Raw genomic sequence first — 288358 nt, forward strand, 5'->3', positions numbered from 1 at the left:
ACTAGAGTGGCCATTATGTTTCTAGGAGGGGAGGAAAGTGGTTGTGCTATAGGTGGAGCTTTCTCTTATATTATATTCACTTTTCCTTCTTCAAGATTGTTATGTGAATACACTACATATACCTCATTCTCATGGTTTTCTTTGTTTCTCTATGATTAGAGGAGGTAATGACATGCTTTCCTATTATGATGGAGACAAAGGTTGTGTCTATGGCTTTCTCAAAGGTGGAGGAGGCATCATGAATGGATTGCATGGAAGTGGAGGTAGTTTATTCCAATCATATTTTAATGGCTTCTAACGCGATGTATTCCTTATTTCTTCACCCTCCATATTTGTTTTCATAGGCATGAATTCAAAGTCATAAATATTGAACACGTCATACCCATCCCCTTTTGTAGACTCAATCCATCCTTATTGATCTTTAATTATAGATTCTTCAATCCAAATTAGTTGTTCCTATGCTACAAGGGGTGTTTATGTAGAATGTATCCTCCTTTCTCCTTTAGTGGCTCTGTTTGAACAACTCCTTCTATTCAAAGGGAGATTATCTATCTCATCCCCTTATTCTCCTTCCTCTTCAGCCTTTGGGAAAGTTTTAGGGATCTATGGTGAAGGAGTTTTCTTTCTCTTTAATTTTTTCCTTGTCTCTCTGACTAACACTATCTCCATCCTACTCTTGTTAGGGACTGATGGGGAAGCCTCTATCTAAAAGAGAGGTTGTTTGAGTTGTGCTTCCTCTACCTCTACTACCTTTCTCTTCTTCTTGGTTTTAGGTTTTAATTCCTTATGGATATACACCACATCCCTCTCATGGGTATGCACCATCTTAGGTATGACCAGTGACTTCTCCTTGTAGGTGGGGATGGTGACTTTAGTCCCTTTTCCTTTCTTTGACCTCATCAATGCCTGCAATGTAGGAATATTAGACACAACATCCAAGTGGAAGGGCTTTCGTACCTAATCCCTTGTCAAACCAACAACATGTTGATCCTAGTGTTAAATATCATCAGTATCCTCTCTATTTAACTTTGTGTTCATATTAAGATGCTCAAAGATCTTATCTTTGTTATAGGTGGGATCTAGGACATTCGTAGTAGCCTTATTCTACACCTTAAGAGGTATCCATAGGTTCAAATCCTTCTTTTCTAATGCTAGATTCATCTTTCAGTAGTCCCTAAATCAGACTTCATATTCATATATATAATTTAACCAATTATCTTCTATAGCATCATCTAGAATGAACTCCTTGCCAACAACACGATGAAATATCCCTTTATTATCAAAATAAGGGCAAGCCACTGGGTAATCCTCCAAAGGGTATTTTTCCTATTAGGTGCATATATTTTTCTTGTGCTTCACCTCATAAGACCCAATGGTAATCAACCACACCCATGTATTTCTATGCTTCATCCTAACCCTCTCATATCTTGAAGCCAACTTGCAAGCAATCTCCAACAATATAAGCCTATTCAATGGATAGTGTGATAGATTTTTTGGACATAGGATGGTACCAACCACTTAGATGTACATAAATGTATGGTGTTGGGTGAAGTATCCTCCTACGAATGCAATGATTTAACCGATAGCCTTTTCAATAATCACCTTCTATGAACCATATTATAGAAAAGATAAAGACATCATTCACTAATATGTACTCAAAGATTCCCTATGGGAGCTTATTATACACCAACTATGGGTACGCAATTTGTGTCCACACATTGGGGTCTTGTATGCTTCCCCTCAGTACAAGTCCTAGATAGTTTGTTTTCTAGTTGCCAACAAGTAGACTATGTATGATGTCATATATAAATGCGGGTTAGTCTAGACTGATGTGAGTTGCTCATCCAAAGAGCTACTTATGATAGTTCCCAATTCTATCTTATGGACCCTTATCCTAATTATCTCTATAAAGTGGAACGTCCAAGTTTCCAACTGGCTTGTAGTAGGAAGTCCCATTACTCTTCTGAGGAGGACAATGCAAAAGCCAATATCTGCAATCATGTGTCATTGTCTACTATATTTATAACGAGAAGATATTAGATATTATGCATGATTTGACCAAGTTTAGATAGTACTTGGTATGCAAAAAATTTAGTATTGAAACCAATCATATAAACCTAAATTTATTTATGAATAAAAAAAGATCGCAATAACCACCTTCAAAAATGGGTAAGAAAAATCTAGGCCTATGATTTCTACATGAAGTATGTCAAGGGAACCAATAATGTGGTGGAAAATGCTTTATCTCAATGATACCCTGTAAATACCATGACTAACATCACATGATAAAAGAAAAGTGATATCATTTGAAAAACACTAAAGACCCACAAAACAATGAGCTAATGGAAGGGAAGGTACAAAATGATGATGATAATTGTCAAAATTATTCTATATAAGGGTGGATTATTCTTTGTATAAAACTTCAAAATTAAGAGGTAGACTATGAATAAGTAACATGATAATCCTTTATAAGGACACCTAAGATATTATAAGAGTTATAAATAGATGAGGGAAAAGTATTATTAGAAAGGCCTAAATATGGATGTTTTAAAATATGTATACAAATGCATGAATTGCCAAAAGAACAAGATACATAAAATAATCCTCACAAGTCTATTACAACCAATGTCTATTCAAATAAAAAATGAGAAATTATTTTAATGGATTTCATCACCAGGAAACCTAAGGCATGAGAGAAATATTGCATCTTTTTGGTGAAACACAAAATAGCCAAATCCACTCATTTATTTTTTATATCTACCCATTGTACCATCTTAAAATGGACACACCTATTGTTTAAGATTTTTTAGCACCCATCCTTTAGTGACAATTTCCAAGACCCTCTAAAACTCTCTTTATTGAGATAACCTTAAAAAGGGTCAACTTGGAAGGACTAATTAAAAATTGTCTAGAATAAATTGACCTAAATTTCTACCTATTCTAGACCTTTTTTACCTATTTCTAGAGATCTTGGGTCCCATGGCTAGTTTTGTCTCAAGGAGTTAGATTTTAATAATAAGGTGATCTTATTGGGTTGTTTTTTTTTTTGCAATAAAAATTAGTATAAAAGAAATCCTAAGCACCTCATTTTAAGATCATCTAGAAATTAAGAAATTACAGTTCATTATTACACATGCAAGAACATTTCAGCTAGTAGATTTCCTAAGGTATTTCAAACATTCATCAAGCATTCAAGATTAAAGGATATTTTATGAGCATTTTCTCTTCAAGATCTAGCATTTCATTGGTCATTAAGGGAAATGACCTACATTAATTAATTCTTCATCATCTTAATTAATGAACATCTACATCCATGGCTCCATGATGTGGTTTTGGTAGATCCATTGCATTTGTTAAGATATCCTACATCTGTTATTGTGAATTCAACATCTACAACATTCAAAAATTGTGAATGCTTATTAACAAGGGGTTCCATGTGCATGGTGAAAATTTACATTTTTTTTTCTTTCATTTAAACATTTACATTTCTATTTCAAGGTATATTCCTCAATCTAGGGCTTGACCAAGGCAACCCCTCATCCACCCAAAACCAACAACAAGATTTTTTGTTGTGTAGGAGCAAGTTAGCTGAATTGCAATCACAAAAATGGAAAACATCCACCAAGTCATTTCTAAAGAACTTGGGCTAAGTTCCTACAAAACCTTGAAAGCACAATGAAATTTTTATTTTCTTCTAGAACACAGTGACATTTTCAACATCTTCCTAATACCTTGCAAAAAACAATATTTCTTGAGATTTTGACTATGATTGCAAATTTGTAGATTAAAGTTCCCTTAAAATTTTAGATCCACCACTATTTTTGGAGGGAAAAAAAGAACATTCCTCTACACATTTCAAGGTGATTAATTTATCATTGATTTCATCTTTTGGTCTATACCTATTTTCAAATATTAATTGGGTTGATATCTTAGATTTAGTACCTAGACCTATCTTACACTTTCATTTAGTCAATTAAATTGATTGCACAATTATATTTGCATGTCTTTAATCCAATTTGCATTGTATGAAAGAGGACTTTGTTGCATATTTACTTGATATAATTTGAGTTCAACATTGGCATCCTTTTATCTCCTTGGGTTTTTCTAATCTAATATGAATTGTATTGAGAATTATATTTTAAATCTTCTCTTTCTCTTGTATTGAATGACTTAGTGGATGTAAAGTTAATGAATTGGTCTCATCTAATTAACATTGTTAAATCCATTGGTGAACTAGATGTCCTATACCTCTAAACATGTTGGTGAACTAGATGTCCTATACCTCTTTCTTGGAGTTAGATCTTACTCTCTTGAAGATCTCCCATATTTTCTATCAAATTCACCTAAACATCTTGGTGAACCTAATTTGTGCCCCTTTACCTTCTCTTGGTGAACTAGATGTCCTATACCTCTAAACATGTTGGTGAACTAGATGTCCTATACCTCTTTCTTGGAGTTAGATCTTACTCCCTTGAAGATCTCCCATATTTTCTATCAAATTCACCTAAACATCTTGGTGAACCTAACTTGTGCCCCTTCACCTTCTCTTGGTGAACCCGACATCCTGCACCTCTTTCTTTCATCTTGGAGTTAGACAATGGTGTCTTCAAGTCTCTCTTTCTAACTTGTGAGTTAGATCCCTTGATCTCCCTTTTTTTATTGGGTATTCACCTTCTTTTGATAAAGCCAACGCTTTCTCTCCTTTTTTACTTTGGAGATTAGATTTCATATCTAGATCTATGTTTTTTTGTATTGCTATTTTTTATAGATATTCTTATCTAGATCTCTTTTTCATGGCATTTGCATCATTTTATATGTACTTTTCATGAATTCTTTTTGGTTGGTTCATTGGATCTTGCATATATTTTGATAAAAATATGATTATTTGGATCTACTCTACATACACTTCTCTTTTTCTCATGTTGCATAAGTTATTTAAAATATTTTCCAAGCATGATTCCCTTATCTTTGACATAAAACACCACCCTCTTATCCATTCACCTTTACCTTGTGATCTTTATGAAGATGAATCATGGAAAGATATTTTCACTTCCCTTAATTTAGGTCTTGACTAGGGGATGCATTGGTTTATGGTTTCCCTATATCTTCTTTCAACCCTTCCCCCTTTATGGATGTCACATTAGCTCATGAAAAATCCTCTACTATAGTATGCTTTATTGATAGAGATGTTCCTTCTATTGATAATATCACTATTTGGGATAAACCTCTTGATGACAATATTGACTATTCTCTTCCTCATGAAAAAGATAACACAAATATTGATACCTTCCCTTTTCATGACAAGCTTGACATTTATACTTCTTCTAACACATACCCTCCTCTCAAGGATATTTTAGGGAAAGAGGAAGAAATTATAAATACTTTTATCAATGTGACATTTCCTTCATTTGATGTTCCTAGTAGAGAGGAGGAATTATTATTTGGATTTTCATGTAGTCTCTCACACCCATTGTACAAGGAATAATCCTCAACATAGTACTTCTCTCCCACCTTCTCAACCCCATATTCCTCCTCTAACCCATATTTATTAAATCTTTGAATGGAGTATGATTTGGTATTGCAATTACATATTAACCCCACCAAGGTTTCTCTCTAGGAATTTCTTCAAACATCTCCTACATATCATGAATCCTTGAAAAATGGTTTACACACTCTTCTAACTCCACCTCCTATTCAAGATAGCATTAATGTCTTCTTATAATACATGGATTCTATACTTGTCCCACCTCAAATCATATTTACTCATGATGATTTGCCTCCTAAAGATATTTAAGATTGCTATTGTGCTCATATAATAGTTTTCCTTATTAATGGCAATCTTATTTACAGAACCTTAATTGATAATGGGTCTAGGATTTGTATTTGTAACACGGACATGGTCAAAGTGATTAAAATTGATCTTTCAAATATCAAACCTAACAATGTTCCTATATATGGCTTTGATAATATAAAAAATTTAGACATCATCAAGCTACCAATCAAAGAGTGTCCAATTATTTTGAATACTCTCATTCATGTTATGCCTAGACCTCTTACCTACAACCTTCTTTTAGGTAGACCTTGGTTACATGCTATTCATGCTATTCCTTCAACTCTTCATGAAAAGGTCAAGTTTATCTATAATAACATGATGTATACTTGTAGTGCCTCTCCCATTTGATTCTTGTAAGTCATCCTGATGGATGCTACCTTGATGATCTTGCTTCTAATGTGATCATGGTTAGGACCCATCAGTGGTCTATACCCTTTCGGTGATTTGATTATATTTTTGCTTTAGTTGGTTGTTTATGCTTATGCAATTATTGAGCTTATGGGTGAGGATTATCAGTGGGTATTGTTGGGTTTATTGTCATGTGATTGTGCTATGAATATTTACATCATTCTTGCAGTAATATTTTACTATTGTGCTAATGAATATTTAAATAGATTATTTTAATAAACTTAATTAGATACTTTAATTATGTGATTTTGTATATTTGTTGCTTTAGCTATTATATATTGTGCATCTACACTTGATAGTGTGTGTTTATTATGCAAGACTTATATCCTTGGTAGTGGCACATGGTGTTGGTGGCCAGACCTTTCATGTTGAGCCAATATCATCCCTATATGGGTGATGTGTCTTTTATTGTTATTTTAATCCTCTAGTAAATGGTAAATCCATATTCATGATGCATTATGTGGTTAGACTCATGAGCATGTCTGTGCAATTAGGATTTCCCATCTATTGTGGAAGTGATCTAATTAGATGTTATTTTAATGGCTTAGAGGGATTTTAATTATTTGATTTAATCTTGATTTTAATTACCGACAGCTTTTCTGTAGTTGAATTCTATCTAATTGGAATTTTTTTATTTTGTCTAGGTTGAGAAGGGATTTAATCCAATAAGCTAGTTATTTTTCTAGTTTTATATTGCACTTTTAAAGTGAATATATACCCCAAAAAGTGAGTTATTTCTCACTTCTCACTTTTGAAACTTGATTTTGGAGATCAAAATCCTAAATCCTCTCTAGGAGGAATTATTGTTTTTCTCGTTGTGGGAGATGCGGGCATGGGATCGGCGCAAGGTTGATCTTGTTGGATCTAACTCGGGAAGACCTTGATTTTCCAAGACTTGTGATAGCTTTAGCAAAGTGGTTATTTTATCATGAGAATTCCCATATTTTCTATTTTGGCTGCTAGGTAAGGCTCTCCTATTTTTACATTTCAGCTATGTTTTAGAGTATGTTTTGGATAGCACTTTGCTAGGAGGCAGAGAACTAGTGTTCCCCTCCACTCTTGTATGTTGGCTCTACCCAATTTAGCGGGTATGAGCATTTGATTGCCTCTTGACTTGGGGTTTTGGGTTTTTAGATTGTTATGTTGGTCATTTTTGCATATGGACTCCGAACGCAAATTTTATTTAATATATGTGGTTTTTATACCCAATTGTAAAAGGGTTCTAATTTTGTTGATTTTGGTCATTTGGACTTTTTGTCGATTTGTGTGTCACCCAATTTCCTTGGGTGTTCCTTGGCACTGATGTTGGTCATGGATTCAAATTATCTATGAGGATTCCAATCGACCATGGTTTCTCTTTGTATCATCAAGATTTGTGTAGAATCCATACTCCTAGATTTAGGTCGGTTGAGTGAGTTTATGATGTTTGGTGTTTGTTGCCTCATTAGGATTTATGTTGAATCCATACTCCCAAACATAGGCCAGTTGAGTGAGATTGTACTTGTTTCATTGTTGCATTTCTCATATCTAACCCTTGTTTAGTATTGATTTTGTGTAGTTGGTTGTGTCCACACAGGAGCAGATGTGTGTGCTTTTGATGGGATATTGCGAGACTTGAACTCCCAGATATAGGTTGGTTGAGGGATTGTTCATTTGGGATTGGTTTGGAAGCTTGCATCATATTTGGGCACTCATCGTGCGATAAGCATGGGTATGTAGGGTAGACATGTGGAGTGACTTCTCTTGTATACCCCAGTGTGTATTCTAACAAGGTAGCATGAAGAAGTTCTAACAAGTGATAACTAAATTAATAAATGGGTATTAAAAATTAATATTAGATAAGTGAACACCTGAGAATTTAATCCGAGAGCATGGTGTGATGGTTTCCTAAGGAATTCATTCCACACTAGTGTGATGGTTTCTTGAGGGATTCATTCTGCACAGTGTGATAGTTTCTTGAAGGATTCATTTTACACTAGATATAGCTTGGCATTCCCAATGCCAAGAGACTTACACTCCACTAAAGTCCCTACATAGTTATCCATAGTGGATCATACTAGAGACCTGATGTATTGCATTGTCTTCATGATCATATAGACATTTGTATCATGTTCTTTATTGGCATGTGTGTTATCCATGGGTGATTATCTTATGTGATTGTGGTCAAATCATTATCTCCATCAACATGATGGGAGTGGGGCTATAGGTTCCACATGGTTGGAAGCATAGCTACCTATACCACTATTGGGCATTGGTGTCCAAAGATGGTCTACTTCTTGTTTGAGGTCAGTGTTGGATATTCACTTGGTACTTCGATGTATTCAGCGTATGTTCTCTTGTGATTTATGTTTTAATTTGGATGCATTTGACATCATGTTTAGATGATGATTAGTATGTTACTTGATGCATTCCTTTATCATGATATTGTATCATAGTGCTACATGATGTTTCTTACAACATTCAATTAGTGATGCTATTGATAGATTAGCATGTTGGATCTGCTTTATCTTATGATGTTATTTGATGGTTATTGGTAAGAATGATCTTATGAGACAACTATGACTATCTTGTTGGCAATTTGAGGTTCATTCTTGGGGGTATGGTTAGGGCCTTTGAGGTCTCATGATGCCATTATAGTTAGGAGGAAACAAGCACGGTTGTTTTTAGTTTGGTGGCTTTGTTATTTGTTCTTTTCTTCTTGTGATAGTTGATTTATGCACATGTATGGTCACTATGATGTTGTCTTTGGCATTATTACATGTCATGCTTTGGATTAGAGGTTGAGTTATTTGATCCCCTTTATGCTCTTGAGTGACCATTCCTCAATTTATGTGCATTTGGTACTCCTAGGTGTAGAGGTTTCATATTTTTATGCATTTTCTTCTTTCCTTGTTGATGCATTGATAGCATTTCTCACATGGAAAGGATAATTTATCATGTGAGAATGTATAGTCTCCCATGGGCATAGAGTCTCCCTCACATGAGAATGTACTTCCTTGCATGGAGAAATAGAATCTCGCACGCGGTAATGCAAAGCCTCGCATGCAGTAATGCAAGGTCTCATGCAGAAAAGCAAAGTGTCATGTGAGACTATAAGGCAAAGTTTCTTAGCGTGAAAAATAGTGGGCATTTTGGCTTGGTAGAGGAAGGTTTGGAAGTTGGTTTTGGATACCCTATTGAATTCCACACCTTCCTAGTTCAGAATAGATTTGGTACGGGGTATAAAATATATCATTTAAATATAAAATACCTATCTCAAATGAATCATCACATATATTAAAATATATCTTAAGTATAAGGAATTAAATATATTTTATATCCCATACCAAATCTGTCTCTTCAAGCACTAAACAATAATATACAAACCAAAGATCACACGAATCATGAGAATATACCAAGGGGATGTTCTTTTTAAAATCTAAAGTAAATGTTCCTAGCATGGTTAGACATACAAGTCCATTTTCACTAATCATATCATAATCAAGAATCACAAGCATAGACCAACAATAGTCATGCACAAGAATAGGGCTCAAAGTTACAACCCCTCATCTACTAGGCACCATGTTGAAAGATAAATGTTGAATCTTGAAATTATGCTAAGTCTAAATTCTTGAAGCCTTGAAATTTCCTAGAATTTTTATCTTAATGCAGAGGTTTGGAACCTATTTCAAACCTCTCTAGAGATAGATTCCAAACCTACCCAGAGTACAATTCTAGGAAATTTTAGGGCTTCAGGAATTCAGACTTAGCCAAACTCTAGGACTCAACATTTATCTTTTAGCATGGTGTCCAATAGATGTGGTTGTAACTTTGAGCCCTTGTCTTGTGCATGACCATTGTTGGTCTCTACTTGTGATTTTTAATTATGATATGATTAGTGGAAATGGACTTGTATGTCTAACCATGCTAGGAACGTTTGTAGACACCTAAAAACCTTTAGAAAATAAAGTATTTTTATTTTCTTAAAAATTCTTGATGACATCATCATTTATTAATTAATTAATTATTTAATTAATTAATTAATTTTTATGCCATTAAATCCCTTTATCTTAATTAAAAATATTTAATTAAGGAATCCCTCCCAAAAATGTTTAAATCTTATTTAAACATTATTTCCTTATTTATTAATTATTTAATTAATAAATTGACCAAAAAACCCAAAATAAATTAAAATTTTATTTTTTGCCCAAAACTTGGCCAATTTCCTTAAGACCACTAACCTCTTCCAAAATCTTCTAATCCTTCTTTAATTTTGATTAAAGGCTAATCCCATTATTTCCTACCCCTAATCCCAACTCAAAATATTTAATTAAGATTAAATATTAATCCTCATGTTTATTAAAAAAATTTTAATAAATATCTCCTCAACCCAAACCCTTGAAATAAATAAAACTTTATTTATTTCCTAAAATCTAATTTATCCTCATCCTAAGAAAGTTCTAGACTCTTCTAGAAAGTCTTCATCCTCATCCTAGGAAATTCTAGACTATTCTAGAAAGTCTTTATCCTCATCCAAAGTCTAGACTCTTCTAGAAGATGTCCTAAACCATCCTAATCCATCCTCTAATCATTTGCACAATCCTAAGCAAGCTTAAAACCTTCCTAATCAAACCCAAGTCGAAATTCCTCTCATCTCCTTCAAAATATCTCAACCATAAAACTTTATGAAGCCCACTAGGCCATAAATGACTCTTCCAAGCCCTTTTATTGCTCTTACAAGCCATTATGAGGGTCTTTATGAAGATTTTATCCCTTGAGCCTCCTTTGTTGACTCATTTTTCCCCTTTCCTCCATCCTCTCACCCTATGACATGTGTCACTCCCTGATTGGCTGTAAGGAAGCACAATCCATGTGCTCTCCTCTCATGCAATTTGAGCCCTCCATGAGCTTTTTCCCATCCTTTTATCTTAGCCCTCAATACCTCAAGCCTCTTGCCTATAAATTGAATCCTTCCCCTTTGCAAAACAACACAATCCATGAAGTAAAGTCATAATGCCATTTTGAGAAGCCATTTTACATCAAAACCATACACTCACACCCAAATTCCAACTCCATTTGAAGCCCTTTTTGAAGTATAAAGCTTGAGCATACATCCTATCTATTTAGACAAAGCTACTCAACAAGAGAGCTTCTCATTGAGAGAGCCCATTAATGGCTCATATTCTCAATTGAGAGCTCATCTTAGTCTATCTTGAAGTTTATGAATTTTGTTTAGTTTGTAGAAGCTTTATTTAAATTTGGTTTCTATTAGCATACTAACATTGCTCATATACAACGTTTACTTTGGGTTTTAAAAAGAACATCCCCTTAGTATATCCTCATGATTCGTGTGATCTTTGGTTTGTAAGTTATGGTTTAGCACTTGGAGATCTTTGGAAGTCTTTGTAAGACTTCCTCTAGTGTAGGTGAACATGTGAGTTTAGTCATGTTCCCTATTCTTATTACCTTGTTTAGATGTTTCATTCTTGCGCTTGGTTACTTTATGTGGTTGTTAAGTAACTTATCTTAAGAATAAAATTATTCAATGCATGTTTTATCCTTGTGTTCCAAGGATCTTCGAATGGGGCATTACAATACTCTTCATGTAGATACTAACTCAAATAGTTATCTAAATATTGAGAAAAGACAAGATCAAGAATCTAACAATGATCCTCCTTCTATAAGGATTTTTTCAGATGATGATTGGGGATCCTTAGATTTCACACCAACCCTTTTTGGAGAGTATAGATTAAATGACCTTTCATTCATGAAACCTAAAACAACTCCTCTTCCTAATAAATTTGTCTCTACTTCCACTTATGATGAATCTATCAAACCTAGTGACATGGCTTATTTTTATTATCTTGGTTATCATAGACTCACTAAGAATGGATTTGGTATAAAGCAATAAGAAAATCATATTCCCTTAGGCAATGGGGGGCATGATAATTCTTTTAACACCATTTCCTATCATAATTTAGGATGCGTGCAACAAAGTATTGAATCTCATTCTTTATCCACATCCTATCCTTCATCATCTAACATATCTTCTCCTATTAATCAAGAAATAATTTTACCTAAAATTCTTCAAGATAAGGTGATTACTAGACCTAAACATAAAAAGAAACATTGTCAACAACTTTGAATCTTCCATTTTGCATGTATCACCATCACCATGATCACTTTACAAATGATTGTCAAGATTTACATGACAAGATTTAACAACCCATTATTAATGAGGTTATTCACATATCTGCTTATGATGAGTTATATTTAAATCTCAACTTCTTTAAATAACACAAAGTCCCTATTATGTTGCTTTGTGCCATGTTAGCATTGTTAGCCTACCTCTTGGGGGTTCATTGTCATACATGGTCCACTTTGTGATTAGCATAATAGATCCTCCTTTCCCTTTGTTCCTACACTTGGGGGGAAAGGGAATCATATCCATCTTTCTCATTATCTTAAGTATTTACTATTCCATTGGTTTGTGTGTTATTTATTTGAATCGTGACATCCAATCTTACATTATTTGCGATTGAGTCTCCATGGTATATAGATCACTTACCTTGGAGCCTCACAATAGTGTGTTATCCTTTGCAAGGATTTCCTTTTTGGCTTCTTGCATGGTGTCTTGTTTTATTTTTCCCTTTAATGGCCTCATAGGAGTTGTTATTATTTGGTTTGGATTGGGTGTTTCTTATGGATACTATCTTGATGATGAAATGGATTTATCATTCCTCATCATTTCCTTAAGATTCCAAAATAAGTACTTCATTTTTCCAACTTAAGGGACATTGGGGTGGAGGCACATACATGTTCCCTCTTATTTTCATATGTTTTTTGTTTATTTCAAGAACAATATATAGAGTGCACTAGCATGCCACACACACTTTCTATATCATTTGACTTATCCTAGTGCATACAGAAACCATTCTTATGGTGTAGGAGTACTATATCATGGGGATATAAATCTACCACAAAGTGCAAAATTTGTAGGATTGACTATCGGGTGCACAAACCTACTAGACCATTTGATCCTTTCCCTTTTTTGTGGGATTGACTATCAAGAACACAAACCCATTAGACCATATGATCCTACCCCTTTTGTTTCCATGGGATTGACTACTGGGAACACAGACACATTAAAATTTTCAACCCTATTCCTTTGATGTGGTTCATAATAAGGAACACAAACCTTATTGGGTGAATTGATCTCTCTCTCTCTCTCTCTCTCTCTCTCTCTCTCTCTCTCTCTCTCTCTCTCTCTCTCTCTCTCTCTCTCTCTCTCTCTCTCCTTTGAGTAGGATCTCTCTTATTATATCATTTTATATGATGAAGACTCGATTCTATTAGAGGATTGGTAGGTTCTTCATCTCCTTAGTCATGATGGCATCAACTCTTTCTTTTCATCTACTTTACCACGAGTATGAGGTAGCTCATACTCATGCTAAAGTAGTGGGGGATAAATATACAATCTTAAAATTTATGTGCCCATTGTTTAAGACCTTGCACCCATCCTTTAGTGACATTATGAACCATGGATGGACTTGTGCTCAATAAACTCTTTCTCCCACCATGTTTCCTCTTTTCTAGTTATTTCATTGTTGTTTCTGAGACCCTCTGAAAGTCTCTTTATTGAGAGGATCTAGGAATAGTTTGGCTAGGGAGGACCAAGTCAACCTCTTTTGGAATAGGTCTACTTCAATTTTGACCTATTCCAGAACATGTTGACATGTTCCCTATAGATCTTGGGTCATGGGGCAAGTTTTTTCTTGGAGAATTAAATTTTAATAATTGGATGATCCTGTCAACTTGCTTTATTTTTGCACCCAAAAATTAGTATAAAAGGAGTCCTAGGAACCTCAATTTTACATCATCTAGAAATCAAGAAATGACAAGGCATTATTACAACATGGGGGAACTCAAGCTAGCAAATTTCATAAGGTGTTTCAAGCATTCATCAAGCATCCAAGTTTCAAGGATCCTTTGTGAGCATTTTCTCTTTAATATCTAGTGTTTCTTTGTCATCAAGAGAGGAGATCTACATTAATGTGTTCATCATCTTCATCATTTATAAACATTTACATCCATGGCTCCATGGTGTGCTTTTGGTAGATCCATTGCATTTTTAGAGATATCCTACATTCATTATTACAAGTTCAACATCTACAACATCAAAACATTACAAATCCGTATTGACAAGGGTTTCCATGCACAAGGTGAATATTTACATTTTTCTTGCTTTCATTTACACATTTAAATTTTGATTTCAAGGTTGATTCATCAATCTATGGCTTGACCAAGGCAAGCCCTCATCCATCCAAAGCCAAAAACAAGATTTTATGTGTACATGAGTAGGATAGCAAAATTGCAATTATAGATCTAGAAACAATTCACATAATCATTTATGAATAAGTTGGTTTGAAGTTGCTACAAAACCCTGAGAACATAGCGACATTTTTTATGTCTTCCTAAGACCCTACAAAAATAATATTATATGGTTTTTTTACTATGATAGCAAATTTGAAGATAAAATTTCCCTCGCATATTTAGATTTGTGATTTTCAAAGTGAAAAAAAACACTCATCTACACATTTAAAGGTGAGTACTTTATTATTAATTTCATCCTTCAGTCTAGACCTATTTTAAAATCTTAATTGGCTTGATTTCTTACATTTAGCACCTAGACCTATCTTACACTTCTCATTTATCAATCAAATAATTTCACTCTTACCTTTACACATTTTTAATCAAATTTACATTACATGAAAGAGGACTTGCTTGAATACTTCCTTGCTATGATTTGAGTTTAGCATTAGCATGCCTTTATCTCCTTGGTTTTGCTAATCTAACTCGAATTGTATTGAGAGTTATGTTTGGAAGACCCTCTTTCTCTTGTATTGGTTAACTTACTGTGAAACTGGGTAGTTAATGAATTGGTCTCATCTAATTAACATTGCTCAATTCATTTATTCCATTTTCCCCCTAAACACGCACAAATATTATAGGTGTTATTCAAAGAGTTTTTTGGATTATATGGATTACCAAAGAGCATAATTAGTAACATAGAAATTTTCTTAGCTAGTTTTTCTTATAACTCTTTCTATTGGTAGGGACTAACTTGGCTTCTAATACAAGTTACAACCTCAAATAGATGCAAAAACTAAAATTATCAACAAATGGAAAGAAGGGTTCCTCACAAATTATGTTACTAGCCAACAAAGTGCAATGATCAAATGGTGGCATATAGGGGAGTATTGTTTCAATATCACCCACCACATGTCAATGGAGATGCAATCATTTAAAGTGTAATATGGATATGGCACCACCGCATTCTAGATTTCTATCACCTAAGATAGCATGGTACCAAGAGCCAAGGACTTCATACAATAGAAAATAGATATTATGAATACTATCAAATACAACTATCATCATGCTCAAAACCAACAAAAAATCTATGTTGATTGAAAGAGAATGGAGAGGATGATTGAAGTTGATGATTTAGTATTCTTGAGGTTACAAGTTGCAACAATATAAGAAATATACAATAAAGCAAAATGGATCTGAGAAATTAGAGTCTTGTGGCCATATAAGGTACTAAGAAGGATTGTTGACATGGTCAATGAGATAGAGTTACCTGAAGATTGTAGAATCCATGATGTAGGACCACCTAGTACCAAAGGTACACTAGGAGGTCAAGAGGTCATGCCAAGAGAAACTCTATTAATATTTGGGTCCACAAGGTCATTTGAATGTATTTCAAGTCATAAAAGTTAATATGTAAAGAAATGTAAGTCTGTTGTGTCATCCAAATAGTACATTAAGGTCTCGATAGGGTCAGCATGGTCAAAGTGAGCCAATATGCCCAAGGAAAGGAAATAATGATGTAGGATTTCATTTAAAGTATATTTCAATATGTTAAAAGTGTCCATGCAAAGTTAAAAGTGTCCATGCAAAGTTAAAAATCATTCATGTCAAAGATGTAAAAGCTGATGAAAAGTATTCAAGTGCAACATTTGTAAATGTTGCAAACAAATGATGTAAAAAGGGAAGTGGTTTGGTCTTAGGGATAGTTGAAGTTGTTATGGTTAAAAAAGTATTATAAATGAAATATAATGATCAAGTTTGAGTTAGTGGGAAAGTTAGAGGAGAGGCTTGTAAGGTTATTTCTAAGTTATGGTTTACAAAGCATTATAAATGACATGTAATAGTCAAGTTTGAGTTAGGGGGAAAGTTAGAGGAGAGGCTTGTAAGGTTATTTCTAAGTTATGGTTTACAAAGCATTATAAATGACATGTAATAGTCAAGTTTGAGTTAGGGGGAAAGTTAGAGGAGAGGCTTGTAAGGTTATTTCTATTATGCCTCTTCTTATTGCTCCACTACTGTAGTCTTGAGGATAGTAATGAAGTTTTTATGCAAATGTAAATGCAAATCTCCATGGAAGGGAGATTGAACAGGCTTGGAAGGAAGGTAGTTTAATTTAGATCATTTGAAATTCTTTAGTTTTCAAATTTAATGAATGTGAGAATATTTTTTGTTTAAAAACTCGATGCCCCTCCTAACAGTCACACTTCCTTATTAATGCTAAAAATTTCCTTATTTATAAATGGATTGAAGAGATCTTAAAATCTATTTGATGGTATTATATGAGGAACTAGATTTATTTTTAGTCAAATTTGAGAAACTGTTGTGATTTCTTGGATGGGGAAGAAAGGATTTTCTAAAAACTATTTTGAAACCCTGAATAACAAAGGTTGGTGTAAGAGTTTGTAAACATCTTGAAATCTAGTCATCCAAAAAATGTGATTCTTAGTTATTATTAGCACACTAACATAGATTTTTGGAGTTGATTTTGAGTCAAACGGTTTTTTTTTGTGTGAGAAAAGTGATGCTCTAGAAGAATTTATCAGTAAATTTTCTATGTTTGTGGACAGTGTAATGTATTATTCTATCTATTATGGACTCTTCAAGGGTTCTAAATGATATATAATGGGAAAATAAGGTTTAACACAACATATCAATCATCTACAATAGGTATGAAGAATGGGTTCACAAGATTTTGAAGTCTGATTACAAGAATACAAAAAAAATGGCAATGACAGTCACAATCTGGGATAACTTGTTTAATTTGTTTTGATCATTAAAAAGTGTGGTTACCAAGTTTTCGAATAGAATTTGTTGGATATTTTCCACCTAATCTAAGGGATATATAAGGTATTTTTTAGTGTGGATCTTCTAATCTATGGTTGATATCATTAAGATCCTCACACACTTACAAAGGGTCCAATTCACTATTTTCAGCAAACCAATGCATTGTAATAATCCAAATGACATATTGCATCCCAGACATCATTTCATTTAGTGATTTTAAGGAATACTTCAAACTAATAATTCATTTTACAAATTAGTCTTTGAGACTTATTAGACCTTGTTGGTACAATCTACAAATAATGCCAATCATCATTTGAACAACCTAAAAACCTATTACCTTTCACATTGCAATCACATTTCATTGTTTCCCTTCATCTATTATCCAAATGAACAATCAACGACCATTTAGAAAGTAATCAATAATCATTACCTTTTATTGCTCCTAAAGCCCTATATGTTGATCATACAAACAATGATGTTTATTGTTCATGCTAACACCTATAGGAACTTTGACTATAGTCCTTAACACTTGTCCATAAACAAACCATTAGTCATAGTGGCTATTTCAATCAATCATGATCATCTTACAACTCTATCTTGATCACATTGTTTAGGATCAACATTTACAAACTTGTCATACTAATTGTCATTACTTAATGATAGTATGAACCTTAGATTAGCATATCCACACTCGACAATCCCTTATAGATTCCTTAAATTGGGTGGAAAATATCCAACAAATTCCATTCTAACACTTGATAACCACGCTTTGCTAAATATCATATCAAAATAAATAAGTTCTCCTAGACATTTTTCATTGTATTCTTGCAACCAGACTTCAACTTCTTGTGAACCCATTCTTTGTACCTGCAGGGGATGGATATGTTGTCTTAAACCCTTTTTTGTCAATATATATCATTTAGAACCCTTCAAGAACCCATAAAGACAGAATAATACATTACATTACCAAAAACATAGAAAATTCACAGATAAACCTTACTAGGGCATTAGTTCTCATGTGGGAAAAAACATTTGACTCGAAATTAGCTCCATTTAAAAGATATGTCAATGTGCTAATTCCTCACACAACACCATCAAATATATTTTAAGACTTCTTCAATCCATTTACACAAGGAAATGCTTAGCAATAGTGAGGAGTTGTGGTTTTAGCAAGGACAGTTAAGTTTGTTAAACAAAAAATGTTCTCACATTTATTAAATCTATAAATAAAGCATTTCAAGTGATTTAGATTAAAATGCCTTCCTCCCAAGATGTTATGTGCCAAATATGGAAGTGATATTGCTACATGCCAAACATGGAAGTAGTATTATCGTCATGACTATATACTAATGTAGCAAGTCTATGATTAACAAAGGATCAATATAAATAGCAATATCATAGAAAATAGATGACAATGGTAGAATATTACTTTATTGATTGTACCAAAGCATTACATTAAAATGTTCTTCATTGTTCTGGAATACCCTTACATATAGCACTCGGGTTGGTTAAGAATACCAATCATCATGACTCTTAGGTACATCTTATTTCTCAACAACTCTATATAGATTATTTACTAATTATTTACTAATGGCTCACATAGGACCCTTCAATCTCCCTTCCATGGAGATTTGCATTTGCACTTGCATAAAAACTTCATGACTCTCCTCAAGATTGCAAAATTGGAGTCACAATCAAAGGCATAATAGAAATCACCTTACACGCCTCTCCTCTAAATTACGCCCTGACCAAACTCGACCATTACGTGGCATCTATAATAATTTCTAAACTATGACTTCTTCAATTATCCCTAAGATCGAACTACTTCCATTTTTACATCATAAAGTCTTTCAATTTTATAAATGTTGACAACTTTTTTTCAACTTTTACATCTTTTTCATGAATGGCTTCTAATTTTGCCACCATGAATATATTGAAATGGACTAGAAATGATAGTGTCAATCATTATTTCCCTTCCTTGGGCATACTTGCACAATTTGACCATGTTGACCCTATTAGGTCCTTGATGCACTATTTGGACAACTTGATACAACTGACTTACATTGGTTTACATAAAGGCTTATTATGGCATGAAAATGCATTCAAATGATCTTGTAGACCCAAATATTAATGGAATTGGTCGTGGCATACCCTCTTGACCTCCTGATGTACCTTTTGTACTAGGTGCTCCTGCACCAATCCACATTGTTGTCCATGTACTGAGACTTAAGTCATTGAGAAACATGTCAATCCTTATACAAAAATGTTCCCTCTCAAAAATGAGTTAAACTTGCTTTGGAGCTTGAAATTATCTTTGATAAGACGAGAAAAGGTTAAGGAACAAAAGGATTTCATGATCCTTAGTGAAATGGAAAGGCTTATTGTAAGAGGACATTGGATAGAAGAGATTGCCATTCATCAAAATGTTAAGTTACTTAAAGACAAGCAATTTCAAAAAAGGCGAACCGGCATAAGCCATAACTAATGCATATACGAAATAAAATATATTTTACTGAAATATAAATATGTAATTAATGTTTGTCTAACAAGCAAGACATTATATAACTTCCTTGTATGAGAAAACACAATAGTCAATGATAGCAACTACTGATATAAAAAAATTATATTAATAATTGTTATAACAGATAATAATCCTAATCAATGTTATTATAATATACAAATATGTTAATATAGTACTTCATTAAATGAGAATCAAAATATATTCGATATGGATTTCACATAAGAGTGATGATTATTAAGTAATTATTCAATGAGGGAGAACAATGACTTTGTATTTGTATGGGCAATCATGATGAAGACAAGCGGGCACCTAATACGTACGCAAATGTCAATTAAGGAGAAAGGTAAAAAATTGTCTAATGTCTGGTCTAGAAATAACATTAGCATACATTTAAGAAGAAAAACAATAATTTAGCATTATGAAACATGAGGATAAAGAGGTGTCTCGCAGCAAACCAAGACTTGTGACTACATCATTATGCAAGGTATACCTATATAGTTAAGACCATTCATTTGAGAGAAAACTAGAGACTTTAGTAGATGTCATGAAATCTTTTGATCAAGTGGTGGTATTGATAGGAGTTCAGGGAACCCCTAGACCTAATTGTGGAGAAGGTTTCAACGTCCTATGATAATAATTCTCCAACCTCTATTGGAAACTTTTTTTCAAAGATTAATCATAGTAATTAGAGTTTGAAATATGAATTAGTTAAGGCATAATAATGTGAAATGTTGCATGTTAAACATGCAATTCCCACTAGGGCACATTACAAACATGGCTAGGAAAAATGTTTTAAATATTATTACATTATAGAGATAGTTGTATATGTTGTTAGGGTGTGTAAATCATTTTATTATTTTAAATTAGATTGTTATTGTTCAACTCACATGTTAAAAATTCATTTTAGGAATACTTGTCACATACTTTTATTGAACTTTTCAAAGAAAATTTGTTACATCAAATGATGTATAAATATGTATCCTTTGTGTAATTTGCACAGATGGTATCTCTTGATATTACTGAATATATGTACCTTATTTACATCTCCTTTGTTTTAATTTAAAGCTAACCAATTTGTGATCAGCAATGAACCATTCGGGATTACCAACCGATAGTATAAAACCCTCAAAAGCTATTTATATTTATCAGCTTTGTTCTAATACTAGAAACAAACGAATTTATAATCAGAATTGCAACCCTTTGGACTTACCAATTGATAGTATAAAACCCTCAGAAGCTATTTATGTTTGGCTAAACACCTCTTGCAATTGCACTGAGATTCCAAACAACAATCCATATGAAAGAAAAACAACACTTGGGACGTTCGGAAAAGATTATAGAAACTATTGTTTATTAAAATTATTTGTACAACAAAAAAATTTATAGTTATCAGCTGACAAGCTTATATTGAGAATTCTTATATAAAACTGGCAATGAACATTGTACGTACCAATGATAGAGATGAAAATCACTAGTGCCTTGCTGGAAGGATTTTAGATAGCATATTTTAATAAAATATTACTACAAAAAGGAAATTCAGGTTTATCAACTGGAAAGCTTAAATTGATCAATATTCTTTGAATAAAATTGGCACTTGATATTGTAAATTCCAGCCATATTAGACAAATACACCATCACTTCTGCCATGCAGCGATAGATATAGAAATTAAATGTTTTAATAAATTATTTCTACAATAAAGGCATTCATGGTTGCGAACTCAAAGCTTAAATTGATCAATCTTCTTCATGTAAAATTGGTATTTAACATTGTACATTCAAACCATAACTCAAGTACCGCTCATATATACAAATATGATCAGAAATGGATGCTCCTGTTATTCATCATTACAGATTTTATACTGTACAACTCTCTAAGAAGAGACACTGATCACTATGCCCTTGTGATTAAAATACACGATCAAACTTCTAAATAACTCAGGCTCCTAACACTTAATGATGGAGATTGAAAAATGATAAAGCACACGTTACAATAAATTGAGTGTATCAACTCTATCAATTACATCTAAAGCTTTTATCCTATCAATGTCAAAATAAATTGCAGGAAGTGCAGGCGTTTGTTGCCTCTTTACTTCATTGGAGTCGCTCTTCCTATTTCTGGTTGGTGAATGGCTGTTGCTCTTGCTCAGTCTATTAACAGATTGGCCAATGGATCGTGGCTTCAGTGTATCAAATTCTTGACTTTTGCTAATTCCTGGGGTCAACTTCCTCTTGTTGACATCTTTGAGCATGTTTTTATCTTCTTGAGACAGTTGAGGAGTTGTAAGATGTCCATTTGAAGTTGCACTTGGCTTGTCAATGGTAGCCAATCCTTGAGTTACTTTCGTTTGTACTGGAGAGCGAATAGGTGACTTGCTTGTAGTGCTTCTAGCATGGTTCACAAGGTGATGAAGCAACACAATTAAATCGAGAATGTATGATTCTGTTGTCTCCTTTGAGGCATGATGAAGAGTCTGAATGAGCGTAAGTTCATTTTGACCTGGCAGCTTTTGATCAAATGAAGATCTGCACACAAGCAGTTGAAAATATTTTCAGGCACTTGATCTGTCTGGAGCATATCTTAAAATTGCAATTTGACATATAGACCTTCCAGCTGAAACTATGTGTCTAGCCAAAAGAAACTTCAGTGAATTACTGACCCGGTGCTAGCCCACTCCCCGACCCATCCAAATCCATGATGTGCTCTGAAGCCAGAACACAAGCATATACACAAAAGCCATAAATAACCAAATGAAATCCAAAAATGCAATGTCAAAGCAACATAAGGAAAGCCTCTATCATCTGCAATTATCAATTCATGATACTTAAATATGGACATCCATCATTTCTTTGGGAAGCAAGCCAAATCACCTAAGCATAATGCTAGACTAAACAGATTCTTCAAAAAATAATCACAAGTTTTATGATGGAAAATGATTACTTGGTGGTGTTTGTTGCAATGGGTACAAGCCAGGCTAATATTTTCTCCATCTCCGCTTTAATCTCAGCAATGGTGAGCTGTAGACAGGATTCAAACAACTAAACTTTAGATAATTACAGCTTCAACCTTGCACGAAGGATCAATTAAAAGATGTTTAAGAAAATAGATGTCCCACCAATGAGAGCAAAGACTTGCAGCATTAAAATTAAACTTCACCCTATACTGGCAAACAAATAAGATAAAATTAAATAAATGGAAACACAATACATTTTCTCGACGCTAATTGAATATCTGGTGAGTCATTGATGGAATAATATTTTAGATGTAACTGGACAGACAACAAAAAAATAATGTAAAAAACTTTAATCTAACGCCAGATCTTAACATGTCAATCAGTTGTTCAAGGATCATTCTAAGTGACAGTTCCCATGAAAAAACATGTTTCACAGCTTTTTCAGATCAAATCCCTTTCAAATTGTGAATTATGATAAGTTCAGTGTACTCCACAGTTCTGATATAAGAGACTATCAATTCCTGTAATATTATGAATCTGCAAAACCCTGCAACAGTTTTCCTGTTATATGACACATAATTGCAGGGACAAAACCATGGCAAAATATTGTTTATATAAACTTGTCTTACAAACTTCATAGGCACCAACCCACATAAGACATCGATGATCTCAATTTGTAAGTCTCAACCTACTGGAGACCCCAATCCCTACAACTGAGCACCAATCCAGTAAGAGACACCAATCTTTTCCATATGGCTGCCAACATCTTTCGAGAAGCGCCAACCTCCAAATGAATAAGTATGAAAGATCCCAAATGGATCCTTTCACTGAACTTCTGTAGATTTTAATTAAAATAATAGACTTTCCTATGCTTTCCTTGTGATCTTAGAGAATTGGACAGAAGTTACAGAAGGATCGTTTCTTTTCTTTTTTTATATTTTCCAGATATAAGTAAAACAATAATTAACAACAACAGCAAATATGAAATAGACTGGAAACAGTGTGCAATAATATAATATTCAGTCAACCAGAATAGCTACTGAAACCATCTATTGGAATTTGTGTCCCAATAGCCAAGCTCTGGGGTTTACGTCCCAGTCCTCTAGAATCGTTTCTCAGAGCAAAATTGCAAATATAAAAAATGAAGATGTAAAAGATGATGAAAGAGTGAACCAACATCTCCTTTTATCTCCCTCTCAAAGCCAATCGAACCCTAAAGAGAGAATATGCCTTTCTCTTTATTATAAAATGGCATCTTCTCAATTGAAAGGCCTTCATGTATAGGAAAAACACCCCTTTCCTCAAATAACATAACTCGGTGTGCCCGAAAGTCTCTGGATGATGAAAATAAGTTATAATAATTCAAGACCTTTACAACAAGCTATAACACATAGGCCTGCTTGACCGGAAAAAGCCAAAATCCCCTTATTACTCCAATTAGCTATATAAATAGCTTTATTTTGATTTATTTAAACGCAAACTTAAATATTTAATTTTATTCAACTGGAAAGGTAAACCAACCAAACAACCAACGAACTGGTCTTGTCGCCTGCTTGTTACTGATGCTAGGCAATGTGGGTCAACTGGCAGTCCCATCCCTAGAAACTAGGGAATATACTGTCACCCTAAAACTAAAACCATGTACTGGTTTCGAGGAATCTCAAATCTAATCAATGCCACAACCTCCTAAATTTTAGGAAAATCCCTAAAATTAAGGAACTGCCCCAACTGGCTCTCAAACTGACTGTAGAACCAACTCTGGTCACTGAGTATCCAGTATGCGTCTCTATCCACCACTGCTAGCCTATGAGAATCCAATAATAGGCCAACTCTCATGACTCTGCTAGTCAAACTAGAGAGGGGACATGACATAATCTCACTCTCAAGCTATGTCTTCTTCAATGGATGAAAAACAATTTATTCATTTAGTAACAATATCTCTAGTTTTGGAGTGCAGGGCTCTGTCCTCCCTTTGTGTTCCTTTTTTAATGTTTTTTTTACAGGGTCTTCTGCTGTAGTGGGGGTCTGTTTGCTGTTGCTTTCTGGGCTGTGGTTCTGTTTTGCAGAGGAGGTGTTTGCTATGTGTTGGAGGGATTTTTTCTTTGCATGTTTTATGTGGTCTTTCCTGAGGGTTTCTTGTTTTGGTGAGCCCTTGCTTTGGTTTAGAGTTCTGTATCTTCTGTGTTCCCTCTTGTCCTCTTGCTTAGAGCTTCAAAGCAATGGCATTGGGGGTTGAGATTTGAGGTAGGGGTTCTTCTCAGGGCAGTGGTAGGGCTTCTGCTGCAGACTTTTGTCCTGGGAGTATAAGTGAGACAGATCCTGAGAATGACGGCCCAAATGGAGATGATTTTGGTTGTTTCAGATCTAGCAGCTAGTTATGGCATTGGTTATTGAAGATTTGGAACCCTTTGGCAGTCTTCTTTTAACAAGGAGCTTGCTGTCTCTAAGGACAAGAAGGCTAGAAAGACCTCTGTTTCTCTCCTTTCGATGAAGTCAACCCAGGATGTGCTCCTCATGAATATGTTTTTGGAGGCTCGTACTAAAGCTAACAAGATTGTCGAGGTTCCAATGTTGGCAGCCAAGGATGGTGACCAGATTTTTGGTCTGAGAAGAGGTTTTCTTTCCCTTCTCTTGGTCGGTTGCCTTCCTTTTTCATTCTGAAATCTTAGCAACTGCCAAAAATCCTTACTCCTGTTCAGGTGGTTGAGGATTTTTCTCCTACAGAGATACAGGAAAAAGCTGTTGAAAAGATCTATGAGGAGACAATTTTGGTGATTTGGGCTTGAAGGATGTTCAGGTGGGATTTGATTCTGTTAAATCTTTTGAGGGGGCTATTCCTTTTGAGAGTTTGAAGCCAGTTTCAAGCTCTGTTGTTTCCGAAGCTGCTGCCTTGGTTATTGATCTTGAGCCCATAGTTGCCACTCCACTCCCAGCTCCTATAACCTTAGTATTTCCTCAAATGCTTCTCATAATCTTCTTCATTCTCTTTGTTCTATAATCCTTAAAGATTTGCCTGGTTGCTTGGCCTTGACCTCCTTGTGGCCTCTTATTGCTTTTATAGCAATCTAAAGTGCACAAATCACACAGTTCTGACCCAATTCCTTTTAAGACAATGGCGCCAAATGTTTAATACTATAGCTGATAAATCAAATACATAAAGCAATAATAAACATGACAGTGTGTACCAAATACTAGAGGAAAATGTTTTTATTCACTCATGTAATTATTACAAAGAAGAAGACCAGCAGAGATGGTCGGCCAAGGATTATAGTCATCTAACCATACCACACCACCTTGATTATACACTATATCTAAAAGACCCGATGATTGCCAAGAGAAACACAACCATAAAAAGATTGAAGGTCCCCCATTCAAAATCCTAATTGTGATATTACGATCCTTTTCAAATCATGACAACCAAGTCCTTCAATTTTGTCAAGTCTCTCGAAGAGACAAAAACTACAGTTACTGGACTATATATTTATTTGCGCTGGATAGTTCAATCAACGGACATTAATCATTAGTTTTAAGGCATATAATTTGAGAGCAGAATGATAAGTATTACTCATCCATATTAATGGTCTGCAGTCTAGACGAATCAAATAGTAGTTTGGAAGACTTCATCAAGCTACAACAATAGACTGATTGGGATCGTATATAGAGATGAGATGTGCAGTGATCATTGATGAGTTAGCAGTTATGGATTATCTGAGCAATTCGTCATGCCCATCGCCAATAACAATCAGTTGACATTCAAGGAAATCAATTAACTGAGGAAGATACCATATCATTGCTATGCCAATTAATCATCGGGCATATCGACAACAATTGGAATAATACATTACCATAGTGATTCCCTGTTAAACGATGTTATTAGAAGAGTCAGTGATTGAATCCACCGAGCACCAGAGAAGAATAGACAACAGTGATCAAAACATATTAGTTATGATATCAATAACAATACCACCAGCATGTTAACATAACAGAGAGGTGAGCTAGTAATCAGGCATTGTTTATGAAATAAATTAGGAGAAAAGGGCTTAATTATGTCTAATACTTGTTATAAAAGAATTGATATAGAAGGGAAGTGACTACTCAAACCTCAAGGGTTATCACCTTTTGGATTTAAGGAATATAACAACAGGTCTCAAGCACTTTCGTTCAGGAGCAAAGGAAAAAGATTGCAATTACTATTTATGATTGATACTCAAGGACGAGTGAAGGGATATGGTAAGGAAGCATATTATGCCAGCATTACCCAAGTGCGCACACCCGCACTAAAACCCCCTGCACCGGGTGCGCATATGTCCCGGGTGCAGGTACGTCACACACCTAAGTACTGCAATCGAGGCCAAAACACGGCCGCACCCAAGCGGGACGCAACGCGACATAGTAGCGCAATTATCATTCCACCCATAACTTACCTATCCTCAATTGGATCCATCGGAGGATAGAAGGCCCCTACTATTATAAGGGGAGTTCTAAGGTGGTTCAAGGTGTGGGTCGCTAACAAAAGTGTACCGTATGTTGAGTTCTAAGCAGAATGGGCTTTGGCCCACTAGATCTCCTAGTCCATACCACCAGACCTACCAATCCCACATCCCACATACCACCAGATCTATTCCCTGAGGGCCCCTATCCATACTCAATCTAATAGGGGTGCACCCAAGGTGCATCCGTTGACTAGCTGAAAACGTTTAAAATAAATAAAGTTTTTGGTTTTGTTTTTTTATTGTTTTTCAAAGCATGGGAACCCTAATTGGGTGTGGGTCCCATTAGGTCTATTTCAAGGATTAATAGGGCCAATACACCTCATTTTCATTTCACATTTCCATTTCATTGTTTTGGAGCAGCAAGGAGCAAAATAAGCAAAAGAGGTTGGAGGAATTTGTGAGAGCTTAGTGATTGAATTTGCAAGGGACTACAAGACCAAAAGGAGCAAGAGGAGCAAGAAGATTTGATTTGCAAGTGCTTCATCAAGTTCAAGGTAGGTTTTTTTAATTTTACAGTACTTTTTTTACTAGATAGTTGATAGTACTAAACTTTAGTGTTACTATTATTGTTTTTTATTTTTATTTTATTATTAATATTGTTCTGTGATTTCTATATTAATTTTTTGTTATTAAAATAGGTTGAAACGTATTTAGCTTACTAGTTTTTAAATTTCTAAAGTTTTAAGTAGACTGAAACTAGTTTGTTTAAAAAAATTATGTTATTTAATATTATTATTAATTACTTGGGCTGGTGTATCATGATTCATCATCATTTTTATTTTGTGAAATGCAGTTTTTTAAATGGCATCTTGATCCACTCAAAGTGTAGAAGACATGGAAATTAATGAGGGAAGTGCATCTAAATATGAGCCTAAGCCTGAGGAAAGTGACCATGGGGCTGATGTAGATGCCCAATCTAAGGAAGAGCCTCCTTGTGTTGCACGAGTGGTGCCTTCTATTGATTGCCTTCATAGATTTTGACAGAGTTTGCTAGGGGTCCTTATGATCCAAGGTCCCCTCTAAAACAATTTGCTATGAAAATCACATGCTCTACACCTACAGGGGATGCCACATGGAAATGGAAGTGTAATATGTGTGGCACAAAATGGTTTGACAACATTATAAGAGTTAATGCACACCTTTTTGGACTGGTTATGTTGTGAGCTCATGCATATTCTTGGAAAATCTTGACAATGTGAACAAAATATGGGGCATTTATGATGATACAGCAGTCTTAGTGCCTAAATCTTTGGCTGCTAGACAACAAGTACATAATATACAACAGTTACAAGGGTAGCGAGATACATCTACATGTATCTTGCATCAGAGAGCAAGGACTATGTCACCTACAACCATCCTTTTCCTCACCTATACACAGTTCAGCTGGGGATATCAGCACGGGGAAATGGAAAGCAAGTACAAGTCGTAGTGGTAGTAACCCCATCGCTCAGTTATTTAACATGCATGCAAGGGAGTTGTTAGATGATGTTGTTGGTGATTTCTTCTTTGTCAATGGCATCCCTATGCATGTGGCTCGATCTCCCTATTTTGTGAGAATGATGTCCGTGTCAAAAAAAGAGGAAGAGTCATCATATTTGCCGCCAAGTGACCATAAGTTGAGAACCATAGTGTTGGATAGGGCCTATGACAAGGTTGGGATCTTGATGGAGCAGATGAATGTACATTGGATGGAGTTAGGCTACAACATTATCATCGATGGGTGGACAAACAATAGTCATTGTCCCCTCATCAACATTATTGTCACATGCACCAAAGGCCCATACTATTTGAGGGCAATTGATAGTTTTAGGCATCCTAAAGATGCTGATTTTAAGTTTCATGTGCTTAGGGATGCAATTAAGGAGGTTGGGCCACAAAATGTGGTCCAAGTTGTGGCAGATGCAACATATGCGTGCAAAGCTACAAAGAGGCTTGTTGAGGCATCCTATAGGCATATTTGGTGGACTCCATGTTGTGCGTATGCCATAAACAATGCACTCAAAGACATGGGGAAATTGACTAGATTAGACAGGTGGTTAATGATGGGAGAGGTGCAGATGTTTATCTACAATCGCCATACATCACATGCACTTTTCAAGGGCTTCGCAAAGATCTCGAAACTAGTTGAGACAAGATATGCCTCATATTATATTCTCTTGGAGAAAATGATTGAGTTGCAAGAGCCATTGCAACTCATGGTTATGACACAAGAAGGGAATCGACGGCTTGAGTCAAGAATAGCGCAAGGGAAGAGGGTGAAGGAGACAGTGAAGAGTAATCAATTTTGGAGTGATGCAAAATACATAGTCTCCATAATTACTACAGTGGTTCAAATGATTAGATATGGAGATGCAAATTCACCTAGCCTTGGAGAGGTTTATGAGTGCATTGATTCCATGCTTCAACGGATGAGGGCTATTGTACGTGAGAGAGACCCCACTCTAGCATTCTATACAGAGCACATTGAGCATATCATTCACTACAAGTGGAAGAAGATGAATACTCCTTTGCACATGGTTGCCTATGTGTTGAACCTGAAGTGGTACATGCCTAGGCATGGTAGAGTCACACCACTTCAGGACAATGAGGTGAAGAATGGGTTTTTTCGGTGCATTGTCAAGATGTATGATACTGAGACTACTAGTGAGATTCAAACCGAGTGGTCAGAATTTGCTAGTCTTACAAGTAATCCTTAATTCTTGATCCAGTGTTCTAAGCTCTTTATAATTATAAGTTCTTTTGATTATTACTTGTAACTTATTCTAATATTATGTTGTAAACTTGTAACTTGTAGGATACTCAGATATTGCAAAGGTGGATCCCAAAACTATGGCACAAAAGAACCCCATTTTGTGGTGGAAATGTCATGGGTTACAGAAGTCAAAGATCACCTCACTAGCCATTGGATTGCTTTCTCAAGTTTGTAGTTTCACCCCTTTATAATCTTAACTTTAAGAGTTTTACTTTACTAATTTATGATTCATTGATTTATCATTTATCATCTATCACAAATTGTATGAACATTTGTAAGTTGTAACTCTCAACTTTGTTATCTCAGGTTTTCAACTCCTCAATTGCAAAGAGGAACTAGTCCACCTATAGCTTCATACACTCTATTAAGAGGACAATCTTATCTCTAAGATAGCAGAGAAGTTTGTTGTTGTACATGGTTTCTTGCAGCTCAAAGATCGCAAGACATGCGAGTACAAGGAGAGCCCAACAGCATAATGGGATGTAGAGCAAGAGGATCTGGCCCAGATTGATGAGGATGACAATGCAGCAAAAGCCAATGTAAGGCTAGTTAGTGTTCCTTTTGGAGGATCGGGATCTTACCCATGAGAAGCCTAGTAGTTCTAGTGATAAGGACTTTGGTATTGGGGATGATTAGAGAGCTTCAACCGTTACATTCTCATTATTGACATTTTGTTGATTGTACTCACTTTGATAAGGTCATGATACATTATTTCATTGAACTGTTTCATGCTACTCAGTTCATTGTCATCATAAGTATTTTATGATATATGATATTCATATTTGAACAATGAATTTTGAATCTTTCATATTTGTCATTTGATAAACTGATAGTCAATGGTTGACTTGCATGGTACTATGTACGGTTTATATTTTTCAATTATCATTATCATTATTATGTTCAAAAGTTTTAGTATTTTACTATGAGTATGTTACTAAGTTCAATGGTCTTTGGTAATGGTTACAAAGTTTCAAGTTTCAAGTTTGAACTCAAGGTTCATGAATTGCATTTCAATTTTCTATATTCAATTACATTCGGTAAGTTAAAGTATACTTTCATAATTAGCATTTTCAGTCATATATGTATACTATTCAACCCCCGCCCCCCACACCCCTGCTGTCCCCAAGTTGAGGCCATATTTTTCCCCGCACCCGAAACTCTTACCAAACGTACCCCCGCACCCCTGCACCGATGTAACATTGTTATGCATAGCGACATAATTGACAAGAATGATAAGTTCTCTAGGGAGAGGTCTATGTGGTGGAATCTAAAGCACAATAATAAACCATTGCTCTCCTATAGGGTTGCGCTGCTTAAACATGGGTTGATAAAGGTTCAAGGACTTTCAATGATATAATTAAGGAAGATCAGTTGATTTCATGGCGGGAACTGCATGAGAGATTTGATATTCCTCTCACCCAATAGAAAACTTTCCTATCTTGAGGCCACAATGCTCATCTCCTTCCCTTCCTAAACCTTGTGTAACCCTTCAAAATAGATTCCTCAACTTCATGTGGTCAGATGGGTCTCCTCTCCCCTCTATCAAAGCCATGGATCACATATTGACACCATGAGCTATCATTGAGGAAGCTTGGCATCATGTTGCAAAAGTCTATTGTTGTTTCATAGACCTTCGTAAAGCTTTTGACTCCGTTCCCTATGAGGCCCTTTTCCAGAGGCTTAGAGACATTGGTATTTCTGATATTCCTCCGGCAACGATTATCAGACTTTATGAGACAATGGTTGGCAGATTTAGGACTCTTGAGGGTTTCTCAAATCCGATTCACAACACCGTCGGGGTGAAGCAGGGCTGCCCTCTCTCCCCCACTATATTCGGCATCTATATTGATGAGCTCGAAGCATTCCTTAGTGAAACTTTTCTCCCCGAGGATGGTTGCCACTTACTCCAAGTTCTGATCTCCATTCTCTTCTTTGTCGATGATGTGGTTCCTTCACCGCCTTAGGGGCTTTGCGGACTCAACAGATGGTCACCACAAATACTCTTACCTCGCATATTGTTCCTCTTTAGATATCAGCAAATCCAACTTGACGACCAGATCTCGATGTTGGTACACCCAGGCCACTACCTTATTGAGCTCAATCGAGATTGACATTGATCACCTCCCACCCCAATTCTCATTGGATGCTCTTGCCCATCTCCTCCCTTCATAGCAGGAGTTGAATGGGCATGTTAGACTTAACATATACAAACAGAATATCACCACAACCTGGATTAACCCTCCAAGGGGTCTACACCCGCAGATGTGCTTCTATTCTGAGCACTTTTTAGAGACTTGTGACAAGATTATTGTGCGTCCTTTCTACTGAAGCCGACAGTGGAGTCACAACCTCCGCATCTCCCTAGGGTCTTTCAAAGTCGATTCTTAGTGGCTTCAATGCTAGACATATCACCATTTGACTAGAGATGATCGGATTATCCATCTTTGCACTTTATCGAAGATGCGAACTGAGATGCTCTGATGCCCCATATACTACGAGATTAGAGGCCGATAGCAGATCTCTTTCAGCCTTCTTCAATTATTTCAACCAGCGATATTTAGTGCTTTGCCTCTAGGAGGCTTTACAACTCCCTAACCACACTTTACAGCTTATGTTTCCTCAAAGTCGGGCCTCAAATCAGCTCATTACCCCCTTCTTCCCACCCATGTCACCCTCGAGGGGCATGAAGCGATCGCTTGCTACACCCATCTCTCGACATACTAGATTTGTTAGACCTCGCCGCGGATTTATCAGACAATGGCACCCTATCTCTAATGCTACTCAAATACGGGCCCAAACTCTTGGTCACTCTAGGCCTTATCCTTTGGTATTGGATTTCTTTTTACTGAGAAAGGATACTTTGTCCTTCTCTCGTCTGTTGTTTGCCTCCCTTCTTTTCTTTTTTCTTCATTCTTTCTCAGGCACCATTTAGTGCTCTTGCTAGGTTGTTTTTCATCCCTGTTGTATCTTCTAGTCCCTTGGACCCTTTAGTTGGTCTCTTGTTGGACATTAATATCATTATCTTATCTGATAACATTGATATTATCCCCCACCTTTTTGCTAGATGGAACAAAAACAGTGACATGGAATCTTAGCAATCATTTATGTCATGCTTGTGGGCCAGACCTCCTAAACCTAAGGGAAAATGTTTTATTTGGGTGTTTTATTTGGGGATTGCTGCTGCTGAAACTCCCAGTGCTTAATGGTTTGGTGATCTTAATTTCTGCCCTCTTTGTAGAAGGCCTAATTCCATCAAACATATTTTGTTTGATTGCTTATTTGCTAAAGAAGTTTGGAATATGTTCGGTATTTAATTTTGATGCCGATATTTGTCTTGTAGATGTCATTTTAGGATAGATCAACTCCCTTAGAAAAAGCACTAACCTTTTTTTAGCTACTCTTTGTTGTGAAGTTCTCTGGTTATTATAGAATTCTACAAATAACAAAAAATTTAGTGGCCGTAATAGAATTCGTACTGAGCCTCTTAGGAGGCTCATAGTTCATGACATTGCGTGACAGGTTACAGTTATAATTCATGAGGACTGTCAAGGAAAAGCTTGAAAGCCTGCTCCACAATGGCACAATGAGAGCTTACACTTGAGAAATCTTGCACAAGCATACCTAGACCAAGAGAACAAAAAAGAGAACCCTGCTCGAGATTGGATTAGAGAACTTTATGACTGAATTTGAGAACAAAGGAGGAAAGCCTGAGTAGATCTTGCTCTTCTAGTGAAGGTTGTTGATGCTGTCCCCTTGATAGTTGCTATACCCAAAGGCACTACCCTTCAAAAACCTGATGCAGCTGAGATTACTATCTTCAGGAGATCAGATGGCCCACTCCCGTGGGAAGCATGGTTTGAAGAAATACAAGTATTTGTCTATCATGATAAATAAATGTTTTGTAATTATAAAGAATCATCTTTTTGTATTTTCTAAAATGCAAAACAATGATATATGTAACTAAAGAATGACAGCATTAAAGAGTTTTTTCATAGGAATCGCTGATTGTAGTATCATAATGTATCTAGCATAGACACTCTAACCAGGGGCGGGGGGGTAATATTTGATGTCACAAAGATGTAACGAGAAGTACTTATATAGTTATATTTCATAGAAAATAATTAAGGTTCTTAAACAGGGGGGCATGATATGTAACTTGCTGCAGACTTGGCAGCCCAAAAATAGGACTTGAACTCGGACTTGGCAAAGAACTCAACAAAGGACTCAACAAAGGAGAAAAAAGTATGGAAAAAGACAAATAGAAATTAATGCATCTTGAGAATATAAGTAACTGTAAAGAACTCTGAAAAGGTCCTTGACAAATGGTAGACTTCAAGAGAAATCAGAGAAATAGACACGTGAACAAAAGGAACCCAATCATGAAACAAATCAAAGTGGCAGTTACAAGCAAGAAATTCCAAACAAAAGTGAAAAGACACGATAGGAAAGAAAGTCAATGACAACAAGCATGACAACAATGAACTCCATAGAATGACTCGACGTTACCCATAAATGCCATGCCATACGAAAGAAGAAAAAGAAAGAGTAAACAAGGGCAACCGAAGCACCAATAAACCCAAAGAAAGGGGAAGTTACATTTGAGCTGAAAACAAGTGCCACTATGATTGGCAAGAAAGCGAGTTGCAGATACAGCTTATCCCGCCTCTGAGTCAGCCTGACAAGTTACATGGCCCGAAGAAAAAACAATGCAGAAACCTGATGATAAGGCCCAGAGAATACAAGAGATAACTATGCCTGAATAAAAACGGAAAAAACATGGAGAAGCCCAATCTGAGTGCGATGAATATTATCATCAATCATAACAGCAACCCGACGAAAGAGGGAACTGGATGATATAAATTGGCTAACATAAACATCAATAAATGAAATAGCATACAGGCAAGAATTCTAGAGGCACTTTTATCTCAACAGTTCTCAATACATCAACTATGATAGTTGTATCTGAGAACAAGGGCATGAATCAGGCCATTGGATGTTTTCCATGCAGGCAAGAAATTCATGTGAATCACAATCTTTAGCTGAGAATAATATGCAGCAAATTCTTTACCAAGGATAAGAAAAAAATGCATAAGATACAAACATATTTTCTTAAATGCTGCTTTCAAGTCAGGCTCTGATACCATGTTAAGTTTAGCCCAGAAATAAATGATAAATAGCAATAAAGCAAACAAAACAGATACAACATACAACAGAAGTTACCCTGGGAAAACCCTTCCAAAATGAATGGAAAAGCCCAGGCACACAACAAAATATCACTTTATTGATAATAAAATGTTTCAAGTGTACAATGTTTTTCGCTTGATGCGGTTTATATAACAAATAGAGAGAGCCTTCACATTTCAACCTAAGGCTCTTTAATTTTCCCAAAACATGACTTCATATTTCTATATGCATGGCTCAACGCATGTCATAAGATATGTCTTTATATTTAATATTACAATTATTATCATAAATGTCCTCTTTAGCTAAAGGTGACCATAATGGTAATAGCGCCCATATTTCTAGAGATAAAGATCTCTATCGCATCTACAATCTTCAACAAGCTTCAAATATAAATATTGGACATGTTCAAAAAATTGGGAAGTAATTGGGTTTCCATCACAAAAGTGCATTTCAACCACTCAAAGGTACTTCAAAATTCCAAAAGGAATGTGGGAAATTTTATCATTGAAAATTATCTCAATTGCTCACAGCTGGCTGGATGCATTGACAGAGGTGAGGAGCATGCTCTGTGCATTCTCCATGATTCGTGTAGGAAAAAGGTAGGCACATTATGGATATATTTGTTAGGGACAGCGAATGTCTTGGATGTGACACTGGAATTTTCTACGATAGTTCCTTAGAAATAGTTACAAGGGACACTCAACTCAAAGGAGGTGCAGAAATCCCTTTAAAATCATAGCATTCAATAAATTGTGTTGGCTACGAAGAGATGGTTTAAATTTGGTAAGGCAAACAAGAAAAGCATGAATTAATTGCTTGTCCATTCAAAATACAAAATAACATGTATTCCTTACAGATGCATCCTTAGACGTTTTCCAGCTGTCAGCATTCTGGGGATGTTCTGGGGATGCAGGGTCACCTTGGGAACATCCCTGGGCCATCCACTCAACCCCTCTGTTCATTAGAAAAAAATTCAAAAAGTCAAAGGAAATGCAAGGACAGGAAGCTGTACCCCCTGTAAAACACAGACAAATAAAAGCACTTAAAATTAGAATTTGTCATTTTTATCTGTGAAATGTGCTCAAATTGTCAATGGCCATTTTCATGCATTTTGGGGTGCTCTCAAGTCTTTGTGGCTTTAAATTCAAAGGACTTTCATTCCCATGGTGTAGTAAAGGGGTGTTGTGTGCAGTTGCACTGTTTGGCTTGGTGCAGATCAAGGAAAGGCTCGTAAAGGAAAAGTGATATCTATTTCTCATATGTTTGAAAGGCATAAATTATCACAAGATAAGACAGGGAAAGGCCTGACATCATTATCTTCAAGATATCTGCAGGAGTTGTCAGGTCTGCAAAAAGAGGCAGCCGTGGCTGCAGCACAAGTTTTGAAGCATTATTTTCAAAAAAAATCCTTTTATTAATATTTACCTGTTTTAGCTTTTAACCTTTTAGGTTTCAATTTTTTATTAAGAACTTTTATTGATATATTAGATTTGTGGTTTTGCAAAAATAGGATCATCATATAATATATACGTTTTATTTTGAAATTTTAATTCATTTTGGTTATAAATTGTATTTAATAATTTACAAAGAATTATTGACATTTAATGAATTGAAAAATACCTTTTATTAATTTAAAACCATTGCATATAGTTGAATTTTTTTTTTAGTTCCCATATTTTCAAATATTTCCTAATGTGCCCTAATAAAATGGCCTCCTTACCTCTACTACACAAAATATGTCCCTGCATATGTTGTTGTCCTCATCCCTAAACTGCCATGCAACATTGGAAATAAATTGTACAGAAGCGTAATGGATTACACTATTACACTCCCTGTCTGGGAATCATTGTGTGTGAGAAATGTGGACAAATAGAAAACACACTTCAATGAATCCTTACACTCGAAATCCTTCAAAATAACACCATGAAAACGCAAGATCTCAAGAATCGACTCATAGCTTCCTATCATCATTGTGCAAAGACCTTCAAAGGTTTGAAGTGGTGGCTCTCATTTCAACATCGGTCTTGGTCCTCGCAAGTACATCCAATGAACGGAAGATTCAAAATGATCATGAACATGCAAGATATATCCAAGTCTCCAAGAAAGCTTCAAAAATGTCTATAACAACCGTAGCATAAGAAATCATGATGTCAAAATGAAGGAGGAGGTCTCCTTTATATATCAATCCAAAGAGACATTCCCAAATTGGAGGGAAAATGAAAATTAAATGAAAGGGTATGACCCACATAAGAGAATGTGCAATTAGCATTTAATTAAGAGATGGGGAGTGTAACACTGCATAAAAATTATAAGATGAGGAGTGTTTTTATTTAATTTAAATGTAAAATAATCAATTTTCTTATAAAATAAAGAGTGTGACAGTTATTTAATTATTTCTTTTAAATAAATAATTGTTGCACATAAAATTAAGTGAGGAGGGGTTTTATTAAAAGAGAGCAAACTCCTTTAATTAAATAATACAAAAATCAAGATGATCATACCATTTATTTAAAATAATTAAATTAATTAATTCCAATTTAATCAAGCAAATTGATGTAAAATAATTAAATAATAATGATTAATTAAATAATTTAATTTGATCAAAGGAAATGATGATGCAAATATTGATTCAAGCTTAACATAAATTATGAAACCGGGGCACATTGTCAAGGTGACCATTTTTGTGTGCTTACAATCATAATGCCTACTGCGATCAAATATGGTATCTTGAAATATCCCAAGAACTCATCACCCATCCATGTTCCTTCCCTATTGGTTAAATATCAAAAATCATGACAACCCTTGAAATCCCATAATGGGAAAAGATGAATACCTAGGTAAATTGTGGTTTACCCCATATGAATCACTTTTCTAAAACTAACAAAAACATCAAATTACAAAAAATTGAAGCAAATAAATGCATCTCATTAAATCATGTGCAATAAGCTAAAATATATATATAACACAAAAATATTAAAGATGTGGGCACAATAAGGGACAAGAAATATGAATACATGCACATGCTTAAAAAATATTCAAATATTATTAGAACAAAAGAAAAGCAAACCCATTCACCTCCTCCTTGAGAGTAGACGAATGTAATCTAGAACGCAAAGCTGACTTTATATTCGGTGGCAATCCTTGATACAGGCTGTCTCTAGTGTTTGGAGGGACAGAGCTTGGGCGAGAAACCTGGAACAGTAACCAAGTAGTATCATTACATAAAGCAATATGCAAATTTGTTTTGTGAAATCATATTTGATGAATTTCAAATGCATAAACAGTAACTGTATAAAACCTCCTTGAAACAACATCTGTACATAACAAAAACCCATAAAATTTTAGGATCCAATGAGAGCAACTTTGGGTAAATGGACTTCTCACATTAAATACAATGGTGTGAAATTCAATTTGAGACACACCATTTCTTCCTTGCACATGTCCAGAACAACAGTAGGAAAATGTTTGTGGCATTTTCTGAATCTGCATTGTTAATCTCCAGTTTCAGCAAAGCCGCTTCTCTTTCTTTGTTATTCATATATTCTAGAATTTTATGATATTCTACTTCTTAAGTTAAGGGACACGGTTTCAAAATCCACGTGCTTTGTTTCCTTGCTGCATTTTTTCCAGCTGGAAACTCAAGCATGTATGGCACAACTTTACGTGACCATTTTATGCTCAAAAAGGATCAAATTAGAAGCCATGGCAATGGTTTCAAATTCAAATAAGTTCAGGAACTGATGAGTTTAAATTCAGTAAACATCATATATTTCCTCCCAAATCTAGGGTAAATAAAGAAAAGCATTTATAAATATGGTTCCTACCCATATGATTGACTGACAATGTAACAAACTTCCGATGAGGGTTCCATGCACTGATTGGTTGTTAAAGGGATAATATTGTAAATACTAGAAGTCTGAAGAACAGTCATAATTTTTATTTAGCCAAACAATCCTTGGACTTGCTCATAAAAAGGGTTAAAAAATTTAAGATTGATATTTCTCTTTCCACCAAAATTGGAGACATCCCACAATCCCCCACAGAATGGATGGGGTGCTGTTGGACATCTTCTTTAGTACAGGCAAGAGTTTATATTTCCTTGGGCATTCTTTATCCCAATAAGAAGAAATTAATGCACCATGACATACCTAAGCTGACCCCCATGTTAGGTGGTGTTTCCCTATGCTAGAGCTTAAACATCTAGTGCATTTTTTGTTATTTGGGCTGTCAAGTACTGCAAATTAATAAAAAACATTCCAGTTGTTTTATTTCAGCCTTTCCCATGCATCCCCAGGTCTCCAAAACGAGAGACACAAAATGGAAAACATGTCCCTACATTCAATGGATTGTAAAGGAAAATATGCTAAAAGAACATAAAACTTTGATAATCAAGTAGCATTGTTACAACTTAAGATTTTATATAAGGTATATAACCACAGTTGCACCACCCTAGGGAACGGGGGGACAAGTTTTGGGGATAGGGGGGCAAAGGGTCCTTAATTTGGGGATGGTAGGGGGACAGTGGCGGGGGACCAGGGGGGGTTGTATATACTAAACATATGGTACTTAAAATGGTAGCTATGAAAAGATGCATTGCAATATAAGATATAAAGATGTAAAAGAGTAAACACTTGAACATTGCATTGAATTGGAATATCAAGCATTGAACATAAATAGTCAAATCAGCAAATAGTTAACACCAGGACATCCCCCCATCCTCGACGGAGGTGGTGGAATCTAGTAGCACCACTAGGGACGAGGGAACAGAGTCCCCATGGGTAAAAAGCGAGGAGGAGGCATGCCCCTGTGTTACTATGTATATAGCTGATGTGATATTTTCATAGATCATTTAACTTCTTTGTAAAGTTTCTGGAGAAAAATTGCATATGTTTCTGTATCTAAATGGGCATCACTGAAAGCTTCAATAGAGCAATTGCTTTTTCTTCTTAGATCCCAATCATTGAAAAATCTGTCACTGCACACAAAATCTGAGTAGAATGATGCCAATCTACTTAGGATGTCTAGATGCAAAACTTGCCAAAGTCATTAGTGCTAATAAGTTGTAGATAGTGCCACATAAGTACCCAACTTATCAACGAGAAAAAATCATATAAGTTTTTCAACAGAAATAGCAATATATATTTGCAACTATTGATTAAGGTCCCAAGCCGGGGATTTCTCAAGTCGCTAAGGTCCCAAATTGCCAAGGTCCCAAATCACCAAGTTCCTAACTCCCCGAGTTACCAAGTCGTCGAGGTACCAAGTCAGCGAGTTATCAAGTCAGTGAGTTGCCAAGTCAAACTAATAACTTATATAATGCAAGTGTTGTTCATTGATTCAAAGTTGTAGCCCATGTCGACCACTTGGGTAGTCATCACAAAACCTATTGTTGTTTTGGAGGTAGCCCAAGTCATTGAGGTCCCCAATCATTCAGGTTCAAACTTGTCGAGATTCCAAGTCGACAAGTTCTCAAGTCACCAAGGTTCCAACGCGACGAGTTGCCAAGTCACCAAGTCCCACCTTTCTTGCTCATCCAAGCTCGTTTGACTAGAGACGATTAGGATTACTTTGAACCCATGACAAGCACATGAGTAGTCATGGGGAAGCCAATTTGTGCATAGGAAGAGAGTTGCGTATGGCTCTTGTGTCGTGTTCCTAATAGGTTGGATTTTTAGGGACATATTCTTGTCGATCACATTTCTACCGCAGAGCAAGTGTCACACTAATTACTTATATAGAGGACATGTCATTGGTTGATTCCAAGTTGTAGCCCATGTCGAGCACTTGGGTAGTCATCGCAAAACCTATGTCATGCGGATTAATTTGAATGTTTTGAGAGGTATCCCAAGTTGCAGAGGTCCCTAATCATCGAGGCCCCAAGTCGGCAAGTTTCCAAGACCCCAGGTCCTGACTTTCCAATTCATTTCAGCTCATCCGACTAGAAGTGGTTTGGATTACTTTGAACCCATGTCGAGCACTTGAATAGCCATGCTGGAGCGGAACCACATATGGCTTGTGTCATGTTTCTAATAGGTTGGATTTTTAAGGGACCTATTCTTGTTGATCAAATTTCTACCACCAAGCAAAGACTTGCACTAATAACTTATATAGGGGAGGTGTTGTGCATTAATCCCAAATCACCGAGGTCCCAAGTCATTGAGATCCCAAGTCGACGAGATGTCAAGTTGCTGACTTGCCAAGTTCACGAATTACCAAGTTGGTGAGTTGCCAAGTCGTCGACTTGCCAAGTTTGCAAGTTACCAAATCAATGAGTTACCAAGTCGTTGACTTGCCAAGTTCACAAGTTACCAAGTCAGTGAGTTGCCTAGTTGAGTTGCCAAGTCGATGAGGTTCCAAATCACCGAGGTCCCAAGTGGATGGTTCCCAAGTCGTCGGATTACCAAGCATCGAAGTCATGACTTTCCAATTTATCTGAGCTTGTTTGACTAGCGGCAATTTGGATTACTTTGAACCCCTGTTGAGCACATAAGTAGCCGCAGTGAAGCCCATTTGTGCATTGGAAGGGAGCCACATATGGCCCTTGTGTCGTGTTTCTAATATGTTGGATATTTTACAAACCTATTCTTGGCGGTCACATTTCTACCGAAGAACAAGACTCACATTAATTACTTATATAAGGGGGGTGTTGTTTGTTGATTCCAAGTTGTAGCCCATGTCAAGCACTAGGGTAGTCATCGCAAAACCTATGTTGTTTCAGATTAGATTTGAATGTTTCGGGAGGTATTTGAAGTCGCTGAGGTCCCAAAACACCAAGGTCCCAAGTCAATGTTCCTAACTCGTTGAGGCCCCAAATCGTTGAGATCCCAAATCGGTGAGTTTGCAAGTCACCAAGACCCTACTTGCGGAACATATGTATGCTTCCCACAACCTTTTTTATCTCTCACAAGCTCTCTTTCATTCACATTGATCATTTGTCTTTGGGCTCTTCTTAAGTGAATTTAGGCAATTATTGAAGTGAGCATTTAGAGATTCCCAAAGATTTTTCAACTATGCTTTTTCCCAAGTTTTCAATTCTATTTTGGAATTTGATATTCCTCCAACCATTTAAGAATGTTTTATTTTACACGTACATTAGTGCTTTGCATGCATTCATATCAATTTACACTACCTAGGGTTTTGCAACAATGATGAATAAAATAAAACTGAACTAAAAACTAAAAGACGTGGCAAAAATCTCAAAGAACTCAAAGACGTGGTGAAAAACTAAACAGCTTAGGAAACCATATGCAAAATGGAAACTTTGCCAAAAAATAAATAAATAACCCAAAAAACCATACCCAAGCCTGCAACTTGGTAAAACACAATAGTAGTATATAATGCATGGTTTTCAAAACTCAAACTCAATAAAAATTCAGTGGATCAAATATTGACTAGAACTCAAGATATGAAAAAAAAGTGACAAAACTTGGTAAATAAATAATTTATATAAATTCAAAGTATTCACTGACATGCAAAATACCATTAAAACCCGTAAGAAATGAGTTTAGAGGAAAAAATTAGAGAAAGATCTAATATTTCTGCAAAGTGGCTAGTTTATGATGAGTACTCACGAAAAGATCAGTGAAACTCAGAAAATGCTCCCTAGAAATTGAGTGGAACTGGAAAATTACTTGCTAGCAACTCCATAGAACTTGGAAAGGTTAAAAGATGCCCAATTATGTAAGGTATTAAGATGCCCAATTTTAGGACTCAAGATAATGAATATTTTATGTTAATGTTGATTAGATCTATTACAGATTATAATATATATGCCTTTTAATTCTCTTGTCTCTTGAGCAATGTCCTTACTGACTAATAATTCTTTGCAGGTTATAATCAAAATGGAGATGTAATCATATTCTGCAAGTATCGTAAGGATTCTGAAATACTAATATTAAACTTCTGATAATTGTGCTTGCAGATCTAAATATGAATAGCAGAGATAGATTAGATTCAAAGAGGCTTTGCACTTATTTGATTTATGTATTTTCCTTTCAGATTGATCGAACTAGATATATATAATCGTTGGGACATGCCAATGAATAGACATGCCTCCATGTGAGTGGAGACATGTCTCTTCATTGACATGACTCTTCACAAATGATGCCTTTTGTTACCTTAATAATGCCGCTAGTTATCACCCATAAGAGACTTGTAAGGAAAACAGATTATAACATGATTATCATTGGCAACATAAACAAGTTTTAATCAGACTCGGATCTGATTCATGATCAATGCCATTTTCTTTCTATCAATTTAGATATCGACACATATAAAAGACAATAATAATGTTAATCAAATGCAATAATAATGTTAATCAAATGCACATCGATAATTCAGATTCATACTTGGGATAAAATAAATGATAATCAGATTATTGTGGATGATAAATATGTTACAATTATACTAAATATAATGATTTAGTATTTTATATATATATATAGACACACACACACACACACACACACACACACACACACACACACACACACACACAAAGTATATTGATATATAAATACATGCATATAATTTATAGATCATTCTATCGATTATTATCATCCATACTTATCTGACCGAAGCTATCATTTCAACATTTTATCACAAAAAATCACTGTAGTATACCATAAACAGTTCAAACACCTAAAAGTAGGAAATAAATAATTGTAAAGCAAGAACTCATCTTAAAGAGATTAAAATAAACACTAGTTAAAAAGCAACCTGAGAATCTGTCTAGAAGTAAAACCCCTGGAAAAAGTAACAGCCAGAAATTGCAGCTGCCCTTTCAAATTTTTTCCTTATTTGGGGCCCACTTTTTGTTTTCAATTTTACCTCAATATTCATTTGTCCAACTGATTTTTTCGCACTATTCCTTTCACACAATTTCTCTATGAAATCTACTCTAATCTAACTTTAATGTTGTGTTGAAACATGCAACAAGAGTATGGTCCTTTCACTTTGTAATATTCATTAGGATGAGTATACTTTGGCTCCAAATCTACAGTTTTTTCAATATTACAGGCATATCTATATTAATTTTGGAATCTTCAATAAATTTGGGAGTCTATTTTGGAACAAAAAATGTCAACTTTTGCAAAATGCATTTCGCATACATAAATTACCTAGCTTTTCATAGTTGTCCATTATTGGTTTCTTGTAATTGCTCCATTCTTGTTCCTCTTAATTGATTTTCATAGCTTCAATCCTCTATTTGCTAGTGAAATAGGCCACAAAGAGAAAATTTGTTTCATCTTCGAAATACAATTGCAATTCAAAAATTTGATTGGTGTTTGGTTCAATAGAACCTATCTCATGCTTATTTTTTCATTTTTCTTTGAGGTCTAAATGTATTCCAAGGAAAGTTGCTCCCTCGGACTTACTACTTCACTCTTCAAATAAACTATATATTTTATACATTCTTTATTCAATGGAGGTTGTGTTCTTCCGATTGTGATAGGCTTTTGCTATGATCAACTAACCTTGACCCAATAGTGCATCATATGCTTTCCTCTGTAATGAGATGACGTCAACATTTTTTAAAAATGTGCAAGTTCCAATAAATACTTTTGGAGCCATTAAAATTCCTAGTACCTTGATTCTTAATCAGCATACACCCACTAATGAAAGGTTCGAAGCCAAATAGTCAGGTTGCCCAAACTTTTCCAAGTCTCTTTGGAGAGTAAAGCTTGGTCCTCAATTGATTATTGCATTCATGATATTCCCTCCAAGGATCTCCATGTTGCAAAATTGTTGATTTCTAGGACATACTAACTACCAATCGCATGGGATCAATTACAAGGTCTCTCAAAAATTGTTGTTTAGCATGTTTCTACAATGTTTCAAGGGAGGGGAACAGGATACAACAGTCCACAACCCATTTTTTTGGAGACAGCAAGAGGCAGCAATACACACACACACACATATACATATGTGAGAGAGAGAGAGAGAGAGTTATTATTAATATCCAACAAGAGACCCGAAAAGGGTCGAAGGGACTGCAAAAAATTAAGATTTAGGAATATAGAAATAGAAGGGGACTCCGCGATCATTATCAATGCCCTTCGGAAAGGTTCCCTATCTAAGTGGAGATTGGACTCTATCTTATCTTGGGCTCTTGTCCTATGCCGGACCTTCAACAAAATAGCCATTAACCACATTTATAGGGAAGGCAACATGAGAGCTGATGCTTTACCTAACCAAGGGATAGATGGTAACTTCTTTAAAAAAAATCCTATTAGTGTAACTAACTTTCATTAAGATAGCCATCTTCATTTTTGTCTCATAAATCATTGTCTTTTAGGGAAGACTTTAGTATGAATATGTTAATTCCAATCCTTTTAGGGACAGAAATCTAAACCTTTATCAAGGTCATTATCTTGGCTACAACTTTTGTGTGTGATAATTAATTACTTGCTTTCATGTGTCATTGACCTTCTTAAAAAAAAGAATGATTTGTAACTATCTCTCTGTTTTTGGATATTATTGTAAACAAGGTTTCACTTATAATGAAAATGATGTTTCATTTCTTCTGTAAGAGTTCACTTATGCGTCTTGGTTCAACTTAATCTGCAGTCGCAGATTTTGATTATGACAGTTTTTCTTGCTCTTTATGCTGTTATTCTTGATAATCAATTACAGATTGGCCCTTCCAGCTTCTGAAATTCTAATCTCATGATTTTCTTTTTGTAACAGCAATCAAAAATCTTTAAGTTTTCAATTTAACCCCTCCTTCCTAACAGTAGTGTCTATTTTTCTAACATGATTATGGAGTATGGTATAGTTTTCTTGGTGGTTGGTTTAGTATGGTTTTGCAGGTAGAAAGTTCGGAGCAGTCACTGTTTATGAAGAATAGAATCAGGTCGAGGCTTGAGAGAGGATCTGTTAGAGATAAATTTTCATTCACGCAGGAGCTTTATTATGAATATACTTTCAGCATTCAAATAATCTCGATAATTTAATCTGTACTATGTAAGGCAATAGGGGGCTCACCTCATTTTGACTCCGCTCGGAGCATGGATGTAAAACCATTGATTTTCATTAATATATTACTTTGGCTATGGCCTCTTGCTTATCAAAAAATAAAATTAATCAAAACTTGCAGAAACACCTTGCAGTGCAACGGTAAGTTGTGAGCCTCTCATCTAGGAGGTTTGGGTTCGAGTCTACTCAAGCCTCATGTTGATATTGGCTCCGACCCTTACCAATACAAAAAAGGAAATATTAAAACTCAAAGAAAACATTTAAAAGGAAGGAAAAATAAACATTCAATTTTGATTGACATAAGAGTGCCCTCAGGCATACACCCATGAAGCCTGAAACAATAATATCTTCTTCATCTCTATATACTTTTATCTTTACCCACTGCCTAAACACTGGGTCCACTGATCCATTAATGAATCAGATTTAATCCACCGTTTGAATCGAACGTGTACCATTCTTGTATTGCTTAATTTGTGTAAGAACTGTGGCAATAAAGTTGTTCATCCTTCCAATAATTTTGTGTTTAAGAGCTAAATGAATTTAGCCAATCATATACTTCAAAAAATACTTTTTATAATTTAGAAACTTAAATATATTGAACATTCACTATAGAAAACATGAAATTTATAATCAAGTATAAAATATGTAAAATTTCAATTGGTTCAGAAAAATTATTTTAACCACAATCTATCACAAGAAAGAAAAATGCATTGCAATAGCATTTAGCCTAATGTCAAGTACTAATAAGAATTCTCATCATGTAAAAAAAATTAGCTTCCTGAACAACAATGTGCTATGCAAATGTATAGGCATGAAAAGTTGTACACAAGGAGTGCACACATGTTCCTTCCAAAGCACAAGGGCTTAAAATCAAGGCAAAATGAGCAACTTAAATGGCAGTTACTGGAAAAGATAACTGAAAAACAAGAAAAGTTTATTGTTTGCAATTACCATTCTATCGATCTGGTTGATGATATTTGCATAGTGTAAAGAAAGCCCAGCTTTGCCCAGCCTCTGTTGACTTCCAATCAAACCAGTTTTTCTCACAGGGTACTCAATTCCAATAGCTTTTTCAAAAAACAAATAAGTTAGAGAAACCAAATACATGCCAGATTCAACTACATACCTCTACTCCTAACAGAAGAAAACAGCATTGAGTTGATATTCATAAATAAAACAAACACTTACTGTCAAAAATATAGTAACTACAATCCTTGGGAACATTTGCAGAAGAAACAAATTTAAAATATGATGTATTATTGGTCATAAAATACAGGACCTACCATGTACACAATATAGGCCTCAATGGATGTTTTACCACCCTAGAAACCTCGTTGGCCTCCACTGAGTCATAAAACTCCTCAATTTGATGGGTGCCTTGGGTCTTTTGTACAATGTTTCTAGCCTTCTCATGATTGCCCTTTTTTGATCAGACTATTGGGTGATTTAGCAAACTCAATGATCTAACTACCATCACAATTGCAAGATAGTTGCAAGAACTACCACAATAGCCAAAGAGCCTACCAACTCCATCCTCCATGGATAGTCTGGGAGCAGGTGCATTTCACTTATTTATGGTGGCCTTGCTCTACTGACCTACGCACTTATCCAAATTGTTTGCCAGAGAGGGCACATATATCATGTACAGGATCTTGTCCACTCTGATACCATATAAAAATATGGGCAAAGACAATGCATGAATTAATTATATCTTTCTAATTCATAGTTTTCTCTAATACTAATATAATGTCCCCAATAGAATATTATTCAACGTCAAATAAAACCTCTTTATTGACCAGATTTGGAATTGAAAGTTCCATACAGCTTTGCTAACGTTACTTTGGTCAATATTCAACTCAAAAACTAATTCCCCGATCCTCATTCAATGATTTCCTTATTATATTCAAAATATCACTATGAATGCACAAACAACCATTTATCGGTGCAAAGATCTAGGATTCAGATGGGTTTTCTAACTTGACGCCCAATCAACCTCCTATATAAACTCATCACCAACACACGATAATGAAAACAATCAAGAAAAGAGAGGCTACGCATAAATTTGCCAATGTATTAATTCCATGTCGTTCCTATTAGTGACAGCAACAATGACTCAAGTTGGTCTGATATTATTTAATTTGTGTGGGCTTAATATGCATCCACAATTTGTGTTCTCCATTGTCAAGGTTCCAATATTACAATTCCATGACACTTATATATGTTCTTTTAATAATTCCTTCTATGAATTATAGTAAGGCTCTCCCTAAACTATAGTCCTTCCTGAAAAATATAGTTATTCACAATAGTTCACAAATGAAATACCTTTTGTCATAACTTTTCATCAATGAAGCGATATATTATAAGGTTTTCATACATATATTGTTTAGTAACATGGATCATTCTTCACAAATGTACTAACATTGCCCATTTAATTGATGTCTTCCAAATGCAGATTTGAAGACTCATATATATGAGAGGAGACATGTCTCTATAGTTAATCATCATTAGTTAATATATTAATTATATTAATAACCATTTATATATATAAATATATATATATATATATATATACACATGTAATATATATATATATAATATATTATTTAATATTATATATATAATGATGATTTACCATCAACAATGTATCTCATGATCGAATCAATCTGACTGCAACTACAAACTTAACACTCCCTCTTAGTTAGAGAGGATTGATATAGAACACATTATGCTCTTGAGTATATGGAGAGATATCATTTCAATGTGATATTCCTGGAATGGCATATTTAAGAATATCAACATAAATCCATCAACTTAGATGTTATCTATTAATATAATCCGAAGTATGATTCAACAAGAAATATCAATCATATGATATTCATCATAAGTATATTCTTTTGGTATGTGCACTGGCATCAAATTCTTGATGCCTACCAAAAGAATATGTTATATCCTAGAAGGATATGAGCTATCTGATTTCCGGCACTCCAGGACAACAATTTAATACAGTCTATCAGATAACAAGAAATCACAATGTCATGATCTCTATCATGACAAGTATCATGATCTTTGGCACTCTGGGACAACAACTTAATGAAGTTTGATCATGATACATTCATTATCATGACTTCTAGCACTTTGGGACAACTCAATGAAGTTTGTCGTGATAAAAGGGCTACCAGTTATAAGATCGTCACCTTACAACGGTTACCTTCTGCCTGATCATGATACATTCGTTATCAGGACTTCCAACACTCTGGAACAACAACTTAATGAAGTTCGTCATGATAATAGGTCTACCATTTATAAGATCGTCAGCTTACAATGGTTACCTTTTGTTTATATATGTAATGAAAGGTGATGAAGATCATCACCTTTCGTTACATATCGTATACGAAATAGTAACCACCATGAACCAAGTCAGAGGGTGGTACAAAGGCTTTCACCTCAATTCTCTCTCACATAGAAGAATGCATTACAAGGAATTTCACTTAGAACTTCTCCTCATAGAGAAGATATGTTCACAAAGGATTGCACCTCAAAATTCTCCCTCTGAACAATGATCCTGGGAAGTCAAGTCCAATAGTTACTCCCTTAGAGGCTCTCTTCCCCCAAGGATTCTTGTCAGACTCACTCTGAATCTAATATCAATCTTCTGATTTTCTAGTGATAAGTAAATACTTCCTCATGATGCACTCAAGAGTAGGCCCATCAAAATCATGCAGTCACACAAATGTATTTCTAGACTCCCTTTGAGTGTTAATCTTCTAAGCTCCTTCCTTGCCTTCGAAGAAGTGTCATACTCCCCCTTAATGTAGAAAGATACTCATAATCTCAATCATCAAAGGTATTTGCTTCAAGAGCCTGACTTTATCCAGCCTGATCACAACCTCTTTTAAGCTATTGTCATAAGTTGTCTAATGTGTCATTCTTCTTTTCCTACAAGATCAACTTCAAATACAAAGGAAAATAACACTTATAGTATGTGTAGAATTACAAATAAGAGAGAAACTACAATAACAAAGTAAACATAATACTCAAGGATAATAAATACTTATCTGCACATTAATGTTCTTGATACAAGTTGCTCCAATGAAAGTCCATATGTATCAAATAAGACGATGTCTCTACATAAACTTTTGTCAACCAATGGGAATGAAACATTGGTTATTATTCCCCCCCACAATGGAAAATTCCCACTCATTCCATCAGTATTGTTGGGTGATAGCATCTATTTAGTGATACTTAGTTCTCATGAGCAATCATTTCATTTTATGCAATGCGTATCTTGAGGAATGTATTGAAGTTCTGCTTCCATGAATGATCCTTGTAGTTTCCTTGTAGAGTATAGTTTCCTTGTAAAGTATTTCTCACCCTTCACTTTGATATGTAGTAGGGTTTGCCTTGTTTTTAAGGAGATCATATATGTCTTACTCTTCAGAATACATGTTTCCTCTATTTGCTCCCTCTCTTTCAAGGTTGCCTCTAATGAAATGTCTAGCTCCTTCGGAATCCCAAACTCCCTCATATGCAATTTCATTCTCAGTTGTTGACTAATACTTATGATCTTGACATGGTAAAATCATGTGTGACCGTTTGCAATACTTGATCTGCACCTTATCTAATGTCATGGGCCCTTTGTAGTTGACTACCCATTTTCCAAACCTCTTACCCAATAATGTAGGCCCTTCTTTGGTATCCGCACGCTTTAAATCCTATTCACAATCTTCTTAAGTGTCCCAATAGCTTTAATATAAGGAAACTAATGTGTTAATCTTGTTTTATAAACCCCAATATTCACATTGATGCCATCTTTTATTAGGTGATTGGTGTATTATTTGTCTACAATTAGTGATATAATATGTATTCTTGTTTCTTGTTCCTCTTAACTGCTACATTTTATTGATCACTTAAGAATCCATCTCAACATAGTTTACTCCCTCTGAATGAATATAATCGAGATCACCAAAGGTTGACTGAATCATATCCTCTATTTGCTCCTTCAGATGGATATGTCAAACTGTCTCTTTTCCTGCGAACACTTTCTCGGAGGAAAAGATCCAAGACAAGTAGCTCTTGAATACTAATAAGAATATTAACATTAGTTAGGATATTAGTAATTTAACTCATGCTTATTGCTAACAATAGCACAACTCTTTATTTTATATTTCTAATAATAGTAATTATTGGAAAGTAATTTTTAATAATAGAAATTTCAGATAATTATATTATACATTAAATAAGTATCTAATGTATATTTAAACAATATATATATATATATATTCTCTAATGTATATTTAAACAATATACATATATTCAATATGTGTGTGTGTGTGTGTGTGTGTATATATATATATATAATCTATTTTTTCAATATATCATTTCCTTATTAATACCCAATAAATATCCTAACCAATTCAATAGGCATTCACTTAAATACATGTTCATAATGAAATAGATAAATACTTGTCTCTGTGTTATTGTTGACGTGGTCTATAAAGCGCCTTTGAACTCATCGGACGTCCAATCTATCCACATTGAAATTCTCGCTGTGCATTCTATGTAAGGATTGATAAACTGCTGATCTTTTAATATTTACCAGCATCCACAAGGCATCAATTAAGATCTCGCTACGCAACAATATGGTGAATTGATATTAATCTCTCTTCTACTTAATGTTGTTGAAGTTTATAGTGCCTTGTTTCCTACATTACATTGGTCACGGACTCATTAACTATACATTCAATTGCTGCGATGTTCTGCTAACTCCCATTGTTCTCTTTCCCAATCCCTTACATAACTGCGAATAATTATATATTCTTATCCTTCATCAATCATCCTGCTTATTATGTTCCTCTCTTGAGCAAATCAATTATGAATTTCCAACCTCAATAATATTTAAAGAAGCCAACCATTTTTGCAATGATCTATATAGAACAGAGAATGTCTTCATCTTTGCATATGAATCAAACATATGAATTTCTCTGTAATAACTTTGGTTTCAATTTCATGCACCACTTTTCTCCCGATGTCACCTGAGCAATTTGTACTTTTATTTCCTCTTATCAGATTTATGTCTTGAGCAACATGTCTTAATGATTGATATGCATGATACTACTTTATAACTCCAATTGTTTCCGAATATAGATCTCTCATGCACAGGTGTCAACTCGTCAACACTGCTGCCAAAGATAAACCATAATATTCCATTATAAAAAGGTGTGTGGAACTATGACATTTGCCATCCATAGTTGAAGTTTTATAATTCTTTACGATGAATCCCTTCTCTCCATTGAAGTGATTTCTAGCATCTTCTTGTTTGGTGCATTTGGAATGATGAGTTATGACTATTCATCATTGCTTACACACCATTTCAGATTTTTATTGCTATTGCCATATTAAACATTTTACTATCCATAATATGATTAATGTTAGACCCTTTAACCTTTGTGATCATATCTCCATATCAAAAACATAATAGATATCATTTTTTTATCCTTCACTCCTTCTACGATATCCTTAATAATCCTTAATTGCCAATGGATATTTCATGTGAACATCATTCGGAAGTTTTGTACTCTTCTTTAACAATGTTCAGTGCTTCCCTTGAGTATAAATAACTCTAACCTTCATCCAATACTCACACCCAGATGATCGTGCCATAGTTATATGTATGATTGTCATTCACACATAATCCAATCCTCCTGTATGAGTGATGGTCATATATATTTTGATATACACTAATCACTCACGCACTATGCAGTTTGTTTCGTCATTTTAATTTTAGAGAGGTCTCCCCAATGATCACTGACAGGTCTCCCTATCATTGCTATGTCTATTCCGATAGCCACAAATACTCTTGATTGGTGTACTATGCAAAGCTCGTGCTGCTATTTTCTTATTTTATCATCCATGTTGCTTATCCAAACACTGCCTCTTGGGTTGAATCATTTGAAAAGGATCCATAAATATATGGTCTCAAAAAAAAAATTCATTATTATTTTTATATTGGCTTTGCTTTAATATGTTTTGACCTTTCAACATTCCTTTCCATCGTTCCAAAAACAATTGCCGATAAATGAAATGTAGTTCGCAGGTGGTATAATCAATCTTCCATATATATCCCATCAAATCTGTTATTTTAAATTTCTCTCAGTACTTTTTCTTTTGGTCATGGCATTGTGAGGTCAGGCTTCAAGGGTCAGTCGCCAAATTCTTAATATTTATCAATCATGTCCATCTTTCGAAACAAATTTCACTTGCTTCCATAAAGAGTTAGTGGTCAAATGATGTTGAAACCTTATTTATATGTTCTCTATAGTTTTTCATTCACTTGTGAATGAACATCTGTAATTTTATTTTCAAGACAAGATTGTAGTTTCCATATTAAATATTGCAGAATCATATTCCTCAAATATGTTACTAATTATCTTTGGGTTGATTGAGATTTTTTATTTTCTACATTTGCAGTTTGGCTTTGATACCATGTTGAGTAACACAAATCGTTCTCTAACATTGCAAATGTAATTGATGTCTTCCAAATGCAGATTTGAAAACTCACAAGTATGAAAGGAGGAGACATGTCTCATGAAGAGACAGGTCTCTATAGTTAATCATCATTAGTTAATATATTAATTATATAAATAACCATATGTATAACATATATATATATATATATATATATATATATATATATATATATATAATGATGATTTACCATCAACAATGTATCTCATGATCAAATCAATCTGACTGCAACTATAAACTTAACAAATATTTGCCAATCGATATAAATCATTATTGTCTTGCCCAAATTATGAATCGCGTCAATTAAGGTACAACATAATGCAACAATTATTAATAGTCATTGTTCTCATCTATATGTTGAATCTAATAAAACCTTTTGCTACAAATATTGCAGCCCTTGGGATATGTAAAATGTGGACCAGTAAATATTAATGATATCAAATTGAAACAAGGAGGATATGGCATTCAATATCTATCACCCAAGATATCACATAGGAAGATTAAAACTTCAGCCACTATGCATGGTAACTTAAAATATGTGCCACAATCGTAAAATCCTTACAGCAACGGACATTGCAATTGATGGCAAGACCCAATAATCTTGAGCTCTAATTTGAATTCCCCATTTGCGGTCTTCCTTAGATAAATCAGCTACTATTCTGATTGTTGCTTTGACCTTCTCGTTTTTCCATGCTCATCTCTACTGAGAATTCAATCTGGTGAAGAGTATATGTGTTTTTCTTGTAATTCTAAGTTCTTGCTATAGGTATAAGTCATTACACGTCCAACACATTGATAGCTTGTTATCTTAATTAATCATCATAATCTTTATTAATGATAGGTTACTATAATTACTATTTAGATATGTGATACATTTGCAATTTGTATTTCAATCTTATTGTTGAATCCCTTCCTTTGATAATCCCTAAAGATATTATGTTGTTCTGAAATTGAATATTCCCCATCTGCTATAATTCCTCGTGCATCTCCCATTTATCCCTCATGCCTACCTTAGAGAGGAGTGACTCCTTTAAGTAGGATGACATGTCGAAGGGAAGTAGTTGTTCACTAATTTTTTGCATTATTAACGATTAATATGTAAATGTTTTTGTAATTATATTATTTATTTGTTAGTTTATTTACTTTTCTATTTCAGTTTAATTATTATTATCAAATCTATATTAGATTATTTACTTATCTACTTATTATTATTATATTTTATTATTATCATGGATTTATTTTTATTTTTATATTTTATTATTACTATTTATTTTTTATATTTGACTTTTTTATTATTATTTATTAAATTCTTATTTATTTTATTTTATTATTCTAAAAAATTAATATTTTAATTTTATTATAATTATTTATTATAAAGTATAATTCCTAAAAGCAGACTTCACAACCCACCCTTCCCAAATATTGCTTTCCCTCAAGCAATTATACATTTTCAACATTCAGCAAACATTCCTCTTTCAAAGATGTATAATAAATGTCTTGTAGTGTTCCCTTAGCGGTTATCCCTTAATTACACTATAGTAGTGTGCCCTGATAAGAATTCTACATTAAACTACCACTACAATAGGATGCCCTTAGCAGTTCTTCCTTAACTACTTTCGCAGTATGGTGCCCTTAGCAGTTCTCCCTTAATCACAATGCAGTACATAAGATAAGATAAATATATTAATGTCCAACAAATGACCATAAAATGAGACAAAGAGATTTCCAAGCAAAACACAAGGGTTCAACTTGCAATAAGGGCACCAAATGGTACTTGAAGAAAGGCAAAGCCAAAGAAACGAGAAACAAAAAGAACCATAGAGACGAAATAGAGGGAAAAGGAAGGGTGTTAGTGTTCGAAGAGGGAAAACCTCACCCCACTAAGAGACCTAAGTTATCAAGAAGATCCTTTGAACCGAAGGATGGGTCATGGAACCTACAGAGACAGAGACACCAAGTCATCTTTGAAAGGTCTTGGAAGAGGAAGGTAGAGGCTAAGAATCCCTTTGAGGCCTCACCAATATGAAGTGACTGGAAAGGAGAGGACCAGACAGCCTCTTGGTACCACGTGTTGAATAGAGCCTTGTGAAATCGGTGTCAAGATGTGTGCAAGTACATAAGAGGCTGACGCTGAGAAGAGTTGTCATGAAGCCTAGTGGCTTCCTGAAGATATAGAGAAAGGCACCTCTGATCCATGCATCTAAAGAAAGCAGAAAGGTCTTGTGAATCCCTAAAAAGGTTGTAAAATCTCTTATGGATCTCATAATAAATCAGCCAACGGAAAATACTCCTCGGACTCAATCTCCCCTATAAGATATCGTCCTTTCTCTCAAGATGGTGATTAACCTTAGAGCTTGTCTTAAAGAAACCAAGAGAGATCCTAAAAGAATAGGATCAATGGTGTGATAAATACAAGAGGCACACAATGAGCTCGTCCTTCATCTCAATGAAGTGATCTACGTAGAACTCCATCTTGGGGTGATGACCCCCATGGGTTGACCCACGTAGAGAGGAAAAACATGTCTACGAATGTCTAACCTCATGCACCTATTCAACTTGTGTTTAGGGGGATGAGGTGGTGAGGGGTGTCAAGAGAGAGTTTGAAGGGGGGGAGATAATCCATCAAAATCCAAATAAACCCAAGGAGGGTTAAGGCCCCAGTGAACCACCCATGAGCACAACCAAGGGAGACAAAAGAAATCGACTCAAACAAGTAGTAGGCAAGGGTTGTAGGTAGCATTTTTCGTTGCACCAAAATCTCGAACTCTAAATGCCTGATACAAATGCTGAGACTTACTCAGATCCATGCATGAATCTCCAAGTAGGTGCTGACCACCAAGTCAACACTCTCAAAAATCTCCCCCTAAACACCGACTGAGCCTTCAACTCCAACTCAAGGGAGACTCGAACCCAAGACCCGAGGGCTCCGATACCAACTGTAAACAGCATTTGCCATTGCACCAAAAGCTCGAATTAATGCTCGATACGATGTTGAGACTTACTTGGATCCACGACACAAATCTCCAAGGAGGTGTTGACCACCAAATCAACACTCTCAACAAAGGTATCTATGTCTCCCCTCATGATGCCCTTATAGTGGTTCTCCCATAATCATGACATACTATGGTTCCCTCATAGTAGTTCTCCCTTGATTGCCACTATAATAGGGTACCCTTCGCAATTCTCCCTCAATTGCAGCCTTGCAAATGTGTTGGCAATAGGGTGCCCTTGGCTTCTCTCCCTTAATTGCAGCCCATTTTCCCTCTAAGAGATATTGAAATATCTCCCTGGATTCCCTTTAAGAATCTCAACATTCATTTTGAATGTCCTCCACCAAGCATGACTTGGATCAATCACGACTTTCACTAAGAATGCCCTCCACCAAGCATGGCTTAGATCAACCTTTGCATTCACTAAAAATGCACTCTACCAAGCATGGCATGATCAATCTCGACATTTACTAGGAATGAGTCGAATCGCTGATTGAACCTCACTAATAATGAACTTGATCTTGGTGCTCACTAAGACTACTTTGATCTAGTTCGACACTCGCTAACTGTTAATGTTATAATTTTGTCAGATAGATTATATTATATATATGAGATATATAAATAATATATGTCAAATTTATATATGGAATAATTAACTTATGTCGAGAGAGAGAGAGAGAGAGAGAGAGAGAGAGAGAGAGAGAGTGTGTGTGTGTATTGTTATAAAACCATTATTATATATTGAGGATATATTACTTGTGTTATAACTATAACTAATGTAAGTTAATATGTTAAAGAGACATGTCTCTTCAAGAGACATGCCTCTTTATTTCACATATATATTCATTCGTATAATAACTTGGAAAACACATAAAATATCTAGAAGTGCTATTACAAGTTACATAATAGATTAATCAATCCTATTTCACTGACATGGTATTAGAGAAAAGTTCAAATGTTTGGGATTAGCCAACCTTTGCAATGTTAGCTTATTGTTTGAGAACGGAGATTTGGATAATGAGGCAAAAAGAATTTCAGTGTGAACTCCTCGGTATCAAAATCTTTGAATCTCATTGTAGACTGTAAGAGTGACTCTATCACTTCATATTGATTCTTCTAGTGCGAGGAGAACAAAAGCCAGATGGAGTGGCACATCGAGGACATTTGGATGGAAGAAAATGTTTGCATCCCTCATTAGCTTCCCAGTGCAAAGCTACCCTGTAATCTAAATGATTCCTAGAAACTAGAACCCGAGATGACTCACGCCAAGTAAAATGCAAATGGTAGCAATTGAGGCTCGAACTCTTATTTGCTTGCTTGTTCATGTTTTAAGGGCTGCCCTTAAAACTTAGCAAGCGCGACAAGTATCAATCTATCCAGACCTAGCATAAATTTGAGAGGCGCCTACACAAAAGTTCCCTACAGTAGACAATAGATTTGAGAGTGGTGACGCATAGATAGAAGTTGCACCCTGCGAACGGGATCTCGAGGGACCAATGCCCAAGGATGTATCACCGAGATCGTGTTTTTTCTATTGCATTATGCCAAATAGGGGTGAGATATTGGGTGAATATGCAATGCACACACTCTTGGACCATAATAAATTTAGAGGCTATATCGATCATTGTAAATGACTTGTATTGCCTACACCTGCGTGTAGCCTTACTTGGGGACTATATAGAGATCTTGGAGTTCGATATGATCATCTATGACTAAATCTCTCATTACCTCCTTACTACTTGTATTTGGGCACTCTTTGTAACCCTAGTGTTTTATTCAAAACATTTGCACAACCTTTCTTAATGCTTATACTAAATTGATCGGATTGCTTCTTGACTAATGATTATGCAATATTTTTTTTCTCTGAGGGAATAAAGCTCTAAAATTGGATCTTGGAACTCATTCAAGGACTTTATCTGTGCTGATGCGATTCATGGAACAAACCCTAGAGTTCGTGAGAATGAAGAGCAGGTGTTATCACTATAACCAATGTATGCTAGAGATAGAAATAATTATATGTACATCGTTGTTGATTTTTGGATAGTTGAAAAGATATCATCGTGCTTCCCTATCGAGTGTTCTTCTGAGTTCTCTTGTATTTTTTTCAAGACAAGTGCAACGTTCATGAGGCACGTAAATACTGTAGCAACCCACAAATAGTCTATAGAAGGAGAACTATGATTTCTCTTAAGAACTATTTGGGTGCAAAGGTGTGATGCAAGTTTCTCGAAGCTAAAAGAAATGATTAATTTAGAAATGAACAAAATGAAAATGTGGCAAGGGATGTTGATAGTGAGTTGGCTTGTACAGTGTAAGCAATTCAAAAGGCCAAGAGACACCGATAGGGAAGCCAAGCGGATGAAACTAATTTTCTTGGATTTTATTACTCCTATTGTTTTTATCTTCAAAATTTGCTTCATCTTATTGGTGCCTTTAATAATAGAGAGCAATCAAATGAAGTTAAGAAATATTGACAAAGTGACTTAAAGGCAGCGGCAAAAGTGCAGCAATAAAGTGCAATTAAGAACATTGGGAATTATGAAATATTTTTTGTTAAATGAGGAAGGTATAGAGTTCTCAGATATTAAATTAGACCATATATGACAATTGATAAGCACTCACAACCTTGATAGGAAGTAAAACAATTATATATGGTTGGAAGATTAATAGATCATAAATGAATCATCTTTCCTAGTACGAGGAACACTGATTTCACTACTGCCACTTAATAAACATATCACACACTGAAACAGTAGTGATAGAAAGAAGTAGCAGTTTCCAATCAATTGCAAGATTCTTATACAAAGAATAGTAGCAGAATGAATTATATAACCAGAACATTGGCGCAGATAAGTCTAAGGTACTTTTAGCACAGTGCATATATAAAAGAGGCCAATTCAAGTCATTATCAAACACAAGAAAAGCAATATTATCTCTGCCTGTAGCAGCGAACTACATCCCCATTACCAAGGATTTTTTATTTTATTGGACTGCAAACTGTTTGAGATATACAGATTAGTGGATCAATAATTAAGAGTTAGATAGAATCTTTTGGGAGGCTATAATTGTGGGGGAAGGAGCAGATTTTCTTCAATGAATCAGATTTGGAAGGTGGGGGAAATGCTAGACATTGTATGAAAGAGAATAATCAGAATTATATTCAAATGAATTTTAAATCTTCTTTACTGACATAGAAGATGAACAAGGATGAGACCAAAATAGTCAAAGATGAGTGATCATAGAGGACAATAAACTCATGGTATTTTCTGGCCATCTACTACCAGTGATGTCAGAGATTAAGTCTATCATATATGATACGATACAAAATTGTTCAAACAATTAAAGAGTGGGAATTTTACATTGTGGTGGGGATAATAACAAATGTTTCATTCCCACCTAGACCAAATTTAGAGGGGAGATGTTTCATTCTAAAATAAACTAAGAAGGCATTTTATGATTTTATGTCTATGGACCTTCATGTGCAGATAAGTATTTCTCATCTTTCAGTATTACACTTACCTACTCATTGTAGTCTCTCTCTTATTTGTACTTCTATATGTGCTATAAAGAGTCATTTGCCTTAATCTTTTCCTTCGTCTTTCGGGATGTCCTTGCAGGAAAGAAGATTAGAACATTAAGCATGCTACCAAATATTGTGCAGACTCAACTTATGATAGTAGCTCCAAAGAAGCTATGATTTAGGAATCATGAATCATCTAATGATTAGGTTGGATAATGTGAGTTTCTTGAAGCAAATATCCTTGATGATTGAGATTATCAGAAGGAGTATGACAGTTCATTAGAGGCAACCTTGGACAAAGAGAGGGAGCAAATATGATATATGATTTAGTCAAAAGACCTTAAGCTATCAGGATACCTCTTAAACTAGTGAAGCATGGCATGACATGCTGCTAGGCAGTTAAAAGGCTGATAACATATTCAAAGGGAGTCTGAAAGGTTGATATCAGAAGTCATAAGTGAAATCTCTTGTAATACATTCTTATCTATGAGAGATAAGTTTGAGGTGAAAACCATGTTCTCTGATGTGTTTCATGGTGGATCTTACGACAACACCACATGACAATATCAGTAGTAACTTCATGTGAACTTTTCTTGTAATGTGTGTATGGGCCTACCTCCTGTGTACATCATGAGGAAGTGACGACTTTCAAATAATGTCACTTGTATTTGGAGAAGTTATTGAAAGGTGACGACCTTACAATAACTTGTATCATGATATACATTTTGTGAAAATGTTGAAATAAATCATGAAAGAATTTATCTTATAAATCAACAACTAGATGTTAGATGTTATTAATTTAACTATCTACAAGTTGTTTGTATAGATATATTTCAGGTACTTGGTGAATATCTTGCCTTGATATTCTGATAGGCCATTACCAAATTAAGTACTTGGTGAATATCATTTAGTTGATGTTCTGATAGGCCATTACTCAGAGTACTTGGTGAATATCATTTGATTGATGTTCTGATAGGCCAATGCTCATGTTACCTAATATGATATCAAATAGTAATTGGTGAATATCATGTGTTGATATTCTGATAGGCCAATACTTATATGATATCATATACTAGAAATCTTTTGATCAATGATTTCCTATACGTACTATTCTTAAAATATTACCTGTGGTGTAATATCTATGTGTTTTATCATTCTTCATTAAGAGGGAGTGTTATTGTTATAATTTTGTTGGATAAATTATATTATATTTATGAGATATATAAATAATATATGTCAAATTTATATACAGAATAATTAACTTATCTTGTGTGTGTGTGCGCGCATATGTGCGTGTGCATGTGTGCGTGGGTGTGCGCGTGCGCGCGTGCATGTGCGTGCGTGTGCATGTCTGTGTGTGTGTGTTGTTATATAACCATTATAATATATTGAGGATATATTACTTGTGTTATAACTATAGCTAATGTAAGTTAATATGTTAAAGAGACATGTCTCTTCAAGAGACATGTCTCTTCAAGAGACATACCTCTTTATTTCACATATATATTCATTCGTATAGTAACTTGGAAAACACATAAAATATCCAGAAGTGCTATTACAAGTTACATAATAGATTAATCAATCCTATTTCACTAACACTAACAACGTCCATGATTTGATTTTGACACTCACTAAAAATGTTCTTCAATTTGCCATGAAACGCTATAAGTTTGCTATAAAAATTTCTTCACTATTTTCCTATAGTAAAATCCTTTACGCTATCTTGATTACAGCTCTGCCACAATATGATCAACTTTTATCTCTCAATGTCTGCTTTAAACTCTTCAGATCTGCAATTAATTCCTTCCTTACCTTTCCACAAGTCTGCAATGCTGATGTATATGCATCTTGTGTTCAGACTTACACATCACACAAAGTATCTATAAGTCTGCACTGTTCCTTCTCCTCAATGTCGTTGGTGCATGTGATTGTAATCTTAACACTTAAAAAACACATCACACTTCCTTAAATCTGCTATAAATTACATATACATCTGCCTCAATATGTCTATAATCACTTCTTTGCATTCTCCAAGAAATTTGTTAAATCTGATTTGATCTCATATAAATATGTGCACTCAAATTATCTTCTTTTCTCTTCCACACATGCTAATCTCATATAGATCAGTCATGGAAATAAAAAATTTAAAAAAAATAATATGTTGGTTGTAAGAATATCAATGCATATTAGTATTCATGGTAATTTCAAAGGGTATCAGTTTGGTTGCTCTCTAACCATCTGCCAATATTCCAATCGATGTTTTGTAAGATGCCAATATTAACCAGTCCTTCCTTTATATATGTCTTGTCCTAACGAAACTTATTATCTTCCCTCCCAAACAAGAAAAAAAATCTTCCTTTAAGATGTCATGAATCCGATATATGATAGGTCCTCAATCTGTTTTCTAATGCTTCCTGATTATAATCATATTCATTGTGGATGGCTAAATTATGAAAGTACCGAGGTACGTCATTCTTTCTCTCGCCGTCTCGCTTTCCTCTTCTTATTCGATGTCCTTGTTTTATCTTTTACCCTCCAGGGTGGCAGGATTGTGCTCTAATACCACAGTAATGTAACCAATAGAATATTGTTCAACCTCAAATAAAAACTCTTGACTGACCAGATCTTAGATTGAAAATTGCATACATCTCTGCTAACTTTTTTTTATCGGTAAAAGGGTGAAGCCAAAAAAAAAAAATTTAATTAATTTAATTATAAATAATCTTTGTTCAGTGTGGGCACTGGTAGGAATGAACGGAGAAGAAAACCTCCTGTCTTGCCCGAGACCGAGTCTAGAATATAGAAAATAAAATACAAAGCTTAAGGGGGCATACCTCATTTTATAAAAACTTATTGGGGCATAACCTAGTTCATGCAAGGTTTATTAATCATATGCTTATTTAGGTTATCCCTACTTGATCTGTTCATCTGATAGAAATAAACAACAGTCTTGTGAAAGAGCCCTTCTCCAACCTTATCTTGATTGTATCTACAAAACTCAATGCATCTTGACCAAGATCAATGTTAGCTATATAATATAGACGAATTACTTATAACATTTATATTAAAAGAAAAGTTATCTCCTTTAGATGTATTGCCAAAAGACACTTGAAAGATTGGCACAATGTTTAATTAATTGGATGTTTATTTTGGTAAATATGATTTAAACATATGATATCAATTTAAGGTTTATTGATTTACTACAATTGTAATGAGATTAACTAGAATTTGACTCATAATTTATCTTAGATAACCCAAATATTGCATAACAACACAGATTTATACTTAAGTTCGACTCAAAATTTTAGATTATCATAGAAGAACATGTGTAGCAGGGAGAAGAAAGAAGCAAAAATCTCTAAAGGTCAAAACCAAAGACAAATCATAAGAGCTGATAGTTTCTCTGTTTTTTAATATACATTCTTCATCATCCACTCCTAAGTTAGCCAACAAATCCACTTCTTTGTTCCCTTCTCTAAAGATGCGTGTAACCCTGACTTCTTGAAACTTATCTACTAGCATTAAGGTTTCTTCCAATTTGGAATTTAATACCCAGTTAGGAGTACTTCTTTTCCCTACTGTATTTAATTTAATTTGTGAATCTGCTTAGATTGCCAACTTTTTGATACTCGCCTCCAAACTCGTTTTTAAGCATTTGATTAAGGCCTCTAATTCAGCTTAGTTATTGGAAGTGATCCCTAAAGGTTTAGCACATTCAATTATCCAAGATCATGAATCTGAACGAATGATATATCCTAACCATACTAAAACAGGGTTACCTCTAGAAGCTCGGTCAAAATTTAGTTTTGCCCAACCTTTAGGGGGTGGCTCCCATTTGCAATTAATCCTAGCTTGCTTGCTAGCCTTCGGATAGATCATTGGTGGATTTATTAATTTAAACCAATTCTTTTGCATCTCTGCATCCCAGTCAAAAAATGAACCTTCTTGTCTCCTCCACAAATTTCCAATGCCATCCTCCAAACTTGTCAGAGTTATTTTTTACTTTGTAATCTTTAACACACTATTGTTAACTACATGGATCTTCTGCAAATGTTTACAGCAAGTCCAGTCCTCTATTCTCGATCTTGAATGAATGAGAATATCTTTGCTATGAAGGAAGTAAAACGCTTGGAAGATCAGACTGTTGTGTGTATGTGTGTCCTCCAAACTACATTCTCAACCCGCATATATATATCCTTCTAGAGGGTATGTCCCTCAAGGGACATAACCCTTGGCGTCTAACTAACAAATTTGTTTATCCCTAAGCCATTCATAAGGAATATATGTCTAGAAGAGGAGGTACAATCTGTACCATCAAACCTGTAGGTTATCTAGGTTAGATTCTTAACAACTGTCCCCAAAGGTTATTAATGTATTCTTTAAATTGATCGATGCGTTGAAGCTATCCAAAGGTGGGAGTCTATCCCAACAAATCTTCCCAAAATAAAGCCTCTTGACCTTGACAAATGTCCCAGATAAGATTTTTAGATATCAGGGATTGGTATTGCATCATGAAATTCAACGTTTTAGAACATTTAGGTGGATTTTTTGTGTGAAACAAAAATAAAGGGTCAGAATTATTCAGATATTTGTGATATAAAAGTTTAGCCCGTTTCCTCTCATAATTTTGACACATTCTCCAAATTAGTTTTGCTCCTAATGCCTCATTTTGCCAACTAAAGTTTTTAATGCCTAAACCTCCAAATTCTTTAGGTCTATAGATTTGATCCCACTTTATCAGAGCTTGTTTCTTTTGATTTGTTGTGCATTGCCAAAAGAAGTTCCTTAATTTACTATCTAACTTTCTTTCAATTCAATTGGGAAGAGAGAGGCATGAAATTTGATATGTTGGAATGGCAGATAAAACTGCTTTAATCATTGCTGATCTTCTGCAACCATTTCCCTTTCCAACTCTCCATTTTTTGATCTAGCTTATCCGATATAAGTTTCCATGTATTGTTGTCTCTGACCCCTTTTTCCAAATTGATTCCGAAGAGATTTACATGGAAAGGAACCCTTTTTGTAACCCATCGTGTTACATATGTTTCTTTCTAAATCGGGTTTAGTATTTAAGAAAAAAAATATCTGATTTGTCAGCATTTACCTTTTGGCCTAAAGCTTCCATATATGTTTTTATTTATTTTTTAAAATTCTAAGCCTCTTCCATGATGCTTTCCCTAGGTAGAATAGTATTGTCTACAAATTGTTGGTCAATGATCTTAGGCACTATTTCTATAACTATAATTCCTTTTATTTTAAATTCTGCCTTGACATGTTTTATTGCTCTTCCAAAAGCTTCAACCATAATGACAAAAAGAAAGGGAGAAATAGGATCTCCTTGCTTGATTCCTCTTGAGATGTTAAAGAAAACCTTTGGGCGATCTATTGATAAATAGGGAAATCTTTGGAGTGCAAACGCAACTATAAATTAAATTAATCCATTGACGTGAGAAACCAAAAGCTTCCATTGTTTTGCAAAGGAATCTCCAATCCACTTTGTCATACGCTTTGTTGATTTGAGCTGAGTGTATTAACTCTTGTATAATGATTGTGCCATTATAGATAGATCTTTTTCTTCTAAAATTAGTTTGCAGAGAACTTTTTTAACCCTATTTGCTAATGCTTTAGATAAAATTTTGTATATAGTATTGATTAGTGCTATAGGCCTAAAATCTTATGGCTCCTCAAAACTAGATTTCTTTGGGATTAGAGCTAAAAAGGTGTTGTTTATTTCTGCTAGCAATGAATTCGAGTTTTTAGTTGCCTCTATGGCTTCCCACAATTCCTAACCTAAATTTCCCCAGCATTTCTAAAAGAAGAAAGCTTGGAATCCATCCAGACCCAGTGATGTGAGGGTTAAGATTAAAAAGAGCTTCTTTGATTTCTTCAAGACTAAATTTCAGATATAGATATTTATTATCTTCTACTGATATTATTTTAGGGATCATCATCTTATTTTGTGCTGATAAATTTGAAAATTTGTAATTGTTAAATAAGTCCGTATAATATTTAACAAAAGTTTCTGCTATTTGGCTTGGATTCTCAATCTCATTGCCCATGTTATCTTTAATTTTTGTGATTCTATGAATGTTTCTTCTAATTAGAGTACTATTGTGAAAAAAAATTGTATTCCTATCTCCTTCTGTCAGCCAAGTTTCTCTTAATTTTTGTTCCTAGAAAATTTCTTCTTTTGCTAATATGCTTTCTTGTTTTACTAAAAGTTCTCTTTCTTTGATAAACTTGCCATTATCCATACCATTCTTAATAACTTCGTCATTTAGCTTCTTAATTTTATCTTCATTGTCCAATTTTTTTTTTGAAGATATTATTTAAGTGTTCTTTATTTCATTTCCTTATTTTTTCTTTTAATACTTTCAATTTTGCTACAAAAAAAAAAAAACATTTTAGATCCTTCGAATTCACCCTCTTGCCATCATTGCCTTATATTATATTACAAAAAATCTAATCTAGAAACCACATTTTTCACATTTAAACGGATTTCTATATGGTTTCTACTGTTCTCCTATCTCTATTTTGACAAGAAAATGGTCCAATCCTAAGATAGGAAGAATAGTTGAATTAAAGGTGAAATTAAATGTACTTAGATCACCTTTGAAAATAAATCTGTCTAATCTTTATGCTATGTGACAAAATCATGTTCCTCTGTTATTCCAAGTATACGTCCCATTCATAGTTGGAATGTCAATCAATGTGTTTTTAAAAAACTACTCTCTAGAATATGCCATTACCTACGTTACTATTTGTGAGCCTCCATGTTTTTCTTCCATATTGATAATAACGTTAAAATCTCCTCCTAACAAGAAATTCTTTGTTGGATATGCCTCCATAAACTCACTAATTTCAGTCCATACTACTTTCTTGTCTATTGCATAGGTTGGTCTATAAACGTTTATAAGAATATAATGAATATTACTTTTGTAGGTTCTTATCTTGCCTCCCATCCAGTTGTTTTTAGCTGATAAAAGTGTGAAATCAATCTTCCTTGGATCCCAAATAATCCCTATCCCTCCTAATGCCCCTTTTGATTCAACCAATTCAGATCTCCAATGTCCTAGATTCTTGCTTAACATATTACCCTCTTCTTTGTTTAGTTTTGTTTCCTGTATTAATTTATCTCTGATTCAAATAGTGATATGTTGCACTTATGTAAGCACTTTTTGTTAGGGGCGTTACGACCCCTAATATTCCATGTAGTAACCTTCATGGTTCTATGGGAAGGCTTTTACCCTTCCCAGCTTTGAGAATATCATTAATCTTCTTTCGATTTTCAGCTCTGCCTGTAGCTGTTCTTAGTTCAGCAAGGAATTTCCTCCCTCGTTTTCTACCTTGTTTGCCACACATTGGCTTTTCTATGCCTTCTATATTTGCTGCAATACCAAGATTGTCAAAGTTGCAACTTTCATTTTGTACGCTATTCCCTATTGAAGCATCTCTTGTCTATTCCTCATCTTCTCTCAAATCTTCCATGATTAAGTCACTGATTTTTGTGTCTAAATTCCTTTTTGAATTAGATGTAGAATCCCTATTCTTCTTTTGTCTTTCCCCTTCTTCATCCTTATTTTGGTCCTGGAGCCATTCTGTTGAGGTTTGAACACCAAATTCCTCCCAATTTTGCATTAGATCTACCTGGTTTTCTTTCAAATTTTCATTGACCTTATTAGGAGAAATTCCTTCAAAACTTTTTAATCCACATTTGCTGATAAGAATTTCAATTTCTGTGGGAATCTGTGTCAATCTTTGACACTCAAGCTTTTCCATCTCTTGGGGACTTGTTATCATCTCTTCCTCCTCGAAGGGGTTTTTCCTTCCTATTGGAGTTTGGCAAAATTTAAAGGTTTTTTGTTTTGTTTCCTTCGCTCTACTCTTCTTATCATTGGATACATTGTTTACCAAGTTCCTTCCCATTATTGTTGTCTCTCTATGATTATTACATTCGTTAGGTTTTAGAAGGTCACTTATTGTTACATCCTTAGAAATATCAATTAAATTATTACTAATCCCTCCTTTTCCTTTTGTGTTTCCTTTTCGAGTTTTGTTCTTCTCCCATGCCAGATGCTTATCTGAATCTTCCCCATGTTGTTACCTAGAGCTAGTCAAATTCTCTTTCCGAGTTTCCATTTCTAGGAAAGTAATTTCCTTCTGGAATTTTGATATGTCCAATCTAGATTTGGAAGCTTCATTTAGTTTGTCTTCTGAGCTAAGAGAAAGATTGGTTTCTTTGCTTTCTTTATTTTGATTTAGATGTCTTTGAAGTTGGGTGAGAAATAATCTCATTTATAGTCATATTAACGGGCTCTTTTCTATTTTATGTTACCTCGGTATCGTTGATCAATCGGAGGTAGTCACTTTGTCCTTCGTCCCATAGGATAAGTTGGTCACTTATATCATTATGAATTAACATATCATATATTAGCTTTTTGTAGATGTTCATATTTCCTCTGATATCCTCTATGAATAGATTTTGTTGCATACAATGTTCACATCATTGAAATCTGGTCAAATTTTCCTCAATATCATTATTATTTTCCACTGTATTTATATCTTCCTCCAGTAATAGGTTTTCTCTGCCTTCTATTTGATCGCTGTTAACTTGTTCCTATTTCTGGGTGGTGTCCTTATTGTCCCTGCCTTCTTCATCTATTTCTCCTTCCTCTCTTTCCACTATTGGAAGGCCTATCTCACTTGAAAGATGAGGCTTGTAAGTATGTTTACTATTCTTATCTGCCAGCCTAATTGACGCTAGATTCTGATGTTCCAAATTTTCTAGTGTATTCTTTTTATTTGAATCTTATTCCATTCATGGATCATTGCAAAAACTTGCTTTACGCTTGAATAACTTTCCATATATTTAAAACTTGCTTGCCTGTAAGGTTCCATTATTCTTATTTCTTTGATGTAACCTTTAAAGTTAGTATATTTTAGATTATAAATTGATCTATTTGTTGTGATTTTTAAAGGTTTGAATTCTTGAAGCCCTGGTTCCATATTGATTAAGAATTTGATGTCATTAGAGTTTATGTTCCACACTTTTTACTCTTGATTTCTATTCAATTAAGTTCAAGCTCTATGTCGCTGAATGAATGTTGACATCAATAAATGCTGGTTAGTTAGCATTTCCCTTGGATACATTGCAGTGGTGGAGCCCTGGTTTTTATAGTCCAGATAATTATTAGAAAAATAAATAACAGTGCTATACTCAATTTGATAACGAAAAGAGAATCCAGGTTAAATGAAAAATATTTACAATCTCTTGTAATCTAGTGGACAGTGGTTTATTAAAGCTATTTTTACACAAGTTAGATTACTTGTTTAATAACTGGATGGTGTCGTGCATGCTAAAGAACTTTGCTGGGATAAGTCTGTGATGTTACAGGATTGGGAACTGGCTATTGAATTGCCGAGAGTATGTTAGGAACATGATAGTTGATTTTTCTATAGCTGCATAACAATTGTTGTTAGGGATTTACAGAATTGGGTACAAAAAATGGCAAGGTCAGTAGTTTTATGTTCTAGGAACTGTGACTTGGTACTGCTTTAAAGTTGTTGAGTACAAATGCCCAAGTATCAAAACTTGCATATTTTCAGCCTACAACCAATTTGGGAGCTCTATTGACAGAAATCTTTTAAGCAAACTGAACCTACAAATCCCTCGAGAAGAAAGAGTGAAACACGGGCAAGGAGTCCAAATTTGGTTTCCAAAATTCTGAGAATTTGCAGCGGAGCTTTCAGTTTTATGAGACAGGTAGCAAACTTGAAGAAAGGGAAAATCAATTTAGGCATATGGGTTAACAGTATTTCAAGGCAGCCATCAAACTTAGTCCAGACAGGCTATTACAGTAGCAATCTACAGGGGAAGTGTCTATTAGATTGGGAAACAGCTCAATGGAGGATCTGAAAAACGACGTCTTTTCAGTGGAATTTAACAACACATTCAATGACCCCCAGCTAAGAGACTTGCAAAAAGAGAGTTTTTGGTTGCTTGTATGTGTTTGGACCACAATTAGAACATGTGGAATCCTCAAATGATGTTCTTTCCAAATTGGAAGAGATAGAAACATATTTGACCAGGATAGAGCCAACAGATAACCTTCAATGGTGACCTTGGTCCAACCCAAGTTTATGGAGCATCCAGGTAAACGGGTTAATTGTGTGATCGCTTCTTATCTAAATGAGATCATGCGAATAACATCTCCTACAACAGCCTACAATGATGTGGTGATGAAGAAAGTTTTGTAGCTGATAGTGAAGAACTTGAAGGGTTTACAAGTTAAAGGAATTCCTACGAGGCAGGAACAAATTTGCTTGACATGTGAGGACACTAGTACACCTAAACATGTTTATGAGGTTTGTAAATACAAAGAGGAGACTAAAGAAATTCAGACCAGCACAGGGAAAAATGTAGATACAATGATTTCAGCTATGGATAAGGAACATACAAGTTTCTACGTTGGTGATTTGGAGGTTAGTCTCAACAAACACGTTGATGAGGTTGGCTATACTTGAAGTAACATGTTGGAATCTTTGTATGATGAATCATATGTTTCATATACACATGATATTAACTTCAATAAACAATCCAAGATGACACTACAAGACGATGAGTTATCAATGCATTAAAGAACCAGTTGAAAGTTAGTGAACACATGATTGTGGCATCTTTGGTACGTTATGACAACACTCACAAGATGGTTGAGGATCTCTATCGGAAGGCTCAAGGAGAAGTGGAAGGAGATTGGCTTGTTGCTGATTTGCAGGTAGTCAAAACAGCTCTTGAAACTATGAAACCAGATTATTTATGTTCGCTTTCCGACAGAATTAAATTATTAAGGTTGCTGAAATATATGTTGATCAGTCGAATAAAGGAAGGAATGAGATTATGGAGCTCAATAGGGAGCTTAAATACACTCATGAGACATTCGATGATACTTAGATTTCTCTTCAAGAAGCAGAAAATCAGATTAGGATCACAAATCATTTTTAGGAGCATGAGGGTAAAGAGAGACAGGAGTTTTTCCAAGAAGTAATTGATGAACTTGATAGCATTCAGCAAACTTATGACTTGGACAAATGTCCCAAAAGACCAAGTACCAAAATTTCAGATCACATTCAGCTTATAAACAACCCCATATTTGAAGTGGATGATGGTTGGACTTCCGATAATCCTCTTTTTGAGATAAACAAGGGAACTCTTTTTGATTGCCATGAAGAGGATGACCATGACTTAAAAAATATTGGATCTAGTTACAGTTCCTAGCAGTGAATCCTGGTCAAAGGATCGGTGTGGTGAATTGACTACGTTTGCTCGTCCTTTGATCAATCCAAATATGGTTCCCGATTTCAACCCATACAAGAGTTGGATGGATTTCATACATCAATCATTGAATAGACCTTGGTGGAGTATTGGTGAGAGATATGTTTCAATCATAGGGAATGGTTTTTCAGCTTCATTCTTACTCATAGCACCTAAGTACTTGGGGGTTCTCTAGTTTGATGATGACAGTATGATATTTGATGTGCCCTTGGTGTTGTTTTCAGCTTTTGAGCAGCTCATTTCTTACATCAACTATTTAGGTCGGGTTGTCACCATCTACTAGGTTATACATAGCTCCTTGATACATTTCTACCTCATCATATCAGCCGGTCATGACAACAGGGTTTGGGATCCAGGTGTTGATCATATGTATCTATGGCATTTTGAAGATTCTATTGTAGTTCTACACACTTTGAGACTGGATGCAATTATGATCAGATTTGTATAGCCTACAGATGCAGTGATACTTCATAGATTAAAATGGAATCCAGGGATCTGGTTGATGGATGTGTTGCAATTTAACACCTTGCTTCACAGTATGGTAGGATTTGTTTTCAGATTGGGCTACAGAGCTACCTGCAGATTCATATAGGATCCTGGTACTAATTGCTTGAGGACAAGCAATCTGGAGGAGGGAAGATTTATAATGTCTTCTTTTGAGACATTAGAAGATTTAAAGGCATATTCATATAATATTAAAATTGACTATGAGAGCATGAATAACAAGAGGCAATTTAATATTATAAGGTGGGCTCAAGGTGACATAGAGGGATAAGACGAAAAGACAGGAAGGGAATTGAAGAGTAACATCTTTGGGAATTAAAAGGGAGAGAAGCTCATTCATTCAGTTATGCTTGGTTTATGATTTAGATTTCAGTTTCTCTCTTGCGAGAGTTATTCGGAAAGCTTCAGCTCTCATCCAGCGTGAAGCCATGCCCCTTGTGCCAGTAGACAGTGGACGCAAACCCATTGTCCATGGAGACGTCACATCAAGTGTCTCACGTGTGGTTCTTTTTTTAGTATTCCAATCTGGTTGTAAAACTATGTTTAAAGATTGGATTTTGAATGCTAGTTATTGTATTGCTCAAGAATATTACATTAACGTATTTTGAGGTTCTTTATTAGAAATTATTGGTTTTACATTGTTGGTTTGTAACGCATTTTCATATGTTTGAGTTCTGAATATTATTTTGAGAAAGAAACGAGTAAATATCCATTTGATATATGTCAAAAGTTACTCTGGCCAATATTCAGTTATTAACTGATTCCTCGATCATCATTCAATGATTTCTTTGTTGTACTCAGCATCACTATGGATGCACAAACATGATGGTAAGGCCTAGGATTCAAATGGGTTTTTGAAATAACTCCATGCCCAATCAACCTACTATATAAACTCATCAACTTTCAAAATGAAAATAGTCACAACAAAAGAGAGTATCCTCAGAGACTTGTCCATGTATTAATTCCATGCCCTTCCAATAAGTGACAGCAACAATTATTCAAGCTAGTCTGATATTATTTAATTTCTGTGGAATTAAAATCCATCCACAGTTTGTGTTCTCTGATGCCAAGGTTCCAATTTTACAGTTCCATGACACTTATATATGCTCTTTCAATACTTCCATTTATAAATTATAGTAAGGCTCCCCCTGAACTATAGTCATCCCTGGTAAAACATGTTTATTTGCAATAGTTTACAAACAAAATACATCTTGTCGTGACTTTTTGTCAAATAAGCAATATATTTTAAGATTTTCTTGAAGATATTTGCTAGTCAATATAAATCATCAATATCTCGCCCAAATTTTGAATCATGTCAATTTAAATTAAGATATAACATAATGTGGAAATTATTACTATTTATTGTTCCCATCTTCATGTCAAACCCGATGAAACCTTCCACTACAAATATTCGAGCCCATAAGATATATAGTTTGTCAACTAGTAAATATTAATGATATGAAACTGAAACTCTGACGAGGATATAAGATTCGGTTTCTATCGCCCAAGATACTGCATAAAAAGATTAAAGCTTCAGCCAATATCATGGTGACTTACAATATGCATTAAAAATATAAAATTCTTACAACAATGGATATTGCAATTCATGGCAAGGCCCAATAATCTTGAATTCTAATTTGAATTATCCATTTCCCGTCTTCCTTAGATAAATGATTTCTATTGTGATTGTTGCCTTGACCTTGCATGCTTTCCATCTTCATCTCCACTAAGAATTCGATCTAATAAAGGGTAATTGTGCATTTCATAATCCTAAGTTCATGCTATATATATAAGCAATTGTTCCTCCAACACATTGATACTTTGTTATCTTAATCATCATAATCTGCATTGATGATAAGTCTTTATATTTACCATTAAGCTAAGTTGTCGTATTCGTTTCTGGAAACCCAAATTCAACATTTGAGTTTGCCGATTCGCAATCAGTTCAAATTTGCATATTTATTGGCAAATCGCATGTGGATTTTGCATTTCAAACCCTAGTTGACTTTGGAAGACTTTAGTGCGAATGTGGGAGAGGAAAAATGAGCTTAGGCGGAATGAAGGCGAATTTCTAGCAAATTTGGGAAAACACCAAAAAAAGTGCTGACTTTTCAACTTTTTAATAAAGTGTTTCAACCTAAAAGACTGCATTTTGGGCTTTCACATTATAATAACATATTTGTTTGCAATGTTTTAATGTTTTAATCTTTCCAGTGTTCGAATGTGAGTGTGCATCTAGATTTCCACTGTTTGAAGGTTTCTTTGTAGCATTTGTGGAGGAGTTTGTTCGCAGCGTGAGCGTTTGTTGAGCAGCTTGAGTGTTTGTGTAACATGAGAGACTGAGTGTTTGTGTTGTGTGAGTATTAGTGTAGCATTAGTGAGGCTGAGCGTTCAAATCTAAGCATTCCCCTTGGGCTTTTGCCAACATGAACCTCACAGCCAACGTTTGAAACAGTACAGCAATTTTTATTACTTTTTTAATTGTTTTTAAGAATTTTTAATGTAGTTTTGTTAGTCTTTTAATTATTTTTAAATATGTTTAATTTATTATAATGATTTCATTGATTTATTTAGGACCTACAATTATTTTCTTGAATCATCTCTTCTCACTGTTGTAACTTGTTTAATGTTTTGTTTGTTTGTAGATTCTATCATGGTTGCAAGTGCTTCTGTTGTCAATAACCCCCACTTCAAAATTGATAGATATTCCCCACTTTGGAAATGTGTAAATGATTCGAGCAATGCCAAGTGGAGGAGGTTATATGTGGATTTGTAGCCACTGCAAAAAGGAATTTAGTAGCTCTTATAGTAGAGTGAAAGCACATTTGTTCTTTATTCCTCAAAAAGGCATCAAATTTTGTACCAAGAAGCCAAGAGTAAACAGAGTGCTACCTAAAACCTTCCTTCCAAATCACATCATAGACAAATACATTCAAAAACAAAAGCAAGCATAGGAAGCTGTTGGGAGGGGAAAATTCTTCACATAAGTGATAGGCCTTTAAAGAAAGGAAAAACATCATCTATGTCTTCAACTACCACTCCTAGTGAACCACCTGCAAAGGACCATCCATTCTTGCATCCTCCTTAACAGTAGATTGTAAGTAGAAGAGTAGTGGGACCCTTGGAATCATCATTCCAAAATGAAGCTAGAGACATTGTTGATCAAGCCATAGCCACATGCATCTATGTAAATGGATTGTCATTTAATGTTGTTCGCTCACTGTATTGACAATACATGGTGAGGGTAGTTAATGAGGCCCCAAACGGGTTCAAGGGCCCTGATTATGACAAGATACGCATGTCATGTCCCCTTTTCAAATAATTAAAAATAATAATCTTTTCCTAAGGCAGGCAGGCCCAAAAAGGTGAAGTTTTGGAAAAAGGGGATGATCTTTGGAGGATAATGGACTAATAAATGAAAATTATTATTAAAATATGTTTTATTAACCCCTCTTGGATGTGAGTTAGGGTTATGCCCTCTTTTAAGGAGTTTGGAGGCATTTTGGGCTCATTCCAGAACTTGATTTTTGCTCATTCTTTCTTATTCTTCAGAGGCTGCCAAACCTGTGGAGGAGACCCAAGAACGGGAGTTTGCAGGTTTTCAGGGAGACCCAAGAACGGGAGTTTGCAGGTTTCCAGGAAGGCTAAGGATGGGAGTTTGAAGCCATTCCATGTGCATGCTCATACAGAGTTTGCCTTTGTGCTGAACAGTACAGATTTGTGGGTTTTCGGGTGTGTTTTTTGTATGAGTTTGGTGTTTTCAGTTGAGTATTTCATATCAGTTTGGGTTGCTGCTGTATTTCAGACTTTAAAGTGTTAAAATAGAACTGAATATATGTATTGGGACGTGATTAAACTTCTGAGATAGATTATTAAGTTTTTGTGGTGATTCTGGGCTATATTGTGCTATTTTCGGGAGCTCGATGAGCATTGTTTTTGTCCTCCGTTTGGGAGCTATTGTGTGCATGTTATACAGATCTGGAAATGTCATTTTATAGGCTGTTATGCTGCTCAAATTTCTATAAAAATGTCCACTTTCAGACTTATTAATAAGAGGTGAAGCTGTGAAGCTTTTGGCACTATTTTCGGCATACCCGATTTGGGGTTTCTTGAGAAATTTGGTGGATCTTTGTGATATTAGTTGTTTGATCTTAAAAATTTGATTAGAGGCGTGAAATATCATGTAAAATCAGTAAAGGGACATTTCAGTGGTATCAGAGCTATGATCTTGCCAGCCTGAGGGTTTGTAGAAGTTTGCATGTCAGTTTTAAGAACTACCCAAATCTTGCATGTCATAATTTATGGTTGCATGTTGCTTCTAATTTGCTGCATGTCAAAATTTATGGTTGCATGCTACTTCTAATCATTTGCATGTTAGTTCTTGGTGAATTTGGTGGTTGTAGAAGTTTGCATGTCAGTTTTGACAACTACCCAGATCTTGCATGTCATAATTTATGATTGCATGTTGCTTCTAATCAGCTGCATGTCAAAATTTATGGGTGCATGCTACTTCTAATCATTTGCATGTTAGTTCTTGGTGAATTTGGTGGTTGCATGTTGCTTCTAATCAGTTGCATGTCAAAATCTATGGTTGCATGCTACTTCTAATCATTTGCATGTTAGTTCTTGGTGTTTGAAGAAGTTATATCCTATTGGGGTTACACTCTACTTTATCCAGAATGGACAGGTATAGTACAGAGTCTCAGAGGACACGATCTTGGACAATTGATATCCAGAGTCAAAACAGTAGAAACGATGGTTATTTAGACATTCGATATAAACTTAGGAAAATAAGCAATGACATGTTTGAACAGTTGGTTGAGCACCACCGTATAATGAATGACATGTTGTCCGACCCAACTAAGGTGGATAAGTTGACTGGATTTCTATTTGGCAGATTTTCTCACAGGGCAGATGACACAATTACCAAGAACTTGCATGAGGAGTTTGAGAAACTAGCTTATAGCCAGGCAAAGGTCTCAAATTCTACTCTGCCACAGGAGGTAGTGGGTTTAGATGATGATTATGAGGATGTTGTTGTGCATGATGGTGAGATAACTGGTAGAGATGAGCAGACATTGAGCATTCATGACTTTGCTGAGAAAGAGTACCAGGCACAGTTAGATGCTTCATCACATGAGGTTGAGGCAGGTAGTACTTCACATGATTTGTCCAGCCAGCTGAAGGTGAACAAAGATAGTATTGTGACTTCATTATCTCATCATGACAGGATGCGGGATATGATAGAGGATCACGTTCAGATGATTCAGTTACAGGGTAGACATAAGGGAGTTCAGGCAAAGTCTCCTTGTGTTGACTTACAAGTGATTAGGGAAGGACTGGGAACGATGAAGTTGAGTTATTTACATCTTCTATCAAATCGTGACCATCTTCTTAACCTTGTCGAAGACTATTCAGATGCCTTGAGGAGGAAGGAGGAGGAAGTTGACAGGATTTCTCACGAGCTTGAGGACACTCGAGCTTCTTTGGTGAATACTCCATTGGCATTACAAGACTGGGAGAGACATGGGGATAAGCATGGCATGGAATTGAGTTTAGTTTCATCTTGCACTCCTAATACTCAGCTTTCTACGAATGGTAGATCATATGTGGACATTGATAATGTTGCGAGTTCATCTTGCATTCACATCTAGGATATAGGGATAATGTCAGACAGGTATGTGGAATTAGTTGGTATTGGTCATATTACTCAGGTGAGGATTTTGCTTGAGTTACCAGCTGACTATAGTTTACGGATATGGACTCGAGATTGTTATATTGGCATTTGGGATTCAGTTGACTAGAAATCTTTAACACTTTTTGGTAGCAGTGATTGTTTGGGTGCAATCATGGATTTGATTAGCAGATTGCACAGTGTTGTCTTTTCTTGTGCCAAGAACTTATCCAATGTTGGTATTAGTTTTTATACACTGGTGTTGGGCTTTGTTCATATATCCAGTCAACCATACTTGCTGGAATGTGTTGATGATATTTCATATTTGGCAGTATGTACAGATGAGTCCCAGGATCATATTGGCATTGATGACATCCAAGAGGATGCAGTGGGCAATTTTGAAGACTTGGTTTCCTTGGGTACAGAGGAGTTGGACAGCAGTGCTAATGTTTTTGATACTCCGTATGTTGATATGAGCTTTAGATTTGATTCACAGGATATGGATGGTAATACTCTAGAGACTAGTAACTTTGAGGATACTCCTTTAGATAGTGCATCAGAGGAGGTTTGTAGGAGACAATCAAGCCAGTGCCATCATGTGTCTAATCAGTTGAGAGTTAGTGACCGAGGCATTGCTATCACTTGCCAGCATTTCGATGCTGCTCGTCAGTTGTTAGCAGTTTATGGATGGGGTTCTCCTACTAGTGATGAGCAAGAAGGCAGTTATCTTTCCTTGACAAAGATCCACTCTTTATGGGAGGCTATTCAGATTTTGAGACAGAATTATATGCAGTTGGTAGCTGACAGAGATTATCTTATGGAGTGGGGCAGTACAGCATATGATGCATTGTTGGCCAAGGAAGATGAGGTGAGTGAGCTTACTGAGCAGCTTGAGGTGACTCCTGAGATTCTTGAGAGTACACAGTTGGCTTTCAAGGAGTCACAGTTTCATTTGGCTAAGGTGACCATGGAGTTAGAGCGACTACAGTCTTTACCTAATTCTATACAGTCACAAGCTGTGGTGTTTGGTGATCCGAGGATGTCCATGGCCGAGATTGTTAGAGACAGTGGAGATGGGGATGCATCCATCCTTGATACTAACATTGGCATATCAGGTTCCTTCCCACTAGAGTTAGGTTCAGTTGAGTTGGGTGTTGTAGCAGATTGTTGTATGCCTGACATGGTGGTGGCCTCTAGTACTGATGGCACAGAGACTAGAGATGTATCAAAGATCATGTGTGATGTTGGTGAGTCAGCAATTGGCATGGTTCCTGCTAGTAATACTACTCCCTTGGTGATATCTTCGGAGGTAGTAGTCAGTTCCAACATGGTTAATGATCAATTGCAGTCAGTTTCATCTGGATTACAGCCTGAGCCACTGATTGAGATTGGCGCATTCTATCGGCATTACACTGTGAGGAACGCTCATCAATTTACCTTTGATGACCATGTTGATGAGATGATGATACAAAGATGTACTTTGGTTCCTAGTGCTTGTCATCAGTTATGGGACAGTTTGACGTCTCGGGATGAGAGTTGTGATGGGCATGACATGGTGATAGGTTCTGTAGTTGACAGCTTGATAATACATGACTTAGAGCAGGACTTTGGGAGTGATGCTTCAGCAGTTGTTGTTACTGATTCTACTCCTTTGGCTATGACATCTCCTAGCTTAGCTGGTAGTCAGTCACAGTGGGCTATATCACTTGTTCATGGCAAATTTGGTTTGGGTTCCATTTCTTACTCTTTATCTTGTAATGTGCATGGGAGTTATGGTTATGAGATAGTGGCCGATGATTTGCAGAGTTGTGTTGACTGCAGGAGTTGTGCAGTGTGTGGATTCTCCATACTTGGTACAGTTTCATTCGAGAGCGTTCACCATTGTTGCAGAGTTGGATTGTACATTCCATATAGGCCAGTGGGATGCGTTGATGGTATTTACTATGTTGGTAGTTTGATTTGTCCACTTTACTTAGGTTTTGATGTTCTAAGAGTTTGTGTCTCATGGGTTTCTAACTGTGGCAATGGTGATCTTGGAGTTGGGTTGAGCTGTAATTGTCAGTTTGATTATGGATTCCTCTTGGTCATATTGCAGAGGATATTGCAGGAGCCTGTGTTAATTGGCAGTAGTATAGTTCATGACTACATTTGGGATCCAGGTGGATTGATTGGTTTATTGTTCAGCCATTGCTTGAGGACAAGCAATATTTGGGAGGGGAGGACTTGTCATGTCCCCTTTTCAAATAATTAAAAATAATAATCTTTTCCTAAGGAAGGCAGGCCCAAAAAGGTGAAGTTTCGAAAAAAGGGGATGATCTTTGGAAGATAATGGACTAATAAATGAAAATTATTATTAAAATATGTTTTATTAACCCCTCTTGGACGTGAGTTAGGGTTATGCCCTCTTTTAAGGAGTTTGGAGGCATTTTGGGCTCATTCCAGAACTTGATTTTTGCTCATTCTTTGTTATTCTTCAGAGGCTGCCAAACCTGTGGAGAAGGAGACCCAAGAACGGGAGTTTGCAGGTTTCCAGGGAGACCCAAGAACGGGAGTTTGCAGGTTTCCAGGAAGGCTAAGGACGGGAGTTTGAAGCCATTCCATGTGCATGCTCATACAGAGTTTGCCTTTGTGATGAACAGTGCAGATTTGTGAGTTTTTTGGTGTGTTTTTTGTATGAGTTTGGTGTTTTCAGTTGAGTATTTCATATCAGTTTGGGTTGCTTCTGTATTTCAGACTTTAAGGTGTTAAAATAGAGCTGAATATATGTATTGGGACGTGATTAAACTTCTGAGATAGATTATTAAGTTTTTGTGGTGATTCTGGGCTATTTTGTGCTATTTTCGGGAGCCCGATGAGCATTGTTTTTGTCTCCGTTTGGGAGCTATTGTGTGCATGTTATACAGATCTGGAAATGTCATTTTATAGGCTGTTATGCTGCTCAAATTTCCATAAAAATGTCCACTTTCAGATTTATTAATAAGAGGTGAAGCTGTGAAGCTTTTGGCACTATTTTCGGCATACCCAATTTGGGGTTTCTTGAGAAATTTGGTGGATCTTTGTGATATTAGTTGTTTGATCTTAAAAATCTGATTAGAGGCGTGAAGTATCATGTAAAATCAGTAAAGGGACATTTCAACGCACCACTTTATTGGATGATGAGGCGGCCCGTGTAAAGAATGCCATGTTTCCCATCAAGGATTCATGGGTCGAAACAAGTGTGACAATAGAATCGGATGGATGGAAAGATGCAAGGAACCGTCCTTTGGTGAATGCTATTGCAGTGTCTACAAGAGGTGCAATGAATCTGAAAGCTATCGATTGTGAAGGAGAGGTAAAGGATGGTCCTTTCATTGCAAACATTCTCATCGAATCTATCAAGCAAGTTGGCCCTCTAAATGTTGTTCAAGTAATAATCGACAATGCAAAGAATTGTAGTGATACTGGCTTATTGGTTGAGGAACGGTATGAACACATTTTTTGGACACCTTGTGTTGTGCACTCACTCAACCTAATGCTGCAAAAAATTGGCACTAAGGTTGAGTGGGTAAATAAAATGAATGAAGAAGTGCAAGAGATCCAAATGCTTTTCACAAACCACCATATGAAGACAATTCTCAAAATTGGAGCTCTTGAAAGTAAGTTGAATTGTTTAAAATTTAAACACGTTTTAGAAATCTAATCACTTTAGTAAACTTTCTATGTTTTCAATTTTTTAATCTATTATTGTTTTGATTTTAAAATAGGTTGTTGAGATCCACTTTGCCTCCAACATCATTGTTTTGAGACGCATTGTCTAGAATGGTAACCAGTGCAAATTGGAGAGTTTGGAGGCAATCTAATAGTGTCAAGGCAACTGCCATAAGGGGATTGATACTAGATGAATCTTGGTGGGATCATGCTAAGTACCTTCTAAAGATCATCGAGCCTATATTGAGCATGATTCAATACACTGACATGGATAGGCCTTGCTCGGGTGAGGTATATGATGGCATTGACTCCATAACTGAGGGCATTAGAAATATCATAAATGAGAAAGAGCAAGATCCTAATGAAATGTTCTTCAAGGAGCTACAAGTAATCACGATAGAGAGATGGAACAAAATGACTAACCCTTTGCATCTACTTGCCTTTGCATTGAGCGCAAGGTTCTATAGCCAATCAGTCCTCAAGCGTAGTACCACTAGAGTTGCTCCATACAAAGATCTTGAAGTTGCTCAAGGGTACAAGGCAGCCCTTCGAAGACTCTTTCCTGAGCACCTCTGACCTACAATGAGATCTGAAGAGTTTCGTGAGCACTGACGATTGTGGTCTTGACGCTCTTGAAGACAAGAACACTCTTGATGCTCATAAATGGTGGTACTTCCATGGACAAAGATACCAACACTTGCAGCCCATTGCCATCAAAATTTTGTCACAAGTAAGTTCTCTAATATTAAGATTATAATTTCTAGTTTCTTGTTGGTAAATTTGCAAATCTTGATAGGTTGCTAGTTCATCATCATCTGAGAGGAATTGGAGCACATAATCTTTCATCCACTCAATAAAATGCAACTGACTGAATGCCAAAAAGGCAAATAACTTGGTGTTTGTGCATTCAAACTTGAGGCTCACAACTCACAAAGAGAATACCTACAAAAAAGGGAAGGCAAAACAATGGGATGTTGAACTAGAGGCTGCGGAGTTGGATGTCTACTTTGATGCACTTGTGATTGAAGATGGTGATCCTGAGATACATAGTGATGATGACAGCTGATACTGAGGCTTCAACTGAGACTGCTAATACTAGTGGCACTAGTTGTGCTTCTAGTCGGCAACTGCCTATTGACGATGAATTCTTTGATGGTTTTAATGGTACATTGATATTTGATCGCATATGAGTCTATGACTGATTACTGATTACTGATTTCATGTTGGCATTGCTGTTTTAAAGTTTAGGAACTAAAACATTCATATGGTGGTGTATTCTGACATTTTGTTATGCCATTTGAACAAAATCGTTAACATATGTGGAGGTGTATTTTGCTAAATTGCTTTATATTAGCATAGTGGTGCATGGTGGTGTATTTTGAAATTTTGTTATACCATTTGAACAAAATCGTTAATATATGTGGTGGTGTATTTTGCTAAATTGCTTTATATTAGCACAGTGGTGTATGAACTTATTTGCTGCAGCATACTTTTACATATATATAAGAAAAAATATTTAAAAAATCTTGTAAGGACTATCCCAGAACGAACCCGAACCCAACCCAAAAAAAAATTGATCGATTTCGAACCCGCATCCGAACCAAAATCTGAATCGGCAACTTAGCTATTAAGATATGTGCTACATTTGCAATTTGTATTGAAATCTTATTGTTGATACCCTTCTCTTGGTACTAAGTGTTTAATCCCCTCAAGATATTCCCATTTACACCTCATCCCTACCTTGGAGAGGAGTGACTCCTCTAGGCATGATGACTTGTTAGAGGGAGGTGATTGATTACTAATTTATTTTGCATTATTAAAAATTACTATATAGACGTTTTTGTAATTATACTATTTATTTGTTGGTTTATTTTATAATTTAAATAAATTATTATTCTTAAATCTGTCTTAGATTATTTATTATTTATTTTTACATTTTTACATTTTAGTATTATTATTTATGTATTATATTTAACTCTGTTATGTATTAAATCTGATTACTGAAGAGGGACATTACAACTTCAAATACAAATTTATAAGAATCAGTGTCCTATATCATAAGAGAACTCCTAAAATGGTTCCCTTATATTACAGGATAACAAATAACCAAATGCACACGTAATTAAGCAAACTCCAAAACAAACTAACATATAATTACTGCATGGATCCAATAATTTGGACAGACTTGTGAACACTAACGATAATTTTCCCGACATCAACTTCGATGTGTTGATATTCTTGGCAACAATGGCTCCCTTGCAAAGCACCATAACTTTGGTTAGATTATTGGTTTAATGATATATGGTTTGCTAGCAACTTGGGATATGTGGTTTTTATCATTTTACCCTATACTACTTTAACAGGATTAGAAGTAGAAGCTTCACTAATGCTTAATTTTTACAATACATGTCAAGAGTGTCCTACATACTTTTTTGGGGGAATTGTGATATGAATCATTCTACAAGAAATGAGAAGTTTCCAATAAGTCGCAATATGAAGATTGATCATACTAGAAGCCAGAAACCTCTCTCTTAGTGGTTCTATGTATACAATATCGATGCTTTGTATATTGGGTACTACTGTCCTTATAAATTGATCCCCATTGAGATGGACTTTCTCAGAGATTTGGCTATAGCTTTCTATCGAAATTCCCAAAAAATGAGGCTTAACCATTAGTCTTATGCTTTTGACAATTATTATTGTTTCCTCTTTTTATATGTGCTGAATTTGAAAAATAATCTGCTTTGGTAGAAATATCCTAGCCTGGTGGTTCAGAGAGAAGGAACTTGTTTGTGCACTATTACTTTCCATATTGGCTGGATATGCCAATGACAAGGAGTACGGCAATGCTATGAGATCCGAGAAAGAAACAGGAAAGAGGCAATAGATATGCCCTCTTACGGGATGCAGTGTGTTACGAGAACTAAATATAATTCATACCCAATTCTCAATTTAAGGCTTAGGGACCTGTCAAAAATACAATCCTCATCTCTTACCAGTTACAGTGGCTTATTTGAGACCTGCTACAGCGAAGGGCCTAGATCCTTCTGGAAGGGGTTTAAAGAACAATAAGAGAAAAAAAATTGCTCCAGATGAAACTTGTGAAAGGAATAAAATAAAGATTATGAAAAGAACAAAGCTGTTGCAGGCTTTTCCCATTTTCAATTAAAATAGAAATCTTTTATGATGGAAATAAGTTTGGATGCCATACAACCTCTAGAGGACGCCACGAAGTTTTCATGATTTCAGAACAAGTATCAGAAAATTTACAAAAGCAAGTACTAAAACAGGGTGTGCTAAAAATATCTTCTTCAAGGGAAAACTATGACACCAAATAAGAAAACTTCCTGCTGGTACATAAGATTGTAAATTTGCAAGTCCATCAACCACTACACATCTCTATGTAACTTATCAACCACTCCACATCTCTGTGTAACTTATTTCTTAACTAACTAGATTTAAATTTTTCAAAAACTTTATCAAATGCATACATATACATACCAGCATCACCAAAAGCCTCTTCAATTTCTTGATGTAAGAAATACACAATGTCTACAAGTTTCTCCATAACCTACAAAATACATAACAAGTCAGACATTCCTCCATGAATTTCTTCTGGATTTTGAAAGAGAAGAAAAAAATTGGATTGATATTCATTAAAATTAGCTGTGTGTAGTTACATCATATTTTGTGCTAGTTCACTATAATAATATGTAAACAATATTTGGAAAGTCAATGTAACACTTTTTAAGAAAATCAATTAAATAAATGACAATATTGGTTCTCGGGGTGCCAGTGAAAATCCATGTGCAAAAAAGAGTCAACACCAAAAGACCGATTCCTTTATTTATGAAAAGCTATCCTTGTTGACATGTATGATTATCATTTTCTCAGATATGTATTATGTCCTTATATTGTAAGCATCCAGTCACTTTGCAATTGTGCTGTTAATTAGAAACGGGCTACAGCAATTTCTGTCATTCTATATACATGTGCAAGATTGTTGCTGCTAACATTTCAGTATGAATCTTTTGCTCTGCCACTGTCCATCTTATATTTTAATGGATTTATAAATTGTCAAAGGAAAAAAAATACTTCAAAGATGAGAAACTAAGCTGTTCATCAAGACTAGTGCACATGCATTTGCTCATGTTTGTTTACAAAAGGGTAATTATTGATTCATTAAACAACTTCCAATATGAAACATTATTCTTGTAATAAAAAGGCAAAAGTTCCCATCCATTCAAGAAGAACAACCAATTTCCAAGAAAAGATTACAAACTACGACTCTACTGAAGTTGGAGCATTACAGGAACCAGGAGATATATTGAAGATGAATAATCAATTTCCGAACAACAGTACAAACAAGACTCCCCTGAAATTCAAGTGAGACAGCAGAGAGAAACAAAAATTAGATTTTAAACAAGACTCTCCAGCAATTCAAGTGAGACAGCAGAGAGACAGAAATTAAATTTTAAAAAATACTCATCTCGGGGCAGGGAAGGGGAGAGAGAGATGCATGCAGAGTAACTAAAATTAAATTGAGGAATATACTTACCAACTATAAAACAACAATCTAGGTGGGTTGGAGAGAGAGAGAGAGAGAGAGAGAGAGAGAGAGCAATATATGCATAAATAGTAATGAAAAATGAAAAAATAATTACCAACTAAAAAAGAGCAATCACGAAGGCAGGAGGAAGAGAGAGAGAGAGAGAGAGAGAGAGAGAAGACGGAAAGATTGAGGGATAGAGCAATATAAAAAGAAATTAATAAGAAAACTCCATCTTAAAAATAGCAATCATGTAAGCAGCACTGTTAAGTTTGTAGTTACAGTCAGATTGATATGATCATAAGTTCCATTACTGATAATAGTATAAATATTCCTTTATATATATGTATGTATGTATGTATGTATATTATATTATATTTTATTTTATTTATATATATATATATATAATGTATATACTATATATTATACATATGGTTAATTATATTATTTTATACTAACTAGTGATGTTTAAACCTTGGAGACATGTCTCCTCTCATACTTATGTGAAATCCAAATCTGCAGTTGGAAAATATCTATAACAATGGCAATATAATTACATTTGCAAACACAATCCATGTTACTTAACGTGGTATCAAAGCCTGGTTCCTTTGAAGAAAGCATTACAGTTTAAAGGAAGATCTTGCAAACTTGTATAATTATAGCCATTGGGGAAAGGCACCAGATAGAGAAATAAACTAAAATTGATTTAAAGGGATGAATCAACTCGTTAAAGCATGGAAAATATAATCAGACATATTAAACACAATCTTCTGCGATTGCTAATAACAGAATTTGGCAGCGTTCAAACATTTTGTATTCATATTGTTTCAAGACGTTCAAGGTGATTTTATATGTGTTTCAATTGTCATGCTATCACAGTACAATACAGTGAAGACCAGTACATATCGTTGAATACATCAAATTCTTTAGTCTACTTTGTGGAGCGTACAGCCCAGTTTTTAAAGTTGTAACAACATACAACAACGAACATACATATATTTCCTTTTCATAAAATTCCAACAAATAGAGAATCAATAGAGGTACAAGCCGACATTGAAGAAAAAATTATCAAACCAGACATACGGGATATACCAACGAGTGAGACCGATAAGAATCTCAATGCTTTGTCCATAAATCATATTATTATGATGCAATCAAACACCTATTATAGAAATTCGTTGCAAGTGCATAGGAATCCATCACCTACAACGCAAGCACAAGATTGGAAGAGGATGCCAAGTTGATCGATAGGAAGATAGGAGGTCTTCTAACAAGACCCAGTAAGACAAGGACTAGTCACCCTCGGTAGTATCAACAAGGCAGATAGACAGATAAAGGAAGTTACATGTTTCTCATGCATATCAAGAATCAAAATCATGGATATAGACTAAAAGGCTACGCATAGAAATTACTTCATATTACTGACATCCAAAATTAATGCCAGTGTGACAACAATCTCAGGAGATGGATCTCTGATGTAGAGTATTGTTTATGATAGGAACAATGCTCGTGTGTGCTGCAATTTGGACTTGCAGAGTTGTACTGCTGGTGGATCAGATTTGCAATCTCATCTGTGACACATGAACTTATACCTGATATTCGTTTTTTTCTATTTGATGTTGGGTCAATTGTTTAGCAGTTCTGAGCAGACATTTCCTAGTATGCTGCTCCAACATCTATACGACTTGTGTCAATGCTATAGTTGACTCAGGCTCAATGGGCACTAGAGGATAAGATGAGATCTGCAGTCTGCGTGAGGACAAAATGTCAATTCATATCGGAAATAATAGATCATGATAAATGGTTAGATAGCTCAGGCTTAACACTTTAGAATTGTTGTTATGCTAAGGAGAATGATTCTCAATGAGTTGTTAGATTGATGGACTCGGATCTAAAGAGAGCACTAATCGAGGCTGAATGACATAGCAGAGATCAGACTGTGTGTGTAAATGTCAAGGAGAAGATCAATCCCACAAGTTGTGGTTAGGAAAAGTGAAATCAAATCAGGGTTAATCCAAATTGGAATCACAATGAAGTCGGCAAAATTCCACGTGAAATCATGTGTTAGCAGAGGATAACATGTATCAAGGATGTTTGAAATATGGTTAATCACTATGTCCCTATGGTTAATCGGAGCTAGTCACCATGTCCTTCGTCCCATAGGATAAGTTGGTCACTTATATCATTATGAATTAACATATCATGTATTAGCCTTTTGTGGATGTTCATATTTCCTCTGATATCCTCTATGAATAGATTTTGTTGCATACAATGTTCACATCATTGAAATCTGGTCAAATTTTCCTCAATATTATTATTTTCCACTATATTTATATCTTCCTCCAGTAATAGGTTTCCTCTGCCTTCTATTTGATCACTGTTAACTTGTTCCTATTTCTGGGTGGTGTCCTTATTGTCCCTGCCTTCTTCCTCTATTTCTCCTTCCTCTCTTTCCACTATTGGAAGGCCTATCTCACTTGAAAGATGAGGCTTGTAAGTATGTTTACTATTCTTATCTGCCAGCCTAATTGAAGCTAGATTCTGATGTTCCAAATTTTCTAGTGTATTCTTTTTATTTGAATCTTATTCCATTCATGGATCATTGCAAAAACTTGCTTTACGCTTGAATTTCTTTCCATATATTTAAAACTTGCTTGCCTGTAAGGTTCCATTATTCTTATTTCGTTGATGTAACCTTTAAAGTTAGAATATTTTAGATTATAAATTGATCTATTTGTTGTGATTTTTAAAGGTTTGAATTCTTGAAGCCCTGGTTCCATATTGATTAAGAATTTGATGTCATTAGAGTTTATGTTCCACACTTTTTACTCTTGATTTCTATTCAATTAAGTTCAAGCTCTATGTCGCTGAATGAATGTTGATGTCAATAAACGCTGGTTATTTAGCATTTCCCTTCGATACATTGCAGTGGTGGAGCCCTGGTTTTTACAGTCCAGATAATAATTAGAAAAATAAATAACAGTGCTATACTCAATTTGATAACGAAAAGAGAATCCGGGTTAAATGAAAAATATTTACAATCTCTTGTAATCTAGTCGACAGTGGTTTATTAAAGCTATTTTTACACAAGTTGGATTACTTGTTTAATAACTGGATGGTGTCATGCATGCTAAAGAACTAATCGAGGTTGAATGACATAGCAGAGATCAGACTGTGTGTGTAAATGTCAAGGAGAAGATCAATCCCACAAGTTGTGGTTAGGAAAAGTGAAATCAAATCAGGGGTAATCCAAATTGGAATCACAATGAAGTCAGCAAAATTCCATGTGAAATCATGTGTTAGCAGAGGATAACATGTATCAAGGATGTTTGAAATATGGTTAATCACCTTGCCAGGATTATCATATGTGGATCCATGATGAACTTGTTAACATTAGTAGAAAGTATTTGTTAATACCACCAGCAAGGACAAGATAGTGATAAAGGAGCATAGAACCTAATAGGGGAGACATAAGAGAGACTAAAAGAAAAAGAAAAAAGTTTTAAAAATAAAAAAAATACAGATCGAATGAAGGGGATTATCATCATTATTAGCCCTATGACATAGAGGGTGAGATTGGTTACAACACGTCAATTTATTGTACACCCTATACTTGGTATGTGGAACTATTGTGGATTATAGATATATAATGAAAGACATTCACACCCTCTACATGCAACTTTGGAAAGAGAGAATCAACTATTATAAAGCCATTGCACATTTGCTCGTTCCACCTATCTATTGGCTTAGTCACTTTGATGAAAGTGAATATAGGAATCAATATCACCGAACAAGTAGGAAAGAAAATAAAGTCATGGGCAGTTAAGATATATTGATAAAAAATTCAAACACAAATATTGGACAAGGTAAGAGTAATTATCTCAAATATTGGACAAGGTTAGAGTAATTATCTCAACTATTCAAGGAAGTCGACTAAAGAACACTATCAATATAAGGAAACGATACAAGTTGGCATGGATATGAACTGAGAAAAATATTTGATTAAAAGCAGTTGCTTGTATTCACAATACGTAAAAGCCAAAATAATTGTGTCATTACTAGATATCTTATTGATGTCTATACATGAAGTTCGACAGTTTATATTATACATGCAAACTGTCAGCATTCACAGGGATCATTACAAAACAGGTCATACTAACTTTTCGTGCATTACAATATAGCATCGCATATGAGATTTAAAATTCTATATGAGTGAAGAAGATTATGGAGAAGCCGTGTGTTTTTTTACTTTTCTAGAGATCATGTTAATTTATTATGTTTCTTGATCCCAAAAATTAAATATGGGTGCCATCACAAATGTTATGAATTGATAAATCAAGAAGGTACATTGACGAGATTCATTTTATGTAGAGTTTGAACTACAACATATTTGTCACAACAAGTGTAATTTTAAGGTTGTGAACCTTTGTAAAAGCCAGCATAAGGATTGTTATGATTTGAGATCTCTTAAACATGAGTGAGAATTATACATTGTAGGGGGAATAATAGTTAATGATCCATTCTCACTTGAAGATATTAGAGAAGGGTCATCATCAAAACTTCAAATCTGAATCATCCTTTGATTTGATTCATATGGGCTTTCATTAAAGAAACTTCTATCAAGGATGCACAGATAAGTATTCATTAGCTTTAAGTATTACATTTATCTACTCACTATATTCGCTCTCTTATTAGTAATTTGAAATTTCTATACATACTAAAAAGGTTATTTGCCTTGATCTTTTTTCCGTTATGGTTGAGGATGTTCTTACACGAAAAGAAAGTTGGTACTTTACACATGCTACCAAATATTGTGCAGACTCAACCTAATGATAGTAGCTCCAAAGACGCTGATGATCAAGATGGATAAAATGAGGCTCTCATCCTTGATGATTTTGATTATGAGATTCTTCTACATTAAGAGGGAGTATGACACTTCTTTAAAGAAACATGGGAGCTTAGAAAATTGATACTCAAAGGGAATCTAGAAGTACATGTGTGTGACTGCATGATTTTGATGGGCCTACCCCTATGTATATTATGAGAAATTATTTACTTATCACTAGAAAATCTAAAGATTGATATCAAATTCAAAGTGAGTTCGACAGCCATCCTTTGGTGAAGAGAGTTTTTTGAGGAAGTAACTAGAGGACCTGACTTCCTAGGATCGATGTTCAAAGGGAGAAATTTTGAGATGTAATCCTTTGTAGATGATATTTTTTCTATGAGAAGTTCTAAGAGAAATTCTTTGTAATGCGTTGTTCTCTATGAGAGAGAAGTATGAGGTGAAAACCCTTTGTTCCACCCTCTAGTAGCAGCTAAGGTAGTCCACCCTCTGACTTGGTTCATAGTGGATATCATGTGAGTTACTACATGATGTTGTTGTAATTATTTCATGAAAGATAACGATCTTTCATTGATGTATATATTTAGAGGGGAGTTATTGAAAGGTGACGATCTTATCAATAACTAGACCTGTTATCATAACAGACTACATTAAGTTGTTGTTCCGATGTGCTTGAAGTTATGATATCGAACATAAGGTAACTTTTGTAAGGTGACGATCTTATCAATAGTAGACCTATCTCCTAAAACTAAAATGTGTTGGAGCAAGTGTTATCTTGGTTGTTCGGGCTGGATTTCACTGGACACCTTGATAACCAACTTATCATGGTTCTTCGAGCTGGATTTTGCCAGACACCATGAAAGTTGTTATGGTTCTTCGGGCCGGATATTGTCGGACACCATAACTTAGATCTATTATAGACCAACTTAAGGTGGTATTTAAACTTATATTAAAGTTATAGTAATTGCTCAATTTCCCTCCTTGCTAAAAGAAAAAGTATTGAGAAATTTAGTCTCATTATGAATCGTAGCGAATTCCATATATAATATATGTGTGTGTTGATGAATTTATATTAATATCCTTAAATATGCCATTCTAGAAATATCATACTAAGATGATATCTCTTCATATACTCAAGAACATAATATGTTCTATATCAATCCTTCCTAACTAAGAGCGAGTGTTAAGTTTGTAGTTATAGTCAGATTGATATGATAATAAGTTTCATTATTGATGATAATATAAATATTCCTTTATGCATATATATATATATATATATATATATATATATATATATATAATAATGTATATATTATACATATGGTTAGTTATATTATTTTATGCTAACTAATGATGTTTAAACTCATACTTATGTGAGATCCAAATCTACATTTGGAAAATATCTATAACAACGGCAATATAATTACATTTGCAGACACGATCCATGTTACTTAACAACATGCACACAGGAGTATTATATATATGCAGAGAAACTGAAGTTCAATTTTAAAAAAATGTATTTAGCACCTAAACCTTAATAATGTATATATTATACATATGGTTAGTTATATTATTTTATGCTAACTAAGGATGTTTAAACCTTGGAGACATGTCTCCTTCTCTCATACTTATGTGAGATCCAAATCTACATTTGGAAAATATCTATAACAATGGCAATATAATTACATTTGCAGACACGATCCATGTTACTTAACAACATGCACACAGGAGTATTATATATATGCAGAGAAACTGAAGTTTAATTTTTTTTAAATGTATTTAGCACCTAAAAAACAGCACCAATCTGAACAACAAAGTGTTGAGCGGAATTGCACAACAAGAAATAAACATTGCCATATGGAAACAAGAAATAAAATTACGAAAAATAACTTCTTGTGGAAGGTGAATCATAAAATGAATGCATACGTTGCTAAATGCAAGAGAACCAGATTTTGCCAGAAACTCTTGCCACACTCAAACCAAACCTAATTGTCCTAAAATCGACAATAAAAAAAATTTCTAGAGGAAAGAGTTACGACCCTGACAGTTCTGTAAACAAAACAAGGATTTAATTTGTCTGTACTTAGTTTAGACAGCTGATTGGCCAATACTAATACAAGTGAGATAGGGATGATAACCTCTTCCAAAAATTTTGACCACAACGATTTTTTCTTCAAATTCTTTACATGCTTTTTTTGGCTTTTTAGTTCACTCCTTAAGATTCCAAGGCCTTCTCCTGCAGATTCAAGAAAACTGTGTCAGGTTCAGTACCATTGGATATACTCCTCAATGACATGAAGGGATATCTCATGGGAGTCAACAAACAATAACCATTTGCTGGAAACTTGTAACTCTATTGCAAAGGAGGATAAGCTTCAACCTGGACATCTTTGAAAAAAATAAAAGCATTTTATAAGGCAATCATGCAACAAGTACATTCCAGACACAAGAAAATATAACTCCAAGATAGGATAAGATTGCAATAAATGGTCATACTTAATTCACACAGCATACACTATTAGATTCCAGAATTGATGACAAATGGATCATGTAATTGAATCCCATCATTGTAAGATTTTGAAACATTCACGTACTTGAACAACAGTGGTGTTTGATATGACACCCCTTCAATAAGAAAAATATATTCTGGACAATATTAATCAAAAGTTTGAAAACATTAAAATTTCTTATTTGAAATGGCACTCCTTCAATAAAGGAAATGGCATACCAAATAATATTAGTAAAATACACTGCAGTGTCCTTACATCTGTGAAGACATCAGTGCATATAGATTTAAATGATCTTCAAGGAAATTGGTCTGCTACAATATAGTCTACAGTATATCACCGTCCATTTTATGATCACCACATATCTCAGACTTCAATGTGAATTTAAATCCACAGTTTGATACCGACAATGATATCATACATTAAGTTGGACAAATAAATATATATATATTTATTGAATACTAATTGTTTCAAAATCTATTTATATAGGACTTCATCATTTCAGTTCTAAGAGCAAAGAACCTTTGAAATAATTACTGGAGTAATATTCAAGTCTTGATGATAAATCTGATCTCAAAATTTAAGGAGGACAATGTGCAGCTCCTGTTTTCAAAACTTTAGGAAAGCTCTCTGCTCTAATGTACTCCTAAAACCTAGACAATTATTAATACTAACTTGGTTCCTATATATACATACTATATTATTTATCCTTGTGAGAGTTTGCATGTAATCAAAATGCTTGAAGATGATCTAGGCCTATCTTATTGATCTTGGAGGTATGAGCAAATGACTCGTCAAATACCTATCTTACAACAAGTTTTTTGTTATGCAACTAAATAATACTATGAACTGGAAACGAAAAACCATTCAATGGTTAACCCAAAGATCAACAGAATAGTTTAACATATGAAACTACTTCAAAGGTAGATCTGCACCTCTCTCAGGCTCATTTGATGATTCATCCTCTTGAAGTTTCCTTCGGTAATCTTGATCAAATCTATCCAAAGCATGTAACTCATGATACAATTCCTGTGGATCGCAAGTAAAATATTAATATTCTACAAAGAGCTTAATAACAAGTCATTTGAATGAATTCGAGTAACTTAAAAATATAGTTGCTCATTTATCCAAGAATCGGGGAAAATGTTGAAAGGGAAAATATTTACTAAATGAAAATAGAAGATAACCACATGAACACCAATAATGAAGTATGCAATAACATAAGTTAATTGTTGATAAACCAATTAAGCTGTATCACATCTAAGGCTAAGATCATTAAAGAATGAAAACTATGAATCAAAAATCTTAGCTCTTTGTAATAAAAAAAGATTAATGAAAAATAACCTACTAATGGGCAAGTTAAGTGTTGAAATGTATGCATGTTCTTTACCAAATGAACACCAATAATGAAGTATGCAATAACATAAGTTAATTGTTGATAAACCAATTAAGCTGTATCACATCTAAGGCTAAGATCATTAAAGAATGAAAACTATGAATCAAAAATCTTAGCTCTTTGTAATAAAAAAAGATTAATGAAAAATAACCTACTAATGGGCAAGTTAAGTGTTGAAATGTATGCATGTTCTTTACCAAATGAACACCAATAATGAAGTATGCAATAACATAAGTTAATTGTTGATAAACCAATTAAGCTGTATCACATCTAAGGCTAAGATCATTAAAGAATGAAAACTATGAATCAAAAATCTTAGCTCTTTGTAATAAAAAAAGATTAATGAAAAATAACCTACTAATGGGCAAGTTAAGTGTTGAAATGTATGCATGTTCTTTACCAAATGAACACCAATAATGAAGTATGCAATAACATAAGTTAATTGTTGATAAACCAATTAAGCTGTATCACATCTAAGGCTAAGATCATTAAAGAATGAAAACTATGAATCAAAAATCTTAGCTCTTTGTAATAAAAAAAGATTAATGAAAAATAACATACTAATGGGCAAGTCATTTGATAAACTAACCAAGCTATATAACATGTGAGGCTAACATCGTTAATGAATAAAAACTATGAATCGAAGCTCTTAGGTCTTTGCAATAAAAAAAAGTGATAATATTAATTCACACAAGAACTCAAACAGAATATAAGTACCTACCAAACTCAAAGTCACATGCTCTTTTGTCTTAACCACATCAAACAAAGTGATATAGCGACAACGGTTAACTATATCTATTCAAATGGGTGTAGCATATTTTATTAAATGTTTTAATCACATGATTTTGTTTATCCTTGAATAGTGTTATATATAGTGTTGGTGATCCCTTGTTGTTTTGTATTTCTTTTCTTTTCTTCTTCCCCTTTGTGCTGCCAATTTAGGTTTCTCTTCCTAAACCTTTCTATTGTAAATTGTTGTACTCTTGAGCATTGTTAACTTGCTTTTGGTCATGGGCAAAAAATTTCTTTCTTACTTTCTAAATTTATGTGCATCTTTGTTCTCTTAGAGGTTCCCTTTAACTAAACACTTCATTCTTTTGTAAGATTTCTTGTATATCCTTTATAATTCAAATATGCATGATGCAAACAAGCATAAGGCATGTACACTGCAATATTTTAGGTTCAGATGAACATGTAAAGGCTGAACAGATTTCCTTGTTGTAGTTCCATATAAGATTGAAATCATATGCCTTGCTTCCCATTAATTTAAATTTTAGGTAAGGGGTTGTTATACAGCTCCTTACCTTCAGTATCACGTGTGCATTGAGTCAGTATGCTTCCATTGATCTCACATTGAGACTTTACTAACATAGAATTTTATTCTTGCCTCTACAGATTTTACAACGATTTTATAAGTCATGTTGCACAAAGATCAAACTTATTTTGTTCCAAGCAGATATCTCATGTTGTAACTTGTGGGTATCAATCCTTTTAGTGAAAACGTGCATAATGTGGCCTTGTATTATGGTTGTATTCACCCACCAATCTGTGCTTTTTCCACTGGAATTGCATTGCTTACGCCACGTGTTTTCAATTAGAAATGGGCTCTTGGGTCATTTGATCGTAAAGGGATTTGTGGTCTGAGAGTAGTATTTTGTACTGAACTACTTACTGTAAGACTGGCCAGACACTCGAGGGAGATAATGATTTCAAGTTTTTCTACTATGTCCATTTGTTCTCCTATAGAACTATGCATACTGTTCGACTAACAGACAACTGGGGGGGTGAATCAATGGTCTCTAAAAGAATTCTTAAAATGATTAACACTTTAAGTTCTATGCCTTCACACAAATCACAATTTTTGTCCCCTTAAACAAATGAAATAGATTGTATTAGACCACTGGTTTATTGAATAACAACACCAAGCAGCAAAAAGAACAAAAGTCACACATATGAGACTGAACACAAGAATTTAAGAAGAAACCCATTAAAGAGTGAAAAACCACTATGAAAGGTGTCTTTATTAGCTCTCACTGACCAAAACTTCACTGCTTACAAGTTTGCCTCACTGGCATAAGATCTCACTGATCAAACCCTCATTGGGAACCTCACTGTCTACAATTAGGGAACCAACTCATTATTAAAAACCTTAAAGAACAATTTCTAATGTAGAGGGTTACTCTGTTTCTGTACAAATCAATGATCTCTCTGCCTTTATCTGCAAAACAAACTGAATACAACCAATCTGCTCATACAAAACATTTGTCACACACACTCCTATCATGTCAATCGATTCTTCACAAGGATTTCTCAATGATGATTATTAAAACCTCAATCAATAAACACTGACATTGAATAATCTAAAATAAAGCTTCCTTTTACAACAATGCAACCTTCAGATTTTCCAATGACAAACTTTTTATACTGCCCGTGCTTTGTCAGAAACTCCCCTATCACCAAATCCACATCTGCTGTATATATCTGCTGTGGATAAATCTTTTTAATAGCAATTATGCTCCTAGTTTATGCAGAAAAAGTCTCATCATTTTTAATACATTCAGTCAGTCACATTTCTGAATTTTCTTCACGGCTAGATCCGCATTGTATAATAATATATTTGTTCAGATCTTTTATCTGGTTTCTACAATATATCTGTATAGATTTTTCTCTTAATACCTCTGCATCATACTCTCATCAATTTGCACAGAAAACTCATCCTATCTTTTATTTCACCATTGGGCTCTTGAAATGTTTGTTATTTATAAAACTAAACAGACACTTACCCAGCAAGCTTCTTTTTTTTTTTTTGACATAGTAACTAATCGTTGGTATTTTTTAAAATATGAAAAATACTATACCTGCATATTTTAGTGAACAAATACCAAACTTTGAAATACACAATTAGTAATATTGCTATAAATATTCACTGTGCATTACTAAGTCAAACAAATAAAGTTACAGTCATTTTGTTATGCTCCTGTCATCATTATTTTGTTCCCCTCGGCTTACTGTTCTGCTCTAGTTGCTTACCATTCTGCCCAACGCCATGAAGATGGAATAAAACATATTTATAATTAACTGAAAACTCTTGAGAATGAAGCCCAACCTATCTTTTATGCATTCAAACCTTATGAACACGTGTTAATCAACATATGCAATACATTTTGACATGTATCCAACTCATGGCTAATCATTTGACTGCAACTACACTGCTCACCAAAAAGTCTTCACTGGATACATTCTTCTGCAACTTTTCTGTTCACAGAACATGAACCTAAATTCACCTCCCTTCGTAAATTCATACAACACTATACCAAAACCAAAAAACTGTCATGATTACCATGTATACACATATGTAAACACATATGTACACATCCTCTCCACATCATCTCAATTGTTTCCAATACCAACATTGTTATAAATGTGCTGACTATCTTCCTTAGCATCCAACTCCCCTTTGACAATGCATGCTTGACCTAGTTGACATCAATGCCAACTCTCTGCCAACTTGCCAGTCATGCCAATGATCTCCCACTTTTGACATCAATGTCCAAAGGATGAAAGTGAGAACTGATAAACCAATGCCAACAAAAAATCAAAGCAAACAAATTCCTCCTGTGTGAATGCCTTAGGCTGCACAGAGATCTTCATGTTAACCTAGTGCAATAGCCATCATCCTGCACTTCTGGTATTACAGATATGTTGCACACATTTTCTTACACAACAGCCTGCTAACAAAATAGTCTGCACTTCTTTTCAGAAATATCTGCACTGCTGCATATGAACACACTACACGGATCAATCAAAGAAGACAACTGTCTGTGCATATTCAACAACCAGTCCTCAAGTGACACATCAATATGACCTGCAGTCCACCAGAACCAAAACTATCCCACATGTTATCATTCACAACCAAATTCAATGAATTACTGTACTCATCATCAAAACAGTGGTGTTTTCTCATTATGTAAGTATATAAATTTTTACACACAACGTAGCTATGGTCTTCATCAATCTTCTATCATGCCAAGACAATCACATACTGATGATCCCCTCAAGCTGTGCAAAATTACCTTTCACCTTCATTGCATTGTTCACTTTACATCTCACTGATTCAAATTCTTCTTAACTGTATTTATTGTATTCTCCCTTAATTCTAGTGCAATAAAACTGTGTCAAAACAGAAAAACTTTAGCAACACAATCATTTAACCTAGACCATTTCTCCCTTCACATGGATATCACTATTTTAAGACAAACATGACACATCCTTGTTTTGACTAGAGCTTGGCTTCTGTTCACCATTATGATCTCTGCTTCATCTCAACATGGCAGTGCTTTCCCAAAAGTTTCTAAAGTCCTTTCACTGAATCCATTTTATGCAGACCTACAATTATTGCATGACATAAGACCACATTTCCCTAAGGCATTTTGAATAACATTTCACATTCTATGCCTATGCTTCCATGCTGTCATTATTTGCCAAATCCACTCAGCATCTATGGATTCCAATCCTTCCAACAAACTCAGTTTTCATATATCAAGTCAATCACTTTATGTGGGTTCTCAATGCATTTGCAATTACAACATCTGATAAACATCTTCACTATAAATTACTAGGCCAAACAAATAAAGTTACTGTCGTTTTGTTCTGCTCTTGATGTCATTATTTTATTTTTGTGCTTACTGTTCTGCTCTTGTCATCATTATGATGTTCCTATTACTTACTATTCTGCTCCTGTCGCTTACTGTCCTGCTCCTGATGCCATGAAGACAGAATCAAGTATATTAACTGATAACTCTTGAGGATGAAGCCCAAGTTATCTTTTATGCATTGGAACCTTATGAAAACATGTTGATCAACATATGCAATACATTTTGACATGTATCAAAATCATGGATTTGACTGCATGTACACTACTCCAAAAAGTTGTAATGTCCCCACTTTAGCAGTCGACTAAGTGTGTGTACGTTAGCCTAGTTCTACATAGTCCTGAGAGCTAACAAAGGGTTTAAAGGGATCTTAGAGTGTTTTGACCTAGTCATCTCCAGTTTGGGCCAAAACGGGGTTGATTTACTTAGTCTCAAGCATACTTACAATTTTTAGCATGTCAGCAAGACACATGGGAGACTAGTTTTGGTGATTGAATTTGATACTACTTGGCGAGAGCTTTCCGACGAACTATCACTCATGCTATTCGGAGTCCGATAGCTAATATATTTTAATGTCTGAAGTATTATTAAAGTAACATTTAATTTAGTTGTAAAATATTAATGTGTTACTTTAATATTAAATTTTATGGGAATGTGTGCAAATCAAAATGGGGTGCCTAAGGGAGACATAAGTGATTATTTTAATATGTTTTATATTGCACATCTTTTATCCCACATTGCTCATGTGAGTTGAATTGACTCTTGGAGAAAGAATAAAAGAGAGCGTTAGTGGCTCAATTCAGCAGGTTGAATATGAGAAGAAAATTGATGTGCGAGTTGTAGATCCATTCTTGGCATTAGAGGACATCTATCCTCTCTTGTGACATTCTAGACGTCATTCCTTAAGGGTTTGGCCTTTCAAATTCATTACTATCAATTTCATTAACAGGCAGATTGGGCACATTTCTAGCTACAGGAAAATTGGGTGTTTACTCATATCATTCTCACTTCTTGTCCGATGCTTATGCCATTGTGAAGGGATGATTTTATGAGGGTCTTGGACTGATTGAAGGCAGATTTTACTGTAGCATGGCACTATTCATATTACTGTAGCAGCAAGATGAGAAGTCATTACTAGAATATTATGTTATAATACTGAAGTAATTAGTGAGTTGAAAAGTCTGCTATGTATTTGATTTAATTAGTTTGAAAATTAATATTCTTTCAGCAATAGTTCAATCTTCAGTTTGCATATTATTATAAATTTCTTCTTGTTCATGTTATGTGGTTTCAAATCTATACAAAGACATAAAAACAAACAAACATTTTATTTCTAGAGTCATAAAGGGTTTTAAACCTTTAACGGAGAAATTAGGAATTGGATGCAAATTATTTGACTAAATTCCTATCAGCAGTGGGTTCAGTTTTTGGGCATTTCTAAGGTGTCCATTACAAAAGTCTTCACAAATACAATCTTCTGCTACTTTGTTGTTCATAGAACATGAACTTAAAGTCACCTTGCTTCATAAATACAAACAACACTACCAAGAAAGGAAAGGAAAAAACCTGTCATTATGATTCCCATGTATACAGATATAAACATTATGTACTTGTATCATAAACCTCCTGTCCTTATCATCTCAATTGTTTCCAATACCAACATTGTCATGAATGTGCTGACTATCTTCATTAGAACTAACTCCCCATATGATTCCCATGTATATAGATATAAAAATTATGTACTTGTATCATAAACCTCCTGTCCTTATCATCTCAATTGTTTCCAATACCAACATTGTCATGAATGTGCTGACTATCTTCATTAGAATCTAACTCCCCGTTTGACAATGCATACTTCACTGAGTTGACATCAATGCCAACATCTCTCTTAACTTTCCAATCATACTAAAAGTAAACAAGCTTTTTTCTAAGACTATATCTATCATGCCTAAAGTGTAGGTGAGATCCATGAACCTGTTTGCAGTTTCTTATGATGAAACTTGTGCTGCCTTTGTCTTCCTCTAGGTATCTGATTGTAGTGAAATCTCCCATTTAATGTGTAAAATATGTTTAATAACACAGCACTATTTATTAATTGTTCTAGCACCATAACTGTGCTATATATTGGCAACACAGAACTGCAAATTGTGTTCTATAGAACTATAAAGTAAAAAGAAACCTCACCAGTGAATCAACTCTGAGATGGGAACTACGTCTGAGGTTCCAGAAGATGAGAAGCTTGGATTCTTAAGAGTAGTGCATCGATTTTCTTTTGTATAGACCTTTGAAATGTGGCTTCTTCAAAATTCAACTATCCTAATCTGATTGTTCATTTAAAAGGACCAATATAATCCTTGATTCTACTGTGTAATAGGTGTTGGACCCTGTCTCGCTTATATTCCAAGATAATTGTATGATTATTCTGTGAAAAGTAAAGAATGAAGGATCTGTTATAGCCAAATCCTCCCGTGTCATTGTTTACAATCTTGGGTATCTAGATACATATAGCTTTTGAAGGATTGGGCCTCATTTATGGGATTCATTTAAGAGAAACTCTTGTGAATATTTTTCAAATTTCTTTTGTGCACCTGTTACCTATTAGCTCCCTTCAGAATAAAATAGGAGTTGAAAATTAGTGCCGTACGATCAACCTTGCAGACCTTTGGACTAGTGCTGTTGCCCTTTCGGACTTGGTTGTGGCTTTATAAAATTATATAAGTTTGATTGGTGTTTACTTTGGAGGGACATTTGTTACTTTTATGAGATGGTATACTATCATTTTATACTTCAACTAAAGGATTCATTATGGGCACCTGAGTAGTTGTCATATTTTCTGTCTTGCCTTATCTTGTATAACCTCTATTGAACTTATTGTGTTCAGCTCACTACTGCAACAGATTACTTCTGTTCTTGCTCTGAGCTGAGGTTCGCTTCATGGCCATCTTACACAGGTCTTTTAGATTGTTGGCTTGCTAAGTAGGGCAAGATCTAGCTAAATGACCATCTTTGTGGAAGACCTGACATCTCAAGGGAACATTCTCATAATCTGTCAGTTGTTGCTATTGTAACCCTTGAAGACTTGTGATCATTCTATCGCAAATTAGAACCTAATTTTTCATGGCTCAAGGCTTATGGATAATATGACTGTATCATCTTTTACAATGCTTGCTACTGTCAGTATTCACCTGGCATGAGTGATAGTTGAACCAAAACAAGAACTGCACTCAGTTGGTTTAAAGGCAGGGTCCAATGATTCATGAAGAAAAAAGATTTGTCAAAAAACCAACGCCCTCCCTAAAATATCTTTCTTTCTCCTGTTTTGATGCGAAGAGCTCATGCGCGTTTTGAGTATAAGCAATGTTCTCATCACACCCATAGGCTCCCAGTTATCCAGGATGCATGCTTTAAGTATTGGAGGCCCTAGGTTTTCTTATGTTCATGGATAGCATGTAATTTTTATTGTGATTCAGATGCACCTTGCTGTCAAAAGATAGGGTCCAGTGTTACCACAGTTATGGTAGTACTCCCATAAAGTGATAGATCAGGAATATTTACTTCAGGATCTATAGTCTTTGTTCCATTTCCTCAATGATAGAAGCTGCCATTCGTTATACATCCCATTTTGAGGAAGCAACTGTTTTCTTTTTTACTATTTTTACAACTTTAAGGCTATATCTAATAAATTGAATAAGTGAATTAGTAATAAAGATGAGAATGCATACCAGATACAAGAGTGAATTATGTCTTTATCACAAATAAAAATAATGCAGAAGAAGACAAAAGATGATCAACCAGGGATCGGAGTTGATCTGATAGATAATACTACTTTCCTTGACAATACACAATATATTTGAAGTACCCAACAACTGCCAAGGGGAATACAACCATCAAACAACCAATGCTTAAAACTACCAAAAGCTGACAATTAATAGATAGTCGGATAACCAATACTATCAGAGCGTGTACACTAACAACATAATCCTCCCATCCCCCAAAAGAAAAAGTCATCTTCCTAATGACAAGTAAACATCAAGTAACACTGGGGAAGACTGATAACAATAGTGCAGACAATGACTTGTACTTTGCAGACTCAAACTCAGACAATGCTTGGAAAATCTAATGTGTGATGGAAATTTGGAGGCAATGCCCCTAGCAAAGTCAAGGGAGAGTGCCCCTTTCAGGGGTCTAGGGATGGCACCCTTACTAGGTTCAAGGGGTAGCACCCCTCACAGGGTCCCAGGATGGTGCCCATTGCATGCTCCTTATCCAATATAATGCAGGGTCAAGGGCAAATGCCCCTACCACCAAGCACAAATTATGACCTTCAAAACACATAGAACTCCATGATGCACATCATTTTCACGACCTTTAAAGAGGGAAAAAGCAATTCTAACAAAGACAAAAAAAGGAAAGATTTTGGAGTTTTTTGCCCATGTATGATGTTGACCAGGGAACTACGTTGCTATTTAATGGTTGATTGTTGTGCAATGAAGGTAATGATGAATGATGTCGTACTATGAAGAAATACTATCTACAGCACATGCATTGAAGGAAAACAATGGAGGGTGATGGTGATTGTCATACATTGGAGATGCATACGGCTTGTGATTGGATGATGTGATGTCCTCTTTGTCAAATAGAATACCAAAGTTGCCAATAGGATTTCATTTCCTGTTGTCATTCAACATTTAAATTTGCAATATGTGAATTGTAGCTACCTTTTGCCTTTGTACAACATATAAGAAGTGCGGTCTTTCCTTATAATAATGAATTGGTCATGCTTTATACTTATAAGTCAATATTTTAATGTTTTTCAATTTTTCTTTTTTCTTTGTTACTTTCTATTTTATTTTTTTTATTTTTCTATAATTGCTCTTGGTACTCTCAAATGTACCATACGTAATTTTGCATTCTTTAATCAATTTCTCTTTGCTCATAGTTTAGATTCAAGAAAATTACAAAGCGGAGGAAATACTTCATAATTCTCCTTTTGCCAATGAAATAGGCCTTCAAGAGAATTTGTTTCATCCTCTAAACATGATTGTAATTCTCCACCGAGAAAATTTGTTTCATCATTTGGTTCCATGAGACTTTAATTCTCCATCCATTCTTCCCCTAAGTATAGATCTAACGAACCCGAGTAAATTGTTTCCTCACTAATAGGTTGGGTCTCTGATTCAATTAGTTATATCCAAACCTTGTTTCCAATGGAGATTGAATTCTTTTTCCATTGTGATTGGCTTTAGTTGCAACCAACCATAATCTCCTGAGTAATGCATTGTATGCTTTCTTTTTCAATGGGATTGACACATAATTCAAGAGGAATCGTTGGGTCTCAGTAGTTACCTTTCTTTATCAATGTCCCCAATGACTTGATTTTGTGCTAGTTAGCGCCTAATAATTGGAATGTCAATGCCCCAGGGTTAGTTTCCCGAGGCACTTGTGTGTATTTAACACAATACGTTGACTTTTGAGCCTCCATCAATGATGGTATTTGTTGGGTTCTTTCCCATGATCTCTATACAACTAGTTTCTTCCTAGTGTTCATCATTGGTAGAATTGAGTCATTACTTATTCACCCTCAAGTGGTGACTCTACTGTGATGTCTTTATTAGGGTCTTCCTATCATCGACTTCAATCATCGTCGACCTTATTGGAAATTGCCACTATCATTTGTGGCATGGATTTAAGAAGGCTTCTCGCCTTGATTGCTATGCTTATTTCTAGCACCTACCATACTATGTTCTTCTCTGACTCTGATCACAATGAAATACTTGCATGTTCGTTGGAGATTGTCCATTCTTTAGCCATCACTTGTTCTATTTTTGCTTTGGCTTCCTAGAATCATTCCTTCTAAATAGGAAGGTTTGGGAATACCGCCACCTTCTTCATCCATGCTCTAGTGCTTCATGAAATATAGCATGAAATATGATGACATATTGGTTGGTCGTGAAATATAGCATCATCATCATGAAGCAATTTCAACTTTTCTTCAAGGGCCTCCTTTAATCTCTCCCATGTAGTTATGGAGGCTTGGTTAATTTTTGTATCTCAGTCAATCACTAAACCTTGCAAGGTGGCTAGAAAAAATCATAGCCAAATTGTTGTTTCATCTTGTCCATTTGCTATCCAAATTGTTTTATAATTCTTCGTGCCTAATGGGATGCTCTTGCTTATAACTTAGCCAAGTTTTTTTTCTCCACTAAGGCTTGTCATGGTTTTATTCTGCTGCATACCTAGCACATAGAAGCTTCTTTTTCACAAGTGTGGTTTCAATGTTTCGGTGCTTATGTACAACCCTTTGCCACAAAGAAATCCTCAACTCTTCCCCTGGTTTCAGCCCTCTATGCACTTGTTTCTCCATCAGATTTTCTTTTACACACCCTTTGCTCTACTTCTCCAATTGACAACTGTTCAATGCCTTGAAGGCTACTTCCATGCAATGCTCTAAAGGAATGCAACTTCATCTCCTAACCTCACTCATCTAGTAAAGGCTAACTTTTCAAATTGACAGCCTTCTCAGAAGAAGCTCCAACTTGGCAATTGTTTGGTTGTACTTTTGTCAAGTGTTCCTCATAATCTTCTCCTTCATTCCATTCACTTGATGATCCTTAAAAATCGCTTGATCTCATGGTCTTCACCACCCTGTGGCCTCTTTACGCATTTACTCAGATAAAAGGGTATGAATTGCTCAAATCTAACCTTTAAGGCATTGACGCCTAATGTTTACTACAGTATCTAATAAATTCGATACATGAATTAATAATAAAATGACAAGGCATACCTGATCCAGAAGTAAAATATTTCTTTATTTGCACATAACATTATTATAGAAGAAGACCGGAGATGAACAGCCAATAATCAGAGTTGATTCAATTCAAATAAATCATACTAATTCCTTAATGATGCACAATATATTTAAAGGACCCTGATAGTTGCCAGAGGAACACAGGTATCAACCAACCGGTGCTTATAAATATCCAATGCCAACAATGAATACATAGTCAGATAACCAAGATTATTGAACATAACAATCGACATTGTATACTAACTAAAGACTGGAAATCCAAGCTGCTTAAGTCTTTTTGGCATGGAACTGCATAAACCTTCCACTCTCTCAACTGCTCAGTTTTGATTGATCTAGGGTTGCAACATTCCTGAAAGATTGCTAGTAGTCTTTTCAACAGAAGAGGACATGGCACCCTCAAGCACTTTGTGTTGAGGCATTTCAGCAGGGCTGGCTGTTGAAGGTAACAATAGTTGCAAAGGAAGAAAGGCTGACTATGCCTGTGGGAACATCATGCATCATATCTAAATCACAGTAGCATCTTATTACAAGCCAATACAACACATTACTTGATGATAAGATGTTATATTGGTTGGTTAATGAGACTAAAGAATACCATGCTTATGAGGAGTATCCTAATGATGAATGAATGAAGGATTTTAATAACGTCCACGAGGCCAAAGCAGCCTATGGGACCCGCCTGCTAACTACAACTTAATCCAGCTGTAACTCTTCGACTAACTCTTCTCTTCTTCCGTGCATGTTGATGATCAAGTTTTTCGTCTTGTACAACAGTTTTTCCACAAAGAGGTGGCTCAGCCTGCTGTTTTCCAACATCTCTGAGTACCCGGATCTGATGTCGCTGTACGTCGGGCATTCCATGACAAATTGATGTTCCATTTCAATGTCTCCCATTTCAAAGTGATGTGCAATGGCTGCTCAAATTCCTTTATAGGCTTTATTGGCTACATATGTTAATTTCAAATGTAGGCGACACAAGTGACTAGTTCTAGAGAATAGCAATAAAGTCAGCTAAAGTTTTATGATGAAGTGGATCTATTCTTAATCCTAAGTATGAACTTTAATACATCATATTTTCAAGCCAATTACAAAGCTCTTCTGAACACTTTCTCAAATTTTAAGATATTTTAAATAAATCTGTGAGCTTATTGCAGTGGCCAGATAAAGCATTTAAGGTAATATTGACCCACCACAGTATGACAAGCAAACAGAAGTACTTACTTGCAGTATTTGCTGTTAAGTTGAAATACACATAATCATGATACTAACCCCTGGATTAAAAAATCATCAGAAAACTTGCAGGACCATAGGTGCTCACAAGAAAAAAACTTGGGCGAATCACTCACAACTTTACTTGCTGGTGATTTTTGTAGACTCGGCCAGTTTTTTACATTTTGATTTTTGCAAAGATAACTCCCTAGAAGTCTTCAGTCCAAGCTAAAAATCACCCAACAATGGATAAATACATTCTGCAGCCACAAAAGAATCAAAACATTTGCTTTTTTTATTTTACATTGACTACATTTGGTACATTGGGAATTGATTTGGACAAACATGGAATGATTTTGGCAGCATTTGCTCTATATATATATATATATATATACACATATATACATACATACATACATACATACATATATGTATGTATGTATGTATGTAATATATATATATATGTATGTATGTATGTATGTATTATATATATACGTACATACATATATATATATACATACATACATATATATATTACCTTAAAAAATTAGCACTCGCCCTCTTTGTATCACATGTTTCTGAAAAACGTTGAGAGTCAGATCCGGAAACATTCCATGCCAATGTAATGGACTGGAAATTTTGTGTTGCAATTATTAAGCTCCCTCTTGTTTATTTTCAGTTTTTTGTTTAGTTTTTCCCTCTCATTCCAGGATTTTATTATTCTTTCTCTCTTAATGCTTTTCTGTTATTTACCAGCTAGCTAGATGCTAGAGTTAGCATTTTAGAATCTCTAAACTTTTTAATCAATGCAAGGATTTCAAGTTGAACTTTTTCTTTGAGATATAGCATCTACAAACCAGGACCTTTTTTGGAAGCACAGAACCCTTAAGTAACAAAGAGTTCAAAATTCAAATAATGAATCATTATTGTCTAAACAAAATCAAAGGCATCGACTGCCTCAAAAATCATCTTGAGTGATCCATGGAAAAGAAGTTCGACTCTGGTTAAGTAGAGCCCAATGTTGTACAAGAGTTTATGGGTCCTTTCTATTTATAAGGAAAGGCAGCAGAATAGGCAGCATGAGATGTAGACATAGCCCACCACTATGATGTATTGTGAAATTTGAATCTTGATATTTTTGGCCACTCTGACCACTCTGACCGTGAAACCATTATGATCATATGAGTGAATGTTTGAACTCAGGACGAAGTCAATACTAACAATTAAGAGTTTATGAAATATAATACCATAAGGTATGATGAAATTATGAATGATCAATGATAAATGATGTGTGATCAAGTATTTATTTGAATTTTTCTTGTATCTATAATATTATGAATGAATATAAAACTACTTAATCACTTAACGTCTCTAAAATAAATTTCGTGATTTAGTATGCATGTTTTTTAAGATTAATTCGTAACTATACCTACTTTTCCCTGTTTAGAAAATCTGCCCAAAGATGTCAAGCTTGAGTCAGCTAAGTTTTGTTGAGTCGTGAGTTTCTAAAACATTCCGTGAAACAAAATACTACATGATTGATATACCCAGCATGCAAATGACCATCAGAAACACCTATGCAATATCATACTAATGCAGAAAAATAGTGTCCCATGACTTAGCTCAAATGTGCTTGAGTATGCCAATTAAGCATTGACAAATATTCACATCCATCAATGTATGCAGTGTCAGCGTATGTGGAACATATGCTTCCAAGATTTGTATTTTAAGCACGATAATTATGCTTAAGCCTCAAACATATCACCTTTAACTGTTTAACATATTAACCATTCTAACCACTTCCAAAGGCTTTCTCAAACTGCAAATAATCTATAATGTAAAGAAGTTCTACCTTCAACTAAATCCAGTGTACAAGGAGCGCAAAATTGCTATTCTTATCAAAGATATTAATTTTATCAGTCTTTCTCCATGCATCTTTCTGTTTACAATTCATGAAGCTCCATTTGGTTGAGCATCATATCTACAAAGATTTTGCAGCTAGAAATATCTAATACTGAGAGGAAAACAGACAGAAAAATAGTAACAACATGGGCAAGTGCAAGATGTCTAATCTAGACATTATTAAAGATTTAAATACACAGATGTAATGTGTTGGAAGGATTTAATGGGAAACAAGAAACTGCAGGGGGGGGAATCAAGATCTTAAACTTTTACTTGCAAAACCAAAGTTACTGATTTCACACCTAATTCATCTCATATCTCAAATGTAACATAAAACTGTAATGCTGAAAACATAACATCCATGAAAGATTCAACACATATGATTTGGTAACCTAGAAACACTTCAATGTGAAGGTAAAACTGGGGTGTGGATGAAACCCACAAATCTTCACTGTTGCAACAATAAAGTTAACCTGTTAGGGTTATAGTGTTTGATCATAATATATGATCTACCCTATGTGGGTTCTATCCTATTAAAAGCTTCAAGACTGTCAAGTCCTACCCTATGTTCCCCGAGGACGTGTACCTGGCCTTAAACCCCCCGTTTCGGGGACGGGGACGTCCCGAGGACGGGGGGATGGGTATGGGATGTCCCCCAGCCATCCCCAAATTCCCTTTTTTTGCAGGGGACGTCCCCGAAACGTGGGGACGTGGGGGGGACAAAAGGGGGACGCCCAGCCGTCCCTGGTACGGAAAGGGGACATCTAGCCGTCCCCCGACCGTATCGGGTACGGCCGGCCGTCCCCCTTTTTTGCAAGCTCAAAACATTAAAAAAAAAAAACATAAAAAGAACATTTGTTGTGTCCTTTTTGGTCGGCTAGTGGGCCCCACTCCTCCAAAACCCTAAAATGTATATAACTCAACACATTTAAATTGTTTTAACCATTCTTTGGTTTTCATTTTATGTTGCAGCCGGCTGAAGTTTTCATTTTGCAAATAGAGGAGGTAATAGTTTTGCTTCCAAGAGCTTGACCAAGGGTTTGATCTTCTATTTTGTCCACCAAGTAAGTATAAAACTCTTTGTGCTTTCATCTATCATTTTTTTAATAAATTTGTAGCTTGCAAAGTCTGAATTTTTTTTTTTTCATTGTTTCAGCTCATATATCTATTCAATTGCATATTTAAACACAATGAGCAGCAGTGGGAGTACAAGTAGTAGTAGTGAAGAAGAAAATGTAGAGGTTGATGTTGTTAGTAGTGACACTAGGCAAAAACCCAATCCTAAAGCTGATTTGTTTAAATGCCCTTCCGACATTATGAAGAATTTTGCAAAGGGTCCTTTCAATAGGAAAAAACCTCTTCTCCAATATGTCACACCTAGGCCAACAGATAAAAAGAATTCGGGAGGGACTAGGGTGTGGGATTGTCATGTTTGTCTTGATGATTTTAGGGTCAGCTATACAAGAGTGAAGTCACATTTTTTAGGTGTTACATGCCAAGGAGTCAAAGCTTGTCCTAACCTAACCGATAAACAAAAATTAGAATGTCAAAGATTGCACTTAGAGGCTGAAATGGAAGGGCAAAATTTGACAGTGACATCACCATCCATTCCCTCACAATCATCTAGGCATATTTCATCCGCCATTGGTACTAGTGGCAGCCCTAGTGGGTCTAGAGGGAAGAGAAAGATAAGTAGTAGTGAAAAGGGCTCGGTGGAAAGTATGTTTAATGCACAGGCAAAGGAGAAGTGTGAGGCATCCATTGGTAGATTCTTTGTTGCTAATGGTATCCCATATAATGCAGCCCGTTCCACTTATTATAAACAAATGGTGAAAGATATTATGAGCATGAATTCCTCATTTGTGCCCCCCGGTGAGCATAAGCTACGAACCACTATCCTAGATGAAGAGTACTCAAAGGTTGCTTTATTATTTGAGGATATGAGACGCACTTGGGTTAGGACAGGCTGCTCTATTGTGATGGATGGGTGGACCGATGTTAGACATCGGCCACTCATCAATATCATTGTCACATCCCCTGCTGGCTCTTATTTTTTGAGAGCCATAGATTGCTCAGGAAAGAAGAAGGATGCAGATTTTCAATTCACCATTTTGCGAGATGCCATAGAGGAGATTGGGCCCTCTAATGTTATACAGGTTATCACAGATTCTGCACCTATGTGCAAATCAGCAGGTTTGATGATAGAGGGTGCTTATAGGCACATATTTTGGACCCCTTGTTGTGTTCATTCCTTAAACAATGCATTGAAGGACATAGGAAAGATTGAATAGGTGAAGCAAACGGTGCTAGAAGCTAGAGAAGTGCAAATGTTTATTTGCAACCACCACACTTCACTTGCTCTATTCAGGTCCTTCTCTAAGAAGGAGTTCCTCAAACCAGCCGAGACAAGGTATGTCAATTATAATTATAGTTTACTTTTAGTTTGTTTTAACTTTAAGTTATTTAAAAAAATTATTTATAGGTTTACTTACATGTGATGCTTTTTGTTTTAAATTTTAATCATTAATGTTTAAGTTTAAATTTTTAATTTTTAATTGTTGCTATAGGTATTGCACATATTTCATCTTGATGGAGAGGATGATTGAGGTGTATGAGGCCCTTCAATTGATGGTGGTGAATCCAGAGTGGGGACGATGGTCTCATTCTAAGTCCACTGAAGGAAAAGCGGTGAGGCAAAGGATCCTTGATGAGAGTTGGTGGTCCACAATGAAGTAAGTTGTTGGGTTTTTTAATTTACTATTAGTCTTTTGCTTGCTGATTTTCCTACTAATAATCTTAAAATTCTTAAAATTCTAATTCTGATTTTTTTTTTTTTGGCATTTTGATCTTGCAGATACATTTGCTCTGTCATAGCACCCATTGTTGATGTCATTAGATATGTTGATACTGATGCTCCTAATTTAGGAGAGATCTATGAGACTATTGACAGCATGTTGGGTAAGATGAAGAGAATTGTTGCGGCAAAGGATCCTACATTGGGCTTTTATGAGGAGCATATTAGGCCTATTGTGACTCGGAGGTGGAACATAATGAATACCCCGCTTCATATGGCAGCATTTGCTCTAAATCCCAAATGGTATGCACAGTTGGGTGGAAGGGACCTCCCATGTGATGATCCTAAGGTTTCGGATGGCTTCACAAAAGCAATTGATAAGATGTATTCAGCTCAAGATGCCTCTACTCTTCGTGCACAGTTCCTTGACTTCACCAACCTTCGTGGCCCAAACTTGGGTAAGCCACAAGCAAGGTTGAATAGAGTTTTTTTGGCACAGAGAGATCCTATTGGATGGTGGACTTGGCATGGGAGAGATACACCTAAGTTAAAGATACTTGCCGGTCGCCTCCTTTCATAGGTTGCTAGTTCTTCAGCTGCAGAGAGGAACTGATCCACATATTCATATATCCACTCTATCAAGAGGAATAGACTTACCTCTAAAAGAGCGGAGAAGCTAGTGACAGTGCATCATGCTCTTCGACTTGCCGATCGCCAGACTCCAGAGTATAGGCAGACACCAGCTTTGTGATGGGATGTTGAGCCTGAGGATGTGGCCCAGATAGATGAGGATGACATAGCACCAGGACTGGTTGGGGTTCCATTAGATGAGACTACACTTCCTGTGGAGGATGACAGTGAGGAGGATTCTGATTTTGATGCCATGGATTAGTAGAGGCAGAATAGGAGCAGCAGTCTGCTTCATTTTCTATATTTTGCTTTTTATGTTGAACTTGAACATGATTATGATACATTGATTATATGATACTTATTACTTTATGGCAGCCTATAGCTTTGGGCATATTTTGATTTTGATTTTCAGATTTATGATTTATCGTGCTTATCATTATGAGTCTTATGATATTGACAATGGTTAATAACTTAATGTTCATTGTTCAGTGTTCTCTGATATTGTATTGATATGCATTTTGAGAATTGGATACTAAAATACTAAATAGTAAAATACTAAAATCGGATATTATTTCATAGATGGCATTCAAATGTTGTATGTTATGGTTCTATAATGTTTAAATGACATGCTTTGTGCTTAGTTTCATATGAACGACATGTGTATTTACAAATTTCAATGTTTATACTATATTTTAAAATTTTCCTATATATATAGTTGTCCCCGTCCCCCCGTCCCCAAAATCGCCAAAAAAATTTGCCGTCCCGGAAACCCGTCCCGCCGTCCCCCACTGTCCCCGTACCGAAAACTTGGGGGAACATAGGTCCTACCCTATTAAAGGATTTTACACTTACAATTAAGTAAGGGCTCTGTTAGGAGATTTACATAGATCTGTTAGGATCACTCAGTTAAGAGATTTACCCTGACTTAATCCTGTTAAAACTGATTCAGTACCTGATCCTTGGTTTGCTCTATAAGCTGATTTTGGATCTCCTCTGTACAATGTCTTGATCTGATATCTCCTTTCACTCCTTCACTGCTTGGATTGCCCTTGTCTAATCTGATTCCAGACTTAGCCTTTCTTGCTCTGTTCTATCCTTGTTTGCTTCTTCACTTACACATTCACACTTTCATTCACCCATGCATTCCATCTCTCTGTCCGCATCCTCTCTTCATTACACATTCTATATTACACTTTTTGATTCTAGGGTTAGAATCCTCCTTAAGTAGATGTTCTTCAAAAGATCTAGATCTCAATCAACAGTTTACTATTCATCTTCTTCTGTTGTTTCTCTTTGATTTTCTGATTGGTTGATTTGCCTTCCTCGGGATCATTACGTTCTGCAATGATGCGTAATCTCCATCTTAACTGTCTCTACAAACATTAAATATCATATAGAAGTCGGCCAAAATGATTTACATAGATGTTTGTGCAATTACAAACTTATATAACAAAACTGGTGCTTGGCATCTGAATGTGTTGATGCTTGGTAACATTCATACTAGTAATTGGCTTCTATATACATGTTTCTTATTGTTTGCCCGGAAAAAATTGTCTTTCAATTTACTCGGTCTCTACTATAATAGCTCGGCTTACATATGCGCTTGGCCTCAACTGGGGTGCTCGTTAATCACTGACTTGCTCGGCATGTAATGCAAGATAAACAAGTCCTTATACGCTCGGTCTTTACTAGATGACTTGGTCGCAATGTTGACCATTCAATCTTGCCTAGTAAATGCCTAAGTGTTTGGACACTAATAGGCAACATAGGCATAGAGATCAACAGTAATGTTCACCTTATAAAAGGATCCAAACTAAATACAAATGAGACAACACCTACGTGATGAGGAAGTCATTCACAGAAGATAAATTAATGAGATAACAAAGCACATTACATAAACTCCATATAGAACAAGCTTCACACTGAAACTTTCAGTTGTAGCTTATTTGTTTGTACATGACAGCACATTAAATCTATTTTAAACAAATGTGCTCTTAAACATCATGCATTATGAACTCCTATGAAACCTTCCATCCAAGATCTACAGGCAAAAATGTGTACACCACGAATGTGACCTGTTAAAAATTTCTCCTGCCTGGGTGATTTTCATTAGAAGTAAACATTCTAGACAGCCTTGTACATACCATTAGAGAAGCAGATAGATCATTACACAAAGGTGGAAGTACTGACATTCCAATTATTATATGGGACCCTATCTAAAACAGCATTGCTTTTGCAATTGTTCTAAACTTATTGGTAATTAAATCTACAAATATGGACATTACCTTAACCTCTAGCCTCTCAAAGAGACTACTCCATATCAATCATTTGCATTTGAATTACTGAGCTAGGGTGTTGTAAGTGTTGTCACATTTGTGAAAAATGCACATTTAGGACACAGAAACTTCAATCAAGGTCTTGAGAGGGTTAGGATTTCCTTGTGCTCTCGGGGAGGTGATAATGTGATACTCATATTTTTTTACTCCTATAACGAGAGCTCACTATACCAAAACCTGAATTTGTAATGACCACTGCCTAATTTTTTTCACAACCAGTATTTGTGATGCCTTCTAACTTTTTTTCATTCTTTTATAATTATTAAACCAAAGGCAAAATGATGCCAGGAAAGAAAGAACAATGTACAACAACAATATACTAACAAAGAAATCACTAACAATAACCATTGAGTTGTATTTTAAATTTTATTGATGAAATCTGCTGCATTATATAGATAGAATAATAATAATGTGGAATTAACCAGAACTAGAGCACTTGATGGAATATCATTTCCAAAATCAGAACTGATACAGTTGCATAATGCTGCTCCATTCACCCAACAAGCCAGTTTACCAATGATGAGAATGCTTTCAGTTCAATGACAATCCCATCCCTGGATGAGATTACCCACAAGAAACCAGAAGGATTCATGCTCTGATCTTTGGATCTAAGGGTTTATGTACTCGAATTAGACAATAAGTGCCACCTAGTGCACTGCACTCTCTAGGTCTGAAATGTGTAATAAGCATAAAATGTGTCTCTCAAGGTTTGGCTGCCACTATTTATTCATTAACATTCTGGACACCTAGCCCAAGTTTCAACAATAATGATTATTTTTATTTGATGCATCACATGTCACTTAAAAAATGATAACAATCAATAACCACAAAGTATGGCACTGGTGCTATAACATTTAATTGTCTAAGTAACCAATAAACCTTGACCTTTCATTACAGAACCAGTAATAACTTAAGAACCATTTATGCATAGCTGACTCATACCCAAATCCAATCAGAGGCTGTATAATATGGTTCTGTCACCGTTGCCCTCCAAAGGCCCTTAAAAAGTAGGAACATGCTCTAGGCACTTTTAATGAACATGCACTCTTGAAAATCTGCAAGGACATGAACAAGGTCAATAGTGAAAAGGTCATCTCTGGATAAATTCCCTATGAGGATAGTCATGGTGAAGATCACACCTCCAACTGCGCTCTTAAAATATAAGATATTCCACTAAATTGTAGGAAATGATTGGATACTAATGAAAATAGCAGTGATAAATAAATAAATAAAATCCTTTCAAAACCCACTTCTCTGGCAATTACCCTTCAACCCACTCAGAAGTATAGAAATGGACTCATGGGCCCCACAGATGTTGACTCAATTGAAAGGGGAATTACAGAATTTGAAAAATAATAAATGATTAATATTACTTCAAGACTTGACTAACTGGGCTTTTGAATATCATATTAGTTTATTCTTTTAAAAACATGCTGAAGTTTTTGCTCAAAGCACTACCCAATTAAGTTTCATTGTTATCATATCAGGCTATATAGTCTAGCCTCAGACTTCCTAACAGGCGTAGCAGCTACTAACTTATGGCAGCCAAAACCATTAAGATTAAGGTGGTTTAATCTTTAAAGACAAGCATGATCTGTAATCCATAATTTACACAGATATATACCTAAGACCTATACTTCAACTGCCTTACTGTTAACATATTGCTTAATGGTGCACCTATCAACCCATAGAACCCACAAGTTCCTGTCACCATAAATCTTACAATCTCCCCTGTGATTATGAAGTTAAATTTCAGCATCATTTTTTATTACAAATCACTCATTCCAAGTCCTAATTAAAATATTTAAAGGAACAATTCAACATACAGTTATCTAAACTTATCTGAAAATGAAATACCATTCCATGTTTAAACGCATTCAAATTCTCTAAAGAATTTGAATAATAAAGAAGAAAATCCATTAGAATTATATTCTACACAAAAGCAAGTCACAAATTGAGTCATGCAGCCAATAATAGGTTATTTCTACTCAGTGAAATGTACGGATAACAAAAATTCAAAAGGTGCCAAATATTGGTGAGTGTAATGACATTTGTAGTACATCCACTAACATATAGAATCTCTACATACATGCCAAAAACAAAGACAGCTTATCAAAATAACCTTAAAGCTACAGAGTCGGCCAAAAACAAAAATTGTAACCAACAATAAGCATGAGTTGGATACTCTTGAACAGGATAACCAACTCTACCTTAGCACTTTCTACTTTGTAGACAACTTCTTTATTAGCCTACTGAAGCAGTGGCTTGAACTTGAGAATGTTGTCTTATAAATAGCTTAACATATGAGTGAAAAGCTATCCAAGTAATTATTCAGTATGATCATTGCTACATATGTCAACGAAGACAATATCAAGACAAATGAAGACAGAAGCCTAGACAAGGTCTTGCAAAAACAAATTAAGAAATATAATGTAACGACAGGTAAATCATCCAGCCAACAATAGCAAGGACTGTCAGGACTGTCAAGAAAGCTTATACCAAAATGGCTGAAGTATAGCATAAACAATATTTTTCTTTTATTTTTAAATTAACTGTATAAGAATAATTAGCATTGACCCTGAAACAAAAGTGAGGTCAGGGACCCCCCAAAAAAGAAAGAAATAAAGAAATGGAACAAGAGGTGTCTGAAGTGAAAAACAACAACTCGTCCTGAAACAGGAGGGAAAATGTCTAACCCTAGTCCTTATCAGAAGTAGAATGTGATGCAATGTCTGCTATGTGGTTAGAAATTTTTTTTTTTTTTAATAAGAACCTAGAAGTAGAATGTGATGCAGTGTCCGCTATGTGGTTAGAAATTTATTATGTTTTTAATAAGAACCTCAAAAAGAAACCTTTTATTTAAAACCATGCTATCGGATTTGTGTTCATGTTTGAGTTCTGAAAGAAATAAGTTTCAAACTAGTTCATCAACCAATAAAAACTAGGAAAAATAGTGATCTAAGTTCAAAGAACTTAAAAATGAATTTTATCTTGCTTATGTTTTTAGAACATAAAATATGATGAATGGCGGTGTTAAAAAGGATATATTAAATATTGACAATCAAGTTAACCAATCAATGAAAATAAAATTAAAACCACTGTTATTTACAGTGATTGATTGATTTTCTATTTAATCACTTTTTTATTTCATATTTGAATTTTAAATTTTAAATTTAGAACTTGAAAATAAACTATGTTATACGAGTATACATATCTTAAATACATTTATCTATAAAATGCTGAGAGATATCAGTATTAACTTTGAGTTATTTATTTACCTTCAGCACTATTTAAGAATCATTTTATTTAATTTACACTGTTTATTTTTATTTTAAAAGTTCTCTGTATTTACTTGAGAAATATTTTCTCTACTGAAGAGCCATTTTATTTTAGTTTACTACATAAATGTTATTTATACTTCAAGACTTTTTTTGAAATACATGTCAAATGTGTTTTGTTGTTTTATGTACATGGTCACAGACTCACAACATGATGATCCAAGCCTTGCTGCCACAGTAAAGGGAGCTTGGCATACTATACATATGTATACTTCTTAATATAAAATTGTAAACCTTGAATATTTATTATCAATATAAAGTTACAGTATATAAAAATACTTTAAGATTATAAATTTGTCTTTGGAATAACATGGCAAGAATGGAACTGTGCAGCAACATAGAAGAGAAGGCAGTAGCAGGAGATGAGAAGAGGCATTAAGAGAATCAAGAATATGGCAAAAATAGTCAATAAGGATTGAAGAACAAGCTGCAAATAAAGAGCAAAGTAGAGTGGCTAAAAGCCTAAAACATACAGAAGATTAACAACAATGCAGCAGTGGCACTTTAGCAGCAGCATTTAACAGAAAATTTAAAAGAGGAAACCCCTAACGGCCAATCTTCCAGTCACCAAATAGTGAGCCGACCTAAGCAATTAACCATCACAGAATCCCTAATCAAAAACCTCAACAGAAAATCACCCAAACAACAGATTTAATGGAAATGCTTATTCAATAAGGAAATAAAAAACCTCAAACTAAAAACTTTGTTTGGCAAATCAAACTGAGTTTACAGTTTCCAACAAAATTTGTGCATATTTGTACAGATGATTTTTTTAACAAATAACAGCAATTTTTGGAGGTTTCAGATTAATGTGACAGATTTTGAAGTTATTTTGATAGAATGTGGCAAATTATTTGAATAGTATATAATCTAGTAGGATGACTGCAAGGATCTCTCTTTCCTTCACAAAAGACAAAAAACAAAATGTTGGTTTTTGCACCAGATTATAATAATATATCAAAATGTACACAGACTGCATAATCATGGTATTTCTTAGCAATTGTGCTAGTAAAGTTTCCAAAGTAAACTGATTAAATCAGTACAACTGGAAATGCTATTATTGATAAACTAATTCTCCTAATTATAACTTCAAAATACAACATATGCAGCCCTATCTTTGTAATTCAATAAAATTTAGCCCACATACAGCTGTATTTTGTGCTAGTGTCATCAACTCCTGCATCACAGCTTCAGCATCGGCCTTCGATTGTTTCTGTATTGGAATTTCCCTACCCAACCTGAACATGCGAAGACACCAATTAAATTACATAATGTGCACTAAATAAGTAGCATGTCTCTGAGATGCTTTAATTAAGAGCAAAGATTAGTCTGTTTCAAGGTTCAAATGATCTAGGATATCCATGTTACTTTTCAAAGTAGCGGTCCAGTTGATGCCACTGTGGATCTCTGCAGTGGTTTCCAAATCGAACCACCTCCCCTGCAAAAACCTTCAGTTCATCCCTGCCCACTTGCCAAACCAAACACCTCTTAAATTCATGGGTAATTTAATATCTTTCAAACAAATTACTAAAATTCCAGTCAAAGTATTGTAGAATTTAAGGTGTATTTCAGCATATAAACACCATGCACAAAAAGACATTTATCATGAAAAATTAAGAAACCCAATATGCATATGAATTTCTGTTTGCAAAAGTAGTTCTCCATCTAAATGAAAAAACTGAATAGCAAAAGTTAGAAGAGGAAAATACAAAAAGCATGCCAAGGAAAAAATGATAATTATCCCAGCAATGGTTTTAAACCTAGAGTACATTAGGTTAGCTCCTTTCCCATAGATCACTTTTTTGAATCACAAATTAAGAAAAGAGATTTGAACTAAAAATTTCAGATATGCATTTGATGAGCTATGAAGGTAAATCTTGATTTTAAATTTTTATTTTTAAAAACCCTTATTTTAAAGAGTCCTATTTAGAGCAGCAGCAGAAACACTTTGTTGGTGAGGCTACCACCAAGGTTCAAACCACACTAGGTCATTGTGCTTGAAGGCTTTATACCTAGGCTGGGCCATTGAGCTCATGGGTTTGAATTTGTGAAGTGTTTAACGGCTTGAAAGGCAGCCATTTACTGATCAAAAAAAGAGTTCAGTTTCAAAAAGAAGACCACACACAAGAAACTGTCAAAAGCTAAGAAACCGGTGCATGGCTGTTTAGCCAGGACGCCGGTGCGGGTGTGTGGAGGTGTTTGGAAGCATGGTGGAGGTGGGTAGGAAGCCTGGCTTCTACCTGCGGGTTCTTGCCGGATGCTTGGGAAAGCATCTGTCAAGCATCTGTCGCACATCCACGTGAATCCACGGAGCATCCGGGCATTTCAGCCGCTAAGTCACTTAAGTGACACAATATAACATGTGTTTCTTTTTATTTTTTAATTATATTTTGTCTCCTTTTCGCCCCTAAACCCTAAAACGACCCTAATATGGGCCATTCATTGCTCATTCCCCTCATTTTAGTTTGCAGCTGGGCTCTCTTCTCATTTGGTCTCCATTTTGGCATTTTGAAAGCAAGGTCATTATTCTTGAAGAGGATCATTCATAGGGTGTCCAATAGCTTCTACAAAGGACATCTAAGCATCTAAGGTATGCATTTGATCTATTTCATTAGCTTTTTTAGTGATTTTTTTTGAGATCTTCATGAATTTTTTTAAGTTTTTTCTTTTTTTTTTTAAAGAAATGAAGGAACAAGTTTAGCTATCTTTTTTTAGTATTTTTGTATCGTATATTTGCACTTCTATGTTTCATGTTCATAGTTTATTTAAATATTTCTAATTTAATATTTATTTTCTTATAAGATTCATAGTTTCTATTGTGCAAGAATGGCCACTACTGAAAGTCAAAGTTCAGCAGCACGGCAATCTGAACGAAGTGATAACTTCAATATTGATGTGGCATCTCCATTATGAAGACACGCCACAAGATTATCACAAGTTTCAAGAGGTGGGTCATACATTTGGAAATGCAATGTATGTCATAATAGTGAACCATTCAACAGCTCCTATTCTTGGGTCAAAGCTCATTTTATGGGCCCTACTGGTAAAGGAATAGCATTGTGCAAGGGAAGCAAAGATGGAAAAAGGATGAGCGATGCACAATTAGCCGGATTTATATAAGAGCAAGAAGTTACTGATCATTTAGTGAGCAAATCAAAAACAAGTTTGTACAAACCTTCATCCACAAAGAGCAAAGTGAATATGCCCGCTGATCATGTTGCATCCTCCAAACATCCATTCTTCGAAGTGGTGTTAAAACTATAACTTTCGATTCACATACAGTCTGACTGTGCAAATCACACATTCCTCTTAGAGCATATAAAACCATTGTTAAGGCTATTAATACATTGCCCTTTTAATGGGCATGATCGGTGATCTTTTTAGGGTGTGACTCTAAGTTAGCATAAACACTAACTATTAGTTATGTTTGCTGTTAATTTAAACTCCTTCTAGGTGCCGATTATGAGGAGTCTTTGTGAGCCGACCTAGATAGGGTCATGTCCCTTTGAGGGACATGCCCTTTGGGTATTATATATATGGAGGGTATTGTTGTAGTTAAAGGACACACATTAAAATTACAAGTCTGCTCCTTTAAGCAACTCTGCCTCAAATCAATTCTTGCTGTGATAAATACATTTTCCGAAAGTCAATTAATATTATCATATCCTTTCAAGGTCTGACATTAAAGATGATCAGAACAAATCTACGAAAGTTTTATCTCAGATCTGCTATTCAGAATTTACAAAATATTTACATGGTATCAGAGCTCTGGTAGTCGAACCTAGGCTCTGCAAATTAAATAATCAGACTTGATATATATCTAGCATCATTCTCCTATCTTCAATGGCATACACAATCAAACCCAAGGACAAGTTTGATGGGAAAGAACACTTTGATGCCTCGAAATTCAGAATCATGATGATTCTTGAAGAGAATGTAATAAAACAATTTGTTGATTCAGCATCTAGACAACCTACTGTTGAACCTCATAAATCTATCTAGAGTAAAGGAAATAAGAAAGCCATTCAGATCATATTAGATGGAGTGAAAAATGATATAGTACCCATGCTAACGAAACATCAAATAGCATTTAATATGATGAATGCATTACTAAATGCATATGAGGTTAACAATGCAACTAGAGTTCTCGCATTAAAAAGGCAACTAAATCACATACAAATAAAGAAGGGAGAATCGATGAATTCTTACTTCCTAAGGGTTGCGCTAGCCTAAGAGATGAACTTGCAAGTATAAGAAGCATCATTAATGATACAGAACTAACACTAATGGCTATAGATGGATTACCAAACTCATGGGAAACATTCATAAGGGAGATTGTCTTCAGGAAGAATCCAGAAAACTTAAGAAAGGAAGAAAATTGAAAATAGAAGATGAAGAACTTCATGTTCTTAATACAAATTCCTATAAAGGAAAGAAGAAGCATTTCAAGAAGAAAAGGGGTAATCAAAAGAATGACAAACCTAAGAAAGATCTATCCAAAATAAAATGCTTTAGATGCGAAAAGTTTGGACAATACAGATCTAATTGCCCTAAGAATTCCAAACAGCAAGCGAACTATACAAACATTACTAAGGAAGAAGATAACTATGATCCTGAGAATTGCGTATTGTATTCGGCACTATCAAATGAAGTCTCAAGTAAAGCATGGGTGATTGATAGTGGATCATCTCGACATATTACTAGATACAAAGAAGCACTAGACTCTATATTAGAAAAGGTTAATGGCAAAGTCACCATCGGAGATAATTTAACACATTCCGTCAAAGGAATTGGAAATTGCACCTTGAAACTAAAGTCAGGTAGTTCTCTACTTCTCAGAGGAGTACTCTATGTACTAGGAATAAAAAGGAATCTAATCTTGATTATAGTACTTGAAGATGATGGACATAATGTTGCATTCATTAACGGTAAAGTCATAACCTAGGCTAATAACTCCTCAATTAAGAAAGCAAAATTGATTGGTCAAAGAAAAGGGTATTTGTATGAATTAAATTCAGAACCTAGTCGACCTATTCAAGCATTAATTCATGAAGCTGCAGATATAAATGAAATATGGCACAGAAGGTTAGGACATCTAAATTTCAAAACGTTATCAACCATGGAGAAGATGGTTACTGGTTTACCTAAACTGAATAAAGATCACTGAAGCATATGCAAAGGATGCGCTTTGGGTAAGAACACCCAAAGTCCATTTCATGATAGCACTAGAAAAACTAACAATGTTTTGGAATTAATACACTCATATTTATGTGTACCTATGTATGTTCCTTCTCTTGGAAAATCTTGGTACTATATACTTTTTATAGATGACTTCTCTAGGAAAACTTGGATTTACTTCTTAAAATGCAAAGAATCAAAAGAAATCGTAAAGAGATTTAAAGAATTTAAAACCTTAACTAAAAAATTATCTAGACATAAAATTAAAACTCTTAGAACTGATAAGGGAGGGAAATACACCTCAAATTTGTTTAAAAGGTTTTGTAAAGAAATAGGAATTAAGAGGGAGTATACCGTTCCTTATAACCCGCAACGAAACGGGGTAGCAGAAAGGAAGAATAGAACAATTATTGAAGCTATAAGAGTTGTGATATTTGATCAAAATCTAAAATATTATCTTTGGGCAAAAGCCTCTTGTACTACTGTCTATATTCAAAACAGAAGTCCTCACTCCTACCTTAGAGAATAAACTCCTGAAAAAGTCTTTACTAAGGTTAAACCCGATATAAGTCATCTTAGGATTTTTGTGTGCCCTATATATATATATATATATATATATCCATGTTCCAAAAGAAAAGAGAAATAAGTTAGAACCTTCCGGGAGGAAAGGTATTTTTGTAGGGTATAGTGAAACCTCTAAAGCATATAGGATTTTCATACCTAATCAGAAAAATATTGAACTTAGTAGGGATGTAATTTTTGAAGAAAATTTAGCATTCAAAAGAGCCCTAAGTTCTGAAGAACTGTATCCTTTACCTAGTTCTAAAAGAAATATCGAAACTGAGTCTCAAAGGGAGAACATTGAAGAAATTGAAGATGAAATTCAAAATCTCAATCTTGAAGAAATTCAAAATTTTAAGAAAAGACCACTTTGGGCCATTAAGACAGTAGAGGAAGCACAAGACTTCACTGCACCATCCGGAACAATCAGAAAAAGCAAAAGACCCAAAAGATTTTCTAGTTATACAACAAACATGAATGATTTGTCTAAACCAGAACCAACCAATGTTTTAGATGCTATTAAACATATAGCTTGGAAGGATGCTATGACAGAAGAATACTAATCCATTATGAAGAATGATGTTTGGAAAATTGTTCCTAGACCTAAAGGAAAATTTGTTGTCTCTTCCAAGTGGATATTTAAAATAAAGCATGCTATTGACGGCAACATTAAAAAATATAAAGGCAGATTTGTAGCCAAGGGATTCTCTCAAAAAGAAGGGATTGATTAAGAAGAAACCTTTGCTCATGTTGCCAAATACACCTCTGTAAGAGCAATCCTAGCTATTGCAGCATCAATGGGATGGAAAGTATATCAAATGAATGTAAAAATGGCATTCCTGAATGGAAAAATTATAGAAGAGGTATATTTGGAGCAACCAGAAGGATTTGAAACTCATGATCCTAACATTTTTGTTTGCAAGCTCAAGAAAGCTCTCTATGCGCTTAAACAGGCTCCAAGGGCTTGGTATGAAAGAATTGACAAGTATCTCATCGGCTTAGGATTCTCCAAAAATGAAGCTGATCCAACTCTATATTATAAAAGGGATAAAGATGATGTAGTAATTTTGATACTATATGTTGATGATTTACTAATAGCAGGTGATGATCATCTCATAGATCAATGCAAGAAAGATCTAATTAGAGAATTTGAGATGAAAGACTTGGGACTCCTTCATTATCTGAAAACATTATACTTAATCAAGGGAAGTATACATTAGATATTTTGAAGAGATTTGGAACGTGGAACTGCAAGTCTATGTCTTCTCCAATGGAGACTAATCTACATAAACTTAAAGACGCAGCAACAAAATCACCTCCATAGATTCTACTCTCTACAAATAGATGATTGGGTCCCTTATGTACTTGGTAAATACAAGACCTGATATATGCTATGCTGTTAACGCCTTAAGTCAGTTTATGTGTGAGCCGAAGGAGATTCACCTAGTTACAATCAAACACATTATGAGATACACGGCACTCTTAACCTTGGGCTCAAATATGAGAAAGTTGACTTGGATTTACGATTATTGACTCGGATTGGGGTGGAAGTGTTAAGGATAGAAAAAGTACTTCAAGATGCTGTTTCAGTTTAGGATCAACGATGATATCTTGGATATGCAAAAAACAGTCTTTAGTAGCACAAAGTTCCATAGAAGCCGAATACATTGCAACAATGATGGCCTCTCCGGAAGCAGTTTGGCTTAGAAAGTTACTTGTCGGATTATTTGGTCAAGCCATGTATCCTACAATTATTCATTGTGATAATCAAAGTTCCGCCAAGTTTTCGGTGAATCCAATTTTTCATGACAGGTCCAAGCATATCGAAATTTCTTGCCATTATGTAAGAGTTATGGTAGACAGGAATATTGTAAAATTATAATACATTTGCACTACGGATCAAACAGCAAATATTCTCACCAAACCTCTCTCTAGAGTGAAGATAGATCACTTCAGGAAAAGACTTGGTACAGTTGAATTGTAATTCATTTGTATTCTTTAAATTATTAATAAAATGATTTTATTGTCAGGCTATTGACTGTTACGGGCTCCACCATTTGTATTCATTATTTTAGAGGTGACGATCTTAGAGATAATGAACACTTGTATGAACCACATTATGAGAGATGGCAATCTCTTAGATAATGTACTAAATAGTAGAGTTCTACTGTAAGATCTAGATGAGTTCAAGATCACATTGTGAAGTAGACATTGCTATGTCTATAAATCACAATTTGGATAAAGGAAGAATTTTATTATTCTTCGGAGTTTATCCTGTGTTTTGGTAGGTCTCAACTCAAGATCATGTTGTGATGTAGGAATACCAATACCTATGAGTCACAACTTGGATAAATGAAGAATTTAATTATTCTTCGGAATTATCCTGCATATTGTATTCTTTGCAATACTATTATCACTAATATCAGTGATATGTCATATCACACATTTAGTAATATGACATTGTATCATGTGTTCAATAATACCACATGCTAAGAAGAAGAAGAAGATAGATATAAAATATCATTCTATGCTTATTCATCGTAATTGATGATGCTAGATATGTTATCTCTCAGTATGATTATCGAGTTAAGAGGGAGTGTTAAAACTATAACTTTTGATTCTCATACAATCTGATTATGCAAATCACACATTCCTCTTAGAGCATATAAAACCATTATTAAGGCTATTAATACGTTGCCCTTTTAATAGGCATGATCGGCGATCTTTTTAGGGTGACTCTAAGTGAGCATAAATACTAACTATTAGTTATGTTTCCTGTTAATTTAAATTCCTTCTAGGCACCAATTATGAGGAGTCTTTGTGAGCCGACCTAGATAGGGTCATTGTCCCTTTAAGGGACATGCCCTTTGGGTATTATATATATGGAGGGTATTGTTGTAGTTAAAGGACACACATTAAAATTACAAGTCTGATCCTTTAAGCAACTCTGGCTCAAATCGATTCTTGCTGTGATAAATACATTTTCAGAAAGTCAACTAATATTATCATCTCCTTTCAAGGTCTGACATTAAAGAAGATCAAAACAGCAAGTCTAAGAAGGTTTTATCTCAGATATGATATTCAAAATTTGCAGAATATTTACAAGTGGGAGAGGAAGATATAGAAGTAGAGGTTATTACCAGCAAAAGAGGTCTGTTGGATCAAGCATTTAAAATGGAGGCAAAAGAGATTGCTGATGAAGCAACTGCACATTGCCTTTATGCCAATGGTCTTCCTTTCAATTTGGCAAGATCACTATATTGGAAGGAAATGGTTGCGGCCATCCTTAGAGCGCCCACTGATTACATTAGCCTCGGGTTTGAAAACGTGTGTGCTACTCTTTTGCAAAAAGAAAAGATTTCTATAGACAAAGCTCTTCAACCAATTAGGACATCTTGGAAAACTTTCAGCATAACTATTGTGTCTGATGGATGGAAAGACACAAGAAATTGACCATTGATAGATTACAATGTCTCCCAAAGGGGCAACGTTTTTTAGGGCTATTGATTGTGAAGGACAAGTTAAGGATTCACAATTCATTTCTAGAATTCTCATTGAGGCAATAGAGATGGTGGGCAGTGAGAATGTGGTTTAGGTGGTCACAGATAATGCCAAGAATTGTATGGGTGCAGGTGTTTTGGTTGAGTCTCGATACAACCATATTTTTTGGACACCATGCACCGTACACTCTCTCAAGTTGGTCATGCAACAAATTGGCACCCAAATAGATTGGGTGAAGCAAATATACCAATAGGGAGAGGAGATACAAATGTTTGTGAAAAACCATCACATGTCACAATCTATATTCAGATCATTCTCCAAGTTGGAGTTGTTGAAGGTAAATTTAAAATTGTAACTACTTCATTTCATTTATTTATTTATTTTAAATAAGTTTTATACTCATGTTCAATTATCAAATTATTTCTTCACCTTTTTTTCAGGGACAGAAGCTTGAGATCACTTCATCTTATACTTATCTGGGGGTTAAGTTTTCTGGGCTGCGGTTCAGTATGAGATCGGCGATTCTGCCCCGAGTCAACAAGGGTATGGGCCCTCTTACTCTGCTTGAGAAACAATGCTTTAGACATCACTTTCAAGATACCTCGTCTAAGTTATCCCTCTTGGACTCCCTTGTGCGGCCCAGTTCTTTATGGATCTGTGGTCTAGGGCCCATCTCTCCTTGGCTCTAACTAGGCATCGATCGAGCGGGTCAAGACATTGCTTTTGTGGTGCATCATTAGATGTCACATGTTTACTCCCCATAGTATCATTCTTGCTAAGTTCGGCACTCATCCAGTCTCGCGGCCATGTTTGATCCGATTTGGTTCCTCCATCGTCTACGTGGTTTTGCGGATTTGGTTGGTCACCGTGATCAGTACTCCTACTTAGCTTATTGTTCTTCGGTTACTATTGCAAATTCTGATTTTGGTCCTCGTGCTCGCTGTTGGTATGCACAAGCCTCTTCTTTGTTGGGATCGATTGGGATAGATATTAACCGCCTCCCCCCTTACTAGTTCTCGCTAAGTGCCCCAACTCATCTTTTCCCCTCATGACAGGAGTTAAATGAGCATGTCAGACTTGACATTTATAGACAGTACATTGCTACTACCTGGATTAACCTGCCTGTTGGTTTGCATCCGAGGATGTCCTTTTATGTGGAGCATTTTTTGGAGATCTCTGATGGGATTATTGTTCGTCCTAGCTACCTTTCTCGGTGGTGGTCTCATGCCCTGCATATCTCCTTGGGGTCCTTCTAATTTGGTTCTCACCGTCTTCAGGTTCAGACCAACCATCATATTGATAGGGGAGAGTGGATCTGTATGCTATGTACTTTAAATGGGACTGAGACTAAGATTCACCTTCTTTTGTCCTATCTACTATGAAATCAGAGGGAGATTTTTCTGTTTGTTTCGAGAGTGTTTCTCTATTTGTGATTTCTTCAATTACTATGATCAACGGTGTCTTGTACTTTATCTTCAGGAAGCCACTTTGCTCCGTGATAGCACCCTATAGTCACTCGTTCCTCACTGACAAACTTCTACTTAGCTCATTACTGTCTTTTTCATGCCATTATCTCCTTTGCATGGTGTGAAAAGGTCGTCTAGCTCTACCAGCTCCTCTGGCCATTCTAGATCGACCAAATCGATCAGATCTCGTACCGGCTATTTGCAGCAGCGACACTCCTCAACGAGTTCTCAAAGACAAAGCAAAGCTTCTACCCATTGGCAAGGTTATCTATTTGTGACTGATTTCTTTCTGCCTAGAAAGGACTCCTAGTCATTTCTCTTGGCCTTTCTCTATTTCTTTTCTTCTTCTTGTTTTGTTGTATGCTTTTATTTTTGGGCACATTTGGGTGCTCCTGTTGTTGCCCCATTGTTGTAACCTTCCAGTCCCATAGACCTTTTAGTGGTCATTTGTTGGACATTAATATCATTATCTTATCTTGTTTATAACTTTGATCTATATTTGTTGTCGCATTGTCAACTTGCTTAGGTTGCTAAGACTAGATTTGTATCTCATACTGTTGTTATGAAACGACTCCTCAAGGTGTGATCAGCATTGAGCCAAATGGTTATTTGTAACGAATGGGCTACATGGAAGGTTTCAAATTTAGAGAGAGTCTTGAAGGTTAGGGGTATGGTCTTGGGATGAGCATTAGTAGGCTCGTGTGCAATTTGTATTGGATTTCACCGAGCCTATCATGACTATGCTACACTTTACCGACAAATGCACCTTAATTGGGGGATGTGTACGATGGCATGGACACCATGATAGAAAAGGTAAAGCTACTACCCCATTGCACCTCCTTGAAAATGCCTTATCTCTAAGGTACTATAGCCAGGAAATACTTGCTATGCCAGATAGAATTTCACCATATGCAGATGAAGAAGTTGCTATTGGGTGCTACACTGCATTTGCAAGACTCTTCCCATATGATGAAATGCACAAAAAGGTGAGGCTAGAATTTGGCTTATTTGCTTCAGGATCAAAACTTACTCCATATGCTAAAAAGGACCAAAATGACATAGGAGCCATCACATGGTGGTACATGTATGGTCAACCATTCAAAAATCTAGAACCTCTTGCAATCAAGATCCTCTCACAAGTAAGTTTTCAATTTATTATTTATTTAGCAATTGTATACTACACTTTAGTGTTTAACATTCTCTAATTTGTTTTTCATTTGTATGTTTATTTTAATGAACACTATCTAGGTTGCAAGTTCTTCTTTTGTTGAACAGAATTGCAGTACATACTCCTATCTCAATTCAATGAAGCGCAATCGGTTGGGCTCAAATAAAGCCGAGGACTTGATTTATATACATACCAACTTGCATCTTTTGTCTCGTAAGGAGGATGGATACAAGGAAGGGTCAACCAAGCTTCGGGATGTAGCCCCTGAATGTGCAAACTTGGATGCAACACTTCATAATCTTACTGTGATGATTGATGATGATGTTGATAACATCATAGCACGTGCATCCAGCACAATTGGAACCATGTTTGGTTCAAATGAACTTGCAAGTGTTTCTGAAGAAGGAGATGATGAGAATGTGGATTTTTTTGAGAATCCTTATGATTCTGATTGACTGAATTTGATTTGTGAATCTTGAGCCTTGACTCTTGATTGATCAACATTGAACCATGAACTATGTTTTGATTTTGTAATTCGAATTGCATTGGAATCTTGAACTTGAGTAATTTACTAATTAGACATTACTGTTATTTCAATTTGAATATGCTAATTGCTACAGAATGGTTTATTTTTGTATATTTCTTGTATTTCTTTGCATACATAAATTATAGTATACATACATACATACATACATCTGTATGTGTATGGACACACCCAAACACATCCAAAATCCCAAAAAAAATCCGTGTATTAGGACATCGCAGCCGCATCAGCATCGGTAACTTAGGTCAAAAGTATAGATACAGGAGCAACCCCAAAAGACACCAAATCTAAGCCAAAGAAACCTTAACAAGTGATTGTCATTGTTGCACAAGTTCCCTATTTGTACACCTGCAAAATTGCAAAACTTCGTCATTTCGCAATCTATATGTTTGGCCTCTTGCGGAACAACGAAAGTTTTAATAATAAAAAGTGTAGTAGAAGAGTGCATTAATAATAAAAAAAATTCAGAGTTTTCCTACAATCGTTGCACTATTTTGTTGGTTTTGAAGTGTTAATGATCTATTGAACTGGAACTCTATGTTTTCTTGTAGAGTAGGATGTTAGCTTTCTTTTGAATCAAATTAGGTAAATTTTGATAAGTCCTATTGTGTTATAGGATCACTTTCTTAAGATAGGTCTTAGAACCCTAATCTAGTGAGGGTTTTGCAAAAAAAGCCCTTTGTGGACTTCAAGCAGTAAATATGCCCTCTCAAATAAAGTTTGTTTCTTATTCAAACTTATAGGAGCTGAGAGAAAAGAGAAGTCCTAGTCAGGCATCTCTATTGGACTGGTATAGTGGATTTACTAGTTTACTGATTCCATATTTACAAACGGGTGGTTTGGTGGTTGGAGATTGGTGGAATTGAGTTGTCTCTATAGGACTGACCTAGATTCAAATCAAGTTTGAAGCCTTGAGCTCAGTTGTTAATAGTTGATTCACATTGTGACCTAATTAGGCCTATTAGGCCTATTGTCCTAATAGTTGGTTTATCAGTCAAATGTGGAAGTTGGGTTGTGAAAGTCTGAAATTTGTTGGTCACCCAAAATGGGCATCTAAATCTGTGTTTAGTTGTTGGGGTCCTTTGGGTTTCTTAAAAGTTAAGCCCTGAAAACCAGTTTAAAAGGCCTAATTGTCAACTAGGTTTGTCCCTATTCTATTTTGTGCAAAATTTGGTTATGACACAATTGAATGGCCATGAAGTTGTCCTCATTGTGAACAATGAGCGATAAAACTTTGGTTCTCAATAGTGAGTCCACTAGCTTCCAACGCAGCTCTGCATCGGATTGATATCAAAGAAAGGAGATTAGGAAAAGTGAGTGTATGTCAGGAAGTGAAGGAGAAAATGATAGCAACATGCCTCCTAAGGGGATGAGTGCTGAAGTGGCAAGACAGTTCTAAGAGATGGAGGAATAAAATAGATTCCAAGAACAGGAGCTTAAGGAAAAGAATAGGTTCCTAGAAGAGGAATTTAGAAGACTCAAAGGCCCCGTTTGGTTGTAGGAATTGGGCAGGAATAGGAAAATCTAAATTCCCGCATTCGCTAATTTGATGTTTGTTTGCAAAATACAAGATTGGAATTAGAATTCGCCTATCTTAATTTGACCCCAAAATGAGCATAGCGAAATTCCTTAAAAAAGGTGGAATAAGAATAGCTTATTCTTATTCCAGTTTTTAATACACCCAAGTTGATGGGTTGTCAGGTCCGTGACTTTTCCATTTGATTGTATTTTGCCCACTCAAATGCATTTTTGGACTACTTTCTCCATTCATCATAAGATATAAACTAGGTCAACATTATTTAACGTTTAATATATGTTTTTTTTTAGATGACAAAAAAGGCTAATATTAGATTTGATATCTTTTCTAAACTTCCATAAAATTATCTTTACAAATAAATCTTGTGTTTAGTCTTATAATTAAAACTATGTTGAAAGATCATTTAGATATCATATTAATGATCTTGACTTATTCGTATTTTTATTTTCTTTAATATATTTGAAAATAAAATGATTTTAGTTTTGATCTTATAGTCATTAAAATAATTTGATTTAATTTATAATTAAACTTACAATATACAATATAATTTGCCATTTGAATTTCGATGAATTCAAAGGTTGTGGTATATCTTTCACTTATGAAGTCAATTAAAAAACAGGCTAATTAAAATAATTTGGCTCTTAAAAAATTAATAAATAAACCAATTTTTATAAATATAAAAAAATTGTTTATTTAAAATATTACCAAACTAAAAATAATAATTTAATTATTAAAATTTTAAAACAAACCTTATTCCAATTCTTATTTCAATTGTTGCAACCAAACATAGAATATGCATCTTTCGACTCCTCTTCCAAGTCAACCAAACAGGTCTGAATGATATTGTAGAACTTATTTTAAGAATGCACAAATACCATAAGAGAGCTTATTCCAATATAGATGAATGTCGCATTCGGCAATTCTTGCAGCCAAACGAGCCCAAAGGGAAGAGCAAAGAAATGCAATCAAATGGAGAAGAGGAAGGGGAAGAGGAGGAAGCCTCTAAGCAAGAACTTATTTTAAGAATGCACAAATACCATAAGAGAGCTTATTCCAATATAGATGAATGTCGCATTCGGCAATTCTTGTAGCCAAACGAGCCCAAAGGAAAGAGCAAAGAAATGCAATCAAATGGAGAAGAGGAAGGGGAAGAGGAGGAAGCCTCTAAGCAAGAACTAGAGATACATGTTGATCATAAGTGTTTCATTAATGCCCTTAAGTCAATTGGAAGAAAAGCCACATATGGCAAAAGTGGCATCCCTATGTTTTGTGGGAAAATGAATATAGATGAAGTCATGGATTGGACATAGGCTTTGGAGAATCATTTTGAGTGTGAATAAGTACCCAAGAATCAAAAGGTGAAAATTGCAAAGTCCAAGATGAAGGGGTCTGTGCAAAGTCCAAGATGAAGGGGTCTGCAATGACCTAGTGGAATTGTCTACAAGAGGAAAGGATTCAAGATGGGAAAAATGGAATCTCATCATTGCAAAGAACGGTTTCCAAGATTAGGAAAGTCTTTGTACCAAAAGACTATGAAGTATAGCTACGTAGAAAGGCAAAATTTTATACAAAAAGACATGGATGTTAGCAGTTACAATAAAGAATTTCATAGGCTTACTCTAAGGTCTAGAGTTCATGAAGTAGAAAAGTAAAAGGTGGCAAGTTATCTTAATGGGTTTAAGTTTGCTTTGCCTTTTGCTCATGTCTCTCGCCACCATTTACTTGTCCTTCGCAATTGTATTGAGTTGTTCAACTGTCCTTCCACAATTAGTGCATGTCACATCATATGCTTAGACCTCAGGTTTGTCAACCGTTAAGGATTCACCCACGTCACCATTTGTTTGTCAACATTTTGACCTTTGTTATCCACCTTAGTGTTTTCTATCTACCACATCCTTCTTTCCTTGGGTACCACCTCTATGGGTATTCTCACATCCTTGGCGTCCACTATTGGGGATTTTGTTCATCTTGTCCTTGGTTTGTCAACACTTCCCACCTTGGTATCCTTCCCCGAGGATTTTGTGCCCCATGTCATCCCTCCCTTTGCCATTTCTCTGGGAATTTTAACATTTAGCTAACCGCCTCCAGGGAATTGGATCATCTTGTCTCTTATGCCTAAGTGCCTACTCCCCTTCACTGCCTAGCTTGGTTTGTCAACTACTTTTTTGGACAAGGAATCCACCACTATATTACCCTCCCCATGGACATTAGATACTTTGAAGTTGTGAAAGACCTCAATTTTTTTTTCTGAATAATAGTTATTATCTTATTTAATTTCCACACATGATACTTTACTTCCCCAATTGCATTCACAATGATTTGTGAATCTCCCTCCAGATGTAATTGTTCCACCTTCATTCTTTTGGCCATTTCAACTACAACAAATGCTACCTTGACTTCTACCTCATTATTTGTTTAGTCCTCTAGCAAGAATTTTACCCTTTGAATCCCTCGCCACACATCCTGCTCCTAAAGGCCTCAGATTGGCAAAATGGTCAGCACTCCCCTCGGGATTCGTGAGATCGTTTAACCGCCTCTTGAAGATTCTATAAGTCTAGTGGTAGAATCCAACATTAATAAGTGGATCTTTTGGTGCAACGGCAACCACACTTATAACATGTGTGTGTGTGTTTGAGAGTTATTTTGTAATTGTACTTCTCACCATTTTGGTATTAGAGGCAAATAAAGGAGATTATCAACTCATGAAGTGTAGATTGCTCCAAGAACAGATCATAGGATTTGAAAGAAGCAATGCAACGAGCTTTGAAAAAGATTGTTGTGTAAAAAATAAGAAATTTGTTGAATGTACCATGCATAGAATAATGATTTTGCTACTACTAAATGAAGGAGAGGATTGTAGTTCTTAAGTGCTTCCAAAAGAAGACAATCGCAAAAATTGTAGCTAAAATTTTAAAGAAGTAGATAAAGATAAGATAGATCAGATAATTTTATTAATATCCAACAAGACACCACAAAGAGGGCCTAAGGGACTAACATAACACAATAAGAGAAGCCAACTAACAACGATGACACCAAAGCATGCCCATGATAAGTATAACAAATTACAAACAAGAGACGATGACCATCGCTAGCAAAGCTAGACATGTCTTGCCATGAAGAAGAAATCCAGAACCCTAGGATAAGAGGAAGCCTTGTGCCGCACCTTGAGCAGTTGGAAATGGAGAGTAGTTTTCGTGTGTAACTCTTATGAGGCTGCACACCTTGTGTGCCTAGATGTAGGGAGACCAAGGGACCACTTGGTACCCTAAGACAAAGAATATCGAGAAGGAAATTATGAGCTGATCCATGGTCTATCTCAAGGGAGACTGAATTTGTAAGGTGTGGTCCCGAAGCCTCGTGGTCTACTGAAGATATAGGGTCGAGTATTGTTGATCTGTGTACACTAAGAAGGATGAGAAAGCCTGACACCCTCTAAATAGACAGTAGAACCTCTTTTTGATCTCAGAGTAAATGGGGCAACGGAAGATAAAGTGCCTCCATCTCAGGCTCCCCCATGTCATAAAGTCAGCGGATCCGATCCTCCCTATCAATTTGGTGATCTATCCGGATACAAAGCTGGTGAGAGGCCACCCTAAAAGAGCCCAAGGAAATGCGAAACATGTGTCCAACGTCGGGAGAGGTATGAAGGTCGCATGATAACCCTATCCTATATATCAAGAAACTGATTCATAGAAGACCATTCTCAATTGCAACCACCTCAAGGGATTGACCCAATTCATGCAAATATACTACTTGTAGATGTCCATCCTTTACGTGCTAGTTCAACTACTAACAAGAAGGGAGATGAGCGGGTGTTAAGAATCTAACCTGGATAATCCACAAGTCTAATGGTGCAGATCGTACCTGGCTCTTCTCCTTATATATTCTCAATGAATGGCATTTGTAATAATTTATATGTTCTCTATAGGTGTCAACGATCTGTAGGTAAATACTTTAATTTGTCCTTGACTAATCTTAGTTAGACCTAACTAATATTTGCATTATGGTCGTAGGTTTAGGGATGATTAATTATTAGTTATATGCCAAGGGTTATGTCCCTTAAGGGACATACCCTCTAGGAGAATATATAGGAGGGTTATGAATGTAGTTTGGAGACACACAGATAACAATACTGTCTGATTTTCAAGCATTCGTATTCCCAAGGGTTTATAGCAGCAATTTCAATCACTCAAGTTTGTGAATAAAACCAAGATCAGTAGTTGTCATATATATCCGCCTTGAAGACCTAAACATACGAATTGTATCAAGGTTCATTCTAAGCCTAACTCGGTTCTAATCTTGATGTTTGATTTAAGTCTCAAACTTTGTAGAACTGTACAAGGTATCAGAGCCTTGTTATCAGATCTAGGGCTCTACAGATTTTCAATAATCAAACCTGTTTATATTCAGTAGCTATCTTCCATTTCAAATGGCATATACAATCAGGCCTAAAGACAAATTTGATGGAAAGGAACACTTTGAAGCATGGAAATTCATAATCTTGATGATTCTTGAAGAAAAAAATGTTAAACAGTTTGTTGATGGAGCATCCAAACAGCCACCAGTTGAACCTCACAAATCCATATGGACCAATGGAAATAGAAAAGCCATTCAAATCATCTTGGATGGAGTTAAGAATGACATTGTACCTATACTTACAAAACACCAAACTGCCTACAATATGATGAACGCATTACGGAATGCATTTGAAATAAATAATGCAACCAGGGTCCTTGCATTAAAAAGACAACTGAATCACCTCCAAATAAAGAAAGGAGAATCAATAAACTCTTAATTCCTACAAGTTGCTGGCATTAGAGATGAATTATCAAGCATAAGAACCATCATTAATGACACCGAACTAACACTCATGGCCATAGATGGATTGCCAGAATCATGGGAAACATTCGCACAAGGAATAAGTGCTAGAGATCAGCTTCTGGACTTTAACAGACTCAAGAATGATTGTCTTCAGGAAGAGTCAAGAAAACTTAAGAAAGGAGGAAAACCAAAAGTGGAAGATGAAGAACTTCACGTTCTTAATGCCAACTCTTATAAAGGCAAGAAAAAGCACTTCAAGAAGAAGAAGAGAAATCAGAAGAATGGAAAGCCCAAGAAAGACCTTTCTAAAATAAAGTGTTTCAAATGTGAAAAATTTGGACACTATAGATCAAATTGTCCGGAAAATTCCAAACAACAAGCAAATTGTACAAATGTTATTAGAGAAGAAGAAACTTATGACCCTGAGAACCGTATCTTGCATTCCTCTCTATCAAATGAAATCTCAAATAAGGCATGGGTAATTGATAGTGGATCCTCCAAACATATAACTGGATACAAAGAAACTCTAGATTCCTTGTCAGAGAAAGTTAACAATGAAGTTACTACGGGTGATAACTCTGCACACTCAGTTGAAGGAATTGGTAGCTGCACTTTGAAGCTAAAGGCAGGAAATACTCTTCTTCTTAAAGATGTACTATATGTACCAGGGATTAAAAGAAACCTAATCTCAATTACAGCATTAGAAGATGATGGACACAATGTCGCATTCGTGGATGGCAAAGTATTAACTTGGGCTAAGAATTCTTCTATCAAGAAAGCTAAAGTAATTGGTCAAAGAAAGGGATATTTGTATGAACTGAATATAGAATCCAGTAGATCCATTCAAGCCCTAGTTCATGAGGCAGATGATTCAAATGAAATATGGCACAGAAGATTAGGGCATCTAAACTTTAAACCTTATCAACGATGGAAAAGATGGTTACTGGATTACCTAAATTAAATAAAGATCACCCTAGTATTTGTAAAGGGTGTGCTCTGGGTAAAAGTACTAGAAGTCCCTTTCATGATAGTACTAGGAAAACAAATAATGTACTTGAGTTAATTCATTCAAATTTATGTGGACCTACGTCTGTCCCCTCTCTTGGAGGATTCTGGTATTATATCTTGTTCATAGATGACTTCTCTAGGAAAACATGGATCTATTTTTTTAAATGCAAGGAATCAAAAGAAATCCTACAAAGATTTAAAGAATTCAAAGCATTAACTGAAAATTTTTCAGGACATAAAATCAAAACCCTTAGAACAGATAATGGAGGAGAATATACCTCAGATTTATTTAAAAGATTTTGTAAAGAATCGGGGATGAAGAGGGAGTATATTGTTCCTTATAACCCTGAACAAAACAGGGTAGCTGAAGAAGAATAGGACAATTATAGAAGCTGCTAGGGCTATGATTTTTGACCAAAATCTAGAATACTATCTTTCAGCAGAAGCCTCTTGTACTGCTGTATATATTCAAAACAGAAGCCCTCACTCCTATCTTAAAGATAAGACCCCTGAAGAAATATTTACTAAAGTAAAACCCAATATAAGTCATCTCAGAATTTTTGGATGTCTTGTATACATTCATGTTCCAAAGGAAAAAAGAACCAAATTAGAACCATCTGAGAGGAAGGGGATCTTTGTAGGGTATAGTGAAACTTCTAAAGCATATAGAATTTTCATCCCTGGACAGAAAACTATTGAACTTAGTAGATATGTAGTCTTTGAGGAAAATCTTGCATTCAAAAGAGCCATAAGTTCCAATGAACCCTCTCCTTGATCAAATTCTGAAAGAATTAGTGAATCTGAATCCCAAAGGGAGAACCTAGAAGAGGTCGAAAATGAAAATATGAATCTTGAGGAAAATTCAAAGAAAAGACCACTTTGGGCCATAAAAACAGTTGAAGCAGCTCAAGACTTTGTTGCACCTTCAAGATCAGTCAGAGAAAGTAAAAGACCTAAAAGATTCTCTGGTTATACAGCAAATATGAATGATTTATCCAAAACAAAGCCATCCAATCCTTCTGATGCTATTAACCATCCAGCCTAGAAAGAAGCTATGACAGAAGAATACCAGTCAATTATGAAAAATGATGTTTGGGAAATAGTTCAAAGGCCAAAAGGGAAATCTGTTGTTTCTTCCAAATGGATAATTCAAAATAAAGCATGCTGCTGATGGAAGTATTGAGAAATATAAAGCCATATTTGTAGCCAGAGGTTTTTCTCAAAAGGAAGGGATTGATTACGAAGAAACCTTTGCTCTTGTTGCCAGATATACTACCGTTCAAGTTGTCTTAGAAAGTGTCGCATCTAAGGGATGGAAGGTACATCAGATGGATGTAAAAACAGCATTTCTCAATGGAAAGATTTCAGAAGAAGTCTATCTGGAGCAACTAGAAGGATTTGAAACCCATGATCCTAACGCCTTTGTTTGCAGACTCAAGAAAGCTCTTTATGGGCTTAAACAGGCTCCCAGGACCTGGTATGAAAGGATTGATAAATATCTCACCGGCTTAAGATTCTCTAAGAATGAAGCCGATCCAAACTTGTATTATAAAAGAGATAAAGATGGTATGGTAATATTGATATTGTATGTTGATGATTTATTAATCATAGGTGATGATCATCTTATAGATCAGTGCAAGAAAGATCTAACTAGAGAATTCGAGATGAAAGACTTGGGTCTTCTCCATTACTTCCTAAGATTGGAAGTACGATAGAATGCTGATAATATCATACTGAATCAAGAAAAGTACACTTCACATATCTTGAAGAAATTTGGAATGTGGAATTGCAAGTCTATGTCTTCTCCAATGGAGACCAATTTGCATAAACTTAAAGAAGTAGTTGCAGAATCACCTCCAATAGATTCTACTCTATACAGACAGATGATTGGGTCCCTGATGTATCTAGTAAATACAAGACCTGATATTTGCTATGTTGTTCATGCTTTAAGTCAGTTTATGTGTGAACCTAAGGAGATTCACCTAGTTGCTGTCAAACACATTATGAGATACCTACAAGGCACTCTTAAGTATGGACTCAAATATGAGAAAGTTGATTTAGACTTGCATGGATTCACCGATTCAGATTGGGGTGGAAGTGTTAAAGATAGGAAAAGCACTTCAGGATGCTGTTTCAGTTTAGGATCAGCTATGATTTCATGGATATGCAGAAAACAGTCTTCAGTAGCTCAGAGCTCCACAAATGCAGAATACATTGCAACAGTAATGGCCTCTCGAGAAGCAATATGGCTGAGGAAGTTACTTGTGGGATTATTTGGGTAAGCCATGAATCCTACGATCATTCATTGTGATAATCAAAGTTCCATCAAACTCTCGGTGAATCCAGTTTTCCATGAAAAATCCAAGCATATTGAGATTCCTTACCATTATGTAAGAGATATGGTAGATAGGAATTCTGTAAAATTGGAATACATTTGTACTGCAGATCAGACCGCAAATATACTCACCAAACCTCTATCTAGAGTAAAGATAGAACGTTTCAGAAAGAGACTTGGTATGGTTGAGTTGTAATTCATTTGTACTCTTCTGATTATTAATAAAATAAAAAAATTTATTTTGTTAGGGTATTGACTGTTATGGGCTCCACCATGTGTAATCATTATTAAAGAGGTGACGATCTCTGAATTAATGAATACTTGTGCAAAAGGCATTATAAGAGGTGACGATCTCTTAGATAATGTCCTTAACAGTAGATTTTACTGTAAGATCCAGGTGAATTTTAGATCGTCTTGTGACATTGACATTGATTTGTTCATGGGTCACAACTTGGATAAAGGAAGAATTCTAGAAATTCTTCGGGTTTATCCTGTATTCTGGTAGATCTTAAATTCAGGATCTAGTTGTGATTTAGAAATACCAATTTCCATGAGTCACAACATGTATCTTATCACTAGTAGCAGTGATTTGTCAGATCACAGGTTTAGTAATATGACTTTTATCATGTGTTCTATGATACTACGTAAGAAGAGACAGACAGATATACAGTATTAATTCTTGCTTAAACATCTATATTGATGTTGCTAGATATGATATCTCTCTGTAGGATTATCAAGTTAAGAGGGAGTGTTAAAAATCTAAACTGGATAATCCACAGGTCTAATGGTGCAGATCGCACCTGGCTCTTCTCCTTATATATTCTCAATGAATGGCATTTGTAATAATTTATATGCGCTCGATAGGTGCTGGCGATCTGTAGGTAAATACTTTAAATTGTCCTTGACTAATCTTAGTTAGACCTAACTAACATTTGCATTCTGGTCGCAGGTTTAGGGATGATTAATTATTAGTTATATGCCAAGGGTTATGCCCCTTAAGGGACATACCCTCTAGGAGAATATATAGGAGGGTTATGAATGTAGTTTGGAGACACACAGATAACCATACAGTCTAATCTTCAAGCATTCGTATTCCCAAGGGTTTATAGCAGCAATTTCAATCACTCAAGTTTGTGAATAAAACCAAGATCAGTAGTTGTCATATATATCCGCCTTAAAGACCTGAACATACAAATTGTATCAAGGTTCATTCTAAGCCTAACTCAGTTCTGATCTTCAAGTCTGATTTAAGTCTCAGAATTTGTAGAACTGTACAGCGGGGGCATCCAAGGAGTACTGGAAAGGAGGAAGGAGGTCCATCTCAATCCCCACCGACCTTAGCAAAGCAAAAACCTAGGCATAACAACACTGGGCCCGACAAGTGGAGTCAACATCCGCAATCTCCTCCAATGAGTGATAGGCCAAGTAAGAGTATCTATGCTGCCCCACATCTGAATCTGCAAAGCATCGAAGATGGTAGAGAAACCAAACAAGGTCAAAGATGGCCCCAAGTCTCAGAGGGTGTGCCCCAAACTCGATATTGTGAGTAGACTAGTGACATCTAATGATATGTCTGAGAAAAAGAGTCCAAAATCTCTCTGCCAAAGCCCAATCCGACTCCAAGAGAGAAGGCCCCACCCCCAGGCCACAGAACCATAAAGCACAGTCAGCCCAGTCTGAGCATCCAAGAGAGTCATCTTGGACATTGTATCTTGGAAATGAAGTCAGAAAAACTGTCGCTCAAGCAGAGCGAGGGAGCCATACCCTTTGCTAAGGTAGGTTGCGTGGCAGGTCTCATGTTGAAACAAGGACTAGAAAACTTGGCCCCCAAATATGTATATGAAGAAGACATCTCAACCTCCACGCTCTGGAAGAAGTGGAGATGAGAGGTCTTCAAGCAATTGAAGACCATCACCCGAGTCTTGTCCAAGTTAACCACCAGCTACCACAAGTCATAGAAGTTAGGCCATCAAGTAGCTGTTGAAAACCCTCCAGGGAAGAGGCTAAGTGAACCACATTGTCCACAAAAAGCAAAATGGAGATCAAGGTCTGATGTAAGAAGTAATCATCATCCTGGAGCGAGTGCTCCCAAAGGAAAGCCTCCAGCTTTTAGGCACCTTTCAGCTTTTAGGCACCTTTATCAAAGGTAAGAATACCTTTGAAAGGAACCACAATGCACGATAATAATGAATTTGATTGTGTATGAAGTGTTTTACTATAGAAACATTTGCAGATTCTACTTAAAACCCAACCTCAGTTGAATGTCCATAACTTTCTCATTTTTTAACGAAATCAAGAAATTCAAAATGTTCAGGAAAGTTACGAATAAGGAGCGTCAAAACATAAAAATCATTTTGAAGAGTTCATGCAGATAAATGAGTAGTTTTAGTTAAAGATGAGAAGTTTTCATTAAAATATTGTGAATTTGATGAATATTATGTTTGTACCTAAACTTTGATAAAGGTATTTGCAAATTGTAGCAATGGAAAGATGTTTTGGAGACTGAAGATAGCAGCAGAAAAGGAGAGTTGTGTCAAGAATTCTTACAGCTCGCATAGCTGTAATGGAAAGAGGAAGTATGACTACATAAACCTAGAAGAACAAGGATTGCTCAAGGGGTTCGAAAGGAGGAAACCAGAAATGCCAAACGGCCAAGAAGTGAGAAGCTTGGTCAGGTGTGTGTGGCAGGGTGGTGCCCTCTTACTATAGAGGTTATTTGTAGTTCATAGTGGGAAGAAAGAAGCTCACAGAGGAAAATGAAGATTGACTATGGATAGTCATTTACAGAAATCAGGAGAAAGCCACAAAGATGCCACATTAGTTGGCAGAAGGAAATGTGATGAAGAAATTGATACAGGATTACCTGATATCAAAGAACGGCTAAATGTGCTAAAGAATCTGCTACAACAAAGTGAGGAGAACCAGAGAAGCAGGTGGAACATGAGGAAAAGGGTCAAATGGCCTATTGAGAAATTATTGAAAAGGAAGTTGGTACGAAAAGTGAGACATGGGCTGAAAGAAGAACTCAGGGCAGCTGAGTACGAGGGATCAGTTCACATAAGTGAAATTGAGCAAGGATAAATTATTGGAGATGCTGATGCAAGACATGATGATAGTCTCATTCGGTATATGGAATGGTCAGGTCAGTGCAAGGAGATGATGCTAAAAGCATCAATAGAGGTCGAGGAATCTCTAGTTTTTCAAACTAGTTATTTGAGTGCAATTTATGGTAGTGATGATGGAGAATTTCCTCATGAATGCAATACCAAAGAAACTCCAATCAATGGAATTTTGGATGAAATTCTTATATCAAGAGAAAGATATATGGACTTTTGAGGGAAAAGTGAAGCTCTTGAAAGGACATTAGTGATGAGTATGGCATGGATTTTACAAATTTGGTTCAAGGTAATTTTAGTGATTGGTGTGAAGAATTGAAACTTCTGAAAGAGAGATTAGTAAATCAAGACGTGCATATTCCATATACAAAATTGGAGATGGCAGTAGATGAAATTGTCTTGATACTGCTGAAGAAGCTACAAGGCATAAGCAGCAGCAGATTACTAAGCAAATGTATAAACCAAAAATTTGCAAGAGTTTTTTTACTCTTATGCACAAGGAAGATATGCAGCATCGAGTGAGAAATGATAGCAAGTTTTAGCAGTCAAGGATGCACTCAGATGATGAAAGTGACAGGTTGTGGATGCTGATGAAGAGGATGACCAAGGGAAGGTATAGCAAGAAGAAAAAAACCACTAGCAAGAAAGAACAACTGACTGTAAGGATTTGCATCAGCAAGGAAAGTCAACAACAACAACATAGCATTTGGAAGCACTAGAATATTATATGCAACAGCAACAACAGAACACGAGCAATTGCAACACTTTGGGATCTAGGGAACTTAAAAATCAATGAAACATGAACAGCAGTCCACAAATAAGTTTTTATTCCCTGGGAGTCTAGGGCAGGTGCATGTTTCGGTTATTTTGCTTTTTGTCTTCATTAATAAATGGGGGGTTGTTTTAACAATAATATAAGAGGTTGAACTGTTTTCTAAATAATGGGATCCTAATTGGATCCATTGAAATATTAATTTAGTTTATTGTAATGCATAAAATGAGGCAGTATTGCAGCCTCGGGGTCAGGGGAAAGTCGCGCACAAAAAAAAAAGAACATCAGTGTACTCTGAGAAAATAAAAAAGAGTACACTGGTTTTTTTTTTTGGTGTGTGACTTCTCCAAAATGTTGAAAGAAATATATCATTATATTTTTTATATAAAACAATCAAAACATTTCCACTGTCAATATGCACAACGGAAAACACTTTTTGTCCCATCATATTAATTCAGTTTATCGTAATGCATAAAATGAGGCAGTATTGCAGCCTCAGGGTCAGGGAAAAGTCGTGCACAAAAAAAAAGAACATATCAGTGTACTCTCAGAAAATAAAAGAGAGTACACTGGTATTTTTTTTTTGTGTGTGACTTCTCCAAAATGTTGAAATAAATCTATCGTTATATTTTTTATATAAAACAATCAAAACATTTCCACTGTCAATATGCACAACAGAAAATACTTTTTATCCCATCATACTCATTCTTTTTATTTTGAATTCTTTTCGAATAACACTCGAAAATTTTCACAGGTTCATCTAACACAACAAATGGAAAGGAACGGACGGGAATGGAATCAAGAGCGAGCGCTTAATTGTCATACTCAACCCAAGAACAAAGGTTGGTAGATAGTAAATTTCAAACAAGAAGCAAATGCTGTTTTCCCTTTCACTACTTCGCACTCCAGGCAAGTGTGCGCCGAAGACAGGCTCCTTTTCCCTGGCTTAGAAACTCAAATACAATTATGAAAAGAAAATTCATAGAGGTTAACTGCAAGTTAAAAATAATAAATTTCAGCTCATGATTTCATTTTTCAAAATAGATTTTGACTTTTCTCAGTTCATTCATATAGGTCCCTCCCAGGTCATGTCCTGGGCATAACCAGGTTGAGCCCAAGCCATGATCTGTAGCCAAAGCCATTTAAGACAGGGACAGACCCATGTACATATCTATCCACTATCCAGCAAATTAGGTTCTATGCGATATGTAGTAATTATTAAACATTCGTTCTGACCATTTGGATTGTGTCTACACGAGCTTTATAGGGCCGCCTAATAAAATTGTATAGTTGTGTGTTTTCCTAAAATATTTTCGATGCATGCTACCAAAGGGAAGCATAATATGTCAATGGCTCATCATCTGATGTAGGCAAATTACAGTAGTATAATCACAAATTGCTTATTCTTCAACCCCCATAATGTCAGTTTCCATATCTCAGTGCCAATGAGAGGATACATATTTATCCACTATCCAGTAAACTAGGTTCTATGCAATATGCTAATAATCATTATTCGTTTTAACCATTTGGATTGTGTCTAATCGTGCTTTATATGGCCATCTAATAAAATTGTATAATTGTGTGTTTTTCAAAAATATTTTCGATGCATGCTACCAAAGGTAAGCAATCATCATCTGATGTAGGCAAATTACAGTTGTATAATCACAAATTGCTTATTCTTCAACCGCCATAATGTCAGTTTCCATATCTCAGTGCCAATGAAAGGATACCAGCTTCAAAACTCAGCTTTTGCATGGTGACAGAACTGTGAAACAGAACTACACTGGTAGCTAAGATGATGTAAGTAGAAAGCCACACCTAACATAGACTTCAATAATTTTCCTAAAGTTGTGTCACCAAATAACAAATCGGATAACCTTCTCTTTAAAATATTTCTAAATACAGTAGGCTAAAGTACAAATAACATGACCTTCAATATACATCAAATTATATAGCCTGAGAAAATAAAGAACTTTAATCACTTATGACTACTTCCCAATCACCACAAAAGGAAAGCATAGTCAGTTCAAATATATTACAAAGCTTTAAGCGCTGACCTTTTGTCTGCAGCCACAATTCGCATTAGCTCATCCATGTCATTGGAGACAAGTATTTGGACACCTTCAGAGTGAAGAATTTCCTCTTTCAAGAACCTAATGTTGTCTTCTGAAAGAGATTGCATAAGATTTGATCCCTTAACAACTGTATTAGCAACCTCAAACGACAAGATCGCTATTTTGTTTCCCTTGGGAGCACCACCTGATGCAAAACCACTCGAAAGATTTAAGTTGGTCATGCTGCTTCCAAGGGTATCTAAAGCCTCCACTGCCTTTCCAAGACCAAGTGTCCCAGCTCTCCCTAACAGAGATCCAACTTCTGAAACCTGTCAAAACATCCAAATTTATATTTTGCATAATTAGTAATGTACAGCCACTGATATAACAAAAGTATCATAAAATCATAGAACTCCAAGCTTTGGTCTTATTATTGGAGTGATACTTGAATCTTGGAAGAATCGGAAAACTGGAGGGATAAGTGCCTGAAAAGAACTATACAGTTTATGGTTCATGCAATCTAAGATTACCTTTGATTGGAAGATATCAAACTCGTGGAGAAAACTGACAAATAAGGTTAATTATGCCCTTAGAAATTCAATTATTGATCAGGTTATGAAGCACAAAACTTCTAGCACATATACAGTTTCACTAGTCACATGGTAGTTTTAAAATTTTCTATTTTCCAATGAGTTACCTTGATTAGGGCTTTCAGAGTGCCCCAAATCTAATGTCATCGATAAATAGGAGCTAAAAACTGAAGAGTAGGGCAACAGTAGCAGAATTTTCTTGTTATTTTGCACAATTCCAAATATCCGTGTACATAGGATTGAATCATAATTGATATTAATTTGAATCTATGATTGCACTTGTGTGGATTGCTGTTTCAATAGTGCTAATGTTTCAATCTGCAATATGCTAATGCCATTAAATATATTAAGATCTTCTCTGAAGATGGATGGGATGGATAATGCAAAATGCCTGACAAAATCTTTGAGATATCTACTTACCCAAAAATGCTCCAGCAATTGCAAAAATATTCAATCTAAAGTGATATCAATGTGGAAGTTAGGATATATTTCTCATGACACAACCATTGCACATCCTACAAATTTTGGAGAAAAACTTTGAAATTTTTTTCCAAAAAATTCTAGAGTAGACACATCATTGTTTTGACTCGAGCATAGTTGTAATTTGGAAAAGGATATTTGAATAAATACCATCTCTGAAACTAAGAGGTATTTAGATTAACATTTGAAATGGTGGATTAACTGTAAAATTAAAATAACAAAAGTCGACTTGAAGGACATGACAATGTTGCATTTGTCTTGCATAGAAAATGGCAGCCGTTTAGGTCCTAGGTAATCAAGACACCCCTGCCTCCCTAAATTTAATCTAACCAACCCTTGTATGAATCACTTATTTCCAGTTCCAATTCTCTGATCTACTTGTAACAGTCTGGTTGCAGTCAGCATACAATGCCTAAAGTTATGTTTAATAAATTATTTATTTGGTAATGTCTTATTCATTCAAAATTAGGTTTGTTGTCTCTCTTGGGTAGCTGAGAGTGTCGGTTGATGCTTAAGGAAGGTAGTACGGTATAGTCGAATGAACTGTAATCCTTGGCCAGCCATCTTTGGTCTTCTTCTCTAGAGTATACTGTCAGAAAATAAAGATATATATTACTCTCGTATCTTATATGCATTGCCATCTTGATCATTATTTCATATATGTAATTTACCATGCATGACAGTAAACAATTGATGTTGTTGCCTTAAAAGAAATCAGGTCAGAGTTCTGTGATTCATGCCCTTAAATCCCAATAAAGGCAAGGAAAGGCCAAAAGGTGGTCAAGACAAAGCAATCAAGCGATCTTTAAGGATTGCAGAACAAAGAGAACAAAGGAGAATATTACAAGAAACATGCAAGGAAAATATAATTAGATATTTCCCAAGTTGAAGCCCATCCCAAGAACTGAGTAAAAGCCGAAGCATTAGTTGGGAGAAAAGAAAAGGAAACCATCCAACAAGGAAGGCACAAATCGTACAGGGAGAGAATGGGAGTATATTGCTAGACACTTACCACTTCTAGATGAAACATATTCTGACCTCGCTGAACAAGCTAACAACCCATTAGCACAATCAACATCAGAGTAGGAGTGTGAAGAAGGAATCTTGAACTGATAAACATATCCAGAGGATTGATAATCTATCCATCTTAGGAGAACCCAGAATTGGAGGATACAAAACAAAGACCCCTAGACAAAGGGCGTATAGTAATAAGTCAAAGTCTGAAAGTACCTGAAGTGTTGGAGACACATGAAGTAAATGTGTAGAGGATGCACACATGGTCAAGAGTGTAGGGAAAGCACCAGAACGTAGCAATCAAAACAACCCACCCAAGACTGACACACAAGGGAGCAAGAAGGTGAGAAAGATGGTGATTCCTCCGATAAATCCAAATGTGGGTCAGCCGGAACTGCCTGAGTTCACAGGTGGCAAGTTAGATTATCCTATGAGGCACTGCAAGACATGTGAGACTAGTTGGATAGCAAGTGGTCAAGAGGACTAAGACTACCAGCTGAGAGTGTTTCCAGCAACGCTACTAGGTACAATCATTGACTGGTTCACAAAATCAGATGCTTCATCCATAGTCTCCTAAGATGCATTGAAGAAGGCATTTGAGGTTGAGTTTAAACTGCTATACAACAACAATGAGATCAGAACCGAATTTACAACACCAAAGAAGGGAACAGTGAGAATGTATAAGGTTACATTCACAGGCTCAGAATTGTTGGGCAAGTTAGAGAACAACTAGTTGAGGAGTTGACGAAGAGGTGGTTCAATGAGGGGTTGACTCCCCCCATTGAGCATGAAGATGAAAAGTGTCCCCATCCTCGTAAACTAATGCCTACAATCAGATGATGGAGATCAAGAGCAGAAACAAGACATCCTCCTAGGGGAAGAGGAAGATGGCCGATGAAGAGAGCACCAAGGGTAGTAAGTGTAACAATGATAAAACAAAACAGTCTAGGCCCAACAATGAGATATAATGAGAATGATGAAAGAATTGAAGGCCAAAAAAGGAACCAAAAAAGAAAGCAATGAAAAATGGTGTACTAAGTGCATAATTGAGGGGCAATGGATAGGAAGTTTTCCTAAAGTAATTATGAGATTTTCTAAGTAATGGGTCATTTGATAAAGCAATGTCCATGTAATTTAAACACTAAAAGAACAGAAGTACTCTACACAAAGAGTGTCAACTACATCAAAACCACAAAATATATCGCCAAGCAATTATGGAAATCAATGAGGACGAAATAAAATACGGTAGACCCCAAAGGATGTTCTATCATTCAATGTTAACAATATAGTGAATGGGGCCACTTTGTGAGACACTACCAAAATAAGAAAGACCACATACAATTATTGTCCAAATGTTGTCGACCAAGAGACCACAAAGACACCAACTACCCAAAGGAACAAGACAAAGCAATTATGGCATATACAGAGGCACAAACAAAGAAGACAGAGTACCCAGACCCTCATATAGAGAAAGAACAACTTTGAGAAGCCAAAGAAGAGTAACAAGTGATGGTGGAGGAATGAATAATCTCCAACAGGACTGCGAGTACAACAATGCAATGGGAGTAAGAGAAGAACATAGCTCAACAAGTGCTACAAACAACCACACCTATCAATGTGGGAGACCTTCAAAGTTCAAACTATGTTGCAACTAAGAGTTGCAATTACCCACACACTCAATGGTGACACACTCAACCAAAACCAAGGCAAGCCATAATGGCAAAGTTGCCAACCAAAGACAACTAGGCCATTGACCCTATGTTGTTGGAAGTGAGCATCGAAAGGAAGTTATTCGTCATTGAGATGAGAATAATGGGGAGAAAATTATCAAAAAATGTCCTAGAGGCTCAAGAGTTAATTTGTTGTCGGAATGAGCCTAGAAGTGCCTAAGGAAGCCAAAACTATGGTTGCCAACCTTTTACTTGGTATGTGTCCACCAACACAACATTAAGTCATTGGGAACGTTGATGTACAAAAGGTAATGATTGGCCCGTAGTGCTTTTTCTTGGATTTCATACTTATCTTGTTGTAAAAGAAAACATATGCCATGCATATTTTAGTTGATCACTATCAACGCAATCTATTATTGGAAGTGGAATAGACTCTCCATTAAGAGGGAAGGATGTATATCATCAACCTGAAGAATCGGGCGGCAAGCAAGGAACTAGCATCCTCCAAATTAGAGTTTGAACTCAACAAGTCGTGTATGGATGAAGAAAGATAAGGCATGGAGCAGAACGATGAAAGGGTGCTCAAGCTAGAAGATTGCTTTAAAGATGGGATGAGTTCCCTAAATGGACTATTTCACTAGCAAATGGAGGACTATAGAGTATTTTCACTAGTGTGTAATTTTCTTTTAAGTTAGGTTCTTGGTGACGAGCTTTTAAGTTGGATTCTTGGTGGCGAGAAACTAATGAAAGCCTGTGAAGTTATAGATGATACATCTGGTAATATGGATGGAAAATGGAAAGAAAAAAATAATGAAGACTATATAGAAGCTGTTGTCGGATTCACAACATTGGCTAATTTACAAATTCCACTCTTCCTTATGATGATCCAACGATCCATGTGCCATCCAATGATCCAAATCCAAGAGCGCACAAACCAACTCCCATGGATCAAAGCTCATGAATACAATCTCCAAAGCTCAGCCAGTAAATAGGAACACATTGCCAACAACCACTAAAATGGCTCTAACTCAAAGAAGATGACTCCAAACATCAAGCACACTTAAGGAAAGGTTTCCCAATATGCCTCAAATGGATCCCCAACCGCATAAACCATAAGGTCCACAAAAATACAAGCTCTATGCTCCTGCATAAAACTCCCCAAGTAGATAGAAAAGTATGTCCCATACTTTGATGCCCAAAGAAATATCTGCACCCATCTTCATCTTCACCAAAGGCTTCCAATCCAAACAAGAGAACCAATCGGCCCATCAACCATCTTTGCTTCATCCATTCAAACATCATAATCATGTAAATCTCAACAACCCAATCAACATGCTCACTCTCACGAACAAACTGAACAACATGGTAACCTACAAATAGGGTCTACAACTTATCACCCAAATCCATATCAGCAACAATTTCATCCAGCTCTATAGCTATAGCAACATGCACAACAACATGTAGATTTGAAACCAAATCCACATCAGCAATATGTAATTCCTCCATAACATATGCCAAAATCTCACCATTCACGATGTCATCACCAACAACCTGGTTATCCACGACCAAGTGTTCTACAATTTCCATGTTAGACTCAACCAACTAATCTCCATCCCAACATTAACAAGGTTAGGAATCTCCTCAGCAACAACTACAAGTTGCTTTGTAGGTTTCACATCAGACCTTGCCATGCCCTCTTTGTTCTCGAACAAGTCTTCTAACCGACCAGACAACTCTCTTCCAGATTGGTAAACTCTAGCTCCATAAATCTCTATGAAACTCAGCTATCCCTTCCTTAATTCAATCGGTCAATCTAGCTTCCAACTGAGCAAACATCTTTGAAATCTTCTTCTCCACCACATCACAAAGATCTGCAATCATCCTAGTGTCCAACCTTCTTAGAGACATCTTCCAAGATCTTCGCAAACCCAAAGCAACAAATCAACCAAATCCAACCTTTGCTCTAATAACACTTGTTGCAGTGCAAGGCAAGAGAATCCCCAAAGGAGATGTCCTAGCCCCTAGCAAATAACCACACAGCAGAATATAAATAATAACATAGAGATTTAGATCCACACAATGCCAATTCTCATAATAATGTCATCCAACATGCCCAGCTGTAAGGCCTTTCGGGTTATGGTCAAATACATCAACAATTACAATAAAAGTTCAGCAAGATCTTGCAAAATCCAAGATCTGCAACCTGGTAGAGAACTCCAAGAAGAATCTAAACTCGTGCTCGCAAGCCACCAAGCAACCTTCTTGTTTCCCAAGCCACACTTAGCTACTAGCTCTGCTCAAACTTCACTATCTTAGCTACTCATCTTCTTCTCCATGTTGAATGACAATAAAAAATGACTCTAGACTCCACAAGACCTTCTACTTATACTAAACCAAGTCACAAGTCGGCCTAGCATAATAAACATTAAATAAATTCTCACATTAAATACACCCTCAAGCCATTAGTCGGCTTGGCTACAAATATTAAATACATAACATAAATTAAATACTAAGGACAAGCCCCAAGTTTACAATGCATAACTAACTCATAAGACTACATAAGAATACATACACTTAGACATAGGTCCATGCATAGTTAGAAAACTCGCCAAGCCCCCCAAAAGTTTAATCGGGAAAAACTCGGCGATTTTTTAAAAAAACTCGAGAAAAACTCAGGAACCTAAAAAACCACTGAAATTTAATTAAAAATACATTTATTTTGCAAAATTTAATGAGAAGATGCATCTAATAAGTTAATTAAAGACAATACAAAAGAAACAAGCATAGTTTAGATATATATAAATGCATAGTGCATACAAAATTGCATTCTCATGCTGAATTCTCGTGGTAGGAAACAAAATAGTAAATTACTAAATAGTTTCAATCTGTCAAACTAGAAGTAAATACTAAAAGTCTAAATACATCAATGATCAATACAATCACATCTTCCTCTTTCCACTTGCACTAGCAAGAAAGCGAGAGGGTCTAGTCCTAGAAGAAGTGACCCGCACTGGGATAGGGCGTGAGCTGTGTGACTGTGAACTCTGTGCCCCCTCGCTCGACTGGCTTGGGGTTCTGGAAGAGGATGCATCTCCTCTTAATGGTAATGCCTCATCCTCTGAGCCTAAATCATCATCCTCCTCGTCCTCATCCTCAATGTCATCGATTGTGAACTACAAATCAGTTTCAGCATCCCCCTCCATGGCCTGCCTCTAGATCAAGTGGACCAGGTAGTTTTGAGATCTGTGCCTTTTTTATCCGCAACTTAAGATTATAGTGCACATAAACAAGGTCATTAAGCCGTTTTTAAGTCATTATGTTTCTTTTCTTTGTGTGGATGGACTCAAATAAGCTCTAATTGCGCTCACAATGGGATGAGCTACAAGGTTGGGATAGAACTCTGAGAGCAAATTTCTTTAAATTGGGGGTATTGCCACCCCAACTTGCCCACCAAGAATCTACAAAACAAAATATAAAAAGTTATAAAGCAATAAAAAAGGATAATCAAAAGCACAACTTATCAATTAGCAAAAGTTTTAAAGTTTGACGCTTTACCTAGTGCTTGAGTAGATCTTGCTCTTTTTGCTAGCATAGAAGAGAACAAAGGACCCCTCAATTCCACAAAGATTTGTTGTTCGGTAACAATAAGGTCTCTCTCCGCTTCACTGGATATCATTCTCTCAATGCATTTGGAGAGACCTTCCATGACCTCTCCATTAGGCTCTGAGTAGGAATCATCAGCCCTAAAACAAATAGAAAATGATATCAAGTCTTACTACACAACCTTAAAAAGTAGAGTAAAATAAAGTCTTAGTAAAATCCCAACTTCAAGGACAATCATAGTACCTGAATTTGGGGTTGAGGAAGTACCCTGCTGCATGAATGGGTTGGTGGAGCATATTGTTCCACCTCCTATCAATTATTTCCCAAATGGGGTCAAATCTAAGACTGTCCCCATGATAGAACTTCTAACAGCCTCTTTCGCCCTATCCATGGCCTCATAAAGACCTCCCATTGGGGATTGTTGCCCATCACATATGCACAAGACTAGAACCAGGGGTAGAGACATCTACATTTGAAATTGAAAAATACAAATTAGTTAATAACATAGTAAGTTATGAAATAATAATGAAACTTGAATAAACTAAAAATATAATGTTTTGATTATTGAAGTTAAAGTTACCTCCACAATCTCCATAGCCTTTGCAAAAAAAAAATCATCAAAGACTATCCGTGCCACAGCCTCTCCTTCGGGCTTCTTTGAATAAGGTGAAGCAACCCAATCAACACACACAAACATTTGTTTCAAAGCCAATATGTGGTCAAGAATACTTTGCAACGTCAAAAAGACCGTTGCAAACTTTGTCATAGCAGGTCTCATCAAATCTTTGCCTTTAGTGGCCTTTCTCATCAAACTGAGAACCCATGGGTGATTATAGATATATTTGGTGACCCGCCTAGCATCTTCCACAACTGGACTCACCCAATCAAGTTTTCTTATGTCCTCCAAAAGAAGGTCAAGGACATGTGCTACACAAGGTGACCAAAAAAGTGTGGGATGCCTCTCTTAGAGGATTCTACCTAAAAGATTAGCAAAAAATCAATAATTAGTTACAAACTTTCCATATTTAGTATTTACAAATTACATCAAATCTAAATTGAATAATACCATAGCATTACATTCATGATTCATATTGATTCGAACATAAAAAATTAAATTTACTTGCTGCTGCATTATCTGTGATTATTTGCACCACATTCTCTATTCCCACCCCCATGACAACATTCTCCAACATTAAAGCCAATGTGGCTGCATTTTTCACTTTGTTGGAGGCATCAACAGATTTCCAAAACACTACATCCTCTTTAATGACGGTTCTACTTCTTCCATCTGTCCACCCATCAGATAAAATGGTACAGCCATACTTCTTCCACTCTTTCTTTTGGTCTTCTATCAATACGGTTGCCCTACCAACCGCTTTGTCAAGCAACCTACAAAATTTAGGTGTAATATTAAATAAAGTGTTAGTAAAAAATAAGAAATAAGTTACAACAATTAAGATTTAAAATATAACAATGAACTAAAGTGAATCACAATTATTTAAAATAACTAAATAGTAAAATACTAACCTTCCACTCATATCCTTGCGATTAGGCGGCTTGTACCCTTTGCCCGATATTGTCATTGCATTCACCATATTGACCCAATAGGGACTATCAGCTACATTCATTGGGATATTGTTGAAAAAACAAAAATCAGATGCTGCAATATTAGTTTGCTCATGCACCTCCTTGAACCATGCAGTGCCCTCTAAAGATGGCTGTGCTCCAGGTGTGTTGCTAGGCACAAAATTACCCCCTATCCTTGATGTGGATGGTGATGAAGAAGTAGGAGATGTAGAAGAAGTGGAACCAGTAAAAGAGATATTTTGTTTGCGGATCCGTGGGCCACGAAGAGATCCTGGTATGTTCTCAAGTGCTTCTTCTTCCTCTTGCATATCAAAAGGAGCTCCTTCAGATTCAGCGATGGCTGCCCTCATAGCTAATTTTGTCCTCTCCCTATTCAATTTTTTCTCTTCAGCAGCTGCAAGTACGGCATTGATGAATCTTTTTTCTTCATCAGTTACCTTGAGACAAGGATTTGAATCATGTTTCTTTATGCCTGCAAGGTGGTATTTGAGGCGGTTTATGCCTCCAGAAATAATTCTCTCACATGGAATGCATATCACTTTCCCAACATCATTTGGAGCTTCATAGGCATACCGCCATGTCTTATTTCTTGCATTTTTAGGCCGAGTGCCTATATATCCAGATGGGCATGGTGTTTGTGGCCACTCTTCTTGCGGGTTTGTCATGTTTTCTTAATGCTTGTCCGCTGCCCTACACATAAATAATTAAATTTATAGAAAAATGAATAAACAAAGTTAGAACTTCGAGTTAGAACTTAGAGTTAGAACTTAGAAGCTAGAAGTTTAGAACAACTAGGGTTTCAACTTTCAAGTGGTTTGAAATCATTTACAAACAACAACAAAAACAATAAAAACTTTGCTTAAAACTATAAAACGTTTCAAACAATGATAAGATGAACATACCTGGAAAGAAATTTCTCTTCTAAATCCAGTTAGAATCTTCCAAAATCCACTCCAATCTGCCTTGAATCACTTGCAATCAACTAAAACCTTCTTTGCTCCACACAAATGAAAGAAACAATGCATTTTGACCTATTTAGGCATCACTGGCCGCGGGTTCTCAGAACCGCAAGTTTTTAAATAAAATTCGCCGAGTTTTTGGGTAAAACTCGCCGAGTTTTTGGGTAAAACTCGCCAATTACTCGACAAGTTTTTGGACACCAGCCGAGTTTTTGAACAGGCGAGTTTTTGGCCCATTTACTCATCATCCCAAAATACTCGGCGAGTGTTTAAAACTCGCCAAGTAACCGGCAAGTCTTCCATCTATGGACCGTCCATGTGCCATCCAACGATCCAAATCCAAGAGCGCACAAGCCAACTCCCAAGGTTCAAAGCTCACGAATACAATCTCCAAAGCTTGGCTAGTAAATAGGAACACATTAAGGAAAGGTTCCCCAATATGCCTCAAACAGATCCCCAACCATGCAAACCATAAGGGTCCACAAAAATCCAAGCTTGATGCTCCTGCATCAGCATAGTAGTTGGGAGATTTGACAATGTAAAGAATGAAAGATATTGTATCCTTGATGGCTTTCAACAACATACTTTTTCACTTAGAATAACAACATTTTTCTCGAACACGAGAGTTGACTCAACTTTCTTCCTCGAGGACTTTTTGTCTCTACCAACCTTTTGAGTTGGTCTACTTAAAGAAACATCACTATTGACAATATCTTTCTTCACTGCAAAGGCTTTGGGTGCTTGTGATTATACAAAATTAATACCAAGATATTTGATATTAGCTAAGGAGTGAAAGTCTCCTTTAATAAGAGATACAGAGACATCCGATAAGATAAGATCAACAATTAAGAAAGCAAACAATAAGAACTTATTTAAAAGACATGTGATAAGGATAATTCTTAAGTCTATCCTAAAATTTTAATTTGGACATTATAAACTACCATTACCATATTAGTTTGATACCCTCCCTCAATGATCAATCAGCTAACAGAACACCAAGTTTATCCTAAAATTTTACAAATTTGTCAACACTCTAGGACTTGACGAGAATGTCTATAGTCAAGTCCACAGTTTAACTATACTGCAAAAACATTGATCCATCTTGTACAAGTTGCCATATGAAATGACAAGAAAACTCCACATGTTTGGTACAATTATGGAAGACTAGATTCTTGGCAAGTTTTAGCATCCCTTGACAGTCACAACAAAAGGGTGAAGGCCCTACTTGAGACATATGCATGTCTGAAAGCACCCATATGCTACCTTGACTATTCCCTGATACTCTTTTTTTTGTTGACAAAAGAACTATTACCTACCACTTACCGGTCCATGTAACCACACACATACTAAAGCTAAAAACATATCCAAAAGTGGATTTCATGCCATCAACATAACCTCATCAATCCAAGTATGTAAATCCAAACAGCCAAGGATCTTTGCCTTTTCCATACAGAATGCAAGCATCCATGTTCCATATCTCAAAACCTACTTCGCAATAACCAAATGTTGGTAGTATGTTTCGTCATGAATCTAGAAATGAAACTCACAAAATTGCTCAAATTAGATCTAATGAGTGTAAGATAGATAAAGTTGCCTATTATTTGCTTAAATGTTGACTTATTGATAACCTTTCAGTCTCTTTTGGTCGAAAGCTTCAGCCCATTCTCCATAGGTGTAGATGAGATTTTGCTAGCTGTCTTGTCTAGAAAACTTCTACAGTATATATGTTGAGATATAAACATACCATCATTTGTAGGCCAAGCTTCTAGACCTGGGCAATAAACGGCCTAAGTCTATCATTTCAAGAAAATTATACACAAATAGATTTGGTTAATCAAATGCACCTCACTAACTGTAAAGATGATATCATCTACATAAGTGACCAATAGAATGATGTCATTGCCAATTTTGATCTAAAGGACTTGTTTAGAAACTCTATTAAACTAAATACCTGTCAATCTTTATGTACCCATCCCCTGGGTACCTGCTTCAAGCCATAAGGAGCTTTTATCATTCTCCGTAATTAATGCTCCATTCTTACAACTTGAAAAACCCTAAGGTCGTATCACGTACACTTCCTCTTCCAAGTCATCATTAAGAAAGGAACTTTTTATGTCCATGTGATGGGCTTTCCAACCAAAATGTCCATTGTGATGGCCAAAAGTAGATGAATAGTGCTTATCTTCATTGTAGGAGCAGAGATTTCCTCGTAGTCAACACCATCTCTCTGTGAGAACCCTTTAGCCACCAATCATGTTTTAAACTAGTCAAGCGTACCATCAACTTTGTATTTGACTCTGTAAACCCATTTTCTTCCCTACTGGAATATCTGAAGGAATTCAAGTCCTGTTTTTCATGAGACTAATGTTTGGTTTCCGTGACCTTTAGCATCCTCAAACATTTTAGGTTCATAAATTTCCATAACATTAGCCATAAGAGAAAAGTAAGCTATCTCCTTGTTCTTGCCCCAGGATGATCTCCCCTCAATTATTTCAAATCACTTTGATCTCCCCTTGAGTAACCTTTGACTAGTCATATAGTAGATTCTCCATTTCCTTTTCCTTTGCAGTCAGTTTTACTGGACCTTCAGGAACACCTCGACCTAATGTCATATATCCATAGGAACAAGGTACCAATTGAAGCAAAATACCAGTGAAGTTCACTTGTTTTATACCTTGTTTTACTTGACCCTCATACGGCTCTACTTCCCTATTTCTGTTGTTTTTTATTTAGGACTGTTGACCTTGAATGGTTATTAATACCAGATATGAACTATTCTGATTGAATGTTTGCAGTCTGTTGAATAAATTCTACTATTTTCTATGTCTGTTTGTTTCGGAGCAGTTCTCTGTGGCTATCTGTTCTATCTTCTAATTCTACAATAAATAGAACTGCAGACTCGTATAACAGTGAAACTTAATCATATCTCACATTGTCCTCTCAGAGTGAAGAAAAGACAAAAGGGCCTTTTCTAAAGCAAACCCCTGGAGGAAGTTACAGTACACAAATATCTTGATCTGGTTTTCCAGCTGATTTAAGAGGCGTGCAAGAGGAGCATGCAAGAAGTCTGGAAAGTTTTCTTCCATTACAGAATAAATGGGAAAAAGAAGAACTGTGGAACTGGAAAATCATTAGGAATCTGTTTAAGTTATCAGTGATGCTTGTGCTTCTATATGAGGGTGAAGTTGACGATGATTGTACATCTGGCTTCAAATTAAACTAATGGAAGAATTTGATCACGTGCAATTTCAAGTCCAATCATAGTTCCCCGTTGAGATGCAACTGGAGCAAACAAGTACCTTTCCTTCAAAGGAAGCAATAATGAATTGACTACTATGCTATCTTAAGACATTAAAAGGTAAAGAGATTAAACGTGTCCATAAGTGAAAGAAGAAGAAGAATGCAAGAGATTTGGCCAATGAATGAAATGAAAAAAAGTTGGTGAGCATGTGGGGCCTTAGTTTACAATAATGTTCAAAGTTAAAGCACAAATCAACAAATCAAAGAGCGTGTAGGATAAAGATTCATGCCAAACATATTGGTCAAAGAACCGTGGCAGGGGATACGAGAATACCAAGCCAATGAATTGAACCCCAAAGATAAGCACCATACAGAGAAGCAGAAATCAAGGAGAAGGCAAAGATGCCAATAGCGTAATTGAATACTGATTTAAGATAGGTGAGATGCGAGATTGATAACTGGGCGATATCTTAATAAAAAATGGAAGGACAGAATATGTATGTTTTAACCTGATGACTGGCGGCAACAAAATAACATTACATAGAGAAAAGATGTGTCCATACTCAGATTTGAACTAGATAAAATAGAGTGCATCATGCTGCCAAGCCTTCTTTAAAGAGGAGGATTAGCTATAGTAAACCATTTCGTCGCCGCTTTGTGATCACATTGATTATTATAATATTGAAAGAGTAGATTAACTTCTTCTTTTTCTTGTTCAATCATAATTTAATATTTTTTGTTTTTTAAACCTTTTTCAAGAAACATTCAAAGTTTTTGCAGAAAAATTAAAAGGTTGCGTATAAACTATTTGATCTGGGTTTTGTCTAAAGAGTCCATGATTAGCATTGGTGTATATTCTTTATTACATATGCTGAGTGAAAACGATAAAAACATGTAAGGAACAAGAAGAGAAAGGGAAAAATAGACGCAAAAGCACACCTTGGATGCCCCTTTTTTGGCCACCATTTGGGTCTTGGATTTTGCAGCCGTGGCTTTGCCTGAAAGCACTCTCGATAATCTCTTTTGCTCAGACCTGTTATCCGCTGTGCTGAATGAAGTCTGTTCTTTATCTTGCTCCATTTCTGGAGAAGGCAGATCATCAGTCTGCAATTGGTTACTGTTCATAGATATCCCTCCTCTCCGCCCCACAAAGGGGAACCTCCTCGAGCAAATTGCTCCCATTCTTATATTCGATCAGATAAACAGATTAAATACAAAATATCCGTGCACCCTCAACCTCTTCTCCCATTGCGAAAAACAGGGTCCATGAGTAGAACGCGCGCTAAAATCACAAATTAACAACTAGACCAGCAAATCCATGGTAATTCCAAACAAAACCCATGCGAGATCCTTTCAGTCTCCATCACCACCTTAAGACATCTGCTCCTACCTAGTTGACTGTAATTATATTCGGCATAATTGTTTTTAGCTTGGATGGGCGAAGGGAAATAAAATAAGTGGAATCCAAAGATTAGGTTGAACAACAAAAAGCGAGTGGTGGATGACTTGGACTTTAGGCTCTACCAAAGTTGGGGGAATCATTGCTAGTTCACACTAATATTGTATAAAATTGACTTCATCAAGGACAGTCTTCAGAGCCTTCTCCATAAATGAATGGAAGTTACTTGCACAAATACGATAGGAACAAACAAAATATATATAATAATATACATTTTCAACGCTAACTCTCGGGGCCTTAAAATGTTCATAGGTTTGATATGTTATAGAAAATTATGATATTATATTGACGTATTATAAGGGTATCAAAATAATGTAAAATTGTGTTTTTTTTTCCATTTTGAAGTAGGTCTTAGAAAATATTGACAATATGTATAAATGGTGATTTTATGTTGATTAGTAAATTAGGAATGTCAAACATAATGAAAAAATGGATTAAATAGGCGTGAAATGGATGTGAATAAGTATGAAGATAATATAATTAATCGAGTGAAATTTTAATTGGGGAGCCTTCTCAAGGCATGAGACATGTTGATGCAATTGTGATGGTACAGCAACTAGCAATTTGAAAGAAAGGGAATGTGTGGAGTTGAAATATTTGAGGAAAATTTGAGAAACCTTTGAACCAAAATTATGTTACTTTCATACATTTTGACTACAAAAGGTTGCCTTAGCTAGCACCCAACCACAACCAACTTACAAACATCTCATAGGGTTTAAACAAGTTGGTCTATAACCAGTTTCATCCTAGTTCTCAAGGTGATTGTACTAAACGAAAACAAATCACTTTGTTACCCTAAAAGGCGAGGATTATGTAGCTTATGAGATTTCAAGCCCAAGAGGTTATTAGCTTTGATATGTTGTCGTACACTATAAAACTATATGATAATGACAAATAAATTAGTTTGCATAATTGTTTGCAATAATCACTACATGTCTTTTGCAAAGAACTATATACAAATAAACCAGGATTTGAATTATGGAATTGTATATTAAATAATAGACTTAGTTTTCCTCCATCCACCAATCTAGATCAACTTGGCATTTTTATGCATTTGTATTGCTAACTACTTGTTATAGTATAGTTTATTCCACATTGTTAGATTGCCTATGGTTAATGTAAAGATTTGTGATATTTATTATTTTTTGGTAAACTATGTCAATATTGCTTATTAGTATTGGCATTTGCTAAAATAGATCAAATAATCAAGTAGTGTATAGTGTATGCATATATAAACTAACACATATATGATCTAGTGGATGCAAGCATAATAAGGTTTTATGAATATGAGTTCACTAAGCTATGAAAAGTTTTATTTGTACATCTAGACCTTGGATAATTGATTCACACCCCCGACCTCGCCCCCCCCCCCCCCCCCCCAGTTATTCTAAAGAATTCCAACAATTGGTATCAGAGCCTTGTGCTTTAGAGGACTAGTTTGAAGGTACTAGAAGCAAAAGATCAAGATGTCAAAAAGAGAGGTACCCAAGCTTAACAAGGAGAACTTCCCTACATGGCAAAGTCTTATGAAGCTACACCTAGGAGGTCTTGGAGACCATGCATTATCTACCATCATCACTGAGCGCATTGATCATGTCTCTACCCTAAGTTATGTTGAGTTCGATGATATCAAGGGTTATGATTTTGCAAAGAAGATGTGGGTTACTTTGCACACTATTTATGGAAGAGACACAAATGTTTTAAGAGCCAAATCTAAAAATCTTAGAGGTAAGTTTGATGACATGAGGATGTAAGAAGGTGAGAATGTTGCTCAATATTGCTCTAGAATAAAATATGTTGTTAATGTTATAAGAAGAGCTAATGGTATTATTGATGATGATATTGTATTGAGTAAAGTACCAAAAATACTACTGCTTATCTATGCTATTAAAGTTTATGTCATACAAGAATTGAGATGTATACCATGTTCTAATCTGACTCTTGAAGGTTTGGTAGGTAGGCTCACTACCTTTGAGCCTTTGAGCTCTCTAATTTTGATAACTTCAAACCTGAAAATGTTGAATATGCTTTCAAAGCTAAACTGTCATTAAAGGAGCCTAAGGAGAAGAAGAAAAAGACCAAATATGTTTCTAATGACAGTGACACGGATGAGGAGGATGTAGAGTAGCATGAAGCATTATTAGCAAGAGATTTCACAAAGGCAAAGGTACATTTAAAGGTAAGTTACCTATCATGTGTTTTAATTGCAATGAGGTTGGTCATATTGCCACTAGATGTCCGAAGAAGAAGAACAATAGAAGTAGAGACAAATACAGAAGTAAAAGAGATGAGGACAACAAAGATTACAAAGACAAAGGCAAGAAGTCTTGTTACATTGTAGAAGAGGAAACCAGAGGTGGATTTGATGATCATGAAGATGAAGTGGTGTATACTATAATGAAGGATGATTCTGATGAGGATGAGGCAACTGCACTAGTGTCTTGTGTGAACAAAACTAATAGATGGATCATTGATGGTGGGTGTTCACATCACATGACTGGAGATAAAAGTAAGTACATTACCCTGAATTATTATAGTGGAAATAGTGTGAGTTTTGGTAATGATGCACCCTATCTAATAAAAGGAAAAGGAATTATCAAACTCATAGAAAAGATTTTGTGTGATAATGCTTAATATGTTGAAGGACTTAACTTTTATTTTTTGAGTGTGTCACAACAGAATAGTTCAAGTTGCAAGGTCGAGTTTGAGAACAAGATAGCTAAAATCTATGATACTAATGGGAAACTAATTGGGAAAGGTGATCAAACTAGAGGTAATCTATTTTATCTTTACATGAATGATGTTATTTGTCTTGTTGTAGAATTTTATGATGTGTGGTTATGGCACAAGAGGTTATGTCATGTTAATTTTGATAACTTGGTGAGTATCAGTAACATGAAAAGATTGAGAGGTTTGTCTAAATTGAAGAAACCTGACAATATAATTTGCAAACAATGTCAGTTAGACAAGATGACAAAATCTAGTTTTAAGAGTAAGACTCACACCTCTAAAGAAATTCTTAAGATTGTTCATACTAACTTGTGTGGACCAATTAATGTGTAAAGCTACAAGGGTGACAAGTACATTATCCTATTTGTTAATGATTATTTTAGGGTGATGACAGTTATTTTTCTAAAACATAAATCTGATGCTTTTCAAATGTTTAAGTGTTAATGAGTAAGATTTGAGTAGGAGACAGATAAAAGCCTAAAATGTCTAAGATCTGATAGAGGAGGATAATCTACATCAAATGAGTTTGAGATGTTCTGTAATGATAGAGGAATCAAAAGATAGACATTTGCACCTAGGACCCCTCCACAAAATGGAATTGTTAAAAGGAGCAACAAATATGTAATGGACTATGCTAGGACACTCATGATGGAGAAGAATGATGTTTTGAAATACTAGAGAGAGGCTATAAGTACAACTTTCTATACCTTGAACTGTGTGTAAGTCAAGAAAGGTACTCATTCAACACCTTTTAAATTATGGTAAGGATACTCACCCAATGTAAAATATTTTAAATTAGTTGGAAGCAAGTACTATATTCTCAAAGATTTTAGGAATGGTAAATTAGACACTAAAAGTGAAGAGGGCATATTCCTTGGTTATTCCACAAGAAGTAAAGCTTATAAGTGTTTAAATACTAACACTAACAAAGTTGTGGAAAGTGCAAATGTGAAATTTGATGAATATACAAAGGTACATGAGGTTGAACCTATGAAGAAACCAAAGGAATACAAATATTTTGTATACTTTTATGAAGGTATGCCTGTTGATGAAGATGTTGTAAACCAAGTTGCAAATCAACAAGTTTCAGTGACTATTGAGTCACATACAATGAATGTCGCATTGCATTCAGGAACTAAGCTACAGTCAGGTGTCAAGTTGTAGACTGAAGCTGAGACACATTCTGATTCTAAGAAGAGTGTACATGAAAGAAATGTTGAGTTACCTAATAGAAAAGTACATAGTGATTCAAAAGTTGACAGACCTAATGAGGAAAGTAGAGCGAAACCAAGATTGTCAAAGTATGTCAAGAGACATCATCCTATTGAACAAATTATTGGAGACAGAAATGTTAGACCAATGACAAGAAACAAGCTAAGAAGTGATACATGTTTGTTGAGCATGCATGAACCTAAGACAGTGAAAGATGCCTTAGAAAATGTGGACTGGAGTAAAGCCATGAAAGAAGAGATTGAACAAATTGAGAAGAACAAGATATTGACTCTAGTTTCCAGACCGATAAGAATGTGATTGGAACCAAGTGGATGTATAGAAACAAGTTAGATGAAAATGGTGAGGTCACAAGGAATGAGGCAAGATTAGTTTGCAAGGGGTATGCACAAGAAGAAGGGATAGACTATGGAGAAATATTTGCCCATGTTACAAAATTGGAAGGAGTAAGAACTCTGCTTGCTTACTCTGCATACAAAGGTTTCAAATTTTATCAAATGGATGTGAAATCTACATTTATGAATGGCATATTAGAAGAAGAGGTTTACATAGAACAATTAGAAGGGTTTTTTGATGCTAACAACAAAAACATGGCAAATAGACTACACAAAGCTTTATATGGTTTAAAGCAAGCCCCAAAAGCATGGTATGAAAGGCTTCACAATTATCTTGTGAAGATTGGATTTGAGAGGACTAATGATAACAACAATCTATACTTGAAGACAGATAGAGGAATGTATAGACCATAGTCTTCAATTCCTTTCAGATATCTCATAATTCTCTTAACATCCATCAAATGATTTCCCTTATGATTAGTATAGAATCTTGCAACAATCCCAACAAATAATGCAATATCAGATCTGCTATGTACTACATATTGCAATTTTTCAATCATAGACCTATACAATATTTGATTCACATCAGTTGAATCATCATTATTTGACAACTTGTGTCCTTCACCATAGGTGTGCTAATTGGTTTGGAATCTACCAGTCCAAAAGTTTTCAATATTTCTTTCACATACTTAGACTGAGTGATGTATATACTATATTTCATCTAATATACTTGCAAACCAACAAAGAACTTAATCTCTCCAAACATAAAAATCTCAAATTCGTTCTTCATTTCATTTGCAAATGCCTTACATAATCCATCTTAACTCATTTTTTTCATATTTATGGTAGTATAGACCATAGTCTTCAATTCCTCTCGAATATCTCATAATTCTCTTAACATCCATCAAATGATTTTCCTTAGGATTAGTAGAGAATCTTGCAACAATCCCAACAGATAATGCAATATCAGATCTGTTATGTACTACATAGTGCAAATTTTCAATCATAGACCTATACAATATTTGATTCACATTAGTTGAATCATCCTTATTTGACAACTTGTGTCCTTCACCATAGGTGTGCTAATTGGTTTGGAATCTACCAGTCCAAGAGTTTTCAATATTTCTTTCACATACTTAGATTGAGTGATGTATATACTATATTTTATCTGATATACTTGCAAACCAACAAAGAACTTGATCTCTCCAAACATAGAAATCTCAAATTCTTTCTTCATTTCATTTGCAAATGCCTTACAGAACTCTGCTTACTTTGCATACAAAGGTTTCAAAAGAGTAAGCAAGCAAAGTTCTGTAAGGCATTTGCAAATGAAATGAAGAAAGAATTTGAGATTTCTATGTTTGGAGAGATCAAGTTCTTTGTTGGTTTGCAAGTATATCAGATGAAATATAGTATATACATCACTTAGTCTAAGTATGTGAAAGAAATATTGAAAACTCTTAGACTGGTAGATTCCAAACCAATTAGCACACCTATGGTGAAGGACACAAGTTGTCAAATAATGATGATTCAGTTGATGTGAATCAAATTTTTGTTGATGATATCATATTTGGAGGTCAAGATGGATTATGCAAGGCATTTTCAAATGAAATGAAGAAAGAATTTGAGATTTCTATTTTTGGAGAGATCAAGTTCTTTGTTGGTTTGCAAGTATATCAGATGAAATATACTATATACATCAACAATCTATACTTGAAATTTTACTAGCTGAAAATTTTGTTGATGATATCATATTTGGAGGTCAAGATGGATTATGTAAGGCATTTGAAAATGAAATGAAGAAAGAATTTGAGATTTCTATGTTTGGAGAGATTAAGTTCTTTGTTGGTTTGCAAGTATATTAGATGAAATATAGTATATACATCACTCAGTCTAAGTATGTGAAAGAAATATTGAAAACTCTTGGACTAGTAGATTCCAAACCAATTAGCACACCTATGGCGATGGACACAAGTTGTCAAATAATGATGATTCAGCTGATGTGAATAAAATATTGTATAGGTCTATGATTGAAAAATTGCAACATGTAGTACATAGCAGATCTGATATTGCATTATTTGTTGGGATTTTTGCAAGATTCTCTACTAATCCTAAGGAAAATCATTTGATGGATGTTAAGAGAATTATGAGATATCTGAAAGGAATTGAAGACTATGGTCTGTACTACCATAAATATGAAAAAAATGAGTTAAGAGCCTACATTGATGTTGATTGGGTTGGAAACATTGATGATAGAAAGAGCACTAGTGGAGGAGCATTTTTGTTAGGAAAGAGGTTGGTTACCTGGATTAGCAAGAAACAAAATTGCATATCTCAATCTATTGTTGAAGCTGAATATGTTGCTACTGCAATAAATTGTACAAACATTGTATGGATCAAACAACTACTCAAAGGTATGAAGGAATAAATCACTAAACCTATAGTACTTTATTGTGATAATACAAGTGCTGTAAATATATCAAAGAACCCTATGATGCACACAAAGACTAAGCATATTGCAATCAAGTATCATTACTTGAGAGAGTTAATTCAAGACAAAGAAGTGAGGATGTAATACATGAATAAAAAAGAGAAGATAGTTGATATCTTCACAAAAGCATTATTTAAGGATGCTCATGAGTATCTAAGGGTAAACTAGGGGTGATACCCCTATCCAAAGCTACTTAAGAAGCATGAGTAGTGTCGTGCATCAACCAAGCTGAATGTTGTATCTTACAACTTGATGTAGTGGATATTACTTTAGGAGTTGCCTAAAGTAATGAAGGAATTGAATTAGAAGATCAATCACAAGTTAGCTGAGAAAGGGAGAAATTGAAATTGAAACATCTACATGTTGATATGACAAATCTTTGGCATTGTTGTCAAAGAGGAAGAAATGGTAAAGAGATAAATAAAGAATACCAAACACAATGAGAAAGAGAAAGAAATATGGAATATCTACTCAAAGGGAGATAGTGTACCTGATGTTTACTAAAGAGAGAGAGATGACTAAAAGAAAGTATCTACCTAGTAAGAGGGAGAAAGTATTAAGGGAGATATAAGTCAGAAGGAGACACCCTGTAAGATGATAGATGAAATAGAATTTTGTAGCCTATATAGAAGATGAAAGCTTCTAATAGAATGAGAGATTTCAATATAAGGAATTATTTTCTTTTTGTTATTGTTGTTGGTATTGGTTTGCCATCAATGCCAAAGAGGGAGATTTTTGAGAATATGTTTTAATCATTGTTTTGTCACTAATGTCAAACTTGCTACTTACTAGTAAGACAACTGCTTAGTTGATTTGAGTACTATTATTTGTTTGATTGATAAAGAGCATTTGATCAAATATGATAACAAGATCACCTAGAGGAAAGGTTGAGTTATGGTATGAAAAATGAGTACAAAGATTAGTTAAGACAGTGATGATATAATGTATCATTTATCTACTTAAAGCTACAAAGGTTGGATATGATAATTAAATCTAGAAGAACAAGTAAGAAGAATTGAGTTTACCAACCTTGACCAAGTGCACAGTAGATGTTGAGCAAAGTATGTGCAAGACGAGTAGAAAATCAATTGGAACCGAGCAAAGTGAAGTTTTAGTGTATGTCAAGTGAACACAGTGCAAGCTGAGTAAAGTTTAGTTGATGTTGAGCACTGGTAAACTTTAGTGTTTACCGAGTTAACTAGTTAAAGATGAGTGGAAGAACAGTATGGAAGCCAAGTAACAACATATTGATTTTGAGTGCTAGTATTCATGTTAAATTGAAGATTTGATGAATCTAATTCGACTATTTTATTTTCTTGAATTGTGTGAAGTGTGTGGAAGATAACTATGATGAGCTGGTGGCACAAAATTTAAGGTAAACTATTTTGTGGTGAATTCAAAGAAGATTGAAGAAGAAGTTTCTAGAGGAACCAAATGAAAAGGTGGATAGATTCATTGTATTCGACCTAATCCTACCTAACCCTAAAATGGATGATTATTGTTAAACAACAAAAGATCTTTATCTTGGTGTTTAACACTACTAAACAACAAAATGTTCAATACCAAAATGATCATACTCACATAGCCTAAGGATTAGCCACTTCCTATCAACAATTACATGTGCAAACCACTTGGATCCAACTTCAACAAAACCAAGAATGGTTTTCTACTCTTTAGGCTCTACAGGACCAAGGTGGGTATACCTAAGGGATGATTCAAATGCATACTATTGTATGAGGATTATATTAGTTTTATTTTGATTCTCATCTTCTATCTTTAAACACATACACAATTTATCTATTTCTTGACATTCTTAGATTCATATACATCCCTCATAAGTAGATTTGGTTATAATTCTCCTTGGGTTTACAAATATTTCTGGAAATAACAGCTACCTAAGACTCATAAATTAGATATAAACGAGTGCTGACCAGCATTATAACCTTGAACAAAATGGAATGAAAATGATTTTGAAATTATAATTGATTTGATATGTAGTGGTAGAATTTACTCTTACTCACTTCTAATTTATGTGACTAGTGCCTTATCCATTGGGCAAAGGGTTAACTATTGGCAGGAGATCTAGTTCAAATAACTTGTAAATGAATCTATCAATTGTAATCACCCATTTCCATTCTTATGAAATATCCATTTCATAAAATCATAAACTCTCCTAATTTACTGAAGCACTTACATAATTCCTTGAATGAAAAGCAATAATAGAACTATTATACAACCCATCCAAACTACATTCAATCAATTAAACCTTATTCAAATGACTTCAAAGTAAATAAACTCATAAAATGGAGACATAAATTGGTGACATAGATATAATGTAAGTACCCCTTTGTATTATCCTTTAAGATGACTAATATAATGACCAATAGAAACTCAATGAAAAGTCCAGAATATCTTGTTGATTATGTCATTTCTATATATATTCAAAGAGTACACAATTGAAAGTAAACTCACAACAACTACATACAACTAGACTAATTGTACTTTTCTTTGAAAGAAAACAAAATTATACAAGCCACTCGAACCCGTCACAATGCCTTGAAAACTCATTTATATAAGCATGAGTTGCAACAAGCAAAGGGAAAAATGTGACTGACAGGTGTCCTTTTACAACAAGGAATACAACAAGCTTTCAAAATATCTTTGAATCCTTAACATAAACAGAAAAAAGTAGAAACAGTTGCACGTGATAGCTGGAGCATCAAATCTTCAATTTTTTCCTCTTTTTCAACTACCCCCTATTGGTAAAGCCTTTATTTTTGCGATTGCCTCCCATACAATAACTTCTCTTTTTGTTGGCCACTCACATGCTTTGATTGTTGTTAACTCACCAACTGAATTTTTCCACCTGGCATCTATAACTGTCTTCCCCTTTGTGATGAATCTATTCATTTCAGTTTCAATTTTGAACAAAGTATCAATGAGTTCATTAAAAGAAAAATTATTAGTGTCACCTTCAAAAATAGATACCACCTGTGGCAAATTTGCAATATGGTCAAAAGAACTATACCATTCATTCCAATCTTTTATTTGGTTATCAAAATTGAGGATTGAAAGGATTAAGGAATAAAAACCATTAATCAACACTTTCATCTTATTATGAATAATTGCCAATTTTCCTATAAAGAACTTTAACAAATCCTTCACTTTATCCATGCCTTCTTTAATAGAAATGACCTTTTCAGGAAAGTTTGGCTTCTTAGCGAGTAGAGGTATGAATCTATCAAAAAATTGCATATAAGGTCCCCATTGTTGAAAAATGGGGTCAAGCCAACCTATTGCTTCTTTGCACATTTTCTCAATAGCTTGCAGATCAGTGAATGCATTATATGCATCTTGAGAGATTCTCTTCAAGATGCCCACCCTGTGATTTAACATACTCAACATTACACCCCTTTTTGGTGCACTATTAGATTGAGAAACCTTAGCTTCCACACTTACCACTGTCATTGGCACTGGCACTATTAACCCTATGGGTACGTCCTCTGTTTGGACCTCTGCTTCAACAGTGTGCTTAACCTCCTCCACATTCCCTTGTGCATGTTTTGCCTGTGCTACAGTTCTAAGTTGGTCCTTCAAGGATGTAACTTCCTGTTCTAGGCTCTGAACTTTTCCCTCCAACCCTTCTATTCTTTGTTTCTACACATAGCTTATTTTAAGCTCTTCTTCATATAGCTTTCTAACATCCAAGCATTCATTATATGCAGCAGCAAGCCTATCCTCAATTTGATCCACCTTTGCCTCATTCATGAGTGCAAAGTGTTTAACCAGGCTGGAAATCTCTTTGCCTGTGGTACTATCCAATGTCCAAACAATCATATTGCCTTAATTAGTCTCCTCTATATTCATCATTTTAGGTTTCTTAGTGTTAGGGGTAACACTCCATACAACTAGGGTCTTAGTATCTATATTAAAACCTGACCCTCTCTTCAATCCTTCACTATTTTTGGCTTCATAACTGATTTCCTTGTCTTGCCTTCTAATTTGGTCAAGTACAAATGCCCTTTCTATGTCCCATCCTGGCACTAAAATCATGCCACTTCTACACACCAACTCCCTGGCTTCTACAGGGGTCATTGTTTCACTATTCAGATCATATGCCAGCAGTTTATCCACCAATTCTTTATTCTTTTCAGGATCTTCTCCTGGCATAAGGCTCAATGTGAGCTCATTTTGTTTAATTCTATATTAAAAAAATTTACATTCAGATGAATTAATGAAATCATCATCTTCCATGAATTTCTCAAATTGGATGAGTCTATCATCCAATTTGGAGGTTGCGATTTGTAAATTAGTTGAGGCTCTTCCTGCCTCTGTTGCCCTTTCATGCAAGTAATTCTACCTGATATCAGAAAAATATATATCATTTCTTGGTATAACTTTCAAGACTTTTCTCATCACCCTCTTTGGGATATGCATGGTTTTTTGTCTCTTATTTCCTTTTGCCACCCATGTAGAAGATGATGGTTGGTCTTCCTCCTCAACATCAATTTCTAATTGAACATCAGGCTCAGGGGATTCTTTGTTCACTGTTTCCTCTTCTCATATTGGCTCACTTGGCATTTGGGCCATGATATGATCAAAGTTCTCAATCATTTTCCTCATATTGCTAGGATATGGGATATTTGCGTAAAAACCCTTGAAGTCTGGGTTGGTCCTCTTTAAGGCATCTTCTACCTTTATGATTTTAGCATACTTTCCAAGTAACTCATCAACCTCCCCTATTGCTACTATATTAGCAATCAAATCTTCTACATGGATGGGTTTGTTGGGAGGCAGAATGTAACCCCTAATGGCTTTGACCTCATTGGTTACATAATTATTTGGGTCATACATTTTGTAGGGTCCAAGAGCAAATTTATATTGACCTAGATACTCACTGAGTTCTTCATAAGCATTTTTTCCAATTATTAAATCTCCTACTTTGAAACTTCTACACACAAATGTAGGTTTATGCAAGGAAGGAGGAATCATCTCTTTGTTCATCAATAAGAATTGCCAAAAGAATTCAATGATAGCTAACCTAGGAGGCAAATATTTGGGGTGGTCGTGGGCATGCATAAACTCTCATCAAGGTACATTCTTTAAACAAAAATATATCACCCCAATTGTGGTCTAATTTCATTTTTTCATCTAAAAAGGAAGGGTTGAGTAATGTTTTCAAAACATTAGGGACCCTAAAGAAAGTATGATCTACCATCCTCATGATCACAAAACTAAACAAATTGAAAAACACAATTGCATTTGAATAGTGAAATTTTTTATCCCAAATACGGGTCCATAATTGCACAAGCAACTCACCAAATTCATCAGATGTTTGATCGATGAAATCCTGGCTGATGTAACCAATGTTTTTATACAGGATCAGGTGCATTAGCAATGAGTAATGATGAAATTTGAAGTCCTTCATGTCTCCTTTCTTGGCATTGACAATCTGATGGTGCATGTTATCCATAATGAATCCCACATAATCATATTCCCTGTTGTGAAAAGGGTCATGTATGTCACATGCCATTAGAAACAATGAGCCATATACACAATCCTCTACCTCATCACTTCCCAGGGCCTTGTGTAATCTATACACCATATTCTTGATGTAATGCTTGAATCTACTCAGTGGCAAATGATCCTCTACTTTCTTTGGTATCTACCCTGCCTTTTTGACATTGTAGGGAGATGTGGGGCAACATCACATCATTCAAATAGTGAGTCTTATTCCTCCCAAATTTTCCCTGCAAGTCATCAATATCTACGGGCACATCCATTTGCCCCTCCAAACCAAAAGCTTCTATGAAAGAAGTCCTATCAAGTGTGCATTAAATACTCCCATTATGTCTATGAAATGATCTTGTGATTGGATTATAAGAGTTTATCAAAGCCTTCAACAAATCAACATCAACAAATACTTCAAGAAATATTAATTTTGCCATATTCGTATTTGATGAATTACAAACTGGCACATTTTCAGTTCAGTTCAGATAGAAATACATGAACAAATTAAACTCGTCTTGGGGCACTTTGCATCTCTACATAGGAAGCAAGGATCTGTTAGGATAAACCATAGACAGAAATAGAAAAATTTACATGCAAATATAACCAATAACAGAAAATAATAGATCACACAGAAATGAACACAAGGCACCAAGATTTAATGTGGTTCACCCAATCCCTGGGCTATGTCCACCAAATAGCAAGTCCAATCTTATTATAATCGAGTGATTACAACCTGATTACAATCTATTATCCCTTACAGCTCAATACCGCCGCAAGAAGCAATTTTGCATCACAACATAATGAAAATACCCAACCCTAAACCCTTTTATACAAGTATTAAACTGCTTTAGGGTTATAACATGTCAGCCATAAATTAGCCATAACTTTAGTGGCGAATCTATGAATAGTACCAAATTTAGTTTTTCAAGTGCCAAACCCCACTAATTATGAAGTATGTACAATACTTTCTTGATCAGTCACCACAATCTAACAGGATCTTTAAAAACATGGTCATTAGCCAAAACAACATTATATGACCCTGAGAGTATCTTTAACCATTCTTCCCATGTTTTCTTTTTAGTCTTTACTATACCCTTCTTCTTCGCTTCTGCTATGACTTCCACAACATCATCACCTTCATCTTTGACTTCTACTTTGTCAGTAGGAACCTCCTCAATATCCATGTCAGCCATAATTTTCTGCAGACTTACAACTCAAACTCTTGCAATAATAGCACAAAAAACACAAAGCTATGGACGCCTAAAGAATTTTCAGAATAGGAAACACAAGCTCTTCAAAAATGGCAAATACTCTAAACCTTTAATTAGATTTTATACTTTAATCATGCAATCTACTAGCTTTAATAAATTCTACATGCATGAGCTTTAATACCACCCTTGTAGGATGTCAACAAAGAATATCAATCGTGTAATTCAATCCTGAAGTACTTTTTTGTTTTCCTTTTTACTTGGCTATGATGAATTTGTCCTTTTTCTTGACTGGCATGACACCTCAGCCGGTCTCCTTTTTAAAAATTTGGTCTTTTGCTCATACGCTATGTCCAAACCCTTCAATCCTTGTAACTCTAGAGATATAACTAGCAAACCCTTACATCTATCCAGTGGTGCTTTAGAAAACTTTGAGCGTAAGAGTGTTAGGGTTCTTCAAGCATGGCCTTGCAATTCATTTTATGCTCTTATGTGACCCTTTTATCATAGGATCTCAAACCCTCTCAACATACGTTTACATGCTTACACTTCAACATATCTCGTACCAGCGTATATCATCCATTTCATTCCTTGTTTTACCTTTTACACTCATATGCTAAGCTAATCTCATACCCACGAAGAAAGACATGAAACACTTCTTTTTCCACACAATATCCTTGCAAATGTAAGAGTGTAATGGAAAATTTATCTCTTCAATAAATCAACAACATAGATTAGATAAAAAAAAAATCACCGTTGATTTAATCACATACAAAATGAATAACTTAAGTTACCTTCCATGCGAGCTAGGCCCATCTGACATATGTGACATGTCACAACCTGATTCATTCTTCTCAGGGCCCAAGTGGCAATTTATTAGGTCCCACACAACATGTTCTTCCTTATGACATCACTTTATTGTGGCTTGCAAGCCAAAATAGTGAAGGCTCGTAGACAAAATCAAACCTTGCTTTGTTGTTACAAGCTTCCCTTGTGCGTAGAATTGTAAAACCCATTTTATATTTCTGTGATATACTTTTTATGCCACGATGAGTCTTTACATTCTTACACCATTCAGCAAAATGTGAGAGCATAAATCAAACCATTACACCTTTCTGCCCATCTGCTCAACTTATTACTTGTACCCCCGTAAATCAACAGACATAATCACTTTAGACCTTATTACGCTCATACGCTTAAAAAGAAAATGTATAGCCAGAGCTACCTTAATAAATTGCTTTCGCTCATCTGCTCAACTTGTCACCATGGAACCATAAGTCAAAATTTACCATATATGAAAACCTTTTATGCACCTTTGCCCAAGGATGAATCGTATGACCAGAAAGCTTCAAAGTCCATCGCTTCGTTGTTACAAGTTACATGGCCATATACCTGTAAACTAAAAATTCCTTTACACCCTTACACCATTCAATGAAATGTGACCACATAAACAAAAGGAGGAGAGCACAGTGCTCCTACGAGAAACCCTAACATTGTAAAACTATAAAAGAGAGGAACTTAGGAATTTTGCAAACCCTTTTGAAAAATTGAAAATAAACCTAGGGTTTTAATATACTTAGGACATTTTAATGACTATTTTGATGAAAAACCTTGAGCATTTAATAAAATTCAAACAACATAGAGATCAGGGCATGACTAGGGTGACACAAGATTTTGAAAAATGATAAGAAAAGAAACCCTAATTTGCAGGATACAAGGATCACATGATTTTTCACACATATTTTTGAATTTCTTTGCACTATGAAAAATCAAACCACCACTTTAAAATACTATTTATAGAGAGAGTTGGTAAGGAGAAAAGGTTTTCATGTGTGATAACTTAAGGAAGGTAAGGAGTCTAGGGTATTGATTTATTCAGTGGTTGAACAAAAGAGACTGCTATTGGCATGTGAAGCAAGAAGGCTTAAGAGCATGAATGCCTGAAGGGTGAACAAGCTATCAGAGTTGAAGTGTGTGAAAACCAAGTAGAATGGAGGAATGAAACAAAGATCTGTAATCTGCATGTTGTTAAGTAACATGGATCATTTTCTACAAATGTACCAACATTGCCAATTTGATTGATGTCTTCTAAATGCAGATCTGAAGACTCATAAATATGAGAGGAGACATGTCTCTATAGTTAATAAATAACTATATATATGTGTGTGTGTGTGTGTGTGTGTGTGTGTGTGTGTGTGTGTGTGTGTGTGTGTGATATAATATATTATTATTGTATTATTATATAGTAATATATAATGCATAATATATATAATATATTATATATATATAAGATACGTATCTTAAGGATAATTTATCATCAATGAGGTAGCTCTGATAAAATCAATCCAACAGAGGCTACAACAAAGTCATGTCCCGTAGAGACATGTGGTGGTGAAATAATTACATTCAAGAACTTCATGACACAATAGTCTCTTATGACCATAAGAGCCCAATTAGTTAAGTAAAGTAATTTATGAATACATAGAAATCTACACTCTCTCTCTCTCTCTCTCTCTCTTTCTCTCTCTCTCTCTCTCTCTCTCTCTCTCTCTCTCTCTCTCTCTCTCATATCAATAATATGAGACATAAAACAATGTTCATATAAACCATGAGTACAATATAATGAGTATATCACTTTGACTAATGCTATACTTCAACACTCCCTCTTAGCAAAGGAGAAGTGACAAAAAAAACATTCTATGAGATATCAGTATCAAGGATATCTATGCACAACATATTATCTAACTTTAACACTCTAAAATAGTGACTTGTCAAATAACTACAATCACAATGTTATGAGCACTATCATAACATATATTATGATCTCTAATTGTCCGAAATAATATCTAGAGTAATCATAATGCATTTGTTATCAATGATCTCTAATTGTCCAAATCAATATCTAGAATTTTCATGATAAAAGGCCTATCATTTGCAAGATCGTCATCTTACAAAGATTACCTTTTATCTATTCATTATCATGGTGTCCGGCAATATCTGGCCCAAAGAATCATGATAACAGGTCTACCAATTATAAGATCGTCATCTTATAATGGTTACCTTCTGTTTATATATATCCATGACAAATTTTCACCTTTCATTGCATATCATATGTGAAATAATAACCACCATGAACCAAGTCAGAGGGTGGTGCAAAGGCTTTCACCTCAATTCTCTCTCATAGGGAAGAACACATTTCAAGGAATTTCACTTAGAACTTCTTCTCATAGAGAAGATATCATTCACAAAGGATTACACCTCAAAAATTCTCCTTCTGAACAAAGATCTTGGGAAGTTAGGTTCTCGAGTTACTTTCTTGAAAATTCTCTTCGCCCAAGAATGCTTGTCAAACTCACTTTGAATCAATTGTCTGATTTTCTAGTGGTAATTCATCACTTCCTCATGATATACATAGAAGTAGGCCCATTACATTATGCAGTCACCCACATGTATTTCAAGACTCACTCTGAGTATCTAAGCTCTTGCGTTGCCTAGGAAGAAGTGTCATACTCCCTCTTAATGTAGAAGAATCTCATAATCTCAATCATCAAAAGATTCTTGCTTCAAGAGCCTCAATTTATCCATCTTGATGATTAGGGTCTTTGGAGATACTATCATTAGATTCTACACAATATTTGGTAGTGTATGTAAAGTACGAACCTTCTTTTCTTGTAAGAACATCCTCAAACACAAAGAAAAAGATCAAGGCAAATAACTCTTATAGTATGTATAGAATTAAAAATAAAAGAGAGACTACAATGAATAGATAAATGAAAAAGATAAGAATACTTATCGGCACATGAAGATTTAGATATTGTCTTCTTAGATTATTTGAGAATAGAACATCTCCTTCTAAAGAAGGTTCAAGTGAGAATGGAAAATTGACTATTATTCCCCCCACAATGTAAAACGCCCACTCATATTATTTTGTATCAAATATGATAACTCCTTTCTAAGTTCTAACTTGCTCTTTTTATCCATTGAAAATCCAAACATTCATTAGCTTAATAGTAGAAGCAAAAACAAACTCATCCATAATACACCAATATCTTGATTGAGTATGATTGTGCCACTTGAATAACTCTACAACTCATACATCAAGTATCATTTATCATTTATCATATATGGTTCAATTGAAGTTACCACTTTCATATGATGTCCATGAGGGGTAGGCCCATTAAGATCACATAGTTGCATGAATTATAGTCCTCTTGACTATTACACTTTATCGATCATTGAAGATTCCATCACAACCTAGTTTAGTCCCTTTGAATCAATATGATTGAGATCGAAGATTGATTGAATCATATCCTCTATCTGCTTCCTCTCTTTCAAGGTTGCCTGAAATGTCAGTCTCCCTCTTCCTGCAAAAACATTCTCAGAAGAAAGATTAAGGCAAAATAGCTCTTATAGTACATATTGAAATAATAAGACAACAACTAACATAATACTTAAGGATAATGGATATATATATGGAACATCTATGCATATGTATATTCAATCTTCTAAGTATATACTTTAAATAGATTATGAAACCCATCTTTCCAATGATTATTTTAACTTATCCTTTGATTATAATTATACAATTAGTATTTGTGTGTGTGTGTGTGTGTGTGTGTGTGTGTGTGTGTAATGTACTATATTAATGAATTAAAAATAACATATTATACATCATATTGACATATTAAACAAATAAATAATTATTACATACCCTAATTGATGCACTTAGCCCTATAAGATTATGGCATTTTACCTTTATCTCTCTTTCCCACATAGCACCTGCATTGCTCTTATTTCCTTTGTAACATATGACACTTGGCTTGTTGTAACCTTCAGATTGTACAAAGAGCATGCCAATATGCAAAACACATCATCCCTCCTAGCATATGATTTGTGATCATCCCAAGGGAATATGCTAATGACATTGATTATGTTTGAAACTTCAATTTTTGTTTAAATTTTATTTATTTATTTTTATTTCACTTCTCTATCTTTCTGCCTTTAATCAATGCTCTTTCATCTATATTTCTTCCACTTACAATGTTTTTGACTGGTCAAGTCCTTCACAAACGATTCAGCGCCTAAATCACAAATTATTCTGGCCATCATTATTTTTGAAAAGAAAAACTCTATCGTCCACAAATACCAGGTTATGGTAATTTCATTTCTTCAATAATTCCATAGATCAAACAATTCAACTCACTGAAAATTGGTAGAAATGTTGCCACAAAATTGTTTTCCACTATAGTCTTTGCTAACTAAAAGCTCCAAAGCTAGGTAAAATCTTTAGACTTTAGATGTCACTGTGTTTACTTCCAAATTGCACCTCTCTTAATCTTTAAACATATAATTATCTCTACAACTTCAAAGAAACATTCTCAAATCTTAATATTCACCTATACCAAATAATTAATATGGAGAAAGATATTAACATTCGAAGCCACCAACATTACATTATCGGTCTTTGAACTAAACATTTTGGAAATGCCATAACTATTAAAAGTAATCCTTCAGTCATCTGCAACTTTCTCAAATATTCATTACTTATAAATGCAGGCCAATTGGAATCTTCGATAGCTATGTTTGTGTGCTGCATAAGAGGTGTAGATTTCTCAGGAAATAGAAGTAAAGTATGGCCAATACAAATATTAACTATGAAATTGTTAATTCAAACACAAAACTCATAATTACTGCTCAGTTATCACATGCCAACTACGCATATAATGAACATTGTTGCTGATTCAAAGTACAATTAGTGCACTCACAGGGGAGATTGACTGATAGCAAAACTTGGCAATGATATAATACAGTTCATCCACCACAACCACACAATCATCACTTACAACTTGCAAAAGTTGAAAACTGGAATTGCACAAGTTCGGTGAAACACTCAACTAGATATGTTAAATATTTGGCTGACTTTGAATTTTTTTTTCTTTTGCAAACTTGGAATAGGTTAGTGCCAAGTCATTGTCTCTTTTCCAAATATTTTGTTCAAACTTTACACTCGATGATTTCTAATGTCCAATATTAAATATCAAACTACAGTGGTTGTATGGAAATGAAGGTTTGAATAGCATTTGCTTTTGTTATCTTTTAAAATATTTTTTTACTCGTTCATTTGGAGATGTATGTTCACCTAACAAATTTTCAAAACTAGTGCATGTACTATCCATTTTCTATCATTGAGAATCATCAACACTCATTCACATTGATTTTTTGGTGCTTGAGCATACTTCTACACATTGCACACTTCTACACTTCTACCATCATAGATAATCATAGATAATCCCTCCACCTTCAACAGTTACATATTAGCAAGCCCATATTTGCAATTATTAGCGATGAGATCCTTTCTATAGGAAAAAATTGTACTTATTATATTTGTAGTAATTTGGCTCTAATACCATGTTAAGTAACATAAATCATTTTCTACAAATGTACTAACATTGCCAATTGGATTGTTGTCTTCCAAATGTAGATCTGAAGACTCATAAATATGAGAGGAGACATGTCTCTACAGTTAATCGCCATTTAGTTAATAAATAACTATATTTATAACTCACCTTTAAACATATATAATATTAATATATTAACCATATATGTAATGTAATATAATATAAATATATTATTATATAATAATATAAAATGCGTAATATATATAATATATATTATATATATAAGATACTTATCTTAAGGATAATTTATCATCAATGAGGTAGCTCTGATAAAATCAATCTGATAGAGGCTACAACAAAGTCATGTCCCATAGAGACATGTGGTGGTGAAACAATTACATTCAAGAACTTCATAATACAATAGTCTCTTCTAATCATAAGAGCCCAATTAGTTAAGTAATTTATGAATACATAGACGCCTATATATATCTGTGTACACACACACACACACACACACACACACACACACACACACACACACACACACACACACACACACACACACACACACACACACACACACACACACACACACACATTTATCAATAATATGAGACATAAAACAATGTTCATATAAATCATGAATACAAATACTCAATGTAATGAGTATATCACTTTGATTGATGCTATACTTCAACACAAGTGAGTTGTAATTTGTTATCAGATCAAGCCTTATTGTTACTTTCTAATCATTGTATCAACCTAGTGTAAATCTTTTGGATTACGAGTTGACCTAAAAATCATTTGTAAATCCTTTAACCAAGTGATATTCCAAGTGAATGATCTAAAGTCCTCTAATAAGGCCCACTCCTAATAGGGTGATTGAAATCCTCTAACTAGTTCACATTTAACAGTGTGTATTGTAACCTTTAACAGGGTTGGCCTTTCACAGGGCATCACTTTAGAAGAGTGAGAATTAGTAGCATGTTACTGATGGTTTTTCCCAAATTAGGTCTCCATGTAAAATCCATGTGTCAAATTTGTTTTTGAATCTGCTACATTTCATATTTACATTTCTGCAAAGTTGTTTCTGACCTAGGACAGTAACCTACAATGTTTAAGAGTTTCATGATCTAATGGATGCATGCATAATAAGGTTTTATGAATATGGGTTCACTAAGTTGTGAAAAGTTTTATTTTTACATCTAGACCTTGGATAACTGATTCACCCCCCTCTTAGTTATTCTAATGAATTCCAACATCTTCTTCCATTTGCATTAAGTATTCTTTTAGCAATTATTAATTATCCCTCTCTCTTATTTCATTATATCCTTCTAGTCATTGTACTCCAAATTAGAACGCCTTAAAGATTTTAAGCATGTCCTCTACCATCCTCTAATTGCCTTCTTCAACTTGAAATTTGACCAAGGGCTCTACTAACATGAATATTGGAATTATCTCCCCCATCCATTATGGCTTCAATCAAAAGTGCATAATCCATAATTTATCCTCTTTCATTTCTAGTTCTACTACCCATGAAAATATTATTGAAGCCACATTGATATTGGATGTATATCTATCTTCTATAGTCATGAATTCTTCCCCTAAAAATAGGTCCAACATTTGCCAAAAATATGGAATGTTCATCAAAAAACTTCCCTTCAACCTTTTCCCAGTAAGCTCCTCTAGGAAGGTTTGTCGTTGCTATATAATTTTTGAACTGAATTCACTTCCACTTTAGCCAATTATTGCTCGCTATCCTCTATGAACACATAGAGGTGGCATCAATTTTGCACTTTCCTAATGGTATTTTCCTTGTCCCATGTCACACCCACCTAAATCTAGTCTAGAATTCTAGAAATTTTTTTTCATGAGTACCAAAGTACTCATCAATTTCACCACATTTCCATATCATGGAAGGATCAAATATCCCCTTCCACTTCATGTTTACTCTAATCATCCATTTATGTTCTCAAGTAAAGTTAATGCCTCACCTTGTCATAAATTTTCCTTGAACAACAATGGGAAATAAAGAAGAAATATAATGCATTTCAAATTCTAATTTTATAAAGGGCTTCATCAAGTGTGAGGTAAGTATAGGACTTTCCCACTCACAATAATAGTTAATTCTTAATTTTGTCCATTGATATTTACTATCCAACAATGTTATTTAATGCCCAAATTGAGTCACTCCCCTTAAATGATTTGAAAATCTTTAATTATATCCTCTCTTCCCTAATCTTAAAGAGTCACCCCAACCATAGATATTTTATTCGAAATTGTATTTTCCTCAGACATCATAATTGACATTTAAAAATCATCAAAGTTATCAATCAAAGAGCAAATCTCTCTAATAAACTTATTGAAATATTAGACATGTGTCTTCCCCTTCAATGTTGCACTAACTATAACCAATGAATCTCCCTCTAAATGAATCTTTTCAATATTAAATTAATTTTCCATTTTCATTGCAAGGAGGGTTGTTTGGATTTCAGCCTCATTATTGGCACCTTTAGCTAAATTCTTAGTCCCTACCAAAAGTATATTACTAATCCAATCTCTAACCATCTCCACAAGGTCCCAACATGCATTTCACAGGCCAGTCAAAATCAATTTTGATCCATTCTTTCTTTAGAGGAACACAAACTTGATTCTCTCCCCTTCCTTAAGGAGGATTAACTCTTTGTGATCCATTATCAAGCCTTTGACTTTTTGAATTTATAATCATTGTGTCAATACTATCATATTTCCACAATCCATTTCTAATATTTTTTTGCTTCTAGATTTGATTGTGTATGCTTTTTTAACATCAACACTCTGTGATCACATTTTGCATCTTACATCCTTCTTTCATCTTGATGATGGATCACAAAGTGTGATCTGAAATGTTGATGTAAAAAAGAATGCACAATTGAATCCAAAAGAAAATAATTATTACGTTGTTATTTAAATTTTAGAAACCTATAAAACCTTTTTCAATCTTCCTATATTGGAAATTAAGATTTTTTTAATTTTTTTAATCAAATCTTTGTATTATATTTATTATTTAGCTAACTTTCCTCAATAATGTAAAATTATCTTTCATTTATTTGTTAACTAACATATGCTTTTATTTATAAATTACAATAGAGACCATTCAAAATAAGTAAGATGAAATGAAATAGGTTACATATTATTAGTCCTTGCCTTTAAAAGGTAGAAGACTATAGTTTTCGATAACTATTTTACATTACTTGGATCCTAAAAAATGTTGCATCTTTTCTTTTATCCTACACTCTTAACAAATGTTTCATTAAAATAGATTTTCTGTTTTCACTTTCTTTTTTTCTTATTAGCTGTTTTCATTTTTATTAGTAGTTTTTTTTTCATTTTTTGGTTGGAAAAATTGATAGAAAAACAACTCTATGATTTTAGAGTTGGACAAGTAGCATAGTGAAAATGATACATGTCTTTGACATTTTTTCACCAAGTGTCTTTCACATATTGTTTGCATGTAGATATTTGCATGGAGATATAGTTAGAGATAGAAAAATGCAAACCTGAAAGCTAGCGTTGCAAACTGTAAAGCTTTCGGACTTGATCATACTAGCTTGAATGCATTGTTTCCCTATTTAATGAAAATATAAGTAACCATATCAATACAATCACTTCCATGATAGGAAGTTGCAACAATTGTAAAGGCTAAAATAGTGCTCATAAATATGATAAAAAAAAGATGTTCTATGGCTGCAAAGGAGAAAGTCAAGCAACGCCAATTGATTCTTGCACCACAACTCTAGTACAGATCAAATTGGGTAAACATAATTGTTTGAAAACTCTATAAATTTATGTTTTTAAGTCTTTTATTTATTGTTATTTTTCTCATGCAGGGAAATATTGGTACCATTCATTTGGGAAAGGCCACAACAACATTGAAGCAGCTGATTTATTTAATTCACAGAGACGGATGACGAGATAATCAATAAGATCAGGTAAACTTTAAAGTGAGCAGATTTATTATGCCTTTTGTTTTCTTATTTTAAGAAATTTAGTATTGACTAATCTTTAGGTGCAAAAGAGTAATATTTCTCCTTTTAATTTGAATAATCTATCTAGTGGTTTTAATCCTCTTACAAACTCTTGTACACTTTGTGTTATTTATCAAAATTGTTTTATGGTAATAGGGAAGGATTCAGGTTTGTGGAGATCTCTCTCTCCTATAATGGATGATAGTAGTTGAAAGTTCTAAGTTTTCTTTTGATGGTTTGCTTTTTATATTGCTATTAATCATATGGATTTCTTTTTAAACTATTATCAACCAGATTATTTGCATTGAGGCAAGCAAACAATTTGCTCTTTTATACTACTATTGATCACATAATAGAAGACATTAAAATTTCCATAATAAAATTTAGGGCTTCAACTTCCATTTTCCTTATTTTATTTAAATCACTAAGTTGTTAAATGTGTTTGCAACTGACAAAGACAAGATGAGTAAGCACCAAATGTCTGTTCTGTCAAATTATAATTTATTTTTGGGTGGTGAAATTTTGATTTTATTTGTTGAATAAACTAATACTTATAAAATATACAACCTTTATGCATCAAAGTTTGGTTTTTATCCAGTTACATCACAAAACACTAGAGTTTTTTGGTGTTAGGATTAAACTATAGACAAAAATAACAGTTACATGCAAATATAAACAATATCACAAAATAATAGATCACACAGAAAAGAACACAAGACACCAAGATTTAATGTGGTTCACACTGAAAAAAACAACCTTGCTCTGATACCACTTGTTAGGATTAAACCACAGACAAAAATAACAATTACTCATGTGCCCAAGTTTGTTGTGCCACATCACTATATCAGAATTTATAGTAGCTATTTGTTCTCCCTACTCAACTACAACAAGTATTCCTGAACATTCATTTTTCTCAGAAACAATTAAAGTAGAAGGAACAATATGACCTATACAAAGATATAAGGTGCCTACTTTCACACCTTTTACTACTACAAGGAAACCTTTTGAAACTTTCCAATTTCTATCATTAAAAGTAACTACACAACCCTCATCACCATGTTGTCCTATTGAAATTAAATTCCTACTCAACCTTGGAATATGTCTTACCTCATGCAGTAGCCAATGATTCCCATTTTGCAACTTAATCTTAACTTTTCCCTTTCCAACAATCTGACAGGGTTCATTATCCCCCAAATAAACAAGTCCAAAATCCCCTTGAACATAATCAATCAAATAACCTCTATGAGGTGTAGCATGAAATGACACACCAGAATCTAAAACCCATGAATCATCAACACTTTCTAAAGACAGAAGCAAATCATCTTCTTCAAATTTGTTACTTGCCACATTTTCCTCCTTGTCTCCATCTGGTTTATCTCCTTCATTTTTATTTTGAGTCCAACAATCTTTCTTTTTATGCCCTAGTTTCCCATAGTACCAACAGTTGTTCGGTCCTCTCGATTGAGACCTCCTCCCATTTGACTTTCCTCTTGATTTCCCATAATTTTTAGAATTACTTCCTCTATCAGTCATTCTACCTCGACTTTATGCATTCAAAGCACTTCCAAATGTAGATCCGCTTGAGGATTTTCTTTGAGTTTTTTCACTCAAAATAACAACAATCAAATCATCATATTATAGTGTATTAGATCCAGGAACAAAATTACTCACAACCATTACCAAGCCATTCTAGCTTTCAGGCATAGAACACAAAATCAAGAGAGCCCTAATTTCTTCATCAAAATTGATATCCACAGAAGATATTTGACTAATAATAGTATTAACCTCATTTAAATGATCTACAATAGATCCACCTTCTTCTATTTTCATATTAAATAAACTCTTCATGAGAAATACCTTGTTTGAAGTAGAGGGCTTTTCATACAGTTTCGCTAGGGTTTGCATCAACTCTTCTGTTGTCTTTGCTTTTGTAATATTAAATGCCACCGATGGTGCCAAGCATAATCAAATGCTTCCAAGTGCCTTTTTGTCCAAAAGATCCCAGTTGTCATTTGACATATAGATCCTTGATTCTTGATTTTGCCTTCCAAAGGCTTCCATAAATCCTTTTGATAAAGATAGTCTTCCATTTGCATCTTCCATAACTAAAAGTTTTGCCCATTAAACCTGTCAATCCTTAGCTTACCCTCATTTGCCATTACTCCCACTCAATTGTGAGACTTTCTTGCAGACGATGACAACCTCACTTTGATACCACTTGTTAGGATTAAACCACAAATAGAAATAACAATCACATGCAAATATAAACAATATCAGAAAACAATAGATCACACAAAAAAGAACAAAAGACACCAAGCTTTAACATGGTTCACCTAATCCCTGGGCTATGTCCACCAAAAAATAAGTTTGATATTATTACGATCCAGTGATTACAACCTAATTATAATCCGTAATCCTTACAACTCAATACCACCATAAGAACCAATTTTTACATCACCACTACGAAACAATCTCTAACCCTAAGCCCTTTTATACAAGTATTTTTACCACTTTAGGGTTATAATTAATAATTACAGGTCAGCCCAAAATCTTGATAAAATTATGGAGTATGTACAATACTTCCCTGATTAGTCACCACAATCTAAACAACATTTGGTACGTAGGTCACTAAGTTTTGTATTTGCAGTTACCCATTTGAATATTTTAATTGTATTGATATTTTTCAAGATTTTCCAAATAGAAAATTGCTTTTATTGAGCACAAATTGCATATTCTCATAATCTAAATTTTTTCACCTTTAAGAATTATGGATGAATTTGTGAAAAAATTGGGGAGGATGTTGTTCCTTTTTTGAAGTAACGGATTCAGGATGAACTGGATTGCATACTTTGCACTTCTTTATATTTCTTTAAAATTATATCGATATTTTGAAAATTTCATGTCTAGTGCAAGAGTACCCTGAGAACAATAATTTTAACATTTTTAAAGTTCAAACCCAATTGAAATATTGCAAATGTCAAAATGTAAATGTTCAATGTGAGTCCAATGAGGTAAGTGTTCTTGTAGAAATTTAATATTGCAAAACTCCCAATTTTGCAAAGTTGTGCCAAATATATCAAAAAGAATGCAAACAATTTCTTATAACTACCCAAATAATTATAAAATTATGTTGATATTTTGAAATGAAATGTAAAGCGTAGAGGATGGATTGAAAGGAAAATTATGTGTGTTCCTCTAGCTATCAATAGGCAAGCCTATTTTTTCAAATATTTTGAAATACAACAATAAATGGAGTTTTGTTTAGTTACAGATCGTGTTCATTATACATTCAATTCCATTTTGTTATAGTTTTAATCTTTTGTTTTATATAAAAGTATAGATTTAATGCTTAATTTTTTTCCATGAAACCCGATAAGAAATATTATCATATTGTTCTAGGTTTCAATACCAAATTCATTATGTTTTTGGGCTGCATGCTCATTGTTTTAGTTGCTAGAAAAACAAATTTTAGTAAGATTTATTTGGAACTCTAATTGACTAGAACATGTGCAAGAAATTAGTTTTAATAGATTTGAGAAATTTCCTTGGTATCGGGTTATTCTTGGTCTCAAATTCTACAACTTATAGTTGCCAAAATGTGGGTTGCATGTTGTGGATTTGACTTGAGGTTTTCTTGTTTATTATAGTCTTATTTTAGTTGTTAGTTTCAATTTTAAATAAATCTAAAAATATTCTTTGGTATTAGGTTGGAAATGTATTGTATTCTTAACCAATTTTGATTTCTAAAATGTTCTATGAATCAATTTCTAGCAAATGTTTCCTTTTGGGATTAATGTATTAGTAGACTCTAGATTTTATTTTATTTGATTTGATTCCAATCCATGATTATTGGTTTTCAAAGAAGGCTATGATTATTGTTTTTCAAAGAAGGCTGAAACTATTGGTTGGATAGAGTGGAATGGGAATCAATTTCAAGAATTAACCTTGTACATATTGAATTTTGTTTGGGAAAATTTGATTTGGAAAATATCAAGATTGGATTTATCAAATAGGAAGCTAACTATGGATATGCTAAGATACAAATGTATAGTAATGTTAGATTGCATAATGTTTGGATATATTATATTCCCATTATAATAGAGAGTTATGAGAGATCGACTTCTTCTAAGAAAATTGATCCAAGAATGATATATTGCATTAAGGATATATTATGAAGTTTATAAGGAAGTGTTTGTGGTAAGAGTAATATAGTTCTAATTAAGATTTTCTATAGGAATGGGATTAAATAATCAGTGAAGGAGTGTCTTGTTGGAAATATAAAAGGAGTAACTGAGAGGGGAGTGGTGAATCAATTACCACAAAAAGAATTCAAAATCCCTTAGATGTCAATACAAACTCAAATCCTTGTACAACTCAATTAGAACTAGATATATACTGCAACTTAGTTAACAAAGAAATCAGGCATATTAATGTGTATTAACCTTTACTAACTTAGTTGTAGAAAGATAAAGTAGTAAGCAAATAACATGAACACATGAGACACCAAGATTTAATGTGGAAACCCAATTTGGAAAAACCACCAATGCAACTAGTTACAACTTTTCACTCTTCTGAAGTGAGCCTTGTTAGGAGCCAACCCTATTAAAAGTTACAAAACACATTGTTAGGTGTGACCCTATTAAAGGATTTAAATCACCTTGTTAGGAGTGGATTTGTTAGAGGTCTTAAGGCACTTTAATCTAGAAACACCACCTGGTTAGAGGATTTACAAAATGACTGTTAAGTCAACTTTGTTAAGAGATTTCTTCACTGCTACAATTGTTAGAGTAACAATGATTGACCTAATTGATGAAGCAACTGAATTGAAAATTCAAATCATTATTTTATCTTATCCTTCGAATCCTCCTTGATCGTAATATTCTTTGTAGATCCTTGGATACTCTACTCTTAATAAGATATCCTTCTCTATTCACATCTTATCTTCTTCTCCACTTTCTCATATTTCAATCCACATCTTGATCTTTCATATATATGAAACCCAATGTCAAGTTGACTTGAATACCCTTTCAAATAAATAAATAGCATCCACTAAGTTAGCTTTCATAAACCAACTAATAAATAAAACTAATCTATTGGAGGTTAACTAAAATTGTGTCACTCGGTTACCATTGAGTTCCTTGGTAACTGACCTGACTTGGTTTACACTGAACTCATTTAGTAACCAACTTGACTCAGTTTACACAGGAATCTCTAAACTTCTCTTCTTCTAAAATTATGCTTGGTTGATACTGGAGTCTACTGAACTTGGTTCCAATTGGCAATTCTCAGTTAGAGTATAACATTTGTGCAACATCAATGATAATACATAATTGAATAATAATTATTAACAATCTCCCTCTGTGGAATTGATGGCAACACAAGATTTCATTAAGAAAAGATAACTTAGAGCAACCAAATGATTTATCAGATTTTATAATATCCTTAGTTTCATTCTGATTCTCTATCCATCCACGAAAACTCCCTTTGAGATTCTCCCTCTGCCATCTTATCTTCACACTCCACCAAATCAAGTTCTCCCTCTTGTAGATTACTACCTTTGATTCTTCTTTGATTACAACAATCTCTTGCTCAATGAATATATTAGATGATTCTATCCCTCTTTGACATCAAATGCCAAAAACTTGGCACAATGATTTTACAATGTACCTAATGTATTGGTTCATATGCAATGAGCTCTGATTTCTTTGCATCAACTTGATAGATCTTCAAAGTAGTATGGTTGATGCATCACTAATCTGTTCTCTAGTGAGCATCAGATAGGGGATTAACCCCTAGCTTTCCTCTTAGATACAAAAATGCATCCTTAGGTAATGATTTGGTAAATATGTCAGCAACCTACTCCTTTGTGTTTACATATTCCAATCTAACCTCTTTATCTTGAACTAATTATTTCAGAAAATGATACTTGATTGCAATGTATTTTGTCTTGGTGTGCATTACTGGATTTTTAGATGTATTTATTGCACTTGTGTTATCACAATAGATAACCACTAGATCCTTGATTTCTTCATTCCTGATAATAGTTGCTTGAACCACATTATGTTGGAGCAATTAACTGTTGCATCAACATATTTAACTTCTACTGTATATTGAGAGATGTAATTTTGCTTCTTGATTGTCCAAGATACTAACCTCTTTCCAAGAACAAATGCTTCTCTACTGATGCTCTTCCTGTCATCAATGTTTCCAACCCAATCAACATTAGTAAAGGATTTCAACTCAAAGTTTCCTCCTTTCTTGTACCATAGACCATACTCTTGAGTGTCTTTTAGATATCTCATAATTCTTTTGATTGCCATCATATGATTTTCTTTGGGATTTGTAGAGAATCTTGAAACTATACCAACTACTAATGCAATATTAGGTCTTGTATGAACAACATACTGAAGGTTTCCAATCATGGATCTATATGTAGTTTTATTTACCTCTTTTGAATCATCATTCTTGGATAACTTATGTCCAAAATACATAGGTGTTCCAACTAGTTTGGAATCTTCTATTCTAAAGGTCTTCAATATCTCCTTTGACTACAACTTGATTTCTTCTAATAGAGATTTGGTTAGAACTATTTCTAACTCAGGTTGCATTGATTGCAACTTGGTCTCTTCTATTTGAGACTTAGTTCCCACAGTCTGTGACTCAAGTTCCTCTATCTGAGCTAGCAAACATGTAGTTTCAGTGAAGTATAGGTAAAACAAATTACCTTTTGTCTGATTGTCAGTTCCAACCAGGTTTTTGTTACCATCCAAAAGCTTGCCCTTCCCATTCATGAATTCTACCTTGAATCCAATGTTGTTCACCTGTGCCACACTTAGAAGATTGTGTCTTAGTCCTTCAACTCAGTAAGAATTATCACATTTGATTCCATTAGCCTTGATACAATGCAATATTTTCCCTTCACATAACATGGTTTATTGTTTCCAAATTTAACACTTCTACCATCATAGTACTCCAAGTGTTTAAACTTAGTTTTATCACCACTTATGTGATGAGAACAACCACTATCTGTTATCCATGTGTCATTCTTGCTAACATGAGAAATAAGTGCCATCTTTTCATTATCCTCATCATTTGATTCATCTTTAATAGCAACATATACCATTTTATCTTCATTATCACTATCAAAATCTTTAGCAATATATACCATTTCATCTTTATTATCACTGTCAAAATCTTTAGCAATATAAAAAAATTTGTCACCTTTGTCTTTGTCATCTTTGTAGCTCTTGAAATCTTTCTTGTCTTTGAACTTGCTAGATTTTTTCGCATCTTTACTTCCCTTGTTTAGACACCTTGCAGCAATGTGACCAACTTCTTCACAAAGAAAAAAAATCAATGGAATTTATCCTTTATATTTACCTTTGCCTTTTGGTAGCCTCTTTTCAAGTAGGGCTACAATGGCTTCAAGATCATCATCAGATTCTTCTTCTTCTTTATTGTTAGACTATTTTCCTTTTGAGTTTTGTCCCTTTCTACCAAGGGCTAGTTTTGTTTTGAATACTGATTCTATGTTGTGAGATCCAGGAAGATAGTCATCAAAGTTATCCAACTCAAAAGCTGCTAACCTTCCTACTAGTACATCCAAAGTTATATCACTTCTGGAATCACATGTCATCTCTTGAATAGCTAAAACTCTAATTGCATAAATAGGAAGAAGAGTTCTTAATACCTTGTTGACTACTGTTTCATCTTCAATTTTTCCTTCTTAAGCTCTGATTGCACTTACGCTTGCTTTGATTCTCTCACTATATTTGCAATATTTTCATCTTCTCTCATCTTCATCTAATCAAATTGACCTCTTAAACTTTTGTCTTTGGCTCCTTACATTGTCATCTCCTCCATAGATCTTGTGCAGCTTGTTCCACATTTCATGAGCAGTAGGACAATCTTTGACTTCATCAAATTTAGCATAATTGAGAGCAGAAGCAATGTCAATCATCATTGTGTTGTGATTCTTTTAATCTACCATCTAATCCACAATTAAAAGATTAGGAGGTGACACATACTATTTCTATAGGGATTTTAGTCCTATATCTCTAATGGTTCCCAAATGCACCCTCATGAGTTCCTGCCATGCTTTGATGTTTTCTCTATTCAATTTAGGAATCTCTCTTCTATAAGACATCTTGATCTTTAGCTTAGGTCCTTGAAACCTTTCTTGCAAGCACCAACAACTCTAGTACCAATTGTTGGAAATATAAGAGGAGTAACTAAGAGGGGAGGGGTGAATCAATTACCAAAAAAACAATTCCAAATCCCTTAGATGTCAATACAAACTCAAATCCTTTCACAACTCTGGTAGAACTAGATATATACTATAACCTAGTTAACAAATCAATTTGACATATTAATGTGTATTAACCTTTAGTAACTTAGTTACAAAAAGATAAAGCAGTAAGAAAATAACATGAATATATGAGACACCAAGATTTAACATGGAAACTGAATTTGGGAAAACCACCAATGCAACTAGTTACAACTTTTCACTCTTCTAAAGTAAGCCCTGTTAGGAGCCAAACATGTTAAAGGTTACAAAACACACTGTTAGGTGTAACCCTATTAAAGGATTTAAATCACCTTGTTAGGAGTGGCCTTGTTAGAGGTCTTAAGACACTTCAATCTAGAAATGCGACCTGGTTAGAGGATTTATAAAATGATTGTTAAGTCAACTTTGTTAAGAGATTTCTTCACTGCTACAATTGTTAGAGAGTAACAATGATTGACCCGATTGACAAAGCAACTAAATTGCAAATTAAGATCACTATTTTGGCTTATTCTCTAGATCCTCCCTAATCAAGATATTCTTTGTAGTTCCTTGGATACTGTGCTCTTAACCAAATATCCTTCTCTATTTGCCATCTTCTTCTCCACTTTCTCATATTTCAATCCACATCTTGACTTTTCATATATATGAAACCCAATGTCAAGTCAGCTTGAATTCCCTTTCAAATAAACAAATAAAATCCACTGAGTCATCTTGCATAAACCAACTAATAGATAAAACTAATCTGCTAAAGGTCAGCTAAAACTAGGTCACTTGGTTACCACTAAGTTCCTTGGCAACCAACCTAATTCGGTTTACACTAAAACCCTTTGGTAACCAACCTAATGTTGGAAATCTGATTGAAAAGCTCATTGTTGTTGAAGATCAAAAAGGGAGATTGTTGTAAAAGAATGTTTTTAATCTTTTTTTGTCATTGTTGTCAAACCTGCTATTTGTAGGGATGATATTTGCTTATAAGATCCAAGTACTATCACTTAGTTGATTGATGAAGAGGATTTGACCAACAAGATGTAATAAGAGCACCTAAGAGAAAGGTTGAGTTATGATATTGTAATGAAGTGCAAGGATCAGTTAAGACAATGGTCAAGTAATGTATTGATGACATACTCAAAGATATAGAGGTTGGTCACACTTAGAAACATTGGAGGAAGAAGTTGTAACAAAGTTGACTACAAAGCTTAAGCTAAGATCATTAGTGGATGCCAAGTAAGTTAGTTGGAGCCCAACAAATTTTTAGTATAAGCTGGGTAATAAATAATTCTAGTGTGTGTCGAGTGAAGATTAGGTATCGAGCATCAGAAAATTCTTAGTTGTTGCCGAGTGATCTTCAGGTGCCAAGCATTAGGAAAAACACAGTTGATGTTGAGTAACACAATATGTATTGAGTACCAGTATTTAATTATTGCCAAGATACTACATTATTTCAATGACGAAGATTCACCAAATCTAAGCTGACATAGTGGTTATATTGAATTTTATGAATGAGTTGGAAGATAAGGATGATAAGTTGTTGGCATAGAATCCTATGTAAACCAATTTTGGGTGAATTCTAAAGGATTATTCAAGAAGTTTTTAGAGGAAATAGAATATGGGTTAGATGCAATGAATCCTACCTAATCCATGCAAATTGAAATTGAAAAATGGAAGAATCGAGTGGGAAAAGGTACTCCAAGACTTCTATTTAAGAAATCATAAACCAAGAAGCAAAGAGCTGCTGATACTGTTGCTGTTGAAGAGCCAAATCTGCGAAGTGGTTAAAAGGGTGTCAAGGAGAAGACATCTAGGAGAAGGAAGAGCACAGAGGCTCTACTTCTACGAGTGATCATGAAGAGATGATTGCACTGGTATATTGAGTATGAAAACTCAAGAAGATGAAGCTTGAAAGGAGGGAAAGCTGTTAAGAGTTGCAGAGATTGAAGGCCAGACAAGGGTATGAACTAAGAAGTGATTTGAGATCTACAAGATAAGTTGTATGTTGTAGTTAAGTCAAGATTTTTTAATACTCTCTAGAAATTGTATTAGATCTAAAAATCCTATGGACTTAGGTTTTCCTAACAACCATTTGTAAATCCTTTGATAGGGTGGCATTCCAAGTGAATGTTCTAAAAGTCCTTTAACTAGGCCCACTTCTAATAGGGTGGTTAAATCCTCTAACAAGGTAACATTTAACAGTGTGTTGTAAGCCTTTAACAGGGTAGGCCTTTCATAGGGCATCACTTCATAAGGGTGCGAATTGAGTAGCATGTTACTAGTGGTTTTTCCCAAATTGGGTTTCCACATAAATCACTGTGTCATGCGTTGATTTCTTATGTGTTATACTTGCATGTTTATTTACAGTAACTTGCTAATTAGATAAGTTAAATCTTGGCTGAATGAATGATTGAATGGAATCACTACACTTGGGAAAAAGTTTGAATAGGACATTTGGACCTTGAATAATTGATTCACCCCCCAACCCTCTCAATTATTCTAAAGAATTTCTAACAATTGGTATCAAAGCCATCTGCTGATTTAATTTCAAGGTACTAGAAGTAGGAAGATCAATATATCAAAGAGAGAAGTTCCCAAGCTCAACAAAGACAACTTTGCTACATGGTAGAGTTTGATGAAATTGCACCTTGGATCAACAGGCAACTATGCACAAACTTCAATTGGAATAGAACATGTAACTCCAACAGGATCTCTCACTGTAGATGATTTGAATAAAAAGGAACATAATCAACCAATGTTGGAGATTGCCTCTACACTTAACCATGCAGAATATGATGACATCAAAGACTATGACATTGCATTCAAGATGTGGAAAACCTTATCAAAAATCTATGGAGGAGATTAGAATGTCCAAAGAACAAAGAGAGAAAGTCTAAGAGGAAATTTTGATGACATGAAGATGGAAGAAGGAGAAAATGCTACAAGAATGAAAGAAGTGGTGAATGCAATAAGAAGTTTGGGTGGACAATTGGAAGAAGAAATAGCTATCAACAAATATTTAAGAACTCTGCTTCCTATCTATGCTATTAGAGTTTTAGCCATCCAAAAGCTGAGGTGTGTACAAGGGAACACACTAAACTTTGAAGGAATAGTTGGAAGACTTACTGCATTTGAGCTATCCAATTTTACAACTATAGACCTGAGAATCTTGAATTTTCTTTCAAGGCAAGGATGAAAATAAAAGATACTGAGAAGGACATATCAAGAAAGAAAAGAAGAAAAGGATAACATGCATCTAGTGATAGCAGCATAGATGAGGAAGATGTGGAACAGTTAGAAGCACTACAAGCTAGGAGATTCCATAGAGGTAAAGGCAAATTGAAAGTTAAGCTCCCTATCATATGTTTCAATTGCAATGAAGTAGATCATATAGCTGAAAGATGTCCATAGAAGAAGAACTACAAAGAAGGAAACAAGTTCAGGAACAAAAGAGAAGATGACAACAAATATTACAAGGAGAAATGCAAGAGATGCTACATTGTTGAAGAAGATTCTGATGAGAATGATGATGAAGTAGTCTATATAACCATGAAGGATGAATTAGACAAAGATGAAGATGAAGCAACAACATTGGTTACCTATGTGAACAAGAATGACAAGTGGATCATAGACAATGGATGCTCACATCACATGATAGGAGATAAAAGTAAGTTCATTACCTTTACTCAATATGATGGAAATAGTGTTAGATTTGGTAATGATGCCCCAAGTCAAATCAAAGGAAAAGGATCTATTAAACTTATAGAGAAAATATCATGTGATAATGCATACTATGTTGAAGGATTAAACTACAACTTGTTGAGTGTATCATAGTTAGGCAATGTAGGTTGCAAAGTTGAATTTGGAAACAAAACTTCCAATATCTATGACACTGATGGAAATTTGATAGGAAAAGGTGAAAAAACTAGGAGTAATTTGTTTTACCTAGTTATGGAAGTTGTAACATGTCTTGTTGTTAGATTTGACAATGTGTGGTTGTGGCATAAATGATTTTTTCATGTTAACTTTGATAATTTGATTAGCATCAGTAAGAAAAATAAAGTCAGAGGGTTGCCCAAGTTGAAGAAACCTGAAAACATAATGTGCAAACAATATCAAATAGGGAAGATGACTAAGTCTAGTTTCAAAAGCAAAACATACACTTCCAATGAAGTACTAGAGTTAGTCCATACAGATTTATGTGGCCCAATAGAAGTGCAAAGCTAGCTAGGAGACAGATACATAATGCTATTTGTAGATAACTATTCCAGGATGATGACTGATATGTTCCTAAAGCAAAAATTTGATGCATTACAAATGTTCAAGTGGTATTTGGCTAGAGTTGAGAAGGAAATAGGAAAGAACCTAAAATGCCTAAGGTCAAACAGAGGAGGTGAGTTCACATCAAGAGAGTTTGAAATATTTTGTAATGACAAAGGTATTAAAAGGAAAACATTAGCACCAAGAACTCCACCATAGAATGGTATTGCTGAAAGGAGGAATAGGTCAGTGATTGACTGTGCTAGAACCTTGATGATAGAGAAAAATGTTGCAGTAAAGTATTAGAGAGAAGCTGTAAGTACTGCAGTCTACACACTGAATAGAGTTCAAGTCAAGAAAGGTACAAATGCAACACCTTTTAAATTATAGTATGGTCATTCACCTAATGTTAAACATCTCAAAGTATTTGGTTGTAAATGCTATATTCTAAAAGATACTAGAAATGGCAAGTTTGATGCAAAAAGTGATGAAGGCATATTTTTTGGATACTCCACTAGAAGTAAGGCATACAAGTGTTTGAATACTAATACTAACAAAGTTGTGGAGAGTACAAATGTAAATTTTGATGAGCATGCAGAAGTTTAGGTTGATGAGTTAAAGCAAATAGGGGATTATAGATCCTTTGTATACTTCTATGAAGGAATGACAGTTGAAGACAATGCTATGAATCAAGTTGGGAATCGACAACAAACTTTAGTATCTGCCGAGTCTCATCCTGTGAATGCCAAGCTACATTTAGATGTCAAGCTGCAGAATGCAGAAAATGCACATTCTAATTTAGAAAATAGTATGTAAGAAAGGAATGATGAAATGCCAAATGAAGAAGAACAAAATGACTCAGAAGCTGAAGGATCAAACATGGAAAGAAGGACTAAACCCAGATTAGCAAAGTATGTGAGAAGACATCACCTTGTAGATCAAATCATTGGTGACAAAGATGCCAAACCAATGACAAGGAATAGACTCAAAAGTGAATCATGTCTATTGAGCAAGGTTGAACTCAAAATAGTGAAAGATGCACTATAAGATGATGACTAGTATAAAGCCATGGAAGAAGAGATAGATCAGATTGAGAAGAACAAAACATGGTCTCTAGTTCCTAGACTAGCTGATAAGAATGTGATTGATACAAAATGGGTGTTTAGAAACAAACTTGATGAGAATGGGGAGATAACAAAAAATAAAGCCAGACTAGTTTGCAAAGGCTATGCACGAGAAGAAGGACTGGATTATGGAGAGACATTTGCCCCTATTGCAAGAATGGAAGGAGAAAGAACATTACTTGCATATGATGCATATAAAGGTTTCAAAGTGTACCAAATGGATGTGAAGTCTACTTTTCTGAATGGTATACTGGAAGAGGAAGTTTACATAGAACAACCAGAGGGATTTGTTGATGAGAAAAACAAGGACATGGTCTGCAAGCTACACAAAACACTTAAAGGATTGAAGCAAGCACCTAGAGCATTGTATGAGAGGTTGCACAAACATCTTGTGAAGATGGGATTTGAAAGAATAGATGACAACAACAACTTGTACATCAAAGCTAAAGAAGGTAAAGACATTTTGATATCAGAAATTTTTGTTGATGATATAATATTTGGAGGAAAAGATGTTTTATGCAAAGATTTTGTTGATCAAATGAAGCATGAATTTGAGATGTCAATGTTTGGAGAAATCAAATTCTTTGTTGGATTACAAGTACATCAGTTGAAGCATGGCATATTTGTGACCCAATCTAAATACACCAAGGAAGTACTCAAAACATTTGGGTTAGAAGACTCAAAAATAGTCAGCACACCAATGGCAACAGGCCATAAGCTATCCAAGAATGATGAATCTGCTGAAGTAAATCTAACATTGTATAGGTCAATGATTGGAAGGCTGCAATATGTTGTACATAGTAGACTAGACATTGCATTAGCTATTGGATTAGTAGTGAGATTTTTGGAAAATCCAAGAGAAAACCACTTAATGGAAATGAAGAGAATACTAAGATACCTGAAGGGAACTGATGACTTTGATTTATACTATAAGAGGAATGAGAAGTTTGAATTGAAAGCTTACGCTGACACAGATTGGGGAGGTAACATTGATGATAGAAAAAGCACCAGTGGAGGAGCACTTTTCTTAGGAAGAAGGTTGATTACTTGGACTAGCAAAAAGAAAAGCTACACCTCATAGTCCACTGCTGAAGCTGAATATGTGGCAACTACTATAAACTACACCAATGTTGTATGGATCAAACATTTGCTGCAAGGTATGAAGGAAGAGATAACTGAGCCTGTGATACTTTATTGTGATAATACAAGTGCCATCAATTTATCAAAGAATCCAATAATGCATGCTACAACTAAGCATATTGCAATCAAGTATAATTATGTAAGAGAGTTGGTGGAAGACAAACAAGTGAAGATGGAATATGTTAGCTCAAAGAAACAGATTGCTAATATCTTCACAAAAGCACCACCTAAAGATGCTTTTGAGTATCTTAGAGGTAAGTTAGGGGTGATACCCCTCGCTAAGGCTACTTGAACCAATAAGCAAGTATGCCCTACATCAAATAAGTTGAATGTTGAAGATTTTATATATTGATGCAAAGGGTGTTTACTTTGGGATCCATGCCTAAAGTAGTAAAAGTGCTAAAATTCAAAATCAATGATAGAGGGAGAAATTGAATGACCCTATAAGAGCTACATCTGCATATTAAGATGTTAATATGTCTTTGGCATTGTTGTCAAAGAGGGAGAAGTAGACAACTGATCAACAACTCGATGAAGATAAAGAATCAGAAAAGAGGGAGAAGATGTTTAGAAGGAGTTGTAAGATTTTGATTAAAATAGCAGAAGATGAGCAATACAAAGGGAGAAAGACAAAGAACAAGGATATAGCAACAAAGAGGGAGAAGTTAAAATGAAGCAATCAAAATAGTAGAAGGAGATGTGATGTTACAATTTACTTTTTGGCATTTGACTCACTGTTCTAACCTAGCTAGCATTTGGATGAATAGTTTAGTCTAATGGTTGATTAGTTTGGTTTGCCATCATTGCCAAAGAGGGAGATTGTTGGAAATCTGATTGAAAAGCTCATTGTTGTTGAAGATCAAAGAGGAAGATTTTTGTAAAATAATGTTTTCAATCATTGTTTTGTCATTGATGTCAAACCTGCTATTTGTAGGGATGATATTTGCTTATAAAATCCAAGTACTATCACTTAGTTGATTGATGAAGAGGATTTGATCAACAAGATGTAACAAGAGCACCTAAGGGAAAGGTTGAGTTATGATGTTGTAATGAAGTGAAAGGATCAATTAAGACAATGGTCAAGTAATGCATTGATGACATACTCAAAGATACAAAGGTTGGTCACACTTAGAAACATTAGAGGAAGAAGCTGTAACAAAGCTTAAGCTAAGATCATTAGTGGGTGCCAAGCAAGTTAGTTGGAGTCAAGCAAATTTTTAGTAGAAGCCGAGTAACAGACAATTCTAGTGTGTGCTGAGTGAAGATCAGGTGCTGAGCATCAAAAAATTCTTAGTTGATGCCAAGATATCTTTAGGTACTAAGCATTAGGAAAAATACAGTTGATGTCGAGTAACACAGTATGTGCTGAGCACTAGTATTTCAATAGTGTCGAGCTGTTGCATTACTTCAAATGATGAAGATTTTCCAAATCTAAGCCGACATAGTGGTTACATTGAATTTTGTGAACGAGTTGGAAGATAAGGATGATAAGTTGTCAGCACAGAATCCTATGTAAACCATTTTTGGGTGAATTCTAAAGGATTATTCAAGAAATTTCTAAAGGAAATAAAATATGGGTTAGATGCAATGAATCCTACCTAATCTATGTGAATTGAAATTGAAAAATGAAAGAATCGAGTGAGAAAGGTACTCCAAGACTTCTATTTAAGAAGTCATAAACCAAGAAGCAAAAAGTTGTTGATACTGTTGTTGCTAAATAGCCAAATTTGCAAAGTGGTTAGAAGGGTGTCAAGGAGAAGGAAGAGCACTGAGGCTCTACTTCTACGAGTGGTCATGAAGAGATGATTGCACTGGTATATTAAGTATGAAGACTCAAGAAGACAAAGCTTGAAAAGAGGGCAAGCTATCAAGAGTTGCAGAGATTGAAGGCCAGGCAAGGGTATGAGCTAAGAAGTGATATGAGATCTGCAAGATAAGTTGTATGTTGTAGTCAGGTCAAGATTTTCTAATACTCTCTAGCAATTTTATTAGATCTAAAAATGCTATGGACTTAGGTTGGCCTAACAACCATTTGTAAATCCTTTAACAGGGTGGCATTCCAAGTGAATGTTCTAAAATTCCTTTAACCAGGCCCACTTCTAATAGGGTGGTTAAATCCTCTAACAAGGTCACATTTAACAATGTGTTGTAAGCCTTTAAAAGGGTAGACTTTTTATAGGGCATCACTTCAGAAGGGTGAAAATTGAGTATCATGTTACTGGTGGTTTTTCCCGAATTGGGTTTCCACATAAATCACTATGTCATGTGTTGATTTCTTATGTGTTATACTTGCATGTTGATTTATTGTAACTTGCTGATTAGATAAGTTAAAGCTTGGATGAATGAATGATTGAATGGAACCACTACACTTAGTGAAAAGTTTGAATAGGACATTTGGACCTTGAATAACTGATTCACCCCCCCTCTTAGTTATTCTAAAGAATTTCTAACACCTAACTTGGTTTAGATAGGAATCTTGGAACTTCTCTTCTTCTAAACTTATGCTCGGCTGATATTGGAGTCTTTTAAACTCAATTCCAACTGGTAGTGCTCGGTTAGAGTATAACATTTGTGTAACATCAATGACAATATACAATTGAATAATTATTATCAACATGTCTGTCATTTGAAAGCATCTGAAATTTGGCTTCATACTTACAATTTTATTATAGTAAAAAGATGTGTGAGCTTGTAGATTTTTGGTATTGTTTATGGATTTGGGATAAGTTATCTGAGCCATTATGATAATAAGCTAGATATGAATCTATGCAAATTTGAGTTTGCTTCAGTCTGTTTACATCACTGTCTTACCTTCTTAATTGATTTTGTGTATTTTCCTTGGGATTCTAGTAATTGGGCTCAAACTAATAGAAAATAGTCTCGAAATAACTATTCATAGTTGAGAAGAAGAATATGATAATTTGGGAGATATTGAAGCTTATCTAAGGCTTGGGTCAGCCTTGGACCCAGTCTAAATGATTTCAAAGGTCTACATTTGAATTGTGCAATGGTTGTCTTGTCGTATTATTTTTTCTTGATGCTATGAGATCAAAATAAATGTGACAAAGAGCTTCTTTAGCTTAATTCTCTTTATTATTGACAAAAAAATCAACATTAAATGTATCTATATAATCTAGCATCATGTTAAATAGAAAAACAACTATAGTAGAATGTATAAAATAATATATTACAAGTATTATTATCTCCATAAAAGTAGGTGTGTTTTTGTGTAGTTACCATGAATCTAATGCAACATGCCAAACAATTTTGATTACTATATATTTTCCAGTTTTTAAAACTATTACTAAACTTTTAACAATGCCTTCAAATTACTTACTGCCCTACACTTTATAAACATCATTTGACTCAATTCATTTTCCAGTTGAATGTTGGGAGATTTGTTTGAATTTAAAATAAAAATGTCTATATTCAATTTTTTGAATTCATAGTAAAAATGTTTGTATTCATATGATTTTCTTGTATTAAGAGTTAGTCTATCCCACTTCTATGATGGCAGAATTTGGATGCAACCCTCGTAACTCTTGAATTTCACGTGTTTACTTCTTTTATTGTGTCTGTTGACACTCAATGTTTAAGGTTAAAAATAAATTTAGATTAATATTATATTTATTTACTTGTATAATTATATAAAGCTTTAATTCTATATTTAAACTTTCAACTCTAATACAAACCGTTATGACTGAAACATGAGGTATTTTCTTGTAAAAAAATTTCATTCATATTTAAAATATTTTTTGGATAGGATTACAATAAATTTTTATATTTAAAATACATATTCATTTATTAAAATATTTACTATAAAAAAAATATTAAAATATGAATTTAATTAAATAAGTGTATGCTTTTTTGGACTAGTACATTTGGTAGAATTTGTCAAAAACTAAAGCTAGTTGGAATTGAAATAATCAAAGATCATATTTGAATGTTAAGAAGTGTAGGAGTTGATAAAATCCAACTCTACAGTGTGCCAAGATCACCTACATCCAAATAGCTCATCAAAGAGAAACCAAGGAGCAAGAGCTTGAAGCAAATAATGCAAGAGAAAATATTTCACAATAGGAAAAATGAAATTGCTATGTGAATGGATGAATTTACAATGAGAGAGAGACCGAATATAAAGGCCTCAAGGAAGCTTGTAGAACAAGCTAGAAGGTGGTAGAAGATAAGGTTGACAACTAAGCACACTTTCACAAAAAGGAGGAACATGCTAGAAGGGAACAAACTCCCGTGTTGTCAACAACTCATCACTACAACAATTAACTACATGCATTAACCCAAGTAAGCTTAAGTAATAGAATAATTAATTAATTAATAAATAATTATTTACTCTAACAACATGGTCATGGGTTTGATTCCCACAGATGGCGCCACATGTAGGAGTTGATAAAATCCAACTCTACAATGTGCCAAGATCACCTGCATGCAAATAGCTTACCGAAGAGAAACCAAAGGAGCAAGAGCTTGAAGCAAATAATGCAAGAGAAAATATTTCACAATAGGAAAAATAAAATTGCTATGTGAATAGATGAATTTAAAATGAGAGAGAGAGACCGAATATAAGGGCCTCAAGGAAGCTTGTAGAATAAGCTAGAAGGTGGTAGAAGATAAGGTTGACAACTAAGCAAACTTCCACAATAAGGTGGAACATGCTAGAAGGGAACAAACTCCCGTGTTGTCAACAACTCATCACTACAACAATTAACTACATGCATTAACCTAAGTAAGCTTAAGTAAAAGAATAAATAATTAATAAATACTTAATTATTTACTCTAACAAGAAGCAAATTCCTTTATGCATTTTTTAACTGCACTTCATACTTTTTAGTCCGTCTATATTCTTATTAAACTTTTAAATAATTTTATTAATATTTTAAAAGATTTTAGATAGATTTGTAATGTTTTGTTTTGAATTTTATTTCATATTATTAATTTCTTGTATCTAATTGGCTGTTCTTTATTTTCTTAGAATTTTATTATTTTTAATTCTAAAATAACAATATTAGAAAGATTTCTATTGAAGTTTCCCATCAGTTCTTGCCAGAGTTGTCCAAATTGAAGACATGGAAAATATTTTTTTTTATCACATGTAATTTAAAAAAGCACTAGGAATTTTTTTTTTGAAGAGTTTTAGTTGAAGATTCTTCAATGCTTTGAAGTTGAGGCTAGCATTATTTTCTCTGTAAATGAATAAAAAACATCTTATATTCCACTCCACAGGAGCCTACATTTAGCATCTAAGCCTCCTCACCTCTCTATTCACAAACAACATTACAAATCCAAATACCCAAAGCCTAAAATTGACATAAAATATAGCAACTCTAGCATTCACATGTGATTTGTAGTTAACACAAATGTCAATCCATGGGCTAATTTGCAACTTGACTTCAAAACCTTTACGCTTGAATAATTTCCACATTTGTAAACATTTAACTAGTCTTTGACTATCCATAGTATTGCCTTTAGAATTACTATTTTCCAGCTTTAGATGCATGGATGTTGAATCTATTAGCTCAAAAATGGCTAGTCTGAGTCTTTTCCTTGACTTTTAATTTGCTATAAAAATGTAGCAACTATCTGAGTTGTAGGTGAATCCTGTATGCTACTATCATGATAATCATTTCCAAAATTGTTGTAGTCTTACATCATACAAATTATTCAACACCACTAGCGAAAGAACTATAAATTCTAAAAGAAGAACAATTTGATTCACTATGTAAGTTATGAGAGATTTTTGAGAGGACAATCAGGAAACAAAATGAAACAAGACCTACAATTTAAGATGTAAATTTTGATTAATAAAGAAAATAATGACTCAGTTTAATTAAAAAATTAGAATATTTATATTTTTTTTATCAAATCTCTGTATGGAAAAAATAGATGTATATTTATATCATAATTATACGATTAAAAAAATTCAAACATTAATTTTAAAAATAAATACTTTAAAACTCTAATAATAGATATACTTAAATACTTTTAAAAATTAATTCATATACATAGATTAAAAAAATAATAAGAAATAAAATCTAATTTAAAGCATTTAAATAATTTATATAGCTAATTGAATTGTTCGTCTGTCAAAAGCAAGCTTTTGAAAAGTCATACTATGTGGATTACTACATTAAAAAAAAAAAAAAAAAAACTTTTCTTATTATTGATTTTTGCAAAGTTGCAAAATATAAGATATCAAACAAACTATACACCTCCTTCCACCCACTTTCTACCTTTAATAGAAGGCAGGGACTCTAACTCAACAGAGTTATTAGTTTTTGTCTTTTTTTTTTTTTTTTGAAACAATAATTGTAGATATGTTGAAGTTTTTTACAAGTTTGCATAAAAATATGAATAATTCTTTTTGTTCATAGTTTAAAATCATATGTGCTTTTATGCTTTTAAAAAAATAGTGCCACCAAAAAGTTCTTTTATACTTTTTTTAAAGGTTGTTCACATATCTTTTTTTTCAAATTAAAAAAAAAAAACTCATCCATTTTTTGGTAATTTGTTTTCTGAACATGGATCAGTTTGGTGGATAAAATTTGTGATGTCATTACATATAGTTACGCCTCTTGGTATAATTAAGATAAAGATTGGACCAAATAAGAAATTACTTTAATTTACACATGAAATATGATATTTATTTTAAAGCATTTTAAACACGTTGATAGATTAGAAAGCAATCTTCATTACATGAGTTTAGAATTTAGGGTATTATTAATGTTTATTTGTATTCAATATTTCTCTTATACATAAGTTAAGACCTATAATATGATATCTTGCAAATGTGGGATTTGATTTACGTAATAGCCTTTAAACTTTTAGGATTTGGTTCCTATGTTTCTTTTAGTGTAATTAAATATTCACTAATTAGCTTTACTTAAAGTTTACTTAGGATAATGCATTTTCATGTTAGTTGCCATGGATACATAAGAGTTTAAATTTCATTTTGGTGCATGGTGTTGGAGAAATCTACTTGATGTGGTGTTATCTCATATCTTTTTATGTGTGAGACCCATCTTTAGTGATCCCGTCACATTATCATCCTCTCATTGTTGCACATACTTTATTGTACAATAGAGGATGATCCATTATTGGTGGACATGTGATTTTACCTTGTGTGGTTAATAGGTTGTCTCATGCATATCTCCTAGTTATTGTGCATTACTTATATATTCATGCACATTTACTTTGTACTCAATTGATTGGGAATCCATTAATTTTTATCAAATATTGAAACAATCATTTGATCATATCGTTTTACCTATCTCCCTTGTCCTAAATATTGAGCTTCTAGTTTTTGGAATTTTTGTTCCTTGCCTAAGGGAAATGATCACATGGTATAAAATTTATAGGAGTGTTCATTGCATAGTCATTAGAGATCTTTTTTTTTTCATCTTTTGGATGACCATGATTTAGATCAAGGATTAGTAGTTTGTGGGAGTGTCTAAAGAAATAGTAGACCTCACCATTGTAGCTAGGTTTTTAGTCCAATGAATTTTGACTATAAATTTTCCTACCTTGGGCAAAATTCAAATATAAGGCAAAACAAATCAAATCAAGCTTGGCCAACTTGATCTACAAATTGGAGGTATCAATCACGTACCTCTTAAATTGGAAGTTATTTAATTTAATGATGTTTTATCATCCAGTTAATGTGATCTCATCATAAATTGCACTTAATTTGCATCCTCTCCTTTTTTTCTTATCTCTTCTTACTCCTCTTATGTGGGATTGGGGAAGAACTTAATACATCTTCCTTGGCATTCTTATTTCAGAACACAAATCATGAGGTAGGACATATCCTCTTGGATCCTTCCTTCCCTTCCTACAATCACTTAGGGTCTTTTTTCCACACCAAAATTTGGTTTTCTTAATATATGCTCTTGATTTCCTAAAACTAGGACTTGTCTAGGGACCCTGAGGGAATCTCAGGGGTTTATGTACATGGGAATCAAGTATGCATTTGATTTCCTAAAAGTAGGAATTTTTTGGGGACCCCAAGGGAATCTTAGGGGTTTATGTGCCTGGGAATCAAGGGGTTTTCTTGATATATGCACTTGATTTTCTAAAACTGGGACTTGTTTGGGGACCCCAAGGGAATCTCGGGGGTTTATGTACATGGAAATCAAGTATGCAATGTGTCATATATGAAATACTACATCAATAATGATGTATTGCATCCTTGATCGAGACCCATTTTTGGATCCCCTTCTCGAGCCTTGTGTTAGGGTTTATCTAAGGCATTACTTTTATGTTTGGTCAATTGACATGAGAAGGTTTATTCTGAAACCTTTATAAGCACATCCATTTGACTCATTTTGGAACCATTCACACACAATAAATTAATTCATCAATCCATCATTGACATGCACAAGCACTCAAGCCTTCAAGACATTTAAGAAAGTTCTCCATTAAAGATCAAGGATTCAAGCATTCGAGCAATTGAAAGAGTTTATGCAAGACCTAAAATTTTCAAAATGCAAGATCTCCCTTCATATATTCGAAGTCTTTTTTGGTATATTCTACATTCATCTCTCCATGATCCAAATCCATTCCTAAGGAAAATTTCAAGCACATCCATTTGTGAAGGTTTTGATTTCCTTTCCTATGGTTTTTGAAGTTGAGTCAAGGCTATTGCATCAACATACATAATTGAATTTTAAATTCAAGAGCATATTCATATAGTTGCATTGATTCTTGTTAGATATACTTCTACTACATTTTGGCATTCCCTAGTTCTATTTCTACTTATATTTCAAGGTAAATTCCTAAACTGGGTTTGACCAAGGCAAACCCCCCCATCAACAAAACAAAAACCATTTTTCTTGTAGGTTATAGATTTTAGAAAATGAAATAAAGCATAGATTCATATACCCTTTTTGCATAACTTCATAGATTTAGGAAAAGTGATTTTACACTAAAGGTCAAGGATGTAGTGCAACCCTGAGCCCTCTCTAGATCAACCCTACCCAGGAGCTTAAAGATTTATGGGTTTCACATATTCCACTATTATATGTTTAGAATTTGAATTCCAATAGTTTCTAAAAGAATATGACATGTTTATAGGTTTGTATTTTGTAAGGTGATCCTTCTTTCTTTCCTTATTTCAATAGGTAGATTCATTCTCTTTGTATTCAGTTTTACATTGCATATCAATCTACATAGAGCCCTTTGTGGAGATGATAGAGAAGTAATTCCAAGCAATTCACACTTTTGTATTAGGTCACAAATTGACAATTTTTGGTGAATACTAGTTTTTACCTTTCACCCATGCATAGAGTAGTGGATTCATCTCCCCCCCCACCATATATTTTGGTGAACCAAAAAAATTGTACCTCTTTCTTTCATTTGGACTTCGATTATTTGCATTGGGTGTTTACCTTCTTTCGGTGAATCCACACACTTTCCCTCCTTTGTTTGACTTTTGAGTTAGAATGCTTCTTGGTGTATCTAGATATACTTTTTTGTTGCCTTATTGACATCTAGATCTTCTTTTGCTTTTACATTATTTTCATATAGATTTCATTTCATATATTTTCATTGTGAAAATAAATAAATAAATTACATCTAGTTTATTTTTAGATTGCATTTCATTTATAGTCAGTGTGTCTCCTTCTAATGGGGTTGTTATCTTTATTTTCAAGTTTTCTTCATGATCTTCAAGTTATTACGTTTCATGCATGTGATGAGAATTTAATATTTACTTTCATTGATTCTCATCCTCGTCTAATCATTAATCTTTTCCATGATGATGTTGATCAACCTTTAGTGATTCATGATCTTCCTACCCTTGATTTTTCTACTATTTAGGATGAACCATTAGATAATGATGTGAATTACTCCCTTCCTTATGAATAAACTTTTATACAATTGGATGATATCATTATTGGTCCTAATGATCAACCACTTTCTATGCATTTTAGTGATATTCCTTCTAGACATGATGCCTTTTTGTGTTTTGTCTATACTTCTCTTAAGAGTGCTTTAGCCATAGAAGATCACATAATTAATGCTTCTTCTTATTCCTTTCTAGACACATCTAAAATCAAATTAGGTATTTTTGAAAAAGATAATTATTATAATATTATTTACACCAATCCAAACTTAGATCATGAGGATCCTAATTGCATTAACCCTATAAGTGGCTTCTCAACTCTTTAAGATCAGGAAACCTTAGATTTCACACAAATATCATATATCAAAACATGCATTATATTGAAGTTGATGAAAGATCAATCCCACAACTCCCAAGAATCACTTGCATCCAAACATGTGTCACAGAAAGAGAGAAGCAAAAGCTATGGAGGTTGAAATCGCTAGATCCATAGATGAGACATTCTTGATGAGCAAAAAGAGAGATTGCTATTATCAAAAGTGAATGAATAAATTATGAAAAGATCAATTCTTATAAAAGAAGACCAAAACCCTAATAGGGTAAAACCTAGGTTACATGATAATAATTAATAAAATAATTAATTATTATATGCCTAAAGTTTAGCTTAAGAAAACTAGAGATAATAACTGGATAATTAAATCAAAATAATTTAATTAATAAGGAAATATATTATTACTCTGACACCCCCCCTTAAGATAAACTTAGGGAGTAGCTAAAAACCTAGAAACTATTGTTGAAAGAAAATTTGGGTCCTAACAACAAGGCCTAATGAAGTACCCAAGCACAACCAAATCTTTGAAAAGAGGAGAAATAGAGAAAACCACATGGGAAAAACCCAACTCCAAAAAGAGATGGAAATAATGTTTTAGAAGATAGTACAAAATAATGATCATGAAGAACACTACTGAAGCATGAAGTTTATAATATTATCTACACCAATCCAAACTTAGATCATGAGGATCCTAATCACATTAATCCTATAAGTGGCTTCTCAACTCTTTAAGATTGGGAAACCTTATATTTCACACAAATATCCTATATCAAAACATGAATTATGTTGAAGTTGATGAAAGATCAACCCCACAACTCCCGAGAATCATCTTCATGCAAATACGTGTCATAGAAAGAGAGAAGCAAAAGCTATGGAGGCTAAAATTGCCAAATCCATAGATGAGACATTCTTGATGAGCAAAAAGAGAGATTGCTATCATCAAAAGTGAATGAATAAATTACAAAGAGATCAATTCTTATAAAAGGAGATCAAAACCCTAACAGGGTAAAACCTAGGTTGCATGATAATAATTAATAAAAGAATTAATTATTATATGCCTAAAGTTTAGCTTAAGAAAACTAGAGATAATAACTTGATAATTAAATCAAAATAATTTAATTAATAAGATAATATATTATTACTCTAACAACCCCCCTTAAGATAAACTTAGGGAGTAGCTAAAAACCTAGAAACTATTGTTGAAAGAAAATTTGGGTCCCAACAACAAGGCCTAATGAGGTACCCAAGTGCAACCAAATCTTTGAGAAGAGGAGAAATAGAGAAAACCACATGGGAAAAACCCTACTCCAAAAAGAGATGGAAAAAATGTTCCAGAAGATAGGAACAAAAGAATGATCATGAAGAACACCACTAAAGCAAGAAGTTTATAATATTATTTACACCAATCCAAACTTAGATCATCAGGATCCTAATCAAATTAACTCTATAACTGGCTTCTCAACTCTTTAAAATCGGGAAACCTTAGATTTCACACAAATATCTTATATCAAAACATGCATTATGTTGAAGTTGATGAAAGATCAACCCCACAACTCCCAAGAATCACTTGCATGCAAACATGTGTCATAAAAAGAGAGAAGCAAAAGCTATGGAGGTTGAAATCGCCAGATTCATAGATAAGACATTCTTGATGAGCAAAAAGAGAGATTGCTCTTATCAAAAGTGAATGAATAAATTATGAAGAGATCAATTCTTATAAAAAGAGATCAAAACCCTAACAAGGTAAAACCTAGGTTGCATGATAATAATTAATAAAAGAATTAATTATTATATGCCTAAAGTTTAGCTTAAGAAAACTAGAGATAATAACTGAATAATTAAATCAAAATGATTTAATTAATAAGGCAATATATTATTACTCTGACACCCCCCCTTAAGATAAACTTATGGAGTAGCTAAAAACCTAGAAACTATTGTTGAAAGTAAATTTGGGCCCCAAAAACAAGGCCTAATGAGGTACCTAGGCACAAAGGAGAAATAGAGAAAACTACATGGGAAAAACCCTACTCCAAAAAGAGATGGAAAGAATATTCTAGAAGATAGGAACAAAAGAATGATCGTGAAGAACACCACTGAAGCGTGAAGTTGCAAACACTGGCAAACTGCTGATTTAAAGAATCTTCATCGTATATAACATGACTAGGTAGAGAAGACTAAGTCTAAAGAGCTAATCAATTGAAGATGGAAGGTATCTTCATGGCCTCCAAAAATAGGAATGAAAGAATGTCTATATGGTAAATGATCCATCGCACTAAAATGCATAAGTATCCAGCCACTACAATCACCTAGTACATGGGATCAAATACTGAATACATAGCTCACTCCATCAAACCAAGAAAGTAATGGAACCAACATAACCCCCTTATAATGCTGAGAGGTAAGACATTAACATTGAAACTGAATGCAATATCTCTTGCAAAAAGAAGAACCAAGAGCATTAAGAGTGCAAAATAAGTACAAACACCTATAATGGCACATGCCATTGACACATCATGAGGTTAATGTCATGGAAGGAACACCCACTTGACAAAGGAAGATGGAAAATATGGCCTACATGATACCCGCCAAGGCACTTTATAATGTAGTGCGAGTACAACAAAAATACAAAGATGTGCAAGATCCTAAAATGCAATAGAGTGAAACTTTATCTTAGCGTGTTTGCAAAAATACTACAAAAGGATGGCAACAAAGATCAAAATAGACATAAGACTGATACAATAGATAGTACAACCCATGAAAAATAATCTAAAACAAAAAAATCAATCCTTGGACCTAAAACAACTAAGATATCCATCAGATTGCAGAAAAGCAAAAAATTGAATGGGATGTGTTTGGAGCAGAATCTGGAAAATAGAGTGTCTCAAAATATGTCTCGTGGAGTGCAAAAAGAACTTTTAACTTTGACAACCAAAACAAGCAACCAAACAACATAAAAAATCCAAATAAACTGCACCATCATGATGGGATTAGAATCAGCTTTCCAACACTTCTTTCAGATAGAAAAACGGAGTTCAAATGAGCAAGTTCTGGCCAAAAAACATATGTAGGTCAAAAAAAGTGCTGAAAAAGTTTTAAAAACTACTACCTCAGGATTCATGCTAGAATGTCTCAAAAAGTATGACAGCTAGCACTAGAAATTACCTTAGAAAGCATGTCAATTCCATACCAAAATTATCTCGATTTATGTGCCAAAAATCTTGACTTACATGCAAAAAAACTTAATTTTTGTGCAAAAATCACAAAATCATCACATTAGGAAACATGCCAAAAATCTCAATTTTCGTAAAAATCTAATTTTTTGTACCAAATTTACAAAATCACCGCCTTAGGAAATGTGCAAAATATCAATTTCTAAAACAAAAATCTTGATTTGCGTACCAAGGAATCTAAAAATCACCACCTTGGGAAATGTGCCCAACTTGGGAGCAATATTTTTAGCCTCAAATTCCAACTATGTTTAAATTGGACAAATTCTATTTGAAAATAGGGGTTTTTGGGCACTCTGAGCTCAACGATGATGTTCATTTGGGCTCAAAGTGCACCGAAAATTAGTGACCCCCAGATTCAATACAAAATAACTCTAAAAAATGAAACCCTTTGAAAGAAAAAGGCACAAATCCAAAAGCCAAGCTAGACTTCTCATAAAGAGAATAGGGCATGAAGATCTAGAGCTTTGATACCATGTTGATGTTGATGAAAGATCAACCCCACAGCTCCCAAGAATCACTTGCATGCAAACACCTGTCATAGAAAGAGAGTAGCAAAAGCTATGGAGCCTGAAATTGCCAGATCCATATATGAGACATTCTTGATGAGAAAAAAGAGAGATTGTTGTTATCAAAAGTGAATGAATAAATTACAAAGAGATCAATCCTTATAAAAGGATATCAAAACCCTAATAGGATAAAACCTAGGTTGCATGATAATAATTAATAAAAGAATTAATCATTATATGCCTAAAGTTTAGCTTAAGAAAACTATAAATAATAAGTGACTTAATAATTAAATAAAAATGATTTAATTAATAAGGCAATATCTTATTACTCACATTATTGACTTTGTGACTCTAACACTTTTATTTGATGAATGTATGCATATTGAATCTTTCTCTTCACATCTTGATCTAATTGCACCTTTTTTTTTTTCCTATACTTTGTTCTTGTTTGCAGTCTAACAAATTCATTACTTATTTTATGTTTCATATGACTTGCAATGATGAGTGATATCTTTTATATGATCATCCTACTTGATACATCTAAAACCCTCTTCTTTTACTCCTAACCATGTGACATTTTTAACCTATCTTTTAGGGGCTAATGTCCTACTTTGTGAATAACATATTAGTCATTTCTCTTGTCTCCTCTCTTGTGGGAAAGAACCTTATTTCCTATCTATGTTTATATCATAGGATCCATTATCTCCCTTTTTTTTTTTTCCTTCTTTTTCTTTTTATAGGATAACATATTTTCTTGCATTCATTTATTGTGTTACAAACATATTAACATCCCTAGGGAAACCTTATATTACATGTCTAGTATCAATTGAAACCATTCATAGAGACATTATGTACCCTTCTTCTCATGTTCTTTGTGTCTAATATCCTTAATGAATTTGCATTATCTTGTAATTTGATATGAATGTACATTGTCTTGTAATTTGATGTTCTCTCTTGCATGTATTTATTGTGTTATATAGGGATTAACATCACAAGTGCAATCCTATGCTTGTAAGTGCATCTTTATTATAAAGAATCTACCATTTATGGGATATATTGGATTTTATTTCTCTTTTCTCTCAAGTATTTTCTATCCCCTTTTTGTTGCTTTCATGATAACTAACTCAACATATCATGTCATCCTTTCATCTCTTTATTTCATTTCTCTATAAATTTGCATTTTTTTATCGTACATTCTTATATGTAGATGTGTAATGCTTTGTTACATGCAAAAATAGGCATTTCTACCTAATATTGTCTTTTCATGCCTTAGATTTTCATGTTTATCATTTGATAATCATCTCTAGTTTACTTCATACGTGATGTATTTTCTAGCATCTCATGTTGTGTGAAATTGTTTATCCTATGATGTTTCTTTCTTTAATTTTATCCATGGTCTTTCATTATTCTATGATACTTCTTGTTGGATATAGGTGTTTGTGTTTTGTGTATGAATGAGTTTTCTACTTACAAATCATCTTTATATCTTCCAAGATTTTGTTATATAATCCTCAATATGCTTCTCTTTCTTGCCTCATGCTTGAGTGGGGAAGGTTGTTTGTACATTTTTTTCTTTTATTTTATATGGATCTACTTTCCTTGGGATTAAGTGACACTTGTTTATTATGTAACATTGTTCTTTCCTTGTAAATAATTGTTTCTTAACTATGGATTCTATCTTTTGCAAGAGGTGTATGTCTCTATTGTCACCTCTTATTTTCTTGTAAAACTATGTTCATCATAAACATTTTCCCTTAGTATTTTAAGGTTTGTCATCCTTCATCCAAGGATCCCCTATTCTTTACGTATATAGGGGGTTGAATAGGTGCATTCTTTTTATTCTTCCCTTTTTTTTTTGTCTTGGAGATGTTATCTTGTTCAAGTGCTCCTCTTAGGTGGATTTTTTGTATTCAATATTTCTCCTTTTTGAGGATCCTCTTTTCATCAACAATATATATTTTTCATGATTGTCTATGTTCTTAGGTTGTAAGGGTTAATGTCTTTTTCTATGAATACAATACACACTATTTCTTTAAGGATATATCCTTCTTGTGTCAAGTAGGTATCCTCTTTCTCTTCCTTGTCATGTCTATTATGTAGACATGACAAGGAGGGGGAATACGTATGCCGTCCTTTGTATATAATTTTTTCACTTTTACAATAATCGTAAATCCCTTACATGGGTAACACATTAAAAAAAAATGCTAAGTCCCATACATGGGTAAGACATTTTTATTGGACCATATCATGGTGATACAAGGATGTTGATCTATGGGTGGAACTTTGATGGTTTGACTAGTAGGTTACCACTTTGTTAGAGCATTTAATGCCATCTTTTGTAATCAACTCTTACTAGGAGAGGCAATCACCTCTCTCTCTCTCTCTCTCTCTCTCTCTCTCTAGTAGGAATAAATCATGAAATTATGTTATTAATGATATTGCTATTGTATTTCTTATGTCATCACTTATGCTCTTGTAATATCCTTTCAAATATGATATTTTTGGGTGAGGCATTGTTCGCCAAGGTCTCTTTACTAGTTGATTTAGGTTTGTGTCAGTCTTAATCCCTTTTGTATCTTTGTCTTTATGGCTTTTGTTTCTTTTGATTTCTTTTTTGAAACCTTGTGCTTGGATGTGGAGCTAGGACCTTTTATTTTGGGGGCATATTCCCTTTAACTAAATGATCTTCTATCTCATTTTAATTCATTAGTCTCTTCCTTCTCTAATTTACTACGAGTTTGGGTTGATCCACAATCTCACTAGAGGGGGCTAAATGTATCATCTTAAATTTGAAGCACTTCAATTTAATGATGTTTTAGCACTCATTTAATGCGATCTCATCATAAATTTAATTTACTTCCCATCCTCTCCTTTCTTTCTTATCTCATCTATCTCCTCCTAGACATAATTGGGGTATGACCTAAGAGATTCTCCTTATAATCATTCTTATTTCACAGTGCAAAGATCAAGATAGGACATATCTACTTAGGTCCTGTTGAGCTGTCGTTATGCACAGATGCTAAACAATAGGAATTCCTTCGAACTCCTCTCTTGAAAAGTCAATCTTGTAGATCAACTCCAAGGTTTCGAGTGATCTTGTGACCTACTAGAATCTGCTCAATTGAAGATAAATGTTGTTGTTCACTAGGAGGCCTTTGCTGGTTCAAAAGATTTCAAATAAGATGTAGAATTTTCTCACTACTTCAAAATAAACATGCAAAAGAACTATGTTTTGGTATTTTTTTTATTTTTTATATGAATGCAATCTAACAATGCAACTAATATGAATCCCTAATTAACAAGGGGTTAGCAAAGAAAATAACAAGAACTTTAAAGCAAATAATGTGAAAGTAAAACCCTAATGGACATAAGCTACATAAACAATGCATCTACGAGTTAAGCTTTCAAAGAAATTGGTGGGTAACCAATGAAAATAGGAGCAACGCTTCCTTGAGTCCATTGATGCAATTGTCAATGGGAAACTCAATAACTGTATGATGTTTCACTCTTCATCAAAGTGCAAGGCCATGGAAAGTGCACTCATGCGTGACAAAGAGTTATGCAGGCACAATTTGGTGATTTCTTCTCGAGCTAGATACGTTAGTAGAATTCATAAAACTATAGCAAACACTAGAATTAAAAAGATTGCAGAACCAGAAATAATGCAATAATTTTTTTCTCAATCACAATTCCATGAACATACATTCACAAAACATGACACATTTAGGCAAGAATTACTACACTCGAAATGCAAGCACCAAAAGAATATATTATTGCAAAATAATAACGACCCTAATTACATATTAAAATCCTGTATTTATAAGAAATCATCTCCTCAATTTGTGTTGAGAGTGAGAAATATCTTCATGCAATAATATGATTTTAATTTAATAAAATAAACTAATTATGTACAAATAATAATCTAACTAGTGCTTAGTAGGACTCCATCCATTTTTATATTTGTTAATTGGATGCATGAGCCTTTACACGCCATAAAACAAAAAAATTATGAGAGAAGAAGAAGAAGAAAGCCTTTAGTCAAAGTTGAAGTGTCTAGAAGTATCAAAAATAGAAGTTCCTCCTTCACTAGGTGTTTGTCAGAGTTAAACTGTTGTCAGAATGCATTTCCAATGTATGGAAAGCTTCTAATTTTGGAACTAGCAGTTAACTATTGGTGTATCTTTGGGAAAGCACACCTCAGAAGAAGCACACTAGTGCATCTGCACACCTTTGACTTCTCCAAAAAAAAATCTTCCAACACTTTGTGACAAAAAGCACACCAGCACACTAGTGCACCAGTGCACTTTAAAGGTGCAAAATTGCAAAATTTTACTGAGTGTCAAAATTGAAAATTTGGCTTCCAGGTTTTGTCTTCCTTCATACTAGAGTTATGTGTGGATGCTTGCCCTTGATTTTCTGGATAACCTTAGTAATTTTTGCCACATTTGATAAATCCAAGGCATCATGCTTATCCTTAACCTTCTTTTATAGTTGTCTACTTCAATACGGGTCTCAACAAAATCGTCAAGTTTGGTATCCAATTCTAGCAAGGCTTCTTCTGTCCTAAATGCCTGCTAGATATCTTCATCACTAGAAACTTCATAAAAAATCTTCCTAAATATTTGCACTACTACCTCAACCAGTATTAACTTCTCCCATGCATCATCTTCAAAAATATCAAGACATGCATCACTATAATGTTTCTTTGCTTGTAAAATCTGCTCTCAGGCTTGGTCCTTGAGCTGATGGATCTTCGCATGTAATGTTTCCATTACTTTATTACTATCTGCTATCTTTTCAATCCAATCATCAATTAAATCTAACTCCTCTACTATATATACATCTACAAGCATTCTATACCTCTACTCCTTTATGGCTTGTAACACCTGTAAATCTTTTCCCCATGCATGTACCTCATCCATAATACTGAAATCTTGCTTCAAAATTGCTACCATTTTATCTACATTTTCTTGCATAGCATGAAGTAGCTTTAGATTTCCTTGGATGATAAGCACACCCTTTTCCTCAAAACTTTCCTACCATTGCTGATAGGCATTCAAAAATGGATCTAATTGTACTCCTCTATCTTTGCTTTGAATTGCTACGTTTGAAGTCTTCTCAGGGTGTTTAGGATCCAAGGGACCAACAACTTCTGCTAAATATCCTCTTAGGATTTCATTCTTCCTACAAAGTGTCATTAGTTCTACCCCTTCCCGTTCTAAACTTCTGAACACCTCCTTCATCCCCACTGTAACTATCAACTTGGCTGTATCAAATGTGGGTTTCCTAAGCATAACCTCTTTGATCTGATAATCTTGTGGAGCCAAATCTTCTATTTTTGAATTAGGAGAAGGGATAGCCACTTGTGTGAATAAATATTGATTCTAATCATTGTTGATGAATGTTAGCACTCTTGCCTCTCTTGAGGGGGATTCAGGTTTCCTTAGAATCTCAATCAACTCAATCATGTCCTCTTTATTGGTGTTGAATTGTAGCTTTTTATTCGTATCACTTCTTTGTGCAACCACCTTGGGACCCATTTTTCCAAAGGCTTGCCTCTTGAGAATGAAGGAGTCTAGTCTGCTACCCCTTTTTCCTTATTGCTCCATACTAGGGTTCTCTCCCTCTGTGATGGCTCTCCCTCTGTAGTCTCTATTTCAGTGGAGCCCACTGTTCTTACCTTGGTGTCTTGGGAGGCTTGTTGAGGATATTCGACCATTTGCCCTTCCCCAGAAACTTCATTCGTTGACATTTTTTGTGGCTCTTCCTCCTGCCCCTTTTGAATTTGTTCTTCTTTTCTACTTGATGGGAGATGAGTAGTAGAGCCTTTATCAATAACTATGACTTGTAATGGGGATGGAGGAGGAAGATTAAGACCCTATGATTTTGGTGGCATTTGAGTCTAATCTTCTTGTTGGGGTTCATTGGTTGGTGTATCCTTGATCTTGTCTCCCACCAATTCCATCCCTATGGGCATAAAATAAAAATATGACATCTTAAATATGTCAGTACCCTCCACATCCTACTCATCAATCCATTGTTTCATTTCATCCTCTGATGTAGTCATTTGCAGAGGTTCTTATGGGATTGATGGTGGTGTAATAGTAGAACTACTCCTTTCTTGCTCCATAACTCTTTCTAGCTAGGTTCTCCTATTTAAAGGTACATTATCCTCATCATCCTCTTCTTCTTCCTCCTCTGGAATAGGTTTTGGAATGGATGGGAAAGGAACTACACCCTTGATCACCCTTTGCCTTTTCTTGATAGGAGTTTTGATCTTTTTTCCTTTCTTAGGTGTTAAAGATGATGCTTGTTCTATTTGCTGAGGTGGAGAGACCTCTTTAACCTCAACTTCTTTCTCCATTTGGCTAGGTGCAGTAGCTAGTGGCAATTGTTGGTCATCTTGGACTTGTGATGCCCCAGTATCCTTGGAGCCTTGTACATTTACTTCCTCTTGCTATGGGGGTGCTGGGATCTCGCCCTCTTCTGGTTTAGCTCTTTGAGGGGAATTTCTTTTCCTCTTCCCTTGGCCTCCACTCTTTTGAGCTCTATAATAATCTATTATCCTATCAAGTTGATGCACAGTTTCAAGCCCTACTGGAGATTGAGCAACAAAGGTAGGAATAGTGACCTTCTTCCCTCTACCTTTGGCTAGGCGGGCTTGTGCATGGAAGATTACTATTTTAGGTATTGTATCAAGATCAAATGGTTTTGTAATCCAATCCTACATCATTTTGATGATATGCCTAGCCCAATGGTTGATATTTGAGTTTTCTTCCTTGTCAACCTCATCACTCATAATAGGCCTATCGCCAATTCTATCCCTGTTAAATAGGGGATCCAACAACTTGTCAGAATATTGGTTCCATATCTTCAAGGGGTTTTACATTTTTAGGGCCTTCTCTGCCAAGTACAAAGTTAGTCCCTTATTCGAACGTCATAGTCATTTGTAGCGTTCATCGAATGGTCTTCAATGGCCTCCTCATGTGTGAATGCTTTACTTGCTAGATATTGTACTCCCCCGATGTTATCAAAACATGGCCATAGAGAACTGTATTCTTCCAAGGGATACTGATCCGATTCACACTTGAAAGAAGGAATATCTTGTTTTTGTTTCACTCGAAAAGGTCCTATGGTCAAAGACCATGTCCAATAATGTTTATGCTATTTTCTGACTCTGTCATATGCAGACTCAATTTGTCGACCTATCTCGAAGAGGACAAGTCTATCACAAGGATATCTCCAGAGCTTCTTTGGGTTAATAGTGGTACTAGCTACCCTTAGATATGTAAATGTTTTGAACTGAATGTAATATGCTCCAAGTACTATTATCTATGCAACTGTATCCTCTAATAACCTCTTTCCATAATCTCCTTCTATGAATCAGATTATGGAAAATATGAATGCATTATTCATGATCTTGTACTCTTTGCTTTGCTTTAAGAGCTTCTTCTTCACCAACTAAGGGTAGATAATATATGGCCATGCATTTGGATCCTGTATGCTACCTCTTCTATACATCCTTGGGTAATCTATCACCTTGGTAGCTAGAAAGTATACTAAATATGAGGTCATATAAAAATTCCTTTTATTCTTGGCCACCACCAATTGCTCACTTAAGTTCTTGCTCAGAGTAGAAGCCCAATCTAGTGGCATTTTTGCTTTCATGATTGTTTTGATGTAATGCACCATAAAGATGTTCAAGTGTCTAGCTGCAGGTAAACCCATAACTCTACTCAATAGGATAATGGAATATCCAATGTCATCAATCATATATCCCCTAATCATGTAAACCTTTCCTATTTTCTTCCACAAAGGAGTATTCTCAACAAGGTATGAGGTTTGAGTAATCTTTGATGCCTCCTTAATTTATTCTGATTACCACCTTTCTACCTATTCATAGGTGAGTCTAATAAATTGGTTTGCTCATGGGAGGTGGAATACCTTCTCGATGTTCATGGGGTGCAAATCTAGGAAAATTTCTCTAATTACACTCTTCACCACTCTTTCCTCCAGGACCAAGTGTTCTGCAAGTGTCATCATGAGCTCTGAATATTGCACCGATACTGGGTGTGAAGTGACACTGACCAGTGCTGATCGAATAAGTGTATAAACCATCTGTGATCTCTCGGTGGGTTTGCTATAAATCTTTAGGAATTCTCCCAAATCTATGTGTCCCAATTTCGTATCCTTGATTTATGAGTAGTCATCTTGGAATCTTGATTTTGATGGAATGCCTTGAAATTTGAAAACGACTGGTTTCAATGTCATTTTCTTGGCCATAGAAGCTGATGAGGATGCCATTATATTTGCACAAAAGAGCACCCATTAGTCAAGAATTAAAGAAAAATAAATTAATTAAACCCTAGAAACTATCTCACACAAAACCCAAAAAATCCTGATGCTTGAAAAAACACAAAAAACCCTTATTTCACCCCTAGATTGCAAAAAATGGTGCACCTAATAGGTAAACCTAGTGCGCTCCTTTTTGGAAAATTTTATAAGGATAAGGTGCGCATCAACGCACCTCATGAGGTGTGCTAATGTGCACCTTATAATCTACTTAGGCTTTTGCTTTTTGTTTTGAGGGTATGCAGTAGTGCGCATAACTAGGTACGCTACTGCACACCCAAATTGAGTGTAAAACTTATGCCTTTTCACCTTTTTATTTATACGGGGTGTGCACTAGCACACCAAGTTACCTATTTTTTTTGGGAGCAAGCTTGTTTTTAAAGGTTTTTATGTTTGGTTTTTACAAAGTGGGTGCATGTCAGCACACCTGGGTAGGTGCGCTAATGCACACCCATTTTGGGTATATTTAATGTTTTAAAGTCTAGTGTTTTACAAGGCACCTTGCTAATGCTAGAGCTTTGGTGATGGAGCTTGGAGTGAGGTCTTTGGTGGAAAGGAGTGTAAGAGCAAAGTGAGGAGAAAGGAAAGTGAAAGGGGCTTTATAGGCCCCCCCTTCAACCCTTGGCACTAAGGTCTGTAGCTCCATGGATGTGCAGTTGTGCATGTGTGAAAAACATTTTCTCCCAAATTTGGCACATCATTGCACCTAATTAGGTGTGCTGGTGCACGTCCTTTTTTCTTAATTAGAGTGTCTCTTTGTAAAATATCAAGCTTTTTAGGATTGATGGGATACTCGGTCGAGTTTTAATGCAAAGTACAGGACCAAGAGCATCTACAAAAGGGACTGGGACCCTAGACTAGGAGTCCAAAAAGCCCAAAATAAAATAGGGGGTCCCCACTTCTATTAAGAAATGGGGTGTGTGTTGTAGAAGTACAACAAATAGCCTTTGCAAAAGGAAGAAATGACTAAGGCATTTCTTCATCAACAAACATTCCTTCAACATGTGTCAAACACCAGCTGAATCCCAAATATTTTAGTTGCATTTTGAATGGCTTCATAGTCAAAACTTCAGTATCCAAAATCTTCAAACTTAGTGCGTGTTCCATGTATTCATTTCCTTTGACATCTTAGGATGCAGTCTATCAGAAGCTTCTGACAACTCGAAAAAAATCTTCCACCCTTTCTAGCTCATTCATTAGGAATCCTCAAGAAGGTTGCTCATCAATCCTTTGTCTAACCAGATGAGAGAATTAGTTCAAGGGCTCTTAATGGGGTGTCACTTTATTTGAATTTCTTTGCAATCCTTTGAATAATTGCTCCATGTAGTTCATAGTATCACCATTTGATTCTTGGATGAAGGAACATTTTTTTACTAGATAACTCATTTTGAATGTGTATCTATTTATCAAATTACCCCTTTTAGATTGCTTATAATCCTTTAGTCTTAACATTGTTCTTTTCTTTTTCTTTTTTTCTTATTTTCTTCTATATCATGACTTTGCTTAGACTGTGTAGCCAGGACATCGATGCCATTTCTTGGATTCGATCCTTTGTGAACATCCCTTGCTTTCCTCTTTTAGAACTTTTTAAGAAACTCTCATGCCAAACAATGATCTTAGAAATCCTTCAAGAAGACCCATTTGTTTGGACGAATTGGGGTTTGGACCATCCCTCGTTGTTTTCAACCTTGGTTTAACAACACCTAAGATGATCAATCTTTAAATTTGTAAAGTGTTGAGAACTTGTTGATCTAGAATCCTGAACTCAAGACTAAAAGTCCCCCTATTACTGCAAGTAACATTCATTCCCTAGTTGGTATAAGACACACAATCGTCCAAATATTTTGACAAAGTGCCTCTTCCTCAAACCAAAACCAAAAGAGTAGTTAGTAAGATATTTCAAGATAAAATCTCGAGTGCACATTACCCCTTGGACTAAAAAAAATATATTTGAAAGCAAACACGCGACTGAAAGCAAACACACAATTGAAAACAAACACACTTGCAAAAAGTAAACACATGCAGAAATGAAATCTAACTATTATTATTATTATTTAAATTTTTTTTTGGGTCTTCTAGGCTTCAAAATAATGTTTTAGAAATTTCCCATTGACTGGCAAAAAAACTAATTCTCCCTATAAGGAACTGAGCCTATAAGTATTTTCTTTGAGAATTTCTACTATTTGATAAGGACCAATCCATAAGCATTGGAACTTAGTGTCACTGCCCGGCTTTTCTTTCACCTTATCCAAAAGTAGAACAAGGTCAAAAATTCTAAAGGATTTGATAGTGGCCCTATTGTCAAACCATCTCTTCATGACAGCTTGATGTTTAGCCATGTGCTCTAATGCAGTTGTTTGTTTCTCATCCATCTCTAAAAGATTCATCAATTTGATTTGTACTTTGTTAGTATCTTTAGCATACACACTCATGAATTTCAAAATAGGAATTTTGAGATTAAGTGGGAATACCGGCTCTTGTCCATAGACAAGCAAATATGGGGAAGTCCCCAGAGCATTCTTAACCCTCACTCGATCTATCCATAGAGCATATTTGAGTTATATATGCAAATCTTTAGGATTTTCCTTCAATAACCATCTTATTACTATGATCAAGTTCTTTGTTGTAGATTCAACTATCCCATTTCCTTGCGGGTAATAATTCAAAGAGAACTTGACAATAACCTAATTTTTAGATGCCCATTGAGCTAAGAATAATGATGCAAAAGCAGATCCATTATCACATACTAGGGTGAATGACATCCCGAATCTAGTAACAATGTGTTCCTCCAAGAAGTCCGTTACCACCTTAGTAGTACAATTTCTAAAAGTTTTTGTCTCTCCATCTCATAAAATAATCTGTGGCTATGATGATATAAGTGTGTCCAGTAGATGATGCTTGAATAATTGGACCAATAAAATCCAATGCCTAGTTTGCGAAGGGGTGCACCTCATACATTGGTTGTAATGGCATTGCCGGGTGTCTTTCTCAATTGGCACTAGTTTGACAAATAGGATAGGAATGTATGTTCTCAAAGGTGTCCTTGAATATTGTGGGCCAAAAATAACTTGATCTTAAAATCATTTGAGCAGTTGTCTCTACTAAACCATGTCCTGTACCATACTTATCATGAAATTGTTGTAGGACTTCCTTTGCTTGCTCATGTCCTAAGCACCTTGGATAGATCCTCTCATAATTTATCTTGTATAACTTTTAGTCTTGTAACATATAGGACTTGCACTTTCTCTATGGACAAGAGCTAGTATTTCCATCTTGGGATCATCTTCTATTCCTATATTGTATGAATCACATTCCTTAGTTCCTTTCTCTTCAGTGGTTCTTTTATTAAATGTTGATTCATCACGATAAAAAATGTGCTCCAACTTGATCATCCCCTTAGGAATAGTATTAGTTTTCAAATTCAAGATTCCATCTTCATCTTGAGTTGTACTATCCTCAGGTGCATCACCTAGAGTGTCATCTATTTCTTGCCCCTTAAAGTGGCTGCTGCACATAATAAATTCAAGAACATGTTGATCATCCTGAAAAACTTGAAAGTTTGTGATACTGTTAGGAATAGATGGAGTAGCAACGAATTTGAATGAAAATCATTTTAATTTTTTTCTTTCGACTAGTTGTAATGCACTTGCTAAAATAGCGAGGGCATCTACTACCATGTTTTTCCTTCTTGGAATAGACTTTATGTTCAAAGCTTCAAAATCATCAGTACATCCTATACCCTTTTCCTATAACCAAGCAACGTCTTATCATTATAGGAATATAATGATTTCACTTGTTGAATAACCAATTGAGAATCTCCTTCAACTATGAGAGCTGTAACTCCTTTCTCGAGTGCAAAAAGAAGTCCTTGAATCAATGCTTCGTATTCTACAACATTGTTAGTACATCTAAGCTACAAGTGATATGTTGCATAGAAAGACTTACGTTTTGGACTAATCAACTCGATACCTACACTGGCTCCTAATTTGCATTTGGAACTATCGAAGCAAAGTGTCCAAATTGGGCTTTCCTTGGGTTTACTAACCTTATGCTTATTTGTCCTCATTTTTTCCTTTACCTGAGCTTGGAAGGATTATTTCTTGGGTACCCATTGTAGTCTTTCACGGGGTGGGGTCACTGATTTCCCATTGTTGTTCCTTGAAAGTGGGAGAGTATGTTTTTCTTGTTTGTCTTGAATTTCATCTATCAATTCTTTGATTTTATCCACTTTGAGTTTAGGATGGACGACTACCCAAGTCCACCCCTAACCTTTTATGTACCATCTTCTTCTTTGTAATTTGATCATTCCAGGTGGAGGAGAAGACAAACCTCCATCATCTGAAGAAGTATTGCTATATGATACATTTAGATCTTTGGTTTCCTCTTCAATCTCTTCAACAACATTAGATGCGTTTGTAGAACTTTGGTTTTCTATGAGTTCATTTTGGATAATTGGCTTTCTCTACTCTTATCATTTGTGTTAACACCTTAGCAACTTCTTCTTGACATGAAAAACATTCGAACTTTGAATAGCTAACTTTATGTAATCGACAAAATTCTAGAAGGAGGATATTGGGGTCAGCTTCTCCTCCCAAACACTATAAATTAGCCATCATATGGTCTATGAATTATGTTATGACCTCATCTTTTGGGGTTAAAATTATGGAGCCTAAATATGTTTTTAAGAAGGCTACTTCATTAGGAGCATTATATTATGTAATCATCTTTTTTAACTTTGGCTCTGCATCTATTTTGATTTGATTGTTCAAACATTTCCATGGTAACCAAAGATGGGTAAAATCCATTGAAAACCATCCCCTTAGGCACTTCATCCATTGTCTACTTAGGAGTAACCCATATGTTTATGGATATCAACCACATGTATGTCAATGACATCTTGAATCTGTGGGTCAACTGTTAACTGTATTTGGACATCTTTTAATATACCAATGACCTTCACCTCTTTTTTGTCCAACTGTATCACTATTTAGTTGGTGGGTTAGGGGTTGACTCATAACTTTTGTGACATGGACAATGGCATGATATTACATGAAGCTCCTGAATAAATAAGGCAATTATAAAGATTCTTCCTATATATGCTGATGCTAAGAAAAAATGGGGGCACCTCAACCTTGTCTTTAAACATGGTGGGTAATGCCTCCATAGCATTAGCTTGTTGGGATGTTGTCTTTTGAGAGGTAGTACTCATATTTTGGGGTGCCTTGGTATGATCTAGGGTCTTCATGAGTGCTTCTCATTGTTGTGGACAATTTTGCAACATGTCAAACATGGACATGTTGGCCTTTGTTTGCTTCAGGTCTTTTACAACACTATACTTTTTAGTAGACCAAGCAGGGTTTTTCAATGTTGTTGCTACATTTCCTTGGTTTTGATTTTGTTGTCCTCCATATTGTGGTTTAATTAGTACCAGATTGTTGCTCACTCTCAGATCAGGAGGAGTTGGTTGTAGTGTTGGGGGAATTCCATCTATTAGAGGTTCCTTTCTGCTTTTCAATTTGTATGTATTGCAGTTGTCATTGTGAAAAGCAGACATCTCTTCATGCTAAGTTAGGTTCTTAGCTAAATGGGAATGAGAATTCTTCATTGAATGGCTACTCTACTTGTGTACTTTGTACAAAATCATAGGATTCTAATAACATAACATTAAATTGCACTGGGAGAACATTGTTATTTACCTGTGAATTTTGATTCATTTCTTGATTTCCATCATAATATGAACAATCATTGTTAGATGCATTCTGACCATAGTCATATTGATTGATATTTGTGTACTGAATATTATTGTTGTTATTGTTTGCAAGAATGCTTCCATTATTTGGATGTGTATTCCATTGTCGGTTCTATCTTTAGAAGCTATCATTACGATTAGGAGGATAGAAGTTGTTCTCTCCATTATTGATTCATGTATTGTTGTTCCTACTGTTGTTGTTCCCACTGAAGTTCCTATTATAATTTTTGTTGCAGGGACCAACATTGTTCCTTTGAAAACTATTATTATATCCTTGTGAAAACCTTAGATGAGTTAGCTCATTGTTCATTTGTGACATAGTCTTTTTCATCTGACCGAACTTAGAAATAAAGCTATTGTCTGCTTCAACGGGCACTGCTGCCTTTTGCTCAAAGAAGGTAGCTTTTGAAGGTTCATACCCTAGATATGTTAGTGTGGGGTTTTATGAAGCAAGTGCCTATTGTAATGGAGCTAGATTCATAGGCATGAATTGACTAGGCATCATTGGTACTTCGACAGGGTATGTTGGCATTGCCATGAGAACTTGGGTTGGGAGCATCAATCCTCCTCCATCAGGATTGGCTTGCTTAGTAAAAGCTATTGCTTCTGTGAAGACCTTTTCCAATGTATCAATATTTATTGCAGGAAGTCTTCTCGGAAAGATAGTAGTAAGAGGGTCCATAGCATTTAGGTAAATCTAAATAGCTACTTCAATTGGTATAATATATGGTGTTTCCAATTTGCGATACACCATATGAAAGCGATGATTGAAGCACAAAACTATCTCAGCTAGGTCCCTTTTAATTGATATGAATTGTTGATGTATCACCACTGGGTTGATAAAAGTTTTGAATTGTTCTAGAAACAATTTTTTGAAGGTATCATAATCTCCAATACATCCAGATGGCAAATTGACGTACCAATCGTAGGAAAATTCCCCCAAAGAGTAAGGGAATAAATGAAGGACCACATCCTCATTGGCAATCTATTTTTGGTTACAAATTTCATTAAATACTTTGATGTGGTCTTCAATAGTTCATGTTTCTTCGTAAATGAACCTTGGGCAAAACTTCTCAGGATTCTTAAAGAGGTCATGGAGTGCACCTCTCAAGTTAATTAGTGAGTCTACAACATTTGCAAAAAAGGCCATTGGAAGATTTGGTGGACCTAACGGTGGTTTTTGTGGAGGTGGAGTTGAAGAAGACGATGAAATGTTGAAGGGAAGTGGTTGAATTCAAGGTATTCCTTTATCACTGCAAGGCTTGTGGAATTAGTTAAGCTCAAGAAACTTGTGTGCACTTGGGGAAGATCTAGAAGCTTGTTGAATGGGGATTTTGGATCAAGATCCTCTAGTTTGCATCAATTCTAGAAAAAGCACACCTCTGTAGAAGCACACTTTCTCACAAATAAGGCACAGCTTAGAATTTGGTGCAGCAATACACCAGTGCACCAATGCACTTGAATTTTGCAAAAAAAAAAAAAACTCAGAATTTTTTTTGAACTTGTAAAAAGTGTAGAATTTGAAAACTTTGGCAAACTTTCCTTCTATTCTGAAAATCAAAATGGTGGCCCTCCTTCTAGCGCTACTTCTGTTGAACTGTTGTTATGCACGATGCTAAATAGTATGAATTCTTTCGAACTCCTCACTTGAAAAGTCAATCTTGTAGATCAACTCCAAGGTTCTGAGTGATCTTGTGACATACTAGAATCTAGTTAGTTGAAGATAAATGTTATTGTTCATGAGGAGGCCATTGTTGGTTTGAATGATTTTAGATGAGATGTAGAATCTACTCACTACTTCAAAATAAACATGCAAAAGAACTATGTTTTTGTATTTTTTTTTATATGAATGCAATCTAAAAATGAAACTAATATAAATCCCTAATTAACAAGGGGTTAGTAAAGCAAATAACAAGAAATTTAAAGCAAATAATGTGAAATTAAAATCCTAATGGACATAAGCTATAGAAACAATGTGTTTGTGAGTTAAGCTTTCGAAGAAATCGGTGGGTAACCAATGAAATAGGAGCAATGTTTCCTTAATTCCATTGATGCAATCATCAATGGGAAAGTTAATAACCGTATGATGTTTCACACTTCATCAAAATGCAAGGCCATGACAAGTGCACTCATGTGAGACAAAGAGTTATGTAGGCACAATTTGGTGATTTCTTCTCGAGCTAGATATGTTAGCAGAATTTGTAAAACCATAGCAAACACCGAAATTAAAAAGATCACACAACTAGAAATAACACAATAAACTTTTGGCTCAATCACAATTCTATGAGCATACATTCACAAAAACATGACACTTTTAGGCAAGGATTACTACACTCCAAATGCGAGCACCAAAAGCACATATTATTGCAAAATAACGATGGCCTTGATTACATATTACAATCCTGTAATATTTATAAGAAATTATCTCCTCAATTTGTGTTGAGAGTGAGATATATTTTCATGGAATAATATGCTTTTAATTTAATAAAACAAACTAATTATGTACAAACTAACAATCTAACTGGTGCTTAGTAGGACTCCATCCATTTTTATATTTGTTAATTGGATGCATGAGCCTTTACATGTCACATAATGAAAAAATTATGAGAGAAGAAGAAGAAGAAAGCCTTCAATTGAAGTAGGCTATCTAGAAATATCAAAATTAGAAGTTCCTCCTTCACTGGGTGTTTTTCAGAGTTAAACTACTGTCAGAATGCATTTCTAATGCATGGGAAGCTTCTAATTTTGGAACTAGCAGTTAATTTTTGACACACCTCTAGGAAAGTGCACCTTGGAAGAAGCACACCAACACACCTATGCATCTCTAACTTCTCCAAAAAAAATCTTCCAACACTTTGTGACAAAAAAGTGCACTAGCATGCTTGCCACAATAGCGCACCAGTGCACTAGCACACCTTAAAGGTCCAAAATTGCAAAATTTTACTGAGTATCAAAATTGAAAATTTGGCTTCTAGGTTTTTTCCTTGTTCATACCAGAGCTATGTCTGGATGCTTGCCCTTGAATTTCTCAATAATCTCAATGATTTTTGCCACATCCGATAAATCCAAGGCATCATACTTATCCTTGACCTTCTATCTATAGTTTTCTACTTCAATATGGGTCTCAACAAAATCCTCGAGTTTGCTATCCAATTCTAGCAAGGCTTCTTCTATCCTGAATTCCTGTCGAATATCTTCATCATTGGAAACTTCATCAAAAATCTTCCTAAATCTCTGCACTACTACCTCAACTGGTATTAACTTCTCCCATGCATCGTCTTCAAAAATATCGAGACATGCATCACTATAATGTTTCTCTGCTTGCAAAATCTGCTCTCAGGCTTGGTCCTTGAGTCGATGGATCTCTACATGTAATGTTTTCATTACTTTATTACTATCACTATCATTTCAATCCAATCATCAATTAAATCTAACTCCTTTGTTGTATATACATCTACAAGCATTCTATACCTCTGCCCCTTTATGGCCTATAGCACTTGTAAATCTTTTCCCCATGCATGTACCTCATCCATAATACTGAAATCTTGCTTCAAAAATTGCTATCATTTATCTACATTTCCCTGCATAGCATGAAGTAGCTTTAGATTTCCTTGGATAATAAGCACACCATTTTGCTCAAAAATTTCTTGCCATTGTTGACAGGCATTAAAAAATGGATCCAGTTGTACTCTTCCTCTATCTCTACTTTGAATTGTTGCATTCAAAGTCTCCTTAGGGTTTTCAAGATCCAAGGGACCAACAACTTCAGCTAAATATCCTCTTCAGATTTCATTTTGCCTATGAAGTGTCATTAGTTTTGCCCCTTCCTATTCTGAACTTCTGAAGACCTCCTTCATTCCCACTGTAACCATCAACTTGGCTATATCCAATGTGGGCTTCCTGAGCATAACCTCTTTGATATGATAATCTTGTGGACCCAAATCTTCTATTTCCAAGTCAGGAGGAGGGATAGCCACTTGCGCAAATAAATCTTGATTCTAATAATTGTTGATGAATGCTAGCATTCTTGCCTCTCTTGAGGGGGACTCGGGTTTCCTTAGAACCTCAATCAACTCAATAATGTCCTCTTCATTGATGTTGAATTATGGCTTTTTATTTCTTATCACTTCTTTGTACAACCACATTGGGACCCATTCTATCTTAGGATTGCCTCTTGAGGATGAAGGAGTATGCTCTGCTACCCCTTTTCCCTTATTGCTCCTTACTGGGGTTCTCTCCCTCTACGATGGATCTTCCTCTATAGTCTCTATTTTAGTGGAGCCCATTGTTCTTACCTTAGTGTGCTTGGAAGCTTGCTAAGGATATTCGACCATTTTCCCTTCCCTAGACACTTTATTGGTTGATATTAGCTGTGGCTCTTCCTCTTGCTCCTTTTGAATTTTTTCTTGTTTTGTACCTAGTGTTAGAGGAGTAATGGAGCCTTTATCAATAACTATGACTTGTAATGGGGATGGAGGAGGAAGATAAGGACCCTGTGATTTCAGTGGCATTTGAGTCCAGTCTTCTTGTTGGGGTTCATTGGTTGGTGTATCCTTGATCTTGTCTCCCACCAATTCCATCCCTATGGGCATAAAATAAAAATATAACATCTTAAATATGTCATTACCCTCCACATCCTACTCATCAGTCCATTGTTGCATTTCATCATTTGATGTAGTCATTTGTAGAGGTTCTTCTAGGATTGATGGTGGTGTAACAATAGAACTTCTTCTCCTTTCCTACTCCATGGCTTTTGCTAGCCAAGTTCTCCTATTTAAAGGTACATTATGCTCATCATACTTTTCTTCTTCTTCCTCTAGAATAGGTTCTAGAATAGATGGGAAAGAAAATACCCTCCTAATCACCCTTTGGCTTTTCTTGATAGGAGTTTTGATCTTTATTTCTTTCTTAGGTGCAGAAGGGTATGCTTGTTCTTTTTTCCGAGGTGGAGAGACCTCTTGAACCTCAACTTCTATCTTTGTTTGGCTAGGTGCAGTAGCTAGTGGTAATTGTGGGTCATCTTGGACTTGTGATTCCTTAGTATCCTTGGACCCTTGTACATTTACTTCCTCTTGCTATGGGGCTGCTAAGATTTTACTTCTTAATACAATCCTATGTCATTTTAATGATGTGCCTAGCCTGATGGTTGATATTTGAGTTTTCTTCCTTGTCAACCTGAAGCACTCATAAAAGGCCTATCACCAATTCTATCCTTTTTAAATAGGGGATCCAACAAATTTTTAGAATCTTGCTGCCATATCTTCAAGGGGATTGTCATTTTCAAGGCCTTCTCTGCCAAGTACAAAGTCATCCTACAATAGTCCCTTATTCAAATGTCATAGTCATTTGTACCATTTATCCTATAGTCTTTAATGACCTCCTCATGTGTAAATGCTTTACCTGCTAGATATTGTACTCTCTTGATTTTATCAAAACATGGCTATAGAGAACTATATTCTTCCAAGGGATACTGATCCCATTCACACTTGAAAGAAGGAATATCTTGTTTCCATTTCACTTGAAAAGGTCCTTTGATCAAAGGCCATGTCCAACAATGTTTATGTTGTTTTCTAACTCTATCATATGCAAAATCAATTTATCGAGCAATATTTAATAGGATAAGTCTATCCCAAGGATATCTTTGGAGCTTCTTTGGGTTGATAGTGGTACCAACTACCCTTAGATATGTAAATTTTTTGAACTGAATGTAATATGCTTTGAGTACTATTATCTGTGCCACTACATCCTCTAATAACCTCTTTGCATAATCTTCTTCCATGAATCAGATTATGGAAAATATGAATGCATCATTCACAATCCTATACTCTTTTCTTTGCTCCGAGAGCTTCTTCTTCACCAACTAAGGGTAGACAATATATGGTCATAAACTTCCTTTTATTCTTGGCCACTACCAATTTCTCACATAAGTTCTCGCTCAGAATGGAAGCCCAATCTAGTAGCATTGTTGCTTTCTTGATTATTTCGATGAAATACACCATAAAGATGTTCAAGTGCCCAGCTGCAAGTAAACCCATAACTCTGCTCAATAGGTTAATGGAATATCTAATGTCATTAATCTTATATCCCATAGTCATGTCAATCGTGCCCATTTTCTTCTCCAAAGGTGTCTTCTTAATAAGGTACGAGGTTTGAATGATCTATGATGCCTCCTCAATGTGTTCTTGGTACCACCTTTCTGCCTATTCATATGTGAGTCTAATAAACTAGTCTACTCGTGGGAGGTAGAATACCTTCTCAATGTTCTTGGGGTGCAAATCCAAGACAATTTCTCTAGTTACACACTTCACCATTCTTTCCTCCGGGACCAAGTGTTTTTAAAGTGTCATTATGTGCTCTGAAGATTGTACTTATATCGAGTGTGAAGTGATATTGACCAATCCTCATCGAATAAGTGTAGAAACCATCTATGATCTCTTAGTGGGTTTGTTGCAAATCTTCAAGGATTTCTCCCAAATTTGTGTGTCACAATTCTGTATCCTTGATTTTTGAATAGTCAACCTAGAATCTCAATTTTGATGGAATGCCTTGAAATTTGAAAACCACTGGTTTCGATGCCATTTTATCACCCATAGAAACTGATGAGGATGCCATTATATCTGCACAAAAGAGAACCCATTAGTTCATAAATAAAGAAAAATAAATAAATAAAACCCTAGAAACTATCTTGCACAAATCCCAAAAAATCTTAAAGCTCAAAAAATGAAAAAACCCTTAATTTACCCATAAATTGGAAAAAATGGCACACCTGGTGCACCTAATAGGTACCTGGTGTGCCCCTTTTGAATTTTTTTATAATGATAAGGTGCACATTAGTGCACCTCATGAGGTGCACTGATGAGTACCTTATAATCTACTTAGGCTTTTTCTTTGTCTTTTGAGGGTGCATAGTAGCACACCTAACTAGGTACGCTACTGCGCACCCTAATTGAGTGTAAAACTTATGCCTTTTTGCCTTTTTATTTATTCAGGGTGTGCACTAGTGCACCAAGTTAGGTGCACTGGTGCACACCCTATTTTTATCGAGTAAGCTTGTTTTTAAAGGTTTTTATGTTTTGTTTTTATGAAATGGGTGCACATCAGTGCACCTAGGTAGGTGTGCTGATGCACACCAATTTTGGGTATATTTTATGTTTTGAAGTCTAGTGTTTTGCAGAGCATGATGTGGAAGGTGCACCTCATGGATGCTAGAGCTATGGTGATGGAGCTTGGAGTGAGGTCTTTGGCAAAGAGGAGTGTAAGAGTAAAGCGAGGAGAAAGGAAAGTGAAGGGGAATTATAGGCCCCCCTTCAACCCTTGGCATTGAGGTCCACAACTCCATGGTTGCATAGCTATGCAACTCTATATGTGTGAAAAAAAACTTCTCCCAAATTTGGCACATGATCACACCTAATTAGGTGCGCTAGTGCACCTCCTTTTTTCTTAATCAAAGGGTCTCTATTTGAGATACCAAGATTTTTTGGATTTATGGCCTATCGGTTGAGTTTTAACACACACTAAGGGACCAAGAGTATCTCCAAAACAGACCGGGACCTCAAACTAGGAGTCCGAAAAGCCCAAAATAAAATAGGGGGTCCCCACTTCTATTAAGAAATGGGGCATGTGTTGTAGAAATACAATAGGTCCTACCTTCCCTTCCTTTAATGACTCAAAATATCTTTTACACACTGCAATTGGTTTTCGCCACAATCTGTACCTGATTTCTAAAAATTGGGACATGTTCCAATATCCCTAGGGAATCCTTGGGGTTTCTATACCTAGATTCATAGATGTAGTGCATCATTGATGACACAATGCATCATCCATGATGTAGTGTATCACTGATGATGTAGTAAATCCTTGACCATGACCTATTTTTGGGTTTGCTTCTTGGACCCTATGTTGGGGTTAATCTAAGGCATTGTTTTTGTGTTTGGTCAGTTGATAGGAGAAAGTTTATTTTGAACCCTTTAAAAGCACATCCATTTACCTCATTTTGGATCAATAAACACACAATAAATCAATTCATAATCGATCATTCAATTGTATAAGCACTCAAGAATTCCTCAAGTGTTTAAGGCATTCAAGCAAGTTCTCCATTGAAGATCAAGAATTCAAGCCATTGAAGGAGTTTAGGCAAGATCTATTGTTTTCAATATTCAACATATCTCTCTTGATATATTTGGAGTGCTTTGGTGCATCATTTACATTCATCTCTCCATGATCCACATTCATTCCTAAGGAAAATTTTAAGCACATTCATTCATGAAGGTTTTGATTTCCTTTCCTATGGTTTTTGAAGTTGAGTCAAGGCTATTGCATCAAATATTTGATTAAATTCTAAATTCAAGAGTATATTCATATATTTGCATTGCTTCATGTTAGATCTACTTCTACTACTTGCTAACATTCTCTAATTCTATTGCAATTTCAAGTTTGATTCCTAAATAGGGGCTCGACCAAGGAAAAACTGCCATTAGTCAAATTAAATCCCTTTTCTTTGTAGGTCACAGATCTTGGAAGGCAGAATAGAGTGTGGATTCATCTACCCTTTTTGTAGAACTTCAATGATTGAAAAAGTATCATGTGATTGAACACTGAAGGTTAGGGATGTAGTGTGAGCTTGCCCCTTGTCTGGATTGACCCTAATCCCCCATATCAACCTTGACCAGGAGCTCAGGGATTTCTGAGTTTCAAAATAATTCAGTTGTTACAAGATCAAAATCCAAATTCTAATATTTTCAATAGCATTTGACAATACATTTATAGGTTTGTATTTTTCAAAGGTGGGCCTTCTTGCTTTCCTTATTTCATTATGTATTTTCATTCTTCTTTACATTGCATATATATCTACATAAAATCCTCTCTTTTTGGAGGTGAGGGAGAAATAATTCCAAGAAATTCACTCTTTTGCATTAGGTCACAAATTAACACTTTATCTTGTGTTAAATTAGGCCTACATTAGGAGGTGAAATTTGGTTTTCACCCTTCATTATTGTATAGTGTAATGTCCCCACTATTAAGGTTAGTTTGGGACAATTAATTCCTACAAAATAATGGTTAGAATCACAACAATAATAAAATTAACTATATTATTCTACCCTCTAAGTTAACCCCAATCTTAAGGACATCTCCAAGTTGAGCTTCCTAGCTCATACCTACCTCATTGTCTTCCTAGGAGTGCACCCCTTAAGATTCTTCTTGGAAATTCATCCTCTATCCAAGGCTACTCACATATGCATATGTTGAAAACATCAAAATATTCTGGCACATCGATTATCGACCATGGTGGAGAATGAAGATCTTTATATCTCCATGCTCCATGCTTCGATATCGATTGTTGGCCATGGCGGACAATGGAGATCTTAATATCTCACATGCTCCATGCTTCAAGTTCACATTGATTCTTGATCATGATAGACAATGAAGATCTTAATATCTCACATGCTCCATGCTTCGAGTCTCATCAATATCTATGGTGCTATCCCCATAGGTTAACACAATATTATCTACATGTATGATTGATTAATATAAACAAAGTCATAAATATAATTAAACAAATATAATCCACAACCATACCTTTCTTACTTTCTTCTTTTCTTTGTCCATGTAGCTCTATCTTTAGTTGGCCCTTCAATAAATTATTCCTTCTAGAATTATCTCAACTCTATATTCACTTTTGAGAATTCTTCCTTTTCTAATTATAAGGAAAGGACAAAATAATTTTTTTTGTTTTTTCTTTTCCAAGAGTCACAACCTTTCAAATAAAAATCCTTTGAAAAGCCACAACACTTCATAGTTATAATCCTTTCGAAAAGTCACAACACTTTAAAGCTAAAATCCTTTGAAAAGGTCCCAATACTTTATAATCAAAATATTTTTGAAGAGTCACAACTATTCATAATTATGACCCTTTCAAAGGTTCGCATCCTTTCAATATCATTGATACCTTTTTAGAAAGTCACTTCCTTATTTTCTTCATATTACTTTCCTCTTCCATTTTTCCTTTTTGAACTCCCCTCTTCTTCTCTTCTTTTTTTCCCTCTCTCTAAAATAAATTGTCCTCCCTTTTATATCTTAATTTTAAGGAGTCATGTCTATTTGTTAAACATCTCTTGACTTTTTTTTTTTGATCGATAAATAGCTAAGACCTTGATAAATTTTATTAATTTAAAAGAATAAATTACAATAGCTTTACTCCATTTAAACAGGTACTGGTAGGAAAGAACGAAGAAGAAAACCTCTAGTCTAGCCCAGGACAAATGTCCTATATTATTTCATTTTTAAAAGGGGCATACCCTAGTGAACTAATTAACTTGTTTTTATTACAATCAAAATAGGGGCATATCCCTGATTATTACATTGTCTCAGTATATTTCATAACCTCTACCAAATAATGCCTGATCAAGAGTCAAAAACCATCTACTAGTTGACGATCCTTCCTTGTTGATGACTTCCATCCATCGGACTTATCACTCAAAGAGGTTAGTAAACATAAAGAACATGAAAGCATAGGGCATTCAACCATGGGTTTTGGAATGATTATAATTCCATGCTTAATAATTTAATTAAATAATATCAGCGAAATCTAGATATAATAAACTAAAATGATAGAAGTACTTAATTAATCCTAAGAGAATTGATGGAAAATGCCAACTGGATAATTAACTAAGATATCCTTAACTTAGCTAAACTACTAAAACTCCATCTTGAACTAATAGGAGCACATATAAAATATTAAACAATGTCATTTACACCTAGCTTGCTACAAATGCATAAAACATAAAAAAATTGGCAGCGAGCAATAATTAATAGGGTAAATCACTAGAAATACCATTCTAATAGAGCCATACTGCTATATAAATAATTTTGAATAGAAGATCCCAAAAAAAATTCTAGATATGTTCAACTACTAAAAATTGCTCATCGATGCCTTTTAAACGACGACCATATGATAATAGAACAAAGGAAAAAGCTACATTAAAAATTAGTACCATATTTTATCAGAACTCCAGGAATGCAGAGATCAATCTTGATCCAAATAACTAATTTTCTTGAACTCTCATAAAGGGGAAGTAGTACCCATTACAAACCATTACCGAAAACAAAACCATTGAAACCAAATAACTTAAACCTAATCTATAATAACCAAAAGAAACTGGCCCAAAACCACATACGAAATCTTTCAAGGCGATACAAAGACATAACACATATTTAAGAATGGTCAATCTCTTCCAAACCAAAATCATTAATATTGATCAGATAATACTATATTATATTTTCATCGAAGCTAGAACAGAGTATATAATAGTCCAGACTTACAAAAACTAAATAAGTACACTATATCCTTCCTGATCCTACCTATCTATCAAATGTTTAATCAAAATTTACAATTATACATTCAAGATAGCCTAGTATATACAAAATAAACACTATACTAGAACTATAGTAAATAAGCCTCAAACCCTAATTACAAAGGCTTATAGTAAATAAGCCTCAAACCAAAACAACATATCTTGCCTATTCCTCCAATTACACAATAAAAGACACCAAAAATGAAGACTACTAACTGACCAACCTTGTAGGAGCTAAATTCACTTTTTCTAGTAAATCATGATTACTTTAGTAATATCACTAGGACTTTCTACCTTAAAGAACCAGGAAAACTCAAAAGAAGATTTCTCCCTGCTAGTCTTCTCAATGTTTGGAGTGCAAAAATTCACTTTGTCAATATCTTCAAAGGTAACCCTGGGGTGAACATATGCCTTATGTATTTTAAGGTAACTAGTTGGCCATCCTTTCCCTATCATTGAAGCTATCTTCCTCCATCCCATTAGAAAATGGAAGCATGGTTCCATCTTGGGCAAGGCTATATTAAAGGAAAACCTATCTCGAATGACTAAGGGAGGGCACCTAGGAATGTTTGCAATGCTCAAATTCCCTGGTGCATACTCCATGTACATTTTAGGAAGTGGCAAACATAAGTTCTCATCCAAACCCATAATGGCCTCCTCAATGCCCTTGCACCAGGTTGATTGGAAAATGTTCAAACATAGTCTAATCATAGCCCACTTCTTGAAGCCAATTCTTGCCATGCAGTCTATAAAAATCCCAATGATGTCACTGTTAGTATGCCATGAGTGATTGTATTTAAAAAATCCTTCTCCTATTACTCGGCTAACAACAATTCTTGTCATGCCATTAGCTTTTTTGAGAATGTTGTTCCACTATTCTGGCTTAACATTCCCAATGAAGGCCATTGTTCTTACTTCCGAAGTGTCGAATACACAAATATTGGTATCCATAATCATAGAAGCAAACCCTACTAGATAAAGGCCGAGTGAATAGAAGGAGACAAAAAATTAGATTTGAGGTATCTCGAACACACTCGAAGTGAAGTTAAAAGAACACTTTCCATCAACACCTAATAATGAGGTGACATGTTGTCATTAGCTTAGAATTAATGCACACTAAAGCTAATGAATACTTTGTCCTAGGTCATGAATGTGAGTCCACCTATAGTAGATGAATAAGGAGGGTGAGGATTCCTAATACCAAATTCAAAATAAAACACCTCCGACACCCACCTATCCTATCACAACAAATAGATAAAAGCACGAGCACTAGCTAAGCTAAAACTTTAAGAGTATTATGAAATCAAGATTAGAATATGATAGTCGCTATGATCCCCCCCTCGGATATTTTACTTAAAATATTCAAATATGAAAAACTTAAAAGAAATATAAACCTAAGAACGAAACTTGGATAAATACAAACAATTAGCCCCATAATTTGCTAAAGAATCAACCTTCAAGTTACCTTCTCTAAATATGTGAGAAAATCTTAACTCTTCAAATTTTTCAAGTAGGAGGATTACTTCTTGTAATCTAGAGTTAAGAATCCAATTAGGGGTAGAACGCTTCCTAATGGCATTTAGAACAATTTTTGAATCACCCTCAATAATAAGTTTAGAGATGCTTAGCTGTAGATAGGTATACAATCCTTCTTCTAGTGCTAAGAATTCTACCATGCTATTTGAGGTAGGATTAATGGGTTTAGCCTTCTTGGCTAGCCAATATCCTGAATCATTGTTAACAATACATCCAATGCCAATCTTCTCTAGGTTGCCTCTGGCAGCTCTGTCGAAATTTAACTTAGTCCATCCTTTCGGAGGTGGAGATCACTTGCAATTTCTTCGAGCCTCCTTATTTTCTTTAGAGTATACCAGCAGAGGATTAATCAATTTAGGCTAGAGCTTCTTGATAGAACCATCCCAACAGGAAAAGGATCCTTCTACCATCCTTGGTTTCCTAAGGAAGCAATTAACATTCTCAACGATTCTGGCTTCTCTCTTAAGGATTATTTCTTCACCTTTTGACTCTTTATCATAGAAAATTATTCTATTCCTCTCTTTCCAAATCTCCCACATGAGAACAGATGAGCTTATATTCCAAATTTTGCTATAAATGCCCTTACAAATGTTTGTAGGCCATCCAATGAGAAAACCCTTAAAATTCCCAGGGAATGGAGAAGACCATCCAAGTTTATGGATGAGCCATTTCCAAAATTTATGTGAGTAGGGGCACTTATAAAGGAGATGTTCCACATCCTCATTATCACTTTTACACAGAAACCATCTAGATGGACCTATTATACTAATTATCTTAAGTCTATTTGCCATAAGAATCTTATTCTTGGATGCTAGCCATAAGAAAAAAACCCACTTTCGGTAAGTAGTCAGAATCCCAACATAGATGGAGGGGGATCTCCACTTCCTCCCACCTTTTGGAGTTGATAAGAGCTTTGTATCCATTTTTGACATTATATTTGCCATCATTAGATGCAAGCCAAATCAATTTATCCTCCCTCTTTGATTGTTTAATCACCCTTGTTTAGATAATCTTTTTGTATGCCATTACCTCCTCATGGTCCAGGTTAATTCCATCCAAGGATTTCCAACTCCAGGTAGAATTGTTATCTAAAAATGACTTCATCTTATAATCTCTGACTTTCTTACCCCATCAATTGCTAAGTTTTTGTTTGAGACTGGCAAGAACGAGACCATTATCAATTAGAGGAAGTCCATCGCAAGAGTTGTCCCAAAAAAGAGCATCTTCCCCATTTCTGACATCCCAAGTTAACAATTTACATACTAAATGTCAACATTTAATCATAAAGTTCCAGCTCTCTAAACCCTTGGAAGAGACTTCATTTTTAAAATTGAACTTGGATCATTTATATTAAGATATTTCTTATACAAAATTTTAGCCCATTTCTACTCTCTTTTAGAATTCAGTCGCCAAACCAATTTAGCTCCTAGTGATTCATTTTGCCATAAAAGTTTTTTAATACCTAAACCACCAAGCTCCTTTGGTTTACAAGCTTTGTCCCATTTGATAAGCACCAATTTTTTAGATTCCACACAATCATTCCACAAAAATTCTCTTAGCTTAGCTTCAAACTTAGGAAGAAGGTGTTTAGGAAGGGGCAAACAAGAAAGTGGATAAGTTGGAATTGCTGATAAGACTGATCTTATCTTGATACTCTTGCCTGCTTTTGTGAGCCATCTGTCTTTCCAATTGCCTATCCTGGCTTCCATTTTGTTTAGGGTATTATGCCATATCTTTCTTGATTTCGAACTCCTTTCCAAATCTATACCTAGATACTTACATGGGAAGGAACCTTTTCTATATCCCATGATTTGAAAAATTTGATTTTTTGTATTTTCCTCTATATTAAGGAAGAATATTTTGAATTTGGCTTCATTAAATTTTTTCCCAGAGGCTTTCATGTAACCATCAATGATGGATTTATAATTAATTTCCTCCTTTTGTGAACTTTCTCTTAGTAAGATCATGTCATCTATATATTGTTGGTGAGTAATATTAGGCATATTCTGAGTGACAGTTACTCCTTTAATGTCATTGTTCTTATAAGCTTTAGTTATAGCTCTTCCAAAAGCTTCAGCCATTGTAATGAAAAGAAACAGGGACAGTGGGTCCCCTTGTCTGATACCCCTAGAGACTTCAAAAAAACCTTTAGGCGAACCATTGACAAGAATCAAAATCCTGGTGGTGGAAATGCACTTAAAGATTAGGTTGATCCATTGTTAGGAAAAACCAAAGGCTTCTAACATTTTGCATAGAAACCACCAATCCACCATATCATATGCTCTCTAAATATCCAATTTCATAAACATGAAAGCTTCATTATTCTTAAGAGCTAAATGTATGGCCTCTTGTATAATTATGATGCCATCTAAAATAGATCTACTGGGCACAAAGCCTATCTGCTCTTCTGAAATGATCTTAGGTAGAATTAATTTTAGTCTATTAGCTAAAATTTTAGAATAAATTTTGTAAATGGTATTACAAAGAGAAATCAGCTTGAAGTCACTAGGACTCTTTGGCTCACATTTTTTAGGAATTAAAATAATAAAAGAATGATTAATTTCAGATAGAAGGGAGCCTCCCTTTCTTGAAGCTTCTAATGCCTCCCAAACATCTCTCCCAAGAATATCCTAGCATTTTTTATAGAAGAAGACTTGAAATCCATTTGGTCTATGGGATTTCTCTAGGTTCATATTGAAAACTACACTTCTCACTTCTTCTAGGGATGTAGGTTGATTTAAAACTTTATTATCTTCTAGGGAGACTAGTTTGGGGATAACTTCCAACATTTTATCTTGCTCTAGTTTATTATACCCCTCCAAATTATTCAAAAGTTTTTGAAAGTGATTGACAAAAGTATTAGCAATTTTGGATGGGATATCTGTTACTGTACCATCCTGAGTTTTGATCCTATTATTTGTATTCCTAGTCCTATTATAAAGTGTTGAATTATGAAAGTATTTGGTGTTCCTATCTCCTTCTTCAAGCTACCTTTTCCTAGGATTTTGTTTCTAGAAAACTTCTTCCTTAGACAAAATATCTTCTTGTTTAGCCAGTAATTCCTTCTCTAACTCATAATTGTCATTATTCATGTCATATTTGATAATTTCTAAATTTAATTCTTTTAGTCTATCTTCGATATCTAATTTTTCTTTAAAAATGTTCTTAAAGTGTTCTTTGTTCCATCTAAGAATAGATTATTTGAGCATCTTCATTTTAGAGACAAAAGCAAACATTTTAGAACCCTCAAATTCACCTTGAGACCACCGCACTTTGATGTTATCTAAAAAACTAGGATCCAAAAACCACATTTTTTCTCATTTAAACATGCTTCTAATGGGCTTATATGGTTCAATCAATTCCAATTTGACCAGGAAATGATTTGAACCAGCAAAAGGCAGAATCATAGTTTGGATATTAAAATTATCGATTTCTAGATTTCCTTTGATGAAAAATCTAGATCTAGTTTCTTTGCGATATATGCATAATCCTTTCGCCTATTGCTCCATGTGTATATCCCATTACAACAAGGGATATCAATCAAGTTATGCTCTGAATACCATTCATTGAAATCGTTCATGGGTTGAGAGATACATGAAATACGTCCAATTTTTTCATTTAGATTTAAAATTGTGTTAAAGTCTCCTCCTAATATAATAGGAATCTTTTCAAAATTTACCATTTAGCTATTGATTTCTTTGCAAACTTATTTTTTTCTGGAGTACTGACAGGCTCGTAAACATTAAATAAAATCAATTTAATATTATATTTGACACTATTAACTAAACCACAAATCCAATTATTATTTGACGTTAATACATCTAAAGAGATTTTCCTATGATTCCATATAAATCCTAAACCCCCAGATGCACCTACCAAATCATCCATGCTACAACTCCAGTTACCCAACTTTTTACCTAAATTTAACCTTCAGATTTATTTAACTTAGTTTTTTGTATTAAAATTATATCTAATTCAAATTTATTTAGATTTTGTTTTAAAATTATTTTCTTGTTAGGGGCATTTAAGCCCCTAACATTCCATGTTGTGATCTTCATGGCTCCATGGGAAGGCTCTTCCCCTTCCCTTTATTAAAAATATAGCTAATTTTTTATTGTTCCCGTGCCTTGCCATCTACTTCTTTGAGCTCCTTTAGTGATTTCTTGCCTTTCTTTGTAGATGTTTTCCCATAGTTTGGTAATTTATTTCCTTCCAAATACTTGGAAATACCCAGCTGTTCCAAGTTTTCCTGAGCACACTTAATTGTTCTTTAGAACTATCTTCCTTATTCAACACTTTTCCCTTGTCCTCATACCCTATTTCCAGTAATAATTGATCTGGTAATACATAATCTTTATCTTCTTGTTCTTCAAGAGTATATTCAATCTTTGGGTGATAAACTGAATTAGTCTCTAGTTCAAATGACTGCAAGTCCCTCTTAAGATTTGAAAATCTATAATTTTCACCTCCCAATTGTAACACTTTCTTCAAGAGTTCTTTTTTCATGCCAAGATGTCTTCATCTTTATTCTCAGAATGAAAGACTCTACTAAGTTCTTCTAATAATTTTTCTATACAATCATTTTCTTCCTCTTTAAACCATCCTAATTCTAATTCTTTCTAAGTGTCCTCTTTTTTATTCAAGAAGTTCTGAAATCTTGAATGGGAATATCTTTGGAAGCCAATTCTATGGGATCTTTTGAACTGTCTAAATGAACTTTCTTTAGAGATGGGGTTTGCCAAAATTTGGTTAACCTCTTAATGGGTTCCTTTTCACTAGTGCCATTAACTTGTGTAGTTTTTTCCCATTGACATTCAACAATTTTGTCTTTTGATCCATTGCCATGCTCTGCTGCAACTTCAAAAAGTAGTGCTTGTTCCTTATCCTCTAAACAACATGGAAAAATAGCTTGTGCCTCTATGTTTAAGTTTGGTTGTGTCTTTGCTTCGCTGATTGCCTTCTGATTTGCACTCCTTTTCTTGGATTTCCTTTCTTTTTTCTTATGCTTCCTTTCATCCACTATAATGCTCTATAATCTCTATCTATTTGAAACTTTAGGAGATTCCCTCAACGAGCTATAGTCTTCCTTTTGTTTTGGTTGGTCTCTAGCAAATTCCAAAGCCTCATTTGTATCTGAAACCTTGTTTAAGTCTTTCTAAGAATCACCCTATTCAATTCTGGCATGTTGTTTTGCCTTTTCATAGTGTCCTACTTTGTTAATTGTTTTACTGTTCTTACCTTCTAGATTAGTGGTCATTTGACTTGTTGCATAATCTGATCTGCTTGAGAATCTTGATTTTCTTGATATGTGCTTTTCCTATTTTGAATACAATATCCTTTTATGAACCTTATACAAATAGATGTCAAGATTGGAAGTTCTAGGAAGGAATCTAAAAGAAGAGCTTCTGTCATCATCAAGCCTGATAATTTATGAGATTCTGCCCTCATACTTCTAGAAGTTTAAATCATATGTAGATTTGTTTGTAATTAGTTTCAAATGTTTAGGGTTTGAATTGTTTACATTTTGTTTAATAAGTAGTTCTAGATTACTACAACTTTTGAAGGTAGCCTCTAGACCTATTAGATCCTCGACTGCTCTACCAATATGCCTAATGATGCAAATAAGATTGAGCTCTAGGGAAAATGAATTAAGCAAAAACCATGTAGAAATACTTATGTCTAAACTATCCTCTCTACAATTAGGAATCCAATCAAAAAAAATTATCGCATAACCCTTGAAGAAACATTCAAAGATCCTCAAAAATTCTTGTTTCAATTCAACATTTTGATAGAGTAAGAAAATTAATCTATCAAAATAGTATAAGATACTTACCTGACAACCACATAGATCCTCCAACTAATTGACCAGCTGATAAAGCTTTGCTTTAGGGCCGTTCTAATAAGCAAAGAGGCTAAAACCCTGACAATCATGCCAACATTCCTCACTCTCTTTATTATTGATGATGAGAATGTTTTCTCCATCATTTTCACAGAGAGGTTGAGAAGTCTTAGGGTGAGCTTGATTTGTGTGGAAATGTGAAGGGTCCCTTTTGTGCGGTGGAATATAGATAGATAATGAATATAGATAGGAAATATCTCACTGAGGCATTAGTGAAGCATAAATTGGAAGAAATTCAAAACCCTTTTTCCTTAGATAAAAGGAGTTCAAGTTTTGGTTTGCATATTTGGTAGCATTGAAAACAAAGATCTATTTGTCTAAGCTCTCTATGGTATGAATACCTAGCTCGATCTTCCTATGAAAATCCATTGTTTGGCATGGTGGTAGCTGTTTAGGGCATCAAATGACCAGATTTTCAAAATTCCTAGCATGCTAGTCTATCAATGGGGTGAAAGCATTTGAGGATTCAACCCTAGAGTGCCTTGTATGCCTTGACTTGAAGCTCCAATTTTGCGTGTAAGAGCCATTCAAATTTTTCCAAGAAAAAAACCCTTGTTTTCTCCTCTTTGAAATTCATTTTACCAAATGTTTTCCTGTGTGGTGGGTATGTGAATACACATATTTGGTCTTTTTTTTGTTGCCTGCCATTTTTCACATTTTACAGATCTCAGAACATCTGTTGACTTTTCATTAGATTTAGCTAATTTACATTATTCTATGTTATATTATTTATTTACTTACTTATTTATGTTTATTATTATTTATTATTAAATTCTATTTAGAAAGTTAACTTACTTTCTACAATATTCTCTCTTGTATTTAATTTTATTTCTTTATTTACTCATTGAAATTTTTATTATTTTTTAATTATTTAAAATATCATACTAAATATTATTCCGTTAATAATATAGATTAAATAATTATTATGTCCTAGTTTTATATTTTAGTATTAGTTTTAATATAACTTTATTACCATTATTTATTTAATAATATTGATTTATCTAATTATTATTAAAATTCTATCTTAAAATGGAGATATGACACAGAGGTAGTGAATTCATTCCCCCCAATATAGATCCATAATTTTAAATTAAAATAATTACAATTTTTTTATTCGAATCTACAAATTATTTCATTGTTTGCATTTTTTATTTGACAAGTATTTTTGTATTCTATCTTGGAGGGAAGAATCCCTTTTCTATTAGAGTTCATTTTGTAGAGTTTCTTGCACAAAAGGATCAAGTTTTTTCTGACATTTACTTCAAGTTGGGGGGCATTTACTAGTTGAGGGAAATACAACTAACCTCATGTGCATACATTGAAAACCCTTAACACCTTGCTAGACTCTTCATTCCAAACAATTGACTCAAGTCATCTTATCATTGTATAAAATATTATTTAATCAACATTGTAGCAAGTTTTTTTAATCACATGTGGGATAATTTTCAATGACTTGATCCTCTCTCCTAAGGAGCTCATCAAGTTTCATCTACACTACTCATCTTATTGAGACTAGTGTATCTAATAAGGTGAGTAAGAGTTACACATCCCAAATCTATAGTCTATGTCGATGCACATAGACCTCACATTTTGACTCCTTTATCTTTGCAACACCATGGATTGTGCATTATTGAGGTGATTCAACATCTAGTATCGAGTTGCTACCTCTAAATTTCTATACTCTTGAAATCTCAAGAAAAAGATGAGAACATCCACATCCAAGCTCATATCAAAGCTTTATTTCCCATTATCATACTTTGTACTAAGCTACCTTGATCAACATCAACATCATCACTTGATATTCAAATCCATAATTTATTTCAACAACTTATCACATGACATAGACTCCAACAATACACCACTTGTGAATGCATCTTCATACTCCCATATTGTCTAAAGCTAGAGCCATGTTGTCATCAAGCTTAGATCAATACAACTAGCTTAACACACATACAAATTGGCAATATGACACAACTTCAAGATTGTACAAGCTCCCTAAAACATTGTGCAAAGCTCCTTATTTTATTGTGTTGACATGTCAAGTTTACTCCCACATACTAGTTCTATAGAGTCCACACTCCATGACACATTTTCTACACAAATATGGGTGTCCATATTAGCATTGTAGAGTAGCCAACCATTTTTAGACAAGTGCCATATTCTTATTCACCAAGGAGACACATTAACAAGCCCTTGATACAATTAGTTGTACATGTCACCCAACCTTCTCTTGTAAAAATAGGGATGTACAAATTTGACAAATCAGAATGAGCCACATCAACCAGTACATAATTAATACCTAGTCCGCAGTCATCCTATGACTGCTCCTTTTTTACCACATGTTTAGACTCACTATGGTAAAATTAATGATCATTTTAACCATCAGGCTGGGTAACTTTCCTTATTTTTTTTGCATCAAGCATTTTACCATCAAATTTAATCATGTAGTTTGATGACATTGTCAAAGGTTAAATTTTGTACCTCCTCACCATTTGTAGTTTTGATTTTGTAGTGCATGTTTGAGAGGCCACAACTTGGTCTTCTGGTCTCTCATTTTAGTGCAATGTTTTTTGTTTTTTTGGCTAGAATTTCCTAAATTTAATAGTGGTGGCATTATTTTCTAGTTTTTGTGGATGAGTTTTGTCAAAATTAAAGTTTATGTTGATTGTGCCTGTTTGACCCTTATTTTTGCAACTTTAGAGGCTTAGTTCATGATCATATACACACATTTTTAGGTTCTATTTTATTATAAGTGTATAATTTTCTTAGAATAATCTAGAATTTCTATCAAATTATAGGCTTATTTGGATTAAAAAAAATTCACTTTCAACATTAGGTCTCATTTGGTACTTGTTATCAATTAGATCCCTTAGCAATTTTTTCTTGGTTGTGTGAGTCTATTATATATTTTGATATTTTAATCAAAATCAAAAGTCCATTTTGGCTAACTCTAACTAGTGGAAATTGTACACATGCTCTATATAAAGTGCTAAAATCTTCTTCTTCTTTTTTGTGGTGGGTGGGAGAGGGGGTTCTTTGATTAATAGCATTTTGGGGGTGCATTGATTTGTTGATCTTGTTTTTCATGTGAGAAGTGCATTATGGATAGTTTAATTATATTAAAAAAAGGTAGATATAAGTAATGAAGTGAATTATTTTTTTCTCATATTAGGGGGCATAATATATTTCCCTATTTGTATGAGCTCAAACCTTAAATTCCTCCTTATGATCAAAACTCTTAGAGAAAATTTCTCAACATTATATATTATAATACAGATGGAGATTGGCTCCTTTCAATTGATGAAAAGTAGATGGAGACTATTCTCCATCTATGGACCTTTCGTTGGGAAATATATGGAGATCCACATGCTCTTCCACTCTCAAAAAAATTTAAACCTTCGATTGTAGCTCCTACTTCTCCTATTGAGATCACTCTTACTATTTCTCTTGATATTTATCTTACTACTACAACCATGGGTTTTCTATATCATTCAATGCATCAGGATATTCCTTATCTTCCAATTACATTTTTTTGGGATGACCTCTTCATAGACATTGAAGAATTTTTAGTGGAGTCCAACAATGAGGATTTGGGTGACATTATTGATGACATTCATCTTCTCTTCTTTGAGGATGATCATTATTCAGTTGTTGTGAGGGAACATTTTAATCCTCTTCATCCTCCACTTGATTCTTCTTTCAAGTTTGATTGTCCTTTGATACAATATTTGGAGGAGGTCTCATTAACTTCATAGAAGATATTTTTTTCCTTGGCAATTAGTTTTTACAAGTCACAAAATTCACTTAACATGTCTCATTTCATGGTTGATCATACTTATGTGTTGGAGATTCCTATTCAGGTTCTTATGACATCATACATTTTGAGGATTCTTCTTATTGATCGGGGAGGATTCATTTATACACCTATGACATTATTTTTTTGCAAGGGGAGGAACATCATTTGAATTTGTTGTTTTAGTTTCTACATTGATCTAAAATCATCTACAATTAATTTACCTTCTACATTGAGGGGAGATTCTTTGCTTCTCTTCCCACTTCACTTTTTGAGGAAACATTCTTTTCTTTGGAGATTGATCCAAATTCTTACATGTATCAGTCACCATTGGTTTCTTTCTTCTCACCTTCTTCTATTGGATATATTCTCAGTTGGTTCATTGTATCTACATAAACCAAGGACATAGTGATATGTGAGCACACTTCAAACACGTAATACTTAATTTAGATTCCATTTCCTTCTTCCTATCCATAACAAGCATCCTTTTTGCATTTGTGTTTGGTATATTTTATTGTTAAGGGAAGAAATTTGTTTTTGTAGGCATTGGACTATGTTTTTCCTCCAAGCACTTACAATTCTTGGAGGAGATAATTCATTATGGGGGAATGTCATGTCTCCTTTATCCTTTCTATGGGGGGGATATTAGAATTTATATGTATAATGTATGTCATAATGAGGCTAGGGGTGGGGGGTTCATAATTACTCCATCCATCCATGTGTCTTTTTTTTATCTCTCTTTTTGGGAGAGAGTTTTTCCCATGAGGTTTTACCTCTTTCTTATCTTTATGAGAGATCACATTGCATATATTTTTCACTTTCATATTATACATTGGCATCTAACATGTGCTAATAGCTCAAACCCATCATGCATCATCATCTATCTTTGTAGATTAAGTGTGTTTTCCCAACTTTCACTTAAAGGGGGTTTTAGTGTAATTAAATATTCAACAACTACACTTAGCATAATTTCTTGTATTTCAATTTAGCACATGGTATTGGAGAAATCCACTTGAGGTGGAGTTAGTTGGTATCTTATATATTTTTATGTGTGAGTTCCACATTTAATGCTCTCATCATATTTTTACCATCTCAATATTGCACATGTTATTCATACTTTGTTGTAAAATGGAGGATGATATGTTGGTGTTATGATGGAAAATGGTCCGATTACTAAAATAGTCAAATATAGTGATGTATTTGGTTATCATCGATGGTATTATAGATGCAAAAATCAAGTGGATTGATTGGTAAGACAAGTAGATGATTGATAAGAAGTTAACTTGATTGGTAGAAGGGAAAATAGCTAAGTACAATGATTAGTAGACATGAAGACTAAGAATACAATATTAGTATGATGGTGATCAATGTGTTGGAAACAATTCTTCAAATTGTATGTTATCATTGATGTTACACAAATGCTAGTATTAACTAAGTAGTCAAGAAATGAAGGACATTCAGTATCCAGTATCAACCAAGCAGTCAGGAAATTAAGGGTATTCAATATCAATCAAGCAATTAGGAAATGAAGGACTTCCATTATTAACTGAGTGGTCAGGAATCAAAGGAATCTTAGTGTTAACTAAGTGATCAATCCTAGTAATGACCAAGTGCCAACAAATTATGCTTGTTAAATAATTAACTAATTCAAGTTGACTAGTTGGTTTTTTAATGGTTAATTGAAAATATATTCAAGCTGACTTGACAAAGTTTATGATATATAAGAGAGATCAAGAAGTGCAATGAAAAAAAACAAGATGGATATGTGATTGAAGGAAAAGGAAGAGCATGAAAGTGTGGTTGATAAGAAACAAAGAATATTATGATCAATAAGGATCCAAAGGTCAAGCTGAAACAAAGATCTAAATCTGCATAAGAAGTTTCTTGATAAGCCGGGTCAAATTATTATTACCTTCTAACCATTGTAGTAGTGAAGAAATCTCCTAACAAAGTTGACTTAATAGTTATATTGTAAATCCTTTAGCAAAGTGACATTTCTAGATTGAAGTGTTTGAAAAACTATAACCAAGCCACTCCTAATAGGGTGATCTAAATCCTCTAACAAGGTCATACTTTATACTATGTATTGTAACCTTTAATAGGGTTGTCTCTTAATAGGGATCACTTCATAAGAGTGAAAATATTGTAACTAGTTTGTTGGCAATGTAGTCAAATAGATGTATTAATGGTTTTCATTTATGGCAACATGTATTCAACATTTCATTTATGCATTTAGAGATAGAAAATTGTCCAAGTGTTAGATAGTTTGTAGCAGCACAAAGAACATATGTGATGTGTACAAATGACTCATTGAGAGTTAGCTTATGCACAGTTAAGGGAAGCTCTATGACAATGTCATGATGATGTGTACCAGTGCACAAGTGTGTATGAATAGTATGATGCAAGTTATAATTGAAATTCCAATATGAGAATTTTACAAAGTAGAATAGAGCTTAGCAAAGAATTGGATTGTATGACTTGAGGAATTAATTTTGTTATGAAATAGTTACTAAGTCATGATGAGCCAACTATTGTTAATCATAGATTGGTTTTGACAAGTGAGTATTTATACACTTAAGTCATTTACTTAGTTCATGCCAACCAAGTAACATATGCCGAGCACAACATGTAAGTTAGAGCATGCAGAGTAAATAGTGAGTGTCGAGTCACTCATGTGTTGAGTCATTCAAGTGTCAAGTAGATAGCATGTGCTAAGTGATTTAGTTGCCAAGTGATAGCATTGAAGTCATAGTTAGTGTTGAGCACCAAGGACTTTAGATGCCAATTAACATAGTTTTGACATAGTTATTTGTATTGGCACAAACTACTATGTAAACTATTTTTGATCCAACTTAAGGATTGATTTATGATCTTTTGTTGATAAGGATGAATCTTAAGTATGAATCCCTATGTATTACATGTAGCCAATTAGGTAAAGGGAAGGTTTAAGTGGCAATATGGGTGAATCACAACCATTGATTCGTACCTAATCCTAAGTCACCAAGGTCTTCTTAAGGAGGAAAAACCCTAAATATTCTAAGAAGAGAGAGAGACAAAGAAAACAAGACATTCATGGTGACCAAGGTATTATGATTTGAGTTACATTGCAGAATCAGTTAAAGGAGAACAAAGGAAGGAAACAATGAACAACAAAGAGACATTTTTTGAAAGAGGATCAAGTATAGATCAATATAGAGGTGATATGACATCAAGCAACAAAGTGCTAATCATAGGATCATTGTTGAGACATTCTAATAGGTGAATTAGTTAAATCTCTTAATAGAGTAGTCCTAACAGGGTGTATTGAAATCCTCTAACATGTTGCTTATTTAATTGTGAGTTAAAGTCTTTTATTTAGGCACACTTCTAATAGGGTGTTGAAATCCTTTAACAGGGTAAGATCTAATAGTCTTTGTAAGCTCTTAACGGGGTAGACCTTTCACAGGGTAGATCATGTTTCATGATCAAACATTGTAACCTTCATTAGATACACTTTATTAGTACAGTAGCAAAGATTTGTGGGTGTCATCTCCACCCCAGTTTTACCTTCTCATTGGAGGATTTTTGGGTAATCATATCTTGTGTTAGACATGTGTGAATGCTTACTTGTCTACATAATTTAGATTTATATGCTTTATATGGTATTTCAATTTACCTGAATATTTTTATGGGTAAAAGTTTTATGCACTGATTCACCCCCCCAGAGTTTACCTTTCCTATTGTAATTCCAACAATTGGTATCAGAGCTTTGTCCTCTAAAAGTGAAGCTTTGCAGCTTTGAGGAAAGATCCTAAAAATGGAAGTCTATAAGTTGGGACAGATTATTGAGAACCAGGAGATTGAAATGCAACTCATTCTACATCAATTGAATGAAGTAAGAGAAGATCTAAAGAAATCATTGAGAAGAAGGAAGGGAATTGCTATTGAGGAGAATGACACACAATACCAAGAGATGAACACTACTAAACTATTTACAAATAGAAACTCCAATGAATTTGGTGCAACAGTTGTAGATTTAATGGAAAAGAATAGAACCCTAGCTAAAGAGATCATAAATCTTAAGATTGAGCAAGAATCACAAGCCATATTAGTATGTGAGGTGACCGAACATAAAAAGAAAGCTATGGAAGATAAAGTCATGATTGAAGATAATAAAAGAGTTTTGTCTAGAAGACTAGAAGAGAAATCATCAAAAATAAATAGGATTTCTCACATGTAATTAGGAACAATGAATCAAGTCATGATTGCTAATCATGAAATAAATAGTAAAGACATTGAGATCACATCAATGATGTTATAGAATGAATAGTTGAGAAATGATCTAAAAAGGGAAAAGGGGTTTGTTGAAAGTTTCAATAAACTTAGTGAAGTCATCAAGTGCTTTCAACAATTGATGAGATCCCCTAGATCTAAAAATGATACATCTAGACTCAGATACACTAGTACTAAAGAAGGAGAATAATCCAAAAGTGCTGAAGAAAGAAGTAACAAAGCTAAGAACTCCAAACCTATTTGTCATAATTATGGTAAGAAAGGACATACTACTAATGTTTGTAGGAGCAAGACTATAAATTAGAATCTTAAGAAAAAGAACATGGGTCATTGTCATAAGTGCAACAAACAAGGTCATCAGACACATGAATGCAGAACCAAGACCATGCACACTCAAAGATTTGAAGGATACTATTATAACTATCAAAAGTATGGACATAGAGCTTTTGAATGAAGATCCAAACCCAAGTAGTCATCAAAAAAGAAAACAAAGGCAAAGAACAATGGAAACTCTTATAATTGGGATTATAATACAAAGTATAGTTGTCACTACTATCAAGAGTATGGACATGTTCCTGAGAATTATATTAGAACACATTTTAGAAGTGATTATAGAAAGTGATTGAGTCAAACCCAATGTTTTAGCTATTTGAAGACTAGTCACATAAGTAGATATTGTCCAACAAGGTCAAAGGCACCAATTTTTTTTTTCAACAAAGGAAAAGGAAAGGTAAATGTTAAGAATGTTAGAGGTGAGATGAACAAGACATGGAAGAGAAAGGAAGATTGCAACACAACAAGTGTAGATGGGATCACTTCACCCAATGGGTTAGGTGATCACACCCCATCAAATTAAGCAATCAAGAGGTATGTAGGACTAATATTTAAAATATTTACTAGACATTAGTTCCAAGGATTTAGTTTTGAAAATATTTCATATGCACGAACAAAGATGAAAAGTGTTCTTAGGAATCAAGACTAAATCTTTAAGTTTTGCTAGTTTTCATTTTACTACCAAGCATTAAAAGTTTTATATGGTTGTCGAGTAAAATTTTTTAGTTGAGGTCGAGCTCATAATAGTTTCCAAGCATATGGTAAAACACATGGATGCCGAGTGAGCCATAAATTCAATTGAAGCCAAGCTCACAATTGTGTAAGCACTTAGCATTAAATGCAGTGTTATAAGGGCTATTTGATCAATTTCTACTCATTTATCATCACTCAAATTTGAAGAAGAGCATAAAGAGATAAAGGCGATTTGGAGAATTTTATTTGAGCATTTGTAGGATATTTAGAAGGCTATTTGACATCATTTCAATAGGATTCAAAAGATATTTATTGTGTGTTGAACTACATAGTTTTAAATTCGGGAAACCCTAGTTTCATGTAATGGCATCTAGTTCATCAGTAGCTAAAGGTGTAGAGGGAAAAGAGGTTTTAAACATTTAATTGATAAGTAATCAAATCAAACAACCTACTTCCTAGATACAACTTATAAACAAGATCCCTCTAGTGCATTATCCATGATACCACCACAAGTTTTGATGATTTGGGATGTCAAAAATTGTTACACATGAAAAATTTGAAGCATAGGTGATATGGAGATCAGGGAAGATATGAAAAACTATGTGAAAATAGAGCGTCAAAGGAAGAATTTAAGATTATCAAGAAGAAAGGGATAACTTGTGCCCTAGGTTTCCCCAATCTATTTAAGAAAATGGATAAAAATTATTTTGAGTAGAATTTATGACAACTCTATATGGTTAGAAAATGGGCTACTAAAAATCACTTAGAAGATTGTTCATAGAGTAATAGGGTATCCAACCCTAGATTAGCCAAAAACCATGAGAAGTGAAGAAAAGGAAATAATTGAATAGAGAATAGGGGCTGTGTGGAATAAAAGAGGTATGAAAATTGATACTATCATAGATCCTTTGATAAATTTTATAGTAAGGGTCATAGCACACAAGTTTTATCAATCTAGTAGATTAAATAGTGTACCCTACGTTGGAGTTGATACGGGTTACAAAATTGTGAAGAAGGATCATAGTTATGATCTTGCTAAGTTGTAGTTGTAACAATTGATTGAAAATTTAGGAGCTATAAGGAAGACCAAGAGTGCACAATGTAAATTTAGATATATTATTGTATGTATTTTCTTTTATGTGCAGAATACATTCCCTACATTTGGCAAGGTTGCATGGAAGGTGAATAGACCTATTGCAGTTCAAATAGGTGAATTCATTGAGCAATCAGGTTAAAACTTTAAATCTGTCATGACAAGTTACTTTGAAGATTTCAAACAAACAATGAAGAAAAGATTAAGGATACTGGTCTCACTAGTGGAAAGACATTTTAATGATGTTTGCTTCTTAGTTGATACTGATTTCACATATGTTCAAGCAACAATTCCCAGGGCGAGATGGCTAAGGCCATTAGGATATGAAATAAATATTGATGAGGCCTCTACAAAAATCACAACATTACTTTTAGAATAAGTGGATAAGGAACCCAAAGCATTTGGAAATTATGACTTGGCCAAATCAAAGATTACTATGGAATTGAAGACTATTTCAGTGATTGGGAAGAAGAATAGAATAGTAAAGAAGTTGAAAGAAAAATTTGGTGAAGGAGTCAAGGAAGAAGAAGAAGAGGAAGATGATGATGAAGAAGAGGAATCACAGGCTCAAGCACCATTGGCATTGACACAAGGTTAGGGAGAAGACCAACAAGAAGATGAAGTAGAAACTACAAAAGGTGCCAAGGAAGAAGAAGCCAATGAAGCATCTATAACTAATGAGAAGAAAAATAGGAAAGCAAAGACTCAAACAGTGAAAAAACCAAAGAAGATTGCTAAAATCATCCCAAACCCACAACACCTACCACAAGGGCTAGTACAAGAGTCACTACACAAAAGGTTAAAGAAGTAGCCAAGCCTAAGGAGAAGAAAGCTAAAATATAGAAGAGACTAAGGAGGAAGTATGTTGCACAAGCTGAATCTGACGAAGAGAAGACTGAATCAGATGATAATAGCCAATTTCAAGTGGTGAGTCATAGTTCCTCTTTAGAATAGATAATTTATGTGAGCACATTAAAAAAAAAAAACTAATTTATTAGATTTCTCTCACATTGAGTTTGATAATCTTGGGAAGATTGAGAAGAACCAAGTTAAAGAGTTAGTATATGCCATGATGGATACATTTAAAAAGGCTCCTCTGGAACTTGCTAACTCCATACCTAAAAGTTTATATGATAGAGTTTAGCAAAAATGGCATTATTTTTTAGACACTGAAAAAAAAATTAGAGAGACAACCCTTGATCAAGTTATGCCAAAACTTAGTAAGGCTGAAATGTCTAAATCTATTAAGAAGTATGATGTAAGATTTGTGCCAAAATATAGGGCATTCAACATATTACAAAATAACTTAGAGGATGTTGCACAGAAGTCAAAAAAATTGGCGAAAGTTAACATATGGACTATTAACATCAAGAGAATCTGACTAGACACCTATTGAGGTAGGAGAGGATGAAAAAGATAATACCAAACAAGGCATAATAGAGGGAGGCATAGATATGAATATTGATAACTAGGTAGTAGTTGAGAAAGAGCAACAAACAAAATAGAGTATCCAAGATACAGAAATGTTGAGTGCCAACCCTCCATAGGAGACAAGTGTATAGATTAAAATTGTCAAAGTAAAGGATGTTTTAGAGACTATTGCTCAGAACATTAATCCCCTTAAAGTAGATGATTTGAAAAAGATACTTATCTAGTCCACTCTCTAGGTTAAACTATGTGAAAACCCTGTATTGGTGAGTGTAGATGAAATTCAAGAGAAAGAAACAATAAATGTAGGGGAGGAAGTGAAAAACAAGAAACATATTTAATCACTCCTCAAGTCACAAGTGTACAACCTTCACAACCTTTAGTGGTATATTAAGGAAGGAGACAACAAGTTTCACTATTAACACATTTATGCAAGACACTCGAACCTTAGTGAATGTCCAAGAAACTAAAAAAGATAAGGATGAGATAGTTGGAGAAGATAAGATGGAAACACTAGTGAATGATGGCATCCAAAACCAAATAGGTTAGGTAGATGCACCTATACCTCTAGCACAAGATCAAGGTGCAATTGGAACTACAAAAGAAGAAAAGGACAAGACTAAAGAGACAAGTTTGACACCAAGCCAAAGGAGCTACTAGATATTCAAGTACTGGTGACACTACTAGAATTTGATATTTATTCAAGTCAAGTTCTTCAAAGGCTGAGCACAGATGCTACACCATTGCAATTCTCAAGGCCAAGACCTAGCTCATCTAAGCTAGAAGAAATGCCTAAATTTGATTACGCAACAATCACAATTGAGTATATGGGTATATTACAAGAGGACCTAGCAAAGTAGAAACATCAAGAACTATTCAGAAGGGAGCATAAGTAGAAGCAAGCTTTGATTGACATCAAAGAGATTTTCCTAGATTTATTTAGTTTGCCAACTCTAGATGAAACCAAGCCCATCATTGAACAATTAACCAATATAGTGGAAATGATTAGTGAGACAGACCTAGATACTAATGTGAAATTACTAGAATCATCTACAAGAAGTTTCAAAACAAGGTAAATGAGAAGATATCAAGTAATATTGCACTAACAGAGGTTGCACTGGCAATCAAGATAGATAGTGTGAAGAAGGTACTAGAGAATATTTTTTCTTTGTGTACCAAATTGTGTAATCCTACACTATTCACATAAGAAGGAATTACATCCTAAGTTTGGAGACCCATATGTAGACATCTAGTGCTACTTTTCCCAAGTCTCCAACTCAAAGTGAGAAACATTTCATGTACCTATTGTAATCCTAGAGCCAGTTAGAATCATTATAAGTAGATGAAGCCAACATAAGGGCTAAACTAATCAACATCTACTTGACTTTGACTCCTTACATGGAGATTTTATACAAGGAACTAGGCTTTGTAGAAGCACTTATGAAGAAAGACCCCAATCTTTCTACATTGGATGAATTACTACACTTTGTTGCCAAGCTGGCCATCCAAATCAAGCCTCTAGAGGTAGCTTGTAATAATTGGGATGCAACTCTTAAGATTATACTTGAGATCCATAAATTTTTTGGACAAATACACTATTAGCGTATAAACCATTGAGATCAGTGTCAAAAAGGGGGAGTAAGAGCAATTGGGAGAAAGCAAGCTAAGCAAAGAAATATCTATGTTTGAGGGGGAGTAAGAATAAAAGAAAAGTGAGAGAACAAAAAAATGCACACACTAGTTCAGACATGTAGAGAGAAAGAGTATCAGTTGATGCAAATCTACTTAGTAGGAGAACAAATTTGATATAGAATATACAAAGAAACTAAAAATTCAATTTAGGGGGAGTCATGAGAATATTGAGATATAAGTCATGTATTGCAAAATTTTGATATTTTGATATTTTGTATAGAAGCCAAATAAATATCTATGTTATGCTCATAACGATAAGATCATTAATGCATGACCAAGTGTTTTTGACACTCATGTCAAAGGGGGAGATTGTTAATCTCAGATTGGTTTTGACAAGTGACTATCTATACACTTAAGTTATTTACTTAGTTCATGCTGGACAAGTAACATATGATGAGCACAACATGTAAGTTAAAGCATGTTGAGTAAATAGTGAGTGTTGAGTCACTCATTTGCCAAGCCATTCAAGTGCTGAGCAGATAGTATGTGCCGAGTGATTTAATTGTTGAGTGAAAACATTGAAGTCACAATTAGTGCCAAGCACCAGGGACTTTAGATGCCAAGTAACACAATTTTGACATAGTTATTTGTACTAGCACAAACTACTATGTAAACCATTTTTGAGCTGACTGAAGGATTAATTTACGATCTTTTGTTGATAAGGACAAATTGAAAGTACAAATCTCTATGTATTACATGTATCCAATTAGGTAAAGGGAAGGTATAAATGGCAATATGGGTGAATCATAGCCATTAATTCATACCTAATCCTAACTCAGCTAGGTCTTCTTAAGGAGGAAAAACCCTAAATGTTCTAAGAAGAGAGAGAGAGAGAAGGAGAGTTTGCATACACAAATAGGGAATTTATGGTGACCATGGTATTATGATTTGAGTTACATTGTAGAATCAGTTAAAGGAGAATAAAGGAAGGAAACAATGAACAACAGAGAGACATCTAATCAAAGAGGATCAAGTACACATCAGTATAGAGGTGATCTGACATCAAGCAATAGAGTGCCAATCACAAGATCATTGATGAGTCATTCTAAGAGGTGAATTAGTTGGGTTTATGGGTAATCATATCTTGTGTCATACATGTGTGAATTCTTACTTGTATACATACTTTAGATGTATATGCTTTATATGGTATTTCAGTTTACTTGTTAAATTATGAGATGGATGTATGGTGAATGTTTTTATGGGTAAAAGTTTTAAGCACTGATTCACCCCCCCTCTTAGAGTTTACCTTTCCTATTGTAATTACAACAAATATTTAGATATTATTCCATAAGTTATTTTATATTATGTCAAATGTATGAAGACACGAAGGCAAACTAAGCAAAAAATTATTAAGATGTGAGGTATAAGTAAAGATCTTATCTTGCAAAGATAAGTGAAAAGATGTGTATGATATATGATGAACTATGTGACATATGTACAATCTATGATTGATGTAAAGTTGATGATATGCAAACTACATCTGATGTTTGATCAGAGCAAGTGAAAAATATGATAAACAAAAAGTATTGTATGTATATCTATTCTTTTGAAGAATTGAATTGTATAATTGCATGTTAGGGAAGTAGGCTCTTCTTGCATACATTGTATTTAATCTACCAACTCCTAATAGGGTTGAGGCTTCTAACAAGGTCTAGTCCTCTAACAAGGACTTGAGACATTATATGTACTTCATAGGCCCCTAATAGGGTCAATATCCTTAATAGGATCTTATTGTTTAGTGAATTAACTAGTGGGTATCATCCCCACCAGGGTTTTCCCTTGGCCAGGGATTCCCTAGTCAACAATAATGGTATTATGAGCTCTTTATATGCATGGTTATATTTACTATTGAAAATTGTTGGTTTAATTTTATATGCAAGTTATAAAGTAATTAACAATATTCAGTTGTGGGCAAAATTTTATAGAATACCGATTCACCCCCCTGTCAGTATTATCTATTTCTAATAATTGGTATTAAAGCTTAGTTACTTAGAAGAAGTTTAATAGCTTGAGTAAGATCCTTGAAGATATGGAAGAGTGGAAGAAAAACATTGAAGAAGCTCTTGAGAAGATTGACCTTCTTACTAAAAAAAGAGATAACTTGAAAGATAGGTACGAAGATGCAGAAGTTTTTATTGGAAAGTTAAAAGATAAGATTGATGATTTAAAATCTAGCAAGGAATTAATTGCACAAACTAGTGACAATGATGAAGTAGGAAATCTCCAGAAAGAAAATGAGATTTTTAAAAATGAACTAAATATCGTTGAACTTAAGTTAAGTCTTAAGAAAAATGGTGGCAAGAATTAACTTCAATTGAAATTGAGAATAGAGATCTTAGATTCTAGTTAGGCCAAATTGCATATGAACTAGATACTATCAAGATTGAGCATGTAGAATTAGAAAAGTACAATATCATTGTTGGATACAATTATCTAATTATGTGCTGTCTTTGATGTTACACAAATGTCATATCAATTGGTAGACAGTGCTTACTGAGCTCAGTTGGTCAGCAAGGCAATTTTCTATGTCTATCAAGCATTTCTAAAAATTACTTTGCATAGACAGTGTCTAATGAGCTCACTTGGGCGTCAAAAAAAATTGTGACAGAAAGCAGTGTTAACTGAGTTCTCATGGTTAACAAAGGAAAGTTAGTTAGAAGTTAGTGTTCACTGAGTTCACTCGGTTGCCAAAGGGTTTTTACAGGATCACAATGTTAACTGAGCTTCTATTGGTTAACACAGGAAATAATTTTAGGATCAATGTTTGCCAAGCAATGTCAGCCAATGAAGGATTTTGTTAAATTGAGAAATAAAGTTTAATATTTTCAAGTATTGATTCCAACCAATTGAGGTAATATTTATTGGTCATTACAAGTTGTAAATGAGCCGACTTGATAATCTGAATAGTATAAATAATAGGTCAAGTTGGAGTTCTAAAGAGTATAAGTGAGAATGCAAGTGTATTGATTGTTTGAAGAGGAAAGTGTGAGAAAATTTAAAGGATGGCCAAATATCCTTAAGAAGTAGCAAAGTTATATTTGATCAGGAAGGATCTAGTGTGAAGAAGAATAGAGATTTGTAATCAGCAAATTTGGTTGCATCTCATTCAAGTAATTTCATTGTTACTTTCTTACCATTGTGATGCAGGAGCATCCAGAGGTATAAGGGCAATCCTGTGTCACCCAAAAAAAATACCTAGACATAGTTTTGTTTCATGTGTTTTCATTTCTGGATACCCATTTGGGTCAAATAAAGGTTCCAACTCTCACAGTTCCACTATTAGTGTTCTGGGTTAGAGTTTTTAAGCACCTTGGGATACATGTAAATGACAAAAAAATAGGACTATGTAATTGAGCCATAATTATGGTGAGTTAGAAGGTGTAAATTGGTGGGATGATTATAATTGTAATTTAGAACATTCTAGAAAAAGAATCAGGTCAAAAGGCCCCACGGTTTGAAAGTTATTACAGTTTTTCAGTTTTTGGAGACCTCTTAAGAATGGTTCAAAGTCAGGTCAGGGGCATTAAATGACCTTGTATAGGGAAAAAAATGGAGGATGAGTGAAGCTGGTCCATAGGTCTATAGAGCACTCTGAGAGCTTTTTGAAAATGTAAATGGTTTGTTAATTGGAGCTACGGTTCAAAAGTTATGCCTCTTGAAAGTTCATCTACCATTTCTGGATTCTTCTAATATGACTTCTGGAGCCTTCTATTTGGGCGGTGGATGCAAACTAGCACTTTCTAGAATGTATTCCTAATCCTTAACCCTTTGAGGTCTATTTAAGAACATTTCTGGCATTGTAAAAGGCAATTCAGAGTGGAGTTTGAGTAGAGGTACTAAAAGGAGAAATTATCTCCAGTTTTATACTATTGTAAGCCCAAAGGGCATGTTTTGAAGTTTATTTTCTCTGTACTAAGTGTATTAGCATATTTTCATAGTTAATAAATATTTCCCCTTCCTATTGTTTCCATTTAGTTATTGGGCTTGACCTCATCAAGTGGTATCAAAGCAAGGTTTTCTTGAGTGTGTAGATAGAGTGTCGATTGTGAGGCAGTTTGCACCAGGATTGTGTTGTAGTGGGTTTGAATTAAGAAGATTCCTCCATGAAGAGATCATGGTGGAAGGGCCAGAGTTATTAATCCTAAGGAGATTAGAGCCCTCCAAAGGTAGGTTCAAGCATTATAGGAGGAGCTCCGTAGAGGAACAAGCGTGGCCGTAGGCGACGAAAGTGAGGACAACAGTAAAGAAGAAGAAATTGGACAGGAAGGGGAAGTTCTGAATTAGGTAGAGGAGAGGCTTTTTAGGGCCATTACTAAATTAGGAAAAAGACCTACAATTGATGTGGCTGTATTTTCAGGAAATTTGAAATTGGATGAGTTGATCGACTGGATCAATGAACTGGAGGAGTACTTTAAGTATGAGGATATCAGGGACCCAGATAGGGTTAAGTCTGCAAAGGCCAAACTGAAAGGACATGCCAAAATTTGGTGGGAAGAGGTTCAATTGGAAAGAAATAGAAGAGGAAAGGAGAAGATCACAAGGTGGGATCGCATGGTGGACAAACTAAAGAAGCAGTTCATTCCTATTGACTACAAGCTTGATTTGTTTAAGAAGATGCATGGGTTAAAGCAAGCAAGAAAACTAGTTCAAGAATATATGGAGGAGTTTTACTAACTTCTAATTAGATTAGGGCATGCAAAAGAAAATAAGGAGAAGGTTGCTTGTTATATCAGTCGATTGCAACCTAGCATTCAGAAGGAATTAAGTCTGGTAAGAATGACCAACATTGAGGAGGCATACTAGTTTTCCTTGTGAGTTGAAGAGAAGCTAAATAAAAGGTTTGAAGGGAGACAAAGAGGGCATAGTCAAGGAGGAAGGGGTAGTGGTAGGTCATCTGGAGGCCAAAATGAGACCCAAAAGAAAAATGAAGAAGTGGTTACTAGCAGGAACCAGAGGAATGAGGATCTCAACCGCTCTTGTGATCAAAACTTTGGAGGAAGAGGTAGAAGACATGGACAACAAAGAGGAGGCTTCTATGGTACCTATTTCCATTGCAATGAAGAAGGTCATCATGCCTTTGAATGCCCTCAACAAGTAGGAAAGATAGATAGGAGAGCTGAGGGTCAAGCTAGGGTTGCTCATGTGGACGAGGATGCACAATCATCACATTTAGAGGATGTAGAAAGAAGAGAGACTTTAGTAAATGAAAGGGTCCTACTAAATGGTGAGATTGAACCAGGACAAAGGAGGAGTCTATTTCATAGTAGGTGCAAGTGTGAGGATATATGTTGTGATGTGATCATTGATGGTGGTAGCACTGATAACTTGGTGTCAGAGGAGATGGTCTCTAAGTTGAAGCTCAAGAGGGAGAAACACCCCCAGCCCTACCGGATCACTTAGGTGAAGGATGATCATAAGGTCCTGGTAAGTGAACAATGTTTAGTGAAGTTCAAAATTGGGAGTTAGCATGATGAAGTTCTCTATGATGTTATTCCAATAGATGTCTACCATCTACTATTGGGAAGACTGTGGCAGTTTGATAGGCATGTAGTACATGATGGTTGTGCAAACACATACTCTATGTCAAAGGATGGAGTTCACCACAAACTGAAGCCCATGATAAAAGAAGGTGAAAAGGTATGTAGCAGTGCTAGGATCTGTCTTGTTGATGAAAGAAAGTTTTTAGATGGCATGAAACATCAATGTATGTGTTATGCTTTGATTCCTAGAAAAGATAAGGAAGGTAGTAGTGAAATACCACTTGAAGTTTCAAATTTATTAAGTGAGTTTGGAGATATCATCTTTGATAATGTTCCAAAAGGATTACCACCAGTAAAGAAAATTAGTCATTAGATAGATTTAATCCATGGAGCTATTTTTCCTAACAAGGTGGCTCACAGGATGACTCCGACTGAAACTAAGGAGCTAAATAGACAGGTTCAAGAGCTATTGAGGAAGGGTTTGATTTGAGAGAGCTTGAGTCCATGTGCAATACTGGCACCAAAGAAGGATGAAGAGTGGAGAATGTGTACAGACTCTCAAGCTATAAAAAAGATAACCATCAAGTATTGGTTTCCTTTGCCAAGAATGGATAATCTTATGAACTGCTTGAGTGGAGCTCAGTACTTCACAAAGATAGATCTCAAGAGTGGCTATCACCAGATAGGGATACGAGAAGGAGATGAGTGTAAAACTACCTTTAAGACTAAGGAGGGTTTGTATGAGTGGCTAGTCATGCCCTTTGGATTGATGAATGCCCCAAGCACCTTAATGCGGCTTATTGAATGAGGTACTTAAGAAGTTCTTGGGAAAATTTATTATCGTTTATTTGGATGATATTTTAATTTTCAGCAAGACTTTGGAAGAACATTTATTGCATATTCATAGTGTCCTTGAAAGGTTGAGGGAAGAGAAACTATTAATTAATCTGAAGAAGTGTAGCTTTGCTAAAAAAGAGTTAGGCTACTTGGGATTTGTTGTATCACCTGAAGGTCTCAAAATGGATCTAGAGAAGGTAAAAGCCATCTTGGAATGGGCTACTCCAAGGTTTACTACTGAGGTAAGATCATTCCATGGTCTGGTAGAATTTTAGCGGCATATGTGCACCCCTGTCTGACACAATAAGAGGGGATAGAAAAGAGTTCAAATGGATTGTGGCAGCTGCGAGAAGTTTTGAAATGTTGAAGAAGAAGGTGATAGAACAACCTATGTTGGCACTTCCTAATTTTAGCAAGGTGTTCTAGGTGGATTGTGATGCTAGCTGCAGTGCTATTGGGGTTGTATTGAGCTAAGAAGGTAAGCCTATTGCATATTTTAGTGAAAAATTGAATGATTCGAAGAAGAAGTATTCTGTTTATGATCAAGAGTTCTATGCAATAGTTTAGGCCCTAAAGAAATGGAGGCATTATTTATTGCCAAAGGAATTTGTTTTGTATACTGATCACTAGGCATTACAGTACCTAAATAACCAAGGTAAATTGAACCAGAGGCATATAAAGTAGGTAAAGTTCTTTTAGAGCTATACATTTGTGTTGAAGCATAGAAGTGGAAAGTCTAATAGGGTTGCAGATGCATTAAGTAGGAGGCAGTTGTTGCTTACAGTAATGTAGGTTGAAGTGGTTGGGTTTGATGAACTCAAGAATTTGTACCCTGAGGATCCTAATTTTGCTAAAGCATGGAAAGCTTGTAAAGAGCTTGTTTCTGTAGATAGAACCAAGTGGCTAGACTATTTGATTTAGGATGGTATGTTTTTCAAGGGCAATCAATTGTGCATTCCAAGGAGTTCCATTAGGGAAAATCTAATTAAGGAGAAACATAGTGGAGGGATGGCAGGACATTTTGGTTGAGATAAGACCATTGCCATTCTTAGAGAACATTATTTTTGCCCTCAAATGTCATAGGATGTGAAGAAGTTTGTACAGAGTTGCCAGGTTTTTCAAGAGGCTAAGGGATTTAGTCACAATACTAGACTATATCAGCCATTGCCTATTCCATCGAAGCCATGGAAGGACATAAGTATCGATTTTGTTCTTGGATTGCCAAGGACACAAAGGGGTAATGAATCAGTATTTGTGGTAGTTGATAGGTTCTCCAAAATGACACATTTCATCCCATGCCACAAAACTCATGATGCTCTCCATATTGCAGACTTATTTTTCAGAGAGGTGGTAAGACTACATGGTCTCCCAAGGACTATAGTTTCTAATAGAGATACTAAATTATGGGGTATTTCTGGAGAACATTGTGGAAGAAGTTGAGAATGGACTTGAAGTTTAGTTCTACACATCACCTGCAGATTGACGGACAGACTGAAGTGGTAAATAGAAGTCTGGGCAATTTGCTGAGATGTTTAGTTGGGGATAAGCCCAAGGGATGGGATTTTATTCTACCACAAGTAGAATTTGCTTACAATAACTCTATAAATAAGAGTACTAGTAGATCACCATTCCAAATTGTATATGGAAATAACCCAAGGACTGCACCAGAATTGAGGAAGATGGAGCAAGAGGAGAGGACAAGTGATGAAGTAGAAGAATTTGCTGAACATATCAAGCATCTATATGAGGAGGTCTAGGCACACATTACTAAGATGAACCAATAGTATAAAGCTAAGGCTGATCAAAGGAGAAGAAATAAGGAGTTCCAAGTAGGGGATCTATTCATGGTACACTTAAGAAAAGAAAGATTTCTAGTAGGTACTTACAACAAGCTAAAGACGAAGAAATTTGGCCCCTACAAAATTTTGAAGAAACATGACTCAAGAAATTCATATGAGGTGAAGTTGCTAGATGGAATTCATATTACTCCTATCTTCAACATTGCAGACTTAATAGAGTATCATGATGATGGTGCAGATGAGGTTTTGATGCTGGAGCCATGTCCAATGCCTACTTCTAAGAAGGAGGAGATAGAAGAGATTTTGGATAGTCGTGTGGGCAGGAGTACCAGAAATAGGAAGTATGAAGAGTACTCGGTTAAGTGGAAAGGAAGGTCGATAGAGGATTCAACTTGGATATGAGCAGCCGAGGTTTCCCATTTGGGATTTCCTCTACCATCCATCAAGTGATAGGGTCACTTTTCAATCTACCCTGGGTGTCTGATGCAGGAGCATCTGGAGGTATAAGGGCAATCCTGTGTCACCCAAAAAAATATACCTAGACATAGTTTCTATTTCATGTGTTTTCATTTTTGAATACCCATTTGGGTCAAATAAAGGTTCAAACTCTCACAATTCCACTATTAATGTTCTAGGTTAGAGTTTTTAAGCACCTTGGGATACATGTAAATGCCAAAAAAATAGGACTATGTAATTGAGCCATAATTATGGTGAGTTAGAAGGTATAAATTGGTGGGATGATTATAATTATAATTTAGAACATTCTAAGAATCAGGTCAAAAGTCCCCACGGTTTGAAATTTATTGTAGTTTTTTGGTTTTTGGAGACCTCTTAAGAATGCTTCAAAGTTAGGTTAGGAGCACTAAATGACCTCGTATAGGGCCCAAAAATGGGGGACAAGTGAAGTTGGTCCATAGGGCTATAGAGCACTCTAAGAGCTTTTCGAAAATGTAAATAATTCGTCAATCAGAGCTACGGTTCAAAAGTTATGCCTCTTGGAAGTTCAGCTACTGTTTCTGGATTCTTCTAATATGACTTCTGGAGCCTTCTATTTGGGTGGTGGATGCCAACTATCACTTTCTAGAATGTATTCCTAATTCTTAACCCTTTGAGGTCTATTTAAGAATATTTTTGGCATTGTAAAAGGCAGTTTGGAGTGGAGTTTGAGCAGAGGTACTAGAAGGAGAAATTATCTCCAATTTTATACTATTGTAAGCCCAAAGCGGATGTTTTGAAGTTTTTTTTTCTCTGTACTGAGTATATTAGCATATTTTCATAGTTAATAAATATTTTCCTTTCCTATTGTGTCCATTCAGTTATTAGGCTTGACCTCATCACATTGTAGTAGTGATTCCAAAATATCTTAGCAGAGTTGGTTTAATAGCCAATTGTAAATCCTCTAACAAGGTGATAGTTCCATTGAATTGTTCTAAAGACCTCTTGCAAGGCCACTCCTAACAGGGTGATTAAATCCTCTAACAAGGTCATACCTAACAGTGTGTTTTCTAACCTTTAACCAGGTTGGCTCCTAACAAGGCTCACTTTAGAAGAGTGAAAATCAGTAGCTAGTTATTTGGTGGTTTTTCCCATATTGGGTTTCCACGTTAAATCTGGTGTCTCATGTGTTCATGTTATTTCTTTTATGCTTGCATGTTAATCACTATGAATGTTTAAAGTTAACATACACTACATTTATCGAGTTACAACATTTTAAGTATGTTTAATGAGTGACAGTAGTAAATAGTTTTATCATACGTCTAAGAGATATGTGGATTTTTTTTGTGGTAACTGATTCACCCCCCCTCTTAGTTACTTTATCTATATTTCTAGCAATTGGTATCAGAGATTTTGGTGCTTGCAAGAAATGTTTCAAGGACCTAAGCTAAAGATCAGGATGTCTTACAAGAGAGAAATTTCAAGGCTTAATAGAGATAACTTTTCAGCATGGCAAGGTCTCATGAGGCTTCACCTGGCTTCCATTAGAGATACAAGATTGAAATACCTTGATGAAGAATATGCAACTCCTTCTAGTACATTATCTGTTAATGACATTGCTGATAAGAAGACTCATAACACCATGATGATGGACATTGCATCTGCTCTAAGCTATGAGGAATTTGATGATATCAAGGATTGCAAAACTGCCTTTGAAATGTGGAACAAACTAAAGGATATCTATAGTGGTGATGACAATGTGAGAAGAGCCAAAGTAGAAAGTCTTAGAGGACAATTTGATCAGGTGAGAATCAAAGAGGATGAAAACATTTCCAAATATGTTGAAAGGATCAAAGCAAGTGTTAGTACAATCAAAGCTTCTAGAGAAGAGATCAAGGAGGAAATAATTGCAAGTAAAGTTCTTAGAACATTGCTTCCCATTTATGTAATTAGAGTATCTACGATTCAAGAAAGAAGGTGTGAAATAAATCATAATATAACTTGGATACCTTGGTAGGAAGATTGATAGCCTTTGAGCTAGATAACTATGACAATGAATTAGCATTTGAAGCCAAGTGTTCACTTAAATAAAAAGGTATGCAAATAAAGGACTCTTAGTCAGAAAGTGAAGAAGAATCAAAGGAAAGTTCTGATAGTGTCTTGAAGTTGTTAAAGCTCTACTTGCAAGGAAGTATTCTAGAGGCAGAGGAAAATACAAAGGTAAAGTTCCCCTAATCTATTTTTCATTGAAGAAATTGGTCATATTGCAGCCAGGTGCCCAAACAAAGCTAGCAAGGATAAGAAGAAAGGTCACAAGTGTAATGGCAAGAAAGATTTCAAATCATTCAAGGAAAAAGGTAAGAAAACATGTTTTATAGCTAAGGATTCTGATTATAGTGAAGATGAAATAGTTTACATTGTTGTGAAAGATGAATCTGATGATGTGAAGAAGATAAGATGGCACTTATCTCTCATGTGAGCAAAAATGATACATGGATCATAGGCAGTGGATGTTCACATCATATGACTGGTGACAAAATAAAGTTTGAACACTTTGAAGACTATTGATGAGACCAAAATTTGCCTTTATTTCATAATAGTTTTAAGATATTTTGTTGATACTCTGTTTTATCTTTGTCAAAACATTTTTGAACCTATGTTTACTAAACCTATGATAAACCTATGGGTAGAAACCATTCCATCTTTTGCTAATATTATATATAGTATGTAGTATTTCATATAGTTATCAAAATGTGTGTTCTTATATTTGAATTTAATTTAATAAATTCTAATTTGTAAACATGTCACTGTATTGAAACTAACCTATTAATGAAGATTGAAAGATGATTGGAGGAATTCAAAAGTTGAGCGCCAACAAAATTCAAGGGGAAAAGAATGCCAAGGAGCAACCATGGTGAAGAAAAGTTGTAACGATTCTAGAATACATGACAGTGAGTAAGGAGGAGCTATGAAGACTTATTTCCTTCTTTGCATTTACTTTATGGCAAGTGGATATCAAACTGTATTATTCCCACCTTGAGCCATTATTCCTTCTTCTTGCCTTCAGTTGTTATCCTCCTATTTTCTCTCCTGCAGATTTAAAGCTAGGGCATTTACTTTTTTGTTATGGAATAAGTGTTGATCTCCTATATATATAGGAATTGACCTAAGTGTGTTATTTTTTATTTAGTTAGAAGAAATTGTTTATGTAAATAGACTATTGACTTTTATTGTTGTGCTTTTATAGTTCTGTGTTAAGTAATGAATTTTTGAGATCTAATGAAATAGTTTTTGGCTTTTATCTTGTGTTAGTAGTTTAGTGAAGCTGACCTAGGGGGCCCACTTGGAAGGTGGATAAGATTAGGATTGAATAGATTTATTTCCAAGCATTCTTAGTATTGTAAGTGGAAGTTGTAAGTTCTTTCCTGTAACATTGCACTTAGTGAATTTTCCTACAACATATGTGAGAATAGTGGATGAACCAAGTTGGAATATTTGTTATCCTTTCATTGGATTTTCAGTATTCATAGAATTAAGTGTGTTAGTTTCTTGTAGCAATAGTGTAAGTTTTTTTCCTTGCATTTTACTTTCCTGCAGTATAAGCTTAATAACTCATTAAGAGACCTAGTGCACATACTATGCCGATCATTTCAAGTATACATCCCTGGGTTGAAAATAGTAAATGCACCTCATAGTGGAAAAAATAGTCCTTAGTTTGAATATATTATTCCTAAGCATGGCCTAGAGCATGACTATGATACACCTATTGTGAGTTGGACCAACTATGATGGTGGTAGTGTAAGGTTTGGAAACGATGAACCTTGTTGCATAAAAGGAAGAGGTCAAATCTCAGTAACCAAAGAACTTGTATGTGATAATGCCTATTGGGTTGAAGGACTAAAACATAATCTGTTGAGTATGGCACAACTAATTAGTATTGGATTCAAGGTGGAATTCATGCATGGCAAGGAAAGATTGCTGGATGTCAAAGGAAAGTTGATTGGATCAAGCAAACAAACAAAAGGTAACCTATTTTATCTAGATCTTGGTGAGTGCTCATGTTTTATTGCTCAAGTTGAAGAAAGTTGGTTATGGCACAAAAGGTTATGTCATTTAAATTTTGATAACATGGTGAAAATAAGAAAATTCGAGAAAGTATGAGGCATTCCTAATTTGAAGAAACTTGATGTAGGTCTATGCAAGAATTGTCATATTGGTAAAATAGGAAAGACCAGTTTTAAAAGCAAAAACTATCAGTCTAAAGATATTTTGGAAATTGTGCATACTAATTAATCTAGATCTATTTGAATTCAGAGCTATGATGGAAAAAAATTCTTTATTCTTTTTGTTGATGACTACTCTAGAATGATGATTGTTATGTATCTAAGAGATTTGGAAAGAGTAGAAAAGGAAATAGGGAAAAGACTAAAATGCTTAAGATTAGATAGAGGTGGTGAATTCATCTCTAATGAATTCAATAACTTTTGCGTTGAAAGAGGAATTAAAAATAGGTATCAACCCCTGGAACTCTTGAGTAGAATGGAATAGCTGAAAGGAGGAACAAATCTATCTTGGATTGTGCAAGGACTCTAATGATTGAAAAGAACATTGCTATCAAATACTAGAAGGAAGTTATCGACACTACAATTCATACCTTAAATCACGTACATTTGAAGAAGGACTCATTCAAAACCCCCTATGAGTTATGGTATGGCTATAAACCTAATGTAAGTTACCTGAAAGTATTTGGAAGTAAATGTTACATCTTGAAAGAATCTAGAAAAGGAAAATTTGATGTGAAAGGTGATGAAGGTATATTTTTAGGATATTCTTGCAAGAGTAAGGCATATAGATGTTAGAATTTGTCTACTCACAAAATCATAGAAAGTGCACATGTGAAAGTTGATGAGTTTATAGAAAGGACTAAAGAAGAAAGTAGAAAGGAACTAGAAGATTATAGGAGATTTGTTTACATTGAACCTAATATATTGCTAGACACATCTGTCAATCAGGAGACTTCTACTCCCGAGTCTTCTTCAGTGACCAAGTAGCAAGAAGTTCAAATGGAGTCACAAGGACCTGAGTCACATTCTGAAGCTACTGAGCCAATGCCTACCAAGTCTGAGCAGCTAGAACCTAAAGTTGAAGTTCAAGAGGATAACAATGCAATTCATTCAAGAGGCAAGGAACCTGTATTAGCCAGGTATGTTAGAAGGCATCATGCACTAGTTTAGATTATTGGAGACAAATTAGAAGTTACTATGACAATAAGTAAGCTAAAAGGTACTTGTTTGCTTGCTGATTTTGAACCTAGAAATGTCAAGGATGCATTGGAAAATGAAACTTGAATTGAGGCTATGAAATAAAAGATAGAGCAAATAGATAAGAACAAAACCTAGACTATTGTATCTAGGCCTAAAGATAAAAATGTGATTGGAACAAAATGAGTATTTAGGAATAAGTTGAATGAAGATGGTAAAGTATCAAGAAACAAAGCTAGATTGATATGTAAAGGCTACTCTCAAGAAGAAGGAGTTGATTGTGGTGAGACTTTTTCTCCTATTGCAAGATTGGAAAGTGTCAGTACCTTACTTGGATATGCAGCACATAAATGATTTAAGGTATATCACATGGATGTTAAATTTGCATTTCTCAATGGTATTTTTGATGAAGAAGTCTACATTGAACAACCTAAAGGTTTTGTTGATCCAGAGAAAAGGGACATGGTTTGAAAATTACACAAAGCATTGTATGGTCTGAAAAAGCTCCTAGAGCATGGTATGAGAGATTGCATAACTACCTTATTCAGATTGGTTTTCAGAGAACTAATGATAATAAGATTATTTTGGTAGAGATATTTGTGGATGATAATTTGTTTACTAGGAATGATGATCTATGCAAATAATTTTTAGAGCAAATGAACAAAGAATTTGAAATGTTTATGTTTGTTAAGATTAAGTTCTTTGTTGGTCTTCAGATACAACATAGCAAGAATGGTATCTACATCACTAAGTCTAAATATATCAAGGAGATACTCAAGAAATTTGGTATGAAAGATTCAAAACTAGTTGGAACTCTCATGTGTCCTAGATTAAAGCTTACCAAAGATGATGATTCAAAAGAGGTAGATCAGACCTTATATAGATCAATGATTGGAACATTATAGTATGCAGTTCATACAAGGCCTGATATTGCTCTTGCAGTTGGTATAGTGGCAAGATTCTTGACAAAGCCCAGAGAAAATCACATGATGGCAATCAAAAGAATCTTGAGATACTTGAAAGGTACTGAAGATTATGGCTTATGGTATAAATTTAGAGAAAATCTAGACTTAAAAGTGTTCACCGATGCTGATTGGGCAGGAAACATTGATGATTGCAGAAAGAGTACAAGTGGTGGAGCATTCTTTCTTGGAAAAAGGTTGGTGTCTTGGACAAGCAAAAAGCAAAATTGCACATCCCAATCTATAGAAAAAGTAGAATATGTTGCAATAGTAATGAACTATTCTAATATTGTTTGGTTTAAAAAGTTGTGGAAGGCATGAAGGTTGAAATCAAAGAACTAGCTGTTATGTTTTATGATAATACAAGTACAATTAACATATCAAAAAATCTAGTGATGCATTCCAAAACCAAATACATTGCTATAAAATACCACTTTGTTAGAGAATTGGTGTAGGACAAAGAAATTAGATTGGAATATATCCATACAAAAGAATAGATTCTAGACATATTCACCAAGCCATTACCTAAGGATGCATTCTTGTATCTAAGAGGTACGTTAGGGGTCATTCCCCTATCTGAAGCTCACTAAAATAAAGTTTTAGTGATGCATCAATAGGAACCAAGTTGAAGATCTATTAGTTGATGCAGCATAGTCAAGGAAATATTGCATATGAATCAGAGTTCAAGGTACATTGCTACTCATTTGGTATGTGTTGTCTTTGGCATGTGTTGTCAAAGAGGGAGAGTTTACTGTCATATCTTTCTGAAATTTGTTTGAGGGAGAGTTTATTGTTTGAAGAATAAGCTATGTAACTCCTTCATAGAGAGAGATTATTGCATTAGAGAAGTTTTTGGCATAAAATCTAAGAGGTAGATAATTTCTATAAAAAAAAGACTTGTTTTCAAATTTCATTATGCTATAACATGTGTTGCCATCAATGCCAAAGAGGGAGATTTTTGGATACAATTTTCTAATTGTGTGTTTTTTTTGATGTTACAAAAATGTCATATCAGTTGGCAGATAGTGGTTTTCTGAGCTCAGTTGGTTAGCAAGGCAATCTTCTGTGTCTACTGAGCATTCTTGGAAATTACTCTGCGTAAGCAGTGTCTACCGAGCTCACTCGGGCATCGAAAGAAATTGTGACAAAAAGTAGTGTTAATTGAGTTCTCATGGTTAATGAAGGAAAATTAGTCAGAAGTTAGTGTTCACTAAGTTCACTTAGTTGCCAAAGGATTTTTGCAAGATCATAGTGTTAACTGAGCTTCTATTGGTTAACACAGGAAATCATTTCAGGATCAGTGTTTATTGAGAAGGGTCGATTGATGAAGGATTTTATTAATTTGAGAAATAAAGTTTAATTATTTCAAGTATTGATTCCAGTCAACTAAGGTAATATTTATTGGTCATTGTAAGTTGTAAATGAGCCAACTTGATAATCTGAATGGTATAAATAAAAGGTCAAGTTGGAATTCTAAATAGCATGAGCGAGAATGCCAGTGTATTGATTGTTTAATGAGGATAGTGTGAGAAAATTTAAAGGATGGTCAAATATCCTTGAGAAGCAGCATAGTTATATTCGATCAGGAAGGATCTAGTGTGAAGCAAAACAAAGATTTGTAATTAGAAAATTTAGTTGCTTCTCATTCAAGTCATTTCATTGTTACTTTCTTGCCATTATAGCAGTGATTCCAAAATCTCTTAGTAGAGTTGATTTAACAACTAGTTGTAAATCCTCTAACAAGGTGATAGTTCCATTAAATTGTTCTAAAGACCTCTTGCAAGGCCACTCCTAATAGGGTGATTAAATCCTTTAATAAGGTCACACCTAATAGTGTGTTTTGTAATCTTTAACCAGGTTGGCTCCTAATAGGACTCACTTCAAAAGAGTGAAAATCAATAGCTAGTTACTCAGTAGTTTTTCCCATATTGGGTTTCCACATTAAATCTACTGTCTCATGTGTTCATGGTAGTTCTTTTATGCTTGCATGTTAATCACTGTGAATGTTTAAAGTTAACATACATTGGACTTACCAAGTTAGAACATTTTAAGCATGTCTATTGAGTGACAATAGTAAATATTTTTATCAGACATCTAAGGGATCTGTGGATTTGTTTTTGTGGTAACTGATTCAACTCCCCCTCTTAGTTACACTATTTATATTTCCAAAAATCATTGTGAAAGGAAAATTTACACAAGATAATCAACAATTAGAGAAACTATATTCTAGTAGTGAGAAGATAGATCAACATATATTTCACCAGAGACCTTCTTATAAAAAGACAAGATTTGGATATTTGATTTGAGAGAAATCAATAAAGAAAGTTGAATTCAGAAGAGAACCAGATCCAATTATTGAACCCCCTAAGGAATCTAATTTGAGTAAGGTAGAATCAAGCACATCTACTAAAGTATCAAAGGAAGTAGAATTAATTGATTTGTCAACAAAACATGACAAACCTAAGAAAACATAGCAAGTTGATAAACCTAAGCAAGATGAACCACCCAAGGAAGTAAGATGTGAGTTCAAAGGTAGATGCTTCATGTGTAATGAATTTGGATACATGAAAAGAGATTGCACAAGTAAGTATTTTAAAACTATTACCAATTTATATTGTTATAATTGTCATGGTTATGGACATAAGGCAGTGGATTGCAAGAAACCTAAGTTTGATGATAATAATGAAAATAGTAGAATGTTTAGGAATACTATTCCTGTAGGTAATGAAAGAGAAAGATCACAAAATAGATCCAATGATGGAGAGAAATCTAATGGAGAGAAGAACCAGTTTGTACGTTACAAGTGCAACAACACTGTACACATTGCAAGTAATTATAGAGCACTTAAGAATTAGAATGGAACTAATTAGAGAAGAAATGCACCTGTATGTCAATTATGTAATAATTTTGGACACACAACAAGATATTATAGAATGGATAGAAGGAATTTTAACAGGAATCATAATAATAGAAGGAACAACAAGAAAAATGATAGAAGGAATGATAATAGTCAAAAGAAAGCAATTAAGGAACATGTTGATGAATTCAAAGAAGCTTTTGTGATAGCTAAGGATCCAAAAGGCTTTTACATAGTTTTGGAGGAACAATATTTCAATGCACCTGATAAGACATTGAAGTCACATATTATTAGTGACTCATCCTACTTAAATTAAGCAGTTTTAGTAGAGGTAGTGCATCAATTGGAAAGAACTGATGTTAGAGAGAGTTAGAAGTTTCACAATTAATAGGAGGTTAAGGACATAGAGAGAAGGATATGGTCAAGTGTGCAAGTCTAGATATGATTGTAGTGAGTAGAAATTGAGAAATCAAGCTTACTGGTAAACAAAGACAATATTTGAATCATAGTACAACTTGAAATGATTTAAGGATCACAAGAAATATTATATGTACCATTTGTTCATGCAAAGTGTCTTGAGTGAATTGAAGACTAATTTGATAGTGAATTAAAGTGCAAAGTGAAGTTTGTGAAGCAAAAAGTTGTAGAAGCCCTAAATCATGATTTTAAGCTATTTTATGGAGTTTGAATCCAATTATTCCAAATTTATAGTTACAATTCAATGGATAGTTAGAATGTGTATTATGCGAGTGATAGAACACAATATGTATTCAAGAAGCATCTATTTGTGTTGCTATTAGATGACCCGTTGGGTGCATTTTCACAAGTTCTAGAGAATGTGCTACATGTTGAGGACGTCAGAAGCTACATTCACTATAAGATAGAAAGTATAGGTGATGATGATATTCATTAGGATTTAGGAAAAATGTGTAACAATGAACTAAAATTGAAGTTTGAGTATGTAAACCTAGATGGCTTAAATCTAATGAAGTATATATTCTATACAGAATTTGATAATTATGATTGGACCCGAATAATTCTAAATACAATACATGATGATTTGTTGTGGCTAGGTGATGCATAGATTGTTATTGACAATGAACTAATTCATAAGGTCACATTATTAAGTAATGATCATTTCAATCCTATTAATGAGAAGAATTTTAGGAAGATGGTTGAGATAAACCTGAATTCTAAGTTTGACAGAGGAAACATGAAGGTAGACTCCATTCAGGACAAATGAGTAAAAGCACTAAGCAAGATATTAGGGTACATGTTCAACCATGGATCAAGGGTTTAATCAGTATCAACTATATTTTTATAGGTAGCTTATGTAATGGAAGTAAAAGGAAGAAAATTTAATCTATGCAAGATTATCAGATTGCAACTATTGGATAACATTGTAAAGTTGAAGAAGACAAAGAGTGCAGTCTTTAGATTCGAGTCCCTACTAACTCATTTATTCTTTTATGCTACAAAGAAATTTCCTAATATGACAAATTGGGATAGAAATAAGTGTGTAATGAAGATGGTGACTCCATGCTATAGATCAAATTTAGAAAATGTCATAAATAATGACATTGATAGAATGATGAAGAACTTTTAAACTGAAATGAAATAGAGGTATACGATACCTCCCTCCATGGTGGAGAAATATAAGGATGAAATATGCTTCATGGTGGAGATTGATAACACTTGTATGGAAGTTGTGGTTCCAAGGGTAAAATTCATAGAACCTATTGGATATGAGATGAGCATAGAGCTCATAGAAGGGTATGCGTAGATCATACTGCAATTAGAAAAGGACACAAAATGTACTAGATGGGGAACATATGAGGAGAAAATGAGAGTAGTTTACTCTAAACTATACAACAAAGAGAGCAAGAAGAAAGTAGAGAAAGTTATTGATTCTATCCTTAAGGAATCAAGAATGACAAGAGAAGAGTTCAATGAGGTAAAAGGCATTGTGATGGGAATGAGAGCAAGTAGATAGTCTGAAGTCATTACAACAACTCCTATTGTTGTAGAAGGACCTTTAGAAGGTGTGACAATGGCACAACCATGTGCATAGGCCCCCATTGCACCTTATACAGTAGTTGTGCAAGTATAATCTATAAAGATAAGAAGCAAGCAACTAAGGAAGTAGCCAGAGGTGGAAGCACCTACAACATAGAAAAAATTTGAGAGAGAAGCAAGAACCTAAACCTTCACCAAAGAAAAGGGTCAAGAAGACCACTAGTGGACTAGAACAGAGGAGGTAAATGATGCAAGTGATTTAGGGAGTTCTAAGGATGAAGCTGGAGATAGGCCAATTGTGCAAGATGCGCAAGAAGGTAGTTTTGTAGTTGAAAAAAGAGCATGGAAACTAAAGGTAGAGAAACTTAACATGTAGATAATAAGTGATGATAATTTTTTTCAATTGAATAAGTATTATAACTTGTACACTAATATGGATAGAAGGCAATTGGAAAATGCCACAGTGAGAAATATAATTTATGAGGACTAAGAAATTTGAGAATATATAGAATAAGGTTCTAGAAGATCTGTATAATAGGCTTATAAATAGAAAGAAAAGAGTATTGGAAGAAGATATGAATATGAGGATCTCTATGATAAATAAACCATGTGAGGTTGACTCTAAGGAGGACTCAAACATATTTTTGAAGGGCATTGAATGATTGCTAAGGCACAAAAGAAGAGTAACTCTTCTAATGGGAGGCAATTATGAGGAGGCAAGGAAAGAAACAAAAGATGCAATTATGAAATTCATGACCTTAGTGCTAGAGGTGAGTGCATAATCAAACCCTAATAGCCCAGTGTATGTGCAAGTTAGTACCCCTTCTAGAAATGAGGAAGAAGTAGAGAAGACTCAACATGCACATTCACTGCCATACATTGTTATGGGTACTGAATCCATATAGTGAATAGTATGCACATAACTGTGGATGCAAAAGAAAATCCTTTTGTAGCCTATGGCCAAACTATTTTTGGCAATATTACAACTTACTCTAGTTTAGATGACAATGGAGACAAGGAGAAGAAGAAGAAATAAACGAAGGAGTAGAAGAGAAAGGAAGTAGAAAAGAAAATGAAGAAGAAGAGGAGAAGAAAAAGGAAGATTTTGAACTTAAGCATAAATGGAAGATTGTAATGCACGAATCAGCATTCTTGCCCAATCTAAAACATGTGGAGTCAGAAATTGGGAAGGTAGTGTTCCAACATGAGGCTAAAATGCCTTATGTAGCCCTAACAATTATATCTATCACATTACTAGTAGTTAATCCATCAACAACTATATCAAATAATGAAGATAAAAAAGGATTGATAAGCTCATTGAGCAAGTTGTTTGAGAAGAAAAAATTAGTAAAGTCTTTGGAGAAGACATGAACTAAAGTCTTGGATAGAATGCATAAGACACTTACCACAACTATATAAAATCAAGACTTGCAGTCAAAGGTCAAGGAGTTGGTGAAGATCTTTGATGAATATTTTGCAGCTCTAGTAGAGGTAGCTTTAGCTTAAGCTTAGGTGAATCATGATGCATCACTATTTGATATAGTATGCACTAATGTGAGAAATGATTTGCAAGCACTTGATGGAAGCATCAAGGAACAAAAAAAACACTTTGATGAAGAGAAGAGATTGTATGGATAGTACACGCTACCATACAAGTACATGACTAATTTTGAGAGTCAAATAAAAGGAAAATTGAGTGAACTTGAAACACTCATTGCTAAGTTACAACTTCCATAGATCAGTATTGAGGATTGTAACGTAGAAGTTGAGAAGATACATGATGTGGTTAGAGGCTTGGGATTTGATAAGGAGAAGGCAACAAAGTGATTCTCTAGTCTTAAGAGAAATTTTATCAATAAAGATCATCATTTTGTAGAGGCAATTGGATGAATGTCTTGTAGCTAAGAATTCCTATGACAAATTTGTCTATACTAACTTGAGTGCAGTTGAAGTGGCATTTTATGCACTACGTACACTAATCAATAGATTAGATATAGTAAAGGAGAACTAGAAGAAGGAAGTGGAAAGACTAAAACTTGTATATGTAGATTATTTTTTTCCAGAATATCAAGTTGATTAGCAGTAGGCCACCCAATTTTTGTTGATACAATTTTTTTTTTTGTTTTTCTTATTTTGACACCTTTGCCATTAATGTTAAAGGGGGAGAATTATGCAGAAGGAAAATTGTATAGTTGTGAGTTTTATATTATATATGTAAGGGGGAGTACACTTATGTACTTATATATCAATGTAAAAGAGTGATAAGGAATGTAATGATCCATCAAAACATGAATAAAATTATTATGTTTTGAAGGCAATTTTGTGTAGTTACTTTTATTTGTTTTTGACCATGTATGACATAATTTTGGGACTTGGCCAATTTTTCCAAATGTTTCCATCAATTCCAAAGGGGTAGATTGTTGGCAATATGGTCAAATAGATGTATTGATGGTTGTCATTTATGGAAACATGTATTTAACATTTCATTTATGCATTTAGAGATAGAAAATTATCTAAGTGTTAGACAATTTGCAACATCACAGATAACAAATGTGATGTGTATGGATGACTCATTAAGACTTAGCTTATGTGTAGTTAAGGGAAGATCTATGATTATTTCATGATGATGTGTACCAGCGTGTAGTTGTGTATGAGCAATATGATGTGAGTTATGATTGAAATACTAGTACTGGCATTTTATAGAGCAAAACCAATGATAGTAGAGAATTGGAATATTTGACTTGAAGAATTATTTTGGTTACAAAATAATTACTAAGTCATGATGAGCTAACTATGTGGATATTATTCCATAATTTATTTTATATTATGTCAAACGTGTGAAGACAAGAAGGCTAACTAAGCAAAGAATTATGAAGATGCAAGGTATAAGTAAGGATCTTATCTTGTGAAGATAAGCGAAAAGATGTGTGTGATATGTGATGAACTATGTGACATATGTATGATCTATGATTGATGTAAATTTGATGATATTAAAAATACATCTGATGTTTGATCAGAGCAAGTACAAAATACAACATACATAAAGTACTGTATGTATATCTATTCTTGTGAAGAATTGAATTGTATAATTGCATGTTAGGGCAGTGAGCTCTTCTTGCATACATTGTATTTGATCTACCAACTCCTAATAGGGTTAAGGCTTCTAACAAGGCCTAGTCCTCTAATAAGGACTCAAGACACTATATGTACTTCATAGACTCCTAATAGGGTCAATATCCTTAATAAGATCCTATTGTTTAGTGAATCATCTAGAGGATATCATCCCCACCAGGGTTTTCCCTTGGCTAGGGTTTCCCTAGTTAACAAATAATGGTGTTGTGAGTTCTCTCTATGCATGGTTATATTTACTATTCATCATTATTAGTTTATTTTCATATGCAAGTTATAAAGTAATTAACAAAATTCAGTTGTGGGAAAAAGTTTGTAGAATACTGATTCAACTCCCCCCAATATTATCTATTTCTAACATGCATGGTGGTTTTCCAAATTGGGTTTCCACGTTAAATCTTGGTGTCATCTATGTTCATGTTATTTTCTTTATGCTTTATGTTTTTGCAACTAAGTTACTAAAGGTTAAAATAGAATAATATTCATAAGATAGCCTTTTTAACCAAGTTACAACAAGAACTTAGTTTTAAATGAGTTGGATAAAGTATTTGATTATCAGTGAAAAGTTTGATTTGAGATCTAGGGATAGGAATTGTTTTTGTGGTAATTGATTCACCCCTCCCCTCTTAGTTACTTTCTTCATTTCCAACAATTGGTATCAAAGCATTTGGTGCTTGTAGGAAATGTTTCAATGAACCAATTTAAAGATCAAGATGTCACATAGAAGGGAGATTTCCAAGAGAAAGCTTTTCACCACGCAAGGAATTGATGAAGCTACACCTATTAAGCATTAGAGATACTGGATTGTTCTACTTGGAAAATAGATATGTGCCACCACATAAGCCTATCACTATGGAAAATATGAAAGAGGAAAAATGTCACAATATAATGATGATAGATATAGCTTCCTCTATCAACTATTCTGAAATAGATATAGCTTCCTCTATGAACTATTCTAAATTTGATGAAGTTAAAGATTGCCCAAATGTGTTTGACATGTGGAAAAAATACATAAAGTTTATGGAGGTGATAAAAATGTAAAAAGTGCCAAGGAATAATGTCTAAGAGGCAAGTTTGATCAAATAGAAGTGAAAGAAGGTAAAAACATTGTCCAATATAGTAAAAGAATAAAAGAAAGTGTGAGTGCAATTAGAGTTGTAGGAGGAAAAATAATTGATGAAACATTGATCAACAAGGTATTAAGAACTCTTCTTACTATTTATGTAATTAGGGTTTCAACAATTCAAGAGATGAGATGAAATCCAAAACATGATATAACCTTGGATGCACTTGTGGGAAGATTAACTACTTTTGAATTGGATAACTTTGATAACTATGCTCCTAATCCTAGCAAATTTGAATCTTCTTTCAAAGTTAAACTAACTCTTGGTAGAAAAGGAGGAAACTCAAAAGGAAAACAAGTTGATAGTGAAGAAGAAGATGATATAGATGATGACCTTGAAGTCATTGAATCTCCCCTTGCAAAAAGAGTATCAAAAGGGAAAGGTAAATTTAAAGGCAAAGTTCCATTGATTTGTCTCTCATGTGAAGAGGTTGGCCATATCATTGCAAGATGTTGAAACAAAGAAGATAAAGATGAGAGAGGAAATATCATATTCAACAGCAAGAAAGACTTCAAGAACTACAAAGAAATATGTAAGAAATGTTGTTACATTGCTAAATATTCTATTAGTGATGATAATTAAGAAGAAGAACTAGTCTATGTTATTGTTAAGGATGATTTTGATAATGAGGAAAATGAAAAGATGACACTTATTTCTCATATTAGCAAAAATGATACATGGATCATAGATGGTGGTTGTTCTCATCACATGACTAGTGACTAAACTAAGTTTGAACACTTAAAGCATTATGATGGTGGAAGTGTTAGGTTTGGAAATAGTGAACCATGTTATGTAAAAGGAAAATGATTCATAGTGTTAACTCAAGGAATCAAGTGTGACAATGCCTACTGGGTTGAAGGACTAAGACACAATCTACTTATTGTGGTATAGTTAAACAATATTGAATATAAGGTAGAATTCATGAGTGACAAAGCTAAGCTATTGGATGGTAAAGGAAACCTGGTTGGAATTTGTAATTAGAGAAAAGGTAACTTGTTTTATCTAGATCTTACTGAAAATACATGTTTATTGGTATAAATAGAGGAAAGTTGGCTATGGCATAAAATGATGTGTCATTTTAACTTTGATAACCTAGATACCATAAGAAAGAAAAAAAGAGTAAGAGGCATACCAAATATGAAGAAACTTGAGATGGCCATGTGTAAACAATGTCAAATTGGAAAGATGCATAAAATAAGTTTTAGAAGGAAGAATTTCAATTCTGAAGAAGTTTTGGAACTAGTTCATATATATCTTTGTGGACCAATAGGTATAGAAAGCTATTGTGGAGACATATACTTCATTCTATTTATTGATGAATATTCTAGGATGATGACTATAAGATTCTTAAAAGATAAATCTGATGCTTTTCAAAAGTTCAAAGGGTATTTGGCTAGAGTTGAGAAGGAAACATGAAAGAATCTGAAATGCCTAAGATCAGATAGAGGAAAATAGTATGGAAAAAAGAAAGAATAGATCCATCATGAAGTGTGAAAGAACACTAATGATTGAGAAAAATGTTGCACCAAAATACTGGAGAGAAGAAATCAACACAATAGTTGATACACTAAATTGAGTTCAACTAAAGAAAGATACATACAAAATACCTTATGAATTATGGTATGGGTATAAGCCTAATGTTTGTTATCCCAAAATATTTGAAAATGGATGCTAAATTTGGAAAGATATAAGGAAAGCAAAACTTGATGCAAAAGTTGATGAAGGTATATTCCTAGGTTACTTTAATAAGAGTAAGGCATACAAATGTTTGAATCTTGCTACTCACAAAGTTACAAAAAGTGCATATATGTGAAGATTAACAAGTTTGCAGAAAGAAGTGAAGAACAAAGTAGCAAGGAACCTGAAGAATACAAAAAGTTTTTTTACTAAAAGGAGTAACTTGATACTTTACCCAACTCACAAATAATTGAAGCCAAAAAACAACAAAGAAAATATACCAAGTCACAGATAGTGCAACCCGAGTCATAGGCAATACAACCTGAGTTGTAGTTAGTTCAAATACTGCAATCTAAGTTACAAATAATACAACCCAAGTTGTAGAAAACTTAGATAGAGGAAGTTGAGTCATAGATAGAGGAGCCCAAGAAAATATAGAAGATCACAAGCATGGAGAACCAAGTGAACCAAGTTCATAAACAAGAAGAAGAGAGCCTAAACTTTGAAAATATGTCACAAGATATCATGTACCTAAGAAAATAATTGGAGGAGAGACAAATGACATACTAACAAGGAACAAATTAAAAGGTACACGCTTGCTTAATAAGTTCGAACCTAGATCTATAAAATATGCTTTAAAAAATGAAGGTTGGATAGAGGTAATGAATGAAGAAATTGAGAAAATAAAAAAAGAACAATACTTGGTCTCTTGTACCTAGACCTAAGGATAAGAATGTGATTGGTACAAAATGGATATTGAAAAATAAGTTAAATGAGAAAGGATAAGTAACAAGGAACAATGAAAGGCTAGTATGACAATGTTATGCACAAGAAGAAGGTATAGACTATGGAAAAACATTTACCCATGTTGCAAGACTTTAAGGATTCAAAATACTACTAGCATATGCTACACATAAAGGATTCAAAGTATATCAGATGGATGTAAAATCAGCCTTCTTAAATGGAATCCTAGAAGAAGAAGTTTACATTGAACAACCTAAAGATTTCATTGATCCAAACAAAAGAGACATGGTAAGAAAACTACACAAAGAACTATATGGACTAAAGCAATCTCCTAGATCATGGTATGAAAGGTTGTATGATATCTAGTAAGAATTAGTTTTGAAAAGATACATGATAATACTAATTTGTATTTAAAGGACCATAGGACAAGATATTACTAGAAGAAATATTTGTGGATGATATCATGTTTGGAGGACATGCGATGTTATGTAAACCATTTGTTGAAGAAATGAGGAAAGAATTTGAAATGTCTATGTTTGGAGAGATAAAATTCTTTGTTGACCTACAAGTTCATCAAATGAAGGATGACATATACATTACTCAGCCAAAATACATCAAGGAAACATTGAAAGAATTTGGAATGGAAGATTCCAAACCAGTTGGAACACCTATGTCTACTAGACATAAAATTTCAAAGAATGATGATTCAAAGGAGGTAAATCATACTACCTACAAATCAATGATTGGAAGACTTTAGTATGTGGTACACACCAGACCTGATATTGCATTGGTAGTTGACATAGTTGCAAGGTTTTATGAAAATCCTAAAGAAAATCACATGATGGTAGTAAAAAGGATTTTGACGTACCCAAAAGAAATTGAAGAATATGGTATATGGTATAAGAAAGGAGGAAACCTTGAGTTAAGACCCTTTACAAATGTAGACTAGGCAGCAAGCATTGATGATAAAAAAAACACTAGTAGAGGAGCATTCTTTCTTGGATAGAGATTAGTATCTTGGACAAGTAAGAGGTAGAATTATATTTCTTAGTCAACAATAGAGGTAGAGTATGTTGTTGCGATGATTAATTATTCTAGCATAATATGGATCAAGCAATTATTATTAGGAATAAAGGAGGAAATCAAGGAACTTGTGGTTATCTATTATGATAACACAAGTGCCATCAATATATCCAAAAACCCTATAATGCACACAAAGACAATACACATTTCAATCAAGTATCATTTCCTAAGGGAATTGGTTCAAGACAAAGAGGTGAGATTGGAATATGTGAACACCAAGGAGTAGATAATAGACATTTTTACTAAGGCATTACCTAAGGATGCATTTATGTATCTAAGAGGTAAACTAGGGGTTATTCCCCTATCTGATGCTCACTAAAGCACAAGATAATGATTCATCAACCAAGTTTTATTGAAGATTTATCAATTTGATGTGGATTGTAACACTTTATGTGTAAAATACAAAACATATTGCATATGAATCAAAAACATACATAGTAACTTCAAAGTATGTATCCTTTGACATTTGGCATCAAAGAGGGAGAGTTTTATTATCTTAGAGGGAAAGTATATATATGATGGAGTATATAGAAAAGAGGGAGTATAATGACAAAAGCACACAAAAAAGTGATGAAAAAATGTAAGAGGGAGAATTCATTTGGAAGCTACTGAGATAAATCCATGAAGAATGACAGAGGGAGTTGGTATGGATGAGAATTAGAATTGAACAAAGGATATTATCTAATTGGTAATACTTTTATCATTTTATGTTGACATGTGTTTCCATCAATGCCAAAGAGAGAGATTGTTGAAAAATAATTTTTCAAATTGTATGTTGTCATTGATGTTACACGAATGGTAGTATTAACTGATTAGTTAGGCAATGAGGGATATTCATTATTTAGTATCAATTGAGTAGTCAAGCATTGAAGGGTTTTTAGTATCAATTGAGCAGTTGGGAAATGAAGGACTTTTAGTATTAACCGAGTGGTTGGAAAGCAATGGAATCATAGTGTTAATCAAGTGATCAATCCTAGTATTGATTGAGTGTTAGTTGATTACACTTGTTAATTAATTAACT

General features: G+C 34.7%; 4 protein-coding genes and 1 long non-coding RNA gene across 5 annotated transcripts; 1 reads left to right on the plus strand and 4 right to left on the minus strand.

The window, feature by feature from the left end:
- Positions 1-21620: 21620 nt before the first annotated feature.
- LOC149539875 (protein PSK SIMULATOR 1-like) lies at positions 21621-161071 on the minus strand. The gene is made up of 12 exons (XM_089801078.1): positions 160594-161071; positions 146515-146840; positions 119819-119911; positions 119598-119688; positions 94321-94414; positions 93017-93114; positions 84985-85054; positions 47204-47319; positions 38351-38467; positions 22834-22910; positions 22553-22597; positions 21621-22418 (listed from the first exon to the last, which is right to left on the minus strand). Exons 1-12 carry the CDS (start codon positions 160834-160836, stop codon positions 21881-21883), a joined length of 1908 nt encoding a protein of 635 aa, XP_089657204.1. The 5' UTR covers positions 160837-161071; the 3' UTR covers positions 21621-21880.
- LOC149539876 (uncharacterized) lies at positions 36130-37549 on the minus strand. The gene is made up of 3 exons (XR_016356314.1): positions 37174-37549; positions 36996-37046; positions 36130-36229 (listed from the first exon to the last, which is right to left on the minus strand). It is a non-coding gene; the product is annotated as an uncharacterized LOC149539876 (long non-coding RNA).
- LOC149539877 (uncharacterized) lies at positions 110352-113243 on the plus strand. Its single transcript, XM_089800273.1, has 5 exons — positions 110352-110416; positions 110509-111762; positions 111920-112084; positions 112207-112530; positions 113189-113243. Exons 2-5 carry the CDS (start codon positions 111680-111682, stop codon positions 113241-113243), a joined length of 627 nt encoding a protein of 208 aa, XP_089656399.1. The 5' UTR covers positions 110352-110416; positions 110509-111679.
- LOC149539878 (uncharacterized) lies at positions 153168-154840 on the minus strand. Its single transcript, XM_089801079.1, has 4 exons — positions 154449-154840; positions 154112-154334; positions 153821-154008; positions 153168-153723 (listed from the first exon to the last, which is right to left on the minus strand). The coding sequence occupies exons 2-4, from the start codon at positions 154162-154164 to the stop codon at positions 153620-153622; spliced, it is 345 nt and encodes a 114-aa protein (XP_089657205.1). The 5' UTR covers positions 154165-154334; positions 154449-154840; the 3' UTR covers positions 153168-153619.
- Positions 154948-156120, minus strand: LOC149539879 (uncharacterized). The gene is made up of 2 exons (XM_089800274.1): positions 155396-156120; positions 154948-155257 (listed from the first exon to the last, which is right to left on the minus strand). The coding sequence occupies exons 1-2, from the start codon at positions 156118-156120 to the stop codon at positions 154948-154950; spliced, it is 1035 nt and encodes a 344-aa protein (XP_089656400.1).
- Positions 161072-288358: the final 127287 nt, after the last annotated feature.

Source organism: Cupressus sempervirens, chromosome 9, assembly GCF_028749045.1.
Source record: "Cupressus sempervirens isolate cs-2001-9-10 chromosome 9, ASM2874904v1, whole genome shotgun sequence".
Classification (NCBI taxonomy): domain Eukaryota; kingdom Viridiplantae; phylum Streptophyta; class Pinopsida; order Cupressales; family Cupressaceae; genus Cupressus; species Cupressus sempervirens.

Excerpts from the sequence above, each read along its gene's own strand:
- LOC149539877 (XM_089800273.1), top strand. The coding sequence starts at position 111,680 with ATGTTTATTTGCAACCACCACACTTCACTTGCTCTATTCAGGTCCTTC. Across the intron at positions 112,085-112,206 it reads AGTTGGTGGTCCACAATGAA|ATACATTTGCTCTGTCATAG; the intron begins GTAAGTTGTTGG and ends TTGATCTTGCAG. Across the intron at positions 112,531-113,188 it reads ACAAAAGCAATTGATAAGAT|ATTTATGATTTATCGTGCTT; the intron begins GTATTCAGCTCA and ends TTTGATTTTCAG.
- LOC149539878 (XM_089801079.1), bottom strand. The coding sequence starts at position 154,164 with ATGCTCCACCAACCCATTCATGCAGCAGGGTACTTCCTCAACCCCAAA. Across the intron at positions 154,009-154,111 it reads TTCCTCAACCCCAAATTCAG|GGCTGATGATTCCTACTCAG; the intron begins GTACTATGATTG and ends TATTTGTTTTAG. Across the intron at positions 153,724-153,820 it reads AAGATCTACTCAAGCACTAG|ATTCTTGGTGGGCAAGTTGG; the intron begins GTAAAGCGTCAA and ends TTTGTTTTGTAG.
- LOC149539879 (XM_089800274.1), bottom strand. The coding sequence starts at position 156,120 with ATGACAAACCCGCAAGAAGAGTGGCCACAAACACCATGCCCATCTGGA. Across the intron at positions 155,258-155,395 it reads CGCAAGGATATGAGTGGAAG|GTTGCTTGACAAAGCGGTTG; the intron begins GTTAGTATTTTA and ends TAAATTTTGTAG.
- LOC149539875 (XM_089801078.1), bottom strand. The coding sequence starts at position 160,836 with ATGGGAGCAATTTGCTCGAGGAGGTTCCCCTTTGTGGGGCGGAGAGGA. Across the intron at positions 146,841-160,593 it reads CCAAAAAAGGGGCATCCAAG|GTTTCAGAAGTTGGATCTCT; the intron begins GTGTGCTTTTGC and ends ATGTTTTGACAG. Across the intron at positions 94,415-119,597 it reads CACTAGCACAAAATACAGCT|GAATTGTATCATGAGTTACA; the intron begins GTATGTGGGCTA and ends TGCGATCCACAG.